Raw genomic sequence first — 288,358 nt, 5'->3', positions numbered from 1 at the left:
GGTGGGGTGTCACAGTCATTCAGACCATGGGATCTGCTTCAAATGCTGCCACAGAGAATAATGGAAAAGGCCCTTTGGATGTTCAGGTGAGCATTTTTTCTCACTGAAAGTCTCTGAAATACCTGCCCAATGGATTCAGAATCGCTGCCAGCCAGGGTCTGTGTGTCTCCTTCTCCACCGCCAAGGGTAGTTCTTACCATATTCCTACTCTGTTCCTGCTGCACTGTTGAATGATGGAAAATCTTAAATTTAAGACTGAAAACAACAGTGGGATGAGACTTTTCAGGTGCATCATTGGAGGAAGGAATAAGAGCATTTTGCTTTTCCAGTCTAGGTTCCCAAGTGAGGATATTGTAGAGTAGAAAGCTCTGTCCACCAGATATGGATATTTGGAAATAAAAAACAAGCTTGTCATGATTTAAATCTCGAAGAGGTTGGGGATGTTTGTCACAGCAGAGTAACCTCACTAATGCTGACTATGTAGACAAAAATGATTAAGCAAGATATTAAGGTGTCTCCCCCCCACAGAAAGCAATGTATTTAGCAGGTAAGCAGGTAACTATTCCCACTGAGGACTTCCACATGTTTCTGTTGAAATTTCAGAAGGCAAATGGATCCAATGTTTTAAAATTATAAGGATGCCATAGAATCCATTATATTTATAAGGTGTCTCCCACCCTGCTGTCATTTATCAGGATACATGTTTTTCTTTCCTGACACTTGTAAGATTCCAGAATTCAACAATATATCTAATTCTATTTGTCTAAACCCCACCTGTTCAAAAAAATAGCAGAAAGTGTATTTGAAATGCATGAACATAAATAATTGTACTTATTTATATATATTTACATGAAGAAGGAAGCTATTTTGGAGCATTTGGTGTGAATTAAACAGCTGCTGTTGAGCACTAAGTCCATTCCTGGCATTGGGTTATGAAGTTGCCATTGCATGATCAAAGCAAGGATACAGATTTATCTATGGACAAAACGCCCCTCAGATGTGAAGAACGGGTAACACAGTGCACAATGTCTGCAATCACAGTTCTGAGAAGATAGGAAAATAGTCTTCAAATTGATGCTTTCTTCCTCACCTCCAAGATTTAAGGGCATGGCATTAATCTTAATTCTGTGAAGGTTAATCCTCTGGGGTGACGATAATCGAGAGCAGGTTTGCGGCTTTCTGATGACCTCATCACTTTGGGGATAGGCCTGCAGAACCCAGAGAAATGGAGAAACAACATATTTCTTCTAAATCCCAAAGGTTTAAAGCAACCTTTTGGCCAAGTGCTGAACTGTAGCTAGTTAGGAACTGCATTTTTTGACAAATGTCTGGCATATACATCCTTGTGGTGGGCCTCTCTCTTTTTGTTAATATTATCCCTTTACGGCCCTACCCTTCTATGTGAAGTCATTTATTTAAAAAGTCATGTAGTGTGTATGTTGTGTGTATTTTGTAGCATGTGTATATGTGTGTATGTATGTGATGTGTAGTATATAGTTTGTGTGTGTACTGTGTGTATGTTTCTGTGTCTGCACCTGGCATGGCACATGTGTGGTAGACAGAGGACAGCCTTGGGGATCATTCTCTTTGTAGCTTATTAGAGGCAATCTCTTTGTTTGTTTGTTTGTTTGTCAAGACAGGGTTTCCCTGTGTAGCTTTGCGCCTTTCCTGGATCTCGCTCTGTAGCCCAGGCTGACCTCGAACTCATAGAGATCTGCCTGTCTCTGCCTCCCGAGTGCTGGGATTAAAGGTGGGCGCCACTGCCTGGCTAGGACTGATTTTTAAAATGTATTACTTATTTACTTATTTACTCTGGAGGTGCTGGGAATCAAACAAGGGACCTCACACATGCAAGGTAAGCACTTTACCGCCAGACCCGAACCCCCAGGTTTTACTCACGCCTTTACCTTCTGTGAGTTCAGTTAGCCAAGGCCAATGGGCATTGCTGCATCCTCCTCCTGGTTCTGCTTGCGTCGCTCACCTTGCCTCATCTCAGCAGATGTGTGGTGATATTTTATTTGTGCTCTAACAAATAAAACTTGCCTGAGGATCATTGGAAAAAGCCAGCGACTATATTAAATATACAAGTCAGGCAGTGGTAGCACACTCCTTTAATCCTAGCATTTGGGAGGCAGAGATTGATTCAGATATCTGTGAGTTCAAGGCCACACTGGGAACAGAGCCAGATGTAGTAGCACACACCTTTAATCCCAGCACTAGTTAACCATAGAGGTCTGGAGGTCTAAACAGACCAACAGGAAGTGATAGAGCTGGGCAGAAAGAGGAAATGATGTAGCTGGGTAGAGAAAGGAAGTAAGATGGCAGGGCATAGAAAGGTATATAGGCATGAGTATACAGGAAGTAGCTCTCTTTTGGCCTGAGGATTTCCTAGCAGTAAGAACTTGTGGCTTGGCTTGTTCTATTCCTCTGATCTCTCGGTAAACTTTATTATTATTTTACAGATGGGAAGAGCATCATCTTACATTCTCACCAGAAGCATGAATACAACATGACAAGAGCTTCCCAAAGAAGAGTTCACATTCATTCAACTTGTTATAATACATTATCACAATTGTCCTATTTTATTATCAGTTATTGTTAATCTCATATTATGCCTAATTTACAAATTAAACTTATTATAGACATTTACCTATAGGAGAAACATAATATATGCAAGATTTAATACTGTCCATGGTTTCAGGCATCCACTGGGAGTCTGGAAACCCATCCCCTGAGGCTAGATAAGGGCTTTCCCATATTTAGAGATGGATTCTTTGGGAGGTGATTAAGTTAGAATGAAGTCACAAGGGGGCCCCTATGGTGAGACCAGGGGGGAACTAGACTGTGTCTTCCATTACAGGATACACAGAGAAGGAGCACTCTCTCCAAGCCAGGAAGAACTCACACATCAGGAACAGAACCTGCTAACATCTTGGCTGTCCACTTCTTAGCCTTCAAGAACTGAGAATGAGATGTTTGCTTGTTTTGTTATGTTACTTAAGTCTATGACATTTTGTTATGTTTGTTAAAGCTAACTGACTGTCCTAGTTTGGTCTCTTTTGCTGTGATAAACACCATGACAGATGAACCTGGCAGAGGACAGGGTTTATTCAGCCTACAGCACATCGCTGAAGGAAGCCAAGGCTGCTACTCCAGCTCAGGCTGAAGCAGAGACCACAGAGAAACATTGCTTACAGGCCTGATGCCCATGGTGTGCTCATCCTGCCTTCTCATACACCCAGGATCCCCTGTTCAGGTGGCACCACCATTATGTGCTGGGCCCTCCCACATCAATCATTCCTCAAGAAAATGCACCATTGACTTGCCTCCAGGCCAGTCTGATGCAGGCATTTCCCTCAGGTGAGGCTCCCTCTTCCAAGGTGACCCTAGCTTGTGTCAAGTTGGCCAAAAAATCAACCAAACAACCAATCAACCTAAACAGCACACTGGGCATCAACATTCTTTTTGTCTTTTTAAGTCTGGGTAAAATGCTAAACCTCTTTGAGACGTTTGGCAGAGGCAACAATGGTAGCTTATATTTTTAACTTTAAGTAAAACATCATGTGTCAAATGCTCCTTGAATCAGCTGGGTGCTGGCTTGTTTAATTTTCATGGTATATTTGTATTTGAGACTACTGATACCCGTGTTGGGCATTTTCTGGCCTAGAGTTACCTGGCGGCAGAAACACTTTATTTAAATTGGACATACCTGAGTTTGTTTCCTAACTTCAAAGTTCACCATACTGGCTGCATAGCCTTGCACCAATGACTTAACTTTCCAAGTCTACAGCCCCAGGGTATTCCTTCACGGACAAGCCAGAACACCCTGTGCTGCCTCTGTGTTAAATCCTAAGCTTTGGCTTCCTCTTTGTTCCAATGGGGCACGTCCTCGGCATGCTTTTAGACAAAGTAAACAGAAGCTGCAGGCTGTGTTTATGAGACGGGACATGTGCGATGTTTTACTTGCCTGCTTCCATTAGCAGCCTATGGCTCATCTCTGTGAGCCCTCTGGGTCCCTCCAGTGTTACATGGATTGTTTCTGGCTTTCCCCATCACCGACTTGGGTACTATTTTTTGCTTTCAGGCCAAGCCAGTTTCTGTTGTCCCTTTGCTTCCCATCTTCTGAAACTGCTGTCTTCTCTCCATGCACAGTTTGTCCTTCCTGGTTTATGCGTTCTCTTTTAATCTTTGATTATAATGTAATTTTATTGGGCTTTTAGAAGGATCCCAGACACCCCAAGTATTCAGTTGACTCTAGCTGATGACAAGGAAGACTGTTGTGAGTTAGCAGGAAGGCTGAAGATAACTAGGGTTCCTGTCTGCACAGCAGGCTGTGTGCTTTAACGCAGAGACTGAGTATGAGAGGCACTGAGTGGGGGAGCCAATACTTTCCATTTGGGGCAAGTTGAGGCAGAGTGCATGGCAGACATTGAAAGAGACACTTCTTGAATCCTCTGGATAGAGGAACTTTGCAGATGATTCTAGGTTAGACAAAGGTTACATGTAAGTCATTAGCAAGGAAGAAAGAGGTTCAAAGTGCAGGGACAAACCCAGGAGCAGAGGACAAGCTATTCTTCAGAGTCACGACCAGGAGAGTGTGTGGTCAGGAGACATGGCTGGGTCTCAGGATTTGGTTCAGTTAACTGCTCTCCAATTCCTAGGGTTAAAGGAAAAATTTAAGGCAAGGTTCCCCACTCTCCTCTTTCTCTGTTCACTAGAGACAGAGTCTCATGTAGCCCAGGCTGGCCTTAAACTTGAACTGCAGATGACAGAGTTGAACATCTGATACTCCTGTATTCACTTCCCAAGTTCTGACATTACAGGCTGTGCCAGCATGTCCAATTTATGTGGTGCTGGGGATCAAACCCAGGGCTTTGTGCATGCTAGGTGAGCGTTCTATCAGTTGAGTTACATCCCTTGCCCTGTTTATTTTGAGGACTCGACTATGTAGCCTAAGTTATCCTCAAATTTACCATTCTCCAATGCCCTGGGATTAGAGGTATGAGACGACATGTTTAACTAGGCCTTATTTATTTATGAACAGTTTCAGGTTCATAGTAAAAACTGAGCAGGGAATACAGAGTCCCTCTTTCTGCTGACCTCACACATGCACGGCCTCCCCCATCATCAAAGCCCCCTTCAGAGTGGTACATTTGTTCCAGAGGCTGAACCTAAACTGGCATCTCATAATCTTGCAGAGGCCACAATTTACATCACATCTCACTCTTGGTGTCCTTTCTGTGAGTTTTGACAAACGTGTAGTGAGGTGTCCACCATTAAAGCACCATAAGGAATAGTTTCATTGCCTTAATCCCTGTGCACAACTCTCCTTTCTACAAGAATTAGGTGCCACATCTCCCCTCATCCTCAGGACTGTTGCCATAGTCTCAGTGACCATAGAGCAATGGGATAATTAGGACAAGCAAACTGAAATAGAGGATTGCTTCGAGAGCTTTGGATTACCTTCAGAGGTCTAAATCACTTAAAAAAAAAAAAAACCAAAAAACCAAAAAACCAAAAACAAAAAACAACAACAACAAAAAAACAACTTCCTTAAACACATGTGTACCATGTCTGGTGTCGCATGTCTTTAGTGCCAGCACTTGAGTAGCAGAGGTGGGTGGATCTTTGTGAGTTGGAGGTCAGCCTGATCTACATAGTGAATTCAAAGTCAGTAGGGCTACAAAGAAAGTCCCTGTCTCAACACACACACACACACACACACAGAGAGAGAGAGAGAGACAGACAGACAGAGAGACAGAGAGAGAGAGAGACAGAGAACACACAGTGAGTGGAACCAGTAGCTCTACACAGAAATGGCACATGCTAGCTTATGATCCAGTCACTTGTGACAGGAAGCCAAATACCCCAGCAGCATTAGCAGGATAGAGCCTCCGAGTTATTAGGTGAACTCACAGGTTCATTTACTATGTTCAAAAACAGTGTCTATGACATCATTTGAGAGAGAAAATGAAGTTACTCACGTAAAATGCATTGCTCTTTCTAAGACTGTCAACAGAACTAGGAATCATCCACAGTGTGGCCTCTGGGAAAGGAGTTACAATACTCCAGTTCTCTAGCAACAAGAACAGTCTTTGACAGGATTGACATCTTTCTTAAGAAAGCTTTGGGTGTGCACAGGAGTGTGGCTGGGTATTTGGTTGGGAGCTTAGTATTCTGTTATGACAAGACAGACACATGCTTGATACACAAGCAAAAGTATTACAGGTGAGTGTTATCAGCTAGTCCTAACAGCAACAACACCCACCAGAGAGCCTGTAGACCATCTGAGTTTGAGTGAAATTGCCCACCACAAGTCTCATAGTTTTGCTTGGACGATGATTTTCCATTTTGGTGTTTATTAGAATCGTGGGAGAAACCTCTAACAGCATGGATTCCCAAGATGTTGTGGGTAGAGTTTGACTTGACTGGAGTGGGTTGTGGGCAGTTCTGAATCTTGCATTTGTCCCGCTTCTGTCTCACTCTGGTGACTGTACGTGACACAAGGCTCTAGGAATTGTCATCATCAGTGCTACCAGCTGCAGAACAAGGGGACCTGTGGAATGAGTGTGAAGAGCTGTTCAGATGTTTGTATGCACTGACAAAGGGGTCCAGCATCAAGGCTACAGTTATGACTACTGTGGAATGAATCGACCTCCTCAGATCACAGAGAAGACAGAGGTGAAGGCTTTCACTTCATCACATGAATAGCTTGGAGGAAGAAGCAAGATCTGTCATCGAGCCTTCTGATTCATGGTCATTAGAAACCAGATTTAGCCTCTTTCTTCTTTATCACTTTGTGTTTGATATCAAAGCCCATATGTCACCTTCAAAGAGCTGTATCGCTTTAGCACTGCCCAGCATGTAAGAAGGGCCCCTGTATCCCATGGTTCCCTGGTTGTATCTTAGGAGATTGCTCATACAATTCCAGCCAAGGAAAGGAAAGAATCACAGGAAGGACAAGAACTGACCAGAAACTGGGGAAAGATGCCTTGTTTCAGTAAGAACTCCATTTTTATCTGTTTTCTGTTTTGGTCTTCCTTAGGGGGAAAAAGTGGTCAAAGCTAAGAAGATTCTTATAAAGAATATTAGATATAATTGTGCAAGGGTTGGCAAGATGGCTCAGGCATTAAGATACTGTGAAATCGTGAGGCCCAACGTTCTAGACTGACACTGGGGATGATGACCCTGAGCACCCTATATTATTCCTCAGGGTTGTAAGAATATAGTGCTCGAGTGCCTGTTGTAAATGTGAGTCTTTTTTGGTGAAGTTAAGGGGGAATCTGGTGTTGGAAAGTATTTCATTATGCTGCTTCTAAGGATCAGAAAAGAATGACAGAATTGGTTCTTCAGCTACACATGAGACTTTAGTCGACTCACAGTCTCCATCTTTCTTGCACTGCCAGGCACACATTGTTATTATTATTATTATTATTATTATTATTAGAGTTATTATTATTATTATCATTATTTGAGTTATTATTATTATTATTATTATTATTATTATTATTATTATTATAATCATCATCATTATTTGAGACAGGTGCTCACTATGTAGCTTTAGCTGTCCTGGAACTCACTATGTAGACCAAGCTGGCCTTAACTCCTAGAGACCTGCCTGCTTCTGCCTTCTAAGCACTGGGACTAACGGTGTGCTCAGCGTACGCTTTTTGTTTATGGTGACTTATCCTTTCAGTCCATCGTTTTAAGTTTGAAATCATTTTAGGTGGACCAGTGAGATGGCCCAGTGGGGAAAAAACATTTGCCACACAAGCCTGACGGCCTGAGTTTGACCCCAGAACCCACAGTGAAAGAAGAGAACCCACGCCTTGACTTCTACATGCTTGTGTCTCCACCCATCTACTCCCACAAACAATAAATGAAGTAAAAAATTTTAAATTACAAAAACAATGACTAGGTTTAGAGGAAGTTGCAAAATTAACACAAAGTTAATTTTGTGTTTCTTCACCAAGTTTCTCCAATGATGCCATCTTATATAATTTCAGCACAACACCACATTGGGAAGGTGGTATCGGTACAATGTTTGCATAGGTAGCTTGCCCTCACCATTACTTTGCATAGGTAACATTCCCCTCCCTTATTATTTTGCTACAACTTTTTTTCAAATTCAAATGTTTTTATTTACAAAGGTTTCTTTAATATTAACTCAATACTCAACAGAATTATATATATCTATATATATATATCTATATATATATATCTACCTATGTATATGCATATATATAATAAATGAATTATATTTCCATAGTTTATCTTGGACAAATTTTTTTCCTGGTAAAATATACATAACAAAATTTTGTAATATATATTTTATAATAAGAAGGTACCATTGGCAACTTTTTGCTGTTTCTTTCCTTTTTTAGAGGCAGCATTTTATGTAGTCCAGGCTAACCTTTAACTTGCTGTGTGTCTCAGAATGACTTTGAATGGTCTGGTCTTCCTGCCTCTACCTCCCAAGTGGTGGTGTGGTGATGGTGATGGAGATTGAACCCAGGGCCTAATGCACTCTGGGCAGGTACTTAACTTGTTGAGCTACGTCCTCAGCTGTATTTATTACCTTTAGATTTTACATATGAGTGAAGTGATATGGTCCTTTTAAACTAATTTCTTTAGTCAGCATTCAAAACAATAGGTTTCACTATGACACATTCTTTGTACAATTCCATGGCATGAGATATATTTGCAAAGTTGTGGAAGTGTTGCCTCTAACCATTTCCAGAATTTTCTTAGCATCTCAAACTGAACAACTGTCCCCATTAAATAACTCTACTACCTGCTCCTCCTTGCTGTTGCTAACGATCATTTTACTTTCTGTCTGTATGGATTTGCCTAGTCTTTTAATTTTTATTTTATTTGTAAGTGTGTGTGTGTGTGTGTGTGTGTGTGTGTGTGTGTGTGTGTGTGTGTGTTTGACTGCAGGTGTCTATGGAGGCCAGAAAGGGGGGTTAGACTCCCTGCATCTGGAGTGACAGGTCATTCTGGGGGTGCTGGGGTTTGGTCCTCTAAAAGAGCAGCATTGCTCTTGGGCCCTGAGCCTTCTCTCCAGCTCTGCTCTATGTCTTTAATTCACCATGGCTTTCAGTCCACAGACTTGAACGAACATTCTTATTTGTATGGTTTCAGCATTTTGATATTGCTAAGATACAAGCAGCTGTTGAGAGTGTGCAGATTGTAAATTGAATTTGGTAATCCCCATCCTTTTCTGGTTTTTTTTTTGAACAATAGAGATCACACTGGGATTGGTCGTTTATGACTTTTTAACAGAAACTTCATGGAAATATCATTTGGCCTAAATACTCTAAAAAATTAATCTTAAAGATTTATTGAGCATGATCCATACTTGGGTTATCTTGTCCTTGGCATTCATGATGGAGAGGTTGGGCAGAAGTGCACAAGAGGAGACTCGGGAACATTCAATTCTGAGAGCTGGGTGAGACCACAGAGATCCCAATCCCGTCTACTTATTTACAGATTAGTGCTCCGTGCCCTGGAGGATGAGGACATTTGCCCCAAAGTGAGCCAAAACAAACACCCAGCACTCCTGATTCCCCTCCAACAGAAAGATGCACCAGTTCAGTTCCCAGCTTTCCTGGAGGTGAGTCAACACAATCAGACTGATGCAGGAGGGAGACAGTGTAGACGCCTTTCCTAAAATTTGGTAAGGATGCGTACCTGCGCTTCCTCCCGAGGACCCTTCTCTCTGGACCAAGACTGCTTGAATTCCCTATGGAGGGGGCTGCAAGCTGGTAGACATCAGAGTTGGGAGAGGGAATGTCTGTGGCTCCAAACCCAGGTTGATGCTGAGGGCTCAAAAGGGAAAACTCAACAACATGTGGGCTGCATATTCATTAGTCAATTAAGGAAGGTCAGAGGCTACCTGGGAAGACCAGAGAGGTGTCTACAGAAATAGTAAGCAGGGAGGGAGAAACAGCTGTCCACAGAAAAAGGAGAATCTGTCTGCTGATGGCCTTCAGGTACGGTTACATTGTGGTCTAGAGGAACAATCGCTCACCAGGATCTTCTGATGGCTTTTAAGCGTGTAAACCAGGACAAGGAAACACCGAAGGTCCTGCCCTCCTCCGTACTTGGTGTGTGTTGTTGGCGCCTCCTTTGTTTCCGGCAAGCATGCTTCCCTCTGTGCCCCAGAGTCTGTCTTTTCTGCCTGAACGGATTCCAAGTATCCTTGGATCTGAACAGTTAGCATGGGGATTACTTACGCTTCATTATATAGATTAGAAAAGTAAGACACAGTGAGAGTTAGCATCAGTATTTTCTTGACCATTTCAGTAAGAGGAAATAACCAGATGAAGTGGAGTATAAAGTAGATAGATTTGAAATTCTGAAGAAATAGAAAGTTGGAAACAATGTGACTAGGCCAGGCCCCCTTAGAGAGTTAGAGGCTTTCTCAGAGCAGGTGGGTGAGCTAGCAGCCACAGACAGGATTTCCCCACGGGCAGGACCTCTAGACAGTGGTTACTGCCAGAGGGCTACAGACTGAGTTCCCAGGCTGCAGAGCAGAGACCTTCTCCTAGGAAGAGGGCTGGACGGGGCCAGCCACTTTCAGCTAATTTCTCACAATGAACAAAACTTAGCAAGTGAACATCAGATACATATGATGTGCCATTTGACCTTCTATTATTTGATCAAGTGAACTTCATTCTTTAGACTACTAAGGTCTCAACAATCCAGCAAAGACTTATATGTACACAGCACATGGAAGTCCTGTTTATGAAACACAGCATCCATTTCCTGGAGTGAGGTGTAGGAAGACCCTTTTGCCCCCTGGAACCTTCCCGAAGGCAGAATTTCATAGCTCAGCTGGGGGTTTGTTCAGTTAGCAATCTGGAGGGGCCTTGCTTCTGTGCTTTGGCTTAGAAATGTGGAGTGGAGCAGTTTATAGGAGAGGGACCAGGTTTGTAATTGGAAGCTGTATTTCCATTGCCAAAAAAGTGGTCAGGCTATAGAGGGTTACAGCTTCCCCTCTTTACATGCTCGGGTCCTCTCTAGCAGACACTCTGGCAGCATCAGGCTGATCTCACACTCCAAGTTGCTGCTTTTCCCAGATGGACTGAGAGGAACTGTGTAAGACCCAGCCCACATAACTGTCTTGTTCCCTTCTTTCTTGGAAGGGACGGGCTAACTCATTCCTTCTTGCTCAGGTAGTTTGGTGACATTTATCACCAGCAGACATTTCTAGAACAGGCCAAGGGAAGGAAATGCCACATTCCTTTTTTACAGCCTTGGGATCGCATGTAAAACTGCTAACTTCATAGAGTAAGCAAGAGACTGGCCTTGAAGGTGGCAGGTGTGATGGTTTGCAGAGAGGTCATTGTATCTCAATAGACAATGAACAGGTAGCAAAAGATAGCTCATAGAACTGATCCTGTTCATTTTAAGCAGGAATCCCCACTGGTTTCCTGAGATGATGTGTGCTGCTGTTGATTTATTGCTTATCCTTAAGGAAATATTCCCTCTAGCCTTTTTATGACCCATAAGGAGGATAGAAAGTTATAACAAGATATTTTCCAATATGTGTTCCAATAGATGCTGCTAAGGAAAAAAACAGTTCTGTGGTCAAGTGTGTTTGAGAATCACTGCATTCAATACATTTAAATGGGTTTCTTTTCACAGGATTTCTCAAATCATTTATAGGCCAAATATATTACAAAACCCTACAGGTGGCAGACAGTGCGCAGAGCTTCCAATTTTTTTCCTGCATGATTTCTTCTTTAGGGACCAATTTATGGAACAATGAGGCAATGTGCCAACAAAACATACTTTAAGAAAAAGTTAGGGAGTTGGAGAACTGGCTCAGTGGTTAAGAGCACAGGACCAGAGTTTGGTTCCACATCTGGAGGCTCACAACTGCTGGCAGCTCCAGCTCCAGGGGTATCCAGCATCTCTCACTTCCATGAGCAATTCACTGGGAGTGAGTGCACTCACGTGTGTACACACACACACACACACACACACACACACACACACACACACGTGCATGCATGCATGCATGCACACATATACTTCTTTAAAAATAAAAAAAACTAAGAGAATGAAGTACTATGATTTTTATTTTAATGTAGATGGACTTCAGCTGTAATGTGTTTCATATCCCAATCTGGTTTTTTAAAGAGGGTATAGATTTCAGAAGACAAGAGGATTAGGACATCATCAATGGAGAAGTGTCATTCCGGTTTCTGAGGAGGTGAAGGATGCACTGGTCACGCTGACAGAGGACTAATTCAAGTTCTCTTGGAAGTGCAGTACAGCTGCATTATTGCTTTAAACCCATGAAATGATCAAGCAACTTTCTTGACTAGGGGTTCAAATTTTCATAAAAGAGCCTGAGCAAATTGTAACATTAATAATTGAAATAAAATATCTTTATTAAGAAAAGAATCAGCTAGATGTGGTGATATGCACCTGTAATTCCTGCACTTGAAAGGTTGAGCAGGAGCATTGCTGCAAGGTTGAGACCAGCCTGGGTTATAGTGAAGGAGTCTGTCTAAAAAACAAGGAAGGAGGGGAAGGAGAGGGAGGGAGGGAGGGAGGGAGGGAGGGAGGGAGAGAGAGAGAGAGAGAGGGAGAGAGAGAGAGAGAGAGAGAGAGAGAGAGAGAGAATCATCATTGTAAAAGGCCCTGAGTTCAAGTCCCAACAACAGAATGATCCTGCTGTCATACAAAATAAGTTTGTTTTTTAGAAGAAGATTCATTTATTATATGTACATGTATACATACACACATATGAGTGTTCTAGCTGCATGTATGCAATAGAACAGCATGTGTGTCTCTGGTGCCTGTGGAGACCAGAAGAATGTGTCAGATACTCTGGAACTAAAGTTGGAGATGGTTGTGAGCCACCATGTAATATACTGGGAACTGAATTCTGGTCCTCTGCAAAAGCAGAAATGCTCTTAACTGCTGAACCATCTCTCCTACCCTAGAATCAGCTCTTAAAGATCCTAAGAGACTCATGTGTTAAGGCCCTCCAGAGACACAGAAACAAAAATGTGCATGTACATGGAGATAGAGAGAAGCAGAGTGAGATACATAGAGGCAGGTAGACAGAGAGAGCACTTGATTTAGGAGACCATCTCACACAGTTGTGGAGACTGACAGAGAAGAGCTGATATAGCCTGAGGCCAAAGGCCATCTTCTGGAAAGATACCCTTTCTCTATTTTTTAAAAAACCATCTGTCTATTTTTACATCCATTTGTGTTTTGCTTGCATATCTGTGTGAGGGCACCAGATCCCCTGGAACTGGAGTTACAGAAAGTTGTAAGCTGCCATGTAGGGACTGGGAATTGAACCAGAGTCCTCTGGAAGAGTTGCCTGTGGTGGTATTGTGTTCCCCAAAATATTGTGCACCCTAATAAACTTATCTGGGATCAGAGACAAAACAGTCACAATATTAAACATAGAGGTTAGGCAGTGGTAGCACACACCTTTAATCCTAGCATTCCAGAGGCAGAAATCCATCTGTTCAAGGATACAGCCAAGCATAGTGACTCAACGCCTTTAATCCCAGGGAGAGATGTTAGAAAGCAGAAAGGTATATAAGGTGTGAAGACCAGAAACTAGAAGCATTTAGCTGGTTAAGCTTTTAGGCTTTGAGCAGCACAATTCAGCTGAGATTCATTTGGATGAGGACTCAGAAGCTTGCAGTCTGAGGAAACAGGACCAGCTGAAGAACTGGTGAGGTGAGGAAGCTGTGGTTTGTTCTGCTTCTCTGATCTTCCAGCATTCACCTCAATACCTGGCCTCAGGTTTGATTTTATTAATAAGACTCTTTAGGATTCCTGCTACAGTTGCCAGAGCTCTTAATGGCTGAGCCATACTCCTTTTTTTTTTTTTTTTTTTTTTAAGCTGAGGATCGAACCCCAGGTCTTGCGCTTGCTTGGCAAGCACTCTACCACTGAGCTAAATCCCCAACCCTGCCATACCCCTTTTTAAAGAGAGTTCTGTGCCTTTGCTTTTCAGCCCTTCAGCTAATTGGACAAGGCTGACCCATATCAGAAAGTAATCTACTTTGGTTAAGCCTACTAAAGTCAATGTTAACTTATCTAAAATATAACTTCACAACAACATTTAAGTAGTATTTGACCAAGTCACTGGGTATTGTGGTCCACTACGTTTTATTTGTATGATCCAAGTTTATATGTATCCATATTGATGTATAACATCAACTACCAGTAAGAACTCTGTAAACCATCCAAGTCACGTAAGCTAAAAATTATTCTAGCGCCCTGGCATGGTGGGGGCCGACTTGTTCCAGCACTCCAGAGGGGAGGCAAGGCTGACAGGTAAGGGGCAGCCTGGGCTATATATCAAGTCCTCATTGCCCCCTCCCCATTATTGTCTGTGTCAGCTTTACATCGGGACTAAAAGTACTTTAAAAACTAACTGCAAACCAGTAAGCAACATTTCCTGCAACCCAGCCAAGATTCTACTGGAATCACTTAGAGCAGGGGCTGACAATGCTCAGTCTGTGGCCAGCTCTGGCCCTGTGTTTTTATGCATTTCACATTTTTTCAATGGTTGGGGTAAAAACCCATTATACTATTTCATGACCCATGAATGTTACATGAAATGCCAATTTCACCATGTGCAATAGGAACTTTATCGGAGTTCAGACAGCCATGCTCACTGATTTGTGACTTGTCTGTGGCCATTTTGGATCACATTGGCCTAAGTAAGTAGTTGTAATAAAGCTCACAGGGCTTCCAAGTCCTAAAATATTTTCATTTGGATCTTAACCAAAAAAATTTGAACCCTGATTTAAAATCACTGATAAGAAACATTATATGTATGTGTTTGATTGTGTGTGTGTGTGAGAGCTGCATGGTGTGTGTGTGTGTGTGTGTGTGTGTGTGTGTGTGTGTGTGTGTGTGTGTATATGTGTGTGTGTGTGTATGTGTGTGTGTGTGTGTGTGTGTGTGTGTGTGTGAGTGTGTGTGTATGTGTATATGTGTGTGTGTGTATGTGTATGTGTGTGTGTGTGTATATGTGTGTGTGTGTGTGTGTGTGTGTGTGTGTGTGTGTGTGTGTGTGAGTGTGTGTGTGTGTGTGTGAGTGGTTTGCTAGAGGTCAGTCTTGGGTGTTTTGGGTGTTATTCCTCATGAACCACTCTTCCTTCCTTCCTTCCTTCCTTCCTTCCTTCCTTCCTTCCTTCCTTCCTTCCTTCCTTCCTTTCTTTCTTTCTTAAAAAGTCTTGGGGCTGAAGAGATGGCTCAGAGGTTAAGAGCACCGACTGTTCTTCCAGAGGTCCTGAGTTCAATTCCCAGCAACCACATGGTGGCTCACAACCATCTGTAATGAGATCTGGCGCTCTCTTCTGGCCTGCAGGGACACATGCAGACAGAACACTGTGTATATAATAAATAAATAAATCTTAAAAAAAAAAAAAGCTGGGTGGTGGTGGCGCACGCCTTTAATCCCAGCACTCGGGAGGCAGAGGCAGGCAGATCTCTGTGACTTCGAGGCCAGCCTGGTCTCCAAAGTGAGTTCCAGGAAAGGCACAAAGATACACAGAGAAACCCTGTCTCAAAAAAAAAACCCCAAAAAATAAAAAAATTAAATTAAATTAAAAAATTAAAAAAAAAAACCAAACAAAAAAAACTTAGAATATCTTTTGTTTATCTTGGACAATTTTATACATGTAAACAATGCATCTTGATCATATCCATTCCACTCTCCCCAACCAGTACCTCCAGGCACCCCAACACAGCTCACTTTTTAAAAAATTAAACTTCCTTTTTATTTCTTCTTTGTGTCTCTCACATCATGCATCTAGATCCCATTCATTTCCAAGTCCCTTTGTCTCTGCTCTCTGCTCTTGCAACCCCCCTTCCATAAAACAAAAGTTAAGAGAAAAAAAGGAAAAAATCTCATCATGGAAGGTGTAGTGTGACACAGTGAGTCACACAGTAAACCCTTTCGTCCATACATCTTTACTTTCAAGTGTTCACTGCAAAGAGTCGTTGGTCTGGTTTGAGGCCTCTAGTTTTTGCTACACTATTGATACTGGGACTCCTCTTAGATATCCTGTTGTTGCCCTGTGTTGGGAGATCATGCAGCTTTGGATCTACAGGACCAGCCCCTTCAGTGCTCCAGTAGATCACAGATGAGGTGGATGTTGGGGTGGGCCAACTCATAACCCTGGTTCTGGACCTGGGTAGTTGCAGGGTTGGCCTGCCCACCAGTTCTCCCTGTCTTCACCACCTGGGTGAGCTCTCCTCCACTGCCCTGCTAGTTCACACCTTGCAGTGATGAGCAAGGGGCGGAGCTAGTTCTCCTACTTTCATGCCCTTTGGGTTGGCTCTTCCACACCCAGACCATCAGAGCCAGTTCTGTGTTGTCGATCTTATGATCTCAGGGCCAGCTCTCCCACCTGCCACAGGCAGCAGGGTGGGGGAATGGGAGGATGAAGGATAAGGGGGACTGGAGGAGCATCTCTTCCCCACCCACAACATCATATGGCAGATGAAGGCTGGGGCCAGATCTCCCATGTTCACGTTCTCTGGCAGAGAAGAACTCTCCTCTGGGAGGATGGGTTGATTTCTGAGACACTTTGAAGGTTATATCTGAGGGGTGTCCTCATTGGGTTTGTCTTTTGCCGTGAGGTTTTGCATTGAAAGATAATTGCAGATTATCTGTGCTACATTCTTAGCGCTGGTGCTTTTTAAACTGGGCACAGATAAAGCCAAAGGATAAATCAGAGCTCTGGCAATCTACAGGAGTCTTCGGTTCAGCCTTTAAGAGGAATCGCTGTGTGAGGTGGTTTGAATGAGAAAAACCCTTTGTAGTCTCCTGTGTCTGAACAACTTGATCCCCAGACAATCCCACTAAATGTTTAAGGTGTGCATCCTTGCTGGGGAAAGTATCAAAAGTCTCAGGCGTTTCCAGTTCATTCTTTCCCCTTGATGTTTGCAGTTTGAAGATACAAGCTCTCTTCTTTTTCCTGTGGCGTGCCTGCTGTGTGCTGCCATGCTTCCCCATCATGATGGACTCTCATCCCCTTGGAACCATAAGGCCAAATAAATTCTTTCTTCTATAAGTTGCCTTGGCCATGGTGTTTTTATCACAGCAACAGAAAAGTAACTGACCACTGTGTTACTCTGGTTTATGTACCCTGGCCCACACAGCTGCATCTCTGATTTGGGACCAAGCATGTACATTGAACTGCCCAAGATCAAGGAACTCATCCCACAAAAATCTCCTCTTTTAAGGCCATGTTTCTCTTTGAGGGCAAAAGACCTCTGAGCAGGAAGTAAGTGTTCCCTAAAAGAGACAGTGTGTGAAAAATATTTAACATCGTGCCTGACTCATTAAGTGCTCAGTAAATCTTAATAAAGAGGATTGCAATATATTTTATTAACAAAAGTTAGTGTATATTAGAAAAATAGAGACACGTGTATTGCTTTGTGGGGGTTAAGCATCATTCAAACTTTAACAAGTAGTTATTATTAAGTAAAGCAAGGTTGTAGAGTAAGGGGTTTAAGTTCTCAGAATTAAAAAAACTTTCTTCAGGGGCTGGAGAGATGGCTTAGAGGTTAAGAGCACTGACTGCTCTTCCAGAGGTCCTGAGTTCAATTTCCTGCAACCACATGGTTGCTTGCTATAGGGGCAGAGGGGATTTGCAGTGCAATGTAAGATGTCTCACACATCGAAATGTCTAGCACACAGGAATAGTAAGACAAAATCAATTTGAATGCCTCCTAGGGCCAGATGCTGGGTCAAGCATTTTACACACATTTATAGCTATCAGGCTTGTGAGTACCTTAGGGGGAAATCATGTTATCCTTGTCAGCCAGGTGACAAAAGGCTGGTGTTTTGTCAACTTGACATGAACTAGTCATTTGGGAAGAGAGAACCTCATTGAGAAATGGGAATTTTTCATTGAGAAAAAAATGCTCCCACTAGATTGGCCTGTTGGCAAGCCTGTGGGTATTTTCTTGATAAATGATGGATGTAGGAAGGCCCAGTTCACTATGGGTAGTGCCATCCTTGAGTTGATATAGGAAAGCAGATTGAGCAAGACAGTAAGCCATATTCTTCCCTGGCTTCTGTTTTAGTTCCTGACTTGAGCTCCTGCTCTAACGTTTCTTAGTGATGGACTGTGACCTGAGAATTGTAAGTCGAAACAAAACCTCTCTTCTCCAAGTTGCTTTTGATCATGGTATTTTATCACACCAATAGAAACCCTAAGACAATGGGACACTGTAATAGGAACATAACTTTTTTGAGATTTGATAGCCTTGCTGTCATGGAACTCACTCTGTAGACTAAGCTGACCTTGAACTCACAGAGATCTGCCTGCCTCTGCCTCCCAAGTGCTGTGATTAAAGGTGTTAGCCATCACCGCCCCATAACTTGTTATACAATCCAAAAGTGTTAACGTTTGAAGAGCAGATAATAAAAAAGCTTGTTGGGTGAACAAATAAATGAATGGATGAATGAACAGACAGAAAAGATCTTAATTGAGTAAAGTACATGCTCCTTCTGACTGAGGCTGAGATCCTTACTTCTGGCTTAGGTGTTGTGGAGGAGGAATGACTGAGATGATTTTAGCCTGAATTTTTTGCATCCTTCTTGAATACTTGACATCAAAGCTCCCTCCCAACTCCAACACAGTGCCCTCTGGGGTTGTTTCTCCTAGACCCATATCTGTCAGAATTGCAACCAGCATAGGAAAGCCCTATTATATATTACAATTCCATTCCCCCCCCCCCCGGGGGTGGAACAGGGTTATTTGATTGACTGGTTCTCTTAAATTTTATATATATATTTATATATATATATATATATATATATATATATTTATAATTTAAGCTGAGGATCGAACCCAGGGCCTTGTGCTTGCTAGGCAAGTGCTCTACCACTGAGCTAAATCCCCAACCCCATATATTTTTAAAAAGTACTTATTACTTTTTAAATTTTGAATGTCTTGTGATTTAACATAATCTGGAGTCCCAGTATCAAGACCACTTTCAAAACTGGTACACACATCCCACAAAGAATGGTTGCCTTATTGGACCACTTGTAGCTAAAAATTGTTAGTCACCTTCAATACTAATTTACACCAAGGGAAGTTTTTTGAATTCCAGTCTCCTTATTAGTGTCCTTTGGGGATAGTTCCTACTTGATGTGGCCATCTTGGAGGGAAGTGAGTCACAAGCTGTCTGTCTTAAAGAAGCAATGACTAATGAACACATGTACCTATGTCTATAAGAAGGAGAGTAGGAGAAGAGGGAGAGAAGAGGTCAGGGAGAGGAAGATGGGGGGATATAGAAGTACATAGATAGATGGAGAGAGAGACAGACAGACAGAGACACACAGAGAGAGAGACAAAGAGACAAAGAGAGACAGAGAGAGAGAGAGAGAGAGAGAGAGAGAGAGAGAGAGAGAATCATCAAACTTGGAAGGGAAAGAAGGATTCAATCCTAGTAAGCAGCTCTATTGACTTGTTTTATAACCAACTGAAATGTCCATGAATCTTTTCAGCTCAGTAATATTGTTACCTCTTCATTTATGTGGAAAGTAGAAGAGCCACAGGTTCTCCTTCAATGCCAAATGGATGTCTCTGGCTAGATTTGCATGTTACACTAAGAAATACAGAACAAAAATAAATGGCATGGTCCTCACGTTATCTTCTAAGGGGAATGGCAAACCAAGTCCAAAACCTAGTTTAATACTTTGCCCAGGTTGCTTACCAGATAATCTCAGTTTTCTAATCTGTATAGTAGAGATGATTCAGGGATGCTGGCCTTAGCATGGCTGAAGGATGGAAGCTTAAGAAATATGGCCAGGAAGAGAAGTGGATGGAAATCCAAGTGCTTGAAGAAGGTAGGCATGATTATCTGAGAATGAAAACACTCTGGAATACACTAAACAAATATTAAATCTATCCTCATAAGTCTAGAAAGTATATTCCTTAATATTCATTCAACTACATTGAAATTTAGGTCTCTGTGAAATCATACACACAGATGTTTACAGTAGCTCAATTTGTAACTATTAAAGCTTGGAAACAACCAATACCTCCTTATGTAGGTGAATAAATAAGCTGATAAAGCCAAATTATAGAGTTGTGTTCAGTGACCTGTTAGGCTGTAGGCAAACATTCAGGGACTTTCAGTAAGTGAGAGAAGACAGTCTGGTAACTGCACATGGGGTGATGTCCAGCATAGACATCCCAGAGAGGGAAAACTATAGGACAAAGAAGTTCAGTGGTTGTCAGGGGCTGGAGAGAAGGGAAGCATGAATAGACAGTGGAGGTGTTTTAGGATAGTCAATCCATTCTGTAGAATGCTGGAGTGGCAGTTCCTGTCCTGTTTAAACCCACAGATTGTCTAAAACCAAGGATGCCCCAGAATGGTTATTGTTAATATGGGCTCCTCCATTGTGCCACTCTGGGTGGGAGATGGACATTGTTAGAGGCTGTGCATAGAGTTGAGGTTTATAGCAGCTCTCTGTAATTCCCACTCAATTTCACTGTGAACTATTTTAAAAATAAGGTCTATATACATTAAAAATAAATAGGAAAAATTCTGTGTAGTAAGAAAAATTGAGCTAAGCTTTTAACTATCAGAAGGAAATCATTCCATGCTTGACTTAACCCACTAGCCATCTGTATGTTAGAATTTCACTGGAGAAAAAGAAGGAAGGATAAAGTAGTATTAAGATAGAAGGAAAAACAATTAGCATTTTCTTAATAAAAAAGAAAAATGAAAAAAACATTACAGACTCCTTTTCAAAAGGAAGGAATGTTGGCTCTCACTTTGTCCTCTAATCTCATGAAAAGTTTTGACATTCAGAGAAATGCCCCACACAGGGTGGCCAGGAGTATGATCTACACAATGGGGAATGAGCTGAGAGTCATCTGAGTCTTGCAATGCTCCCTCAGTGATCCCTGTTCAATGCCAGTGAGATGGAGACCACACGGGCATCCTATAGAACACACAGGGTGGATGGTCCTTTGAGCATCACAACTCTTTACTTACATCGTGTCTGTCCATTTTCAAGCCAATGGGCATTTTGTAGGCATGATAAATCACATGATAAAATGTCAGCAGACACTTTAGCACAGAAACAGATTTTTAAAATTCCAGCATATTTATTCACTGTGAAGTAACTTATGTGTCACTAAGCTTGTGCCATAGTTGCATTTACCACAGGATGGTGAGGAGTTCAGAATGACTCTGCAGGGGACTTTTCTTAAGAACCTGAGTTCATATGGTGGCCAATGTTTTTCTTATGACTTTGGCATATCCTGTCTCTATGGCTTGTTTGAAAACTTAATTCACTTAGTTTCCCTAAATAAGTATTTTTTCTTGGCCAGGAACACAGAGTAGATAGTAGCTTCCATTAAATCTTCAGCACGATTTTATCTGATGATTAAGTCTGTGGCCTAACGTCCTGTCTGGCTGCTTGAATGCAAGGCTAAACTGTTAAATGTGAGTCACAGGAGCTTCTCAGAGCCCTTCCGGGAAACGACTTTGAATATGGCCAATATCAAGAAAGAAAGGAGCCACAGAGTCACGTAACAAATGTTTTCCCTTAATAAATAATGACCAGCCACAACGGAAATCAAGGAGAAGCCTTGGGGCTGCAGTCAATAATGAGTTAGAAAGAGCTATAGACAAGGCAAAGGGCTAAAAAGGAGCTTGGTGTGCATTTTCTAAATGAAGAGATGTGTGTTTAGGAGGGGTCTGAGCTCTTCACGTCATCTAAGCTGGTGGAGAACCTGGGATCTGAAATATAAGATAAGGTACTGTAAAGAGGGGAGAAAATGTAGTAAACACTTAGGATATTAAATAATAGCATTGAAACATTGAGCCACTGGTTCAGGACTTCTAATCCCTCTCCTCTGCGATCGCTTGGAATCCGCTGCTCTAAGTAGGGACATAAATACTATGCTATCTAACAAGATGTCTGAAGGATGGAGAGGCAGAGGCAAGAAGACTTACTGCAAAGCCCTTGCCAACAGTTCAGAGGCATGCACTGCCATCGTCTCGTGTCAGAGAACAGGGTAACATGAGGAATGGAGGATTCTGGTTTACATCTTATATGAAGCAGATTGGGTGGGACACAGGCCAAGCCTGTCAGAGATGATGAAAAATGAGAAATGTGAGCAAATGACAAGCTTTCAGATCTCTCAGTACAGGTTCCCAGAGGGCATCTAAGGGGATGGTCCCTGAGAGGTCAGTGTTCACCTACAAGAAACATTCCAACCCTCTCCCTGGTTCATAAAGCATCCTTTAGCTTGCTCCTATCTCCTTCTAAAGGACTAGAAAGGTAGGATCTCCTAGCTGAGCCTAAGAGATAGCAGCTACTGTGGAAACAGCCTGAGAATGATTGAAACCCATAGACCTTCTCCGTTTCAAGACATTTCTCCACACGCACAAACTATCAAGGCCACTCCCTAGGCAGTATCATGACTATAGCTACAGGATTTGCTACTTCAAAGGGAAGCGAAGGGAAAGGTGGGATCTAGAAGCTAAGCTCAGCCAAAATATCTTAAGACTTCCTGGCTGCCCTGAACCATTCTGAGGAGCCAGTGCCTATCAACACTTCAGGAAGTTCCATCAGCTTCCAAACAAGAGGTTCCCAGAAATAATCCCTTCATAAATCCAGAGCAGTCAACAGTCATTGAGAGAGTACTTTTTCTACATTCCTGGGCCAGGCCATGTCACTGTCACTTGTAGAGTACAGAGGATGATAGATAGCCTCCCAATGCTGTGCTAAGTGCACAGAGGGAGAATGGAAAGGTCCGTGGGCTGTCAAAGCAGGGGACAACCAATGACAGATTCCTAAGTTTCTGTCCTTTAAATTTAGGCTAAATAGATGCCCCAGTGATCTCTAGCCTTGGCCTTGGCTCAAGGCTTAAGGTAGACATGCAAGTCCACTTTTATTACATAAATCAGGATTGTGGGGGTCATTACAAACCAGTTATGCAAAGCCCTACAGTTATATTTGTATGGCAGTGGAGAACTGAAGGAGAGGAGGTGGCCAGGTGAGAATATTCTCTTTTCTGGTTAACATATCACTACTTTCTGTTGTTGGTTGTTTTTTTTCTTTTGGGGGCCCACCACCCATGCTCCAAAATAAATCACACAAAGAGGCTTATTCTTAATTATCAATGCCCAATCTTAGCTTGGCTTGTTTCTTGTCAGCTTTCCTTAACTTTAGCTATCCTCTATACCTTTTGCTTCTAGGCCTTTCCTGTTCTCTTACTTCTGTAAATCTTACTCTTACTCCATGGCTTGCTGTGTAGCTAGGTGGCTGCCCCCTGATGTCCTCCTCCACTCTGGCTACTTCTCTCTCCTCCAAGATTTCTCCTTCTATATATTCTTTCTGCCTTTCAATCCCCTCTATCCTATCTCCTGACTTGCTATTGACCATTTAGTTATTTATTAGACCATCAGATGTTTTAGATAGGCACAGTAACAGTTTTACATAGTTAAACAAATGCAATATAAACAAAAATAACACACTTTAAAATAATATTCTACAACATCTTTCTATGAATCTATGTGAGTTTGTAGGATCAGAGAATTAATTCAGATGTGGGCAAGACACTAGTAATTTCTTGAGCACCCAATTCTCTGCTCGAGTTCTATAGAAAATGTAAGAGAAAAGAAAATCTAGGTCTTGACGGAAGGACTTGGTAGTGTAACTTGCAAATTATGATAGAAGTTTGAAACAGCGAGTGAACATGGGGGATGATTTTCAATGAGAATTGAGCAAGGGATGCAGGGTTAGAGGCTAAGAGGAGCCAGTGAGGAGTATACCTGGAGAACCAGAGTCTTGGTTGGATGTGGCAGGCTGGGTCACATTTTGGATCTGGCTGCCTGACCAAGGCCTTCCTTTCCAGGAGGCTTTTGTGCATAGAGCACAGAGCACAGAGCAATTCACCTAACATCGAGGAGCAATTGGTAAAGACAAGAGAGTACTATTGGGTCAAGGACATGGGTTTGATGTTGGACTGGAATCCTTGGTCTGTTTCAGTGAAGTGGTGTGACACAGGACAACACACTCAGCATCAGAGTTTTGGTTTCCCTATCTGTAGGATGTGACCATACGCATCTTCATGTGGTAAGAACTAAAAGAGACAGTCTGGAGTCTGGGGAGCTAGCTTAGCCAGTAAAGTGTTTGTGGTGCAAGCTTGATGGCCTGAGTTTGATCGCCAGAACCCACATTAAAAACAAAACAAAAGTGGTGGTACACACTTATCATCCAAGCACTGGGGCAGTAGAAACAGGAGATTGTGGCACCAGCCTAGTGTAATTTTAGTCTCAGACACTAGTGAGAGACCCTATCTCAACAACAAACAAACAAAGTGAATGGTTCTTGAGGAATGATACCCAAGGTTAACCTCTAACTCTCTATATACACATACATATAGAACAAGAGACAAACCAAGTTAAGCACCGGATTTAATAACTGGCAGCAAATACATGCTTCTAGGCTCCATGAGGAGAGGGCCTGGGTCTGTCCTGTCTGTCATTGTTTCCTAACACAGGACATAGCAAACTGTCTATACACATTTTAAAATAACAACTGAGTGAATGGATAGAGGATGTGAAGGCAAAGAAAGCCAAGAAAGGCCCGCACAGCAATGCCATCACCACAAGGGTGAAGCTTCTTTAAACGAATTGCCACATTTATTTAGATAGAATTTCCATGGGAATATTTCCTCCTTGGGTCATGGGAAAAGCAAACAACAAAATACAAAGAACCTGATATCTCCTTCACGGCATTGTAATTAAAAAGGGGATTATCTGAGGGGATTATGCATGGTAACATTATCATGTTAAAATAAATCCAATTATTCATTTGTGGAAGTTCAACTGAGTGTTCAGGTTTCTCCATATAGAAGCAGCAAACAGCTCTGTCAATTATATAAAACCCCAGGTAATTTGTTTAGGACACAATAGAGCAAGCTATGGCCATTTTAAAGAATAGTTTTTTTTTCCCTCTGATGAATGATGCCCCAAGTAATTATAATGTGTTACAATAGCTTAAAAATCAATTCCTCAGGTTAGATTATTGTAACAGAACTATCTATAATTGTGTGATTTAAATCAGTGCTTGGAAACTCACAAATAGGGTAGGCTGGTTGACTTGTGAGCCTCAAGGGTCCTCCTGTCTTTCCCTGGGATTACTCCCATGCCCCAACATGCTCAGCTTTTTCCTTGGGTGCTGGAGATTGAACACAGGTCTTCACATTGGCACAGCAAGCCCTTTACCCATTGAGCACTCTCTGTAGCTCAAAAACATTTTTAAAAATTTTCTTTTCTCAGAGTTGTTGAGGGCTTTCCACGTGTCAGGCACTTCTCAGAACAGTGTTTGTATTTACTAATTTATCATCTGTATTTTACATATGGGGAAATCCAATGCACAGAGCATTTGAGTAGAATGCTTAGGATTCCCAATCCAGTGCATCAGAGCTGGGATGAAGTCAGGTGTTCCAACTCCTGAAGTATGCCCTGCAGGACTCTAGACACTGTCCCTGGCACTGTGCTCTGACATCACCCACCTCAACCTGCTCTCTCTTCTCTAAGTGAGGATCATAAAGGCAGGAGAGATCTTAAAGCAGGGTTTCTCAGCCTTCCTAATGCTGTGACCCTTTAATACAGTTCCTCATGTTGTAGTGACCCCAACCATAAAATTATTTTCGGTGCCACTTTATAACTGTAATTTTGTTACTGTTATGAATTGTAGTGTAAATATCTGTGTTTCCCAATGGTCTTAGGTGACCCCATGTGAAAGGGTCGTTCATCCTCAAAGGAGTTTCAACCCACAGGTTGAAAACCACTGTCTTAGCAACTGACAGGTAAACCTTGTCTGGATTCATATGAGGAGGACTTCAAGTCTGTTCTGAGGAAAGACAGGGCTTATGGGAGTGACATTTCAGATGTTAGTGCCTTAGGATCTCAGGGCTTTTTGGTAACATAGACTCTTGGCTCCCATAGAGTTTAGCTGGTCTGGTGTGGAAGCTACATGTACGTTCCTGGTCACAGCCAAAGTGTTGCTCATGCTAATGGACTCCCAGGCACAATTTAAGAGAGCCTTTTCAGTGATTCCACCAAAAATCCGTTCCTTCCCATTCTTTCACTTTTACAGATGCAAAAATGGAGAAGAGATGAAAAATGTGTCATTTCAATTTTTCTATGATGAAATTTAAATGACAAAATTAAAATATCTGCATGTTTATATGACAATATAGATGTATGTATCATAGTCAACATTTAAGACTTTTACCCAGACTTCGCCAAGAGCCTGTATTCATTTCCTGTTGCCATGGCACAACACCTTTTATTCTAACAGTTGTGTAGGACAGAAGTCTAAGAAGGTGCAAATGGATTCTCTTGGGTCAGATGTTGGCCAGGTGGGGCTCCAATCTGGGGGTTCTGAGGAAGTGCCCACATGGGTTAGCAGCATTCTGTATCCCACATTAACAGAATTAAGTTTGTATTTCTGGGGCAAGGGGCACCCCACATTGGTTGCCTAACTGATACCGATGTGTCTCTTCCTCCCACCACACTTCTGGTCCCTCTGACTTCCACCACTGGAGAAAGGCTTGGCTTTCAGATTCTCATGGGTATCTTCCTTTTGATTAGCTCGAAGTCAACCAAGTAAAAACTTTCATTATCGCTTTGAGATCCATAAAGCAACATGTACTGCAGGGGTGATCGTGTACCACCGTTCTGGGGGTGACGGCACTGTTAGGCTCATGGGTTGAAGGCTTAGGCTACAGCTGGTGGTGCCATTGAGAGGTGCCTTGGACCTCTAGGGCTCTGTCTTACTCCATGAATTACTCCATTGATAGATCCAGATTAGATTAAATCATGTTAGGAGAAGTGGCCAACCCTTGGCATTCTGGTTGGAGTAAGTAAATTATCAGACACTTCTGGGAGTAGTTTTGTCCTGACATCTTCCTGCCTCCTCCTTCCTGGCTGCCACAAGATGAACAAGTTTGCTGGAGTACACACTTCCACTTGCAGAGAGCATTGTCTCACCTCAGCAATGGAAGCAATTGCCGTGTACTTCTGAGACCGTGAACCAAGGAGCACTCCCATCTTTGAAACGGTTCCTCTCGGGCATTCATCACAGTGTGAAGAACTAACTGGCAGAAGCAGGGAATCTTGGGAGGCCAGTGTGGTGCTCTGTCTGAGCCAGACCTCATTCTTTTCCATCTGGTTTGTGTCCCTAATCAAGTGTCTTCACAGAGAGACCCAGAAATAACTTTTCCTTCCTTGCATTGTTCAACCTGTAGTTAAATACTCTTTCTAATTTGGCCTGGGCAGACATGGGTCAAGTCTACTTGGGTCAGTGTTAAGAACATTGAAATCACAAATCTCAGATCCTTGCAGTTTCACCGGAGCTCACTGTTAATTATAGTTATTGGAAATGCGTTTTCAACCTACAACGACCTAAGCTGCTTCCTTGCTATTCGTCCTCCAGAGCCCAACATCTTTCAGTAGATTTGAACTGGAATTTGGAATGGAAGAACTCCTGGCCAGTTTGCAGCAGGTTTTCCAGAGAAAGATTCTCACTGTCACTGTGGAATCCTAAATAGACTTCTCCCCCAGGATCCCCACGAGCTCTGGAAATATCCATTAGCCCTTAAACGAAATCCAAGAGTTCTTGTTTTCTGGGTTTTACAAACTGTCAGTTTCGATTTTTATGGAGCAACAAGAAGTGGGGTTGTTTACGGGAACAAACAAGGCTGACAAGCACTCTTTCCAAATGCTGGATCTTTCCATTGGCTTAACTAAATCAAGTATCTCTGCTATGCCTGTAAGAGACAAGAATGCAGCCTGTGCCTGCAAGGATTTAGACTGCCTCCCTGAGGTCATTTCTTGTAATCAGGCCTATTTGGAGTTTGTTTACTTTTTAAATCTCTGAGGTAAACACATTAGATAGAAATTGTAATTCCCTTGTGGTAGAATAGGCAGATAGTAAAATAAGGAATAAATTAAAAGATGCAACTCCATGGCCAACTCTTCATTCTAACTAAACACCCCGAGTGGTTCTAGTCAAAAGTTTACAGAGCCTCCCTTCCTAAAATGGTGAAGCGGGTCATGAAGTAGTAGCAGAGGTTTCTGTAATGTGTCCAACCAGGAAGGACTTGGGGTGTAGAATCAATTTCTGAGGCCAGCCATCTAACGCTGAGGCCCTTGCCTATTTGACGAACAAAGAGCTTTTTATACACTGTTCTCTTTCCAGAGCCTGATTTGGTAGCTCTCACAGGCAATCTTGAGGTACACCCACTGATACTGCTAAGGTATCCCATTGATGTTTTCAAGATGCACCCATGGACACTGCTGAGGTACACTCTTAGATGCTGTTGAGGTACACCCTCTGATGTTGCCAAGGAATACCCACTGATGCTGCTGAGGCATGCCCAGAGAGGAAGGGCCTTTTCTCCCACCTTGCTGAGGATGCTTCTCTCCTCCTAGTGGGCTCAACAAGAGTGCTTTCACATAGAGCTGTGCCTACCAGGTTTTGAGAGATGTTACAGAAACTCTTCCTTAAACTGATAAAAACGCCCATGTCCAATAAATGCACTTGTGGGCCTATGGTTATAGAAACCAGTCCTGGTTGTGCATGCCAGTTCTCTGGAGTTCCTTTCTTATTCTTTTCAGTGAGTTACAATAGGCACTCTCTGACTTCCAGGGGGCTGAATTTTGAGGAGCATGCTTTAATTAAATTTATTGAGGTTTGTGACCAATCAGAGGCTCTTTCTTCTAATGACTGTTTTATTTTATTGTGTATGTATTTATTTATTTAGACAGGGTCTCTTCCTATAGTCCAGGCTGGTCTGGAACTCACTCTCACTATGTTGTCAGAGCTGACCTCAAACTAGTTATCTCCTCACATGCTAGGCTTATAGACATTAACCAACAAACCTGAGCCACATTGCTACCTCTGCCCCCTTCCCCTCTATTATTGATGCCGGATGTGAGACCAGAGCCTTGGGCATGTTAGATAAATGCTCCTTCATAAAGCCACACCTTCATATACCCCTATTTACCCTTTACCTGGATCACCTGATAGACCATCAAGAATGGAAGGGATCATTCTACCAGTGCTGAGCTCTTTTTCTGCTCTGTGTGATAACCATAGGCAAATTACCTTCGACCGTCCCAGTCAAATATTATTGTGAGGATCTCCCCAGTACTGCACTATTTCTTTATTGTGTGGGATAGTGCCCGCCCCCACATACCAAAAATATAGTTCAAAACACAGTTACTATTTAGTTGAATCTTCTCATTTCACAGATTAGGAAAATGAGGTTCAAATAATCTTAATGAATGACCCCAAACTCAGACTGGACTTGAAAATTTAATAACAGAGGATTTGGGGTTAAGGTAGTTCAAATGTATCTGTTATGTTGAATAGGTTATAATCATGAATACAAGATGTTTTTCTGACATTTATTTTAAACACATGTCTATAGTCAGGTTTTTCACTTAACTGGCATTTGCTCACATTCCTACAAAAGTATATAAATTGCCAGGAAATGAAAGCTTTGCTTCATCCTTTGATAGAAATGGAATCTTGGAGAAAGGTGGTATTTGAAGTTCCTCACTTCTGCTTAAGAATTGGCTAGTTGCTGTTGTTTTTTTTTATTGAGTGTTAAGCTGGCTATGAGGCTGTGTCTTAAAAACAATGTCTATGGTATCACCTATCCCACTAAGCTGTCTGTTGATGTGTGTAACAAGGAAGGCATTGCCCAATATTGGAGTAGGTGCAGATCAGCTGAGGATGTCTGTCTGCCAAAACAATAATACCCTTTGGGTTTTCTCACGGTCATCAATAAGAAGATATTTATTTTCACCATAAGCAGCAGATATTCTGGTGGTTAGAACTGTATTCCAGATCTTGTATTTTTAGTAGAGGCTAAATTATTATATGACTAGATCTTAAAATATAGCCAGATGATGTCTATTATATATTTGACTTAACTAAATTCCAATTTCCCGTAAGAACATAATTCTTCCATCCAAGTATTAACCAGGCCTGAGCCTGCTTAGCTTCCAAGACCAGAAGAACAGCAAAGTCCTTAGTTGAGGATGACTTTGTTCTTCAGAAACAGTTAGAAATTTCTGGAAGCATTTTTTGATTGTCACCTCTGCTGCAGGGGAGGGGGCTCTGCTTTCATGGAGTGGATAAAGATAGAGGTTCTGCTGAATATCTTAAGACACACCCGACAGCTTCCACAGAAAGGACGTGGCTCCCAGTGCCCACAGTGCTGAAGCGGGAACCCTGCTCTGAAGAAAGAACAGTGCAGTCTGATGAATAGCTTTAGAATTCTCAGTGGGATGTGTGAAACCCAGATTTAGGACGATATCCCCCCAAACTAGTCTTCAGAATGTGACAAAGTGAAATGTGACAAAATGTGACAGGTGTCAGTGAAGGAAAGAATAGACAGCCAGATATGAACTCAGTGGTGTTTGGGGGCTAGTCATAGTTTTCAACCATTTTGCCAAATATATATTTTCATAAATACGGACTCTGGAAACTGACATATAGACACAAAAAGAAAATAATCTCATGAGGATTCAGGAGTAACGAAAGATAGCAGTATGTTTAAGCTGCAGTATAAGAACAATGGAATTCCCATGTGAGCTATTATTTATCCAGCCCAATACTGGTGCCTTTCTCAATGGCATTTTCACAGTTAGACTTGCTGTGTAACAAATCATCTAAACTCCAGATCTTTCATCCACAGACATTTATTTTCACATTTTGGGGCTGACCAAACGGTTGTTCCAGGTAGGACCCAGCAGATGGCCCTGCCTCAGGCAGCAGATCTTGTGGGGGTTCAGTACTTCAGTGGCCTTGGACGTGGATATGCTCCATGTGTGTTCTTTCACCCCAGTTCAAGAGGCACTAGCTGTTCCTGAGAAATTCTGCAGATGTGCAGATCAGGGATCAGACACACTCCAGGCCCATCTTTTTGTCTTTTGTTTTTCCTGTGTCTTGGAGATCAAACCCAGCCCCTCATGCATTCTGGGGAAGCACTTTACCAACAGAGCTACATCCCTAGACCCTCAGGTTGAGCACCTTAAAGCCAAGACTCCCAAACAGGACACTGTCACTTCTTCCCACATCGTGGCCCCAAACAAATCACATGGTCTATCCAGCATGACTCAATGGAAAAATATCTCTGTAAAATCACATGGCAAAGAGTGTCACGAGTGTGTTATTTCAGAATGTGTGTTTTTCCATGACACCAGAATTTACTAAATGACAAATTCACAAGCTATGCCAGTTTTGTTGATTGCAATTTGCCATGCAAGCCAGCCAGTTTCACTTGATATTTACCTGTTAGCAACCACAGCTTTCTATGATTCCAATTTAAATTATTAATATTAATTTGTCAATCACACACTATACTTCATGGACTGGCATGGGTGGGTGGGTACTTGCTGCTGAGACTGATGATTTGACTCCAATTTCCGGAACCCCTGTGATGGAAGGAGAGAACTGATGCCTACAAGTTGACCTCTGACCTCTACATGCACGCTGTGGCATATGTGCACCTTTACTCATGTACACACATACATATACATGCAGATAATAAATAAAAAAATTAAAACTGTGTCATACTTCATACATCCAGTGTGTGTGTGTGTGTGTGTGTGTGTGTGTGTGTGTGTGTGAGAGAGAGAGAGAGAGAGAGAGAGAGAGAGAGAGAGAGCTGCTAGAAAAGGGTTAAAGAGTCTCTGGCGTTCAGAGAGTTCCCTGAAGCTGGAGGCGGACACAAGAGCAAAGTGAGTCTGCTGGGGACTGGATAAGAAGTAACTGCAGACACAGAGATGCTCGGGTACAGAGAAGTCAGATCCAGGTCTAGGAGGCAGCCTGTTTTGCGGGTCATGGTGAAGCGGGCTTTATGTCCTGGCTAGGAGAAACTGCACTGGAGGGGAGCCTGGGGACAGAGGTGAGAGCCCTTTACTGTGGCCGCTTTCCAGAACGCGGCTCAGGACAGGAGACCAGGTGATGAGTCAACCTTCCTGCCACGGTCAGGTCTCCTTCACGGTGACAGAGAAGCTCCTGTGTCTGGTCTTTCTGGTGACAGTTGTTGTACTTTCTGGTGTCAACCGGTGACACAAATTCTTTTTCCATGTATGTCACTTGCTGTGCCGACACACGGCGGCTGCTCTCTTGTGTGAACAGGTATAGATGGAGTCCCTTCTTTCTTGGGGCTTTTGTTCAACATGGAGTCACTCTGGTCAAGGCTGTTGCTCTAGGGTAGAGTAATTCAAGGTGAGGCATAGCTAGGAAGCTGCTATTCACGTTACCTCTCATCTTAGCTTCCCCACTGAAGTGCACAGTAAGCATTTCCCATACAATAAAGTATATGTCTATATTTAATTTGACTTGATTTTTAATTTATGCTTTGGATATTCCATACATGCACACAATGTATCTTGATCATGCCCACACCCACTCCTTCCTTCCAATTGGCCCTGGCCTCCCCTAACACAGCTTCTTCCCATCTTCATGTCCTTTTTAGGAGCTATTGGGAGTTAATGGCTGCTGTGAGAGGGAGAGCCATTTTTTTGGAGACGTCGCCACTGGTAGGTTGTCTATACCCCAGTGGATGACCCCACAACTATGTACATATGCAAAGTACTAATTGTATAAAATACATTTTATAGATAAAATGTTAATAGTAATTACATAATCTAACACAGAGCAGCCCTTGACCTGAGTGCTTAAGCTGTTTTGTAACCATCATCTATCAATCTTGCACCATTTATAATATATATTTTTAAAATAACTAAAAAGTAATTAAAGACAGTGGACGTATATTCTAAATACTTTTGCTAGTAAAAATGTGATTGGGACAGCCATTTCTAGTAAGGATAACCAGAATAAAGGCCTGAATTCACAAATGCCAACAAAAATCACTATAATTACTTAAAGGTTTGTGCTTACCATATTTATTATCTTGGAATTAAAAGTAACCTATATTTTCCAGTGACACTTTGCAGTGATTTTTTTTTTCCTAAGAACTGACAGGGTGATAAATGTTCTGTTTGGCGATTAAACAGCTAGACAAAGAGACATATTACAGCTTTAAATCAAGAAATCTGACAGCTCATGATGGCAAAGCTTTTTGTTGAAAGCACTCTGGGGGCTGCATATGGCATTCTACAGAGATTCGTGTCTGTAGGCCTCTGGTTGACCACGTTGTGTGGCAATGCTTACGTGGACAGGGTTCAAAGTGTAAGCAGTCGCAGATTGCTGAAGGATTAAGTTCCGAATGTTTACCACAACCAGCCTCTCGCTGCAAAGTGATGGTGATAAGAGTGACAAGAAGCATGCAGGCCGGTGTATTCAGTTCCTGGGGCTGCCTGAAGGAGTACCCCGCACCCCACAGTTTAAAACAACGTAGCACGTCATCATCTTATGGCGGTAGCAAACAGAAGTCTGGAGCCCAAGTGTTAGCAGGACCGCGCTCCCTCAAAGTGGTGGGGACAGTTCTCCACTGACTCTCCTACAGCTTTTGCCGTCGGTCAGTCCTTGGCATTTCTTTTCTTTCTTTTTTTGTTTTTGTTTTTTGAGACAGGGTTTCTCTGTGTAGCCCTGGCTGTCCTGGAACTCTCTTTGTAGACCAGGCTAGCCTCGAACTCAGATTCTCTTGCCTCTGCCTTCCGAGTGCTAGGATTAAAGGCACATGCCAATACCCCCGACTGCATTTCTTTTCTCTTTGTTTGTTTGTTTGTTTCTTTCTTTCTTTCTTTCTTCCTTTCTTTTTCTTTCTTTCTTTTTCTTCCTTCCTTCCTTCCTTCCTTCCTTCCTTCCTTCCTTCCTTCCTTCCTTTCTCTTTTTGTGGAGCTGAGGACCGAACCCAGGGCCTTGCGCTTGCTAGGCAAGCACTCTACCACCAAGCTAAATCCCCAACCCCAGCATTGCTTTTCTTAAATTCATATGTGTGGAAAGTACATATGCATGGTGTCTCTCTCTCTCTCTCTCTCTCTCTCTCTCTCTCTCTCTCTCTCTCACTCACACACACACACACACACACACACACGTGTGCACATGCATGTAGAGGCCAGAGGTTGACACTGGGTGTCTCCTTTGATTATCCTCCACTCTGTCCACTCTGTTTACTGGGACTGGGTCCCTCACTGAACCTAGGACTTCCAGGATTGCCTGGAGATCTGTTGTCTCTGCCTCCCAAGGGGGTGCTGAGATTTCAGGCAGGCCACAACACTTGCCTGACTTTTGTGTGGGTATTGGGGAGCTGACCTCTGACCTTCCTGCTTCCTGTCCATTTGTCCGGCCCTAAGCCATGTCCCCAAGCCTGCCTGAGTCCTTGTCCTTTCTTTTTTTCCTTTCCTTTCCTTTCCTTTCCTTTTTTTAAAAGATTGATTTATTTATCATATACACAGAGGAGGATGCCAGATCTAATTACAGATGGTTGTGAGCCACCATGTGGGTACTGGGAATTGAACTCAGGACCTCTGGAAGAGCAGTCAGTGCTCTTAACTTCTGAGCCATCTCTCCAACCCCCATCCTTGTCCTTTCTTTGCTGGTATCACTGCCAACCAATGCATCATCTGCTCGTGTTGGCACATGACCACGCCTCCTTGTATGTTTCTCTTCCTCCTATAAGGGCACCAGTTCATTCTATTCAGGTTCCTTCCTACCCCAGTGTGACATAGTTTTAACTAATTCCATCCACAATGACCCTGTCTCCAGAGAGGTTCCCATCTAAGCAATCTGAGTTGTCAACCTGTCTTTCTGAAGGACACACCAGGAAGTAGAAACTTAAAGTCCTTAAACTACAATAGCCCATCTGAGCGTTTGTTCCCACTGCTTAGCTGGAAACAGTGAATAAATAATAAAAGCATGTCCCTGCACTTCTGGCATGGCTTTAATTAACATAACAGTGGAAAGTTCCCATTTAGTTACTCACCAACCCAAATTCTGTTTGAATTCCAAACTTCAAGAATATCACTTCAGCATTCCCAGAGTGTATAGCATCTACACACAATGGCCATGACATCAGAAAGATAACCTCTTAAATTAATAACTGTGTTTTGGGCATGTTTTCTCTGACTTTTAACATGACTGATATGACCCTGGGTTGTGGTACTGTAAAACACAGGGAAATACAACCACTAAAGACCAGTTTCTCTAATGCATCATATGTTGCCTGTTAATTGAACACATTTTGATTCCAAATGAGCCAAAAGGGAAGAAGATATTTCCCAGAGCTGGGGCTTTGATTAGAAAAGTTTGCCTCAGTGTATTTCAACTGCGGGTCAACTGACAACGTCCCCACTCATCAAACAGTGTATTGTAACTATGGGTTTTCTGGCATTTTCTCTTCTCATCATTCTTGATAAGAGGTTATTGAGTATTTGGAACTTTCAGGAAGTATTTATACAAGCCCCAGAGCTCACTGATTAATTGATTGTCAGCTAACAAATCAATTACAGACAGATGTGGTCTGTGGCTGAACTCTACATGCTTTCCTGGAGCAGCTCTGCTTGCAGAATGCCCCTGTGGCATGAGAATCTGTGAACTGTTGAAAAGGCTCGCTGGTGAAATGCTTTCATATAACCCTTCCTAGAACAAGCTCAGTGTTGACATAGGTAAGATTCCCCTTACATATTAGAGAGTGACTTTCTGTGTTGACAGTTTGCCTGTCAGTAGAAGGTAGGGCACTCTCTGAATGTTAGTCAGTTAATTGTCTTGCCCTTGATTTCATGTTCTGAGAAGAAAATGACATGGAGAGTGTGGTGGTGTGAATAAGAATGGCCCCCAAATGCTCATCTATTTGAATGCTCAGTCTTTAGGAATGGCACAGTTTGAGAAGGATTAGGAGGTGCGGCCTTGTTGGAATAGGTGTGACCTTGTTGGAGGAAGTGTGTCGCTTGCGGTGGGCTGTGAGGTTTCCAAGACCAAGCCTGAAGTCTCTCTTCCTGCTGCCTATGGGACAGGATGTAGAACTCTCAGCTACCTCTCCAGCACCATGTCTGCCTGTGCACCACCATGCTTTCCACCATGCCGATAATGGACTAACCCTCTGAAACTGCAAACAAACCCAAATTAAATGCTTTCTTTTCTAGGAGTTGCTGTGGTCATGGTGTCTCTTCACAGCCATAGGACAGACACTGAGACAGAGACTGAAATGGTTTCCCTTCTCATGAAGTGTTTGTGTCGTGTGGAATGTCTGTAGTCACAAGGACACACAGAAACAGAGAGTTACTGGGCACAGATTTTCTTTCCTGCTGAGTCCTTCACCACTTAGGGATTGACCTGACTAGGGCAATGAGGGAATTACAAAGACACACAGACACACATATAGAAAGACTGGGATCAGGTGGGCAATGCTCCCTTTGCTGGAGCAGGGCCAAGAATGCAACAACCTGGAATCTCTGGGAGTTGATAAATCTTCCCTCAAGGAGGGAAGAGCTACTTAGCCTCTGTAGGAGAACAATTATCTTAGCAGAAGTGGCATATTCTGCTCACTCTGCTCAACGGCTCCTAAACACTCTTGGACAAGAGGAAAACTTTGCCGTTGCCTCTGAGTCCCACCCAGAGGAAGGATTTGCCAATTCCCCTAGGTATGAGGCATTGATGTCCTTGACATGGCTGAGCCCATGCCAACAATAAACATTCACTCAGGACTTCATCTGCTCTTTACACATTCACTCAAGGCTTCCTCTGCTCCTCACATTGTTCATCTGTGTATGTGAGTGTATGTGAGTGTGTGAGTGTGTGTATGTGTATGTTTACATGCCACAGCACACATGTCATGTCACATATGTGTAGTTCAGAGGCAGCTTCAAATGTTGGTTCCCATATTTTTTGAAACAATATTTCTAGTTGGCCGTTGATAACTGGTCTGTGACCTTCCAGGAATCTTGAGGGTTTCACTGTTCATCTCTAGGGGAGCCCTGGGTTTATAAATATGCACTACCAAATCCAGCTGTATGTGGGTTCTGGGGACCTGAACTCAGGTCATCACATTTGTGCAGCAAGAACTTTACCTACTGAGCTCATCTTTCTAGTCTGAGCCCATTTTCTGTACCTAGCAGCCTGTCCTATAGGATCCCTGTGTATTATCCAGCTTCACATGGCCATATGCAGCGGGAATTGTTCTTCTATCTTGAAAATGAGAAGACAGCTAGGTTAAGCTGCCTGCCTGTGGCCCCAGGCTAGCGTCATAGCATCAGCATGAACAGTGGCTAATTCCAGAACCTGGGCTATTCCTAGGTCTGCTTTATTTCAATTATAACCTTAAGTTGTTTCCTCTATCTTCTCCAATGACAGTCTGTAGCTATGTTTCAGCCAATGACCATTTCAGAACTTATCAGTGGTGCAAAGGTAAATTCTGCTGTGGGAGCTGTTAAGGAGAAAGGACGCTAGAAAAGCCTTCATGCCCCATCATCCAGAACCTCTATCCCTATTACTGCCTTTACTATAGATTGGCCATGATGCCACTACTGAAGGTTGGGTCTGGACTGAGCTTAACCTTCCAAAGGACAGGCAGGCCCTCTTCTGTGTCATGGGTCCCTTAGCCCCTAGTCAGAAGGCCAAGGCTTCTAAATTGGATACAGGTTGGGGGTCAGGAGTGCCAAGTGCCTCCCTTGCATTCTTTCCTGCTCACGTGGGTGGTTACACTCCCTGTGCAAAGCAAATCTGCACGTGTTCTGTATGAGAATGGGAATTATGTGAGATTATAAATAACATCCCCAGCCACCCCTCCCAACCTCTCCCCAACCCCCACACACCATGAGCATATTCCAGGAAAACATTTGGGAGCCTAGAGGAAGATGAGTAAGCAGAAGCAACCTTGGCCAGCTCTGGTAACCGTGAAAACAGGCATCTCAGGCCTCACTGTGGAAGTTTAGCCCTGTGCCAGTGAGCTTCTATGAGAATCACTGTTTCAGCTTTGCTCTGAAAATATATTGTGCACATACACAAATACTCTCTTTAAAAGCAAAATAAGGGAACGATCAAATCATCTGGCTCGCACAGCTGAATTATATGAAGTGTTAGAAGAACCTTTGGATTGCATTCCTAGATAGGGAGACCAGGAAGAGTTGCTACATATCACCTCTTGTCAAGCCTTTCAGCTCAAAGGACAGAGGCTGACATTCTGCCTCTTGCTGTCCTTGGGGAGTGGGGGAGGGCCAGCCTTCTATGGGTGACTTCCATCCCTGAAAACGAGAAGCAGCATCCCCAAGAAGAGGTGCTCCCTGCAAAGGGACAGTCATGACAGAGCCTAAGAGGGGCCTCCCTCTTCCTCTGTTCTCCTCCATGGCGCTCACTATCGCCTCTGGCAGACCTCTCCCAGATTACAGTAACTTCCCAGTGGGGGACAGGCCACCTCCAACAATCACAACACCTCATTAAAGTCCTCACTTCCAAAGCCCTCTCCCGCTCAGGCTTCTGGTGGAACTGTGCCAAGCCGGAAAACCACGGATAGATTTTTACTTCTATTTCCTTTCCCTCCCCCAGACTGAGAATGTCTGCTGGGCCAGCTGAGCAGCAAACAGCTTCAAGGAGAGCTGTAATTCTGAGGCTCTAGGAACCCACAAGCGATCAGTACAACCAGCTGTTGCCTGGGCCATGAGGACTGATCCAGATCCATGGAGAGGGTGTAGAGTCCCTACTTTGTATAATTCTTCTTTCTGGTCATACACTGAGCTATGGCCCCTTAATTCTCTGCCTATGCTCAGCTCTTTGCCTCTCCATTGAACCAGCTTTCCCAGCCTCTGTTCCAGTTGGGGTCAGTTCTTTTCCTAGCTTACCACCTGTTTCTTCATATTTTTAATTGACCCATAAAAAATGTACATACCGGGACAATAATATTTTTGCACATGTATGGATACATGAGTCACAATCAATGCAGGATGTTTGGGCTATCTATGATATTAAATGTCTATCATTTCTTTATGAGAAGAACATTGAAAGTTCTTTCTCTGAGCTACTTTGATTGGTACGGTGCCATCCTCTTAACCATGACTACTCACTCATTCCCTGCCATCTCTATCTCTGGGATTCTGTTAAGTCCTTAGTTGTAGGGCAGCTCCAGCAGCTTCTGCTCCCTGTGTTTCTTTTCCAGTGATAGCCTGGAACTCCCAGAGGCTCAGCTGAGAGTAAAGAATAAGATGGTAAAACCCAGTGGGTGGGGTAGGACAGTGGCCTGGGGGACTAGGGGAGTGGAGGACTAGAGGACCCAGTGGCTCTAGAAGAGGTGAGGCCAGCAGTGTGGGAGCAGTGTGGTCCCCCAGCTTTGATGCCAAGAACAGTAGGCCTCCCTTATTGTTGCTGTTACAGTGATGCTAGTCATAAATTGGAGGGAGCTTTTGCAGGTAGTTTCTGATCCTTTTCTTTGATCATGGTGAAGATGGAGATATTTAACAGTCAGGGAGAGGGCATCCTATCTAACCAAGGCCACAATGCACCAAATAAGTTGTTTTGCCCTTCTCTAGTCAACACATATTTATTGGAAACATGTATTGCAAAAGGCCCATTTAAAATATTAAAAGGTGCATATAAGGTTCACTCTCCTAGCTTTTTTGTATTATTGTTTTATCTTTTGCTTTTGGAGACAGGGCCTTCCTATGAGCTCACTATCAAGACTTGTTCTTAAATCTTAAACTCAGATCTGATTGGCTTACACACACTTCCCTCCCCTCTTCGTGTGTTTGAGGCTGTTGTGAAAATGTTTGTGGCCATCTATTTCTGTCTACCCTCCAAGATCTCTCAGCTCTAGGAATCTGCAAGATGGCTGCCTGTAATTGTGTACACAGCCTGTGGCCGCAGAGCTTGGCAAAATTGTCTGGTCATGTAGGGACAGCCTTTTAAGCTTTGGTGCTGTGAATCACCCCACTTGGCTAATTTGTTTTTAGTGATCTCTGAAGGACACATGCTGAGTGAACTAGAGCATTCCCTATTCTTAGGAAAACCCACAGCTTATTTGAGGCAAAACATAGGCTTCCCAATTGGTGATTCAGGCCACCCGACAAGTTGTCCATGAGGGAATGAGAACCTGTCAGTGAAATGACTTTCAGAGATCTAAGGGAGATTTCTGCAGGGCCTGGGCAGTGACCCTGCTAAAGAGCCACTTCAGATAAGAGACTGAGGCATCCAGATAGGGTGGGGGCTGATGCCGGCCTTTCCTGGAGCAGATGGTTTGCCTTCAGCCCAGGCTCTGCCACTCAAAGTACTTGTCCTTCCCATGCCTCCACTTCCCCACCTGGAGGATGGGGCTGCTGTTTCTTACCTCAAGATCTTATTTTGAGAACTAACACAGAAGAGAGAAGATCACTTGGTGTAGGGCTAGGACACAGTGAACAGCTAGTTACAGGTTGCTACGAGTGTTTCTGAGGTATGTTAAGTCATGAGCTCACCCTCAAGAGTAGTACCAGGAAGACAGAGCACATCAACTTCCCAGAGCATGGAGAATGGGAGGGCCTGGCAGGAGATAGCATATCACCAGCAAGATAATGGTCTTTGGGGGAACATCCAGACCTCTGTAGGGAAAAGGCCCCTCCCTCTTTTGGAGGAATATGGATCAGTGAAGTCTGGGAGGGGGCTTGAAATATATTTTGAGTTCCATTTGATCCCAAGGAGGAGAAATTTCTTTCTAACACGGGATTTTTTTTTTCTCTACCAAAGTTCCTCTCATGGGAACAACAGCTTCCAAGACCCACAGCCAATCCTGCTGTTTGCCTGTTATAACTCTTGACCTTGTGTTTCAGAGGAGTCAAGGCAGAAGAGAGGCCATTGGCCCCTAAACAGGTGCAATGGGCCACAGCTGCCTGTTTCATAGTGTTGAGGGGACACCTGTCATTGAGAAGGGGTACTTTCCTACTTTTATAGGCACCTTCATTTCCAGAGAGCTCACCTGATGTCACCCATGGGCGATTTCCTGCGGCTTTAATGCTACTTGGCCCACCTTGATTTATTAACTACTCACAGATTTGAGAACAATTATTTGGTCTTTAGAGAAAGAGAATGGTTTGCACAGGAAAGAGGGACTGTTTAGTTTCGGTAGTTCAAACCTCTTGCCTTCTGACCCCCTCTTTGAGACTTGATTGAACCTTGCAAGTGTTTTTTGAAAGGTGTGAGAAAGACATAAAAGTCAGAGTTCCAGGGCTGTCACAGCGGTGCAACACTCTTTGGAACCATGGGTGGACATTTGTGTGTTGGAGCCAAGTGCAGGAATCTCCGGTTACTGTGGTCTTTTCTGAATGCTGGTCTTTCATGTTGGTATTGGGGGAGGAGAAGCCACATGGTCTGCCCGGATTCTTGCGGTGATTCTACTAAGCTGCACTGGTGTGCAACTGGATCACCTCACCTCACAGTTCATCTGTAAAAGAGGCATCCTAGATAGCAGGGTGAGGCTGGAGGCACTGCTGACTGGGAGCCTGACTTCTCTTCTGTGCTGGGTTGTGCCTCCTCCATGGAATGGTTGTCCACCATGCAGTCCTTCACTGCATGTGTATTTGACACTGACCACTTTGCCAACACTAGGGAGCAAGCCCCAGCCTAGATGGTTCACGGAAAGTGAATATGCATCCTGGTTCTTTCCTTTTTGGGTCCAAACTTTCTTCCAGACCTTTCTTTTCCTTCCTGCCTGCCTTCTTCCTTCCTTCTTTCAAAAATTTTAACACTTGTGTGTGTGTGTCCACGTGTACATATGTGCACATGTGCCATAATGTATATCTCAAGGTCAGAGGAAGACTTGTGGAAGTCAGTTCTCTCCTCCCACCATATGGGTCCCAGGGTCATCAGTCTTAACGACAGGCTCATTTACCTGCTGAGCCATCTTGCCAGTCCAGATCTTTCTTTCTTAGTAAGCTAAAGAGGACAGAAAATGGCTGATAGAGAAACTTCTCTCCGGAGCACATTGTTTGGTTGAAAATCATTACTTCGTGGTGGATTTTCAGGAAAATAACATGGAGGGCAGAAGCAATCCTGGAGGCCCAGTGGTCCCTCTCCCTACTTAACCAAGTTCTTCCTGGCAGGCCTCCTCATGCTACCCAGAGTACTCCACCAATGCCTGTCGTCACAACATGGCAAACTACAAAACTCTTCAGAAATTCTCATTATTACACCCCTGGCTGTTCACTTTCTCCACTAGACAACTGGCAACTAGTTCTTGTGTTTTTTTCAAAACAATATGACAGAGTCTAGAGTCACCTGGGAAGTAGGAACCTCCACTGAGGACTTTCCTCCATCTTGTTGGCCCGTGGGGATGTTTATAGGGCATTTTCATGATACATGTTGATATAAAAGGAACCAGCCCACTGTGGGTGGCATTACCCTGAGAAGCTAAGCTCAAGGATGTATAAGAAAGCAAGCTATCCTTGGAGAGCAACTCAGTAAACTGAATCTTCCATGATCTCTTCTCCCTTGATGACGAGCTGTAACTTATGACATGAAATAAAACCCTCCCCCCAAAAAATGTTCTGGGAAATACTTTGAAACACAGTGAGTCAATGTTCAGCTTACAGTGCAGAGCCTAATGTTGAGAAGAACAAAAACCATAGTCAAATCTTTTTAAGGAGACTTATTTGTTTACTTTATGCGTGTGAATATTTTTATTCATATACATGCATGTGCACCATGTGTGTGCATGTAATATCTCCTAGAACCGGGGTTACCGATGGTTGTGAGCTAGCTATATGTGGATGCTGGGGATTGAATCCAGGTCCATTGCAAAAGCAAATGTGCTCTTAACAACTGAACCATTTATCAAGTTCCCACAGAAAAGTCTTTATCACATGCCAGAAATGTCCTAAGTGTTTTCAAAGCATCTTATCAGTTAATTCTCCTATAAGCTTTGAAGGAAGACATGCCTACTGTGACTTTCTGGGTCACCTGACATGAGAATCTGAGCTTTGATCTCCATGTTATTATTGTCACTAATAGCAACTCATCCCTGTGTGAAGCTTCAGGGTCCTTAAATTAAAATAAGTGTGTGTGTGTGTGTGTGTGTGTGTGTGTGTGTGTGTGTGTGTGTGTGTGTAAGTCAGAGGACAGTGTGTGAGAGTTGGTACTTTCTTGCTTTATTTCCACCATGTGGATTCTGGGGATTAAATTCAGGCCATCAGGCTTATCCACTTAGAAATCTCAAAGCCCACAGGGTCCTATCTCATCCCCTGGAGTCTCCCAGTAGAATTGGAACCATTTTTGCACAACTTTCCTCTTTCTATTTGACAACCTGTTGAAGATGAACACTGTTCTAACTGCACCTAGGCTACTAGTTCAGGTGGTAACTCAGGTGTGAGGCGGACCCCAGGGCTCTGTGTCCGAGCCACAGGAATGCTCTGGTACTGTTCTTGGCGCTCCAGCAGCTTCAAATGCAGCGTGCAGCAATCAGAATCCCTGCGTCTCTCTAACCACACTCTTTGCCTACAATTGATGACTATTTTCCTTCCTTCCTTCCTTCCTTCCTTCCTTCCTTCCTTCCTTCCTTCCTTCCTCCTTCTCTCTCTCTCTCTCTCTCTCTCTCTCTCTCTCTCTCTCTCTCTCTCTCTTTCTTTCTTCTAGATAGCATCTCACTATGTAGCCCTGGCTGGACTGGGACTCTATATGTAGAGCATGATGGCCTTGAACCCACAGAGATTTGCTTACTTACTCGAGTGCTGAGATTAAAGACGTGTGCCACAGTACTCCCATGATAAAAATTTCTTGGATGGTATCAGAGTTTAGGGTATCAGATAGATAGATAGATATCAAGAACAGATGTAAAACTTTTGAAGGGCAGTCTGTCTTCACTATCATTCTATACTAGGACAGAGAGGAAATAGGTATTATAAGCAGAGAAGAAAACAAACAAACAAACAAATAACAACAAAAACAAGCTCAAAACTTAACTAACAAAAGCCCTGGCCTAGAAGCAGTAATTCTGGGTTCCAATTCCGTGTGTCAACTAACATGTGATGTGATCTTTCTGAGTATGACTGGAGTTGGAATGGTTTTAAATTTAAAATAACAATGCCCACCTTGAGGAATTGCTTCTTTACACTCCTCAACACATCGAGGAGCTGAACTCAGAAGACCTGGATACATGCAAACATGGCCTAAAAGAGCGCTATTTTTTTTTCTAGCAGCCCCTGGAAAACAGGATGGAGATAAGATGGTTTACAATACTATGACCGGCCAACATCCCCACAGCTCTGGCCTGGGCTGTGTACATCAAGGAAGGGACGTGTGGAGTAGTTGGCCAGACACTGAAGCTGGAGCTGACAGATTGTAAGGAAGGGTAGGTATTTTTATTGTAACAAAGATGGGTGTCACTCACATCGCTCCCAGTCCCCACCCGTCTTCATTAGGGTTACTATTGCTGTGATGAAACACTAAGACAAAAGCCACTTGGAGAAGAAAGGGTTTGTTTCACTCACAGTTCATCATCAAAAGCAGTGATGGCAGGATCTCATGCAGGTCAGGAACCCAGAGGCAGGAGCTGATGCAGAAGCCATGAAGGGGCGCAGCTTACTGGCTTGCTCCTCATAGTTTGCTTGGCCTGTGATCAATAATTAAGAAAATGCCATCCAGTGGCTTTATGGAGGCATTTTCTCAGTTGAGGCTCCCTCCTCTCTGATGACTGTAGCTTATGTCAAGTTGAAATAAAACTAGCCAGTGCCCCACCCTATGTACATGTGTTCCTGGTTCTAATACTAGAAGGCCAAATCAGGTTGAAAACACTTCATAATGGGTTTCGATGGATCGCTGGCCATTGGCTATATCCCCACAGAGACCCAGTGCTGTTGTATACTAATGACTTGACAGGTTCTCGACCTAAAAGGAACTTTTCTTTTGAACATCCTGCACCTAGCCGTGGAAGACTGGGCAACTGCCCTTTCTCTTTGCTCCACCAGCCACCTAGACCTGTTCACAGCTTCTAGAATTCTCTGGGTAACCTCCCATCCTATATACCAGGGCCACAGCACTCGTTCATATCACTTCTTGTCCAGCTTGTTCTACAGTTTTAACCCCTCAATCTGTTTTCCTCTTGAGCCTTGTGATCAGCAGGACACAGAGGAAATATAACATGAGCCACATATCATGCTTTAATTTGCCATCAGCTTTACTTTTTTTTAAGTAGAAAAGAAGCAAGTGAAGTTAATCTGAACAAACTGTTGAATCAAATATATCTAAAACATTGTTCATGTAAAAATGTAATCAGAGATGGCATGGATTTTTCCATGCTGAGTCCTTGAGATCTTGTAGATGCTCCATATCCCTCACTTTGGACTGACCTTACTGTGTGTACTCAGTTGCCAGGGTTTCAGACTACCTAGCATAGCTCTGTGTAGTTCAGCACTGGGGAATCTTTCAAAGTCTTCAAATGATAAAACCCTATGCTCCTCCTGTCCAAGAGAGGGTTCAAACTGCTTTTTACAACCCAGTCTTTGACCCCTCCCCCAACCCCTCTACAGACACATCCTGTATTCCTACCAAAACAAGCTGCTAGTGGGGCCCAGCCTATACCAGACTTGATACCATGTCTTTCACACATCTTATTTTTTTAATTTAATTTAATTTTTTTTATTTTTATTTTTTTATGGAGCTGAGGATTCAACCCAGGGCCTTGTGCTTGCTAGGCAAGTGCTCTACCACTGAGCTAAATCCCCAACCCTCACACATCTTATTTTTTATTGTCTTTTTTTTTAAACTTTCTTTTATGTGCATTGGTGTGAAGGTGTCAGATCCCTTGGAATTGGAGGAGTTACAAACAGTTGTGAGCTGCCATATGGATGCTGGGAGTTGAACTCCGGTCCTCTGGAAGAACAGTCAGTGCTCTTAACCACTGAGCCATCTCTCCAACCCCCCACGCGCCACTCCCCGAGCGTCTTATTCATTAGCCTCCACTGGCCCCAACTCTCTGAAGCTGCCTCCCTACCCCAGTCAATGAGAGGTGTGGGATAGGCTGAATTCTGTCTTCTAAGATAGACATGTACGACTCCCTATAACATGCCAATATGTCACATTCCATGGCAAAGGGACTCTATACATGCCCAAGGCAAGGTGCTTCATTTGGGGAGATAATTCTGGATTGTGAGTAGGGCCATTGTCATCATGTGTTCTAATAAATAGAAGAAGAACAGAGGCCAAGAAAGAGATACAAGGAAGAAAATGGGAAATGAGGCCAAACGTTCTGTAGCTATGTTTAGAGATGGAGCCAGGAGCCATGGACAACAAGCAGCTTTCTGAAACTGATTCTTCTCCAATGTCTGCCGGAGGAACTGGCCCTGGGATGCCTTGAGTTTAGTCCCATGGGACTGGTTTCAGACTACTGGCTTGTAGAACTGTAAACTAACCATTTTCTTTAATCATCTGCTAAGTGGGTTGTAGCTTGTTTGTTATATACTTTTAATAGTTCTTTGAGAATTTTATACAATGTGTTTTGAACATAGTCACTCCTTCCCCCAAACTCTTTCCAGATCCACTCTCTCCTTTTCCACCTAACTCCATGTTCCTTTTTTTCTATCAAGGCCACTCTGTGTTGCCTAAATGGCCTTGTATATGTGGTCTTCTACTGGAGAGTGGTTAGCTCACCAGGACCACACATTCTCAGGGAAAACTAACTTTCCCTCCCCCTGCAGCTCACAATTGCCAAGGAGTGGCACTTCATGTCCCTCTCTCCTCTCCATGCTGTTTTGCTCTGGCTTGCACAAGACTTGTGCATATTATCACAACCACTGTGCACTCATATGCAAAGCTCCTTTGCTGTGTCCAGAAGACACCTTTTCCCTGTAGCTCTCACCCTCTTTCCACTCTCTCTTCTGCAATGACTCCTGAGCCTTTGGAAGAGGGGGTACAATATAAATGTTCTCTTTAGGGCTGGACATTCTGGAGTCTCTTTTCTCTCTGCACCTTGGCCAGCTGCTGGTCTCTGTTAATTATCAACGACTGCCAATAACCTCTGGTGAGGGTTGAGAGATACATTAATCTATAAATCATTAGGAGTTGTGTAGTCAGACTTTCCTTTGGGCCGCCAGCTCACAAATAATGACACAGAGACTTATTAATTATGAAAGCTTGGCCTTTAGGTCAGGTTAATTCCCAACTAGCTCATGTAACTTAAATTAACCTGTTTCTATTAATCTATGTTCTGCCATGTGGCTTGGTTACCTCTCCTCTGTACCATATGACCGACTTCCTCAGTGTCTTGCTGGCATCTCTTGAGTACCTCGATTTATCCCGAGTGCCTCTCTCTCCCCAGAAGTCCCTCCTATTCTCTCCTGCCTAACTATTGGCCATTCAGCTCTTCATTAAACCAATCACAGTGACCCATCTCCACACAGTGTAAACAAATATTCCACAACAGAGTTAGTTTATACTATGTCTATTTAGCAGAATAAAAACAGTAGTTTCTCCCTAGTTATTATTTCCCCTGCTAGGGTCTTTGACCTGTCTTCACACGTTTTTGCCCCTGTAATGGTGCCAGCTATGGGTTTCGTTTTGTGGAGTGGGCCTGAAGTCTAATCAGAAAGCAGTTGGTTACTCCCATGACGTTTGTGACACTGTTGCATTAGAGAGCATGTCTTGCCAGGCCAGTCATTGTTGAAGCTCTCGGGGTTCACAGATGGGTAAGATTGGTGATTACTTTTCTCTTCTAGAGGCAAATATAACACTTCCCAGTACCATGAAAGCTTCAGTTGAAACTTGTTACAGCCACAGTAGGGGACAGGAGACTTCCTCTCCCTTGCTCCCACATCCCTGACCTCTTGCAGACAGCACTGATTTGGGCTTGATTACTTTTCTTGATTCTTTTTTTCTGTCTACTCAATTTCTATATTAGGGGCTCACTTTCTATATTCATTTGCTTTTCTGGTGGCTGTGAAAAACATAACTGACCAGAGCAACTCAAGGAAAAAAGGGTTTATTTTGTTCTTTTGTTTATTTGAGCTCTAATGCATCATAGCAGGGAAGGCATGGCACCCAGAGCGCAAGGGGTGGCGGCCATGTTGTATGTATGGTCAGGAAGCAGAGATGGGAGGATGCTGATGCTCAGCTGATTCCTCGTTCTCCCTTTTTATTGCCACACACATTCAGTGTGGTTCTTCTCTCCTGTTAAATACCACTGGAAGAACCCTAAAGATACATCCCCCAGGTGCTTCCAGATCCAGCCATGTTGAGAATGAAGACTAGCCATCAGTTTCTGTCTCATTCATTTTAGTGAATTCATTACAACACTCAGTGGTGCTTATCATCTGCTCAACCCTCATTATTTGCCCTAAAGAATGAATGAAGGCAGGGAAAAGTATGGCTTCCCTGCCTTAAGTGGGAGAAGAGCCGGTACTACCACGTCAATCAAGGCAAGCCACACCTGCACATTGGCGTCACGAGAAGAGGCATGGCAGCTTATGCTGCCGGAGGTAGGTGAGCAGGGGAGACACAGCAGGAAGTCTCAAGGGGGTGGGGAGCAGAGCTGAGGGCCAGCACAGTTGCACGGGTCGGGCCCATGGGACCTGCTTCAGACTTTGAAACCAGAAGCATAGAGCTTGTGGGCTGTTTTGGATCTGTGAAAGCTTGAAAAATAAACAGAGTTCTAAGAAAAATATTTTCATTGATCCAGAGGTCACTCCAGGACAGCAGATAGATAAGGTGGTTGCTGAACTGAACCTTGAAAACAAAGGCAGAAAGACAAGGAGAAACATCAAGGGGGCGATCAGACCAAGCTGGGGGGTTGCTGAGGGAGACAGGGTCCAGAAGATGGACATGAGGCAAAGAAGGCAGATAAATGGGAGCAGAGATAAAAGGCGGGTCTGCAGAAAGCCTTTAGCTGTCCTGGGAATCAGAAACAGGTGATAACAGCACCAAGGCAGATGGGTAGGTGATTAAAGGATTTCTCAAACTCATCTCCGTGGGCATCATGAACCAGCTCCTCAGTGTGTGTGTGGAAGCGGCAGCTCTGGGCATGGCTGGACACTGTGAACAGCCTGTTTCTACCTACATGCTGCCTGAAGTAAGGGGCATCTTCCCCAACCCTGCAGGACAGCAGCAGATGCCTCCAGAGATCACCAAATCTCCACTGCTAATACAATTGTCCTCCAGTCGATAACCAGTGATTTGGAGAAAGATGTTCATGGGGGGGGGGAGGCATACTTTAAGGAAAAGTAGCAGAAAGAAAAGATCAGAAAAAAAAAAACAAAACAGTGAAACTTGGACCTAGACGATTCAAGAATCTCTGACTACATGAGGGATAACAGCTAAGATGATCAATGATGGGAAATGGGCAGAGAGACAACAGACAAAGAGGGGAAGAGACCCCAGTGGCTATGAGGATCCACTATGCAAAGGGTGACACCAGCTTGAGACAGGATCTGTTTGAGAGTGGGTCACTTGGAGGGTTCAATGATGGGTTACTGACATATAGGGTCGGGCCCATTAGTCTTGTTTCAGTATGTGAAGATGCTGGAGCCAAATCCACGTCAGACTGCCTACGCACAACTTTCAGGCTCATTATAATTACACCACAGATAAATGTTGGAACTGAAAGATTCTTCCAAAGGGCTCACTTTCTGATTAATGATCGTGACGTGCACCAGAGGTTTGAAACTGAGTCAACATCTCCGAGAGGCACACTCAGGTCTAAACATCTCTGAAGCAGAAAGAAGGTAAACACTTCCCTGATGGTGCAAGCAAAGACAGATGCACACCACTGAGTGGGATAAACGAAGTCAGATTATTTTATCTGGCATTTCTTTGGAATTCTGCACTGTTGGTAAAGACGAGGACATGAGGGGCCAATCGTGTGGACCTCAAACCATCCACGGCAGAGAGTTGTGTGTGTGTGTGTGTGTGTGTGTGTGTGTGTGTGTGTGTGTGTGTGTGAGAGAGAGAGAGAGAGAGAGAGAGAGAGAGAGAGAGAGAGAGAGAGAGAGTTTTGTGAAATTCATCCTCCTTTGTGAATTTCCAAGTATTGGCTTCTAAGCTGAAGAGATTTCACAGGAGTCCACTAGACTCTGAAATGTTCAAGACGTTTTGTCTACAACAAATCTGTCCTGGCTGCTTTTATAATCTCTGTTCTCCAGAGAGAGTTCTAGGTCTGACAAAGACCTTTTTCTTTTAGGTCAAGGATGGGACCGGAAGGACCCTTTGCCAAAGCACCTGTAGTTCAAGTGCATTGAAACCTGATCTCCATTCTTCAGCAACCTGAAGTCAAGCAAGTATCCTGGAGTCAAGCAAGCTGCCTCTCTCCAAGGGCCAGGCCCCTAGATGCAGCTCAGCTTTTCCTTAAAGAGAGGTTAGCTAGGACACAAAGGTAAGAAATGAACCAGGCCAGGTGGATGACACAAAGCCACAGAAAGAGGATCAGATCCTGAGGGTTATGGCTACAGTACTGGTCATCTTCCCCAGGCAAGCATAGGGGGTATGAACAAGCTACCCCTAGGCTTACTTTTCCAGGAAGTAGTTGAGATCATAGAGCGTACAGCCCACATCAGATTTACAATTCTAGGCCTCAGGAATTTAGTTAAACCACTGCTTCAGTTTTTTTTTTTTTTCTTCTAACATACAGGAAATAATAGAGCCACAGACATAAGATTGCAACAAGAATTAAATGAGGCAATACTTAGGAAATACACAGAACCATGTCTCCACCACCGAGTCCACCAGAGCTATTTGTTGTTACTGCTTTTTGCGTCAAATTCTTCTACAAACAGCATCCCTTATCAACAGCTTGCAGGAACAGCGCATCCTCGGCACTGTCGTGAACAGGCCTCCATCTTGTTAAGAAATGAGTTTGATACTCCACTAGACAACTTCAGTACGAACGCTAAGACTTCTCTGCACAGCATGAACTATGTTTTAAAAGATTATTTCAGTTTGTTTGGAGATTTGGAGATAGGTCCTTGTGTATGTTAGGCAAGTGCTGTACCAGTGGGCTTTATCCACAGGCCTTTTTTTCTACTTTTCATAACGAGGCACTGAGTTCCCAGGTTGGCCTTGAACTCAGGCAGTGGCCCAAGTTGGTCTTGAATTTGCAACCCCTAGGCTCAGCCTTCACCATAGCTGGGATTCCAAACCTGACCCAACAGTCCCAGTGTCTGTATTTTCTTTAAGCACAAGTGCTCTTCTGGAAGACAGTGAACTCCTTAGACAAGGCCCTTTACTCTTTTGCAAACTTTTTAGGTGTCTTCCAATCAGAAGAGCTCAACAGCTGGATAAAGCTGGGGGGTGGAGCAGGTGGACAGCTTGCATGAGGCCAGAGGCTTAATACTGTAAGTGCCCCCACCCCAGCCTAAAAAGCTCAACAGAAAATAATACGAAAATCACTCGTGGGTAAATTTTAAAAGAGTATCCTAAGGCCGGGGCTGTAGCTCAGAGGTAGAACTCTTGCCCAGCCATGTGTGATGTTCTAGGTTCAATCCCTGGTACTGGAGACAAACCGTGATTTGATTTGAAATATAAAGAACTCAGGCAGACAGAGCTCAGAAGTACATCTATTCTCAAAGGGGAAGTATTACATTCTATTTTCTGGTAACTGTTATTGTGCTTGATTTACTCAGGGCCATAGTCATTCTGTGTGATCTGATAAAGCATAGTATTAATGACATCAGTGTCAATTCTGCTACTTAGATTAGGCAGTCCTGTGACAGGGTGTCTCTGTTCATAGCCAGATATTTGACAAAGCAAATTTCTTATGGGAAGCAAATTAGGTGAGGCAGATGGGTTGAGAAACATGATTAAGATGATACTATGCTTCATTTATGATCACTGGCACCACAGGCTTAATATGTACCCTCATTTAGTCTTTTCAACAATGCACTGAGCTGGACAGTGCTATTTGTATTTATAGATAAACTGAGTCTCAGGGTCACATAGAGAGTAGGATGCATATCTGAGTTGTGGGTCAAGGATCTTTCCATCCATGAGGCCATTTCTCTGAGCCATGTTTTTTGTTTTGTTTTTAATAAAGGGAAATAAGATTAACTCTGTATCTAGAAGGAAACAAAGTTTTTATTTCGTAGTAAATATTCAGACCATGGTGGTATGACTTTTATAGCTTACTCTGTGTGTGTTTCTGTGTGGGTGTATGTTCACATTTGTGTGTGAATGCATTTGGAGACCAGAAGAAGACATAAGATTCCTTGGAACTGGAGTTACAGATGATTGTGAGCCACCTGATGTGGGTGCTTGGGTTTCAAATTCTGATCATCACAATTGAACAACAAGCCTTCTTTAATTGCTGAGCCATCTCTCCAGCCCCTATAGCTTTCTTTATTCTACTATAAAAGATGTCTTGGTGGGCTAATAATGTAGCTCAGTGGTAGTAGACTTGCATAGTATGAACAAGGTCCTGGGTTCAGTCCTCAGAAACATGGGAGGTGGATATATTAGCTCACATAAGAAAAGTTTTGTGTTGTTTGGTTTGAAATGAATTCTCATGTAGCCCACACTGGCCTTTAACTTGTCTTAGAGTCAAGGGTGACCTTAAATGCCTGATCCTCCAGCCTCTCTCTACCTTCTCCATGCTGGGATTTCAGGTGTGTGCAACAGTGATTGTTTTTTTGCAGTGTAAAGGATCACACCTGGGACTTCATGCATACTAGGCAAGCACTTTAGTAATGGGATTATTTCCCCAACCCCTCAGATAAGAAAACTTTAGGTCAGTGTACTTATTAACTGTCAAATTGACTTGATACTTTGAGAATCTTGTAGGGCTCAGGAAGTGTTAAATATTTCTTTCATGAGTGAAAGGACATAAAGGATCTGTAAGAATGACGCAGAGATGTTGGGACTGGCATGGCAGAGCCTGGGATGACATTAAGGCAGTTTTCTAGAAAACAGTGACTGTACAGCCTTGTCTTTGCTGGTGGCTCCTTACTCCTCCTTGTTTATACTTACAGGGAGAACAAGATAAAGGGTTATCCTCATCCTAGCTATTAGTGGAGAAGAGAATGCAGAATGGAGTAGTAAGAGCACACTTCTGCAACCCAGACTCCTAGGTCTCATCCTACAGATCTGACAAGCTAAAGAGACTGCTGACTGCCGTCTCTGTGAAAAGGGCTTCCTGTGGGAGAAACTTTGGGCTCCTAGACACAAGACTGTACAGAGTATATACGCAGGCATGTGAATGTGTGAGTGTGTGCGCGCGCTCGTGTGTGTGTGTGTGTGTGTGTGTGTGTGTGTGTATACATGTGTGTGTACGTGTGTGTATACATGTGTGTGTGTACATATGTGTGTGTATACGTGTGTGTGTGTGTGTGTGTGTGTGTGTGTACATGTGTATGTGTGTGCATAGATACATTCAAGAACAAGCATGACACCAGAATCACATGAATTCTGTTCTTTATATTCTGAAGACCAAGGTGTAATTGGTTTCTCTCTCTCTTTTTTTAAGTGTCTGCTAATTATTTTTTCTAGTGGCTTACTTCATCTTTTTAAGATTTTACTTCAAAATTGGCCGGCAATTGGTTCCATCATGGTTGGTGAAGCTGATATTTCTTCCTAATTTTGGAGAAGATTCCAGTACTAGAGCTTTAGCAAACCTTCAGAGCCCGTGCAAGTTAAAACCAAGGCTGGCTTAGATGGAGGTAATGAACACACCCTGGACCAGGGCTCTAGTATTAAATGTTCTAGCTGTTCTTGCCTCAAGCAATCCCTCACAATGGCGCGTAGACAAGAATACTTTTATACTTTTAGGGTGTAACCCCAATTCTCTAAGCAGACCTGGCTGCATGTCAATCAAGATTGAAGCTGAAAGATAGCTCTTAAAGCAATGTGCGTGTTCTAGGGACACCTCATCCTATGGCAATTGATCACAGTACACAGTGAACTTTACTTAGTTTTATTCTGTCTTGTTTCTGTGAAAGAGCCTTTACCTTATAATTAGGTCATTCTGGCCACATTTCAGGGAGGCCAGTGTGTGTGTGTGTGTGTATGTGTGTGTGTGTGTGTGTGTGTGTGTGTGTGATCCCTTATTTTTTAATTAAAATTTATTACTATTTTATATGTGGGTGGAGTTCAGAGGACAACTTTATGGAGTAGATTCTCTCCTTCCACCTTTACATGGGTTCTGGGGAACAAACTCAGGTCTCCAGGCGTAAATAGCAAGTGCCTTTATCCCATGAGCCATCTCTCCAGCCCTGTCATTTTCTTGGAAAAGCAAATTTATAAGCTTTTGTTTCCTTGACTCTTTTAACTGGTCATGTAAACATCCTGACTTGATGTCCGAGAGTCCAAGAGCTGACTTGTGGTCTAATGTAGTGCAGGGCCCTCTGCAGTGAGAGCCTGTCAGTCAACATCTGTCCAGCCTCATTTTCAGTGTCCCGGTTTTTCCTGTGCCTGAGCTGCTCTCGAGTATGCAGGCACAGAATATGCACACATACCTATCCAGTAGTGGTGATCTATTTTCTGTAGGAAAGTATCTTCATTAGCAACTTCACCTTTCTAATTCTATGTTAGTTTTGTCCCCACAAGATGTCAGGATTCTGGAAAACGGACTACTGAGGCATCCTTTGAGAGTGTGTGCTCCGCCTAACTTTTCTTTTTCCTTTGCTTTTAGAGTGCTGGCTTCTATTCTACAGCCAGTTACTTCATTGGCTCCCAGGAGGCTCTCAGCCTTGCTGCTAAGATACCTGTTCCTCCCGGGCCCTGACCTACAGCACACAGTGTACTCTCAAGCTCCCTCACAGCCCAGGCCCCTAGGATATGGTAAATTGTATAACTCTCCCCTCTCTGGCTTGTTTCAGGGAAGCTGACAGGTCTGTATGGGAAAACACTGCCAATGTGCACTGAAAGAAATAACCACAGCCTCCTCCAAGGTATGTGAGGTCCCTATCATTAATCTCTGTGACACTCCTGTGTAAGAGACTATGGGCAAGTTCTCTCACGCCAGCTGTTTGCAGATGAGGGGAGATAGGGCAGATCAATAGGGGCAGGCCTGAGTTATGCATGGTGGTGGAGAAAGTATGAATCTGAGGTTCCTGCCACTTGCAAACTCAGTTCTGGAGACACCTATGCAGGCTGCTGCCTGCACAGAGGCAGGCTTGACTTTGGCTTTGACTTTGGGACTGTTCAACTTTTCACAGACTGGTATCTACACATGGCCATCCATGTGCTCTTTCCGCTTAGTGCAGCACACCAAGCTGGAAGAATTTCAGTACCTCGAAAAACAGAGGGTTTGAAAGATCTCAGCAACAGCTCTTCTCTTGCAGAAATGTTTGGACCACATACCATGACATTCTTCCCTGGGAATATGGACTGTTTGCTTGGCTGGCATCTCCTCAGGGCCTTCATGCTCACAGATGCTTAGTGCAGGGGCCAAATGGTGGCTGACACCAGCTTAGTGCCCACAACTGATGAGGTTCTGCTTTCACCCTTGGCTTTCTCTTTGTTTGTTGTTACTGTTGTTTTGGTTTCTAGATGTGAGACAGAATTTCACTCTGCAATACAGGCTACCCTGGAACTGACTATATAGTCCAGGCTGCCCTCAAACTCTCCACCTTTCTGCCTCAGCCACCCAGGTTCAGGGATTACAAGTGTGCACCACCATATCTGGCTGTTTTTGACTTTTCATCATTCATTACTTTCCTTTTAAGGTGGCTCACCTACACACATGTCTTAGTAAGTCATCTATTGAATACAGCAGATGACTAATCTCCCACATCACGGTCTACTGCTTGTAGAACAACAACCGTGATGCAATGGTGGAAATCTAAAATGAATAAAGACGAGAACAAAAACAAACCAAGTTATCAAAACAGAGGCATTGGTAAGAAAATAAATTGTAAACCCCTATCTGCAGCTTGGTCCTCTTCCTTCCAAGATGGTATCCAACACCTCTATGGCACAGTTTAAATCCATCCAGTGTATTCTATGCTCCAGGATGGGTTTACTTTTCATGTGCTTATCAAGGTCTCTCCTTAAGAAACCAAATAGCTGCTGCACATAGGCTCCCATGTATCTAGAAAGCAAAAAACCCAAAACTAAAAATCTGTCTGTGCAATGACTAATTTGTGCTAAAGATGATGCCCAGATGCTAACGTTAATGCCCAGAGAGCTCTCAAGAGATGCTTTACAGGACTCACTTCATCTGAACACCCATGGAGATGTACTCCCACAACTCCCCAGCCTATAGACAAGAAAACATGGTTTTAGAATGTTACCTGGGACCACTCACCTACAAACCACTACTTGAGTTTGAATCCAAGTAGTGATCCCATGAAAGTCACTCTCAAGTTCTGAAGGATGTGAGAGTGTCCACTGAATGACCAGCTGGAAATGCACTTGTGTCTGTGTACAAGCAGTACCAATGGATTTTACCATCCAGGGTGCTTCTGCTCTTCATTTCTATGAATGTTTCATAGGAAAAACAAAAAACAAAAAAACACCTGGCTAATGTAATGAGCATGATGTATAGGGTCAGTATTGTGAAGATCAAATAAAATCATGTGTGGTGATATATTGTGTACCCTAATAAACTTTGCCTGAAGATCAGAGTACAGAACAACCACTATATTAAACAAAGAGGCCAGGCAGTGGTAGCACACAAACCTTTAATCCTAGCACTCAGGAGGCAGAGATCTGTTTGGATCTCTGTGAGTTCAAAGCCACCCTTGACTACATGAGATTGACTCAGTCTAGGAGAGAAACAGAGCCAGGCAGTGGTGGCACACACCATTAATCCCAGCACTTGGGAAGCATACACCTTTAATGGCTGGGCAGAGACAGGCATATAAGGCGTGAGAAGACAGGAACTAGAAGCCTTTTCAGGTGAGGAAGCCGATTCACCTAGAGGCCTGTCAGCTGAGGCTTTTTCGGGCTGAGGAGTCCCAGAGGTAAGATGTGGCAGTGGCTTGTTCCTTTGCCTCTATGCTCTTTCAGCATTTACCCCAATATCTGGTTTTGGACTTTTTATTAAAAGACCTTTCAGAAATTTGAACAACAGTCATGACCATAGAAAACCTTGGAGGAATACAAAATTTTCAACAGAGGAATAAGGATGTCACTGTTATAAAAATGGCAGTGTACGCAGGTGCTATGTGGGACATGTCTCTGCAGACCAGACTATTATGTAACTCAAAATACCTATTTATCTCGCCAGTGGGCCACACCTGTAGCTTGTGAATGAGCTACCTTCTCCTATGCTGGAGCTACAGAACTGATCAATATTAGTATCTCCACAATTAACTTCTTGTTTTTCTGACTTATTTTTGCGTCACACCTTTCTTGGTCTCGTGGTTCACATTTCTGTTATGACTTTCTCTTTGACAAGAACTGATAGTGTTGTGGTGAACAGGGCATCATGAATTAGCAGGGGATACGCCCTGTAATACGCACATTGTCCTCCATGCACTGTCACGTGACTGCCCGGCTCGATAAGATACATGGACCCCGGTGTTTTCATTGATTTCCTCCAGGGATCTTCAGCTCTGACGCTGTGTGCTGCAAGGAAAAGGTTAGGAAAGACAGACAGGGAAAGACAGACGGCAAACACCTCGCTTCTTCATCACCTGGAATCAAGTAGGAACCCCCATTCTGGCTGACCTGGGTTTCTCTCAGTGTGCTTGAAGCCATAAGCCTGTCAACCACCCCTCCCCCTTTTAAGCTGACCAGTTGGAAAAGATGGGAGGAAGACCAGGACCCCCCCCCCCCCCCCCCCCCCCCCCCCGCTTGGAGTGTTCTGAGAATTTGCACTTGAGGGGAGTCGTCTCTCTGCGGGTGCGAGAATACTTCTGCAGTTTTAACAACGTTTGCTGCCTGCGCTGGAGATTTCCTTTGCGTTTCCATAACTGGCCGAGAAAAGGAGTCTAGTCAAGACCCCTGCAGGGTACTGGTTAGAGCCGGGCAGCTGAGTTCAGAACTCCTGGAACCCTCAGCTGAGAACTCACTTGTCCTGAGCTGCATGGCAAGGGCTGTGGACGAAGGAAATGACAGACTTTCCTCTAAAAGGGGTTGGATGAAAGTCGATCACACTTTCTTGATTGGACTATTTCACGTTTGAAAGGGCGATATAGGAGACCCCCCGCAGCCGCTGCCCACTCTCATATTCTGAGAGAAAACCGGGATAGAGGAAAAACACGCAAGAAGGCCCTCACCGGCGAAAGGCAAAGATTGGCTTGACCCTTCGCGGTGGAAGTTAACTGACTACAGGAAGGAAGCTATTAACCCCGCTCCTCTCCTCCTCTCGCCCTGGTGACAGCCAACAACTCCTCCTCCCAGGCTGAGACCTTGGAGCAAAAAAAATGCAAAGGAGCTCCTGGCTGCCTCAACTCTGCGCGCTTCTCCCAGTGGGGGAAGAGGGAAGGAGAGGAGGGCGCAGCCTGAAGCCAAGGTCAGCTGGTGTGTGACCAGAAGAGATTCCCGGGACTCCAGCATCCTCCCGCTGGCCGCGCAAGGCAGGCACCCCGTTGATAAGCTTGATTCTCCCTCTTCTCGCCCCAAGTTTGAGTGCGGCCCGCAGGTGGTGCAAACGCCCCAGCTCTCCGGCGCCCCCTGCTGGAGAGAGGGAAGGCGGCCGCGGCCGCGGAGCCTCTGGGCACAGCGCTGGGAGAGAGCTCCGGCGCCGAGAAGAAGCCGCGAGCTTCCCCGATGGTGCCGCCGCCTCCTCCGTGCCGGGGAGGAGCAGCCAAGGGGCAGCTGGGCAAGAGCCTGGGGCCGCTGCTGCTACTCCTGGCCCTGGGACACACGTGGACCTACCGAGAGGAGCCAGAGGACCGCGACAGGTAAGGGCCACCTGCCCCAGCGGAGGACGCGCTGGGGGGCGCTCAGGGCTGGCTGGCGGGGTGCAGACTGTCCCAAGTGGCGGACCCACAGGTCCCTGCTCTCTGGGCCACCAGCAGGGTGGTTAGCTGACCCAGGTGACTTCCATCTCTTGCGGGAACCGCCTCGGCGCTCCCAGCTGTGGGTCGGGGTTGCTGAGTGCCCTCCGCCCGGCTTTCTCCCCGCGCTCGGGTGCCGACTTCTCTAGCTTTTCTAGTCACTTGGGACTGGGGTCGCCCGGTTCTGGGAAGCGATCCGGGCTCATTCCTGCCGCTGAGCCCGCCCGGGGACCAGTAGCAGCCGGTGCGTCTGGACGCAGAGCCCAGCGCGTTCTGCTCTCCACTCTGCCTCTGACCTTCAGCGGAGTTTCCTCTCCAACTTTTTTTCCCCCTATAGAGAAGTGTGCTCGGAAAACAAGATCGCCACGACCAAATACCCGTGTCTTAAGTCTTCGGGCGAGCTCACCACGTGCTTCAGGTAAAGCTGGGGTCCTGCGGAGTCTGGAGGGACAGGCGCCCCTGTCAAGCAGGGCTTTGGAGACGCGCTGGTGGAGCCGGGGTTGTGCCTGTGCCCGGGTGGGGGTGCTGCAGGGTGCTGCGCTCCTCCTCAGTGTGAGAGCAACCGTGCTCACGGCCCAGAGCAAAGCCGAGCAACGGAGTTTGCAACCAGTGTGTGCCCGAGAATCTGAGAACATGTACCGTTCCGCGAAAACACTTGCATGGTAGAGGTTGGAATGAAACAGTTTGCAGAGTTGATGAGAGTGGATTGGATTGTGGGTGTAAACTTAATGGAGAGGAATGGCTTCCTTCTCTTTTGAGTTTTGTTTTGAAAATACAGCCGGCAACAAGGAAACACTTTGGCAGTTAGTTGTCTTGCTTTTGACCTTGTGTTGGGACAGAGTGTACCACTGTCACGGTCTCTGTGCGCAAAGTCGTAGCGGGGAGGATTGTGGGTAGATGGGACGGTTCCCTTGAGTGAAAACAAACGTCAAGATTATTGAGACTCAAGAAAAGCAGTGATCTTTAAGAAAACATGTTCTACGGATCTATAGGGGGTGGGGGCGGATTGGCAACCACTTGGGGTCTTGTTAAAAGGAAGCACGAATAGGGCCAGGGAATGCCGTTTTAAAATGCTTCCCAGGTGATTCGCTGTGCAACCGGGCGACAAGAACAGGTGGTTCCTGTCCCCAAAGGAGAAGACCAAGGTTCCCTACTTGAAGCCTTTTGGAACTGACAAGTGACTTGGTTCTTGCATCATTGAATTCTTGACATCTGTATCAGTCTCTCACGGGATGGAGATGGCAAATATCCCTAAATATTTATTGTCTGATTTTTTTTAAAAGACACTATGCAAGGCACTGGGGTTAACACACTTATACCAGCCAGCCTGAGAAACAATTTGGGTGGCACAGAATAAAACAAATCCCAGAAATGACCTCAAAGAAGAGTTTGTCTTCTCTATCCTGTGGCCAGCCAGTGAATCCCAATCCTTTCTATGCAGGGAACTTTCTTCCAGTCACTCAAGACTCAGGTGGGAAGTGCTCCCACCAGCAGCAGGTCGGCTGGGTTATAGGGAAATACTCTCAGTTGTATTGTGCTTTCAGATCAGCTCTTGGCAGCAAGGATGGATTGATGTCAGCGGGGTCACCTATGTGAGCTCCAGAAGGGGCTACCTGCTCCTGCGCAGAGTGGTTAGGAGAGCCAAAGGGTAGCCTAGATGTGAGGAACATACTCAGTTGGCAGGCAGAGACGTTGGGAGATGCACTGGGTGAGCAAGGTCATCCAGCTAGTGAAGTGACTTGATAGTACTGGCTGCAGAGTTGCTTGCCTGGTTCCAGGCCTGTGTTTCATCCACGTGACCACGATATTTCCTAGGATATGTTGATTTCCTATCACTGCTGGATAAAGCTTCTAATTGAACATGGACCGTGTTCCTGAGATGGTTTCCTCATTTGTTTAGTCTCTAAAGGTCAGTCGTCACATAAATCAGTGGCAGTAACAGAACGAATGTCAGGCTTTCCGAAACCATCAGTGCCTGATTATTCTATTTGTTACGATTCATTTTTGCCTACTTTTCCAGATTTCTTAAAGTAGTGTGGTATTCCGCTTACCCTATCTCATTCAGAGGCATTAACTGTGTCTTGGCACATGTATTCTCATTAACTAGTTACCCAGTGAAACAACCTGTTGGACCCACAGCTCTGCCAAGAAAAAGACTATTTTAATCTGTATGATGGGAAGGGTTCTTTCAGCTTGAGAACGTGACATCAGTCCCTCAGTATGCTAATAGAATTGTTGCTGTTTTAATTTTTTGAGACAAGGCCTCGTTTATAGTCCAGTCCAGCCTCAGACTCAAGATCTTACTGCCCATCCAAAGTGCTGGCCTTGAGGTGTGACCCTCAATACTATGCCTGGCTGGTCAGTTTATAAACTTACTAATTTCTTTATGGAAGTCATGAGTTCTGTGCATATTCTGTTAGCCTTATACTATTTTTATTTTGTTTTGCTGTTTGAGACAGGGTCTCTCATTCAGTAGCTCAGGCTGGCCTCTGGCTTCCAACTCAAACTATCTTCCAGCCTCCCAGGTGTGTGAGGCACTATAGCCAGACAGTTTTATAGTTAAAGTCAGTTGATCGTTGCCTCGCTGGTTCTTGAGCTTCAAGAATGACAGATTGCTGGGAGACCCTGTGTGGGTCTGTAGTTCCTTTCTCCTTCAGTGTTGCCCACCAACTCCCATGGCATTGCCTGGGCATTGGGTAGACTATCAGACCCTCCTGAGATCAACTGGATCTGTGTCTTAATGAGATGTGTGTTGAAGTCTGAGGAACACCACATAAAAACCGGGGTCTTCAAATCCCAGACATGGTATAAACCCTTTTGCTAAATCCTCAGAAGCATGGAGGCCTCTGGGATTGAATAAGCAGCTTTCGGTGTGTCATCCTAAAAGCAGAGCCATCACGACCTCATGAGGAGAAAGCACCCTCCTCTGGGGTTTCTCTCAAGCTATAAGCACTGTGCATCTGTTGGGAAACAGCGTCAGAGCTGGGAAAATACCACCGTCTCCCAGATGTCCAGTGAACGATTTTTAGCACATAAAAGGATTCAGAACTTGCTAAAGAGATTTTTTTTTTTTTTTTTTGCAAAAGGTCATTGTTGGTGCGGGGAGTAGATCTGAATATATGTAAAATGAACGGAGTGGGAGATAAACCTGCTTCGTCACTGTGAAATTTAGAGAAGAGGTGGGTTCAGAATAGTTTTTGTCCTGGACACCTGTGTGTTTTATGACTTCACCTAAGCAGCTCTTCTTTGGTTTTCAGCATTTGATGTCAGCTATTAAATGACAACAGTTGGAGGACTTAACTTTAGACTTGGCAGGATTCTGGGAACCTTGTTTACATTGTCTCTGATGCATAGAGCCAACCAGAGCATTTCTATTATCTCTGTTTTGTAAAGTGGGAACAAAATAATCAGAGGGATTGAGTATCGTGCCCAAGCTCTCACAGCTAACACACACAAGCACCATGATCTGAACTCAGGTTTGTCTGACTTCTAAGCCCTGTACTCTTTCATTATCTAAGAAAAAGCTACTGGTTGGGTGAATGTTCTAGATCCAGGGGTGGAAAAAGGAATACAAAACTCAGTTGGCTGGACATTTCAGACAGTTCAGGAGAACACTGATACCCACAGTGACCTTGGTCATCCTTTGGAGCCATTGACCTTGAGGTCTGTTTCAGACAGTTGAGTTTAAATAATCATATTATATACAAAATGGGTTCCTGCATGTATAGCTTTCCTTCCTTATCTCAATCTTGGGCCCAGGTCTCTAGAATTTTGGCTGCCAACATGCATACTGCCAAGTACCCAAAGTTTAAACACTGTTTGCATGAGTAGCAGTGACATCTCAAGGAGTCTAAAGCTAGCATTTGTGGAGCATTATAATTGGCACAGGGCATTCTCTTACCAGTAGTTAAGATATCAGAGCTTGGGTATGATTTATCTGAAGTAAGGATTCATGACAGCTAAGGCAAGCATATTAATCAGGCACAGAAAGCCATTATGGCATTACCCTTCTGGAACTATTATTATCACCCCCCACACCCACCACAAGTGATTTTGCTTTTTCAAACCATGTAGTTACAATAGAAGGCTTGTTTGTCTTTCTTTTATTGTGTCTTACATCAGTAAAATGAAGTGTTAAAATGTATACAAATAAACAATCCAGCTTCTATTGGGTGAGGCTATGCCTAAAAAACATGAACTATTTTGATTCTCTGGACAAAAGATTTACATATCTATTAAGAACTTAGAGCCCTTCTAGAGGATGTTTGCCTATAAAAGAATAAAATACAGATAGTCTATGGGCTTGATTTTGGACAAAAGCCCCTTGTAACGGAAGCCAGTACATAGTGGCTACAATGGAATCCAAAGCTGTGTGGTTCACACAGTACTAATGACAGGGACAAGATAGCAGCTAGGAATAACTTCTCGGGCAAGTGCAGACCAGACCTTGTTTTTCAAGGGTGGCTCTTGACTGTAGACTGTATTAGTGAACACAGTCGAGAAAACCACCTGTGATTTTGATCTCAGTCTCCAAACAGAAGTGATACAGATGCCCCGCCCCCACACTGCTGCCCTGTCTGTGCCTTCTCACTGGGGAGTGCTCTAGCTTAAGGTGGCTTGTGTTCCCATGGGAAAATGACATGGGATGTGCAGAAACTTCCAATTTCGTTGAAGATAGTACAACTATGTCGCCAAACTCTGTGGGAACGTGGAGGTTCATGTGATATTTCTGCAGATGTGTTTACTTAGAACTTGTACTACAAGAGGACCACTTAATTAGGCTAACACCGAGGGGTTGACAATCCTGGGCTTTTGGCTGAGGATGCTTCTGAGGGGAGAGAGCACTGCCTTGGCAGGTTGCCGATTTCCCATTGAGGGCTTTGGCAACGTCAGAACACACACAGTCACAAACTCCTTGCTCCCCTCTGAATCTCAGCTCTATTCTCTCATTTTTTGACCTTGAACCCGCTTCTTAAGATCCAGGCTTTCATTTTCTCCGTTGGCCTCTAAGGCTCACATTAACGATGTTTAGAGTTGGCTGTGAGCACTGCAAGTGAGTTAGCATGTGTGATGTGCTTTGAGAAGTTCAAGATGCTGTGAGGGACATGCTGAGTCAACATCACTTCCCGTCACCCCCGGCACCTCAAGTGAGGCGTGGGGGTGGCTTGCAGAAGCTGTGCAGTGGACACTCACTGACTTCTGTGAATTGAGATTTAAAAAACTATGATTTTTAAAATTAAATCTTGATTTCTTCATGTCCTTTGTCCAAAATGTGTGGTGTCTCCATTAATTGGGGCTTATTATCAAGTTCTGGAGGATAACCACGAGCCAAGATTAGAGCCTGTATTGTTCTGGGGAGTCCCCAGGATACTCCTGACCAGCACCTCTAGGGGAAGTCTCCCACACTTGGCAGTAGGATTTTATTTGGTAACTATGGCTTCTGGGAAAACCCAGTAGAAATTTTTTTTTTTTTTAAACATAAACTTAGATCAGACACACCAGTGGCGTTTTCTCTACTGGTCAGCATGCCATGTTTCTAGATTCTTCTCCAAGTGTAGGATAATCCAGAAATCTAATGGTATGGGATAACACTGAGTATCTTTACATGTTTAGGCCTCCCTCATGACCACTGAAGTTTCTGTGCTTATCACTGCAGAGCAGTGGGCATCAGAGCCAGGTTGAATTGGATGCTGATTTCATTTTCGAAGACTAGAGAAATTTGCTTTTTGCCCAGGGCCATGAATGGTGGTCGCTGCAGAACTAGGACTTGAGATCCTTAGTCGGGTCCCTCCTCCCTTTTCTGTGTCTTCCCTCTGCTCTCTCCATCCTATGGCTTGCATAGCTTGAGGAGCGGAGCGGGAACAGAGCAGCTCTGTGAACGACTGTGTCTCATTCAGGACACATGAGTCACCTTTCAGGAAGCATGCTTTCAGAGCCGTCCACGAACCATTATAAGGGAGGAAATGGCAAACAGTAAAGAGCAAAACCGATAAAGAGCAGATCGGGCCTGAATCACATCCAGGGAAGACAGTCTCCCTTTCTGTGTGAGGCTCTCTCTAGCACTCGACTGTCAACCCTCAGGCCATGGATCATCTGTCCTCTTACTCACAGCCATGATCTCACAGGTTCGCTCCATACTTGGAAAAGAGTGCTTCATCCCCATACATTTGTTGAATGACCAAGTGAATGATTGCTAAGGTGAGAAGGAAAAGACACAATTTGGTTTACATGTGTTAAGCATTTTAGGATTTCTGTTGTTACTCATGTGTGTGTCCTGTATCCTTTAATGGCTGAGCAAGGGGCTGGTAAGATGGCTCAGTAGGTAAATACGGCTGCTGCCCACCCAGTGACCCGAGTTCAATTATTGGGACCCACATAGTATGAGAGAACCAACTTCTGCAAGTCATTCTCTGACAACCACACTTGTGTTGTAACATAAGCACGCCCTATGTACACAGTATAAGATGAAAATTTAAATTTCTGAAAGATGAGAAACGGGAAAATGTTTTTGTTTCATTTAATCTTTTTAAGGAGGTCTCATTGTATTATTTAGCTCAGGCTGGCCTTGAACTCTCCATCTTCCTACCTCTGCCTCCCAAGTTCTGAAATCACAGGTGTGTTGCACCAAACCTAATAGGAAGGCTGCTCTGTAGAAAGAAGATTCACTTGTTCCTTTGATGTGATCCTTCCCAGCCAGACCTGCTTCTCTGTCCTTGCCCGTGGTGTAGACGTGCTGGATTCTGGTAGTTACAGTCTGCTTCTCCAACTCGATAAGCTGAATGACACCCGAAAATGACATGTGGGCTCCTGTGCCCACACTTTGATGCAGACAATGACTTGAAGGGAAAGGAGGCAGTTTTGAGAGTCCCTTTCCTTCTCACAGGAAGAGGGGGCAGGAGAGGGGAGGCAAGGGTGAGTGGGGAATGGTGGCCCAAGTGAGGTTCTGTATCACTTTTCGCACCTCCTCGGCTCACAATTGAACTAGCCAGCCTCATGGCTAGGCTTTCATCGCTGTGTCCTTGGAGATCCGATCGCCTTACTGCTGATTGTCGATTGTCGCTGAAATGGTAGTTCCCTGGCTTCCTGTGGTTCACATCACTTCATCTTTTCTAAATGAAGTCGGGGCGGCGCACTCTCTTTATTCTAGCTGCTGTGTTCTCTCAGGAGAAGGTTTTCATTTCACGGCTTCCACATCCATGTTCAGCTTCCCTAGATCTTCTGCTTCCTGCTCAGCTGGACCAGGATGCCCTCGTGAATGAGAGAGGCTGCTGCATTGTTAGGGCTGTGTTGTGGGGCTGAGAACAAAGCTCCCATTCTGTTCCACTCTGGCGCTTTTATTTCGGGGATGAGAAAGCAAACAGCTATAACACCTGCAACTCCTCTTCTGCCAAGTTAGGCGCCCCCCCCCCCCCCCCCGTGAATCTATTTGCTAATTTTACAGTCTTACACTTTTCATTTAGTCAGCGCATGTCTGTTGGGGGCTTATACCGTGCCAAGCTTCATTCTACGCATGTAAAATACGCTTGAAAGGAGCAGACAAACTTTCTGTTCTGCCGCGATTATGGATTTTTTTGTTTATCCTCAGGAAAGGGCATTTTCATGTGTTTTTGGTGCACCTATGAGGAATACCACATTTCCAGGACTAGTATCTTAAAGTTTCTTGTAGCCAAGATGTGTCTTTTCAGGAAAACAGCAACAAATAAAACAGCCCTTGCGGCTCCAAGCAGAGACATGAAACTCCATGAACGGTGGTGATCAAACCTGGTTTGTTTCTTCCCCTCTGTCCTGCCGGAAGTTAGCATGCACTACAAGTTTCTTGTCTCTAAAAGTTATAAAAATGGGAAGGCTAATTCAGGGCCATGAGACTGACAGGTGTCTGGCAGCATCCAGATTATCCACTTTGGGATAAGTCAGTACAATGTTACTTTGTCCGTTAGGGTGAAATCCAGGCTAGACTCAGATCTGTCCAACCTGCAGCCTGCAGGCCACATTCAAACAGAGATGGCTTGACTTTGGCTCAACACAACCATGAATTTGCTTATAACAAGAGGTTTTTGTTTGTTTGTTTTTTGCTCTCTTCCTTTTTTCTAGACTACATTGTACAGGTCTCAGCATAAATTTGCAGATGATGTCATTTCACAGTGTCAGAAGTTGGGGTCTAATAGATCTTCTTTCTGCACCCATTTGATTTCAGGACCCAGGAACATACACATTCTTAACTGTACATACACTCACATCTATTCTCTTTCCTGCATCTGTGGGATGAGCCGTGTTTCCCATTGGGAAGGAAGCGTCTATCCTTAGTTCCCTGTAACTCAATCTGTAAGCCTTTGTGGCTGATCCAAGGGAGGCTGGTGGAGTAACAGGTGGAGTTTTCTGTGAGTGTAGAACCTAGTTTAGGGGTATGGTATACACCTGAGATTGCCAAATAGCTCATAGCTTGTTTTTGTACTGTTGGTAATCTAAGAGTTACCAACAATTTTTTGTGTTTAATTTTTTAATTTTTGAGATTATATATAATTACATTTCTTTCTTCCCTTCAAACCCTCCCACATACCTCTCTGTATTCTTCTTCACATTCATGGCCTCTTTTTTCACTAATTATTATTACACACACACACACACACACACACACACACACACACACTCCTTAATATAACTTGCTCAGTCATATAACATTACTTGTATGTAAGTTTCCAGAGCTGACCATTTATCACTGGACGACTAATTGGTGTGCCCTTCTCTGAGGTGGACTACCTCTCTTGTTCTTACCTTTCCTCGTTGCTTTAATTCTTTGTGTAGGGTTGAGACTTCATGGGCTTTCCCAAGTCCAATTTGTCATCCTTGTTCAGCTCATGTTTGGGCAGTCATATCAGTGGGACTTTATGGATGCAGTTTCTGATATTACTAGGAGACACAATCTCACAGCAGACTCTCTGATCCTCTGGTTCTTACAGTCTTTCTGCTCCATTTCCCACAATGACCCCTGAGCCTAAGATGTGGAAATGCTTTGTAGATGTATCCATTGGTACTGGGCTTCACAACTCTGTATTTTGATTGTGTGGTTTTCTTTAGTGGCCTCTGTCTGTTGCAATGAGAAGTTTCCTTGATGAAAGGCAGAAAAGTACATTTGTCTGTGGGTATAAAGAAAAATGTTTATAGATTATTATTAGGGATTATGATGGTTTAGTAAATTAGAGGTTGTAGATTCTCCTTCAATGAGCATAATTTCACTAGCCTTGAGTAGTTGTCTAGGTTCCCAGTACCAGGAATGATTTCTCTCTTGTTGACTGGGTCTTAAGTCCAACTAGAGAGCTTTTGGTTACTGCCAAGTTATGCTTGCCACTACTGTACCCTTAGGGTTATCACGACATGCTGGTCATTGATGTGGTTCATAGACATCATAGCTGGGTAGGCCTGTTGGTTGCCTCCCTCTTTGGAAGCTTGCATGGTGATTTCTGGTACCATGAAAGCTAGTCTTTAGAAATGGGGTGTGGAAGTTAGTTCCAGCTCAAGGAACTCTGGGTTCTGTTTCTGAAATGTGTGGTGTCTTCTGCAAGAGAGACTTAACCTTCCACCTCTTGGGAGTAACCAAGGGCAACAGAAATAGGCTGTATATTTTAGGAGTCTCTTTGGCAGCCCTGGCCAATAAATCAAAAGACACTTCTTATGTCTAGTATTGGGGTTTTTGTTAGGTGGTCTTTGGCACTTGGAGGGAGGACAGCCCAGATGAAGAAAGTTCATTAAACTAGATATGTATATTTATGCACAGAATTAATGTATATTATAGTTTTTAAAAGGCAAATAGTTAATAGTATGATTCTCTGTGGTCTTTCAGATATTCTTACTGTTATTTTATCTACCTCCCTCCCCTTTACATATTTATTTCCCCTCCCCCTTCCCTAAGAATTCTTTATACATTAAAATGTTTTATTAATTCTTTGAGAATTTCATATATTTTGATCATAGTCACTCCCAAACATCTCCCTAAATCCTCCCAGATCTACTCTAACTACCCACCCCCCAAATTCATGTCCTCCTTTTAAATATGCAATCCAATGCCAATTTATGCTGCCCGTTAGGTTTCTAATTTTTAAAAAAATATGTATATGTGAGTATGTGCACATGGATATAGGTGTCCAAGGAAGCCAGAAGAGAGGCACTGGTCCCCAGGAACTGGAGTTAAAGACAGCTGTGAGACATTTGACTTGGGTGCTGGAATCTCTGGAGAACATCAAGTGCTCCTAGCCACTGAGCCACCTCTCCAACTCACAGTTAGTATGCTTTCTAAGGGTACACAAACCACACATAATATATATTCTGATTTGGCTACCAAACCATCAAATGTGTGCTAACTAGCCCTTTCCAGGAAGTTCCTTCTCCTCCAGAATCCTCTTCATATGAAGATCAGGAGTGAGGTTTTCCTGTATGACACTTTGTCTGTCCGAGTCCTCATCAGAAGACTTCAGGAACAATCATTTGGCCAGCTTTGTGTTCCGGTTGTTTACCTTGTGTATGAGTCTATATATGGCAGAAAAGCATTCCATGTTACAGTTATATTGTATGTAAATAAAACTTAATTTTTCAAAAATGTATTATTGTATATGTGTATGCATAATGTGTATGTATGTGTGTGTGTGTGTGTGTGTGTGTGTGTGTGTGTGTGAGAGAGAGAGAGAGAGAGAGAGAGAGAGAGAGAGAGAGAGAGAGAGAGAGAGAGTCTGGAGAAGAAAAGTCTGAAGGAACAAGGGAAGTTGTTTGAATCCTTTATTGGTGTGAAGGATGTAAAAAAAAAAAATGTTGTGCAGTAAAGAGGAAAAGGCCAAAATTTTGTTGGGAAAACAAAAGGTTCCACTGAAGTTAAATTATATATATATATATATATATATATATATAACGTGTGTGTGTGTGTGTGTGTGTGTGTGTGTGTGCATGTGTGTGTGCACGATGTTTATGTTAGTTATATGGAAGCTTCCACCTGGATGATGTGCCCATTTTAACTCATCGAGCCTCAGTAGAAGGCAGACTAAGTTCAGAAAGATTGGCAAATTTTTACAAACATGAAGCCATGTAATCTCTCATGCCTGCCTGCTCCTGTGTCTTTTATTTAATTTAATTTTTTGAGAATTTGATGCATGAATACTATATTTGTATCACTTCTGCCCTTCCCTTTTTTCCATTGAACTCCTCCTGTATCCTCCCACACTCTGGAATTCACGACTTCATCTTTATTTTTATTCTTTTTGTTTGTGTATATGACATAATGGATCCACCTAGTATTGCATGTATGTCAGTGTGTTTAGTGTTGACCATATGGAATTGGATGACCGATCAGGGGCTTGCCATGGGGAAAACTGATTTTCCCTAAGCAGCCATTGATTGTTTGTATCTCTTCATCTATGAGTGTGGCCTTGTGAAATGTCCCCATCCACATCAGCATGTCAACTGGTGTCATTGTACGACTCTTATTTTGATGTTTCCTAGATGCAGCTGTTATGGCTAGGAGACACTCTATCACAGCAGCCATCCTGGTCCTCTGGCTCTTTCAATCTCTTTTAGATGTGTCCTGATCCTGAGGTGTAGAGATTGAACTGTAGATGGGCCAACTGAGGCTGGACATGCCACAGACACTGATTCTTTGCATTTCGACCCATTGTGGATCTCTGTAATAGTCTCCATCTGCTGCACATGGAATCCTTCTTTGGTTAGAGGTAAGGGCTACATATATCCATGGGCATAAAGACAAGGCTTTAGAATGCAGTTAACAATTATGCTGGTCTAGTAGTCATGGTAGTAGATTGTCTTCTAAGATCCTTGACCTTACTAGGCACATGTAATTGGCCAGGTTTCTAGTACCAGGAATTGTTTCCATCCTGCTGAGCAGGCCAAGTAGACAGCTGTTGGCTATCACCAAGATCTGAGTGCCACTGTTGTGCCTTTAGGAATATCTTATAGGGGTTGGGGATTTAGCTCAGTGGTAGAGCGCTTGACTAGCAAGCGCAAGGCCCTGGGTTCAGTCCTCAGCTCCAGAAAAAAAAAAGGGATTATCTTACTAATGCTGATTGTTAGTGTGGTTCATAGGCTTTAGAGCTGGGTAGAACTCTTAGTTGCTTCCCTCCCTGGATAGCTTGTATAGCTCCTTCTGGGACTATGGAAGTTAATCCTCATAGAGGAAGCACTGAGGTCAGATCCAGCTTGGATCTTCTGAGTCCTGTGTCTGAAGTGCATAGTGTCTCCAGCAATAAGGACTAATCTTCAACCTCTGAGAGGCAACCAAGGGCCATGGCAATAATCTACATTGTTTTGGGCGTCTCTTAGACTCCCCTGACTAACAACTTGAAGGGGGCGTTTCTCATACCTGGAACTGGGGTTTTTAATTAGATAATCTATGGCTCTTGAGGATAGCATTGTCAGGTCAGGTGGTCTAACTTCATTTCAACTATCCGAGTATATGCATATATTTGTATGTATTATACGCAGGTTTAGGTTCATAAAATACGATTCCTTACAGTGTTGTCAAACATCCTTAGTGTTGTTTCTCTCTTTCCTCCCCTCAACTGAAGTACCCCCTTTCCCTCATTTCCCCTTTCACTTCACTTGTATGTTGCTGTTCCCCCCCACACACCCCTAGTGCTCTTTAGTCTTGCTGTGTGGGTCATGTTAGCCCATATGCAGCCCAGACTAACCTTGAACTTATGATCCCTTCGAGTCCCTAGTATATACCAAGCTTGATGTTGAATACTTTTTAAATGACTGAAAATTGTAGAAATTTTGTTTCCCTGAAAACTGCAAGATACAAAGAAAGATTGGTTGGTTGGTTGGTTGGTTAGTTGGTTGGTTGGTTGGTTGGTTGGTTGGTTGGTTGTTTTAGGGGCTGGAGAGATAGCTCAGTGGTGAAGAGTGCTTGCTGCTCTTTCAGAGAGCTGGAGTTCAATTCCTATCTCCCATGTCTGCCTGCTCATAGCCATCTGGGGCTCTAGCTCTAGGTTCTGCAGCTCTAACACCCTCCTCTGGCCTCCTTGGGCACCTGCACACATGTGCACACAGAATACACAGACATGTAAATAAAAAACATTTTTATTGAAAAGAGGATTTAGATCATATTCACCCCACTATCTCTCTCCAGCATCCCCCCAGAACTCCCTATCCATCTACTTCCCATAATAAGGACTTTCATGCGCTCCTTTATTACTATCATTTATACCATGTCAATTAGCACTGACCCTTATGTGCATGGGTGTGGGGCTATCCACTGGGGTATGTGCAACCTACTAGTGGCCACATCCACAGAAAAAAAGTGACATTGTATACATGTATGAAAAGTGACATATATGGATGAAATTTTATTCATGGTGTCCGTAAATCGAATTTTATGTTCTATTAAAGAGAGTTTAGGAGTAGAAAGGATGCTGGGAGCAGGGTGTCATTCGCATTGGTAGAAACTAAGTTGGGCAAATGTCCAAAACATACATCAGAACTCTGCCAGCAAAAATCTATCCCTCATTGGTGCCCTTTAGTAAAAGGGTGTATCAGCATATACTCTTTGATTTTCATGGGTATTACTGTCAGGTTATCTGTACAATGAATTTATTTTCAGCAACATCACTGAAAGAAAAAAGATTGGAGAGTTACCCAATATGGTGTAAACCATGGTGTTTATACCTTTTGCTTCTATGAACTCTCTCCAGGATGGTACCAGACATTGGAGAGTATAATCTAGTCTAGCAAGTTCCAACAAGATATCACTCCTAGAGATGTAGACACTGGAGTCCTGGCCCCACCCACTGAATCAGAATTCATATTTGGGCAAAGTCCCTTGGTGTCCCCAATGAGGCTTTAAGATGCTAAGCCTCATTGCATTGATGTAGCCCCATCTCTCACTTGGCTGCCAACTTCTACTAGCAAGGCACATTGGAAAGACTTGAGATGAGTGAGGACCCTAGCATTCAGGCTGTGGCCCAGAGAAGATGCTTTCTTGCATAAACTCTGGAGTCAGGTACCAGGTACAACTCCAGTACATACCACAGACTGACCACCACAGAACTTCAAGCGTAAAGGAATGGTAAACCTACCTTAGCAGAAGCTGGGGAAAGAGCCTATTTCTCATTTCTGTGGGCATGACATCCAGGTCCCTCTCATAATTTTAGCAATGAATGCAAGGTCCAAAGCCCTTGATGGAACACATCAAGGATGGACACGTGTGTTAGTGTCACTATGCTGGAGACTCTCATCCCTGATCATTGGGTCTGCTCTGTTACCCCTTGCATCCACCTTCTACCCCTGGCTGGAAGGTTTGAGGGTACCCAGAGAGCATTCCTTATGAGATCTTCTGAGTTTAAGCTGATCAGATCCAAATCCCATGCTTCAAATTCCATCCCTTTCCATTTCGTGGTGTGGCTTTTGGCTCGGGGTCTGCAGCTACTTGGTGACCTGTGGTGCATTTAAAAAAAAAGTTCTGCTTTGTTGCTGAACTGCATGAACTTTCCTGAGATATAAACACAGCTCAGAGCATTATAAACGAAAGCTGTAGTGTCAAGCTGTGTTATTCTTTCCTTGTGAGAATAAAATACACTTTCTTGCATGTAGTCCATGCCACTGAGATTCTCCTCCCTCTCATCTGTAGCCAGTCTACTCTGAAGTCTTCCCTTCTGACAGCAGAGCTCAAGGCCCTCAGCCCCAGTGAACACAGGGCTGGCTGTGGGCTTCAACTTCCTGCAACATGAAGCCATACATTTTTCACTTTGACTGGATATTTCAAATGCAAGCTCTCTTTACCCTTGATCTTACATACAGTGCCCGGATCGGCAGCTACACAGCAAGTGGGTAGGTATGTACAATTACATGTTCCTTTTTGAGTGTTCTAACAGCGATTATTGCTGACAAAACCGTAGAAACAAAAATGATTATAAATCAATAAATAAAAGAAATGTGGTTATACCTTGTGATAGAGGTGCCTGAGGTTCTTCATGGGGGATTTCTTTGAATTTAAGACTGGAGAAGCATGGGTTGGTTCCTAAGTAAGTGACCGCTGAGTTTTAATACAGTTTCAGAGTTTGGTATTACACACAGTACATATTGGAACAGATCCATAAAGCAAAGGCAGTAAGGAACCCAAGTAAATGTCTGTATTAGTCAGGGTTCTCTAGTGGAACAGAACTGATAGATTGTATGTATGTATGTATGTATGTATGTATGTATGTATGTATGTATGTATGTATCCATCTATCCATCCACCCACCCACCCACCCATCCATCCATCCATCCATAGGAGATTCATTCAAGTTTCCTACAGGCTGTGGACCAGCTAGTCCAACAACAGCTGTCTACCAAAGAAAGTCCCAAGAATCCAGTATTTGTCCACAAGGCTGGTGTCTCTGCTGGTTTTCAGCATACCCTGGAACTCTGAAGAAGTATGCTCTTATTCCAGTGAAGAAATGAACTTATTAGCCAGAGTGAGGGCAGGCAGGCAAAGAATAAGAGTGTCCTTCTTCCATGTCCTATATATAGGCTGCCACCAGAGGTGTGGCCCAGATTTAATGTGGATCTTCCCACCTTGAAAAATCTAGATTTAGAGTGGGTCTTTTCACTTCAAATAATTCAATAAAAAAAAAAATCCCTCACAGATGTGCCTAGCCACTGGCTTCTAGTTAATTCTAGATGTAGTTGACTACCAAGAAGAGCCACCACAATGCCAAACAGGCTCCTGGGTATCCTTGTTAAACTCCCTACTTCCAGAATCCTTTCCCAGAGGCCCTCAACTTTGGGGAAGCACATTTGCAAGTCTTGAAATAGGTATAGATTATAGTCAGTGGAGCTTACAAGTGAGGTCCATGGAAAAGGGCACCTGGCCTGGGGGCAGGGCTCTGGAGGTTCTGCTACCAACTTGTTATCCTGAGACAGGGGATCATTAGCTGTTTCTGTATTATGGCCATTGCAGGGCTGAGGTGAAAATTTGTGAGCCTCAGTGGGTGTGCTTCTAGTGTGGATTCTCCAGTATTTTTCATCTACCTGCTTATTCAAGCTACATTGATTGCCCCTGATTCTCAGTGACTCCTTCCTTAACCCCCTCAACTCACAAGACACCATCTCATTATGTTGCTCAGGATGGCGTTAAACCCCAGAGCCCAAACAATGTTCACACCATAGTCTGAGTGGCTGGAAGTACAGACATGTGCCAACATACTGAGATATTGCCTGCTTAAAAATCAAGAAGCAGTTTCTTGTCATCCAGCCTTTGAAGGATGACCAAGTCAATCATGAAGAAAATACACAGCAATAAGTGCGGGTGCAGACAAATGGGGACCTATGTGGTATCAACTCTATGATATGACCCAGCTGAGTATTGAACTCTAGGACCAGAATCAGCATACCACAGAGATGTTTGCACATCAGTGTTTCTTGGTGCACTGTCTGGCACTATGATAACTATTACTATCCTGTGTTCCCTCCTCTCTGCCTTTCTTCCCTGATGCTGACAGCCCCCTTCTGCTTTCATGAGTTCTAATGAATTCTTCCCCCATCTCACAGATGTCTTCTCCTGTCTCTTGATCCTCTTAGAACTATATTTACTTTCTTAGAATTATGTAATGTCCTTTAATAATGACATTAGCATCTGTTTGTTGCACATTTTGTATGCCATGCATGCAGCTTAGCACTGAGACTCCACTGCAGTCTCCAGACACCAGGTAAAAAGCTGTCAAGGGGTTGGGTGTATTTTTCCTGACCTTTTCTATGAGGATGTGGGCAGGTGTACTTAGTGACTCCTTGTGAGTGTTTTTTTTTTTTTTTCCCTTGCAGGATTTTTTTTTTAAACAATCAAGAGAGGTTACTTATTGTATGCAGTGGCTCCATGTTTTTGTAGGATGGCACTCCTTTTATAACACATTAGGGCCACACGGTAATTCATCTGTTCAATGGAGGGAGAGCTCATTGTGAGGAAATCAACCAATATTAAGGGCACCATCCCTTGTTGCCTTAGCATGTTTAGTTTTAAAAAATAATTATTTTAAAATATATTTTTATTCCTTGAGAATTTCATATATGTTTAGGTTTTAAACTTAAGTGCCAAATTCATGTATAGTTAGAACATCACAGCTAAAGATTTAGCATTGCTGTGGGCCAAAAATAATTGAGAAAGGATGTTGTACCTGTACTGAAAATGTAGTTTTGTTCCTTGAACAGGACAGTGTAGCAACCACTTATCTAGAATTTTCATTGTACTAGGTAATATAAGTTACCTAGGTCACTTACAATATACTTTATGTATATAAGAAGGTGCCTTATCCTCAAATGCAAATACTATGTCACTTTTTGGCAAGGAACTAGAACATCTATGGATTTTGACTCTTGGGGCAAGAATGCTAATCTTAACAAGATGTGCCATGAGATGACCTCATATACTCAGATCATTTGCTGAGCATCTGTGAGACACACCACTTGTCTCCCACCCTTTCACTACTGTGGGGTTTGTGGTTTTGTGGGTTCTCTGATACCCTTAGGCTCTCTCCCTGAACCTTGGTGGGGTTGTGGAACTTTAGAGTTCTTTCTAGGGCTGGCAGCGTGACTGATCACTCACTCCTTCTCAGAGAGCAGGGTGAACAGAAGCAGGCCGAGTTTACAGCACCAGGGATTAATTGGTCATCAGGATTAGCCTCTTGGCTGTGAAGATATTGAAGGAGGCTCTGACACAGTTATCTCCCATCAGCTTTGAAACAAGACACCAGCTGGGACTCTCTAGGATGCTTTTGAGAGTTTCTTGCCCTAATAGGCTATGTAGAGAAAAAACAAGAACAAAAATAAAATAAAGCCCTTTAACTCCCCAGGTGTCTGCTTCTGCCAGCAGGCTCCAGCCCTCCTGCAGACTGGTACTTCGTGAACACAGGCTCAGCTTTTTCTCTCTGTGTGGATGCCCCTGTCTCCCAATTTCCTCATCTTCCTTCCTTCCTTCCTCCCTTTCCATTTTTATTGATTCTCTGTGGTTTTCACATCATGCATCCTGACCTCACTCAGCTCCCTGTCCCCTCTGCTCCTGCGATCCCCCCTCAAAACCCCCCAAATTTAAAAGTAAAACCAAAATACAAAACCAAAACAAACCAAATCTTGGTGTGGAAGCTGTAGTGTGGCCCAGTGTGTCACACAGTATGCCCCTTAGTCCTCACATCTTTACTTGTAAGTGTTCATTGCAATGAATCATTGGTCTGGTTCAAGGCCTCTGGCTTCTGCTACACTATCAATACTGGGCCCTCCCTGGAACTCCTCTTGGATATTCTATTGTTGCCTTGTATCACGGAGATCCTGCAGCTTTGGATCTGCAGGTCTAACCCTTTCACCTGCTCCAGCAGTTCATAGTTGGGGTAGACTAGCTCATAGCCCTGGTTCTGGGCCTGGGTGGTAGCTGGGTTGCTCAGCCTGCCAGCTTTCCCTCATCGTCACCACCTGGGCAAGCTCTCCAGCACTGCCTCAGCTAGCTCACCCAATGTAGCAAGCAGCAAGGAAAGGAGGCAGTTCTCACACTCTCATGCCCACAGGACCAGCTCACCTGTACTCCCACCAACAGGGTCAGCTCTAGTGTGCTGCCTGGGTGAGGTGCAGGACCAGCACTCCCACTCGCATGACCCAGGACCATTTTTTCTCACCTACAGTAAGTGGCTAAGGACAAGGAGTGAGGGGGGCATCTCCATGTGACAGACAGTGGGGCTGGCTCTCCCACTCTCATATCTTCACCTGCACACTCCCACCCCCTAACCCCTGCCAACAGGGACAGCTCTACTGTGTTGCCCAGGGGAGGTGCAGGGTCTCTACCCCTTTCTGCATCCAGGCTGTCCATCATCCCATGGGAGAGAGGAGAGTGAAACATGCACATGGGATGAGCTGCTGTCTCATGGCAGTAACTTCTTTTAAAAATGTAATTCTTTATTTATTCTTTGGGAGTTTCACATCATGCTCCCCAATCCTGCTCACTTCCCAGTCCCTCCATATCCACCCCTCATCCCTGACGCATCCCCACCAAAAGAATCCCCCCAAATCAATTAAAAACAAAACAAAAGCATGTGTGTGCGTGCGCGAACACACACACACTCCACCTTGCTCCTCCATCTTTCCAACACCTCTTTATTCATCCTAGTGGCTTCAGTGCTGAGGTGTGTTGCGCAGTATACCTTTTTGTCCAATCAGCCCCACACTCAAAATGTTCATTGCAATGAGTCACCGGTCAGGTTCCAGGCCTCTGGCACACCATCATCACGGACCCCTCACCGAAACTCCTCTCAGCTAGCTTGCTGTCAGTGTCAACGTCTTAAAGGAGAAAGTCAGGTTTATCTGGCAGAGCTGGAGCTGCTCAAATGGGAAGCTGCACGTGCTGAGCTTCCTCGTAAAATTCCCTTCCCATCCATTATCCAAACATCCTGGACTTAGTGTGGGTGCCTTATCTATGTTCCTATTTTATTTTAATTGCGAACTTGAATTTCAACATGTGTAAAACCTTCAAATTTATTTACCTTATAGAGCAAAGTAACTACCCTGCAGGCTCTCAGGGTCTTTGGAGAAGCCTGGACACACAGCGGAGCCTGCAGAGTGGGCTTACATCCCTGCTCTGCATCATAGCCCATGCTTTTGGAGCCCTCAAGGGAAATGGTGAAAGAAGACAATTTTCTTGCATGGGTTTTAAAAACGAGAACTCCCTTTCTCCCAGTCAGACTGCCAACATGGAGCAGGGCTCCTCTTGGCTCACCCAGAGAGCTATCAGGTTTTCTTTCTTTTTTGAAAGGAACATCCTCTAAGCACTCTGCTAGCCCAGTCACATTTCTCCCTTAGTCAGCAAGCTCTCTCCTGGAAACATTTTCACTGCTTGGGGTTGTGTGATGGATGACAGTGAACCACCAGAAGCCTTTGCTTTCTGTGTGTTATTTATATACATCGTGGTCATAAGAACTACTGTGACCGCCAAGAAATGATAGCCACATTTTCTCTCTCAAAATGTGGCTTTTCATTTTTTTTTTGTATTTGATTTTAATGCATGTGTTTGTATGTCAGTGTTTCTGTGCACATATGTGTAGGCATGCACACACATATGTATGAATGCCTGAGGTTAATGTTGGGAGACTGCCTGTTCATAAATGTAACCTTAAAAAGATATATGTTGGCCAGGCAGTGGTGCATGCCTTTAATCCTAGCACTCGGGAGGCTGTGAGTTTGAGGCCAGCCTGGGCTACAGAGTGAGTTCCAGGAAAGGCACCAAAGCTACACAGAGAAACCCTATCTCAAAAAAACAAAACAAAACAAAAAAAAAAGAAAAAAGAAAAAGATATATGTTGTATGTTTGTGTGTACGTAAGGTTAGGTGCCCATAGAGGCCAGAAGAGGGAGTCCAGTCTTCTGGAGCTGGAGTTACAGGTCGTTATGAGCTGACTGATGTGGGTGCTGGGAATCAAACTTGGGTCCTCTGGAGAGCAATATGTGCTTGTAGCTGATGAGCTACTTCTCCAGTCCACATGTAGCTTCTTCTCGTCAGAATTTCAAATGTGCCCTGTAGCAGTGCACGAGGCACCTGCAGTGTCTACCAAGATCTTGCTGCCTTTCTTACTTCTGCCCTGAGGCATTCAGAAGCAGGCCATAGGCATGCCTCCTCGCCAAGGCAATCTTAGTATATATTTAGTGGAATTTTCATATATTACTAAAACGTCATTATCACCACCCCAGTCGATACAAACTCTATTTCTCAATACTTTTCAACAGATAAAATGGGTTTGGTGAGTTATTTCTTTCTGAAGAGCTGGATGCATGGAATGTCTATCCCCATTAAGGACTCTGTGCTTCAATAGATTGTGCCTAACTCTGAGCAAGTTTCTAGAATGGGAATACTATACTATGGCCCAGAGTGCCACCATAGCATTTATAGCTGAGCAGGTCTCTGTGTCTTCAGCTACTCCCGGACAAGTCAGCTACTCTAAGACAGTTGTTTGTTTTGGTTCCAAGAGAATTAAAGTGTAAGATTCCTGCACCACATAGAAGTCCCACACTTTGGACCTCAAAGCCAAAACCATCACATGGAAGGGTGTGTTCTTTTACAAAGTATAGCTTTTAAGCATAAGGATTTCAAATATGCTTAAATAACAATGTGATGAATCTTCATGTTCACCCCTAAGCTTTTTTGTTTGTTTGTTTTTTCAAGAGAGGGGTCTCTCTGTGTAGCCCTGGCTGTTCTGGAACTCACTGTGTAGACCAGGTTGGTCTTGAACTCAGAAATGCCTGGCCCTGCCTTCCCAGTGCTAGAACTAAAGGTGTGTGCCACCACCCCTAAGATTTTAAAGAGAAGCTATTATTAACATTGTAAATCTTTTGTATTTATATATACTTCAAATATGTATACATATATTCCTCAGCTAGGGGTGAGGCTTTATGATATGAGCTCTTTTCCCATCACTGCTCGAATTTTGCCTGCCTTGATCTTGTGCAGGCGACAATAATAGGAAAACAAAAATAGTAAGTCCCCCCCCCTCCACCCCACCATCCTCCCCACCCCCCGACCTAGGACCTCCCACCCATGGTCTTTTGAGCAGCTTTACACCAACAGTTCTCTTTGTTTGCTGATGTTCCTACAGTCTGTTCTCATGTGGTAGAATGTGTAGTCCCAACCCTTCCAATAGATGTCCTATACCTGACCCAGACAGAAATTGTCTCGTCGCCCTTTAAACAAAATCCACACCCTATCCCTGCTCTGGGAGACCCCGTGCAGCCTGGCTCCTGGTTCCTCTCCACTCTCCTTGATGCTGCCTTTCCTCAGTGCTTATTTTCCCAATAACAGACTCTTTTCCTGTCTCAAGCTAGTGCCCATTCTGTTTCCTCTGTGTGATGGTTGTCCTCTGAAGTAAAGACGTACAACCCACATGTCTTATTTATTTCATTTGGATTTATTCCAGACATGTCAGACATCAAATATAAAGTAGCATAAATTAAAGAGGAGAAAAAAAAAGTAAGGAAAGATTAAATGAGGCAGGAGACATTGGTAGGGCCAGGATCAAGGCTAAGAACACATACTGCAAATAGCCATCGGCTCGCTGGGTGGGCCATTTGGTGCTGAATTTTCTAGTATCCAGCGAGGGGGGATCAGTTACACACAGCCATATGCTAAAAACAGAACGATACCCCTGAGAGCAACAACTGCCCTTTGAGTACAAAGAGACACTTTTTACCTGAGTGTGGCTGTAAAAAAAAAGAAGGACATGTAGTAGGGTGATCACCCCAGAACAGACATGGCCAATCTCACGGGAGCTATTTTCCCAGTGACCTTCTAGAATATGAGTGCACCCTGCCAAGTGGCTGCTTAATGCTGATGTATGGGGTGGGAGTCGGGGGTGTAAGGTGCTGTCCAGCACATGTTGTTGCGGCTGCTGTCTGAGCCACTGCCTGCTTTCAGAGTCTACAGACGTGTGGGCAGAGCAGGCGTGCTTCTTGCCTTTTGATGTCATTTCCTTCATGTTGGTTCTCCTGGCTGCTGTGAGATATTCCAGAAACCCTACTTCTTTCACTTTCTTCCTGGCTCTGCTGGTAATTCCCTCTGCCCCACCGTTGGGTTTCATATCTTCTTCCTGTGTGAGCAACCGCTAGGTAAAGGGGTTAGATTCCCAGGAAGTATTTTGAGAATTCTAATCCTCCCTCATCCTCAGTCAGTTGGTTTCAGTCTCGAGGTCTCTGATGTTTTTGTCTGTCTGTCTGTCTGTCTGTCTGCTACCCTTTCTTTCATTCTCTATCCTTCCTGGAGACGACAGGGTCCTGATGTGTAACTTAGCCCGGCCTGGAACTCATGATCCTCCTGCCTCAAACTATTGAGGGTTGGGATTTCTGGTGTGCACCACCACACCCAGCCTCTTCGTGCTAAATGAAGTGGTGTTCTAACCTCTCTGATGCTTCTCGTTTACCTCCTGAATGTCACCTGACCGTCCTTTAACTCAGTAATGTGTACATGTTCACAGTCACTGAGAATCCTAAAGAGAGTGGAGCCAGGAGACAGACGCTGTTTTCCTCAGCTGTGGAAAGTCTCTGCTGGTCCACTTAAAGGAGCGGCTTTCAGTACAGCAGACTCCACAGACCACAGACCTTCCTGACAGCATGGTGGTCCTCTCCCTGTCTGTGCACGTGTGTGACCGGTTGATGCTGCTCTGAGCTTCAGCTTCGACGCTTTTGCTTTTCCTGTCGGTAGTGCCAAGTGAAAGCAGTATTGAATGAACCAGCCACAGTGAAAGAAGACATCCCAGCTCACGGAGTTCTTTTAGCACCACACTTCGGCTGTGGTGCGGATGCGTCCCGTGCAGAGCCTGCCTTCTTGCCTCTCTCCCACTTGGATCTGGTAGAGATTAGCGAGTGTGGCTGCCTCGAGCTCCGCAGATAACAAGGCTTTCATCACTGGGCACTGGAACTGCTCATGGGAACAGAGGTCACCGGCGTGACGCTCAGCTGACAGATTGGCTTTTGTTCTTCCCTTTAAGGTTCTCTCTCCTGATCCCAGCCACAATTTATTTGAATGCTGAGGTTTTTATTAACCATCCTGTTTCTATTTTGTGCTTTATGACAAGCCCTGGGTGATGAAGATAAGGGTGTGTGCAGCTGAGTGAAGGTTAGCCTTACAGGGGGCAGAAAGCGAAAAGTCTTTTGAGCAAAACCTGGATATGATTAACTGCTGGATTTGCCCAGGGATGTTTAGCTTTTATGGTTATTGTTGTTTATTAAATTCCTGCAGAAAATAACTTTTGTGATAAATCCAAAAACTTTATAGGTTCTAAACGCCCTTTCCCTAGGAAAGCAGTTACTTATATTATGTAGTTGCCAATTACACAAGGTTCCTTAGAAGTGCAAATATTTCGTAACAGCAAGAGAGATTATACTTGTTAAATTTTTCTGGACAGTGCCAAAGAAGCATGTAATAAATCATCAATTTTGGCTGTACTAAAAATACTCTTATTGACTTGGTTTTTAATAATAGTTGTTGTAAGTAATATGTACGCATGGACACTCACTATGCCCCAGGCTTTGTGTTAGCAACATATATTAGAAATACCATCTCAAATCTGGAACCATTTTGAATCCTCATTTTGTCTTGCAGATTTGTCATTTTGGCTTTCCTAAAGTCTTGTAGCTTACACATTGGTGGACACATGTCCCCAGCTGGGCTTGACAGTTACCTTTGCTCATTTCTCAGTCATTATCATTAGAATTGTGCCCCCGGTATCCACAGCTCTCAGATACTGTAATGGCTTAAGCTATTTTCTTACAGCTCTGGGGGCCCCACTTTGGGCAGTCTCCAGGAGGAGGATCTGCCTGGAGGGGAGACAGAACTGGCCTCATCATAATATTTCTGGCTTTGGTGTTGGCTGCTAACAGGATTCTACTCTGACTGACCAGTTCCACCTTGTGTCTCAGCATCAGCAGTCTGGGTAGGACTCCCTTTCATGAAGAAATCCATCCAAGAATCCAAGAAGGAAGCAGTGATAGGTAGAAATTCCTGAGGCCCAGAACTCTCAAAGTCAGAGCTAGCATAGGTCTCAAGGTGTGGCAATACCAGTCTGGATTCTAAATCTTGGTGGATAGGAGCAGCAATGTTTAGGAATTTAAGGTCATTGTTGGCTACAAAAAGGGTGAAAGGCCAGCCTGGTATACATGAGATCCTATCTCAAAATCTGACAAAACAAAACAAAAAAGCAAGCCTAGGTCAATCTCTTTATTACTTACTACTGCTCAAAAGAAATGGCAGATGGCTCAGTGGTTAAGAGTACCTGCTGTTCTTCCAGAGGCCTGGTGTTTCAAAACTCATGTTGTCTGGCTTCTAAGTGCCTGTAACTTCAGCTCTGGGGCATCTGACAACCTTTAGCTTCCATGTACACCATCTGCACACCTTCATGTACTCTCTCTCTCTCTCTCTCTCTCTCTCTCTCTCTTTCTCTCTCTCTCTCTCTTTCTTTCTGTCACACACACACACACACACACACACACACACACACACACACACACACACGCGCGCGCGCGCGCGCACACACACACACACACACACACACACACACACACACACTGTGATGGTTATTCTTGGTTGTCAACTTGACTACGTCTGAACTATAATCCAGAATGGAGGGCACACCTGTGAGAGATGTTTCGCTTGGTTTGAAGTGGGCGAATCCACCTCTAGTCTGGACCTTTGAGGTAGGAAGACACATGCCTTTGATCCAGATCTTAAGGCAGGAAAACACACACATTTAATGCAGATCTTGAGATGGGAAGGCATACCTTTAATCTGGGCCACTCCTTCTGCTGGAAGGTCTATTATGTCCCTCTATGTCATAGTAGAAGGAAGCTTTTGCTCTTTGCCTGCTTGCCCTCATTTTGCTAGCAAATCCATTTCTTCACCAGCATTGGAACCTTTAGGATTCCAGCATATACTGAGGACCAGCTGAGACATCCAGCCTTGTGAGACTGAACAACTACTGGATTCTTGGACTTTCCATTTACAGCTAGCCATTGTTGGATTAGTTGCAGCCCAAAACTCATTCCAATAAATCCTGTGTGTGTGTGTGTGTGTGTGTGTGTGTGTGTGTGTGTGTGTGTGTTGTCATTCAGTTCTGTTACTCCAGAGAACCCTGACTATAACACACACACACCAGAGAACCGCCTCTCACCTCACATTGGGGTAATAACCCTGCACTACCACTCCCCACTTTTATGAGTTCTAGGGATTTGAACTCTAGTCCTCAGCTTTTACAGCAAGTGCCTACTCACTAAGCCATCTCCTAAGCTCCATTTTTTCTTAAAGACAGGGCCTCACTATATAGCCCAGGCTAGCTTTGAACTCATGAATCTCCTGCATCAGCCTTCTGAGTGCTGGGATTATAAGCAACATCAGTGTTGTGCTCTCTCTCCCTCTCTCTTTTTTAAAAATATATTTACTTTTATGTGCATGGTTTTACCTGCATGTATGTCTGTTTGAGGGCATCAGACCCCTGGAAATGGAGTTACAGATGGTTGTGAACTGCTATGTGGAAGCTGAGAATTGAACCTGGGTCCTTTGGAAAAGCAGCCAATGCTCTTAGTTGCCGAGCTGCCTCTCCAGCCCCATGATTTATTTCTTTCTTGTCTTCTTGGTTCAGAGGGCTGATTTCCTTTTCCAAATAGCCAGCTCTGACCACTTTCAAAAGAATTAATTTCACTTCTTTCTCCTTTTATTTCTGTAGGTGATGGTCTAGAGCCTTTATCTCCATGTTCTAATCCAGTGCTACCTATTAATTCCCTTAATGTGAATCAGGACAGTCTGTGGGGCCAGCAAGAGGGTTCAGCAGATAAAGGTACTTGCTGCCAAGACTAATAATCTGGGTTAGATCCCTTGGACCCACATGGTAGGAGAGTACCAATCCTTTCAAGTTGCCCTCTGACCTTCCACGAGTATGCCATTGCACACATGTGCACATGTGCACACACACACAATAAATAAATCCAAAATAAAATGAATTAAGTTGCATTTTATTTGCATGTGGAGAGGGGTAAAGAGACCACGGCATGTGGGTGGAGGTCAGAGGACAGTTTGCAGGAGTCCCTTCTCTCTTCCATCATGTGGGTCCCCAGGATTGAATAGAGGTCATCAGCCTTTGCTTGCTGAGCCATCTCACTGACTCCCAGTGCTTTTCAAATAGTAAAAAAATGCCCCCCACCACCCCAATCCAACTAATGTGCTTGCCCCACCTCTATCTTTTCATCAGGTTAGTGACTAGTTGCCCTTGCTGTGGGGGGCTCATTGTCTTGCCTTGAAACTAGTATTTTGCTAATCAGCTTGTAATTGCCAATGGGACCAGCTGCTGCTTCTTTCTCCTCTTCTTCTTCCTCTTTTGGCTCATTTACCATGCTCTCCTGGAGTGAAGCTTACCCTTTTCCTAGCCCCCAACTGCCTTTCCTTCTGCTTGATCCCACAAAACAACTTTGAGCACATGCTCTCTTCCCTTAACCCCTATGTTCAGGCGGGTATAACCTCACCCCTCACAAGACCCAACTGTTCAAAGCAGCCCCTCTCCCAGGCCTTGTCTCTTCCTGCTCCTCCTGGCCTTCCCACAGCAGCTGGTCTCAGGAAATTCCACTAAGAAGAAACCTACACCCTGTCTCTTCCCTGGGAGATCCTCTCCCCCAACTCTTTCTGCTGGGGAAGTAAACCCTTGAAGCATGTGAGTCCTGCTGGCTTTCCCAAACTCAGCGGTTATGTTAATGAGTCTCCTCCAATCTAATCATGAGCCTCCTCCAATCTAATGATGAAAGTGGATTATTTAGTTGCCCCCCACCCCCCGTGGAGCTCTGCTTGAGGCCAAATTGTGGCACAGTTTTTAAAATCAGTCTCCAGCTTAGACCTTATTTTGATGAATTAAAAAACAAAAAACAAAAACAAAAAAAATCTTATGCAGTGGAGTTACAGGGTTACAAACCATGTAGGATGGTGGGGGTGGGATCACTTGCTAGGAAGAGGCCAGCAGATCATCTTGAAAGCTCTGCTCCAGTGCATGGGTTATTCAGTATATGTTGTGTAAGATTATTATTATGGGTAATTCAGCATGTTGTTGAATGAGATTATTTTATTAAATAACATATCTCATTATTTGGTATGAGTGTGACCGTGAGACAAGTCATGATGAAGAGTGCTGGTAGCGCTTAAGCATTGTCCATCTCTCCTGACCCCAGGGTGGGTCTTCTCAGACAATGTCCTGCTGTGGCAAACCCCTAGGTGCCTCATGTCCTGGCTTGATTTCCCGATTTCCCCAGCCCTTTGTAAAATAGCTGTCACAAAGCATTCCTCCCGGGTCCCAAAGGAATACATCTGCGGATTCTAATTTCTCTGCCATGACCATATATTGCTTACAAAGTTGAGAAACATGCTTTGTGGCACTGTAGGAGACCCAACTCCAGTAGCAAACCCCTCCTCATACATGTGATGATGCATCTTCCATGTGCTTGGTGTGACACTTTCCTGAGCAGTCACAGTGCCTCGTCACACTGCCTGGCCATTTTTTCTCGTGCAGAATGTCATTCGCTCTCAGCTTGTGCCTCTTGTCAGCCATTAAAATATCAGTGCCTGATCTCCCTGAGGGTAATCTGGGCTATTTACTCCCCGATTCTTTGGACTAGCCTCCCCACCCAGCTTATTCATGACTGTTTAGCACAGGATTTATCCCACTCATGCTGGCTCACTGATAGTTGAGCTGGGCTCCCACGGTGCTCCCTGCTTGGTGAGCGCCAAGTTCCTCAGCTGATAGCAATAGCCACAAAACAGACAGGCAGATGTTCACTCTACACATGTGCTCTGCTGCCTGGTGAGCAGACTGCTTTTCAGTGGGAAACACTTAATCAGCAAGAAGTTGGCCTCCGGTCTATGCATCAACTCAGATCTGTAAACACTGCTGCTCTGGAGTTTAATGCTTCCTGACACTAGATTTAGCTTTTCTTTTGCCTTCTGAGGAAAAGCACACTTTCCTGTTCATGCACAGTGAAGCCGTTTCCATGAACACTGGGGCATCTCAACTGGAGCTCAAAAAGGTGAATTGTGTCCTTTACTCTTTTTTTTTTGTTTTGTTCTGTTTTGTTTTTTGTTTTTTGGTGTTTTTTTGTTTGTTTGTTTGTTTTGTTTTTCAAGACAGGGTTTCTTTGTGTAGCTTTGCTCCTTTCCTGGAACTCACTCTGTAGCCCAGGCTGGCCTCAAACTCACAGAGATCTGCCTGCCTCTGCCTCCCGAGTGCTGGGATTAAAGGTGTGAGCCACCACTGCACGGCGTGTCCTTTACTCTTACTTTACACTTTCACATTACAGTGTTCCCTTGAGTAAGCTTGGGAATGGTTACCTAACAAAATAGGATAAACATAATTCTTGCAGCATCTCTGTCTTACCATCTAGTCTAGCACGTCATGTACCATGAACTATCAGGGACCTTTAATGGTATACACAGAAAGGCTGTCACCTGTGAAGCTGCAGGGAGATGCTGTGGAGGTGAATCCTCTGTCACCTGAAGACACAGTTACTAGCTTGCAGCAGGGTTTTTGCCCGTGCCCCTAGGAAGAAGCTTCTGTCTCAGGAGAGTACCCTAGATGATCCTGGTGGGCAGCAAAGGGCAGGCCTCTGACAGCAGACCTGGGTTTGCAGATGATCACATGTACAGCAGAAAGATTCCAGCTGGTGCATGTAACTTAACTGCTCTGGCCTTGGTGAACACTCCCTACAGACAAGGGGAGGTGGCATAAACAGGAAGCTGCAGTGTAATGTCTCTGAGTCCAGGCTGCCTTTTGCTCCTGGACTTACAGAAGGACATACAGCTGCTCTGAGGAAACCAGTAGTATGCGAGAGTATGCAAGACCAGCTGTGTTGGTTTGGATGAGGATGGTCTCTACAGGCTCAGGATTTTGAAAACTTGGTTCCCAGTTGCCAGAATCATTTGGGAAGGATTATGAGGTGTGTGATGGGGAGTGGGGTTTGAGGTTTCAAAAACCCATGCCCCTCCTCATTAGCTCTCTCTGCCTCATGCTTGTAGATCAAGGTGTACGCTTTCAGCTACTGCTTCAACACCGTGTCTGCCTGCTGCCTTGCTCCCCATCATGATGGTCATGGACTCGCCCTCTGAAACTGTTAAGCCCCAAACAAACTCTGTCTTCTCTAAGTTGCCTTGGACAGGGTGTCTCATCCCAGCAATAGAAAGCAAACAGAAAAGACACTGACTGACCTTACCTTACCTGCCTGACAATCTGTCACTTACTTCTTCCTTAGCTCACACCTTAACTGTTGGGCTCAGTAGCTCCCAAGCAGGATGGGGGACTTAATTGTGGCAGTCTAATTTAAAGGACTGGTGTGGAGGTGGCTAGTGAGTTCAAGTTGAGGTGTTATCTGTGTTGTATGTCTATTCCTCTCAGGGTTGCATGCTGGAGAAGTCTTGGGGGACAGCTAATGCTCAGGGTATTAGAGTGGGTCTCTTCCCATCTCAGCTGTGATCACCTGTTTCCATTATTTTATCTTTGCTGGCAGATGCAGAGCATGTTGTGGGATGTTATTTTAACTAGGCAAAGATGTGTTACATTTATATTGTGGAATATTACTTTAATTATATAACGGTGTATTACTTTTGTTTTTGCTGCATTTGTTTAATGATGAAAAGCTGTTCTGCCTTGCCTGACTAAGGCACCTGATTGGTCTAATAAAGAGCTGAATGGCCAATAGCTAGGCAGGAGAAAGGATAGGCGGGACTAGCAGGCAGAGAATAAATAGGAGGAGAAATCTAGGCTTGAAGAGAAGGAAGAACAACAGGAGGAGGAGGAGGAGGAGGAGGAGGAGGAGGAGGAGGAGGAGGAAGAGGAGGAGGAAACAGGGAGATGCCTGGGACCAGCAGCCAGGCTGACACCAGCCAGCAGACTCGAGAAACAGTGAAAGTGAGACATATAGAAAGAAAGTAAAAAGCCCTGAGGCAAAAGGCAGATAAAGAGAAACAGGCTGATGTAAGTTAAAAGAGCTAGCCAGAAACGAGCCTAAGCTAGGCCAAGCATTCAAAATTAATAAGTCTCTGTGTCATGATTTGGGAGCTGGTTGGTGGTCCAAAAGAAAAATCCTGGTACAAGAGGGGCCATTCTATATCCTTTCTAATCTTTCTAATGTTCCAGTCACTTGCTGCTTGTCTCTTTTTAAGAGCCCCTGCCAGGGTCTAAATATGTGTTCCAAATCCAGGTGGTAGAACTGTCTGTAAGGTGATGGGTGGTTCTTTCGGGGGAGGTTCAAGGCTTTACCCTCATGAATGAGGCTAGTGAATGTCCACACAAGGGGACCCTAGAGAGCTATCTTTCTTTTCCTTTCCCCTGTGAAGACTGCAAACCAGAGGACTCTCACCAGAACCTCACCATGCTGCGGCTGTGATGTTGAACTTGTAGCCTCCAGTACTGAGATCCCCAAGTTCCAGGTGTTTACAAGTTGCTTGGTTTGTAGTGTGTTGTGATAACAGTTCTTCCTGCTCCTGTTTCCTGACCACTCTGCATTCCAGGTCTTGGTTCCCAGCTTCTCGTTAAAGTCCCAGCCTCCCAAATACAGTCATTGGAGTTACTATTTCCCTGTCTTTCAGTCTCCACCACATTTATGAAGTTGATTACCTGTTACTTTGGAGCCTCATGAACTAGACTCTTCTTCCCCATTGCCCATCAGCCTATTTATGGCCTTACATAGCATGCCAAGGTATCTGCGAGTATTTCTAGAGCTTAAAAAAGTTATTTTATACGTATGAGTGTTAGCCTGCATGTATACATATGTACCAGGTGTGGGCTTGGTGCCTAAGAAGACCAGAAAATGGCACCAGATCCCCTGAAACTAGAGTTACAAATGCTTATGAGCTATGTTGTAGATCTTGGGAACAGAAACTGGGTCCTCTGTAAGAGCAGCCAGTGTTCTCAACAACTGTGTCTCCAGGCTCTGTTTATAGAACTTTTACATCATGCAGCTGTCACATTCAGTAACAATGGTTGTAGTTGATTACTCGTTTACCTTCCCCTCTGGACTATTAGTACAGCAGGGGAGGAAATTTCTGGATAGCTTTTGTATCTTGGTGGTGGCATTGAGATAGTAGATAGTTGGTGATTAAAGCACAGTTGATTTTCATTATTTGTAGATTACTAATCATATCCAAAATAGCACATTTCACAACTTATCCACTTGGAGAACTTAATATGTAAGGACTTGATGTGCTTTTGTAGTTATTTAGGGGCATGTGTGTAGCAGGGAATAGTTTGAGCACCCTGTGTCCTTGTCTCCAGCTGCGGGAGGAAGGAAGACAATGCTCTGTCTTATTTTAACTCTCATATTATGAAAAGGACTTTTTCTTTTCAGTCTGCACATCATTATGCCTTTTGTGTTTTTTGTATTTTGTCAATGATGTCACTGTTTAAAACAGCCCCTAAGTGTAGTGTGGAATCTCTGAGCAATGTTTCTAAGTCCAGAAAAGGGTGTGATGTGCCTTCCAGGACGGGTTATATGCTCCATAGGTCTTGTTGACTGTGACTTTGACATTAATGGATCTGTGATGCTTGCCAGAGAAGGTCTTTGAACAGAAACATAAAATAAGGTAGTGGGCTGAAAATGTTATGAACAGAGTCAGGCAGCAGCCCTACCTAATTCCCCTATTGAGTGTGGTTTAACATTTGCAGCAGCATTATAATGACTTGATTAATGAGGATTACCTGGATGTAGTACCTTTTACTGTGGAAATGGAAGCTCCAAGAATTTTATGTTTGGTGTGTGTGTGTGTGTGTGTGTGTGTGTGTGTGTGTGTGTGTGTGTGTTTATGTGGAGGTGGAGGATAAACCACAGTGTTGTTCCTCAGGTGCTGTTTACCTTGGTTTTTTATTTTTTGAGACAAGGGCTCTTATTTGGTCTGGTTCTCACAGATTAGGTCGGCTAGCAAGTGCCATTATTTCCTGTCTCTACTTCCCCAGGGCTGGGATTATGAGCACTCACTTCCATGCCCTATTATTTTTATGTAGATTTGGGGGACCTTATGCTTGCATAGCAAGCTCTATCCCTACTGAGCTATCTTCCCAGCTTCATTTATCCATCCATCCCACCCATCCACCCATCCACCCATCCACCCATCCACCCATCCACCCATCCATCCATCTATCTATCTATCTATCTATCTATCTATCTATCTATCTATCTATCTAGGGCTGAGTCTTACTTCTCTGTTGGCCTGGAAGTTGGGATCTTCCTACCTCAGCTCTCAAACAGAAGCTCCAAGGAATTAAAGTTTTTAACCACAGAGCAGTGGGCTAATGAGTTAACACTAATGAGAAACTTTCATTTGTTCAACAAATATTTATTGAGCTTCTGCTCTTGAGTCAGACACTGTGTACGTTTGAGTCTCTGGATCCTTAACCTCCAGACCAAATGCATGTGAACAGAATCTTGACTTCTCCAGTGAGTCATTACAAATATACTCAGTTGTACAAATTCGCCAACTCCTTTTGAGTTTCACAAAAAAATATTTACTGTATGCTTTTGGTCTCCAGTCTGCAGGCCCACAGAGACGTCTGTGAGATGTTGGAGATGTTTTCTTAAGTTGCAAAATTTTCCAGATGAATTCCATAATGGGGATATGTTAACAGTATATTGTTGGAACATCTCCAGGGAAAATAGCTTTGGTTAAGGAGAAAAATACACATTAAGAAACAAAACAAAACACCAACCCAATCCGTGGTCATTGAGTAGTCACAGGAGGAAATATTTCGCAAAGATATATTTATTTATAATTTCCTCTTCATCCCAAAGTCTGCTAGGTAGTAGGATGTCTGGACAAAAAGCCATTTGTAAATCTGCAGTTGACCTTTTGGCCATAGAATTATGTTATTCCAATATAAGAGGATTGCTCCAGCTAATTACTTTTATGAGTAAATTTCTGAGTATTTCAGGAAGTATTCTTGGGTTACTTCATCTCATCTTTGAAAAAAGAAATTGTGTTGTATTTTCATTTACTTGCTAGAAGCAGAAAATGGAGACAGAACCTTTAACTTGAGTGGACATTGCCATGCATGTTTCCCTCTGAAGGAAGCAGTGGGAATAGCAGATAGAAATGTCCAGGATGAGAACATAGAAGTATTTGTGTAGTGTGGTTCAAATTGTTTGTGTATACCGGATGTTTAATTTAGGCTCAACAAGTCTTTGCCCTCTGTACAGACATACCCAGAATATCACAAGGGGAAGATTCTGAGAAGAGCAATTTTGTTGGTGTCTAGGAATTAGAATATAGTCTACTAAGAATACAGTATTAGGAGATGCCTGTTTCCCTTGGGAAACAAGACTGTCTCCAGTGTAAAACTGAGTGGTTTGAATTCTGTAAGAAGTCAAGCCAGGGTTGATGATGCAGTCCCCAAATCGCAGCAACTCAGAGACTGAGGCAAGGGATATCAAGTAGGAAGTCTGCCTGGGATACAGTGTGAGTCTAAGGTTAGTCTGGGCAACTGAGTGTTACTTATCTCACAACTAAAAAAGAAGCTACCAGTCTCTGGTAACAGCCCCTGAGTGCTTGTGTCCCAGGTATTCTGAATAGTCTTTGCACATCTAAGTCATTCAGCCTTCACAGCAGTAAGTATAAGTGATCAGCAGTACAGCAATGAATCCACCTTCTTCAGATTATAAACTGACATATATATATATATATATATATATATATATATATATATATATATATATATATATATTGGAGCTGAGGATCAGACCCAGGGCCTTGTGCTTGCTAGGCAAGCTCTCTAACACTGAGCTGAATCCCCAACCCCCAGATTTTTTAATTGCAAATTTTCTTTCTTTCTTTCTTTCTTTCTTTCTTTTTTTTTAAAGATTTATTTATTTATTATATACACAGTGTTCTGTCTGCATGTATGCCTGTAGGCCAGAAGAAGGTGCCAGATCTCATTACAGATGGTTATGAGCCATCATGTGGTTGCTGGGACTTGAACTTAGGACCTCTGGAAGAACAGTCAGTGCTCTTAACCTCTGAGCCATCTCTCCAGCCTGTACATTTTCTTATAATAAAGTTTAAAATAAAAATTGAAGATTTTCTTTATCATTTGAGAATTTCATACATTGCATTTTGGTTATATCTACTCCTCCCATCTCCTCCCAGATCTACCTCCCCCATTCTAGACCCATCCAATTTTGTGCCCCCCCCTTAAAGAAACCATCAAGCCCATTAGTGCTGACTACTTATTCTTGCATGTGTGGTATTGGCTTTATACTGTTTGACCTAGCAAGGGCCATGCCCTTAAGAAAGCTAACATTTCCTCTCCTGACAGCTATCAGTTGCCAATAGCTCCTCAGCTAGGAGTGAGACTTTATGTCTACCTCCTCCTTCCAGGCTGGGATTTTGCCTGGCTTGAGCTTACACAGGTACTCGAAGCCTTCGCTACAACAATAAGACAAATGAAGGAGGTAAAGGGAATACCTTTAAAGGTAAAGGGGATAAGAAAGGAATTGTAGTATTCCTATTTGCAGATGATATGATTCTACACACAAAAGACCCTAAAGACTCTGCTGGAAAATTCTTACAGCTTCACCTTCAGCCAAGTTGCAGAATACTAAGTTAACACACCAGGCAACGTTGTTGGTTTTTGTTGTTGTTGTTTTTGTTTTTTAAACAAAGGATTTATAGAGATGATAGTAGGACCAAGGACCTGAATGCTCACAGTAGAACTTTAGGCTGTGAAAGACAAGGGGAGGAAAGCTTTGTGCCTATGACCTGTATATTCTATTGACTCTAGGGGACAGTGTATGAAGCTGCTTGACCCCCCTGTCCATTTTCTCAGTTGTGATAACTTTTTTCTCTCTTCTGGGATCTCCCAGCCAATGAGATGGCAATCCATGGTCCCTTGGATGCTGAAACATCCTGGTAGATATTTTGATCTTCTCTCTGCAATGAAAATTTGCCCGTGTTTTAATAAACTGACACTGAACAGTTCCTATGAAGGGCCCTGCAGAAAGAGCATCTGCTATATAAGAAACTTTATTCTTTAAACAATATAATACGCCTTGTGTTTACAACTCGTCACTAAAAAGCTGCCCACTTAAAATAGATCAATTAGCCAAATAATAGCCTGCTAGATACACACAGGAGTAATTAGGCCCAGCTGCTGTTCCTGCCCATCAAAAACTAAAGCCAATGACCTGGAATTCATGTGCTTAGACCTGTTGTGTTCTTAAATTCCTTAGACCAATTTAAAGCACTGGCTGTCTGGAGGTAAATTAACTTCCTTCTATTTAAAACATATTATATACCAGCAATTACCTAATATGCAAGAAAATAATTAAATGTTCAGCTAGTCATTTGTGCTTCTAAAATTTAATATAACTCAAAATACTGAAGCCATTCTTGTGTGAAAAGAGACCAACCATGAGCACTCTCTAGAGCTTTAAAGAAGCAGCTCCTATGTTCATAAATAGTAGAAAGTATATGTTCCTGGTTTCATTAGGTGTAGGGAATTTCAGCTAACGCTTGTGCCCCAGAAATCCTACTCCATCCTTTTAAAATGAGCCCTCTTTTCTCTGATTGACCAGAAGGAGACCTGCCCATTCACAGCCTAATTGTAAAATTATAGTGTGCAAATATTTGCCTTGGGGAACAGTCATTAGCCTTTTGAGGGACTGAAAGGTAGATGCCCTGACTGAAATGCCTTCTCTTTTCTGCCTGACCCCCTCTCCCACCCATACCCTTGTGTGACCCTGGTTGTCATGTTCACAGTATAACCAACATTAGGAATAAATTGTCTGAGCAGGTTGAGGTATGTACAGACACCCCAGATTTCTCTCTGGCTGTATGAGAAGTGAGCATGGTGCTCTCTTTGCTTTGTGAAATGATGCTATTTTTGTCTGCAATCCTCCATGGCAGATGGAACACACCGGTATACACTGAGAAGCCCGTGTTTCCCAGTGGAGGTGGACCTGGCCAACAGCTGCCGTCAGTGGGCTCTGCAGTTCTGTCAGTTTCCTGTAAGTGCTACTGAGCATGAGGACTCCCACTTCTAAGAGCTCACAAAGCTACTCCTAGGTTGGGCCCGGCCATGCCTGTTTTTAAAGAGAGTTTTATTGGAGCATAGCCACATCCCTTCATTCCTGTGCTATCTGTGGGGGTGCTCCCCCATGATGATGGCTAATTTATTATACCAGAGATTTCATGGCCATGAAGCCTCAAAGATTTGCTGTCTGGCCTTTTCACTGAAAATTCTCTGAGAGAACTCCATTCAAATTGTTTTTCAAAAATCTGCCTCCTAACTAGTTGTGGGTCCTGTTTGCTTTCTTCTCAGCAGTGTGGTTTTTACCTTTCAATCATCTCTCCTAGTGAGTGAGCTGTCTTGTAGAACTTGAGGGAGAGAGAGCTTGCTCTCACCCATGCCTCAGACTTTGTCTTTGGATTTCCATACTGAATGGGACACAGCCATAGTACAGTTACAGTGTATGCTTGTGAACAGAATTTTATAACCAGAAGTTAGCCGGCTCCTGAGTGCAGGGCAAGCTCCCTCATAGTTCAGAAGATGCTGCAGCGACAGTGAGAGGGAGAGAGTCTGGCCAAGGTCACATGACTAGGTGATCCTTCAGGTCCTTTTCCCATTGTCAGACATTGCTGCCAGCCTTCTGCACATGCGCAGATTAAACACTCTCAGTAAGCTTTTATTTCACAGGGAAAAGTTTCCCCTTATTTTTTACCAAACATGACTTTATATTAGATTTGCCAGAAGAGACAATTAGTGGTCAGAAGAAAAGTTAAAAAGTTACTGACTATTCAGGGCAGTTTCCTTCTCTATTGTTTATCCAGTCAGTAAAATAAAAAAGTACTGAATATTCAAGGCTGTTCCTCTTTTATTGCTTAGCCAATCATCCTTTAGCTAGTATGCTGGTTAGTTTTTTGGTCAGCTTGACATAAACTAGTCACCTGGGAAGAGGTAACCTCAATTAAGGAATTGCCCCAATCAGATTAGCCTGTGGGTGTGTCTGTTGGACACTTTCTTGATTAATGATTGATGTGGGAGGGTGTAGACCATGGTGGGTGTTGCTACCCCTGGGTAAGTAAGTGGTTCTGGGTTCTATAAGAAAGCAGGCTGAGCAAGCCAGTAAGCCTCATCCTTCTGTGGTTTCTGATTTGGTTCCTGTCCGGATTTCCCTTGATAATGGAGCATAAAGTATAAGAAGAAATAAACCATATTCTCCCTGAGTTGCTTTTGGTCATGGTGTTGATCATGGTAACACAGACGCGAGCTAGGCTATCCAACACAGAGTAAAATGCATAACACTTCTTGTCAACGGTTCTAATGCCTGCTTTGTAGACTCATGTTTAAACACTACGACAAAGGATATGCTTTTTAGTGGTTATTTTAGCAATATTTGCAGTCATGCTTTATGTTTGTAGAATCAGTTTTATACATTACTATTTCTCACTGAGCCTGAAGTTTTGCTTGTGGCATACCCATTTATATGCATTTTATGCTCTGTAAATTACATGCAGTTGCCACATAAGCTGTATTTGATGTTATTTCCCATTTTCTCCTCCTCAGAGTGATCACTATCTGTAACTAATATTCAAACTTGTATTAATTCAAAATCAAGTCTTAGATAGTAAAAAAGCAGTATTTGGTCTCGTGAATTCTATCTTTAATCCTGTTATTAGCATGGGATCTTTTTATCCCATTGAGGCCCTAGCACTGCATGGGGTGAAGTGGAACTGGTGGCTTTCTGATCGACCTCAGGCATTGTCATCCCACTCCTGAGCCTATCCATGAAGTGGAAACAGCAGCACTAACCTCACCGTGTTGTTGAGAGAGGAACATTTGCAGAACCTGCATTAAGCACACAGGCCCCTCTGTTTGACATAGGACTTCAGTAGAAACCCTGGAACATTGTAATTTGTGGTTTTTGTATAAGCAGCAATGAACATTTGATTGCACTGGTATTGTAAACTGGGATTAAAGCAATAGTACTAGATTAAATGAACTCATTTTTAGGTTAACAGTGTTTAATGTCCCTCTGCTTTCTGTAAGGAAAGACAATCAGCAGTGGCCTTACAAGACTCTCTTTGGACTGCCAGGGACAGGATGGACATGTGCCAGCTCTGTAGTGAGAGAGGGAAGAATAGTGCCCGTCTAGAGAGAAGTGGAGGAAATGGTAAGATGCCATCAGGAACATCTTGTCAAGGCTCCTGCCACAAACCTACTTGAGTGTTTTGGACTATAGCTGAGGAGCTGCAGAACGAGGTCATTAGAAGAAGACAATGCTGCTGCATCAGGGAGCCCCTTCTAAAAACACTTTCAGTGTAGACTGGGCTCCAACTGTACTGGACAGAGATTGCTCTGTGTGATGGGGGAACGGTCTTCCTCACTCTGTTCTGAGTCAGAGATGGAGTCTACATGATTTCAGTGTGGTGACTGTTTCTCCTCTCTTTTATCCCACTACAAAGCGTCTTATAGACCCAAGTCTTTAAGGAGATTCTAGCATTTTATTCTAGGTTATAGGCCTCACATTTTTAAAAAGTCAAGAGTCAGGGCCTCAGAGATGACCAGATGGTTAAGAGTTGCATACTGCTCTTGCAAAGGGCCTAAGCTACCTGTAACTCCAGCTCTAGGGGAACCTATGCTCTCTTCTGGACTCCCAAGTGCACCTGTACTCATGCACATATACCCTCCTCCTCACACATAATTAAGGTCTTTAGATACTAATAAGAATAACGTAAACTCAGTCAGTCCCTGTTAATTGCTCTCTATCTCAGGAAAGAGCCTTGCTAAGGTGTGCTGAGCCATGTCCTGGGTTCTTGATTCTCAGAAGGAAATTAACCGTGCAGAGAAATCTGGATTTCATTCCGTGGCTGATAGCCAGCCTAATCGCTTACAAAAGTGAACCAGCTCTGGGCATGCCTTCTCAGTAACACTGTGACCTGAAGAGGTCGTGGTCGCTTTGCATTTAGAAATACAGAGTTTTGTTTCTGAGGCGTGCTTATTTTTGGACACTTGCAAGAAAACCCTCCCTGTCTGTCAGCTCCTCATCCTGTCTCAGTGCTCAGTGTGTTATGCTGCCCAGATGACTGCTCTCAAAATGATGGGAAGTTCAGGCAACTCTAGGCCCTCCCTTTCTGTAGCCTTGGATTCTCTGCTTTGTTTTTTGCCTTTGGAAAAAGAGAACAGAATCAACTCACCACATTTGGGTGATGTGAAGTCTGTCCTATGTCCAGATCCAATAGCTGGCCATAGCCTGAAACCAATCTGGCCATGGTAAACTCTTTAGTAAACTCATCTTTTCCTTTACATGCTAGGGTTTCTTTAAAAAAAAAAATATGTGTACGGGTGTTTTGTTTACATGTATGTCTGTGTACCATAAATGTGCCTGCTGCCCACGGAGTGCAGACAAGTCCTGGGGCTGGATTTACAGATGGTTGTAGTCATCATGTGGCTGCTGGAAACCAAACCAAGGTCCCCTGGAACAGCAGCTAGTGCTTTAAACCACTAAGTCATCTCTCTGGCTCCTCTTTAAATTTTTCAAGTTACATCTACTTATTTGCATGTACACACATATGTGCTACAGTGTGCATGTAGAGGAAAGAGGACAATGTTGGGGAGTCTGGCCTTTCCACTATGTAGGTCCTGGGGATAGAACTCAGGTTCCCAGGTCTGGCAGCAAGCACCTTTGCCTTCTGAGTCATCCAACAACTCATGTGACACAGCTTCCGAGCCTATTTTCTGGGTGCTTCTTTCTGCTGTCTCTGCTACATTCGCAGTTTCTTTACAATTCACCTGTTCCTGTCGCTGTTGACCCACCCAGGATGAATCTTTCTCCTCGTGTCTTGGAGCTATTTGCCCAGATACCACGGGGGTGGGGTGGGGTGGGGTGGGTGGGTGGGTGGGTGGGTGGGTGGTGGTGGTGGTGGTGGTGGTGGTGGTGGAGAGAGGCATGTGTTCTCAGATGAGATTTGCAAGGCAGTGCAAGTACAGAAAGCCGCATCATCCAAGAGATATGTCAGAGAGAGAAGCGAAGCTCTAGAATGTTGGGTGAGTTTCCCAGAGCATCAAAAAACGCTTTGCCATTCAAATTCCAGCTGGGATAATAACTTCAGAGGAAATGTCACTGAGTGCAAGCTGGTGCTAGGTACTAGTGTTTTCCAAAATGATTATCCTTTGCACTAAAAGGATTAGGCATCTTTTCACATGCTGGGGACACACTGAAACCTAGTCACATCAGGAGTTTCCCATGGAATGAGAAAAAGCCAGAGGAATGGGAAGATCGTGTGACTTATACAGGGGTAACCAGGCCACTCTGTTTTGCCGGGCCCTTGTTTTGCTTTGGATGCATTGGGTGCGGTCCATCCATCCACTCAACATGGTGTCTTGGCAGAGGAGGACACTGGAGGCCTCTTTGTCTTCTACTAGGCATTTATTTTGTTTTTGCTTTTTAAAGCAGGTCCTCCAATATTCAGAGAGTGAGAGATGTTGGAATGCTCAGTCCTAAATGGGATGTCTTCACCAGATCCATCCCCTCAGGGCACAGCTCTTCCCCTCTGCACCAAGGCTGCACAAGGTGTCCCACCACTGGGCTCCAAAAAGCCTGCTCATGCACCAGGGATGGGTCCCAATCAAGCTAAACAATTATCTCACCTATCCAGAGGGCCTGCAGTCCCATGGGGCCTCCACAGCTTTTGGTCCGCAGTTCATGAGTTTTCACTGGTTTCGACGGTTGTCTCTGTACATTTCCCCATCATGACCTCAATGTCCCTTGCTCATAGAATCCCTCCTCTCTCATCGGTTGGACTCCTAGAGCTCAACCTGGCACCCAGCCATGGATCTCTGCCATCTGCTTCCATCAGTTACTGGATGAGGCTCTATGATGACAGTTAGGGTATTCACTAATCTGATTACTGGAGTAGGCCAGTTCAGGTACCCTCTTGACTATTGCTAGTAGTCTAAGGTGGGGTTGTCCTTGTGGATTCCTGGGAACTTTCCTAGGCCCTGTTTCTCCCTATTCCCATGATATCTTCATGTATCATGGTATCTCTTTCCTTGCTCGCCCACTCTTTCAATATCTATTGACTTTGGCACTTGAAGTCTTAGCTAGAGCAGCAAGACAACTGAAGGAGATCAAGGGGGAGACAAATGGGAAGGGAAGAGGTTCAAATATCTTTATTTGCAGAGGATATGACTGTATACATAAGTAACCCTACAGCTGATAAACCAGGAAGCCCCTACAGCTGATAAACACTCTTAGCTTTGTAGCAGGACAGAAAATCATGACAGATACACCGAGAAAGAAGTCAGGGAAACAATACCTCAAAAAAAAAAAATCTAATCAAAAAAGTGAAAGACGTGCATGATTTCTTCTATTGTGTCTTCAATGCCTGAGTCTTTACCCCATCTCTTATATTCTTTCTGTTGGCAAGGTTGGCCTCTGAGCTTCTTGTTTGAGTTCCTAAACTCATTCCCAGCTTTCCCTCAGTTTGGATTTTCTTTATTGGTTCCATTTCTGCTTTCACGTCCTGAACTTTTTCCTCATTTCATTCCGTTTGTGTATCGTAGACTTCTTAATGGATTTATTCACATCTCCTCTAAGGTCCCTGGCCATAATCATAATTGCTATTTGGAAATCCTTGTCTTGTGCTTCAGCTAAATTGAATTTCTCAGGACCTACTGTCATAGGGTGGTGGAGACATATAGGCCTGGCTGTTATTGGTTGTGTTTTTACACTGGCATCCGAGCCTCTGGGTTTGGAACGATTGTTAATTCTAGATGCTGATATCTGGTCTCTTTTCTGCGTGGGTGTTTTGTTCCTTGGTTTCTATTGTTCTTTTTGGTTCTTAGGAGAGCGTGGTGGCTGTGGGTTGCTTGGTGGGGAATGTTTCAGAGATCCTGCCCCGTGTGGCCACTGGAGGTACTGGGACACTTGTTTCTACATACTGGTATCTGACCTAAGGAATGGGGGTGTGCTAGAAGTGGGGTGGCATTGCAAGAGTTCAGAGGAGGGAGGAAAGCTGCGTCTGTCATGAGGACCTGTGCTGTCCCCCTCGGAATGGGGGCAGATGGAGCAGAGGCCCCAGCAGGTAGTCTGCTGCAGGACTGGGGATGAGTTTAGGCTATTAGAATTGGAAGATGGGAAAGAGAAGGAAGATATCCTGCTTGATTCTTTGACCTGAATGGCCAGCAGGTTTTCAGGAACTGTTTCAGGGTATTGGCAGCTGAGTCAAAAAACTGAACCCAAAACAAAACAAACAAACAACAACAAAAACAATTGTACAATGGTGTTGCATGCCTTTAATCCCAGCACTTGTAGAGGCGGGTGGATCTCTGTGAGTTTGAGGCCAGGCTGGTCTACAGAGTGAATTCCAGGACAGCCAAGGCTACACAAAGAAACCCTGTCTGAAAAACAAAACAAAACAACCCCCCTCAAAAAACCCAAAAAGTTCATAACAAGGCTCATACAATAAAGTCTCATCAGTGTCCTCTTCCTCATCTCCTCCCAGATCCTCCCCACCCATCCAGCTCCACACCTTCTTTCTCGCTGTCTTCAGAAAACAGGCAAATAAAAACCAAATGAATGAGAACAGGACAAAAAGAGAAAAAAAATAAACAAAAAGCATAAGAAGCACATACTTGCGTGCACGCGCACACACGCACACACATATACACACATACACATACACACACATGCACACACACATACACATGCACACACACATTCACATACACACATGCACACACATACACACACATGCACACACACATACACATGCACACACATACATGCACACACATACACATTCACACACACACACACACACACACACACACACACACACACCCCACCCCACCCCACACCATACATCTCACAGGAGGGAGAGAAAGAGAAATTGCATAAAACTGGAAACAATACTATATGAGAAGGAGACCAGTAAGGTTTAAAAAAAAAAAAATCTCCAAGAATACCACTGAGTTTGTTTCCTGCTGTCCATCTACTGCTGGGAGTGGGGCCTGCCCTTCGGTGAGATTTGTATGTCAGTGAGACTCCACCGGGGAAAACGAGTTTTTCCTTTGTGAGCAGTTGTCAATCGGAGATAACCTCCGAGTCAGGGATGGGAGGTGGTGGCCTCTTACTCTCTCAGTTCTGGGACTCCATCTGGCTGCACCCGTGCAGGCCCTGTGCATGGGGCCACAGTCTCTGAGTTCATAGTGCGTCAGCCCTGTTGTGTCTCGAAGGCCCTGTGTCCATCTGGCTCTTACAATCTTTCCACCTCCTCCTCTGCCAGTGCCTTGAGCCCTGAGGGGAGAGGTTTAATGGCGACATCCCCTTTAGGACTGGGCGTCCTAAAGTCTCTCACTCCCTGTATGTCTGTCAGACAGATCTTAAGCAGCATCAGCAAATGAGAACAGTCAGTACTGGTTTCACAACATGCACCCATGCGTGTCTGGATGAAACGGGACTTGATCCCTGGTCCCGAGTGTGGAGATGGCTCTGTTGCTGGAGGAGTTGTTTTGTGGACATCACTTGTCTGATATTTTGTGTTCTGACAACGCTTGCCTGGATATCCAAGGGTGGAGCTGGCCACCAGCTAACCATAGAGGCCAGGCAGTGGTAGCACACATCTTTAATCCCAGCACTAGGGAGGAGGAAGCAGGAAGATCAGGAGTTCAAGGCCACCCTGTCCTATAGGAGATTGATTCAGGATAAAAGAGAAACAGCCGGGCAGTGGTGGTGGTGCACACCTTTGATTCCAGCACATGGGAGGTGGAGACAGGAATATAAGGCAGGTGGAGACAGGATCTTAAGCCCATTCAGTCTGAGGATTCATAGAGAGAGGTTTCCCTCCCCTCAATTGGTTTGAGATTTCCTAGAGGTAAGAAGTGACAGTGGCTGGCTGCTCTGCTTCTCTGGCCTTTCAGCTTTCACCCTGATATCTGACTCTGGGTTTTTATTAGTTAAGACTAATTAGGATCATGTTTCAGACATCCAAAGAAAGACTGGTGGTGGCGCACGCCTTTAATCCCAGCACTTGGGAGGCAGAGCCAGGCGGATTTCTGTGAGTTTGAGGCCAGCCTGGTTTACAGAACTAGTTCCAGGAAAGGCGCAAAGCTACACAGACAAACCCAGTCTCGAAAAACCACCACCACCACCACCATCACCACCACCACCACCACCACCACCACCACCACCACCACCACCACCACAACAACAACAACAACAACAAAAAAAAACAAGGAAAAAAACCCAAAAAAACCAAACCAAACCAAACCAACAAACCTGTTTCAGCTGTTGTTCGGAAAACTTGTTACTTATTTTAATTGCTGTGACCAGGTACTTACTTGGTAACAAGCAACTTGAGGGAGATGAGGTTCAGTTTGGCCCAGTGTTTGAGGATACATTCCATCATGGTTGCAGGTGCATAGCAGTGGAGCATGGGGCTGGGGCTCCTCCACTTTCTTACATCTTGGCAGAATGGGAAGCAGACAAGGGAGAATGCCATTGCTCAGATTAACCCCCTTCCCACTTTTATTCAGGTCTAGACTCTGGCGCTGTGTACATTCAAAGGGGGGGTCTTAGCTCCTTATTTAATCCTCCTGGAAACATGTTCATAAGTGCATCCAAAGGCATGCTTCAATGATGCTATAGCCATTTCCTTGTTAAAGATAGATTTCATTTATTATTCAAGTGCACATGTGTATGTGTGAGCATGCCACAGGACACGTGTGGAGGGCAGAGGTCAACTTTGTGGAGTGGTTTCCTTCCACTGTCACATAGGTAGATTCTGAGCACTCTTCCCTGCTGAACCATCTTGCTGGTTCTACTGTAGGCATGTTTTATCCAATCAAGTTGATAATCAGAGTTAACCATCCCACCTGGACTTACAGAACCATCAACCAAGCAGGATCTGAGCTTGGATTGTCTTCTACAAGGTTTTTGGAGACCCAGACACCTGATTCTCCCAGGATGTATAGATCCAAGACTTTAAGAAAACTAGGGCGGGGAATGTGTGTGTGTGTGTCTTCTCCTCTTCTTTGTTCTACCATTGAACTAACTCTGTGTGTATGTGTGTGTGTGTGTGTGTGTGTGTGTGTGTGTGTGTGTGTGTGAGAGAGAGAGAGAGAGAGAGAGAGAGAGAGAGAGAGAGAGAGAGAGAGAGAGAGAGGAGGCAAGCAGTTATGACTGGAGTAGTTCTGGGTATGTCACAGTGTATACGTGCATGTACCACACACATATACCACACACCCCATAGAAAAGAACGCATATGTGTGGTATATCATATGGTATTCTAATATATGTGTATATTGTATATTATTGGATCAGAATAAACATATCAAATATTTACAGTGAAAATGTTAAAACTCTTTCTCTTAAGTCTTGAATTATGGGCTGTCATTACCTGCTGGTGAAATGCACACCAGAACTTCCTACTCATACTTCAGTGCCCATTGGTCTTTTGTCTCTGTTAACAGTTATGTGGTGGACATTTCCCAAGTCATTAGTTACATAGCCGTTAATATGGATGAATTCTATTTTGGAGTTACTTTTAATCAACTCCACTTTACTGCACACTTAAAACTTTTCATAAGGGTCTCACTCACTATGTAGTCCTAGCAGGCCTAGAACCCACTTTGTAAACCAGACTGAGCCTAGACTCAGAGATTTGCCTATCTCTGTCTCTCGAATGCGGGGATTAAAGATGTGTACAGCCAGGCCTATCTATCACACGTTTTAAGGCTAAACTTACTTGTTGTTGTGTTCACAGTGGATATTTTTAGGCGGAAGTGAAGCCAAACATCAACAGACACTAAAGAGGAGAGGCCTGGGAAAGTTACCAGGGTCCTTGTGAAGGCCCTAGCATCAGCTTTTTGCTGCAGTCACTCTTTTTATTATTAGATCCAAGCAACTCAGCACATTCCTTCTGCTTGGATGCCCCCAGCCTGAGGCCCATGGAATGACCAGAGCCTGTTGTAGGCTTTGCAGTAGCTGGAGGTCCCCAGTGTCTGAGCCGGGGTGGGAGTAGACTTGAAACCAGCCATCTGGAAGGAAATGTTTCAGGGCCTGGTCATTGTCTTGGGGTCCTCTGTGTTCATTGGACACTAGTGGTCCCCTTCATAGCTGGACTGACGGTGGAAACAGACGGATCAGCGCTTCATCAGCTTAAGACTGGCTTTACATCAGGACTTCATCAGGACAGGTCATTAGCAAACTGTTGCTGCCCAAGACTTGTCAGATCTCTGAGGAGAGATTATATTTGGTTATTTATCCCTTTAGGGAAGTGGTTTAGTCTTCTGTTTGCTTATTTTTGAGATAGGATCTTGCTATGTAGTCCATCCTAGGCTCAAAACCATGATCTTTCTTCCTTAACACCTGAGTGCTGGGATTACAGGCCTGGGCCACCCTAGCTGCCTAGGGCAGTTATTCCTAACCATATTATAATGAAAGACTTTCCTGGTATATTGTCTTTTTTTTTTTTTTAAAAAAAATAAGAATAGGCACTGGAGAAATGTCACAGTAGTTAGAAATTCTTGCTATTCTGTCAGAGGACCCAGAATTCAGACTCCAGCACCCATGTTAGGCAGTTCATAAATCATGTACTCTTCTGGCATGTGCTTCTGCACACACATAAATGACATACATCTTTAAAAATACTACCAAGTGTTGTATTTTTTTCACTCATCTTCATATCCACTATTGGGGTTATTCATCCCTTTAAGGAAGTCATTTATTCTTCTGTTTGCTTATTTTTGAGACAGGGGCCTCTGTTCTTTATAGTTTCTCAGAGGCCCAGATTGTAAGAGCCACCACCATCACCAAGGCTGTTGGCCACCACATCAGAAAGTAAGCCAGCACATGGTAAGTTATGCCCTGGCTCTTCAAATTCCCACACGGAGAGACAGTCATTGCTGCATTTCACACTGGCAAGGTATAATTTGATATGTGCATGCAGCATGAAATAATTAGATCTGAGTAATCAGCACTTCGGATTCCCCATGATCATTTCTTAGGTTTGGGCTCTTTGAGGTTCTCGGGAATACATCGTGAATCATTGTAGCCCATAGTTAGCCTGCCGAGCTATGGAACACCACTGCAATTCCTCCGCCTACCTCTCCTTCTCTCTTCAGTCGTCAGTGTTTACTGATCCTCTTTCTACCTTCTTCCTCCAAGGCATTCTGCTTTTCTCCCCCAACCCTTTTTTTTAAGCTTTCACAAATGATGGCATTCATCTTCCTGATTCATTAACCAACACCTTGGTCGATCCCTTGTGAATAGTTCCACGACAAGCATGGGGGTGCAGCTATCTCTTTGACATGAGTGCATTTCTTCTGAATCTATACCTAGTAGTGAGAATGCTGGATCACACAGTGGTTCTGTTTTTATAGGTTTTTTTTTTTTTTTCAGGCAATGGAGCTTGAGCCCAATGTCTTGCGTGTGTTGGGCTCATGCTCTACCCCAGCCTTAATTTTAGATTTTTTGAGGCATCTCTGTGCTGTTTTGCATGATGGTGATGATGATTTTCACCCCCTCCATCAGTAGCAGCCAAGTATTCTCCATTGACCATATCATTGCTGGCGTCTGTGGGGATTGATTTGGTTTGTGGCCTCAGGGATCAAATTCAGAGTATAGGACATGCTGGCAAAGCACTCGACTACTGAGCTACATCTCCAGCCCTGTGTGTGTGTTTATTATTAATTAATTGATTTAATTTATTGAGATTGTAATAACCATTCTGAGGTGAGCTATCTCATCATTTGGGTTTGCATTTTCCTGATTTTTTTCCATGTACATATCGGTCACTTGTCCATCATCTTTTGAGAGTTTATCACTTAAGATCAATTGCCCACTTCTTTTTTTGTTTGTTTGTTTGTTTTTTTGTGACAGGGTTTCTCTGCACCTTTCCTGGAACTCACTCTGTAGCCCAGGCTGGCTTCCAACTCACAGAGATCTACCTGCCTCTGCCTCCCGAGTGCTGGGATTAAAGACGTGCGCCACTACCGTCCAGCTGCCCATTTCTTAATAGGATCACTTGTTCTTCGAATTCCTTATGTATTTTAGTCTTAATCCCTTATTAGATGAGTAGCTTGCTAAGAGAGTTGTTTTTTACTGTTCTGTGACGTTTCTTAGTTAGATAAAATGTTTGTTTTCACTTGTTATCTGAGCTTTTAGGATCCCCAAATTGTCACCCACACCAGTGTTTTGTCATTTTTTTTCTCCTCTGCTGTCTTTAAGTCCTTACATAGACTGTCATCTAACGTTTAAGTCTTTGACCCACAGTTGCTGTTGTGTATAGCAAGACGTTAAAGTCTAGCTGCATTATTCACCATATGCACACCCAGTTTTCTCAGCACCATTTGCTGGATAGACTGTCCTTTCCCAGTGTTTGCTTGACACTTCTGTCAGAAATAAATTGCTACAGGGAGTGGGGTTGGGGGAGGATAGGGAGGGGATTGGAGAAGATAGGGAAGGTCATTGCATGGTGGGGGTGGGGAGGATAGGGAAGGTTATGTCATGGTGGGGGGGGGGGGAGGATAGGGAAGGTCATCTCATGGTGGGAGGTGGAGGGGGATAGGGAAGGTCATTGCATGGTGGGGGGTGGTGGTGGGGAGGATAGGGAAGGTCATCTCATGGTGGGGGGTTGGAGAGGATAGGGAAGGTCATTGCATGGTGGGGGGTTGGGGGAGAATAGGGAAGGTCATTGCAGGGTGGGGGGGGGGGGGGGGGAGGTGAGTTAGAATAAAGTATAATGGCCTGTGCCTGAAGATGCCATAATGAATTCCATTTCTTGGCATATTAACTTACAAAGTTAATTTAAATTAAAAAAAGATCAAATAGTTGTATGCAAAAGGATTACTTTCTGAGTTTTTCTTTCTGTTCCATTAGGCTATACATCATATACATTTTTCTGCTAGTAACAGTATTTTGCTTTTACAGCATTACTACTTGCGGACATTCTGAGAGATGCCTTCCAGTGAACATGTGTTTCAGGTTTTCTAGAGGAGGATGTTGGGGTTCTGAATTTTAGTCCTCATGCTTTTGTGGAAACTGATTTAACCCACTGAACCATCTCCCCAACTTTGATTCCCACCCTGCCCCCAATAATCTTCACACTAATACATTGTCAGTACATGTTATAGAGACCTACTTTCTTAAAAAGTATTTTTGTTATTTTTGAATTATATGTGTATATGTTTGCACACATGCATGTGTGTTCACAAGCTTGTGCACTTGAATGCAGGTACCCATGGATGCTGGGAACCAAGCTAGGGTTTTCTGGAAGAACACTCCTGACTGTTGAGGCATCTCTCCAACCCCTATGGAAACTTCCTTGTTATATTTCAGTAAGGAGTTTACAGTTTTAATTTGGTTAGAAATACTTTGATTTATGTCTTTTGTCCTAATACCCATCTGAGATAGCTCCTAAAGCTTTACAGTTTTGACTTTGAACCCATCTGGGATTTGTTTTATATATAACATGAGGCATGAATCCAACCACATTTTTCCTTTATGGAAAACCAGTTGTCCAGACCTTTAACGTTTCATCTGCATGTCATCTCTCATAGTAAGGTTTTTATATGCGTGTGAATTGTATATGTGTGGACATGTGTATTTTTTACACTCTATTCAAGTATTTGTTGAGTACTATACTGTTATCAAACTACTTTGATTACAATATATGTACATATGTCCATATTTAGAAGAAAATTATCCCTACTTTGATTGATAAATTCAGATTCTTTAATTGCATCAGTTTTTCAAGTCTACAAAAAGTAACTGAATCTAAAAATAAAAATGAAATCATTTTTTCAAAAGTAAGGAGTCTTTATGAACATGGCATGTTTACCAACTCATAGAACTTGTATAACCTTTTAAAATCATGCCCAAGTTTCCACAAGAAGCTGATAGTTCATTTGATTTAATTAAAAAAGATTAACATTTCTCTACTATTGTTAAGAGTGTATCTTGAAATTGTGAAGTACCAAATCATAATCACCCTTCATTTTGAGATAACACCATGTTTTAATTTTAAGTCTTGTATTTGTATTGTGTATATATAGTAGTATGGAGCCACCGACATCGTGACTTACCTTTCCACTAAATTACAAGGGTCAGTTTGCTAATATTTTTTAATCTGTGCCCCTCAGTAAGGTTTTACTTAATCAGTTGATCATTGTTTGATTTTATTTTCTAGGTTATGGTTAATTAACTTCATGAACTTAGAAGGTTGTCACTACTTTTTCTGTTTCCAGAAGAATTTGTATACGTCGGAATGACCTGTGTCTTGCAGACTTGCTAGAACTTACTGGAATGTATCTAGGCCTGCTTTTCATTTTGTGAAACGATTCTTTATTGGTTTCAGTTAACTTAGTGGTTATAAAAATACTTAGGTGTCTGTTTTCTTTAGGACAACTTGAGTTATGTTTTACTGGGAGTGTATTCATGTTTTACTCAATGTATAGACCTAAGCCAAGTGTCCTGGCTCCTCCCCATAATTCCAGTACTGGAGAGATCCAGGGAAGAGGATAGAGTTCAAGGTCATCCTTGACTATCGCTAGCTAGCCTGAACAACAATGAGACCCATTTCATGAAACCAAATATATATGTATTTATTTTTCATGAAACGGTATTTATTTTTAAAGTCTGTGTTTGAAGTTATAAGCAGACTCTTTCATCCTGGTCTTGCTTGTTTTTTGTCTCCTTTTCTCATTAATCCTGACAGAGGTTTGTCCCTTTTGTCTTCACGAAGAACACAATTTGTTTGCCCTAAAAATGTCTCATTTCTTTTTCCTTGGTTTGTGTGTGTGTGTGTGTGTGTGTGTGTGTGTGTGTGTGTGTGTTTTAGTTTATATCCTTGTTCTAATTTTGTGTGTCTACCCTTCTGTTTCCTCTTTTTCTTTTTACGATTTTTGTATTGACAGATTTAAAAAATAGAAGAGTTTGTTACAAGCTTTAGTTTTTCTACTTGTTTTGATAAAACTAGTTAATTTAGTTAGGCAAAAAGAACAAAATCATTAAGTATTAAAATACAAGAACCCAGTTGTCCAAGAAGACAGCTAAATAGCATTAACGGTGTATATACTCTCATGAAAAATTAAGGTCAGTTGATATTGTTTGCTGTAGGACAAAGTAAAGTTGGTTCATAAATGGATGGTTAATTCCAGCTATATTACCAGGATTTACCCTTGTGGGTTATGTAGGCAGGATGCTTATACAACCTCTACTCCTTAATGTTAAGGATAACAAAGATATGAGTACCTAGGTCTAATACCACTAACAAGGAATACATTGCTTTTTGTAACTAACAACAATTATGTGTGTGGGTGTTTTGTCTGCATGTGTGTCTGTATACTACTGTGTGCCTGGTGCCCCCAGAGGCTAGAAAAGGCCCTGAAACTGGAGTTACAGGTAGTTGCAAGCCACCACGTGAGAATAAAAGCCAGGACCTCTGCAAGAGCAGCCAGTGCTCTTAACCACTGAGCCATCTCTCCAACCCCACAGACAAATAATTCTTTTCTTTCTTAATAATTCAGGAATTTATTAGACTATAGTGACTTGACAATCCATTTCTATTATATCTGTAACTGTCAGTATTTTAGAATCTGTTTCAATTTTCCATGCTAGGCACATTTTGTTGAATTGTTGATAGTATTTTGTATTATCTCATAGGTTTTCCTTCCTTCCTTCCTTCCTTCCTTCCTTCCTTCCTTCCTTCCTTCCTTCCTTCCTTCTTTCTTCTTTCTTCTTTCTTTCTTTCTTTCTTTTTTCTTTAGACGAGGTCTCACTGTGTAGCCTAGGTTAGGCCCAGCTCTCAATTCTCCAGTCAAGTGCTGGGATCACAGGTGTGTGCCTCCATCCATGCCTAACTGCTCTTCCTCACCCCCCCCTCCATCTCTTAGTTACCTTTTCTGATGAAACCATCCTTGAGAAATTCCCTTGGTGAAGCTGTTCACATTTAACTTTTTCTGTTTTCTTTTGTTTTGGTTGTTAAAAATAATAATTTGCCTTATTTCTTGAATCGCAGATTAGCTATTCTAGACTGATAGTTATTTCCTAACAGCGCTTTGAAGTTGCCGTCCTGTGACATCTGGCCTCCATTTGGAGCTGGTAAAGTGCAGCATCACACAGTTGCTGCTTTGAAACCTTCCCCCTCTGCCCTGGACTCTACAACCCCTCTTCATCCTGCCCCTAAAGCTCTTCTTTCCTGTCTCCCTAATTAAAATTTGTTGTGTTCTCAGAATCTGAAGATTCTTACCTTTCATCGACTCTGGAAATCCTCAGCTCTTCTCAGATACTGCTAGCTTCTTTTCTATCCCTTTTCTTTTCCTGTTTTTGATTTCTAGGCAGACACAGTATTGTTAGTCCTTATTTTATCTCACTCTTAATCCTGCTCCCGTGTTTCTTTCTGTCCCCCGGACTTGGATGTTTTCTCAGAGAGGAGTTTGATGTGGGATATTCTATCATACTGTGAACCCCGAGTATAGCCGGAATGTTTCTCGGGTCCCCCTGGCCCCCCACAGACCCACAGTGATAATTATAAAATAATCACCCAGAAGTTTATATTAATAATAACTGTTTGGACATTAGCTCAGGCTTATTACTGACTAGCTCGTACACTTGAATTAACCCATACTTCTTATCTATGTTTAGCCATGTGGCTTGGTACCTTTTCTCAGTTCTGCCTTGTCATCTTGCCTCTTCTGTGTCTGGCTAGTGACTCCACCCAGCCCTTCCTCTTCCCAGAATTATCCTCATCTGCTCACCCTGCCTATACTTCCTACCTGGCTACTGGCCAATCAGCATTTTATTAAACCAGTGTGCACAGCATTATCCCACAGCACCTGAGTTTGCATTTGTGTTAATCAGATGAAATGAACCTTGGATCAGGAGGTGGGGCCAGCAATCAGTTGACAGAAAGTAATCATGGAGAGTCAGCAGGAGTCTGAGAGATGACTAGAGAGCCACACAGGAAGTAGTAGGGAGAGACTTTGAGTGTGGCAGTCTTTTTTGTTTTGGTGGAGCGGAAGAGAGGACCTCTTTCTGAGATGCCAGTGAAGAGGGAAAGTCAACTAGTTGCTCGTCAGCCTCTCTGAGCTAGCAGGTTTTCACCCCAGCCTCTGACTCCTGAGTTGTATTGAAAAATAAAACAATTAGAGATTTAGTGAAAAACACATTTGGTGGCAGTGGCAGGAGGTGGATCCAGCAGGACTTTACATTCTGTGGGGCAGCTGCCTGAGAAGTGTGCCAGTAATTTCAGAATCAACAATTACTGGCTGAAACAACAATTCATTCTTTAAGTGTATCTGGTCTATTTTGTCCACCTTTGCAATTCTAATGTATTTGTGTTTATGTATCCATATGCTTAGAAATCCTATTGTTTCAAACACCTGGTCATTCGCCTCTCTTTTTCCTTCCTCATTTCTTGGTTTAATTATTATTTCTTCAGGTACATGACATTTCTAATTGGTTATTTTGATATTGCATATTTTAAGATTCTTTTTATTTTATATATGTGTGTACATGTCTGTGCATGTGTGAGCAGGGTATGCATATGGAGGTCAGAGGTCAATGTAAGGTGTTTTCCCCAATCACTCTCTACCTTACTATTTTTTTTGTATTTAAATATATTTATTTATTAAAATTATTTTCATTTTACATATCAACCCCAGTTCCCCCTCCCTCCCCTTCTCCCGCCTCCTCACCTCCCTCCCACCCCCTATCCACTCATCAGAGTGGGTAAGGCCTCCCTTGGTAGTCAACGAAGTCTGGCATACCAACTTGAAGGAGAGCCTAGCCCCTCCCCATTGTATCAAGGCTGAGCAAGGTATCCCACCACAGGGAATGGGTTCCAAAATGTCAGTTCATGCACCTGGGATAAGTCCTGGCCCTGCTGCCAGGGACCCCACAAGTAGATCAAGCCACACAACTGTCACCCACATTCAGCAGGCCTAGTTCAGTCCCATGCAGGTTCCCGAGCTGTCAGTCCAGAGTCAGTGAGCTCCAACTAGCACCGGTCAGCTGTCTCTGTTTCCCCGTCATGATCTTGATCCCTTCTTCTTCTTCTTCTTCTTCTTCTTCTTCTTCTTCTTCTTCTTCTTCTTCTTCTCCTTCTCCTCCTCCTCCTCCTCCTCCTCCTCCTCCTTCTCCTTCTTTTTGAATGCTGTTTATTGAAGGAGGGAGGAGGTCTTAAATACAGGCTTACAGCACAATGAGAGAACCCCGGAGGGCAGAAGTTCGATTCTGATATCTTTTTTTTTTTGTTTTTTTGTTTTTTTGTTTAGCTGAGGATCGAACCCCGGGCCTTGTGCTTGCTAGGCAAACACTCTACCATTGAGCTAAATCCCCACCCCGGCTCCTGATGTTTTAGGATCTTGCATCTAAGCTGTTAATGCCCAATATGCTGGATACACAGACAAGGAGCTTCCCTTAAGCATTCAGGAGGGTGGAATCTCGAAGGGAATCACCTTACTATTTTTATATAGTGTCTCTCACTGAACTTGGAGTTCACAGATTTGGCTGAACTGGTTGTTTACCCTTAAATATGTGTGCTAGGGATTACACTCAGGTCTTCAATCAACATGCCCATGTGCCAAGCATGTTGTCAGTGGAGTCATGTTTAAGGGTTCTTAGGTGAAGTGTGCTTGCTTATTCTCATTGTCTAGTTTTCAGGGTTTTTCCCCCAGCTGGAGATTGTTTTCTTTCTACAATGCTTTGTACATTTTTTCCTGGAAACTCCGATTTCATCATAATCCACATCAGAATCCTGGAAGACCTGATTTGAGGGTATCCTCCCGTGACTGTGTTTACCCCCAAAGCACCGATACCTTGAGACCACTATCAGCTTTGTAGTTTGTATGCTCTCAGATTGTCCAGGTAGGAAAGGTACAAACTGTGAATCGCTGTGGAAACAAGCCTAGGATTACAGATCTGCAGTAGGGAAGCCTTTCCTCTGCCTGGAGCTAATGGAGGCTTGGATTGACCAGTTTCCAGGTGGTTCCTCTTCTTGCTGGCAGGTTTTCCCTGACCCATCCTTCCATTTAATAGTGTAGCCCCGCAGGGATTTTACCTGGCTTGATCTTATGCAACTGCACTGTCCTGTTGTTGGTTGGTTTTTGCTCTTTTAGGGGCCCGCCACCCAGCTCCCAAATAAATCACACACAAAGGCTTATTCTTAATTATGAATGTCCAAGCTTGGCATGGCTTGTTTCTTGCTGGCTTTCCTGAATTATCCAGTCTACCTTTTGCCTCTGGGCTTTTCCCCTTCTCTTACTTCGGTAAATCTTACTCTTTACTCTGTGGCTTGCTCTGTAGCTGGTGGCTGGACCCTGAAGTCCTCCTCCTTCCCTGGCTACTTCCTCTCTCTCATAGATTTCTCCTTCTATATATTCTCTCTGCCTGCCAGCCTTGCCTGTCCTTTCTCCTGCCTCACTATTGGCCATTCAGTTCTTTCTTAGACCATCAGGTGTTTTGGACAGGCACAGTCACACAGCTTCACAGAGTTAAACAAATGCAACATAAACAAAAGTAACACACTTAAAATAATATTCTGCAACACCGTCACATCTGGAAAATACTATTTCACTGTAGACACCCACTTCCTCTTGCTCTTACAATCTTTCTGCCCTATCTTCCATGATAATCCCTGAGCCTTCAGGGAAATGGGGGGGGGGGGAGATGTCCTCTTTAGTGCTGAGCCCTCTGCCATTTCTTCTTTCCACTTGACTGGTTTTGAGTCTGTATTAATCACTAGGAGAAAAAGGGAGCCTCTCTGAGGAGCATTGAGAGATTCACTAATCAGTTGGTAGAGGATGAGGGAGAGGCTTGTGAAATCCCATTCTTCATCTGAGAAACTGCTGGCAACTGATGGCTGCTGGGAGAGGAAGTCGGTTTTCCTCAGGGATGCAGGACCTGAGAGGCTACCCATGTTCCAGCATGCTCCCAAATCCATGCACATGCAGGCAATACTAAATGAAACCACTTGGTCCTTTGCTGTTATTATTTTTTAATGACATGAAATTGGGATAGCAAGTGGTAATGGGAGGTAGGGGAGGATTGGAGGAGAGGGAATCAGGGGTGTATTTGGTCAAAGTATGTGCATGTATAAGTATTAAATATTTAATAAACGGTCTGAAGGCCATGCTTCCATTCTGCAAAATGACTGCCTTCAACTTCACTTTGAAGTCTTGCCTATCACATCGTTCCAGAGTTTGCTTCCCAATTGTCGTCTTTCAATTGAGACGACAATTGAGACCTAAACTGTGGAGAAGTCTTTCATGTCCTTCTCACACACTTATATAATTCCTGCAATTTTGCCAGGCCTGTTTCATTTCCCAGGGAGTCCATGTCTTCCCTGAATGTGGAAATTCATCTACAACTCTATTAATGCTTTCCTTAGTTAATCCAATATAGAACTTCTATTTGGGTGCTTGCAGTAATAAATCTATTATTTTTATTTGGGTCCCAGATCAAGTATATTATATGGGTTTAATATCTATTAATACATTTAGTGCATACTTTTAGGATATAAGCAATGAGAGAGAGAGAGAGAGAGAGAGAGAGAGAGAGAGAGAGAGAGAGAGAGAGAGAGAGACTATGTAATATGTTCAATACAGGAAGAAGCAGCCTGTTTTTGGATAGCCTGACTGTCCTTCCTTCTGGAAACTCAACCTCTGGACTATTTAGCCAGCACTGTCAATGTTTTGCCTCCAGGGCTGTGGCTGGCTGAGTATCCTTCACTAAATCTCCATGGGCCCAAAGGAGCTTGGAAACACAACTTAATGAAATGTACAGATGAGGCTGTAGGAGGGATGTGTTCTGTTCTCAGCGGGGGCAGGAACTCCAGAATGGGGGGAGAAACTAGTGTTGCCAGCAGTAAATAACAAAACAAGAGACTGTGCCTGGGTTCAGACTAGAAAATATTGTTAATGTAGCCTTGGAAAAACGATCTACCGTGGTTCTCTAAGCCGTGAACCTAGAGGGAAAACTAGACCTTGGGAGGAAAAGGTATTAGAGAATGGGGAGCTGAGCCATGGCTGCTCTTGTGAGCTAATTGGTCATAAACTTAGCAGTGAGGTAGTTTCAGTTGGTCTTAATAAAAATCATTAGATTTATATAGCAAGGCCTTGGATAGCGCTTCCTTGTCTCCAAACTGCTGTCTAGCCCATCATTGCCAGTTATTTTTGCCATGGGCTGAAGGCTTTTGACCTATCATGTCTTGAAGTCTGGGCCATAGGGAGGTACCTAAAAACACCTTCCCTTATTAATGACATATTTAAGGGTGGTATTGGTCGGGTTGATTTCCAAAATTATCATTTTCTTGGGGTTACTATTATGATGAAACACCATGGCCAAAAGCAAGTTGGAGAGGAAACGGTTTCTTTGGCTTATTCTTCCAGATCACTGTTTGGTTGTGAAGGAAATCAGGCTAGGAATCACACAGGGCAGGAACGTGGAAGCTGGAGCTGATGCAGAGGCCATGGAGGGGTGCTGCTTACTGCCTCGCTCTACATGGCTTGCTCAGCCTACTTTCTTATAGAACTCAGGCCCACCAGCCCAGAGATGACCCCACCCACAATGGGCTGAACCCTCTCACATCAATCACTAATTAAGAAAATGCCCCACAGGTTTGTCTGTAGCTCAAATTTGTGCATTTTCTCAACTCAGGCTCCCTCCCCTCTGATGACTTCAGCTTGTGTCAAGTTGACAGAAAACTAGCCAGGACAATCATGGTCTCGGGAGTGACTGCGTCACTTGGTCTTGTGATCTACCCCTTGGTTTTCTCCATGCCCTTTGGCCTTGTAATTTTGTCCAGCCACACTCCCCAACTATACATCTACAGAGAACTCTCAGTTAGCACTCTCTGATCTATTGTGTGATCTTTGAGACTTTGTCTTCGTGAATGGCTGGAGTGTCTCTTAGAGCTCTGAGTCTACAAAGCATTCCTACTGTTCTAGTCTGAGGCACAAAAATCCAGTATTGAATTATCCATTCTATTGTATTAGACCTGAAAGTTTGTATTCTTGCTTCTCATTAAGATTGAGAGGTTCCGGGCTAGTGATATGGCTTGCCACTAAGCCTGATGGCCTGAGTTGGATCCCTTGGGAGTACTATGGCATACATGCACACAGCACATACACATATTCAATCAATCAATAAATAAACAAATGCAATAAAAACAATGAAAAATTCTTATGACATGCATGTTGTATTTTAGCTGGCTCTTCATAACAAAGTTTAGTGGTAAATGCACAGTAGCTACGGACTGGGGAATGCTGTCCCAGGCTTTGGTTGTTTCCTTGCTCTTCTGCTTTTCTCCTCCTGACAGTACATCCATCAAGGATCCCAATTCTTGTCAGCCTCATTGTTGACCCAAGATTTCTGCCTCCCTGATGTAGTGGTGCCACCTAGTGGAAGAAGCTGGAAAACTGTAGGCTGTTTGGCACCTGTGAACTTTAACTCCTTACAGTTCTTAGCTTTAAGAAGAGGTTGAGAGTTGGCTGAACAGCTGGAGGGAATCCACAGGAACCCATAAGGCCATGGCAGACGCCACAGGATGCGAAGTACCCGGTGTGATTGGGAGGAGGTTGATCTGACACTACTATTCAGCACTCCTTGTCTAGGAGGTCTTTCATGTCTAGCCTCAGAGGTCCATTCATGGTGCTTATCCTACAACATGTCCATTAATCAGTATATTATGTTTTCTTGTCTCCTGGGTGTAAGTTGTGAGTTTTGGAAGCAAGTGAGGGAAACCCAACTAAGATTTGTTTTCCAACCAACAGAGGAAGTTTATTTCCTGATATACTTGGAAATGCCAGAGGTAGATTGGCCAAGGTACATGGAGAATCAAGATCCAGCTCACTCACCCCCCCCCCCCCCCCCAGCTCACTCTCACTCTTGCTCTGTCCTTTGACTGACTTTCTGGTTCTGTTCCTTCTCCTGCCAGACCCTCCACGTCATCCTGCATTCTTGCTGTTGGAGTCTTCAAATCATGGGACAGTCCTGGAGTGTGTGCCACGTGTCAGTCCTTGACTCGCTAGTGATGACAGGGTAGTGAAGTCATTATATTTCAGTTGGCCAGGTCTAGGTCATGGACCCAGCCAAGTCACATCAAATCAGGGGGAGGTTATACCTCAAGTAAGTTGGAAGTGCCATTCCCCAAAGAAGGAATGTCTAATGTGAGACAAGCAAAAGAATACTTGTTGGTTACTTTCATCTTTCTGTTTGTCAATCTACTGCGGGCAGGATGCTGTTGGCTTTGTTTTCTGCCACTGTTTGCCTATTGTCATGAACAATCAGGGAACTGGTACAAAGGCCAGTAAGCACCACAAAGCCATTGGGTACCCAAGAGAGGGTAGACAAGTCAAAGATTTTATGGGTGTATCTAGAAATGATGGCATGATGGTTTTCAACCATGGCTGCAGTACTTGGATATTCTTACCACTGAGATGTGAGGATCTGCACTCCATTCTCTTTAATTGGGGCTTGGAAGAGTGCCAGCTGGTGGAGTACTGTAGAAGTAGCTCTCCAAGAAGTCAGGAAAGATCACACAGCCTCTTTCAATGGAATGCTTGATCTTGGATCCTGGGTTCACCAGGTGAGTTAAGCATGATTTGACCATGCTGAAGGGGCACACGAAGAATGCTCAGATGGACGGTACCAGCTACTGTTTGCCTCCTAGCCATCCTTGTAAAGAATTGTAAGGGCAAAACCCATCACAAACCGAGTGGCACCTTGAAATCTCTACTGATGCCACACCAATCAGAAAGGCTGCCGTGGCAAGCCCTGCCTGACATTCTGAACCACCCAAGCATCAGACGGGATATAGCGGTTGTGGTTGTAAGCCATTACATTTTGGGGGATTTCTATGGCACACAGCTATCTCTTCTTCAACACCGTTAGAAGAAAGTGATGATCACACATGTTTAAAATTACTTGGGCTATGATCTCAATACAAATGTGTTTATATAAAAGATCTGTTTATGAAGAAAAATTAACCGATTTTCCCCCAAAGGCTTTCAAATAATAAATCCTTCCCCTGCCAGCAGCTGTTGGCAAGTTCTCCCTTTCATCTTGGGGAGCGAATGCAGCATAAGCAAGCGGCAGAGGCCAGAGTCCCTTGTCACAGCTTTGCTGCACATGGTGGCTTACAGGTCCTTGGGGACCTGCAGAACTTCTGTTTGCTCATAGAGACTGATCTCGGCAGGCTAGCCCAAGTGCGTTCTCTCAATGGTATGACAGGATTAGGGGGAAAATTTCCTTCCTGGAAAGTTTGTTCTCCTTTGTTCTGCAGATGTCTTAACAGCTAGGCAGGGAGAGAGCCACACAGGCTCCTGGCCTTTTCTCTGTGTTCATTGGACCTTTGCCCCACTCCCTAAAGCTGCTCAGAGCAGCTAAGTACCTCACATGCATGTGCAGTTGCCTCAGTATCTGTGCCCCAGGCAGAGCTCACTGGACCATTCTTAGAATGCTGCATGAACTAAGTTAACAAGAGTAGTGACTTCTTGCTGGAAAGAATATTTGGAGCTGATATGATTTCCTGAACTGCTCCCTCTTCACCTAATCAAATGCTCATGGAATTTATTCTGTGCTGAATAGTGTTCTAGATTCTGGACAAGAACAAAACAGACAAAAATGCCATGAGTTGTGGAATTTGCCCTCTAATGGTGACAGAGACAATGGATTAGAAGCAGAACCATTAAGCAGAATGTACTATGCGTAAGAAGGCAGGATTAGAAAGAAGTGAGGCAGGCGGAGATGCTGGTGTAGTCTGAGGAGGAAGCTTCCTTGGGACAACAGTGTCTGAATAAAGCAGAGAAAGAGGGAGTCAGCTATGATGTGATAGTTAATATTGGCAATTTGACAGGATCGAACCACCTAGGCAAACCTGTGGGCATGTCCATGAGGGAATTTTTAGATTAGTTTGATTGATGTATAAAGACCCATCTGAAATGAAGGTGGCACCATTCATGAACTGGAGTCCTGGCCCGAATAAAAAGAAGGGAGCCAGCCTAGGCCCAGCAGGACTCATCTTCCTGTCTGCCGGCTGACTGTAGGCGCAAAGTGACCAGTTCCTTCCTCAAACTGTGAGCTCAAATAAACCTTTCCTTCATTCTCGTCAAGCATTTTGTCTCCACATGGTATCTTGGGAAAGATCTTTTTTTTTTTTTTTTTCCGAAGAGGCAGCTGTTAATGGAAAGGCCTGAAGGTGGTCAGAATTTGCTGAGGCCTCTTAATGTCATGGGTAGATGCAGTCAGAGCACTTGGAGGACTATTGTTGAGACATCCCACTCCAAGAGCATGGAAGTCATTGTATAGGATGAACAAAGAGATGAGGGTTTGATTTATTGCCTAGAGACATCTCTGGCCACATTGGTGACTGCTGATGGTAAATCCACTCTTGGGGGGACTGTTAAGGATTGAAGTGTCACCCACAAAGTCATATGTCAAAGTGTTGGTGCCCCACCGGTGGCATTATCTTGGAAGTGCTGGAAACTTCGGGAGGTTGGGCTTAGCATTATGAAGTCAGTTGATGGGGGCATGTTCTTGTGTACTAAATTATGCCCTAACTTCTCCCTAGCTTTCTTCTCTGCTTCCTTTCTGCCATGAGGCAAGCAGCTCTGGTTCCCTGTGCTCTGCTACCATGATGCTCTGTTTCACCACAGACTCGGAAACAGTGGAGCCAGCTAGAATGGACTGAAACCCCCAGACTATGAGTCAAAGCAAATCTTTCCTCGAGTTTATTTTCTCAAGTAGGTTGCTACTGTGACACATTCTAAGATGAATCAAAAGTATGAGCAAGAGATCTTATAGGAGGCTGCCATCATAATGCAGATGAGAGAGGCTGAAGACTGAGCTTCAGGAAGTTGAGATAAAAAGAGGCTGGATGTTGAGTCCATTTTGAAGGTAGAGCCAATAGTATCAGGTAATTTTGGGGGAAGAAAGAGGTTGAGGACAGCTTCTGACGTCTTTGGTCTGCTGCTTGATAGGGTGACTTACAAAGCAGATTTGAAGTCGGCAGGCCATTGGAGGCCACATCATATTTGAAATGTAGAGTAGTCATCAGAAGAAAACGATGGGGAGGAGCATAGACTTGCGGGTCTGGAGGTCACAATGGAGGCCAGACTTTAATGATGTAGCCCTTCTTGAAGGTTGCTCGCTTGTGTCAGTTTAGGTTAGGAGGCCTGACAATGGGGGGCCCACAGTCTCACACTGGTATTTGAAATACTTTTCTGGTCATCATGTTTTAATAGTCGCCATCTATTCCACAAAGTTGTAGGCAGTGTGGTGGCGTGGTCCATGGCAACATTATTGACCTGGAGCATGGACTGGATTATTGACGTGATTAGGCAAGGGGCATTCTTCTTTGATATTGTGTCAATGTTTGAAGGATGTGAAGAGCTCTTTCTATCTCTAGATCTGGGGGTAGGAATGATGGAACAACAAGTAAAAACTAGGAAAGCCACATTTTGCACGTCTTAGAGGCCAATAAAAGGAGAAATATCTTCTGTCTAATTTCCCTTCCAAATGAAAATGGTAGCTTATACTTAGGTGATCCTTTTGTAATGGTTATTAGTAGAAAAATATCTCCACAGACAGAAGTTGGGATCTGGGAGGACAAGAGAGGGTAATAGGGAGTGAATGTGGCCAGAATACATTGTGTACATGTGATCATGAAATCTATTATTGTGCATAATGACTATTTGATAATAGACTTTAAAAGATTGCCACCAACTGGGTGACTTAAGAAGACAAATATGCTGCTGAAGCATCTGCAGGGCCAAGCTCCCTCTGAAGGCTCATGGGAGGTTCACTCCTTGCTTCTCCCAGCTTCTAGTGCTTGCCAGAAAGCCTTGGCGGTCCTTGACTTGCAGATGCATCCCTCTGGTGTCTACTGTTGCATTCACATGGTGGCCTTTCTGGGTGTCCAGCTCTCCCTCTTGTGCAGACACCAGTCATTGGATTAGGGCCCAGTATAATCCAATATGATCTCATCTTAATGTGAGTTTGTCTGGGAACTCCCTGTGCCTAAATAACATCCCATTTCCAGATACTGGGAGTTAGGATGGGAACATGCCCCCTCTGGAGGACACAGATCTCAGCATGGCTGAATCAAAGGGAGATAGGCAGTTGGGGTAGTAAAGCATAGTGTAAACTAGGAACCATTGCTTTCAGTGAGATGACTCAGTTACAATAAATAGCTGCAGTAGAATGGATTTTACATTTCTTCCTTACTTTTGTACACATTTAGATGATTTCAAATAAGCTTTCACTTTTGTCAGGCTTTTGGCATTGAGAATGAAGATTTTGATTGAATGTAATAACACACAGCTAGGCACTGTTTCGGAGCAGATGGTTCTCTAAGGAAGGCTGGGGATTTTCAGAATACATACTTGAAGAGGTGGCTTTATTGTAAGATTCCTCAAATGAATATATATATTTTAAATTCCCTTTAGTGTCAACACTAACTTTAATAGACTGTCTGTCATGGATTTGAATGTAAAATGTCCCCCATAGACTCACATGTTTGAACACTTAGTACCCAACTGATGGCACTGTTTGGGAAGGGTATAGAACCAATAGGAGGTGGAGCCTCACTGAAGGAAGTAGGCCACTATAGGTGGGCTTGGAGGCTTTGTAGCCCAGCTCTACTTCCTGTTCACTTTCTGCTTTCCAAGTGCAAATTCTGTGTGACCAGCCAGCGCCCCCTGGCTACAGCCATGTCTTCCCTGCATGATGGACTGTACCCCGTGTAAGCCTAAATAAACATTTTCTCCCTAATTTACTTTTGTCAGGGTATTTTATCTCAGCAGCAGAAAAATAATCAACACACCATCCTTTGAGGGGTTCATTGCATAAAGAAGAGAGAGGCCACAAGAGTGTGTCGGATCCCTGGAACTGGAGTTACAGACTGTTGTGAGCTGCCATGTGGTGCTGGGAATCCAACCCAGGTCTGCTACCCAGCACTTCCTTGTCAGGTGTTCCTGTCTTAGTCTGGTTTTGATGCTATAACAAAATGCCTGAGACCGGATACCTTATAATCCTATTACTACGTATCTATGGCAATATTTCCCTTTTTAAGGTTAGTTTTTTTGTTTTTGTTTTTGTTTTTGTTTTTTTAAACAGGTAGGTAGTGTCCTGAGTAGTTTCAGGAGTGACTGAAACTGGGCATTTGAACAAGCTGACCTGGCCAGTCACTACAATGTCTCTGAGTTGCTCAAGGCTCACTGTTGCTTTTTCTATATTGTGAGGCTCAGAAGGTAAACTTACTGTACAAGCATGAGAACCCATGTGAAAAAGCCAGGTGCAGCGGCCCATGCTTGCAATCCTAGTGTTGGGGAGACAAGAGGAGACAGAAAAATAACCAACGCACTGTCCTTTGAGGGATTTGTTGCATAAAGCAGAATGGGAATTAGAATTGGCATACTGAATGCCCTTTGCTTGTTTGGAATTCCTACTCCTCCTCCAGGTGGAGACAGGAGATTTCCTGGGACTTGCTGGCTATGTACTGAATGTATGGATGTACACTGTAGCTGAATGTACAATGTAGCTGAATCAGTGGCCTCCAGCTTCAGGGAGAGACTTGTCTCGGAAACTAAGATGGAGATTGCAGAAGACACCAGACATTTACTCTGCACCCCTTCCCTGAATCTGCTTCTTAACCAGCATCAACTGGATGTGCCTGTACAGAGGAAACTGAGGCCTCTTTGGACCTGGGCCATCCTGTTATACTTAAAAACCTCAAAGCTAGGAGGCCTGGACTCTGTATTTTGTCATCCCTCCCCTGGAGGATGGAAAGTTGTGCTCACAAGATGCTTGCAGTTCCAACAATCACAAATGTATTTTAAAACTTCAAAAATAGCTTAAATCTACTGCATGCCTGATGTCTATCTTTTTCAGCCCAGCTCCCATGGTCCCCTTCTCTCACCACTGAGATGGCCCTGCCCTTGCTGTCTACTGAGTCCCACTATCCTTAAACAGGCTTAGCCTTGGAAGGCATTCAACCACAGACCAGAGCAGTTCAGGTTAACCTGTCCTTGTCTGGCCAATGAGGAGGAAATGCCAATAATGTTCCTGTCTAGCCTGTGGCCTTGCAGGGATGGTGGAGGGCAGCCCAGGTGAAAAAAAATGCTCCCTCACCAGGTTCCACAAAGCAGGCAATAACCACAGGTCACCTAAAATTGCATTTGGGTGACCTCAGCAGGGACCTGAACATACTACCCTCTCTCTCTCTCTCTCTCTCTTTTTTTTTTCTGTCCAGAAAAGTAATTCTGTTGCTAAGTTTAGTCTTGCCCTCCCTTTATCCTTTGGAACCGTGTATTCCTTGTGGCCCTGTGGTTTGGGTCTCTGCACAGCCACAGATCACACTGAATGAAAACCACACACCTCTTGACAGCCTCGGCCCCCTTCTCTTGAACTGAGAAACTGCTTGTGACTTTGTTTTTTCCTATCTTCGGTCTTTTTTTGTTGCTTGCAAGATCCGGCATTCCTTTGAATTTGTGTGTGTCCTTAAACCCAGAACAGCTGGGCATCAGGAGTGCTAGGGCTCCCACTTAGCAGCCGGTGGACTCAAAAGTGTGCCCCCTGACCTTGCTGCATTAACACAAAGGTATAGCCCCTCCTACACACACACACACACACACACACACACACACACACACACACACACACATACACACACACACCAGGGTACCACTTTGATCCAAGGGTCTCTCCATTTGGATTGAATGTGACATAAGAGTTTGGAAGCAAAGTTGTGCTAGTTTATCTATGGTCCCACTTGGGGTTTGTGTCTCCCGATGTGGTCCGGAGGGCAGTCGCCTAGAAAGGTACCCCACATTGGGTCCTCTCTTTAGTAAGTCCCAGGCTGAACCAGGGAAATGGCATACTTATAGGGAACCTGGCAGATTTGCTCTGCCACCTTCTAGTTCTGTGTCTCGGACAGGAGTCTTGACTCCTCACCAGTTTCCCCGTGTAAGGTGAGAGGCAGTGATGGTGCTGCCCGATTGATTTGAGCGTGAGGCAGTTTTCCGAGGACCTGGTGTTGACACTGGCTTGTAGCAACTGTTGGTGGACAGTAGAACAACCAACTTAGTTAGCTGGTCTGGTTTTACAGTTAAAACCACTTTTTAAAAATAGACCTTCTTCGAACAGTTTTTAGATCCATAGAAAAATTGAGGCACAACAGGAAGTTTGCATCTAACCCTGACCCTGCACACACACGCATAGCTGTGCCACAAGAATGCAGCCTTTGTTACAACTGTGAGTCCTGACAGAAATATGGACTCAGCCATGGCAACAGACCGTTGTCATATACTTGACATCATATCCTATATAGTCAATTCATACAGCTTTATACATCCCAATCAGTATTGTCTGCTTACCCATTTCCCCCTCACTAGACTCAGCTTCTTGACTTTTATCAAATACCTGAGTATATCTAAGTTTTTGGTGCTGAGGTTATTTAAATGAATGCTGTGGACTATAAAAATCCCAGGGGAGAAATTCTTCTTAGGTTTCGAGGAATGGCAGAGTTGTTGATGTATATATGCAGCTGCTTAACATGGCTGCTTGGAAAGGCAGAAAGCTCATATGGACTTCTAGAGCAGCAGGTTCTCAATCTGCGGGTCACCACCCCTTTGGGAGTCAATCACCCCTTTCACAGGGTAGCATAGCAGATATTTACATTACAATTCATAACAGTAGCAAAATTACATGTATGAAGAAGCAACAAAAATACTTTTATGGTTGGGGCTCACCACAACATGAGGAGCTATAAAAGGGCAAGGTTGAGAGCCACTGATCTAAAGTCTCTAGCTGTTATTGTTTAACCTGAGCAGGACTGGCAAATGAAGGCTTTTCTAACAGGCAGGAAGCATCTCTGGAGGTCAGCATGGGTGGGAAGATAACAGATGGAATTTGCCTTGGAAGAAGGTAGGCAGGTGCAGAGATGAGAGAAAAATGCTGAGAAAAGGTGCCTTTGAGGTAATGCTGGGCCAGTCAGCTCTGAGTCAGGACACATTTGGGTAGAATTCTTTTGCACCTTTGTTTTGAGGATGTCAGATAGTGCTGGGCACTCATTCACATGTATTGGAAGTGAGAATAATTCCACACTGGACTTCAGCCAACAGTGACACCAGTCTGGAGCCCATGGTTTTACCTCTTCTGTAGTAGGCCGCTCATAAGCCAGCGATTTTCTGGTGGTTGGGATCTAACATGAGAGCAAATAATGAAGACAGATGCCAAGGAAACAGGTCTTCCCTTTCTTCCTCCAGCATCACAACTCTATGCGTCAGTTACTTATGATGCTTTGAACACAATGTCTGACAGATGAGGTGGGAGGGGATTTGTGTTGGCTCATCGTTCTGGGGGTTTTAGTTCATCAGATAGGGAAAGCATGCCAGAGCAGCTCAGTTCATGGTGACAGGAACCTGTGCTGGAGAATGTTCACATCACAGTAGTCAAGGAGACCAAGTGTGTCGGGAACCAGGGTCAGGTGTAAATTTCAGAGGCCCACCACCGATGACTCACTGCCTTTACTTAGGTCTCACCTCTTAAAGCTCCCAGAACTACCACAGTGGCACCCCAAAATGGGAGTAAAATTTTCAAAACCTGAGCCAGTTGGGGAACACTTGAGATTCACACTTTGATACCATGTATGTGGCACAAGGACATCTGTGGCTTTGGGAAGATTGGTGACCATTTAGATCCCTTTGTTCCCTTCAGTTAACCTGAGATAACCCCAAGTTTCTTTAAGGGTCATTTTTGGGATTGGTTATAACCTCACTGACTTGGGGCCTGAGTCAATATTTATGAATTGTCACAACTATCACTTAGTGGTATTTATTACTGTCCCTGTGTCTGTGGGTAGGGTGGCTCAGAAATCTTACCTGTGCATAAACACTGTCCCTGAGTGATTTTGCTAATAAAACCTGTGATTCCAGCAACCCTAATGCAGGTCACAGCTGGTGGAAACATCTCAAACAATGGCTATGAATAGTTCAGGCTTAAGGAAGGCAGATCTAGCCAAGCGGACTGTCTGCCTGCATGCTCTCAGCCAGGATGTGGCTGCAGGAAAGGTGTTTTATCCCTGCCTGGTCTGAGCGTGCCGAGGGTGGTGGTTTTTAGCTGTTTTCTTTCAGAAGCTGGGACCACCTGTGAGGGATGCACCACTTCCCAGCAGTCCCAGGGCCCAGCCGTGTACTCTGCATGGCTCTAGCATTCTGGGAAAGTCTTCAGAGAGAAGCAGCCTAGGCTCTCTCACAATTGCCACTGTGCTGAGCAGGACACTTTGGGCTCTGTCACTTCCTGCTCCTGTGGTCCACCCCCTTTGTTCCTGTGGCTTCTTCTGCGAAGGAACAAAGTCTAGATGCACCTCCAGTCTTGGCCAGCACATTTCCATTAGAATCCTAAACTGCAATCTTGCTACAGTATCAGGATCTGTTGCAACTGCATGTAAGTTGAAGAACCCATTTAAAAGTAATAAGAGGCCATGGTCTTTATTATTATTATTATTATTATTATTATTATTATTATTATTATTATTTTGTGGACAGCTGCAAGGCATGGCTACACAGTTATGAGGAGGAATGTGTTCTGGCTACACCTATCCTCCAAACAGAGTGCTAGAAGTGGGTTTGTATTTACCCAGGGTAATCTCCCCAACCCACTAGACCAGTGAATGAGGAAGCATTAAAGGCCTGAACTGAGGGGGAAACATAAAAAAAAAAAAAAAAAAAGGCATATGTGTGTGAGCGTGCACATGCTTCAGCACACATGGTCAGAGGGATCCTGGGGCAGCCACTCCCCTCCTTTCACTGCGCAGGTCTTAGGGTTGAACTTGGTTGTCAAGCTTCATGGCAGACACCTGAGCCATCTCACTCAGCTGTCTCCCCATGAAGGGAAAACTTGTAGGCAACTTAAGAGGGTACCCCAAGAGATGAGCAGAGGCAGTGTAGAAATGCATGTCCCTCTGCTCTGCTCCCCACTGCCTCTCCTCCCCATAACTTTCTCTTTCCTCTCCCCGCCCCTTCCCTGCCTCCCCTTCCGCCTTGTTTTCTTGTTGCAGTTTTGACAACATTCCTGACAAAGCAGTATAGGTGAGACTTCATTTTGGCTCACAATTTAAGGAGGGATGTAGGCCTTCATGGCAGGGTGTCACGGTGGCAGGGTGGCAGGAATGCACACTCAGCAAGCAGAGGAGACAGGAAGTGGGCTAGGTTATAAGAGTGCAAGGCCAGCCCCAGTGACTCACTTCCTCCAGTACAGCAACCTCCAAACAGTGCTACTGGCTGGGAAGGGAACTTTAGAGGCTTGTGGAAGACATTCACATTGAACCACAATACGCTCCTTCCCTCTCCCTGGCTCCCTCTCATGATTAGGTTTACAGTGATGAGGGACGAAGCTGTAGATTGCTGACAAGGTTGGGGGTGTCTGGTTTGCCGCTGTAATCTCCACACCTGCACATTGGGGAAAAAAAAAATGGAGGACTCTTTGCTTTGGCGATGTGGACCGTGAAGAGGCTGTGAAAACAACTCCATCAAAGCTGAAGTTAGATAAATTCAGCTGGAAGGATTTAAAGCCTCCTTTCCTCATGAAAATAAAGGGAGTTAAAAATCGATGCCTTTAAAAACAAATCTAAAATTCATTTGGCACCACAAACCGGTGAGAACAGGAAAGCAAATTCCAAATGAGAATTATGATATGTAGACAGTCTAACCAGACCCCCCCCCCCCCCCCCAAAAAAAAAATACAGCGCTAACAATCGCTTTTTCATTGTGTTGGCCAAAACGGCTTAAGTGGAGCAGGATAAATCAAAGGAGGGACTTAGCTCTGAGACTTCATTATATGAGAAAGCAGGTGTGGTGAGTTCTTGATGGAGCTCAGAGCAACTGGCCTTCAATTTGAAAAGAGAACCAATGATGCTCCTCATAGTTCACACAACCGGAAGTTGAGACGAAGCGCATATATAACGTATATTCAGAGGATCCAGGCGGCAGATATAATTTATGACCCTGCCACCATTTCAGAATTATTTCTTATTTCCCTTTAATATTTTTAGGCTAATAAGAGAAAAGTTTAATTTCTAAATGCTTAAAAATCAGCATAAAACATTATTAATAGAAGATCTGTAATCATGAGGAACTTAAGAGTCCAGCTAATTATATGTCATGTAATTCACAGGATAGCAAATGTCCCTTCTGTATTTTCTCTATCACTATTTAAAAAGTATATGTAAAATGTAATTGTGGGGGTTGGGGATTTAGCTCAGTGGTAGAGCGCTTGCCTAGCAAGCACAGGCCCTGGGTTCGGTCCTCATCTCTGACAAAAAAAAAAAAACAAAAACAAAAAAAAAAAAAAAACATTGTGTAACATTTCTCAGTCTGTAATGCCAGCACTCAGAAGCCTGAGGCAGGAGGATCATGAATTCAAGGATAACCTGGGCTGTATAGAGAGACCTTGTCTCAGAAAAAAATCTGGAATCTGGATGTGTGACAGACACACATTAATGAATCCCAAGGGTCTTATTTATCCCAAATAGTAGAGACCCATCCACCTTATAATGACCTTATGTTTAGTTTCCAAGATGAACTGCTGTAAGGTAAGTGTCTGAGATGTATGTGTCTGAAGATCACCCTGTTCATTTATTGGGAGTTCACTAGCTAAAAGAAGTCAAGATTTTACATCTTTAAATTGCACACAAACCACCATAAATATTTTCTTTTATTGAAAATTAGATATATAATAATACAATATATTCTGATTATGGTTTCCCCTCTTTCTACTCCTCCCAATTTCTCTTCACCTTCCCTCTCATACAAATCCACTCCCTTTCTGCCTCTTGTTAGAAAACAAACAGGCTTCTTAGGGATAATATGAAGATATCATATAATAAGATAAAATCAAAACAAATCAGAGTAGGACAAAACACACGGAAGGAAAAGAGCCCAAGAGAAGGCACAGGAAGGAGATACAGATGCTGAGACCCACTTGTTCTCACACTCAGGCATCCCATAAAAACACAAAACAGGAAGCCATATACATATACACATATATAGTATACATTTTATATCTATATACATATATACCATACATTTTATATCTCTATATATTATATATTACACACACACACACACACACACACACACACACACACAAAGGATGTGTAGGGTAAAACATTAAAATAAAGTAAAATAAGGGAGAAAGCCCTCATATGGCATCCTGAGACCTGGAACCCCCAGGATGTGCGTTTGTGTTCATTTTCATTGGATTTTACTACCTTTTGTTTTCCTAGTAAGCCTCCCTGGGAGGACCAATTTTTCATCTGTAAGTGGTTTACCAGTCAGAGATAGCTTCTGGGTTAGGGATGGGGGCACGTGTCCACTTCTCTTTTCAGCTCTAGGACCCATCTGGTGCAGACCTGTGCAGGCGCTGTGTATGCTGATTCAATTCCTGTGAGTCAGTCCTGCTGTGTGTTTAAAGGACCTTGATTCCTTGGTGTCCTCCATCCCCTCTGGCTCTTTTCTGCCTCCTATTCTGTGAAGGTTCCCTGAGCCCTGAGGACAGGGGTTTGATGGAGACATCCCAATTAGGACAGAGTGTTCCAAGGTCTCTCACTATCAGAATATTTGCTGGCTATAGGTCTGTATATGTGTTCCCATCTGCTACAGGAGGAAGCTTCTCTGATGATGGCTATGCAAGGCACTGATCTATGCATATAACAGAATGCCATTAGGAGTCATTTTATTTCTAATTTCCTCAGTGGATGAGTATTTGTTTTACCTCTAGGTGCCTGGGCTGTCTAGTCTCAGATTCTTGGTCACCCAAGCAGTGTCATGTACAGATTCCATCTCCTAGAATGGGCCTTAAGTCAAAATCACGTATTGGTTGGTTACTCCTACAAGCTTTGTGCCACTGTTGCCCTAGCCTATCTTGTAGATGTCCTGGGTTGTCATTTGTCATTTACGTTTCTCTTTTGGTAGTGTGCAGAGTACCCTCCTGTACCAAGAACACTAGCCCATAGGGTGAAGGCTCTAAGCAGGCACTAGCTTGACTCCTCCATGTTCAGTGAGTTGTGTCGGTGTTCTCTTTAGCAATACGGCCTTGAAGTCAGTTTGTGGAGAGCCTCCTATAACCTTTGCAATAGTCTGGGTTGTTTGGGGATCCCCATGGGTCCCCTTAGACCAACAGTTCAATTGAATATAACTCATTACCCATACTGAAGCTTCATTTGATGACAAGAGATGTCCAGCTGGGGCTCTGTGTAGTTGGAGAGCTTCTCTCCAGGTTCCACCAAGCCCCAACAACAACAACTCTACCCAATCCAGAATGATGCCATGGTAATCATCATCATACTACACTTCTTACCAGAATTTCAGACAATCTTACCCATTACTCTGAGAGTTGCTGCAGAATCTACAGTTAGTCTAACTGAGATTTAACTATCTGACCTTTCTCACAATACCCAACAGAGATACCATCGCCCCCTAAACAACAGGAAGCAATTCTAAGAAAACGACGCCCCTTATCCCTAAGGTTTCATATTTCTCAGGGTTATGGATAATGGTTCTAGGGTTGGGGGTGGAAGAAACTGTTAAACTCAGTACTCTCCTTAAGGAAAGAAAATGTGTCTCAAAAAAAAGAGAGAAAAGAAAAAATGGAATGGATAGGTATAAGATATTATGGTAGACTATCATATACATTAGTAAACAAATTTAATAATATAGCAGCCTTAGATAATTTGCACTGTTATGAATTCTTATATATTGATACAAATATAAACTTTTTATATTCCTATTTAAGATAATTTGTATATTGATACAAATACAGAACTACATTTGTTATATTGTATACATATTTTTACTCTTATTTGAAATATTTGTATATTGATACAAATGTAAATTTATATCTGTCATACTGTATATATGTTCTACTTCTGTTTAAAATATATTCTGTATACTGATATATATTTAGGATTATTATCATATTGCATATTGCACTATACATTCCTACCTCTGTTAAAGATATTTTGTGTATTGTCACAATTTAAGTCATTGTCCTTTTACTGTACATTTGCTTACAGACTGTGTGCCTTACTTATAGGAAGTCTTAGTCCTTAGGTTATTTAGGTGGATAAGACTTATAGATTTATTGTCACCTATGCTTGTCATCTCTATAATTATGTTAGTTAGGTTATCCAGATTTATAAATACATAAGTCAGACGGACAGGTAATCTTCAAACACTTCATGGACCTAGAGAATATGGCATTTAAATAACTTAGAATTCTGTTGACGTGAGACACAATTGCTCCTGGCAGCACCAATTTGATCCCGAGAGAATGTTGGGCTTCTAAGACATTTCCATTTGGAAGTTTGTCTTCTTGGCACAAAATGGCCTACTGGGCAAAGAACTGCCCTTACCTCAACTGCTGACATTACAAATGCTGTCCTTTCTGGACAAGCGGGACACAAGGAAAGCGACCACTATATTTGCCAAGACAGGATAAGATGGTCTTTCAGAATTCCTGCTTCTGAAAATGATCTGTCAGATACTCTAGGCCTGTAGCCAGTTTGAATGCACCAACGATGCTGAGAAACATTAGGTGACTGTCCAGGGTGCTAGCTGTCTCTCTCTACTCTTACAAGACTCCCGAAAGTTGCTTGCATCCTTCTCCCATTTCTCAAGTATTATTATATTCCTTCTCAGGTCTTTGATGAGGTTGAAGACTAGCAGTTATAGTTACAACTTAGTATATATACATATATAATATCTTAGATAGAATATATTAAGTATTAGACTCAGGTTCTTTAGGATAGGACACCTTTTGGAATGATCTTTGTAACATGCCACCTACCCACGCTCTAGACTTCCCTGGATTTTACTATATGTTTTTTGCTTGATATTGTTTGCACTTATTGTAATTCCAACTTATCTAGGTCATTATCCCTCATTACTCCTGGACAATATTTGATAACCATCTCTTTGTATATAGTCTTGTATTAGGTTAGAGCCTTCTTATTTAGACAAAAGGGGGAGATGTAGTGGGTAGCCATCCCAGCATTGGCCTGGAAGTTCCAAGCCCCACTGAGGCTTTGGTAATGGTCACGTCCACAAGGTGGGGTGGAGGAAGGAAGCAGAAGACCGAGGATCAAGAGGAGGGCTCTCTTTGTTCTGGGACCCTGGACGCTGGAGGTGGACCAAGCAGAGTTCTCCAGAGAACACCACTGGACTGTGCCATACCTTTGCCAGACCCTACAACCTACCCCTTCATTTGTAAGTTACCCCACAAAATAAACCTCCCTTTTAACTACGTGGAGTGGCCTTAATAATTTCACCAATAGCTCTGTCTCCCTCGTTTGGTGATTTCATTTAGGTTGCCTTCATATATGTATATATTTAGGAACCTTCCACTGTATTAGACTTCCATACTTCCACTCAAATGGCCCTTGATTTTAGCTGTCTGTCTTGTATTCTTTCCCTCATCCCCCATTTCCCTCCTCCTCCCCACTTGATCTTCCCCTTCTAGTTCCCCCATTCATCTGCAACTATCTACTGTATTTCCCTTTCCTAGGGAACTCTATCCTTATTTAGTCCCTTACTCTATACCCAACATCTGTGGTTTTATGAATTCTACCTTGCTTATCATTGACATAGCAGCTAATACCCACATAGAAGTGAATATATAAGCCATATTTGTCTTTCTGTGTCTGGGTTACCTCATTCAGGATAATTTTTTTTTTCTAGTTTCATCTATTTTCCTGTGAATTTCATTTTTAACAGCTGAGTAATATTCCATCGTGTAAATGCACCACATTTTCTTTATCCATTCACCCATTGACAGATGTCTAGGTTGTTTCCAATTTCTGATTATTAATGAATAGAGCAGTTTTTTGTTTTTGTTTTGTTTGTTTTTTTATGATGAAGCATCCTTTGGATATATGTCGAAGAGCGGTATAGCTGGGCTTTGAGGTAGATCAATTCCCAGCTTCTTCAGGAACTACCACACTGATTTCCATAGTGGTTGCACAAGTTTGTACTCACACTAGCAATGGATGACTGCTTCTCTTACTTCATATCCTCACCAGCATGACCTGTCATTTGTTTTGTTGATCTTAGCTATTCTGACTGGTGTAAGATGAAATCTCAAAGTAGTTTTGATTTGCATTTCCCCATGACTAAGGATGTTGGGCATTTCTTTGAGTGTTTCTTGGCCATTTGAGTTTCATCTTTTGAAAATTCCTTATTTATATCTATACCCCATGTTTGGATTAGGTTATTTGTTTTCTTGCTATCCAGTTTTTTGAGTACTGTGTATATTTTAGATGTTATCCCTCTATGGGATATATAGTTGGTAAAAAACCTTTCCCCATTCTGTAGGCTGCTGCTTTGAATGATGGTGTCCTTTGCCATACAAAAGCTTTTCTGTTTCATGAGGTCTAACTTATTAATTGTTTTTCTTAGTGCCTGTGCTAATGGTGTTCTGTTCAGAAAGTCTTTTCCTGTGCCAATGAGTTCAAAGCTATTCCTTGTGTTGTCTTTTATCTGATTCAGTGTATCTGGCCCTATGTTGAGGTTTTTGATCCATTCGGATTGAATTTTGTTCAGGGTGATAAGTGTGGATCTATTTGTATTCTACACACAGCCATCCAATTTGACCAACACCATTTGTTGAAGATACTGTCTCTTTTCCAGTGTGCATTTCTGGTTTATATATATATATATATATATATAAAATCAGTTGCCCATACCTATGTGCACTTATTCTATGCCATTGATTACTGTGTGTAGTGGGAATCATGTCTGTTTTTGTGTCAACACCATGCTGTATTCATTAGCACAGCCCTGTAGAACAATTGGAGGTCAGGGATGGTGACACCTCCAGCAGTTCTTTGATTATTCAGTATTGTTTTTAGCTATCCTGTCTTTTGTTTTTCTGTTTCTGTATGAAGCTGAAACTTGTCCTTTCAAGACCTGTGAAGAATTGTGTTGGAATTTTGATGCGAATTGTGTTGAATCTGTAGATTGCTTTTTGTAGGATGGGCATTTTTACTATATTAATCCTACTGATCCATGAGCATGGGAGATCTTTCCATCTTCTGATATCTTCTTCAATTCCCTTCTTCAATGCCATGAAGTTTGTGTCATACAAGTCTTTCACTTGCTTGATTAGAATTACTCAAAGATATTTTATATCATTTTAGGCTATTGGAAAGGGTGTTGTTTCTCTGATTGCCTTATCAGTCTGTTTCTCATTTGTATATAGGAAAGCAACTGATTTTTTTGTGGATTAATTTTCTTTCTTGCTGCTTTGCTGAGAGTGTCTATTAGCTGTAGGAATTTCTTGGTGGATTTTTGGGGCCCACTGATGGATACTATCATATCATCTGCAAAGAAAGATATCTTGACTTCATCCTTTCCAATTTGAATCCCAAGATCTCCTTCAGTAGTTTTAGTGCTCTAGCTCAGACTTCAGGTACTACATTGACTAGGAATAGAGAGAGTGGATAGCCTTGTCTTGCTCCTGATTTTAGTAGAATTGCTTTGAGTTTCTCTCTATTTATGTTGATGTTGGCTGTAGGCTTGCTGCAAACTGCCTTTATTATGTTGAGGTATGTCCCTTGTATCCCTGATCTCTCAAGGACTTTAACATGAAGGGAAGCCAGTATAAATTAACATATATGATTAATGTATAGTATAGGACATTTGATTTTAGTATAGAATTCAATACAATTAGATTACCCCTTAGAGCTTCTGGATTTTTAACTACTTTTAAAAGATGGAATGGATCCTAGATCCATGCTTTCAAATTTTTTGTTTCTAAGAAGCGGCAGAATTCACCAGTTCGTTTACAGCATGCCTGATCATTCTACATGGCATGGGATCTACACAGCGGGCTGTGCTGTCCAGACATTGTGTTCAGCACACAGGGGTCAGAGGAGGGTGCAGGTGAGGAGCGTAGCTCAGGTCTGACCCCAGGAATCTCCAAATCAGGTTAATTGGCTTGAAAAGTGTTTCGGCTGATCCAGATGCCTTACAAACCTGAAAATTACAGCTGGTATGGTAAGAGCTCCAGGCAAAGGTGTCAATTGGAGTCAAAGGCCAGTAGCGGCAGCTCAAGCTTTGCTTTCAACCCAAGACAAGGCTGAAAATGTCGCCCCGAGCAGCCTTTGCCTTCTGCTTTCATCCCACCCCCTGCCCTGTGACCTGCTCCTGGCCAGACAAAGGCCAGCGGTGGCTTCCCTGTTAGAAATTGCATTCTCCTCATTTCAGAGCAATTGCGGGTCTCACATTTCCTGCCCTGGTTCTCTGAAGCTGACCTTCAGGTTAAGAAGTGAGTTTGAAGATAATGGCTTAGTCATGGGCTACGTTTGTGGACATGCAGGTACCATATTCAGAGACAGTCTGCTGTACAAAGAATCCCAGACTAAAATTTGCAAGCATTTCCAATTTACATTTGTCATCAAAGGAGTTAATAAATGTCCTAAGTTCTGCTGGTAACAAATGAAAATGCAAGAGACATATGCCCCACTCACCTAAGAAGACTCAGGAATAATTCTAAGCCCCCAATCATGTGAAGCATGACCCTGCCATGACTTAAGATGGCTGTTGTCAGCTTTATTATGTTGAGAGTTGGTATGGTGCAGCGAGACCCTACTTAGGCAGCTTATTCTAGTGTTCAAGAAGCTTTTTATGGCAGATTCTTGGGCCCCAGTCCTAAAGAGTCAGATGAAATTGGTCTGGGGTGAATATGGGAAACTCAACTTGTGACACCAAGTTTGGGAATCAGGGACTTCACAGCACCCTGTGACACACACGGTAGGCAGGAGTACCCTTCTCCTTTCATAGCTGGGAAAGCCAAAGTTTGGAGTGATTAGCAAACTTGCTCAGCATGGATCCTGTCAGCAAGTGGCAGAGCTCACCTGTGCTGGTTTGAAAGAACATTCTGGTGATGGTTTATCGCATGGTGGGCATTGTGGGAAATTCTTTGGTTATTACAGTAGGGATCTGTTTCTGGGAAATGTAACACATGTTTAATTCTGGAAACTCTCCCCCTCCTTATAGACTCTCTTGTCTGTACCCATGTTTTTGGGGCTGTATGGAGAAAGATGAGGTGACCAGTCTTTGGAGCCAGGACTGAAGGAATAGCTTTGGCTTTGAGCCCTGGACTTTCACGAGATAATGTTCTAGCCTGGCATGACCCTCCTCCAGCCTGGAGACCTGTTTCCTTTGTGGGGAGGCACACTCTCTGAGAAGGCGGCAAGGGGCAGATTCTGAGCGTCATGTTCTTCATATCTGTTCTTGAAGTTGATCCAACTTTCTGCATAGTTTAGATAGTACCACTTAACCTAGCCTGTCTTACCTCAGAGTTTGTATCAGCCAATTTGTGTGTATGGGGAGGGGGGCAGTGTCTCATAAATCATGCACCCTCCATTTTGCAGGCCTTTCCCTGGCTCCCCCTTTTGTTTTCTTTTTCTGTTTTGCCAACTCTTCATTTAAAGCAAGCATTTCCCCCCAGCCATCATCTCTTGGTCTCTGTCTCCTTTCTCTCAGGACCGAACGTTCTCACTAATAGCACCAACCACAGCAGCCTGGATTGTTGGATATGCTGGTCCAGCCTCAGCACGTCTCATAGACTCTGTGACTGGTTAGCAGGGTTGCCTCACTTCGGCTTCTAGGATGGTTGGAGATGTTTCTCTGGGTTCCTCCATGGTGATGGAGTGTGTATTAGCTTTTCTTTTGTAACTTAGGTTTAATAGGAGTTTGCGTATTAACCATTTCCTCCCTTAAAGTGTGCTTGATTTCATCTTATGGTTGGTTACCTTTCCTCTTATGCAAATAGCAAACACCTACTTTGTGCACAGTTTCTGTTGCCAGTGAACCCAGGAAAGCTCCCTCAAGGATCTAAAGTTCTGAAGTTGCTGGTGTCTTTGGGAGAGAGGCATTTATTTACTTCATATACTTTATGGGATAAAGGAGACATTAAGTGAATATCTTCCAAGTGCTGGGTAGAGAAAGAAGAAAATCATTTCTGGACCTTCATCCATTACTAATTTAGGAGGCACAAATTTGCAGTATGATGTAATGATAGAGCTTATGAGACTATGAAGAGGTGGTCTTTTTTGTTCTGAGATCTGGTCAGGAGGAGCTTGGTAGAGCCAATGGCACTGGAAATGATCTTGGTATGATGAATGGACTCTGGATGTATGGACAGAGAAAAGAATTGGTGAGTGTCCCAAGCATGAATAAACATGGTAGCAGGAAACAAAGCAGATCAAGGAGTTCTGGCTTGCAATGAACTGAAGTAAAGTTTTGATAAAGGATCACTGGAACATACTTTGCAGACCCCAGGGAACTGTCATTTAAATCTTAGTGAGTGGATGCCACCTGGGTTGTATGGTCCCAAAGTCACTTGGAAGGATGGAGAACACATATTGGAGAGACTAGTTAGGATGCCAAGTCACAGAATCTTCCAATCAAGATATAAGATTGGACTTCAAGGATATGGTAAAGAGAGGAAGGTGGGAAAACAGGACAGAGGTGTGGCATGCTTATAAATGGATATATTAAGAGACAAAAAAGGAGGAGTTGATACCTCTGGGCTATATCTTAGACATCTAGACACACCTTTCACTGAAAAGTGGCATGCACTGTGGTTTGTTGGGGAGGCACCAGGTAATGCAGCAAGCCGAGACTCGGATATGTTCTTCCTCCTGAGACTCGGATATGTTCTTCCTCATGCCCTAAGGTTTGTTTTTAAGCTTTATTCATTTTTATTTTATGTGCATAGGTATTTTGCCTGCATGTATGTCTGTGTGCCACGTGTGTGCAGTGCCTGTGGAGGCCAGAAGGTGGGTGTCAGATTCCCTGGGACTAGAGTTACACTTCATTATGAGCCATCATGTGGGTGCTGGGAATCAAACCTGTGTCCTCCGAAAGAGTGGCCAGTAGTTTTAACCACAGGGCAGCCTCCCCAGCATCGTCCTCCAATAACCTGGGGTGATGTAGGTGGCTAATGTCACCACCATGTCATGTAGCGAGTTCACAGATGTCTGTCAGCTCAGATTTAGAACTGTGACCAAGGGGGCAAAGCCTGAAGGAGAAATGGGCAAAAGGGCACAGAGGTGAAACCCACACCCTTGGGTGAAGGGCTGTTAGTGGCAGTCCCAGAGTTCACACTCCTCAGACTACAAGGTCGGCAGCAAGCGGGAGGTGAGGGGGGGGTGCTTATGGGCGTACTTCTGGATGCAGTGACTTAAGGACCATGACAGGAATCTGAGTAAAACTGCCCCAGATGCTGGCAAATGTGCAAATGCAGCCAGTTGAAAGGGCCCCTCCCAAACCAGCTTGGATTGGCCCCTCAAATCCTTCAGGAAGACCTCTCTCTTTAGTGGGCAGTGCTTTGACTTTAAGCTGGGACTAACTTAGAAATGTAAATCGAGCACCATTCTTGGTTCTTAAAGATTCATCTATGTGCATTTGTATTTAAACATTAGTGCTATTTAAAGTTATATAAACTGCTTCTTCCATTTGAGAAATACTCTTATGCTTTAATTTAAAAAAATTGAAAATTTCAGGTGTGGGAACCTGGGAGACATTAAAAAGAAAGCATGTCAATATTTCTAATTAAGATGCCAGTAAATTGTTAGGCACCCAAATCCTCTAAAAAGAATGGAGTATTTCAAATATCTTTTAAATTTGTTCTTTGCGTTTTTTTTTTTTTTTTTTTTCCATTTTATTGGGTGGTGGGGATAAGTATGTCACAGTGTCACAGGTAGAGGCCGGAGGACAACTTTCAGAAGTCAGTTCTCTTCTTCTATCACGTGGGCTCCAGGAACTGAACTGAAGCCACCAGGCTTGGTAGCAAGGGCCTTTATCCGGTGAGCCATCTCTTCAGCCCGGAAATATTTCAAATGTCTGAATCCAGGTAAAAAAATGTAAAAGTTTGCTTGACACAGAGTATTTGTAAGTTGAATTTTAATTTTTAGGAGGAAAGTAGAGATCTGAATTTTAGCTTGAATACGTTGAATGAGTAACTTTTAAAATAAGATGAAAAGTGATTTTTGAAGAATTTCTCTCTATAAGAAGTGCCCTGGAGGAGATGGGAATGTAGGGGAGGGGCTGGGGGGAAGACAGGGGTAGGGGCAGGAGCAGGGGAACAGGGCAACCTATGGCTGATATGTAAGATTAAAACACAAATATAATTTAAAAAATAAAAAAATAATAAATAATTTCAAAAAAAGAAGTGACCTCAAAGATGTTACAAAGTCACCCCAATAGAAACTGGATCTCATTCTTTGTTAACACTGCTTACAGGGCAGCAAGATGACACCCAAGTGCCCTGCTGCCTCTCTGGCTCTCCAGTCATCCTCACCTGGCCCACACGGTCCCCACTCCCTTGCACATGGCTACCCACTACACATGAGCACACACCTGCATGTACTTCAGCCGTTTTCCCCTACTAGGAAGGCCTTTGCCCTCACCTAGCCCACTGCCTGCCTCCAGCCCCTGGTTAGGGAGCTTCCTCAAACTCTGTCTTCTGTCTGAATTCCTCAGACCCTAAAGTCCGTGCCTTTCAATTTAGCACATAATTATATGCTCCCTTGTCACGGTCTGTAATTCTTCCAGGGTCTTGTTTTCCAACCAGACCAGGAATTATCTCTCTTCTTCCTCCCCACATCTTGATTCCAGACCTCTAATGGATGTGCTCAAAATGAAAGAGAGAGATCACCTTTTGGCCTGACTGGCTGTGTTTTGCATTCTTTTCCTTGATCACCTTCAGGGACAGGAAGTCACAAGGGTGTACGTTAAGGATCATCTGTGTCCAGTGGCTCCCACAGCACCACATTGAGCTGGGGCTTTGGAGTACCGTGGCATTCACATCTTGGCTTCATAATGTCTTAGCTGTCATCCTGGCTAATTGATTTCAGCTGTCCTGAGCTCAGATTCTTTTTCAGGCTTTACCCCAGAGCCTGGCAATAATAAAGCTCCATAATATTAATGGTCATTGTAAAGTCAGCTGTCCAGAAAGTTTCTACTTTCTAGGGAAGAAAGGAATGGCTCAGTCTGTAGGTAGAGGTATTTCTCTATGGCCAAGCTGGAGTTGTGGGTGGTAGTGTAGCATGGTGCCCCTCTACCATAGTCCTGGGATAAGATCTTGCTTCTGGATACCCTGGATGTTGGAGTTCTATGCAGAGCACACCGTCCTTCTCCTTTCCCAGTCATCCTAGCCCCAACTAGTACTTTTGTTTTAATTTTTTTTTTTTTAGTATTTATTTGTGTGTTTGTATGTATGTCTGTGTATATCCTAAGCAGGTCAGAGAGGTATCGGTTCCCTGAAGCTGAAGTTCTAGCAGTTGTGAGCTGCCTGGCTGGTGTGGGTGCTGGGAAGTGTCCTTGGGGTCCTTTGCAAGAACAGTATGTGCTCTTAACAAGAGAACAATTTCTCTAGCCCCCAACTATTGCTCTTGCCAGCCTGAACAGGAGCAAGGGGAGATGTTGAATGTCAGCAGAAGGGCACGTGACCATCTACAAAAGCTGTGCGTTCAGATGCTCCTGTGTTTGCACATTGAAACAGCCAGAGCCAGCCATGAGATAGGACAGGCAATGACTCAGTATTGAGCAGGAGTAAGGAGCCTCTAGTTGGCTGCAAACAACAGGCAGGTACACACAGCTTCCTCCCCTGGTTGTCTCTGTGCTGATGCATGAGGCAGGTCCTATGCAGGGAAAGCAACTCAGCAGGCCAGTGAACTGAGTTCAAATGGTAGGGATGTCATGGTTGCTGATGGCTATGCACTGTAGAGCTGTGCCCACAGGGAACATGTGCCACTTACCAGGAGAGAGCTTTGGGGTGCACCTGGGAAGTGAATATAGGTGCCAGTGTCTCCCTCTCATTTTCAAGACAGGTCAAACAAATGCAATTGCATAAGGTGTATGAATCAAGAACTTTTCTACAGATGAGCGTTCAAACAATCTCACCAGATTACTTCATGTTTGGGCGAATCCCAACATCTTGTACTGTTCTGAAGCATTCTTCCTCTGTAAATTCCAGTAGCCAGAGCATCTGATTTACATGGAATGCTGAATTTGGTCACAGTTAAATGAATCAGGTGAAAAGTTGAGTAACTGAATTAACAGCAGCAAATGCCTTGGTGCCTGGTCTTGTGTACCAAGGTAGTGAAACCTGGGTTCCTTAGGCATTAGGTAGAGTTCTTATCTATACCCAGCAAATTGTTTGTATTAAAGCTCCATTTGAAAAGTGTACAGTCTAGTCTTCAAAGTTTCTCCAAAATTCTTAAGTATGATGAATAGTTGACAAATTGAGCTTTGGATGAAGAACTTCTCCAGAAGATTCTATGGCTGATATGACATCCTGAATTAGGTCACACTCCTGTGTTTCCCTGGAACATATCTCTGAAGCAGGGGAAAAACAGAGATTAAATAAAAGATTAGCTCTTTTTCTTCAGTCCTGTGCAGTAAGAATAATATTGCATTGTTTTGTCTCAAGTATATTAAATAGCCTCTGTTGGGCCAGTGAGATAGCTCAATGGGTGAAAGTGTCACCCACATACATGCACACATAAAAATAAGATAAAATGTTTAAAAACTAACCTCTGTTTATCCCATGCCTGAAGTAGGGCCTAGGAGTCTGGCATACAGTGCTATTCACTTATAAGACACTTAAAAAATCTTGAGGAAGGAATTTTGTAAATAATAGTAGCTTATTACACACCCTGTGTCAAGCACTATACTGAGTAGCATATGTCCCTCTAGCAGGAGCATCTCCCAGGTGCGTACATGCATATCACCCATTTTTATTTTAATGGGACTCACAATCTGGGGGCTGAAGTGATTAATAACATCATCTCACATAGCAAGGGGATGGACCTGAACTTGAGTCAACTCTAGGATCTGTCTAATGACTTGGCCACATTAGCTTTCAAGTCCCAGTGTGGTACTGTGGGTGAAATCTGAGGTCACTGAGGGCAAGAAGGGAATGTGAGAAAGAAGAATGTGGACCTCTAACTATGGTCATCTACAGGGCCACGTAATTGTGCCTTAGTTTATCTATACAGCCATTCCCCAGCTAATCACCACAGGTCATTGGGCCAGTTATGTGGAATTTGGAATGGCTCCATGATAGGAAAAAAACAACAGTGTTCAGATCGCCAGCTGTGCACGTGAGTCTCTAATCTAGCCTCTAGCTTGTTCATAGGCCATCAGATCTTGGGGGTCTAAGAAGGCTTTTCCGTCACATGGGGACTTTGTGCCTTTCTTCTGTGTGCTGATAGGTATGTGCACAGCTAAGTATGAGCCCAAAGCATACAGATGGAGAGAAAGAATGCTGTAGTTGCGAAATGCATTTCCTGGATAGAACTCCGCCCCTCCCTGCTAGCCCCTCCCCCCAAGAACAAGTACCATGCCTTTCCATTTGTCAGTCTGATTAATACAATGTACGTGCGTATGGGTTTGCATTTGGAATGTGGGCATTTATCAAAAACTTTCCTTGAGTGGCCAGGGAGATGTGAAGTGAGATAAATGCATTCACATTGTGCCACAGTAAAGCTAACTATTCTGGTTGGTTAAGCAGTTGCGCTTGAAGACAGAGTTCTCAGATAAAGCAGACTGATAATTTTTTTTTTTTTCCATTCTAAAATAGCTGGGATAACACAAGATCCCAGATTAAAGTACAACCACCAGGAACTATTCTTGGTGTGTCCCCTGACACTCCTGCAAAGTTTGCTGATGTGATTGTCGCGCGGTGGGGAGGCTCAGTTTATTAATGGGAAGCTGGCAGGGGTTCCCACTTGGATGCTATCTCTGAGGAACAGTCATGTTTACTACTTCATCCGAAGACAGTTTGTAACGAGATGTCATAATTGGCTTCCTAAGTATGTAGATAATGAAAACAGAGTCCAACTCATAAACAAACACGGGAGGGGGGGTGCACCAGGAAGTGCAGCATTTCATGGGTGCACGTTGTGGTTTGCTGTGTGGACATTTTATTTGTCACAGCCAGGCGCCCTTCTGACTTCCATGACAGGGTCACAGTGTCCCTGTTACAGCTGAGAAATTCCATCCCAAGGAAGTAAAAAGAAAAAAAAAAATCAACTCATGGCTGTTCTCATCCAAGGACTGTCATGGAGCATGCAAAAGATCCACGTGTGATCTGTGCCCCGGGGGTGGGGTGGTGGTGAGGGGCTCTGGAAGTTGGCTGAAGCAAGCAGTCCAGTAAGATTATGCTCCTAAGAAAACAGAGAGCATATGACAGTCATATAAGTTCAGGGTAAGCGGGGTTTAATCCGTAGTGTGGTGAAGGGATGTCAACATCTGTAACAATGTGCTTTGGTGAGGAGCTGGAAGGTCCTTGCTAGGGTGAGTGTCCTGAGTTTGAAGGTGCTGTTGGTTTGAATGTGAATGTCCCCTCTAGGTTTATGTGTTCAAACATTTGGTCCCCAGCAGGAAACCACAGGATAAGCTGGTGGAAGTAGGTCACTACCGACAGGATAGGTCTTGAAGAGCAGACCCACAGCTATTGAGGACGATAATTTATGATTTTTGTGATCCTCTTTGTGGTTCACTGTGGCAGGACGGTCATAGAGGTAGGAGCTGCTTATGTGACACAGACCAGAAGGCAGGGGACACTCAGACACTGGAAGTAACCCAAGATACACTAGTGTCCACCCTTGTGCGCTCTGTTCTGGATAAGGGTTTGCTTTGCACACACTCCCACCCCGGCTCCTGTGCAGAGGAGGAGCCCCGCCTGTGATTCCTTTGGCTGCTCACCGTGAATCTCTTCTGGAATGGAGGAGTCTCCTTCACTTTTCCAGTATCTTCTGCCTGCTTTCTCCGTTGGCGCCTGCTCACTTATCTGCCCATGCCATGAAGTACTGGAGAGAGATGGAAGGCACCTCTTCCTATTTTGCACTTACATAAAAAAAACCTTCACATCCACGGAGTGTCAAGCTCTCTACTCCATTCTCATGATAGCCCTCAAGGATCATGTTTTTGTGGAAGTGGAAACCAAGGCACAGAGTGGCTGAAGACCTCCTACCCAAAGAGGCAGAACAAAGTGTGGAATAAACTTGGGGAAATACTTCACAGACTGTCTATCTCTGACTGCTTTTCCCTCTCCTCTGGTTACTTAACTGGCTCAGTTGCCAGTCATTTCGCAAGGCTGAGGGGGGTCACATTTCTCCAAAAACAGAACCAGCGTGTTTCTTCATAAAAGATAAGCATTTTCTAGGGTGGGAGGAAGGCCCGGTAACAACTCTGAACAGGAAGAGAACGCCGCTGGACAAGAGTGGTGCATGCTCAGCAATCATTTAGCAGATAATTCCCTACTTACTTGCAAGTGACCCAGGAAGGGGAAGGTTTTGAAGGAGGGGAGAGTCTCCCTAGAGATGTCAGGAGACTCTTTCAGATGTTTTTACAGAGAGATGAGCTGTCTTTATCTCTAAAGGCCAAATTCTGCCTCCTCACAGGGGCAGAGTCAAGAAGGATTGTGTTAGAAATAATAATAAGAAGAACCTTTATTTGATAAAACCTCTTAGCCAAAGACCTGAAGGGCCCTGTGCATGTTAATTCACGAATTGTTGCCACACTCATGGTCTCTCATTCCCGAAACTGCTTCCTCGGGGACCAAATGTTGTGCTCTGACATTGTAAACTGATGGATTCACAGCTTCTTTTCTTCTAGTGGTCATTCTGGAATTTTCTGAATGACCAGTTACTGTTGGCTAGAGTAAACTGTACCGCTTTTTCTTATTGCTGTGACCAAACATCTAACCCAGAGCAGTTTAAGGGGGGCAGTTTTCTTTTGGCTTGCAGTTGAGGGGATGTAGCCTGTCATGTGGAAAGAGTTTACCTGTGGAGGCCAGATGATGATGTCCCATTTTGTCTGCACTAGGAAGCACACAGAGGTGAATGTCAATGCTCAGATTGTTTTCCCCTTGTTCTGCAGTTCAGGACCTCAAGCCCTGTAATGGTGCCTCATTTAGGGTGGGGCTTGACCCTCTCAATTAGCCTACCCCAGGAACTCCCTCACAGACCTGCCCAGAGATTTCCCTCCTAGGCACTTCTAGATACTGTCACAATGACATTGTTTTTTTTTTTGTTGTTGTTGTTGTTTTTTAAGCTGAGGATTAAATCCAGGGCCTTGAGCTTGCTAGACAAGCGCTCTACCACTGAGCTAAATCCCCAACCCCCCCCCCCCACCCCCACAATGACATTGTTAACTATCAAATAGACATGCCCTAAATTTGTTCAGTGATAGCTTCAAAGTAAATGTTTAGTTCTGTTAGTCTTCCATAGGTTGTGGCTAGTAAGCATTACTATTTTTCCCCTGGGGACATGTGAATGAAATTTCAACATTGTCTACTTTAGGCCCACACTGACCCCATGAGATTGGTATTATCACTTTCTTTCATGGTTCAGACCCATAAGGCCCAAAGAAGTTTGCAAGCCACTGAAGGGTACCAACCTTGTAAGTGTGAACCTGGGCTTAGATCCTAATTCTGAGGAGAGCAGTATACCCTTCTCAGATCCCTGCCCTCTACTGATCCGAGGCCTCCACACTGCTCCCCATCTCTTAAAGGTAATGCCATCTCCCAATTCTGCCACCCCAGGGACCAAACTTCGCAACACATGAGCCTTTGGGCAGGAAGGGAACCACCAGTATTCAAGCCCTAACAGCAACCTGCCCATTGTGTTTGTTGAATTTATACTCTGCGCATGGGCTGTAGGAATACAAAAGAACCATAGAAGAGAATATAAAGCCAGTGCTTTGAATCTTTAGTGGGGACCATAATGGAAGGGAGAAGAGGACTACCTCTGTGTGCTGGAAGCTTGCCATGTGCTCTCTCCTGACATGACGGTTGGTAGATGCAGAATGAGGAAAAATGGAGGCTAGCCAGAAAAACCACGAGTAGGTGTTACTCTTCTCATTGTGCTGGGACCTTCTTGTTTTTCTCTCAAACCAAAGAAATCTGGATTCTGAGAGTTTTTATTTGGTCCCCTGAAACTACTGAAAAGCTGTCTACTGGTGTTAGTGAAGAAAACCAGCTGGAACCCCCACATCTGGAATAACAAATACACTTGCAAATGACAGGTGGACAGAGGTGGGGCCCCTCCTGAGAGTTCTTATCCAGTCTGGCTATGTTACTGTTTTTAAAAAGGTTCTTATCTATGGAGATATTCACTGTTCTACACAAGCAACCTGATCAGTTGTTGGATGTGCTAATTATTTGAAGATTGGCAAAGCAGAGGTGAAAAGAACTTTTGTGAAAAGGGACCAAGAGATCTGATAGGTATATGTGATGGGGAGTCAGTTTCTTACAAAATATCAAAGACTGAATTAAAGTGCCTGGCTATAATGAATGAAGCACCCATTCATTATAGACCCCTAGTCTGTAGTGATCTGGACTAGACATAAGCTTCCTTCATGTAAACTTTACTATTGGAGGAGAGATAATTACAAGGAAATCAAAGTACAACTGGTAAGATGGGCTCTTGTTTGAAAGAACATCAGCTACTTTTCTCTCCTTCAAGAAGGGGAAATAAATGGCTTTAGTAACATAAGGAAAAGTGATATTTACATGTCTTCTCAGCTACCCCTCATCACACTTGATTCTCTCTACAGAAATCAGCACAAGAAAATGTCTCCTAAGGGAAGGAACAGGGGGTTGTTCCTGGGGATGAACCTTCTGGTTATTTTGTTTTTTATTCTTCTAACATTTCATACTTGTTTACAGTGTGTCTTTGTCATACCCGTTGGGTCCTCTCTCCCCGATTCCCTAATACATCTCTCTATAGCAGGCTTTCTCAGACCACCAGCCCCCCAAATCATGACAATGATTTTAGTTATGAATGCTTGGCCTTAGCTTAGGCTCATTTCTTGCTAGCTCTTGTAACTTAATTTAACCTGTTTCTCTTCATCTACATTTTGCCTCGGGGCTTTTTATCTTTCATTTTGTAATATATAACCTACTCCATGTCTGGCTGGCTGGTGTCTCCTTGGTTGGCTGACCCAAGGCATCTTCCCCACTTTCTCCCTCATTCTCTCTCTCCCCTCTTGAGCAAAGATGATTGCTCCTACTTATTCTCTCTGCCCACCAGCCCCACTTATCCCTCTACTACCTAGCTATTGGCCATTCAGCTTTTCATTAGACCCATTAGGTTCCTTAGGCAGGCAAAGCAACACATCTTTACATCATTAAACAAATGCAGCATAAACAAATGAAACACCTCTTTGCCTAGTTACAGTAATATTCCACAGCATGAACAAATATAACACATCTTTACATAATTAAGTAATATTACCACAACAGCCCTCTTCGAACTTCATGTCCTCATAGTTTTTAAAGTAACCCATGGAGTCCAGTAAATGCTGCCTATATGTGCATGGGAGTGGGGTTAAGCCTGCAAATGGCAAACCCTCCAGAAGAAAAGTGACTCTCCATCAGTATTCATCAACTTCCAGTAGCTCCTCACTTAGGGGTGACAGTTTTGATTGTAGACTTGAGTCATGTACAGTCATCTTGGAGGGGTGTCTCAGTGAGGAATTGCCTAGATGAAGTTGACCTGTGGACATGCCTGTGAGGAACTGGGTTAATTAGGGGGGTGCAGATCCATCCTGAATGTAGGAAGCACCATTTTATGGGTGGTACCTTGGACTGAATGAAAATGTGTGTCCATATATTAGTGCACTATGGTCTGCTTTTCATTATACAGAGTGCATGAAGCCCTGAGTGAATGTTTGTTTGACCACAAGATGTAGAAAGCTCATCGACATCATGTGACCATCTATATGGCCACAGCCATGTCAAGGACACCAATGCCTTGCCACATGGTAGGGTCATGGTCTTCCTCTGAGGTCTGAGTCTGAATGTTGACAATGTATGCCAAAAATGTCCATCCTAGCTTTTCCTGCAGATGTGTAAGACATCCCCTACAGAGATGGCTCTGACTGCTATAGAGGTTAGCCCAACCTGCCTCCTTGTTCAGCTATATGCCATAAGTCTTGCCTCCATATTTACCTACATGTAATAACACTATATTCTGGTAGAGTTGTATGCAAAAATTCCTGTCTCCCCATTCAATATTATATAGTAAATATGCTCAGCTTCCTTGGTGCTATGGCTTCTCCATCAGAGGGCTTAGTCTACCCCATCTCAGTTTTTCTGTCTGTGTGTCCATGTGTGTCTTAGTTAGAGTTTTATTGCTGTGAAGAGACATCATGACCGTGGCAATTCTTAAAAAGGAAAACATTTTACTGGGGCTGGCTTACAGTTTAGCAGTTTAGTCCATTGTCATCATGGCAGGAATCATGGCAGCATGCAGGCAGACATGGTGCTGGATCTGAGAGCCTTTACATCTTGATCCAAAGGCAACAAGAAGTGAACTGAGATACTGGGTGTGGTTAGAGCATATATGAGACCTCAAAGCCCACCTCCACAGTGACACACTTCCTCCAACAAGGCCACACCTACTCCAACAAGGCCACACCTCCTAATAGTGCCACTCACTTTGGGGGTCATTTTCTTTCAAACTACTACAGTGCCCACTCCCTGTGAGTCAAGCATTCAAACACATGAGTCTATGGCGGCCATTCCTATGTAAACCACTATAATATGTTTGTCTTTTCAGCATTTGCTCACTACCCTAGTCAGTCAGGTCAAATTCCTGGAGCCACACAAGGACACAGGACTTGATTATGGATGTCATGTGACTAGTTGGTTTAAGTTCCTGCTATTTGACTTTCCCAAATGGTGAACTATAACCTGGAGCTGTGAGGCAGATGCACCCCTTCTCCCTTACGCTGTGTTGTTATTGTTGTTGTTGTTGTATTTTCTCACAGCAACAGGAGAAGAAGCTATGGTAACTAATCTTAGTTGTCAACTTGAATATATCTGAAATCAACTAAAACCCAAGCTGTGGGACACTGGTGGGGGATTGTCTTAAGTGGATCATTTGATGTGGAAAGACTCACCCTAAATCTGGGGCACACCTTCTGGTGATAGCCCACATAAAGGGACATGGAAGATAGAATTCTTTGCTTTTTTTTTTTTGCCTGCTTGCCTTCACTCTCTCTAGCAAGTTCATATGTTTTGCTGCTGAGGCATTCCTTTGATGGTAGTAGAACCTACTTCATAGAGAATTTAAGACCAGCTGAGACATCCAGCATCATGGACTGAAAAATTACCCAGTCCTTGGCCTTTCCACTGAGAGATAGCCAGAGCAGCGCGCGCGCGCACACACACACACACACACACACACACACACACACACATGCATATATATATATATATATGCACATATATGGGGAAAGTGGTAGTATAATGCCACCCAAGTAAGTGGATATGCCTGCAGCCCTGGCTGGATTCAAAGACTCAGCTACCATCATATTTGTCATATCTGTCTCTACAATGGCTTCAGTCACAAGTACATTTGACACATTCTTGTAGGTTCAGATCGAGTGAAAAGATTGGCTTCCTAAGTATCATGGAGTCGAGCACAATCCCTGACTTGGTTCAAATACCCATCTGAGGAACAGTCACAGAGGTGTGGAACTTGGTTGGTCAGGTTTGGATCACATGCCTGCCCTTGACCGTTGGAGTTGGACCATCCCTACCTCAGCAGCATGGATAATGGGAGGAACGACTCTCCAGAGGAAATGGGAGTAGAACATGTTGTAGAGCAGACAGGTTAGTACAACAGGGTGACTTTCAACCTTTTTCTAGCTGTTGGGCACAACACTGACAGGTGCCTTCTACCTGGGATTCTGGCTGAACTTTATACCTTGCCTGGCATCTGCACAAGGTGACTTCAAGCGAACTATTGAATTCAGAGCAGCTGATGCAGGCCATGTCCATGCCAGGATGAATCAAGATCTGGCAACTTAATAATGCATAGCTTCTTACAGCTGGAGGTCATGTCGAGAAGGGGAGAGTTGGATGCAGGGGGAGCACCACCACACACCTGCCCATGTCCCGACCCTCCACTGCTCTGGCTTTCTCTCCCCTTTCATCTCCTCCTCCCTTCTTCCTTTCCATGTAAGACTTCAAATTGTATTCCCCAAGGAGAAGTTAGAAGCAAGCTATCAGCCCTTTTCTTAATTGTTAGGAAGGATCCCCAAATGTTTTAGATACTTGAGACTTGGTACCCTGAGCTTGGGTAATTGTTAGGTGTCTTTGGAATTAGTTTATCTATAAATGTAGAGTAGTAACACTTGTTGCATTTGCTCTTAGAATTAACTAGTGCACTGAGCATCCACACATTGCTTCAGTAGAGATGCCCTTTCCCCTTCAGCCTTATTCTTTCCCTCTTGTTCCTTTTCTGACTTCACATTACATTAGCATAAAAAATGCCCATCTATACAATGGTCTTTATAGGAATTAACTCAATCTTCTCAACCCAATGAAACAGGTTCTTTTATTATTGTTGTTATTTTATTTTATAGGTGAGGAAATAGAGACTTGTGTAGATATACCCAGCCTGGATTCATTCAACTAGTCAGTGGTAGAAACAGTGGAACCCAACAGCTGGACATCAGAATTGGAGTTCATAACTGTTAACTGTCAAGCTACGTATATCCTGGCACCAGAGCCAGCTAAAGTCACATGGACACCTTACAGAGTGGAATGTGCCATCTTTCCTTTTTGAAGATTTCTTAGTGAACATGTCTTCAGAAGTTAATGTTACTTCATTATCTTTAGTGTCCGTGTGCTTGCCTGGAGTCATGCACATCCCCATGGCCATCTTTGTAACTAGTAACTACAGTGCCAGTGTGGTAAATGGATGTATGTGTTTGGGCTGTGTGCTGAAGGTTTGCTCCTATGACAGTGGAGGGTCCACCTCAGGTCCCACCTGTGGCTTTTGCTGCAACTGAGCTCTTGTTATTTTTAATAATTTTATAGGTTTCTCTGACTTCATGTTTTATTATTTCTTTTATTTATGAGATTATAAATCTCCCTTCTTCCCTCCAAGCTCTGCCTTATGCCCTTTCTTGCTGCTTCTTCATCTTCATCATCATCTTCATCTTCTTCTTCTTCTTCTTCTTCTTCTTCTTCTTCTTCTTCTTCTTCTTCTTCTTCCTTTTTTTTTAAATCCATGGCCTGGTTTTTCATTAAATTTGCTTACATACATGTATATATGTACATATATATTCCTAAACACATCTACATCTAAGGCTCAGGGATCTCTGAGGACAACTGGGCAGAAAGATTGTAAGATGCAGAGGATCAGAGAGTTTGCTGTGAGATTATGCTTCCTAGGGATGTCAGAAGCTACACCCAGAAAGTGTCATCAATATGACCGTCCAAACATGAGCTGAATGAGGGCAACCATGATACACATGCTAACATGGTCAGGAAGAAGCCCAAGAGGTCTCCACACTAGACAAAGGAATCTAAGGAATGTTGAAGGTGGGAGCAGTAGTCTTCCCCTGGGAAAGAGCAATTGATTATCCAGTACCAAATGTTCAGCCTTGAAAATGTACATACAAGCAACACTATACAGAATGGGCACATAGGTACTTATTTAATACACTTTTAATTAAAATATAATTATATCACTTTCCCCTTTCCTTTCCTTCCTCCAGACCCTCTCATGTTCCCTCCTTCCAATCCCACCCATGTTTCCCCCACTCTAATTTTTTCTTTTTCTTTGATAGTTCATACATACATACATACATACATACATACATACATACATATGTAAAGATATCACACACATGCACACACATACACACATACCACACACACAAAAAATACAACTTGCCCAGTCCATTTTTGTTGTTTGTGTGCCTATAGTTTCAGAGCAGGTCACTTTGTATTAAATATCCCTTTCGGGGCCTCATCCCTGGGAGAGGCTAGGGTTCCTCTCTCAGCAGTCATTAGTTGCCTGTAGATCTTTTTCTAGGGATGGAGCCCATGAGATTGTCCCCTTTCTATATAAGCATGCTTATTGATATTGTTACTGTTCTGGACTTGTTGATGCATCCATTTCTAGGAGAGACTTTCTCAGCAGACAGCCTGGTATTCTGACTCCTACGACCCTTCCACTCTCTCTTCTGCATTGTCCTTGGACCTATAGATTCAGGAGCTGTGGTGTATCCATTAGGATTTGGCTCCCTATGCATCTGTTGATTCCTGCATTGTGTCTAGTTGTGATTTCCCTGTGATGGTCTCCATGGGTCATAGAGAGAAGCTTCTTTGATGATGATGTGTGTACATATGCATGTATATATTATATGTGTATGCATAGACTTGTATACATTGTGTGTTTACACATAAAAAGGTTCCTTGAAACATTTCCACACTATCTTGATGTGAGCTCTGTTTCAACCAGATGAACCACACCATCTTCTCAGTTTCAAACATGCCCATGACTGGCTGGATAAAGCCTTTGCTACAGGGCAGGAATGGACAAAAGGCTTGCCAGACCCTCACTGACTCAGTTCTGTTCAACGACAGATGACCCAAAGATAAGCATGCTGTTCAGCATCACTTAGGAGAAGCAGGGAGAGAGATTCAGGACTCCAGCTGCTGTGGTGAAGATGAAGTCTTTTGCTCTCTGGAGCATCTTCCTCTTGTCATATGTGGTGACCAAGAACGATTTCCTGCCAGTGTAGCCTTAGGCATGCTTCTGAAATACCTGGGGCCATCTGTAAATGATCCAGATAGTCATATGGATGTATTTCCAAAATGGCCAGTTGACATACATAGTTAGCCCCGCCCAACCTTTCATGTCAAACAGGGAAAACCAACAGTTTGGCTAAATTATTTTTTAAAAGGAGACTTCTGCCATCACAGTCTTGTTCTCAGAAGGCCTCAGTTTGTATTTTCTGTTTAGGCAGCACCTGCTCCTGTTACCCTAGGTCTGCAGAAGGGACTTCCTCTCCTCTTCAGGGCCAGCAACCACTCCATTCAGACTGGTCATTGACTGCAGCCTTCTGTCACTCACTCAAGCAAAATGTTCATAGGGGGTGTTGTTATAGGATTAAGAGTCCTAGAGAATGGGCACTACCATGGAACACTGTAATTTTTTTTTTAATTGAAACAAAAACAAAAACAAAAACAGAAAGAAGAGTTCTTCTGACTGTGGACCACAGCTCATCTATAGGTAAGAACCCAATCTTACCCAGTTGGCTGTGGGAGAGAGTGGCTCCCTAAGAAACAACAAATGCAAATTTATGAATAAAATCTTCAGTATTGGGGTGGGTGTAGCAATGCATGCAATCCCAGCACTTGGGAAGTTAAGGCAAAAGATTATTAAGTTCAAGGCCAACTGGGTCCATAAGAACCGCCCTGCCTCATACTCAAAATTAGAATTTGGCTGGACTGTCAAGAGAGGAACCCTGCAGCATTGTTTCATAAGCTTTGGGACACAACCGTTTTGAGAACCAATCCCTTCCGTGGAACCCACAGTCACTGACATCCTACACTGAAGGCAGCCTCCCATGCACACATACACAGTGAACAGCAAAGAGGAGATAAATCCTACAGCATTCTAGTTGAAAGCCTAACCCCCTTTTATCTAATCCCTGCTTCTCTGTTGGTATTTTACTTTGGGAGCTTGGGCCCAGGGCCTTGGGGATAAGAAGTGTGGCTTGTGCAGCCAAGCTCTACATCTTTACCCCGCCCCAGTGCTTTGCAAACAGCAGTTAAAAGATGATTATGTTAACCCAACAGCCTTGTTTTATTCAGATACCCTTCATGTCTCTCTTTGAAGTTGTGGAGAAGACAAACTTAGCATCCATTTGTGATTTGGTCTTCCTGAGTGAGGGGTGGGTTCAGTAACATTTAGAGTATTTGCAGTGTGGTATGAGCATCACCACCAGCCATCTCCAGAAGTTTCTAATTCTCCCAATCGAAATGCAATACCAGGCAGCAGTTCCCAAGGAGATTGCAGCCCGGGACCCCACAAGCAACATTCTGTTTCCTGAATTTCATGTATTTGACTACTCCTGGCTTTTACAATCTGTAACTAGATCTCAATGTGTTTTCTTCTTCTTTTTTTTTGACATTTAACACATAAAATTTCAGGCTCCTGTCTGCATGTTCCACATTTGTGGATGTTAGAAGAAAGTGGGAGGGGAGGGCCTGGGGAGGCAGCTCTCATGTTTAGAACTACAGGGTTCCAAGCACCATGCATGGGAAGAAAGGCAGTATTTTTCCAAGGTTACCTTTGCCTGATGCTCATGTAAATGGTTCTGGGACTTCTCATCTAGATTTCTGGACACTTTGAAAGGAAGATGGAGCAATTCTGGCAGTTTTCAGGGACTTGGGTACTAAGGTAAGAGGAGAGGTGGTGTGGCTTTTCAGTACACAAAGTGATAATGAGTTAGGATGCTGCCCCTGGGACAGGAAGGCCCTTTTGGAACACAGAGCCATTCAGGTAGTCATTCATGTTGCTCCTGTTTCTTGTTGTTCTGAACAGGGTCTCACCTTATAGTCCAGGCTATCTTGTTGTTCATATGTAGCCCAGGCTGGCCTTGAACATGCAGACACACCCTCCCAAGTGCTGGGATAATAGGCATGAGCCACCAGGCCTCGCTTATAACATTTCTTAGGACCTGAGTGTGGTCTGCCAGTGTAACCACACTTAATTTGTTACAGTTCATACAATGAGCTGCTAGACAATCTGATTTTGCCTCCCCCTGTGTTAAAATGCCTACACAAATCAATCTTAAGAACATTAAAGCCAAAAATTGCCCTTAGCTAGTATTATAAAGATTACACACATGTCCAGGGAAGTCATTAAACTTTCAGGGCTTTTTATATGTAAGGGCAGAGAACTACTTTCACGTATCTTAGAGTCTTCCTTTGCAAAACGGGACTCTACTTTCATTGTCTGTGCTACTGAATGAGGATGGCAGTGCATAATGTGAAACAGCCTACCAAGCACACAGCTTAGGATTTAGGCTTGGTATGGAATGCATTACCAAAGTTACTGTTGGCAGTACTTAAAGCACCGTATTCATGTTTTCCTAAAATTAATCTGAAAATTAGAATACATTCTTTGATCCTGTACATCTAATGGAACATGTTATGGAATTGGACTGAGTGACAGAGAAATGCTAGCTCCACATTTAAAGGACGTCTGCCTCTAAACACAACAGGGTAACTGGGCATGGCCAGAGAGCCAGCTTTTCCATCTTGTTCTCGAAAGTTTTGTGCTCAAGCGAATGCTCTTCCTGAACAACCCTCAGAACAGCTGTGCAGCTTGTGAAAGTCAGACACATTTGTAAATTATCACCCAGGTCAAAATATCCAGCTTTGCCAATGACTTAGGGTTTTTCCATATCTACATAGTCAAAAAATATGTGGGGGTTTATGATTTATTTATTTTAAAAAAACTGTGTGTGTGTGTATTAGAGAGAGAGAGAGAGAGAGAGAGAGAGAGAGAGAGAGAGAGAGAGAGAGAGAGAGAAGAAGAAGAAGAAGGAGGAGGAGGAGGAGGAGGAGGAGGAGGAGGAGGAGGGAGGGAGGGAGAATAGACAGACAGACAGACATGCCATGGTGTGCATGTGGAGTTCTGAGGGCAATTTTCAGGAGTGGACCTCTTTCTGCCATGTGGGTTTCAGGTATCAAACTCAGGTCTTCAGACATCAGGGCAAGTGGCTTTACCCACTAAACCAGCTTGCTATGCCCAGAAGTTGTATGTTTTAGAATACATACCACATCCTAAAACACAAATGTTCCATTCTTCTCAAAATGACCACCCTTTTGACCAGCATCTCCTTGTATTTTGCAATTTCATCACCTGCATGTACATCTCTGGTCCCTGGAGTTTACCCATCTTTTCACATCTCAGTGTCTTCCTTCTAAAACATTATGTTTATGTTGTGAATGTGTGTGTATGTGTTTGGACACACACTTGGTCACTGGTCATCACTTCTCTCCTCCCAGCATGTGGGTCCCAGGGATTGAACTCCAGGTTGTCAGGCTTGGTGGCAAGTACTTTTCACCAGCCGGGATCTCTGGGTTTTGGTTTGTTTATAAATAGCCACAGAACGCTCTATTGTGTGACTCTGCTGTGGTTCATTCAACTTCTATATCAAATTTTATGTTTTCTAATTATCCATAATCCTGTGATGAATAACCTTGTTCAGACATATACTTGGTTTAAAGATGAGTTTCTAAATGTGAGATTGCTGAATTCAGGATGTAAATGATATTGAAGGTTTTGTTGGTTTATTTTCTGGTATTGCCTAATAATTTGTATAAAGGCTGGGTTGGTTTGCATGCCCACTAGTAGGCATGCCTGGTCTCTATGGTCCTAGCATCTGTTTGCATGCCTACTAGTGGGCATGCCTGGTCTCTGTGGTTCTAGCAAGGTTGTGCTTTTTAGCTCTTTAATTTTTTAAGTCTGAAATAATTGGCAGTATTTCCATATATATTTAGTTTACTTTTAAATAAACTTAGATACCTTTTTAACATATTTACGGACCATTTTGTGTTGTATATGGTCTCTTTGTGAATCTTATTTACTATCTTTTGAGATTTTTCTTTAATTTTAAAATTTATGTATGCAGATATATTTCATATGCACATGTCTAGTAAGCATTTTCTCTTACCTCTTTATCATTTGACTTATAATAATTTCCCCACACAAAGGTTTATAGGTAGTAAAAATCCTTCATCTTTAAAAACCATGTATCTAGAAGCCAGGTATGTGACTCATGCCTATAATTCTTGTCCTTAGAAGGCTGTGGCAGGGGGATGATGAGTTTGAGGGGAGCCTGAACTACATAGCTAGACATAGAAAAAAACAACAGCACAACAAAAAAATTGGATACAAAATTTGATCATACATATGTTCTTTTTATGCCTAGGGCACAGAGAAATCAAATCACCTCATGTTTTCTTCTAGCACTTTTGTGGTTTAAATATTTCCATTGTACCTGAGATCATCGCATAAAGGCTGCATCTTCCATTATCTTTTTGCAAATGGCTAGTACAGCTTGTCAAAAATGTGTCTTTGCCCTGTAGTTTGAGATAGCACATGTCATAAATTAAGTTTCCAAGGTAACCAGTTCTCCTCTAGAGTTTCTGCTCTCTGTCCTTATGTGCTAGCACCACCCTGTTTCAATTTGAGGAGGCGTTGTGGTATGCTTTCATTTCTGGCAGGGTTGTTCCCCTTAGCTTTTCCTTCTTAGTGTTTTCTTAACTATTCTTGTATGTTTGTTTTTCCATATGAAGTTTAGTGTCATGCCTAGCTTCATAAAACCTCCAAAGTCTGATGTTTTTATTGGAGTTGGTAATTTTATTGGAATTTATAAATTAACCTAATTAGAAGTGACTCCTTTATGATGCTGTCATCCTATCCTGGCAAGAACAGGACAGAGCTTTGAATTTGTCCTCATCTGTTTGTTTTCCCTTTAGTAGTGTTTTGAGATAGTTTTTCTTCATGTTATATGAAGGTCCTAGGCTAGGTATTCACTGTCGCTGTTTCATATGCCACTTTGAGAAATCCTACTGTTGGACATACTTTGCTCATTGGTTCTTTGTTTTTCCCAGACCTTCTTGTAGTAGGAATCTTAAAGAGTCTTATTAATAAAATCAAACCTGAGGCCAATTATTGGGGTGAATGCTGGAAGATCAGAGAGACAGAACAAGCCATAGTTTCCTCACCTCACCAGTCCCTCAGCTGGTCTTGTTTCCTCAGACTGCAAGCTTCTGAGTCCTCATCCAAATGGGTCTCAGCTGAACTGTGCTGCTCCAAAGCCTAAAAGCTTAACCAGCCAAATGTTTAACCAGCTAAATGCTTCTAGTTTCTGGTCTTCATGCCTTATATAATCTTTCTCTTTCTGCCCCCACTCCCTGGGATTAAAGGTATGTGTCACTATGCCTGGCTGTTTCCAATGTGGCCTTGAATTTACAGAGATCCTGCATAGCTCTGCCTCCCAAGTGCTGGGATTAAAGGTGTGTACCACCACCTAGCTTTTGCTATGGCTTACTATTACCCATTTTCTAGCCACCATTTTTGGTTCTGTATCTAGTGGCTGTTCTGTTCTCTGACCCCAGATAAATTTATTAGGGTGCACAATATTTTGGGGAATACAGTACCACCACACCTTCTAGCATCTTCAGTACATAGTTGTAGCATGAATCTTAGAGGGTCTTATTAATAAAAACAAACCTGGAGCCATGTATTGAGGTGAATGCTGGAAGATCAGAGAAGCAGAAGACACAGCCACCCCACCTTGCCAATTCCTCAGCTGATCCTGTTTCCTCAGACTGGAAGCCTCTGTGTCCTTATCCAAATGGATCTCAGCTGAACTGCTTCTCGAAAGCCAGAAAACATAACCAGCCTAGTTCCTGGTTTTCACGCCTCATATACCTTTCTGCTTTCTGCCCTCTTTTCCTGGGATTAAAGGCTCACTTCCTGGGATTAAAGGCGTGTGTTACAAAGCCTGGCTGTTTCCAATGTGGTCTTGAATTCACAGAGATCCAGAGGGATTTCTGCCTCTGGAATGCTAGGATTAAAGGAGTGTGTGCCACCATTTTCTGGCCTCTATATCTAGTGGCTGTTCTGTTCTCTGACCCCAGATAAGTTCATTAGGGTGCACAATATTTTGGGGAACACAATACCACCACACATAGTTTTATTTTTCCAGTTCTTGTTATGTTGCTTCAATGAGTTTGCTAAGTAGAATAATGTTAAGCAATGATGGATTATGTAATAATTAAAATAGCATTATATTTTGTCCCTGGCCGTATCAGTTACTCCTCAGTTGCTGTGATTGAATACTCTGACACAGCAGCCTAGGGAAGAGAGGCTCTATAATCTCCCCAGAAGTGCCTCTCTTCTACCGTTAAAAATGGTAAATGAAGTAATGATTCTGACTTTGGGAGGAAGGTATATCCATTCATTCCTCTGGCCTTGGGTTTTATGTTTTAATGGGTACTTAATCAATTAAAGGCTTAAAAAGTAGAAATAATGCTGTAGAAATAATTTTATAATATTCCTCTCACATCTGCCTATCTTGATATGATTCCTGCTGCTAAACCAAATGTATTCTTGAAGTACACATCTTGCTGTATGTGAGTATTGGTCATTTCTATGAGAGTTTAATGTTCTCTTTCATACTGTCTTCAGAGCATTCCAGATGGTTGTATGTGATAGCAGTTGTAACACTATTTACTGATGTGATAAATGACATCACTTATGAAATGCTGAGCCCCTCTGGTCTTTGACAGTTCAGCAGAATACTGAGTAGAAATGTATGGGCCTTGTGGTTTTCTGAGATTTTCTCTATATTTTTCTGAAATTGGTTTATGCAGTATTCTGTCACTAGGTGGATCATGTTGATGAATTATGTTTTCCAAGATGATACACTTCATATAGATTTCTGGACTGACAATGTAGAAAGCAACTACTATGTGTAAAGCTGAGATAGAGATCAGGAGAGAGAGTCCTTTCCCATCCTTGGTCTCTAGGGCTCTCCAAGGAGGTCATCTAAGTCTTGGAAAGGGTGTGACTGTGGCTCAGTAGGGAATGGAAAAGTTCTTAAGATGTTCTTCCAAAGAAACCTTCTAGAATTCCTCTCTCTGGGGTGCTATAAAAAGTTATCTATTAGGAAGTACCATGCATTGAAAACCACTGAGAGCTACCCCTCCCGTTACTGTGAAAGGTACTCATAGGGTTACTGGCTTTCGGCCAGCAGTGTTCTTCAAAGCCTGCTGAGATACACCAGGGATGCATCACGTGTGGCCTTCCATTGTGAAGCTGCTCCAAAGGACACTTGGGGAAACTCATAGGCGTAGGGCCTTGCAGGTCACACTTTGCCGTGGAAGTTTGGATGACTGGGGTATGGAATCTGAACAAGAAAGAACACTGAAGCAGGGAAGAAGAATGCTTCTTGCCATCTGGTAGAAAGATGTCTTAACTTTTGAGGGTTTAAACCAGTCAAAATGAGAACAATAGCACGTAGCTGCAATTATGGGATAATAAAAATTGCTCACACTAGGGAAGTGTTAAACATAAGGTCTGTAGGAGTGAATGTATAATTTGATTTGAGTGGACACCTTAGGACTTACTAGTTGTGACTTTTTGGGGGTGGAAGGAGCCTTTTGAAATTCTGTATTTTGGGCCTGTGAGATGGGTCAGTGGGTAAAGTCAACCACTGCAGCCTGATGATTGGCGTTTGTTGAGTTTGATCATTGGGAGTCACATGGTGGAAGGAAAGAACCAACTCCCACAAGTTGTCTCCTGACCTTCTCATGTTGTGACATGTATACACCAGCACACATTATGGTGGTTTGAAAAGAAATGGCCCCCATAGTCTCATAGGGAGTGACACTCTTAGGAGGCGTGGTCTGGTTGGAGCAGGTATGGCTTTCTTGGAGGAAGTGTGTCACTAGAGGATTGGCTTTGAGGTTTCAAAAGCTGAAGCCTGGCCAGTGTGGCACTGTCACTTCCTGCTGCCTGCAAACCAAGATGTAGAACTCTCAGCTACCTCTCCAGAACCATGTCCGTCTGCATGCCACCATGCTGCCCACCATGAAGATAATGGACTATACCTCTGAACTGTAAGTCAGTCCCAATTAAATGTTTTCCTTTATAAGAGTTGCAATGGTCCTGATGTCTCTTCACAACAATAAAATACTAACTAAGACACACCTCCACATACAATAAATAAGTGCAAGAAGGTTTTGTGTGGAATTTTTTAAAAGTTTATATTTTACATACAAATAAAGTTAATTTGAAGAAGGTCATTTATTTTAGTTTTCTTTGTGATGGAATGCATGGTTAGTATTTAAATCTACAGTTCTGTTGTGATCAGAAGGAATCTTGGAATAAAAGCCCACATAAACTATTAAAAAAAAATAGCAAAGAGAATCATTATGGTGGAAGTTAGAATAGAGATTGCCCTATGTCACAAAGTCCTCACCCATGTCTGTCTGTCTGTCTGTCTGTCTGTCTGTCTCTCTCTTTCTCTCTCTCTCTCTCTCATTATTCAAATGAACATGTGTGAGGTGTACATACAGCAATTTCCATTACTCTTTTAGCCTTTTGGCTTGAGATAGCGTTTCTCCCTGAACTTGAAGCCCCAGGTTTCAACTAGTCACAAGACTAGTAATCAATGCCTGCTCACTTTCCCCCCACCCCCAGACAGGGTTTCTCTGTATAGCTTTGTACCTTTCCTGGATCTCACCCTGTAGACCAGGCTAGCTTCGAACTCACAGAGATCCGCCTGGCTCTGCCTCCCAAGTGCTGGGATTAAAGGTGTGTGTGCCACCACCACCTGAGTGCCCGTTTGCTTTTTATGTAGGTTCTGGCACAGCAAGTGCCATAACCCAAGTCCCACTTCATGTGGATTTCAACACAGAAAAAACACAAGGAACTTGATAGAATGGAAATACTGACATTTTAGTTGACAGGGTGGTTCTGATGTGTCCATGTGGAACAATGATTAGACTGTACACTGAACTCAACATGAATTAAAGTTAGCTGTATATACGACATACTGGAAGTGAATAGAGGTTAATCCTTGCATTAGACCTTGAGTTTGATTCCCACCCAGCATTAGGGGAGAGTTAATCTTGCTTACTCTTGGCTCTTTGATGTTTTGTGCAAAATTTAAAAATCAATGTGTCCAATTACAACAAAAATTTTATTATGGATTAGTGAATTCCATAATAAACTCTACAGAAGAATTTGAGAGCTGCCTGCCACTTGGGCAAGACAAGGCACTCGGTTCATTTCTAGGGTGCTTTTGTCATCGTTAGTGTATCAGAATTTCCTATTTTCCTTGCAGAGTTCTTTTCTCCAATCTATCACCAGCCATCTACTTGACATTTTAGTGCTATTAACGTGGTGTCTTTACTGCCTTCTTCTAGTTTGCTACCTCTTTATAAAACATACAAACAAATTTACACCTCATAATGCAGTAAACTTGCTTTTAATGCTAGTTCATTCTGGGTTCATTTTGACTTTGTCTTCCAATCTTAGTTGATGAATGTGTTTTGTTTTTTGGCAATCTCCACATCTTTTACTAGTTTTTTCTTGCTGAAGTCAGTAGCCAAGACTTGTAGAGAAGTGCTGAGTAGAAGTGTCAAAAGAAGCCAGAAGCCAGATCCATCCTAGATCTGAGTCACGTCTTGGAAGAGAGCTGCACCTAAGGGCCTGCCGGCCGAAACCGACTTGTTCCAGGCAGACATGTGTGTGTCAGGCTGCTGAGTCACTCTGAGGTGGTTCCTTCCTGTAACCCATCTATCATCTCCTAGAATAATCAGACGAGAGCAATGCTGGGCCTCACTTTCTAAAACATTTTATCACTCATCAGCAATGACTCCTACCAAACACATTCCAGCGCCAGAGACGACTGTGTGATTTTTCTTCTTTAATCTATGGCTTTGACAGGTACATTCATTGTCTGCAAGGTTGCGACAAATCTCTGATCAGAAACACCACTAAGATGGTCTTAACATTCTTCTTTCTATTTGTTGCTGGGCTTGGCATGGCTAGTAGATTGTCTAGAGTTTTCACACTGATATTCCTGCTTCTGATTAGATTCCTTCTCATAATTCCATCTTTACCAGTCTTCATTACTACTGTGCACAGAAGGCCTTGGGAAGTATTTCATCTTGCTTCTTGGAGTTTCTGTTCAGTGGGAACTGATGAGTTCTGTCCATATTTGGTAGAATTGGTTGGTTAGCTCTTTCAGTTCTTCCTGGAAGTTCACATCTAGAATGCAATACTCCTTTTTTCCTTACAGATTTCTTTCCACGTTCATCATTTCCGTTGCTTCCGGTTTGTATCTCCTATCAGAAGTCTGCTATGCCTTCTCTCTCTCTTTTTTTTTTTTTAAGGATGAAAGCTTCTAGGGCTAGGGGTGTGGCTTAGATGTAGCTTGCCCAGCAAACAGCGTGTGTGAGGCCCTGGGTTCAGTCCCATCATTGCCCGGACCCCAATCCCACCCCCAAGAAATATACTTTATTACATAATTTTAGAAGTCTTCCTTATTCCTTCTTTACCCCGCAGCATCATTTTCTGGGTCTGCCAGGTGTTTCCTGTAAGCTCTTCTGCTAAGCTTTCCAGTTCTTACACAAGCTCACCTTACATGCTTCTGTTACTGCCTCAGCCTTCAGTGTAGGGTTGTACAGCAAACTGGATGGTTCTAAACTCCTGTTACAAAGTTTGGGCTTCCTCATTCAAAAAGAGATCTGTGAGGCTGCTGATGTGGCTCAGTTGGCCGAGTGCTTGCTGAGCATGTGGAGCACTTTGGATTTGATCCCCAATCACTGCATGAACAAGAAATCCCAGCACCCTAGAAGTGGAAGCAGGAGGATTAGAAGTTAAGGTCACCCTTAGCTATACAGTGAACAGCCTTAGCTAGACAGGTGATCCCAGACTACTTGAGTTGGGGGGGGAGGGGTGATCCATGCTGGATGCTGTGGCCCCTTCTGTGTTGGGCATACAGCTACTGCACTTTCTTCCTTCTTAGTGGAGAGTGTTAAATCTCTAGGTATTTGTGGTATTTGAGTAAAAATGGCTCCCACAGGGAATGGAACTATTAAAAGGTGTGGTCTTGTTGGAATAGGTGTGGCTTTGTTGGAGGAAGTGTGTCACTAGGGAGTGGGCTCTGGGGTCTCAGAAGCTCAAGCCAGGCCCAGTGGCTCACTTGAGCTTCCTGCTGCCTGCTGATCCAGGTGTAGAACTCTCAGCTACCTCTCCAGCACCATGTCTGCCTGCGTGCCACCATGCTCCCTGCCACGATGATAATGGACTAAACCTCTGAACTGTAAGCCACTTCAGTGAAATGTTTTCCTTCATAAGAGTTGCTGTGGTCATGGTGTCTCATTTTAGCAATAAAACCCCAACTATGAGTATTGTAGACCTAATGTGTCAGCCTGCCCCCAGCTCAGTACTTGTTCTGAGGAGCTTAGTTCTAGTTACATTCTGAAGCATGATTGACTGTATTTCCCGAGTACAGGGAATTCCACTGTCCTTTTACAAGTTGTTCTTAACCACTAAACTTTTCACTGTCACCCAGATGTGGGAGGTCCATCTTCTTTCAGGTGTGCTCCTGGTAATGTGTTCCCTCCCTAGACACACAAGTGTGCTCCAGGTAATGTGTTCCCTCCCCAGCCACACAAGTGTGCTCCTGGTAATGTGTTCCCTCCCTAGACACACAAGTGTGCTCCTGGTAATGTGTTCCTTCTTCTGGACACAACATTCACATTTGCTTACACTCCCTGTGGTTTGGAAATGGAAGAAGAGATACTGTTCAGGAGTATTCTCTGTTTTTATTGACATTATGTGACTGCTCTTAAAACTGTCTGTTGCTTAACTGGACTCCAAACTGAAATGAGGAGTCTCTTTTATCTAAAATAAAACATTATAGTTGGACCAAGCACTTCAGTTTCCATGGAATTTAGATTTCTTGTGTCATTTGAGATGCAGAATATTATTTCAAATTTTAAGTGAAATTACTGGAAAGACAATAGTAAGGAAATGAATCTCCTCTATTTTTATATCAACCATTCAACAAATATAATCCAGTAAATGAAGTTTATTTTTTTCATCTCAGAGTTTTATTGCTATATTTTGAAGATCATGTGAATTAGGTTAGAAATACTAATTGAAACACAAGTATCCAATTAAAAAGTTTAAATTAGAGCTAGGTGTGGTGGTACACACCTATAATTCCAGCATATGGGAGGCAGAGAAAGGAGAATCAGGAGTTCAAGGTTAGCCTCAGCTACTTAGCAAATACAAGGCTCCATGACACATTTTCACAAATGCAAAACAAAAATCAAAATAGAATAGTCTCTTTCTTCTTTTCCCCCATTCTTTGAGACAAAGTCTCACTATGCAGAGACTAGTCTGGAAGTCACAGAGTCTCTCTGCTTTCTGAGCGCTGGCATCAAAGGTTTGTGCCACCATGCCTGCTAAGACAGCCTATTCTTACCGAATGTTTTTTCTTTGAACATTTTTTTTTTTTAAGAACATGCAGTCTCATGGATGTGCCGTAAGCTGTGTGACCTGAAGAAGGAGGATGTGGTGCTGTGAGGAGTGACTCCAGCTGCCAGTCAGCTTCCACATTTGTTTGTAATTTTCCATACACATGGATTTAAAAGACCCAAGAAGCTGTTCTATCGGGGCTTCAGAAAGTAGGATCTCCAGCCACCACTGGAGAAGCTACATTCTGAGGTGTCTGAAAGTGAGTCTCAGCAAATTCTAAAGAATTTGATTCTTTATTCGTCTTCCAGCTGTTTCCTGAACTTCTGTGACATGTCAAACTCCACATATGGTGTTGGCAGTTTACAAGTGTTAACCCACCACAGCTGGTAAATAACCCACAAACAAATGAGGAATTATTATGATTTTGAAAAGCACGGGAGTGCTTTAAGGACATTCCATGGGGTAGAGTTGGTATTCGACTGGGGTTTCCTGGAGAAGTCGTGTGACTAATATAAGTAACATGAGCAAGGGTAGCCATGCTGCAGGAGCAGTGTGGCGAAAGGCTTCATGGCAAGCTGGGGTGCCCCACGCTGGAGGTGTTACAGTAGGACCTGGTAGATGGTCAAGAGTCATGTGGACCACAATACAACTGTCAGGATGGGGGAAGGGCAGAAACTTTCTGTTGAGTTTTTTGGTTATTTTTGTTTGTTTGTTTTTTCAAGACGGAGTTTCTCTGTGTAGCTTTGTGCCTTTCCTGGAGCTGGCTCTGTAAACCAGGCTGGCCTCGAACTCACAGAGATCCGCCTGCCTCTGCCGACCAAGTGCTGGGATTAAAGGCGTGCACCACCACGGCCCAGCTCTGTTGAGTTTTGATCCTTTGCTTTGCAGCCATAGACATTTATTTGCTGGGAGGTGATGTGGTCAAACTTGTCTTTTGAGGGGATTGCTCTGGCTACATACAAAAGTCTTGATTTTATTTCAAGGGTCCCATGGAGAATGTGGCCAAGCACATAGCTGGGACCAAAGACTTGTGTGGGAAGAGTCTCTGTTTTCACCAAGTAGTCCAGGACCCACAAAGAGCAGTGAGAGGAATGAAGCCTCTGACTGTTATTTTTAGGGAAGAAACGTTTCCTTTACCAATAAATCATAGGGATTTTTTTTTTTTTTAAGAAAAAAGAATATTGGCTGTTTAGATAAAAAACAAAAACTAAAACCAAAGGGCAGAGCACATTTTTGTCTTCCTGTGTGTCTCAACTTGGGATAGTTCTGCCCTCTGCCCCCACAGGAGATGAGTTATGGCCAGATATATGGAAGAAATCTCAGAAATAGCCAGCTTTAAAATAGACAGCAGGAGTTGCCTTGAAGTTCCCTACCATCCCCAGGAATCACACTTTTTTGCATCTCAGTAGAGCTTAGGAAAAGTTCTTTGTGTATTTTTTAAGCCCTCTGCCCCAACGGCTTATAATCAAAGCTGAAAGCATAAATTTCAGTTGAGGTAAAAAACGCTCAACAGAGTAAATTATACACACACTGACCTCATGTGACAAATCGGGCTTAGAATTTAGCCTAGAACGTGATTAGATGCTAGTAAAAGCTAGGTTCTTTCCCTTATAAAAAATGTATAACTACTTACTCATACCAGTACTGACTTTACTTCCAGTAAAAACTTTACTTCACCTCAAGAGCAGACAGAAGATAAACCTGAGGCAACATGAATCCCAGGAGGAGCACTAAGTGACCATGTCTGGTAAAGGTGTGATCTTGTAAACAACCATGATCTTGTTGCTGTCTCCCTGTGAAACCCTGTCCCTGCCTCAGATGAAGAACTCTCAGAAGCCAACAGTGTCTCTTGCCTTGGTCTGTAATGACAATCTGTGAATAATCTCTCAGGGGCTGTTTATACAGCACATAATTAAAATTCGTTTTTGTTTGCTTGTTTGTTTTGTTTTTAAACCAACTATTCAGCACTGGCAGTGATATCTGGCAGCTATCGGGGAGAACGGTGCTTGTTCTGCTCAGGAATGCATGGAGAGCGGAACCTCAGAGGTCTAAGATGTTAGGATCCTATAGTGAAAAACAGTGTGGACAGTATGAGCTCTGGACCTGGCTTTCTTTTTGTTCTTTGTAGAAATTTAACTCCCTCAATAAGTTAAAGGAGAGACAGTGCTTTGGATCTGAAATGTCCCGTAAGCCACATTCCCTTTCTGTTGAAGGCTTAGTCTTCCACTTGGAACTATTGGGAAGTAACAAAAACTTTAAGAGGTGGGGCCTAGTGGGAGGTCATTGGGCCACTGAGGGTATGTCCTGGAGGAGGGTTTGGGGATACTAATCCCTTCTTCATTTTCTTGTTTACTGTTCCTGAGGGTCATGGTTTAACTTTGCCCTCCACATGTTCCCCACTGAAGCAACGGGCCCAACTGAGTGTGGACCAAAAACTCCTGAAACTGTGAACCCAACCAAACCTTCGTTTTTAATGAGTTGATGATCTCAGATAATTGTTATAATAAAAGAAAGCTAACTAATGCAGAGAGACAGTGGATACAATTTCATGGGGAGCTGCTTTTGATTTGCATCTTAAAGAAGTGGGAATATTCGGTGTGGCAGAGAGAACTGGTTAAGAGGAAGAGAGTCAGACCAGTGAGGAACAGCAGCTGGCCAGTCCCGTGGTTCAGAGGTTCTGTTTTCACTTTACATGTGGTCTGGGTGGTTCTATTGGTAGAGTGCTTGCCCAGCATTCATGAATCCCTGGATTTACTTCTCAATTCTCTAAGCTGGGTGCTGATGACACAGGCCTGTCATCCTAGCGCTCTGGAGGTAGAAGCAAGGAAGGTTCATGGTTGAAGCTACAGAGAGAGTTTGAGCTGACTTGGGATACATGAACTTGGGCACTGAACTGCGGATGAAGGCAGATAAAGCAGTACACAGTGTCTTTCAACCAAGAGGTTGGGACCATTGGTCTATTGAGGGGACATTTTTAGCCACCACAGCATAGGATAGATGTTTTGGCATCTGGTAGGTAGAAGGTAATAGTTCTTCTCAGTGTCCTCTAAAGCACAGGATAAAAGTCTCCACCTGCAAAACAAGTGTTTAGCCCCAAACACCAATAGTTCTGAAATGAGATGCACTATCAATTTGTGCTCTTTGTTGTTTGAGTGACTTAAAAATGAGCAACCATGAACTATTTCTAAGTCCAGGAAGATGAGGGAGAACATGTTGCTTACAGAGAGTCCACTTGTTGCTGTTAAGCAAAGCTCCTGCTCTCCAATATCTGCCTCTTCTGGGCTTTTCTTTTCATGAGAGCGGAGGACAAGCTGAGAACGCCCTGAAATTTTTCCATAAGAAATAAAATGCCTGCCTTCTCCTGTCAACGTCGATTCTTTCTGGCATCTCTTGTTGCTGAGCCATATGAGAACTTGTCACTTCCTTCCCAAACGTGCTGGCAAGTTTTGCCCCAATTAAAGGAAATAACAGGAACTAAAGGAATTGGTAGAGCTCTGCTCTTTGGCTCGCCCACTGGGGAGGTAGAGCTTAATGGCAAGATGAGGAGATGGAGTAAATCCACAGGCTAGGCTTGCTCAGCACGTGGTGGTCACACTTGTGAGCTCTCTAGTCTCTAGCGGGTATCCCAGCAAAGACATCTTCTCTTCCCACAGGGATTTGTTCCCTTCCTTCAAAATCAGACGGGATTTGCTCCTGTTGAGTTAAGGACAATGGCGGAGCTTTGGAGAGATTCTTGCACTGTTCTCCTTCCTCCTGATCCCAAAAGCACCCCTACTTTCACAGGTGCTCAGCATCCCCGGGGTCAGTGCATATGGCTGAAACAATTAGAAATCCTGGGACAGGGAATACAGTGCTGCTGTTGGGGATGGCTGTGGAGCCTTCCCACGGACAAGGACACTAATGCCCACACATTTCCCTCCGTTGGCAGCTTCTGGGGTAGTGGTCACCACCAGCATTATGAGGGACAGAGAAAGTCCTCGAGAATTATGTGATTTTGAGATGCACATGTTTTTGCTGTGAGCGGGACAAGTGCATCATGATAGGGGTTCAGTGAAAACTGTCCTCAGTTGGAACCAGAAGAAGATGGTCATTTTCAGCCATCCCAGCCAACAAAGGAGGAGGGATCAAAGGACCCAGTGCCCAAGTAACACAGGAGAAGCTCTCAGGTGAGAACCTCTGGCACTGGCACCCATGTTGTATGAAATTGCAGGACTCCAGCTTTAGCAGCTATTGGAAATCTCTGCTCTTTTCAGATGTGTGATTCCCTCCTGTTTGCACATTTATGGATCTGTAAACCACTGCTCATTTCATCTCTGTACTTGAATTCCTTTCCTTTTTAAAGTTAGTTTTAATAAATACAGAGCTTAATTAATGACATTTGTCCAACAGGCATTACAGTGATTGTCAAAAAAAAATTCAAATTTTGCCAAAAGATAGCCTACTTCTTTGATAAAGCTCCCCCTTTCAAATTAGCTAGAGTCTGACGATGTAGGCCTGGCTGACCTCGATTTACTGTGTAGTTGAGGCTGACATTAAACTCATGATCCTTCTGCCTCAACCTACTGGGTGCTTGGATCACAGGTGTGCACAGATCACCCCACCTGGCTTTGCCAGAGGCTTCGTCCTTGTGTTCTGAAGGAAATTGGACATGACACAGCACGGTATTTACCTCTAATGTCAGTCAGGGAAGCTGAAGTGTTGGCAGCCCTGTCTGTGTGGTGATTTTAATATCTTCATGTTTTGGTAATAAAAGCAAGCTTCTCTTCAAGCTGTTCCAACTCCATGGGCTGACTCTTTCCCTTAGTTACGATCAGGTCACTTTGGCCAAATAAATCACATACTTTAAAAAACCATTACTTCTTGTCTGTAGCTCAATAAAGTAATACAACCATTGCATTTATGTGTTGTTCCATCAATATACATGGGTGTGCATCAGTGTCTGCACCCAGGCTTGTATTAGATCTCTGCTTCTTGAGTCATAGGTCCATATGGAACTGATTCTTCGAAGTCCACACATTCTTATTAACACTTCTTTCTACTGGCAAACACATTTCATCAAATGTGATATACAGGGTTTGAGGCAGACTTTGTTATGACTCAGCTTGAGGACTTGGGACTCACAGAGGTGCCGTCAATCAAGTCAGTCAGTCCCTCGTGTCCTTCCATCGGGCTTTCTTCTTTTACAAAATTAATCTTCAACCCCCCACCCCACTACCCTGACAGACTTGGCTCTCATTGGAGAGAAAACCAACTCCATCTGGAGCTGCTGCACAGAGGGGGATGTAGGGGCTGCCTCCCACATAGAACTGTCATGTCTGGCGACCCTGGAAGCACTCTTCCACCAGAGTGCGCCTGGCCCCTTGTGTGGACTGACTGCCCACACTCTCCTAGACTTCACCCCTTTCCCGTCCACTGCCAGATCCATAGCAAGCAGGGTTAAGTTGACTGACAAGTCCTCCCCCAGACACCGCTGCTTCCCCACAGTGACAAGTTCACATGAGGACCCTCCCGAGAAGGACCCAGAGTCACGTATTCTTTTTATGTGCAAGTGAGCAGCTCTCTAGCTTACTACCAACAGCTCTGTTGGTCCTGAGCATAAAAGCATACCCACGATGGATGTTAAGTTTACAAAGAATAGGGTTCAGGGAGGAGCCAAAGAAAATCCTTCCGTTAGGGGTAGGGGAAGTATCTCAGTTTGTAAAGACCTTGCTGTGAGGGCAAGAGGACCCAAGTTCAGTCCCCAGCACCCATGTAAAAAAGTAGGGTGTGGTAGCATGTCCTAGTGATCTCAATGTTGGGAAAGTAGAGGCAGGGTGGGAGGCCTCAGAAGCTTGACAGCTAGCCAGCTTAGCTGACAAAAGACCCTGTCTTTTAAAACTAGGTGCATGGCTCCTGAGGAACATCCAAGTTTGTCCTCTGGCCTCCATATGTATGTTGCCTGTGCATGCACACATGGCTACGCACACTTGGGAACACATACACATAAAAGAACTCTTTTAAGTAGGCAGATCATTATGTAGACTCACTGGCGTCCCCACTTCAACACTGAGCAAACAGATCACAGGGGAAGGTGCAGTCTGGGTGAAGCCCACGGATGCGTTTCATCTCCTCCGGGCTTTTGGAAACCATCACTCATTTGGTACAAAAACAGAAGCGTGGAGGAGGTGCCGTGTGAGAGAACAAGGTCGGGGAGAGGAAACTGGGAGGCTTTTTCAAGGAACCATGTCCTGGCCCCACTCACAGCTCCTCTCTCTCTCTGCAGCGCCTAGCAAAAGTGATTTCAATCTCACATCTAATCAGAAGCAAAATAAACATAGAAAGAGGCAGGCTTTAATTTTAACTTCGCTGTCCTCTATAACGTATCTCTGCTCTTTTGCCTTAGTCATAGATATGGTTGTGACAAGTCAGACATCTTCGTACGTAATGCCAGTCTTTCTGATGAAGTAGTTCACAAAGATACATTCGCTGACTTACTGCAGTCTTTCCTTGACATTACTATAACACGGTGAGGGAAGTGCATGGCTATCTTACGGTACAGTCAGCATTTTTTCTTTTCTTTTATTGAAAATAGACTTTTCTCCCATACAATATATTCTGTTTACTGTTCCTTCACCCTCAACCTCTCCCAGTTCCTCCTTATCTCACCTCCCATCTGGATCCACTTTCTTTCTGTCTCTCCTTAGGAAACAGAAAGACATCTAAGGGATAATAATAAGATAAAATATAATAACATAAAAATAAACTGGAATGGGATAAAACTAACAGGAAAAAAAAAGAAAAGGAACAAGAAACAGATACACACACAGACACACTTATTTGCACACTCAGGAATCCCATAAAAACACAAAATCAGAAGCCATAATATATATATATATATGCAAAACCTGTGTGGTTAAAAAGAATAATTAAATAAAATAGGAGCAAAAGCCCTGATACAACATTATGAGACAAAGAACCTCTGAAGACACCACTGAGTTCATCCCATACACACCTGGACATGAAGTCTACCTTCCAGAGTAGATTGTTTCCTCAGTGAGACTCTCCTGGAGAAAACCAGTTTTTCATTTGTAAATGGATATCGATTGGAGGTTCTCCAATTGAGAGTTAGAGATTGGGGCATCTTTGCTCTAGAACCCCATCTGGTGCAGACCTGTGCAGGCCCTGTGCATGCTGACTCCGTCTCTGAGAGCTCATGTGTACATCAGTCCTGCTGTGGTGAGAAGGACTTGTTTTCTTGGGGTCCTCTAGTCCCTCTGGCTCTTATACTCTTTCTGCCCCCTCTTCCACGGGGTTCCTGAGCCCTGAGGGGAGGGGTTTGACGGAGACATCCCAATTAGGGCTGAGTGTTCCAAGGTCTCTCATTCTCGGCATAGTGTCTGGCTGTGGGTCCCTGTATTTGTTCCCATCTACTGCAGTGGGAAGCTTCTCTGATGATGACTGAGAAAGACACTGATCTAAGAGTGTAGCAGATGTCCTTAGGAGTCATTTTTTGCTCTGTTCCTTTAGCAGAACAGTAGTATTTGGGTTTCTCCTAGGTCCCTGGTACATCTAGTCTGATGTTGTTAGTAACCCAAGCAGCATCAGACATGGGTTCCAACTCATAAAGCTGGCCTTGAATCACAGCAGATGTTGGTTGGTTGGTTCCTCCCACGAGTTGTGTGTTGCTATTGCACTAGTGTATCTTGCGGACAGAACAGCATTGCAGATCAAAGGGACTGTGGCTGTGTTGGTGCCCATGTCTCGCCTTTGGTAGCATGGAGAGTACCTTCCTGTACCAAGAACACTACCAGTAGGGATGAAGGCTCTAGGCAGGCACTAGCTCAACCTCCCCAGTTCAATGAGTTGTATAGCTGTGGTCTTCAGCAGCAGGGCCTTAACTGTCAGTTTGTATAACGAGCAGCCTATAGCCTATGCAACAGCTTGGGTTGCTTGGGGGTTCCCATGGGAGCCCTTGGGTCAACAACTTCATTAGATGTAACTATTCTCGTTACTGAAGCTTTGTTTAGTGATGAGGGATGTCCAGTTGGGGCTCTGTCTTGTCTATTAGTTGGTGATTTCATTTAGGTCATCTTCACGTTTGTAATTTAGGAATCTTCTACTGTATTAGGTTTCTACATGACCCCTCAAATGCCCATTGCTTTTAGCTGCCCCTACCCATATTCCCTCCTCTGCTCCACCTCCTTGTTTGATACTCCCATTTCAGTCCCTCCCATCCATCCATCACTATCTATTCTATTTCCCCTTCCTAGGGAGATCAGCTGTTTTCCCTAGTCCCTTACTCTATACCTAATTTGTGTGGTTATATGAATTGTAGTTTGATTATCACTGACTTAAGAGCTAATATCCACGTAGATGTGAATACATACCATATTCATCTTTCTGGCTCTGGGTTACCTTACTTAGGATAATTTTTTTTCCTAGTTCCATCCATTTACCTGTGGATTTCATGATTTCACTTTTTTAAATGATAGAGTAATATTCCACATGCAAATGTACTCAGGAGAGATGGCCCTACCCCTCACCACAGGTGTGGGAGAGCTGGCCCCGATGGCACGGGCCTAGGAGAGCTGGCTTTGCTCCTTGCCTGAGGGGGCAGTCTCAGTGACCTCAACTGACCAGCTCAGCTACTCCCCAAACCCACATCTTGGGCCTTGAGCTGGCCCACCCTAACATCTTCCTCATCTATGACCTGCTGGAGTGTGCAAAAGGGCTGGTTCTGTGGGATGGTAGCCATGGAATCTCCACAACTTGGGGCAACAGCAGGATATACAAGAGGGGTTTCAATGAAGGCCCAGTGATGATGGTGTGCCAGAGGCCTTGAACCAGACCAATGACTCATTGCAGTGACCATTTCAAGGGTGGGGCTGATTGGACAAAAGGGTGGACTGAGTGACACACTACAGCTCCTGATACCAGTAGGGTGAATGAAGAGGTGGAAAGATGGAGGAGTGAGGTGGGTTTTTTGTTTTGTTATGTATTTTTAATAAATATTTTTTTCTTTATTATTATATGTTTTAAATTTTATACATCAGCCATGGGTTCCCCTGGCCTCCCCCCTCCTGCACCCACCCCTGCCTTCCCCCCAGCCCCTCCCCACCATTCCCATGTCCTCCAGGATCAAGGCACCCCTGGGGATTCATTTAAACCTGGCATGAATTATGAACCAAAGGCTGTGGAGCCCCCAGCTGGATCAGGCCCTCTGGATAAGTGAGACAATTGAATAGCTTGATCTGTTTGGGAGGCATCCAGTCTGTGGGACCAGTATCTATCCTTAGTGCATGAGCTGGCTGTTTGAAACCTTGGGCTTACACATGGACACTTTGCTCAGTCTGGAAGGAGGTGACAGCACCTGCCTGTACTGAATCTACCAGGTTATGTTTTGTTTTTAATTAATTTGAAGGTGCATGATGCAGGGTCTGGGGTAGATATGGAGGGACAGGGAGGTGAGTGGGATTGGAGTGCATAATGTGGAATTTCCAAAGATTCAACAAGGAATTATGTGGAGAAAAAAAGAAAAAAGAAAAAAGAAAAAGAAAATCCATGAAGAATTGCATTAAAATTTTGATGGGGATTGCATTGAATCTGTAGATTGCTTTTGGTAGGATGGTCATTTTTACTATGTTAATCCTACCCTATCCTGATCCATGAGCATGGGAGATCTTTCCATCTTCTGATATCTTCTTGAATGTCTTAAAGTTCAGTTTTTGTTTTTGTTTTTTTTTTCTTTTAAAGCCATGTCTGTCTTTCACTTGCGTGGTTAGAGTTACCCCAAGATATATATTTGAGGCTATGGTTTAGGGTGTTGTTTTTCTGATTTCCTTCTTGGTCTATCTGTCATTTGTATATAAGAATGCTACTGAATTTTGTGAGTTGATTTTATATCCTGCACTTTGCTGAGGGGATTGCATTTAGAGAGTAGAAAAAGATGAAGAGCTGCAGTTTGTCTATCTTCTTCCCTGACCTGTGTGGCTGGCAGATTCCCAGAAAATGCCTGCAGGAGATGGTAGCTGGGGTAAGGGGATGAGTTGTAGGAATGGAAGGTTGGAGGAAAAGATATCTATGGGTTGGGAGGGGGCAGAGTGGGAGGTGTGGCCACAGCAGATATTCTGCTGCAGAAATGGGAGTGAGACTAAGGGATTGGTTTGAAGAACAGGAGGGAGAGTAAAGATCAGAAGCTTGCCTACCTGCTTTGCTAGCCGACTTGCTTCTCTGGAAGGATGGCAGGCAAGTTCCCAGGGAACACCTGCTGGAGTTGGAGACAGACACAGGGATGGGTAAAGAGGAAGACTGGAGGAGAAGATCTGGGTGATGGGGATCTAAGAGAGGGGAGGGGAGGCCACAGCAAGTGTTCTGCTACAGAACTGGGGGCTGATGGATATGACATAGCTGTTGTACTCATGAATTCACTGCAGCTATGATTATCTACACACAACTCGCAGAATATCCAACTTTTTTTAAAAAAAAGATTTATTTATTTATTATGTATACAGAAGAGGGCGCCAGATCTCATTACAGTTGGTTGTGAGCCACCATGTGGTAGCTGGGAATTGAACTCAGGACCTCTGGAAGAGCAGTTGGTGCTCTTAACCTCTGAGCCATCTCTCCAGCTCCCATCCAACTTTTTTAAAGCATTTTTTGAGATTAAATGTAATTATATCATTTTCCCCACCCCCTTTTCACAGGCACTTATTATATGACCCAGAAATTCCTTTCTTGAGCATTTACCCACATGAAATGAAAACTGATGCTCCATGCTGTTGAGGCATTTATCAAATCTTTCAGAGCGCCACTGTGTGATCTGAGGGCTTCTGCTCAGGGTTGAGTACTCCAAGCATCAGAATTGTGACTGATAGGGAGGGAATTTGGTTCAGTTTTCCAGACAATAATGTCTAGCTTATTTGTAAGTGAGGATCTCATGACAGACAAAGTGTTGGTTAAAGACTATGAGTTCCTAACTGAAATGAGAATTGTGTGGCTAACTTCAAAGTACACATTTAACAAGAATCTAAGGGGATCACCCAGCCTCCCTCTCCCCAATACTATGAAATCTTGCTCTTCTTTGTAATGACCATATTGCACCATATGATATATTAATTTCTAATATAATGTAAAAGTTGTGACCATACATTTCTGAAGACTATATTACTAAATCTACTTTTATAAGACTGCATTCCTGCTGCTGGCTGCTAGGCTAATGAACAACAGTTTTATGTTTCCTTTGACCCAGTCTGCTCTTTCAACTTTGCATGTTTTGCAAGCATAAGTATGTATTAATTTGGTGGAGCTGCCATGACAAAATGCAACAAAGAGGCAGCTCACGTAAGAGACACCTGTCACTTGTCACAGTGCAGTTCTGGAGGAAGGAAGCCCAAGTGTTAGTTCTTTCTGGGGGCGGGAGGGGAGCCATTGTCCCATGCCTCTTTTCTAGCTTATAGAAGATTGCTAGCTATCTCTGGTGTCCCTTGGTATGTGAAAACATTATCTCACTTCTGCTTTCTTCTTCAACATAGAGGGTGTGTGTGTCCCCATCCTCTACTTCCCTCCAATAAAGATAGCAGTCATTACATAGAGAGTCTACCTTGTTCCAGTGTGATCTCGTCCCACATCTATAGTGGCCCCATTTCTAAGTTAAGTCATATATTGAATACTGGAAATGACTTCAGTGTGTGAATTTTGGGGGACACACACAGAAGCCTGTTTCGGGGTATGTTAATTACTTCACAGTAGACAGTGTCATCTATCTAGAGTTACAAAAGAGAAGTTCTTCAGTTGGGCAAAACACATGGGAACCGCAAGGCCGGTGCAACAGAGCTGGACATTTTGCCAAGCTGTGGTTCAACAGATATCCTTATAAGTTTAATTTCGCACAAGTAAAACTGATAATTGGACTTGGACTAACTATTTCTTCAAAAATAGGGCATAGAGTCTTAAAGGTACATTTTTTTTTTAGGGATCAATATATAAAGTTGAGATGAAATAATTCTCCAAAGGATGCTTGTGAAGCCTGTTAGTGGTTTTGACCCAATCTCAACCAGCTCTGTTTGAATGATGGGACTCCTACTATACAGATGTGTTTCCTGACACACAACCCTGGAGGTTTACTTCTTGTAAGTGTGGAGTACCGAACAATGATATGGTTTATGATATAACTGAAAATGTATGCATCAGAGTTCAGTTTACTTCAGCTCAAGTCTTGGCTGCTCCAAAGTAGAGACTCTGGGTAAATCCTTCTGCTATAAATTCTGATAGTGTTGTCACACCTGGGACCTGGCTCAAAGCCACAGTGGTTCCAGACTCCCTGAAAGAACCATCTGTCATAACTGAGATCTGATGGCCTTGATGATGCTGGCATGACTGGGGAGTATTAAACTCTGAAGGTAGCTATTGGCAATTGTAGGGCCTCCTTTGTCTCAATGGATGCTTTATTTCTGCCCAGAGGCACAGATAGAGCACATTGAACTTGGAGAAGAGTATGTATGAATAATCAAAAGGGCATTTGAGTGGCATTTATTTTGAAGATATTTTTGATTATTCATTTAGCAAATAATAAGATGCTAGGTACATGTGGCAGCAGTTCTGGCTTGTTCTGATGACAGCAGCATCCTCTACTTGTGCTTACAGCACTTGAGATTTAAAATAATTCTCAGAAGCTCACTGATTTGTTTTCAGTGTCTGCAGTTTGAACTATTTTATTTCAACTGGAATGGTGAGAATTAAAGAATAGCATAAATGTTATGGAGACTTTGACTCAGAAGTTTTGGGCTACATTGGTCCAGGTTCCTCAGTGAATTAAGACCAATAGAGTACAGTCACCCCTCTGTATCCTTGGGAATAATTGGTTTCCAGATCTCTGTTGATACTCAAATCTGAAAAAAAGCTCAAATTCCTTACATAATATGGTACATTATGTGCATATAACCCATGCGTGTATGTTTTAAATCATCATTAGGCTCCATGTAACACCCACTACAATGTAAATGCGATGTAAACACTTGCCAACTAGAGTGTTTAGTATTTTAAAATGTCTCATAAATTCTGTGTAAACAATTGTCAATATTGTATTCTTTAGTATTTTGACATGTCTCATAAATGCTATGCAAACAGTTGTCTAAATTGTATTATTTAGGGAATAATGAAAAGAAAATCTCCTGTACTGTTCAATGGAGATGCAATTTAAAACTATTTTTGATCTATAGCTTGTTGAACCCTCCAATTTGGTACCTGTAGCTGTGGGGGGCTGACTATATTTCTAGTTCTCAACCTGTGGGTCATGACCTCTTGGGAGTCAAATGACTCTTGCACAGCAGTTGCCTAAGACCATCGGAAAACACAGATATTTACATTATGATTCACAACAGTAGAAAAATTACACTTATGAAGTAGAAATGAAAATAATTTTATGATCTGAGGTCACCACAACATAAAGAACTGTATGAAAGGGTCACAACACTAGGAAGGTTGAGAACCACTGCTCTAAAGGGAGAGAAGAAGGTGGGGAGAGGCATTCCATTATTGACACATAATATTTCAGAGCTGGAGAACCTGAAATCCATACCCAAAACTGGATATGTAGGTGGAGGCGGCCATTGCAATCTTGCATATGAAGGCAAGATTGATGTATGTCTTGTATGCTTCAGTCTGGGCCTGAATGCCCTCTGTAGTGGATAACAGGTCTTTACTGATTATTTGGGACCTGGCTTCATTGTTAAAGATAATCTACTTTGTTCATGGTCTATGGGTTTGGATGTTAACCTTCAAAATGGTCTATCAGCATCTAGCCAGCATCCATCCATCTACACAGCTGGATGCCAAAATCTAGCCAGGCTGACACGTGAAATTAACCACCTAGAGACACGTACATGTTCACCTTTCACTGTCTTGCATCCTCAATGAAGAACATGCCTTCAGAGGTCATGGTCCATGTTCCTGAAGGTAGAACTTGGGTTTAGTTACCTGTGCTGATGATGGTTGTCCTCAAGCCCTGTGGGCCACCCTACTCTCTCTGCTGAAGTCTGAAAATGAATCAGGTCATAGCACACAAGCCGTATAAATGAGGGTGATCAGCTTACATATTTTGACATTTCATAGAGCAGGCATTTTTTGAATAGTATGTTGTAATAATAATAAAAGATGTTAAGGGTGGGAACCTGACAGGGAGTTTATTCTTTGACATGTGTCATTTAGAAGCATTGTCAAATCACTGAGGTAAACCAGATTGTAGTGCTGCACATGCATTTAATTATGTTACTAGAAAAAAATTCACATATTATTCTAGCATCTCAAAAAAAATCAATCTGTAATAACAGGAAATCCGGGGCCCTTTTATTTACTCTCTCTGAAACAATTGGTTCCAGCTTCACGGGGCAAGGAAAGAAAAACCCGTAAAACCTGTGACAGCTACAATAACACCCCCAGCTTCACTGAGCCCAAATACGAGATGATCAGAGGATCGATCCGATGCTGGAAGACATTTAAAAGTGCAGGCATGCTGTTGGACGTTGTGGTTTCTTCCTTTTCCCACTCAGCAAAGGAAGATGCCAGCAAATGCCAAGGGGATGCCAAGCCGTAAAGTCCTTTTCATTTTTGTTTTCTTTCCCAGATAGCATCTCTGCCAGAACAGCTGCCAGCTCCAAAGACCTATGGCAGTGTCAGTCTTAGAACTCTGGAAAGGAGGAAGGATGTTAATGGGTTTCTCTCATGACTAAAGGCTAGACGAGTCTAGACTCCCCAGCCGTTTAAGAGTGAGCTGCATTCAGTGTCTAGACAACATTTACAACCAGCTTGTTGACATCCACACAGTTGAGCCCCACCCTGGTTCAGATGCAGTAGGTCTGGAGGGAGCCGGAGGATCCCCATGTCTGACACATTCTCAGGGTGGGACCAGACTTGGAGATCCGCATGCCTATGCAGTCAGTGGTGGATTGTACTAGGAAGTCATTGCAAACCTTACATGTTTCTGATTGTCTTTCCATCTGTTAATTCACTTGTTTTATTATCTAGTGAGAGAAATATGGCTGTGTATATAAAAAAAAATCACTGTAATCAAAGGTCTTCCAATTTGATTTTTTTAAAGTGAAAAATACAGGAAAGTTATGTAATAATATAATGATATATGATTATAAGCCAAAGGCTTCAGGCTTTCCTAATGCTATCAACAAGCCAATCTATAAATTAGAAGGAAATTAATCTGGGCTCCCCTGTAGATCAGAAACAAAGGAACCCGTTTCTACCGGGGCTGCCTGTGACTGCCTGCATAAGTGCAAGGGTGAATTTCTGGCTCAGGCTCAGATATCCTAACTCAACAGTCATCTTGCTCTTTTGATGGAGCATGAAATTAAAGCAATATGGCCCCCAGCTGAAGGCCCAGTTTTGTGGGAACTGGGCCCAGGACACCGATAGGGGACCATGTGAATGAGAGAGGCCTGGATTTTTCATCTTGGTTGGTGGGCAGCCTCAGCCTGTCAGTTCTGGAGTTAGTGGGCTGGGGGCTCTCTCCAATTCCAGGCCCAGTGACAATTCTACCCTTTGTCCTTTTTCACATGCAAAGCAGCCTTCATCCTACATGATGGTCTGCCTCAGGGTCCTGGGAGGTCGTGGTCTCTCAACACTTCCCCAAGGATGACTTTACTTTTATTTTTATGGAGGTCACTGCCCTGGGCATGTTACACAGGATTTTCTGTACACATACACTTAGCTATGATCATGTTCACAGCTGTCTGAGTTAAATCCAAGAGAATGTATGCAGAGCCTTGAAGAAACCAGAAACACTTCCACCACCAGTGTGAGGCCAACCACACTGACTTCCCCAATCGAAAACCTTCAGCTCCCATGTGTTCCTACAGAACGCCTTCCCAACCCCCAGGATGATTTTAAGTGCTGGATTTATGGCCTGGCTTTTGAAGTCATACACCACTACCCTTTGGAGCTCGTGGCCTGTTTCTGGAGGCAGCTCTGCTTGGCCTGGATAAATGTTCTCTCCTTTGTGTGGGCTCAGGCACCAGCAAACCTTGATGCCCCCTCCTGGTTTGTATAAGTTGTGCTCGGTGGAAGCATGTCAAGGTCATACAGGTTCCTCTCCATCCCGCATCTCAGTGAAGTGTGGGAGAGGGCCTTTCAGCCCAGTGAAGGTCCGATTTCCCATTGGAAGTGGCCACACTTTACCCTTGGCTGTCTCCCTCTCTACACTTGCCTCAGAGCGGGGCTTGGATCAGGAGCACGATCAATGAATAATTCAGTGACAGGACCAAAGAGTAGTGACAGGTTAAAGTGAAGCTGAAGTCACTTTACCCATCTTGCTGGAGAATGAGAGGCTGTAGAATCCACCATGATCCTGAGGAGGGAGTCAAATGGCTAAAAACAGACAGACAACCCCCCATGTTGTATATAACTGTTTATATAACATTGTATATGCAAGCATTGGGGTTCTGTGTTTATTTCCAGTATGATTTATAATTTGCTTCATCTCATTACTGTTCCATTGACTAGACGGGACACTCTTTCCCATCTTGTCATGGCATTGGGGAAATTAAAGGAGTAGGTGGCTCCGTCCTTTCTAGCAGCACGTTGGTAAGTTAAGGCTGTGAAGAGCCTTTTGGCGCCTTGTCTTTGGCATGCTAGGTACAGCAAAGGGCCCAAGACTTTTGCACTGGGGCACAACGAACCCAGCAGATTCTCTAGTGTTCTAGACAGGGTTGCTGGCAGGGAAGCAGGCTAGGTAGGGAACTATGCAGGTAAGAAGTGCCCCTTCCAGAATAAAAGGAAAGAACAGACTCAAACCTCAGGAGAGATGACCCAAATTGAATTGTCCCATGGAGAGGAGACAGCTGGTGAAGGAGGTTTGTCATGTAATGTGTAAGGACACACACAACAGTCCTAAGAGGAGTTTAGCTCATAAGAATGTCTCTCCATGGAGAGAATCCATACCCTGCCTGAGAATCAGCCTCCATGGGGGGGGTGGTTGAGGATGCCCCAACAGCAGGTACCTAGTTCACCCTCTTCCATATGAGTAGAAGTGTGAGGTGCCTACCTGCAGGACCTGCCTAGACTCCACGAACCCCTTCCCGAGAGGCTGCAGCCTGCAGCCAGGGAAGGAGAAATATGCCTAACAAGGGGTTCAGGGCAGGGTTGGCCTTCCAACAGTGCGCACTATTTTTAATCTGTGTAACTGAGTCAGCAGGTTCTGCCTGTCTTCAAGACCAACCTTGGCTCTTGTATTTAGCCGTTTTCTTAGTTCTCATGCTCCAGAGAGGGAGAGATTGAAGGTTTATGTCATGAGAGATTTCCTTGAAACCTTACCAAGTGAACACGTGAACTGGGCTTGATTTTGTTGCTGGCTGCATGGATAGATGGATCAGAAGATGGTCCAACTGGCTCTGAACTAGCTCCTTTCAGAAGGTCTTTGCTTTCAGTCACATCTGGATTGATCTTCCTGACCACCTCATCCACTGTCCCTGGCCATTTTCACTGCCTGTGCAGTGACCTGTCATTGGCAGAGTGGATCTGGGGACTGTGGAACATCATCCTTGTGAGCAGGTTTAAGAAGACAGTGCTGTCACAGCAGAACCAAGCTGAACATTGTACAGAAAATGGGGCCCTTTTTTTCCTACCAAACAACTTGGGATGTGAGCATTAGGACTAGCTAGATTGGGGGATGACTTTTGTCTTGAGAGGTACTGATTTCTAGTTGTGTGGGGTTTTTTGTTTTTGTTTTTTGTATGTGAATTCAGACCTTGAAGGTTGATATAGCCATTCTTAAAAAAATCTGTAAGTAGAACATTGAAGTAACAACTTAAAAATAACAGTAAGAAAGGTTTCCATGCCTTTGCGTGAAATGTGTGAAAACTAATAAAACCTGGGGTACACCGGGCAGCTGTACATCTGCACCTCAATGACAGTTTCACTTTCAGATGACTCCAGCAAAGCCTATGAGAGCATCAGCCCTAGAAAGTGACAAGTTGAAGGGTCATTGGTGACCCACAAAGGCTTTGTTCCCCGAAATCCATGCATCGTGAGCAATCTGCTTGGGTGGCAGCACAGGGTGGGTCTCAGATGGAGTCGTAAGAACAATGGGAACCCAGTTTTCTGCTTTTCCATCCTCCTCCCACATTTCCCCATTCACTGGCATATTAGTTCATGAATATGAAGATGTACACAAGCAAGAAATGCTCCATATAATAAAAACAGTGAATGAACGAAAATGTGTCAACATCTCCAAGGTGAGAATGAGGAGCCTTAACACTTGCCCAGTCCTCTCACCCCCCATTCACACACCACAGAACCATTTACAAAGTGATTTGTGGTAATATTATAGTCGTCTTATAAAGCTTTGCTCTTTTAAATCTCAGGTTTTTTTTAACTTCTCATTTCAATTAAAAAAAAAAAAAACAACAAAACCTTTTGCGGTTGTCTGTGTTCACCCACACGTGCGGATACACAAGAACATGTGTGTGCAAGAACCCAAGGAATCTGCCTATCTCTGCCTCTCCAGCACTGGGGTTACAAGCACACACCACCATGGTCTTCTTTTTATGTGGGTTCTGGGATTGAATTTGGGTCTGAATGCTTGTGTAGCAAGCACCTTATTGACTGAGCTATCCCCCTAGCTTCTCCTGTGATTCTCAATTCCTAATATCTGATGAGACTTTAGAGAGGTAGCTGCGTACACCAAGAATTTTTTTTTAAGTGGGGAGGTAGAGGAACGGAATTGTCTTAGGATTACTGTTGCTGCAATAAAACACCATGACCAAAAAGCAAGTTGGGGAGGAAAGAGTTTATTTGGTTTACACTTCCACATTGTATAGTCCATCATTGAAGGAAGCCAGGACAGGAACTCAAGCAGGGCAGGAACCTGAAGGCAGGAGCTGATTCAGAAGCCATGGAGGGATGCTGCTTACTGGCTTGCTCCCGATGGCTTACTCATCCTGCTTTCTTATAGAATTCAGGTTCACCGGCCCAGGGATAACATCACCTACTATGAGCTGGGCCCTCCCCTACTGATCACTAATGGTAAAAATGCCTTTCAGCTGGATCTCATGGAGGCATTTCCTCAACTGAACTTCCCTCCCTTCATATGACTCTAGATAGAGTACCTATGTCAAGTTGATGTAAGTTATCTAGCCAAGGAGTGATGACATCTCTTGGGAGTAGGTGTTGGGCAATATCAGTGGTGAAATCTTTCCATGGGAGGGGTTTAAGGTCTTGGCTAATATTTTCAGGTAGAATTAGCAGCATCCACAAATAGGGCTGTTGCCAATCTGCAGCAGGACAGAAAAGGACTCCTATGAACTCTTTAACAGACAAATATGTGAAGAGGCTGGAGGCTGTAACTCCTTCGAAGGGGCCAGCTATTTAATAAAACACTGCTCTAGTTTTAGAGAATCCATAAGAACTATTTTAATTAGTGATGGGTAAATTGTTTATTCAGCCCATAACCTACTCTGTCCTGTTTTATAATGTTTAATAAAGTATTTTCAAGAGTTCTTCAAGAATTTTAAGCCAGGTGGTGGTGGCTCACACCTTTAATCCCAACACCCAGGAGGCAGAGCAGATGGATCTCTTGTGAGGTTGAGGCCAGCCTGGTCTATAGAGCTAATTCCAGGACAGCCAGGACTACACAAAGAAACCCTGTCTCAAAAACAAACAAACATAAAGAGTTTGTCCACATACATGTTTGATCATAGCCACCCTCCCTGCCCCAACTCTCCCCAGATCCAACCAACTGTCCCTTCCCACCAGACTTTGTGTCCTTTTTTCCTCATCAAGGCAAATTTGTGCACAAAGGTATGGCTTTCCACTGGGGTGTAGTCGACTTATCAAGGGCTACGCTCTGAGAGAACACTGGCTCTTCCTTTTCCAGCAGTTAACAGCTGCTAATAGCTTTTCAGCCAGGGGTGGGTCTTTGTGCCCAGCTCCCCTCTCCAGGATGAGATTTGGTCTGACTTGGGCTTACACAGGTCTTATACATGTTATTACAACCACTGTGAGTTTCTATGAGCAGCTACCCTGCTGTGTCTAGAAGACATGGTGTTATCTCCTAGAAATTTCTCGTCAAAGATGATTAGAGAGACAACAGGCTGATTCAGGGGCCCTTTAAGAAAGTAATAAAAGGAACACACCAGGAATGGGCACACAAGAAGTGCTAGGTATCTGCTGCCAGCTAATGGGCTCTGGCTGTTCATGGAAGCTTTGCTGATCGGCATTTGCTACTTCTGTGACACCTTTTAGCTCTCATAACTGTGAGTTTGTGTCCGGAAGTGTCAGCAGCAGCTATGGAATATGGTTGCTAATTAAAGATATTTCCTGTTAGGATGGAAGAATCTGCTACTGTGGTCTTAAAACTGGGGTTTTGGTAGATCAGTGGTCAAAAGTAATGACTAAGAAGAAGAGCTGGAATAGGAAGTTCCCTGGGGCATCAGCCTAGAAAGTTTACCTTAGATTGCTTTATGCATTGAGTGGGTGTTTGTCATTGATTTTCTTTGAGGAGAACATTTGATCATCCAAAAGTCTGTCAGGGAGTTAACAAGTTATGTAGGGGGAAAAAAATCCAGTGTTGTTACTCTGTCTTCCCTTCCCTGCTGGGAACTGTTAATCCTTCAGTTCAGGCACTGTTGGCCCAGTGGGGGTGGGGCAGGGCAGGACCTGGTCCTTTCACATAGTAGGTGAGTCTGATGGCCTCACACTGTAAATATAAAAATATGGTAAGTGAGCACAGATGAATGGACAAGCACAATATCTATCTAATTGTCATCTCACTTATATATGATTTCTTGTCTATGCACAGTGTGAACCCCTGGGAAAAGCACATTGAATGAATTATCTCTTCTAGATGAGATGAAAGGAGTTGTTCCTTATGATAGGTTTATAGAATGTTTGAATTTTGTGTGACGGTGAATAAAAGAAGGAACATCTTCTACAGGAAACGTTAAGGAATTAAGATCCAACCTAATGATTGCTAGAAAGATGGTCTCTATTGTGACTGTGTGGTTCTTGGAGTCAGTCTGCTCTTAGAAGAATGTGTGGCCACCTGAGGTCTGTCTTCCTTTTACTGTTCATGTATCTGTTTAGCCAGTCTTCTAGAACTTTCCACTTAGCCTGCAAATGTTCACCGTTTAAGGCACTTATTTCACCCGTGTCATGATTCATGCTCTCCCTTTGTGAGAAACCCCTTCCTCCTCTTCACTCTCAAACCCACTGTCCACATTTGCCTCCCCAGCTGTCTATCTAGGGCTGTTTCTCACATAAACATGGAGGCGCTAGTGATTTGGGATTGTGGACATGAAAACACCCAATCCTGCGACTTTGCAGAACCGTGGCTCACGCTTTATTCACCTCTATATTTTCAGCTCCCGTGTTGTTGAGAACTAGTTTCCAGTCCTCCTTAATGTCTTCAGGAGTATGAGGCTTCTGTGGACCTAATGGGCAGTGCTTGAGGACTTGGGGTAGGAAGTGAATTCTGCAGGTCCTCAGGAATATGAGGCTTCTGTGGACCTAATGGGCAGTGCTTGAGGACTTGGGTTTGGAAGTGAAGTCTGCAGGGTGAGGTTCTGGGCATCTTGTGAAGTTGGTTCCTCTCAGCCAGGACCAGCAGCTGCTTTGGAGCCTCTGCTACCTTTGGAGCTGGGCTGTTGAGTCCCACAACACAAACCAAATAGTGACATCATTTTCCTCATTCGCAGGATGGGAAAAATTCCACAGTAGGATATTCTGTCACATGTCCTAGACCGTCTCGCTGCCCTGGATGCTTGCTACTGGATGCATGGCTCTGAGTGTTGGCCACATGGCCAAGTAATGCACAAGTAGCAAATAATTGTTATTGAAGAAAATCAGAAGCAGCTGATGTTTATTTTAGCAGTTTAGTCTGTGCCCTGTCCCCAACGTGTATACACACACACACACACACACACACACACACACACACACACACACACACACACACACACACACATTCTCTCTCTCCTCTCCCCTCTCCCTTCTCCCTTCTCTCTCTCTCCCTCTCTCTCTCTCTTTCCCTCCCTCTCTTCCTCCCTCTCTTTCTCTCCCTCCCTCCCTCCCTCCCAGTGTGGTTGGAGTTTTGTATTGTGATTAAGAAAAAATCATGTATTATATCTTCAGTCCATCCTGAGCCTGGAGGTTCTGGGCACCTCACCCATCTGGCCTACTCCAATATTAAGAACTGCCAAAGATCAACGAAGATATATAACTATCCTCCTGAGCATGCCAGCAGACCTGTTTGCATTTTAGCTGAAAGCAATCCACAGAGTGAGTTTATCTAGGATGATCTCCCTCCGTGAATGCTACCACTCAATTAGACAGGTAGGAACCTGTCTGCAGGCTCAGCCAGGACACAGAGGTCAGCAAGAGAGACAGGTCAACCACCACCCAGAAGGGAGGTTTTCCACTTGCTACCTCAGGGGGGAGGGCATTGAAATGGGAAATGCGGAATTCAGAGGGGATTCTCCATGTTTCCAGAGGAGGGTCTTGGCACTAGCTGCCCAAGGTACTGTTAGTGCCAGAGACTAGCATGTGACAAGCTTAGTCGTGCTCATGGGAGAAGGTGTGTAGATTCTGGTCAGGTCTCATGTGGTTTTAAAGAAAAGGTTCCCTTTGACACAGGTAGGAAGCAGTTTTATTACAGAGCAACTCAAGGTGTTGTGGCGGTGCTGTGCAGGGAACATGCCTCTGCCCTGTTGTGATATCTCAGTCTCTAGAGCCATGAGGTTTTCTGCCTCTGCTTCTCTCTGTTGGCTCATTGTCTGTCTCTGGAAACATGTCTGCTTGTCCCCTGCTGGACACTGCACCCCTCCTCCTTGGCAACATCTGAACCACATCTCTAAATATCTTAGTAATTCTGAAAAGACAGATTTTGATTGGTTCCCAGTATACCAATAGGTCAGGTGTTTCTTCCAAGTGAATGCGCACACGTGTATGTGTGCACGCACAACTATCGTGCTAAAAAGACTTAAGAGAAGTATGGGTTATTGCAGAATTTCATTATTTTAAAACATCTTTAATTACATGTTCTTTAGAGTCATCAATAAATATAACACAGGCTTACAAGTTATATTGGCTCAAACGTCCACCTGTCTTCTCTACATATTTTATTAACCTAAGAATTCACAAGTAAGTTTATGAAAGACCTCCTGCTGGTCTTGTCCCCGGAGTCTGATTTTCAGTCGTGTGTGTGTGTGTGTGTGTGTGTGTGTGTGTGTACAAGTGCCCATACCATGGCACATGGGCACATGTGGAGGAGGTCAGAGAATAATAACCAGTGGAGAGAATAATAACCAGTGGAAGTCAGTTCTCTCCACCTTGAAGGCGTGAGGAATCAAATTTCTACTTAGATCATCAGGTTTGGCAGTAAGTGCCACACCTTGTTAAGATATCTTGCCCTATGTCTTGTTTCTGTCATTAATGGTTGTAATAATAACATAGTCACCAAAATAGAAAACAAAGTATAAAATACAGTCAAGTCTTTGTGTAACTTAACCAGAGAAAAGAATTAGTAGGACAATGGGGTGCTGAGGAGTCCATAACCTTGCAGCATTCTGTAGTTATTATTTTGGGCTCAACAGTACTTGTGAAGCGACTGCCTTAATACCTGGTGCTGAGTCTCAGGTGGGAAAGACCCATGCTCGGGAAAGACAGACGTTTCTGAAGAGCAAGGACGAGCTGGGACCACAGGTCAATAGCGTCTCACATGTCCATCCTCCACCATACAGAAGACCAGCAGGGAAGCTGAGCTGCTTAAGCTCAGGGATGCTCATGATGGCCCAGGGTACAGAGAAGATGAAGGGAAGCACAGTAGGAGCTGGAGGACTTGGGGTCTAGCTGCTGCCCCATGACTGTGACTGGTGACTGTGCTGACCTTGGGAATGTACAAAGCAGGCTGCTGCTACGTGCCTCACATGCTGTGTGAAACACTTCCTGGGCCAGGAATTCTGAGAAATGCATTGCAAGCTTAGCTAAGCTGACACAGCATGGAGGCCGCAGGATCTGGAAGTGTGCACAGAGTCTTATAAAGAATGCAAACAACTCTGCCTCTGTTTCCAGATGAAGCTGACTATAAAATTTTGCCTGGTATGGAATAACGTGTCTACTTTATTGAAAGCTACCTTACAGTGAGTTGGGAAAGTTACTACAATCTTGTAACAGTTCTCCACATAACTATTACTTTCAGAACTGAGTGTAGTGTACAAAAAGTGGCTGGCTCTCTAAGCAGGGAGGCACCCTTTTAATTAAATTCTGCCCTTCCACGTGTGCCCTGCCGTTGGGATTCTGTATCCAGCTGCCTTTAATATTGCATAACCCTTTGTGTCCTGCAGCTGGGTTGCATTCAGTAATTACTTACAGTGCATCTGAGGAAGGTCCTCCTGGAGCGCCCATTAATCATCTGCAGGAGAGAATGCTGGGAGGAAATGTTACTGCAGGTCACTTTTCCCTGCTGATTGGAGACCCCTCGAACTCAGTACTTGATCTTGGTGCCCCCACTTGAATCACTCCTGGAAGATGGACTACAGCTGTGTCCTGTCAACCCTGGGGACTTTGGCCATAGTTTGGTTTTAACTCTGCTAATGTCTCAGAAACTGAGGACAAAATGCCTCATCTGTATTTCCCAAAGCAGTGTACAGCAAAGGCAAGGTAGACAAGTCACCTGAGATGTCACTCAAAGCAAAAGCCCAACAGGACGTTGGGTACCAGGAAGCAGGGCAAAGTTCTGAGCATTGTTGCAGCTGACCTGACACATTTGCCCAGCCAAGACCTGGATACCCTGCTTCAGAACACAGAGTAGAACTGAGAAAACAATTGCCCTTGGACCTGTAGAAGACATTTTATTACCAAGGTTATAGACAGCAAGACTTTCTTCTAGTACTTTCCGTGATTCCTTTAAGCTCTAAAGGTGTGGCTTTAACAGAACTTCATAACAAATGAGGCCAGACTGTTTATTGAGGATATTCATATTATGGACAACATTCACTTTCTTTTATACAACAAAAAGAATAACACAGCCATTTCCACACTGGAGGGCAGTATGTATTTTTTTAAATATATTTATTTACTAAATTTTTTTTTCCATTTTACATACCAACCCCAGTTCCCCCTCCCTCCCTTTCTCCTGCCTCCTCACCTCCCTCCCACTCTACCCCCATCCACTCCTCAGAGTGGGTAAGGCCTCCCATGGTAGTCAACAATGTCTGGCATACCAAGTTGAAGGAGAGCCTAGCCCCTTCCCATTGTATCAAGGCTGAGCAGTATGTATTTTAAACTTCAACATGTTTGCACCTTTGAGTGCTTTGGAATGACGGCTTCTGTATGAATTCTGTCAATGTTGACTAAGGCAAACATGTGGCCTGCTCAGGGTCACTGTCTTGACTTTTCTGGAGCAGAGGTCCAGGGATCTGGTACAAGAATAGATTCTTGAATTGTGACTTCTGGTCTTGGGCTTCTGGAGCACAAACTGAGCATGCCAGTTGTCCCCAGACCCAACTGAAGGGGACAAGAACTCAGGGTCCAGGTCACAAGGCAGTCTCTCAGCTTCTGTGACTGACATGTATCTGTTTCACTTTTCCCATTCAATTCTGCTTCCCTTCCCTGTCGTTGTTTTCTTACTCTCTGTCTCTTTGGGGGCCCACCACCCAGTTCCCAAATAAGTCACACACAGAGGCTTATTCTTACTTATGAATGCCTAGCCTTAGCTTGGCTTGTTTCTTGCCTGCTTTTCTTAACTTAAAATTATCCCATCTACCTTTTGCCTCTGGGCGTTTCCTTTTCTATTCCTGTATACCTTTCTTTGTTTCTTGTTCCACAGCTTGCTGGGTAGCTGGGTGGCTGATCCCTGGAGTCTTCCTCCTTCTCTCTCACCCCTTCTTCCTTCCCCCCAGAGCTCTCCTTCTATTTATCCTCTCTCTTCCTGCCAGCCCCTGCCTATCCTTTCTCCTGCCTCACTAGTGGCCATTCAGTTCTTTATTAGACCATCAGGTGTTTTAGATGAGCAAAGAATCACAGCTTCACAGAGTTAAACAAATGCAACATAAATAGAAGTAACACAACTTAAAATAATATTCTACAACATTCCAGGTTATCCAATGCCCTCTTTCAACCTCTATGGACTCCAGGCACACATTTGGTGTATGCATATATGTGCAGGCAAAACATTCACGCACATAAAATAAATCTTAAAAAAAAATCATTCCAAATCCTGAAATGGTTTCTTTACCTCTTTATTAGGGTCACACTTTCAACTTATGTTAGGATGTGCAGAGCACACATGCCTGTTGATTGAGCTGTCAGGGCAAGTACAAAATGGATGAATGGGGACTCAGGGGACACATGCCTACCTTAGTCAGATCCATATGGCTGCTGGCAGAGACCAGATGTTCTATGTTCTGAGTTCCCATCCCAGGCCCTTATTCTTTCTAAACAATGGAGCTGTCAGTGGGACACCTGTCAGTGGGGTCTAATCAAATCCGCAGGTGGCTTACTGGGAGAGGTGAGCAGGGCCACACCACACAACTTGATACCCCCTTTCCTTTGCAGTAACCTCCACAAGACTGTCCTGTCCAGTGTGGAGGAAGATGGTGGTCCCTGCTGGACTACAACTACTTTCTCATCACCTTCTTGTCTAATATGTCTTACAGAGGAATGAGGAAAGAGCCCAGTGCTGTGTCTACCTAACAAATCTGAAGACGTGGCTACTGTGGCTCATTCTTTTGTAGGACCAGTGACCCAAAGAGGAGGAGCAAACACCGTAACCCCAAGGACCACTGGCTCACAGGGCCATTCAGAAATGTCTTGTGCGTGTTGGGAAATCTGAATCTGAAGGCAGACTGTGGTGTGGTTTCAAAATCAGAAATAAGAGGCAGCAAATCATGGAAGTGATGAGCCAACTTCTCACCCCAATGCCTTAATGTGGGCTCAAGTTTGTGACCCTGACAGAGTATTTATTTATTTATTTATTTATTTATTTAGTTAGTTAGTTATTTACTTACTTACTTACTTACTTACTTACTTACTTACTTACTTATTTAGTGTATGCGTGTGCAGATGTATGTGCAGGCTGCAGGGCAATCTCCAACATGATTCCTAAGGAATTCCTAAGACAGGGTCTCCTATTGGCCTGAAGCTCACCTATTAAGCTTAGGCTGGGTGGCCAGGGAGCCTCCACAGTACAGTGGTTGCAGGTGTGTACCACCGTTCCTAGCTCCTTTACATGGGTTCTGGGGTTCAGTCTCTGGCTCTCGTGCTTGTAAGAAAAGCACTTTATTGACTGAGCCATCTCTCCAGCCCCTTGACAGAACTATTCTATATCACTGAACACTGGTTGGTCCCGGAAATTCTACTCCAGATGCTAGGTTACCATAGCCATGTGTGGCCTGAGGGCTAGAGGGAATGGAAAGCCCTAGCACTATTGAGCATGCTTACAGCATCACATGGTCACACTCCTGAAGCCAGAGCCCTCCAAGCAGTGGTGATGACTGCCCCAGAGTTGGAGGAACCTTCTGAAATCCAGCTGCCCAGTGTTCCTGAGGACAACAGGGCCATGGCACTGCAGCTCTATCTCTTCAAAGAGTTTTTGGGGCTTGGTAGCAGGCAGCTGCCTCCAAGGCAAAATGTCTGCCCACCTAAAAAGCACATTTCTTTTCTCCAACAAAAGTGGTTTTGTGCCTGGCATGAATGTTGTCTTAGACTTTGTCCTTCGTCCTCCTCCCACAGAAACAGAAAGGATTAATGGCCTGAATTTATGATGTGGTTGAAAAGGCATTATCAGCATCTCTTGGCAGCTGAAAGTACACAGCCACACAGGACTCAGCAGCCCGCTGATTTCCATAGGTGGGTCTGCCACTACATCTGGGTTTCACAGGCTTGGCTTGTGCATTGGCGTCTCTCTGGTTGGTTGAATGTGACTCCAATGACCGCTCTGGGCCTCGGTTTCTCCATCATTCAAATAACAGAGTCCCTTTTGTTTCTGGGACCTGTGATGTTCTCTGTGTTTCTGCTTATATGCGATTCTGAGTAGAATGCACAATATCCCCTTCTAATTAAATGACTTTGAGTAAGAGCAGTCAGGCTCTGAGTTAGACTGGCTGTGCTGGTTAGTTAGTTTTATCTCAACTTGACACATGCTAGAGCCACTTTGAAACAGAGAGCCTCAGCTGAGAAAATGTGCTCACTGCATTGCTCTATGGGCAAGCCTATGGTGCATTTTCATGGTTGATGAGTGATGTCGGAGAACCCAGGTCACTGTGTATTACGCCTGGGGAGGTGGTCCTGGGGATTGTAATGAAGTAGGATGAACAAGCCAATAAGCAGCCCTCCTCCATAGCTTCTGCTTCAGTTCCTGCCCTGAGCTCCTGCTCTGATTTCCTGGTTGGTAAACTGCAAATGGTAAGCTGAAACAAACCCCTTTCTTTCCAAGTTGCTAATAGAAACCCTAACTAAGACAGAATTGGGAGCAGGTTTGGGGATATTGTTGTGACAGACCTGACCTGTGCTTTATGGAGAATTGTGACAGCATTTGAAATTTAGACTGGAAGAATTGTTGAGTGCTCAGAGCTCAGTGGGCTGTTCTGTGGGAGACAGAAAGATAAGAATGTTGAAAAAAATGTAGATGATGAAGGTGTGCCTTGTGAAGTTTCAGAGAGACGTTCTTAAGAGTCTCTTAAGGACCCTATTGGGGTTATTCAGTACATTGAATCTGTGGTTATCTGTGGTCAATTGGAGCTGAGGAGTCAGCTGTGATGAGCAAGAGACCAGTACCACTGAAGGAAGATCTTTGCTGGGATGGGTGATGCTAGTTAGCTGGGGCTGAGAAGTTAGCAGTGATTCAGAAGAAGTATCATTGAGGATCATAAATTTAAAAGATGTTTGCTCAGGCCCCACATACAGAATCTGTGGTCCAGAGGGGGGGCCAATGTTGTACTTCATCTTGGCAGCCAAACTTGGTAGTGTAAGAGTCACTCAGATGGTACGAAAGAGTCATAGAGAGCAGCTGAGGTTTGACACTGTGTTGTTAGGCTGAGGTCCTTGAGGAGTGGCTAGAGAGAGGCCATTGGTGCAGGTGCAGCCTCAGTTGCAATAGAAAGCCCAGGATTGAAGGGGTCAGGCAGATATTGAGGCTTGGTACTGTGTGGCAGTCAGAGTCCCTAAAGAGGCTATTGGTGAAGGCACAGCCCAGTTGTATTGCAGACCCCAGCATTTTGGAGACCATGGATGACCAGCCAAGGACAGCAGTAGCTATGGTGTGGAAACTCCCCAAACCCAGAATACTATGGGCACTGTGAATGGCAGAGCCGGAGAAGTCCAAACCCTTGGGAGGAACCCAGAAGATCATGAATGAATCTCAGACATTGGACACCAAGTTACTTACACTGTTGGAGTTTAGCTTTGCTTTGTTCAGATTATGACTGTGCCCTGGTTCCTCCCTCTTGGAGTAAGAAAGCATGTAGCTTATTTTTTTATTTTACAGGAGCCCACAGTTGAGAAACTTATTTTTTAAAAAGACTTTGGAGTTTTAGAGAGACTTTGGATATTTTAGAAATAGACTTGAATATTTTGGTGAGGCTTGTAACATTGGAAGAAACTTTGAATGTTTTAAAGAGACTGAACTTCTAAAAACTATGGGAATTTTAAAGTTTGGAATATGTCTCATATTGTAACATTGATATTAATATGATATGCTGGGAACAGAAAGAAAGGAAAGGCTATGGTTTGAGCCATGTGTTTGTGTGTCAAATTGACAAGGGGTCAATTGTACTGGCTAGTTTTATGTCAACCTGACATAAACTAAAGTCATTTTGGAAAAGGGAGCCTCAACTGAGAAAGTGTCCTCACTAGATTGCCCAGTGGGCAAGCCTGTTGTGCATTTTTTTGATTGATAATTGATGTGGGAGGACCCAGCTCACTGTGGGCGGTGCCATCACTAGAAAGGTGGTGCTCTAAGGAAGCAGGCAGAACAGACTTGGGAGAAGCAGAACAATAAGCACCACTCCTCCATGGCTCCTGCTTCAGTTTCTGCCTCCAGGATCCTGTCTTGAGTTCCTGCCCTGACTTCCTTGGTTTCTGGACTACAGACTGTAAGATGAAATAATCCCTTTCCTCGCCAAGTTACTTTTGGTTATGGTGTTTTATCACAACGATAAAAACCCTAACCATGACACCGGCTTCTGATGAGTAGAAAAGGGACTGTTGGACAGTGTGTCAAACTTGTGCAGAGCTTGCTGATCTTCTCTTTCTGACTCTAGGACCATGATAGTGAACTTTGTTCATTAACCAACACCAGCATAGCAAGTGGAAAGTCTTCTGAAGCCCAGAGGAGGAGCCCTCTGCAGAAGACATGTAGGCTGTGATTAGAGGAGACCCCCTTCCTGTGTTCATCTTAGCGCCCAGTGTTCTCATTTAATGCCTTTTAAAGGATGGGCATTGGTGTAACTCTGTAGTAGATGAGTGGGAGGCCATCTTGACAGTTTGGGGGCTGGGCTCTAACTGAATCTACTTCAGGGACATTGATGTACGGTCTTTTTTTTTTCTTTGAAATAATTGATGGCATGAGCCTTTTCATAAAAGAGGCAAGTGAAAACACTCCCAGCACATTCTCCATAGGCTGCCACTTAGTACTATTTATCATACTATTTATCATAATAAATGGATGTGACCAAGTGTTCTTCTCTTTTATTTAAACAACTTCCCATAGTAAAGTGCTCTTTCTAAATCAGATTCCCTGATAAAGAGCTAGGTTGGAATTATTGCCAACATCTGACATGGGGGGGGGGATTCTTTGGACTTATTAAGTGAACAAGTAGATGCTTGGGATAGCTGAATTCTAAGCAGATGTTGGATCGACTCCAGCAGGGCACGAATCGGGATGAACATTCATAGGAGGAATGTTTGTAAGACACATAATTTTGACAAAAACTGGATGAAGCATGGAGACGTTCTTACCCCAGGAAGTTCATGAACTGACCTCGGATGAAACACTCAGCATGTGTTATTTCATTCTGTAATCACAGCACGCACAAAGGCATGAGTGTCCTGGAGAAGAAGTGGCCACGGCCTTCTGTAGCTTTTCATCGAGCTGTGGAATCTGTTTCTCAACCCCTCGGGGTTTTCCTAGCAAATAGGCTGTGGCAGAGGGGACTTTGTGTAAGCTCCAGGACCTGGTTCACTGGAGCCCCAGCTCTCCCTGCCTCATGGAGTGCTGTAGAAGGAAACCAGGCTAGACTTCTGAATGACAAAAGGCCTATGGAGAGGAAGGTCCAGTTGTCCACCACTGCTCATACACCGGCCACTCGCGTGAGGCCATCTTAACACCGGCCAGACCCAGCCCAGCCAGCAAGTGCCTAAAGCCGTGAACTGGAGCAAGGGTAGGAGTTGAGTCTGACAGGGACAATAATGAAGGAAAGAACGGTTGTGTGAAGCCGCCGAGTTTTGTGGTGACATGTCACACAACAATAGAGCTTTGGGTAGAAGAACATAACGTCAGCAAGTTTAGTCAACTTGCCCAAAGTTTGAAGAAGTAGGCAGCAATCATGGTTGGAACGTGAGCTTTTTGACTTCCAATTCTTTGCTTATCGATATCAAAACTATTCTACTTCAATGTAAAAGTTCCAAATTGCTGGAAATGTTCAGATTTTATTTGAAGGCCCAATCTCTTATAAATGGATGATGGTAAAGAGGAAAAAAATAATATTGCCTAGGACTTACCTTTCTGTCTCCACTCACTAAGAAATGTTTCCCAAGGCACTTTAGAGAATGTGCCACCTGCCCTTTTGCAGCTGATATTTCCAGAACACAGCTGTAAACATTCTCACATCTCAAGGCCCATGGCTCCCTGTACATATGGACAGGCTTTGCCTTTTCTGAAAAATGTGCCCACTTTAAAAGAAAACAGATTTCTCAGGGAGCCAGTTCCCTGTGAAGGCGATGTTCTGAAGCGTGTGAATTCGTAGGTGAGGTCGAAGCATTTTCTGCCAGCTGGACGCGAGCCTAGGAGCCTTCTGTGAAAGGCCAATGTCTCTTAAACTCTGAAAGCTTTATGGTGTGTCATAGCTAGTCAGCTCTGAATTGTAGCTCCTCAGACACGGGCAGCAAGTAAACAAACAAGCGTGGATATGTCCCAGTAGGCCTTATTTGTGAAGATCAGCAGTGGAGCCCATTCTGCTTTAACCAACGCCTGCATTAGAGGAAGAGGTCTTGCGCCCCAGAGCTTGTGTCTGTGCTGGCCTGACATCTAGAGGAGTGAACGGGCCACACAGCTTGTGCTGTGTGCTCAAGCTACCATGTCTCAGGAAATGGCTTCAAGCAGCCACCACATACTCATTTGCTTATCGTTCTCTACTAATGCTTAGCTCACTCATGCTCACCAGTGTGGAGAATTACAGCCAGGATTTACGGAAATAATCCTTCCAGTAGTGCCATTATTTGTTGGGCTGCAGGCAAAACAAGTCAGCAGGCAGGGGCACGACAGATGGCCTTCTGGCCAAGGTAAGGGTCCAAGGTTGTCCTGGGCAGAGGGCTGAATCTCAGCTGACTTTTCTGGGCAGCGAGGATGGTAATAAGTAGCAGCCACAACGAAATGGGTGGGCTGTTGATGCCAACCTCATCTCTTCTTTATGCCTTGTTCCCGAGAGAAGTCAACTAGTATCACCCTTTGTGGGGAGCAGCTGTAGACAATTCAAATGAATTTGTGCCAGGAAGTTTGGGAACAAGCTGATTGCCTGCCTGGGCCCTGGCTCTCTACCCACACCGTAGATGGCAGGACCTCCTTAAATATCGTACTACAGTCTGTTTTGGAATCTCCCTCGTGACAGGCAGTCAGATGATAATTGGAGGCGGCAAGAGCTTCTTGGAATATAGTGCCTGCTGTTCCCTCCAGGGTTACTGCCTGATCAATAGAGGTTCCTTCTTGAGCCCATGCTCACCAGATGGAGTTTGTTTGTAAAAATCAGCCTCAATCAGGGAGATCAGATATTACATGCTTGTAATTCAGTTTGCTTTTTGGAACTGTCTCGCAGCCTTCAGTGGGGTGGCCATTAGGCATTTGCTCCTTCAAGTTGGAGCTTGATTTATTTTGCTGGAACCCTTTTGGAGATGGCAGAGTAACAAAAACAAGAACAGTTTAGCTAAAATCTACATCCAGCATGATGGATTGCTTTCACCAGCGTTCACTGCTAGGATGCTGCCATGTTTGACTAACACGCTGCTATTTGTAAGCGCAGATTAATTTTAAACATCCCATGTATAAAGCGCAGGGTGGTCTGTAGTTCCGTGTGGCATGAAGAGCTTCACAGTGTGAAGTGTGTTTCTTTGGAAACAAATTTAGCTTGAAGGACTCTCTGCAAATGCCTGGTCTCACTTACTGCTGCAGCAAAGCAGTGTCTCTATGTGGGGTTGACCATATGGCTCCCCAGGCTTCTCTGTCATGTGCAATCATTCTGTGTCAATCAGGAAGAGTCTGGGAACTTAAATCCTATAGTCTCTACCCACCTCCTTCTCTATTTCTTTCTCCTCCTCCTTTTCTTCTCTCCCCCCGCCACCTCCTCTTCTTCTCCTCCTTCCTCAGATGTGTAACCTGTGGGCCATGGGTGCTTTTAATAAGCTATTTGCCATCGTATGTCATCTGTTTTGGATGCTAATTTAAGTTTCTCTCTTTGTATGGCAGTTGGCGCTATAATCAGAATCACTGTCCTCCCCTTAGGGCCGGTTTTCTCATTGGCACTGACATCTTGAAAACCAAGACCCTCCTCTGTCACCCAGGTCAGCTTACTTTCCTACTTTCAAACCCTGCCATGACCTCTGCCCTTCTCTCCAGTGTAAACTTTAACTTGAATTCTAGGGCTTCTCTGTCCTACTTATATATCACCCTCAAACACACACACACACACACACACACACACACACACACACACCCCATTCCTACCACCACCACCACCACCACCACGACCATTTAACATCTCCAGTCCCCGTTAGCTCTCCTCTGGCTCTACCATGGAGGAAGACATATGTGGTGTTTAGTTTCTACATGAACCTGACCCACTTAGAACACCACATTAGGAGACAGTGAGGTACTCTTCTTGTGTGACCATGACAGTGGTTTTCGGAGTGTATCAATTGAGCATCCCACCCTGAATGTAGGTGGGCAGCTTCTCATGGACAGGTGCTCCGTGTGAATCAACTAGAATTGGGGGAAGGATAATGGTACCCAACAGGCATTACTTTCTGCTTCCTAGCCTGCCATGATGTGACTGAGCGGCTCCTCCAGGCCTCCCCAACTGTCCTGGGCCCTCTGATGCATGAGTCCTAACAACACTCCCTCTAAGTTGTTTCTGTCTAGTGTTTGACCACAGCCGAGAACAGCTTACCATCTCTCTCCTTCCTTCATTTCCCTCCTCTACCCCCCTACATTGTCGTATGGTGTTCGACTCCATTGCCTCAAATTCTCTTAGCTTCTGTTCAGATCCTCATGTTCTCATTCCCACAAGATAGATTTGTTTGGGTTTTGAGATGGTCTTGAGTGTCTCTATATTCTCTCTTGCTCTAACAGAAGCATGCAACTGGCTCTAGCCAAGAACTTTGTGGAAGCCATATTCCTTCACTGTCACTTCTGTGTGGCAATTGTATCTGAACTCCCACTGGTGTCCCATGCCCATCTGTCCACTTGGACGTCTTTATCTCCAGTCCAACTTTACTGTTTAAACAGCTTCTCATTTGTCTTCTATGTAAGGCCTACAGCGTCTGTTCTTATTGGCTGCCTATGGAACATGGACACACATTCTCTGTGCTAGGTTGTAATCCAAGAGGTATTGTGACAATATGCAGCTACAAGACAACAGCACATACCACCATAGAAATCTTTCCCTTTCTGCCACTGGCCCTAGAAACTTTAGGAGCTGGGTTTGTGTCTGCTGGCCATCACAGAACTTGTGGCCGGTTTCTCCCTTCCCAGAACACCATTCCTAACTTGACTGTGGCCTGAGGAGCCTGTAAGTTGGGCTATGCTGATCACAGACACTAAACAGCCATAGGTTTTCCTGTAGTCACAGTCACCCACTGTGTGGCTGCTTGTCGCATATGCTTAGATAGATACTGTGAGTCCCTGGCCTTGCCTTGGAGTATATCCTTCTAAAAGAACAGCCATGGGACTGGAAATTGTGAGTAACGTTTTAATGACCATGTGCATCTGGCTGTGAATGAATATGGAACTGAGGTTTGTGTTCTACTCCCAAGGCAGGCAACCTCAGTTTCCCACTTTGGTCTCATTTGCTCTTCATGTGTCTCAGAGACAAGAGTAGAGACGATTAGCTGACAACCATTAGGACATTTCATACCAACTAAAATGTTGGTTGGAGATTACAAAGGACTGACCAGTGAGTTAACTGACCATGTTCCTTCAAGACCAAGAGAGCTGATTTTAGATATATAGACATACATATATTACACATACATAGATGCACACACAGGCACACCACACATACACAGACACACACAAATAGACACATACACAGAGACACATCACATATACGGGCACATCACACATACACAGACACACACAAACAGACATATACACAGACACACAGACACAGACACACACACACACACACACACACACACACACACACACAGATATACACACACACCCAGAGGCACAGACACATACACAGACACAGATATACATACACAAAGAAAGACACATCGCCCTACACACACACACACACACACACACACACACTAACCCAATAAAAAGCTGCTCCTTGGCTTACCCCAATTTTGGGCAGCAGAACCTGGAGACACTGTCATGTGTCCTTATGGGAAATTCTCAAATCTACATATGCACCTACCACACCATGCTCTTGTGGACTTGGCTAGCCTTTTTGCCCTCAGCATTTCACCTGGGACTTGTCTGTAGGTGGGCAGGTCTCCAAGAGAAGGTAAGAGTATATGTTTAGCATCAGGAAGCATCTAGACTGTTGGAGGGATAGCAGCCTTCCCAAAGGTGATGTACTCTAAGAGATGAGAACGAGTGGCCACCTCCCCAGTTCTAAGATCCTTCTATGGACAAGGATGTGCTTTGGAGTGTGGAGCTTGCAAGGCTGACACATGCCAAGCCTCTTAAAGGTAAACATGGTTGATTTCTGAATCTGCATGGCGTCTAGCTTTAGTTTCAGAGTGTCCCTGTGCATGGGTCCTGCTTCCCAGAGTTTACTTGGGTAGATTGCTCACCCCGCTTCTCCTCCTCAGGAAACTGGAGTCAGAGTATCACAGGCAGAGCTGTCAAAGGAGGTGGATAAGGACCAAAACTAAGATTTTTATTGCTATGACTTTCAAAAGGTCAGAAAGTGACCCTCCCTTGCCAAGTTTCAGGACTCATAACTACTCTGTGTCCTGCAGAGCTGTGTAAGCTGTGGGCTGGGCTGGATGAGGTTCCTTATCTCAGGTGAAAATTTCTGCGATGTCTATCTGCTGTCTTGATTTGTTTATTTTTGTTTTCAGATAGCCTAGGGATCACAAGTCTTCCCCAAGTCCTTCTGATTCTGTGTGGCAATTTCACTTCCTCCTTTCTCACCCCCCTCTCCTTTCCTCCCTCCCCTCTTCCCAACATCAACCCCACCTGTTCCACATTAATACCCTCCTGGAATACTTCTCCTTTGGAACATCACAGTGCTTGGTTCCTTACTCTCCTCTCTTGGTTGGTGTTACTCCCAGGTTAATCTTTGTAACAGATCTCACAGACAGCTCCTGGCTAACTAAGGTCACCCTCTTTAATCTGGTGTTAGATGCCTCCTTCAGCTGGGTCCCCAATGACCTTTATGACAGGACACACACACACACACACACACACACACACACACACACACACACACACCTTCCCTCTTGCTTTCTTTTCCTAATGGCTCACATATGCACCCGCTTTACATCCAAATTCCATTACCTTGTGGGTTCAACCAGCATGCCAATCCCTCCCACGTTTGAACTTCCATTTCTGTCCTTGAGTTATGACAGTGATCACATCTTTGCTCACGTGGAATGTCAACTATCCATGGCTAATGGCTGTGTTAAGGCTTTATGTGACTGACTTTCCCAAGATGAACATTTTTCCTTAGGGTGATGGTGGTTGTTGGAAAGAGCATCATGTAGCTCAGACTGCTCTCAAACTTGCTATGTGTTAAGGACGGCCTTCAATTCCTGATCCTTATGCTTCAGCTTCTTAAAATGTTGTAATTGCCATTCCATTCCCTTATGCTCTCATTTCCCCATCCCCTATCATCCATTCCCCCCCCCCCTCCAGTTTACTCATGGAGATCTCATCTATTTCCCCTTCCCAGAGTGATCCATGGGTCCCTCTTAGGGTCCTCCTTGTTACCTAGCTTCTCTGGAGCTGTGGGTTATAGTCTAGTTATCCTTTGCTTTACATCTAGTATCCACTTATGAGTGAGTACATACCATGCTTGTCTTTCTGAGTCTGGGTTACCTCACTCGGGATGGTATTTTCTAGTTCCATCCATTTGCCTGAAAATTTCATGGTGTCTTTTTTTTTTTTTTAACAGCTAATACTCCATTTGTATATATGTACCACATTACAGTGAAAGAGATACCTTAATAGAGGGAGACATCATGGGGATAGGGAGAAACCTGGTGCTAGGGAAGTTCCTAGGAATCTACAAGGATGACTCCTCCAGCTTAGACTAATAGCAGTAGTGGAGAGGGTGCCTGAGCTGGCCTACCCCAGTAATCAGATTGGTGAATACCCTAACTGTCATCATAGATAGAGCCTTCATTCAGTAACTGATGGAAACAGATGCAGAAATCCACAGCCAAGTACCAGGCTGAGCTCCAGAAGTCCAGTCAAAGACAGGGAAGAGGGAGTCTATGAGCAAGAGGCATCAAGATCATGATGAGGAAACTTACAGAGACAACAGACCAACAGCTGTGGAGCCTGCATGGGACTGGACTAGGCCCTCTGCATAAGCGAGACACTTGTGTAGCTTGGTCTGTTTAAGGGGTCCCTGGCAGTGGGAATAGGATCTATCCCTGGTGCAGGAACTGGCTTTTTAGAGTTACCTATGGTAGACACCTTGCACAGCCTTGATGCAGGAGGGGCGGGGCTTGGACCAGCCTCTACTGAATGCATCAGGCTTTGCTGATTCCCCATGGGAAGCCTTACCTTTTTGGAGGAGGGGATGGAGGGTGAGCTGGGTGGGGGGAGCAGGAGGAGGGATGAGAGGTGGATCTGTGGTTGGTATATAAAATGAATATGAAAATTTTTAAATAAAAAATGTTGCAATTACACTATCACGTGCCACCATGCCTAACTAGGAATGAATTTTGTGTTTTAAGTCAGTTAAATGATTTCCACATACAGTAAAGAAGCTGAGCTCATAGAAGCAGAAGCTGTGGGTAGAGATGGGTCGACTAGTATGAGGCTAGACTCCAGGAAGTTCTGGTGTTCAATTACCCAGGAGATGATTACAGTTAACAGTATCTCATGATATAAATCAGAATAGCTAGAGGAAAGGAGTCTAATGTCCTCATCACGAAGAAATGAGAATGTTGGAGATGAGAGATGCTTAAACATCCGGAGCCAGACTTTGCACAGCCTGCAATGTATTGTACACTGCAAAGCTGCAAAGACCTGCCAATACGAGGCTGTAGGTAGAAATTAAAACAGAATAAGACAGACTTGGAAGAAAAACAGAAACAAAAACACCCCCAAACTTCCTGCCTGAAGTAGAGGGAGGACTGGCTGTTGATACGCAGCAAGTCCTACTTCACACATATTGTGAAACCCAGCTTTTCTTTGTCTCTGTAAAGAATGCATTCCAGTGAGTCAATCCTGTATCTGCCTGAGGTCCATCATGGTGGAGGTTGTCTCCTGATGCATCGCTAAATAAACTGTGTGGACTGTTTAAAAACAAACAAAAATCAAAACAAAACAAAAAGAACTTTCTGTTGGAAGGTCAGAGCCAGATGTGTGTGGGATGGAAGTGTGAACCTCGCTCAGGTGGAAGAGATCATTTGCAAGATCACCATTTTTATAAGAAAAATGGTATATACACAGATAGTTTTCATTTCATAGTGGAGAGTTAATTGCTTTAAATCTCTTGGTAATAAAGCAAGAATGGGTGGCTAGATGCTCAGTGATTAGGAACATCTACTTAGCACTCTTGCAGAAGACCAGAGCACTAAGGATTCTGTCCCCAGCATCTGAGTTCAGTGGCTCACAGTCATCTGTATTTCCAGCCCCAGCACATCTGACGCCTTGGCCTCTGAGGACTCCCACCCTCACACACATACTCCAACACACACACACACACACACACACACACACACACACGCGCACGCGCGCGCGCGCGCACATGCACATTATAAAAATAATAAAAATAAATTGTCATAATATTTTAAAAGTGAGAATTAAAGCAACATATTTGTAGCTGATAAATACATGTAGAATTATATGGTGATATTTTATTTGTACTGAAATGTGATTTTATTTGTATGTTAATAAATAAAGTTGCCTGGGGGTCAGAGCTAATAGCAAGCCATAGCAGAAGGTGGGTGGTGGTGGCGCACGCCTTTAATCCCAGCACTTGGGAGGCAGAGCTAGGCAGATCTCTGTGTATTCAAGGATACAGCCAGCATGGAGACATACGCCTTTAATCTCAGTACCAACCGTAGAAGACCTGGAGGACTGTACAGACAGGCAGTGACAAGGAAGTCATGTGGCTGGGTTTACAACCGATGAGAAGGCAGAACATAAAGTCAATAAAGGGACAGACACAGGAAGTAGGTCTCTTGCTAAGGAGAAGGACAGTAACAGCTCTCAGCTATTCCTCTGACCTCTTGGGCTGTTACCTCTGCATTTGGCTCTGTGTTTCTTATTTAATAAGACTGTTCATCTACAGAATTCTTGTTAATGTTGCTATGGAAAGGATGAGTGACATTTCGTTGAAGATCAAAGGTAGCACAAAACTCAGTTTGACCCTGACTTTCCCAGGTAGGGAACCACCCAGTACAGAGCTGACACCTTTTATTAAAACGTAGCAGTGTTCCTGGGAGGCTTGCCAATCAACTGCCATTATAGTCTTTGTTCTACATGTGTTTTATGAATTTGAATTCATGTGCAATATTTTGTTTCCTAAAAGTTATTTGTATAAACCAAAAAAAAAAAGCCTCTAAAATCTGCATGTATAAGATACGTGCATTGTAGCTTTTGTATTTTCTCTGAAAGATGGGACTACTTATGGATACACACTGAGACTCCCATCACAGTCTGATCCTGTGTTCTTCCTGTCAGATTATTACAAGCTGCTTTTAGATCTATAATCATTGACCTTAGTCTGACCTTAACCATTTTTCCACAGTTTCCTAGGAGGAGCCTCCTCCTAGCTTCTATGCATAGCCAACTGTTTCCTCGTTACATCTCTATTTTAGATACTTTTTAAAGTTGTGTGTGTGTGTGTATCCATGTGTGAGTATAGGCATGTGTGTGCAGTTACCTGTAGAGGTCAGAAGAGGGTGTCAGATTTGCTGGAGCTGAAGTTACCATTGGTCGTAAATTGCCTTGATGTAGGTAATGGGAGCTGGACTCAGGTCCTCTGCAAGAGCAGTGCATGCTCTTAACTGCTGAGCCATCTTTCCAGCACCTCCTTTTTACATCTTAAATATTAGCCATAGTGAAAGTTATTTTAAGACTTTTCAGGGTGGAAAAGAGAAATATGCTTTAATATTGCATTTCATTTCAAGCCCTTCCCCTAAACACTGAGTGTTACTGTAAACCTGGTGGAGTGCTAGATTCCTTAGCTGGATGTTCAGGTATCCTTCACAGATCATCCATGTCAGACTCCACAGGAAGTAATTTGTGTGGAATTTGAGGCCTCTGCCCATCAAGAAGCATGGGCCCAGATTTTGTGTTTTATTTGGCCCCCTAGGTGATTTCAGAGCTCAGTGGACTATGAAACCTTTGGGATTCAATGTTTTAAAATGGAGACTCTCTAAGGAGGAGTCCAAAAATGATGAGGTGAGTCCTAGATAGGTTCGGTTCTTAAAATTTTAAATAATGTTTAAAGGGATAGAAGGAAAGGCCACTACTGGGTGGCCCAAGTTTGGTGAAAGCTTGGAGTAATCAGTCTTTCCCCTTTGTGGGGTTTGTGGGTTCACCAGTAACAAAGGATTCAACTGCAGACACAAGAAGAGGGATGTAGCCTAGGAGGGAATTGGAAAGACTGAGTTCCATGGAGTTCTGTGGGAGTGCTTCGACAGCAAGGGATAATTGGAAAGCAAGGCTTTGCCATTACAGAGCACCCTTGCATGCCTCAGGTGCTTTCTTGCACTTTCTGGTCCTGGTGTGTTTCCTATCACTGTTCTATAAATTCTTTCCAACAGCACTGGCTTGCCTTAGTATCTGCACTTTTCAGATGATCACAAAGTGATAGAACAGTGGTTCTTAGACCCTTTCCTACAGTTCCTCATGTTGTGGTGATCCCCAACCATAAAACTTCTCTCTCTCTCTCTCTCTCTCTCTCGTTCATTTGTGATTGAGTTTATTGTAAGGAAAGGTAACAGAAAATGGGGTGGAAAAAGAAAGGAGTTGGACATAGAATTAATGGGGGTCTTTTGTCCACAGGCCTTAGATTGAGGTGTTGGCTCCTTTGGCTTAGCTCTATATAAAGCATAGAACAGACTCAAAACAACCCCCGATGGCTTGCATAGGTTTTTGCCCCCATGTATAAATAAAATAACTTCTCATTCCCCTCGTCTCAGGACTTGGGATTTTATGGGTGCTTTAGTGAGGACTTAGGATCCTAAAGGTAAGACAGGAGAATTTATTGAGTGGAATTGACTTGGGTGGATCAAAGGCATTCAGAATTTGATAAAAAAAAATCTAAAACCATCTATTACAAAACTTATTTTTTTAAACTAAAAGACTTGTATTGTATTCAAATCATAACTTAAAGAAAACTAAACTTAAATATCATAGTCTCATAGGATATAATAACAGAAGTTAAACATCGTGGTTTTTAATGAGTGTGCTTTGAAGGGTATTCAGACAATATAATTTTGGGGAGAACAAGAATGTTCCTTAATAATTTCCAAACTGTTAAGAGGGGAACTATGGGTATGGTCAGGTTTACCAGCCATGGAGAACCAGGTGATGTTTACTTGATTTTCTGTCTGGTTTTCACCATTAGATGATGGAAGATGTTTTTAACTATGCATATATGTCTGTGTCTATGTATGGGTATATGCACATGTATGGATATGTGCACATGAGAACAGATGCCTGTGAAGGGTGGGAAAGAGTGTCGGATCCCCTGAGGCTGGACTTGCAGGCAACTGTAACTGGAGCTGCCAAACATGGGTTCTGGGAACTGAACTTCAGTCCTTTGCAAGAGCGATACCTACTCTAACCACCAAACAATCTTGCCATACCCAAATGTTAGAAGTTATATTGGTTATCAGTTGCTATGTATCAAACAACCTCAAACCTGACAATGTCAAGCAGTACATGTTTTCCTATTTCGTTTCTGTTGGTAAAGAATTTGCATACTGTCTTGGAGTCCCTCCCTGGTTATAATATGGGTCAGCTCAGTCATAAGGTAGAGGTTGTTTCATGGTTTACTCAAGGAAAGAAGAACTTCCAAACTCCAGTGGTTACTGGCAGGGCTCAGTTTCTCATGGGATGCTGGACAAAGGGCCTCAGTTTTTCACTGGCTCCTGGCCACCCCTAGTTGTTTGCCAAACATGTCTCTTCAGCATGGCAGCATGCTTCACCAAGGCATGCAAGCCACAAGGCATCAGAGATAGTCTGTCAGTGAGACAGAGGCTGTGGGCTTTTACAGCTGAAGTATGTAAGTGGCATTCTGTTATCTTTGCCATATCTCTTGGTCAGAAACAAGTCACTGCCTTTAAGGGAGAGTGTTACATGAGGGTTACACATCACTACACACCAGGAAGGTGAAATCAGGAGGCCGTCATACATATCTGTCTTCCAAAGGCCTCTAAAGTCCTGTCTGGCCACTCCTATCCTTAGTAAAGAAGTCTACCTGTAAATGTCCCTAGGGCTTCTACAACATATGGCTGCCTGTGGGTGGTTCTGTTCCCACCCTCTTCACACAGGACCTTGATATGTAAAGAGTCCCTATAACTAGTGCCCTTTAGCTAGCATTCACCATGAGTAGACACAACTATCTCAGTGTCATTGAGTTGTCCTTTGGGGAATTTGATCTTCACTGTGACAGCCGGGAAGCATGCATTTTGTATAGAGAGAAGACAGAAGGAATGGGTGTGGAGGACGCTGGCTAGAGCATTTTTTGTTGGCACAGCTTCATTGTTCTTGGACATATGATAGGAGATAGAAACCTGTTTGTGATTATGTTTCAAAATGGAATTCGGTTCCTCTGATGAATAAAAACGTTATCAGAGATGATTCAGAATGGAAATGAAGAGAAAACAAGGGTACATGTATATTTTGGCAACTGAAGATGAATGTTCCCTTGAAGTTCTTTGAAGCTTGGATACATCTGAAATTTACTAAGGACTTTTCTGAGAGTGAACTCATCCATTTTACAGTTATCCTATATCAGATTTAAATGTGCTCATATTATTCTTGGCATCCTTATTTTATGAGACCATAAATCATTAGGTATGTTATCCACTTGCCATATTTAATGAAAAGCAAAATGTTTTTGCTAAATAGTACCTTATTTTGACAGTATTGCATATTTATAACCATGTCCATTTAAAGTGTATTTTGTGGTTACTGTATTCTAGGCACTCTTCAAATATTTAAGAAATAATTCAGAGTCTACCACAGTTCTAGAAGTAAGCACTATTAATACTTCCATTTACAGATAAAATAAGTAGCATACAAGAGATTAAGTGACCTGCCTGCCCAAGGGCACAGCAGAGTGAAAGGGTGTGTCACAGATCATATTTCATTAAGTTTGTTATGTTCAAGTTTAAAGGGTGAGATAAGAAACTATATTAAAAACAGAAGAAAGATTAGCCACATGCCTTTTGTGTGGACACATTGAATACTGAGTCCTTTATTTACTGGTAAAAACAAGCACAGGCTGTCACCTTGGTTTGGCTGGCATTGTGTCACCAAAGACTAATATAAAACATCCCCAGAACCTGATTTTAAAAATTAGAGATAAGACTGGACAGTGGTGTTCTTGGAAATGGATAAGAAGTCATACACAAAGGATGAATCTAACTGTGATGTTTTGAATGTGAAGTCCCGCCATGGTCTTGGGCATTTGTGTACTAGCATGGTGGTACTGTTTGGGTAGGTTTAAGGGGTGTGGTCTTGATAGAGAAAGTATGTCACTAGGGGGTGGCCCTTGAGTTTTCAAAAGCCATGCATCATTCCCACTTCCCTCTCTGCTTTCTCTTTGTGGTTTGAGATGTGTGTCCTCAGCTCTCAGCTTCCAGCCCCAGCTGCCATGTCTGCCACTGGTTGACATCATCATGGAGGCTAAGCTTCTGGAGCTGTGAGCCCAAAATAAACCCTTCCTTCTGGTAGTTGCCTTGGTCATACATAGTGTTTTATCACAGCAATGAGAAGGTAGTGAATGTACTAACTGTTAAAAATCCTCAGCCCTGAAAATAGTCTCAAGCCTTTAGCTGAAACAGGGATCCCCACAAATCTATACAGAAGTTTTCTGCTAAGAAACACATTTAAATTTTGTGTGTGTGTGTGGTTTATAAGTGAGTTAGGAAAAAAAACCATAATTTTTTGTTTGAGGGGGGCATTTCTCAAGACAGTTTCTCTGTGTAGCTTTGTGCCTTTCCTGGAACTCACTCTGTAGACCAGGTTGTCCTCGAACTCACAGAGAGCCACCTAGCTCTGCCTCCTGAGTGCTGGGATTAAAGGCATGTGCCACCACTGCCCAGCTTTTTTAATTTTTTTTTTTTTGAAAAACCCACAATTTTACTTTTTTGGGTTTAATGTAAAAAATTCATTAGACTGAGTATAATTTTGTTTTATGACAGTTGGTGCCAATCATTCTTTTGTTGTGGCCGTGGCCATATTGTATTTTTCTTGCATTTAGTTATTCTCATCTTCTTTTTTTTTTTTTTTTAGAAAAGTTGGTGTTTCCCTAGCCTAAGACAACCTTTTAATTCTGTGTATGTATAGATTTCCCTCTTATACTGCCTTGGTAGTCCCAAACTTAGCCCAATTTTGTACATGGACTGCAGAACATAATCTGTAGTTAACCAGAGAGGAGAGTTGGCCATGCTGCAGGGGAGACAAAGAAGATGGGGATCCAGGGAAGGATGAAAGGATGTGTACAAGTTTATGTGTCCTAGCTGTACACTCCAGTTGTGGAGCATCTCAAAAGTAACATGTTATTTGACCTTAGATCCTCTTTTAGGCCAACTGTGAAAACAAAAGTTCATAGAAGCTGATTATCAAAGTCCCACTATTAATAAGGGCTGAAATTGAGATTGTTTATGTTCTAGAGTCAAAATTATCTTTCATATGAATTATTTCAGAACTACACAAATGTCAAGGAATAATGAAACTTTTCATTCACCCGAAAAAATTTATAAATACAATTGAGTCCTCCTGTTCCCTCATCCCTCTCTATGAGGTATGGCAAGTTCTTCTGTATCCATGGCATCTTATTAGAATTTCTATTGCTGTGATGTAAAGATCATAGCCCAAAGCAACTTGGGGAGGGAAGGATTTAAGGAGTTCCACTATATAGTCCACTACTGAGGGAAGTCAGGGTAGGAACTCAAATAGGGCAGGCACCTGGAGGCAGGAGCTGATGCAAAGGCCATTGTGGAGTGCTGCTTATATTATTTCTTGCTCAGCCTGCTTTCTTGTAACACTCAGGACCATCTGCCCAGTGGTGGCACCACCCACACTGAGCTGGGTCCCTCCACATCAATCATCAGTCAAGAAAATGTACCACAGGGTTGCCCACAGGCCAATCTGTGGAGACATTTTCTCAATTGAGCTTCCAAAATGACTAACATGTCAAGTTGACATAAATCTAGCCAACACACATGGTTTTTACTCAATGAGTCAACCTTGCTTGGCTACGGAATATTGGGGGGGGGGTGGAATTACACCTGTCCAAACTAGGACATTTTCCTTGATATTATTCCAACAATGCAGTTGAACAGCCATTTACAAATCATTTGCACTGCATTAGGTATTATAAGCAGTCTGCAGACAGCTAGACTGAAGACTGAAATGGCTGTGACTCCAGTGGACATCCTGGACCAAGGCCCTTCACTATTCAGAATGCATGTGTGCCTCGCCCAGATTTGAGCAGAATGTTTCCAGTCCCTTTATTAACACTGGTACTCTTTGACTAAAACTGCTCTTCTCCTTGATGTAAGCGGCATCAATGCTTGTCCTAGCCTTATGCAGCTCATTTTTGTATCTGGTGTTGCTTGTTGCAAGTTACTTTTCTGTATTACATGTCATGTAAATGGCTTCTGGATGGACTTTTGGGATACTTCCAAATTTTTCAGCTCTTCCATGTGCCGACTGCAGTGCCTTATGAGGAAGTGTTTATGTTTGGCCTCGACACAGGTAAAAGCAGAGCTGCTGGGACTAACTGAGCACTTTTAGCATGGCCAGACATTGCGTACTGCTCTTCTTGATTGTTCTGATTTTACCTGTAGTAACAGCCAAGGGGGAGGGGAGCGGTTGTCTGTATGTTTACTAATACTTGGTACTGCTGGCCCTTCCAGTTTGTCACCCTTGTGGGTATAGAATCTTTCATGGAACAATCAATGTGCATTTTTGTAGTTATTACAAAAGAAAAAGACCAGTGGACAAGTACTCATGCCCAATGAACACTGTCCTGTTAAATCTTGGACATCTACAAGGATGGTAGCACAGTGATAGAGCATGGGCTTAGTATGTGGGAGGCTTGGGTTCCACAATCTGTGTCTCCAACATTGCCAGTTTCATTTTCTTTTCATCATTAAGGTTTAATCACACTGCAGATCTCAATTTTGCAATTAAAAAAGTAGCATGAATAATTGTTTACCCCGAGGGTTAAGAATTCTTGGTACAGTTCTCTCTTAACCATATAGACTTAGGAAATCCTTAGAGGAACAATCACTTCATTTAAATGTGGGGGACAGGATAGAGGAAATAAGGATTTTCATCCTTCTATGCCTTGGCACCATGCGGTACTCCCCACTTGGGCTTATAGTGTATGCCTCTTTTCTGTATGCATGGAGTTGTAGAAGATGTGTGCAGGCTGTGAACTCATACAAATCGAGGTGTGGGGCAAGGTTTGGGGAGATGCAAGATGGGGTGGCCAGAGCACTGCATGTGAGACCCGCACTAGATCTAGAAGACTGAGGAGGGAGCATGGTGGGGAGGGCCAGGCAGATTCACCTGGATGCACCCTGGTACAGGAAGTGCAGCACCTGGCTGTGTGGAGAGGTTGCAATATCTAACCTGGATAACCTTTACATGGGTCTTGACAAAGAGTTGCTGTCCTGAATATGAATATCATATTCAATACATGTTGATTCATGTGGGTTTTTTCCCCACAGCAAAATGCTTTAACTTTAATAAAGTTAAACCTAACATATTTACTACTTTCTTTCTGTGTTGCTTGGCTATGGGAAGAATTATGCGTAGTCAAAAGTAGCACAGGAATATATGCATGCATGAATATAAAATTTGTACTGAAAGTAAGACATGATTAAGTACTTTGCATAATCTTCGGTTTTGTGCAGGAGAATTCAGTTCATCTATTTTAAGACCTCCACCAAGAATGTTTACCTTGGTTTGAATTCAGTTTTTGCTTTTCTATTTCAAAAGACAAACCCAGTACATAACTGAAGTGCTGGGAAATTGTTTTCTAGTACTTCCATAATCATGAGTATTTTATCTTAACCTAATAGAATTCCAACACTCAAATTCTTTAGAGCTTACTGTGTTCATAATAAAATGTAATTTCTAGTCATAATCTACTTTCTGTTTTATATGTAAGAATTATGTTTGATCATATGTTAACTGCAGTGGAATGAAAGCCAAGAATAGCTTGGGGAAGGGGAAAGGGGGCTTGGGATCAAGGTTTCAAAATATTATGAAAAGGAAATCATCCAATGCAACACTTCCCTTTCATGTCGACCTCACTCTGGCTGCTGACTCTCCACGCTCACTATAGTGTTCTGAAGTCTGTGGCCACTGGAGAACCACCAGACGGCCACTAGGCAGATGCCGTTGTCTAGCGTGTCACTGACAGTATATGAGGAAAATGAATAAAGCCTAGATATTCCCCCAAGTAATTTCATTTTATGTAACTGTTATTCCAGGAGCAAAGTTTAATTGCAGTCTCTGCAGGCTAAATTCTAAAGTGGCTTCCCAGCATCAGAAGGACAAGACTTTGAAATCAGAGATGTACAAACTTCCTCCCATTCATGATTGTCACACTTGATCCAAGTCATGAAATGGTTCTGCAGTGTGTAAAGTAGTTAACATACTACATCACAGGATTTTGAGGATGGAATGAGATAGCACATGAGACCATGTCAGGAGATGCTCAGAAATAGTTATCACTGTTATCTACATCAATCACCCTCATCTATACTGACCCTCTTTTCAGGGTGCCAGGAACCTTCCAGTTCAGCAGATCACTGGTACCATCGATGAAAGGGATGAGTTCAATGTACTGTTACTTTGTTAATATTAACCTTCTACACATTCTCCACACACAAAAATAATAAAAATTTAAGAGGAGGGCTTTGTGGGTGGTCATTTGTGAATTTATTCAGTGTCTGCTGAACATAGGAGAGGTATGGCTTTTGAAAAAGAAGGTATCTAAATGTCTTAAAGACATATTTAAGTGATTAAGACATGTGCTCATAAATGACACTTTTCCAGCTCTTTTTTTATTACGAATTTTTTTTTACTCATTTTACATACCAATCAAAGGTCACCCTCTTCCCTCCTTCTGCCCCTCCAGCCTCCCCCTCTCAACCCACGCCCCATTCCCTCCTACAAGAAGGTAAGGCCTCCCATGGAGAAGTACATTCAATAAAGGCAAGTCCAAGCCCCTCCCCCTGCCTCAAGGCTGTGTGAGGTGTCCCACCACAGGCACTGGGCTCCAAAGAGCATGCACATGCACCAGGGATGGATTCTGATCCTACTGCCAGGGGGCTCCTTAAGCAGATCAAGTTACACAACTGTCCCGCTACATAGAGGGCCTAGTCCAGTCCCATGCAGGTTCCACAGCTGTTGATCCAAATTTCACGAGTTCCTACTAGTTTGGTTTGGTTGTCTTTTAGGATTCCCCATCATGATCCTGATGTACTTGCTCATAGAACCCCTCTTCTCTCTCTTCAACTGGACTCATGGAGCTCTGCCTGGTGTTTGGCTGTGGATCTCTGCATCTGCTCCATCAGTTACTAGAGAAAAGCTCTATGTTAGGGTATTCAACGATCTGATCACTGGGGTAAGCTAGTTGAGGTGTCCTCTTAAATACCTTCCAAGTGTTGACTTTTCTCAGATGTTAAAAACAGCAGTGAAAAACAGGCATCATAGCACACACCTTTAATCCTAATATTGGAAGGCAGAGGCAGGTGGATCTCTGAGTTCAAAGCCAAGCCTAACCTACAGAGTATAGCGATTCTCAGCCTAGTACTGTGAGGCTTTAATATAGTTCTTCATGTTATGGTAACCCCCCTTTCATAAAATTATTTCATTGCTACTACATAACTGTTATTTTACTGTTATGAATTGTAATGTAAATGTCTGATATCCAGGATATCTGATATGTGACCACTAAAGGCATTGCGACCCACAGGTTGAGAACCACTGGCATAATGAGTTCTAGTACAGCCAGAGCTACATAGTAAGAAACTGTCTCAACAGAAGGGGAGAGGACAATAAAGCCTGGTGTAATGTTATTGTCAACTTGAACAACTTAGAATCACCCAGGAGGAGAGTCTCAAAAAGGAATTTCCTATATTGTATTGGCCCATGGCCATGTCTGTGGGGTCTATGGACAGCACCATTCCCTAACCCAGTGGTCCAACTCATGGGTAGAGACTCCTTTGGGGGTCAAATGACCCTTTCGCAAGGGTTGCCTCAGACCATCAGAAAACACAGATATTTACATTATGATTCATAACAGTAGCAAACTTACAGTTATGAAGTAGCAACAAAAACAACTTTATAGTTGGGGGGTCCCCACAACATGAGGAACTATATTAAAGAGTCACAGCATTAGGAAGGTTGAGAACCATTGCCCAAGCCAGAGAGGTTCCTGAACTTTATCCAACTGAGTAAAAGCTAGCAAATGAACATACATGTGCTCATTTCTCTCTGCTGTTGCTGTGGATATGATATGACTAGCTGTTTGAAATTTTATCTTTGGTTTCCACCACAGTGATGGTCACACCTTGGAGGTATAAGCCAAAATAGACCCTTTCTTCTGTAAATTTTTTTCCACAATGTATTATCACATCAACAGAAATGAAATTAAAACACCAAGGAATGTTTAAAATGGAGCATTCTGTCTTTGAACTTTAGTTTTATAATGAGAAGTTTTCCAGGTGAATGCTCAACATTTAAGGCTTATAATTCAGATCCATAAATGGATAGATGTCTGTTGACTCCTTTGTTAACTTGGATCACATAGTTGTTTAAAGCAACCAAATACTAAAATAATCTACATTAAAAGCAACTTATATTTTGAGTGCTTTCTACACATCAGGTTTTTTTTGAGCATCTTACATAATTTTGTGATTTTGATCCTCACAACAATGTATGAGATAAGTACAATTAGGTTGTCATGAGAGCTTGTGTGTCAGAACTGTCAGGCAAAGATGCCGTGATTGTATTAGACTCTGTTGCTTTAAGGAAGCAATCAGTCAGCATGTGGCTAAAGTGAGATGTCCCAAGACAAGAAGGTGAATATGCACAGTACTGGGGCTGACACTTATATGTCCTATTAGCTCCAGGGTCACTTCCATGACACCACATTGTCCTGGAGTGTTTCTGGGGACCTGTTTAGAACAAAGTAGGATTTCAATGATGAAGATAAATGAATGTGTTAACTGCCATCACTACAACCACTACACACCACTACACACTGTTACAGATGACCACACACAGATCCCACGTCACACTTTCCTAAATGTGGCTTATATGATCTCTGACCTGCTCTCTCTCTTTCCAACTGCATCTCTACTCTTCTCTGGGAACCTTTTTCTCTCCCAAGTTTTGGGAAAACTGCCCTGCCCTAAATTTATCCCTCATACTCCTGCATTATTTTCCAGAAACAACATCCACACAGCTAATTCTCATTCATTATTCAAGACCTAATTCTGATCTTCCAGTGATTCTTCCCAGCATTTTTTTCCCCTATTTTCATCTCGTCCTTAGAAAGTCTCCAATTCCGAGGGCCTCTGCTGCTAATGTGCACTGGCTGTGGTTGACGTGAATGGTTCTCTTCACATTATTCTTGTAGAACATGGCTCCTGATCGATTTCCAGTTGAAGATACTCCATTCCAAGCATAAAGTCCTGTCAACATGCAGTAGGGATTTTATTATTTTCTTTTTGTTCCCAAGAACAAATTATTTTGAATTTTATCTCTTTCTCTCTCTCGTCTATTTTTCTCTTGTTCTCTCTCAAAAGCCTGAGTTTGTAGTGAATGAGACTCTTGGATGGACGTCCAGGAAAAAAAAAAGTCACAAGATAGAAAACCAATGTGTTTTATATTTTTATCTTGAATGCTTGAATGTGTTTGGATGTGTCTCTTCTTGTCTCTTATGCTGACTGGGGCATGGATGAGACAGTACTTCTAGAGTCTGGGTCATTCCTTTTTTAATGTTTAGCATTTTTTTTTTGTTGAGGAATTACATGGCCTGCAAGTTGATTTGGGGGATATCAGATCATTCAGCTTGCCCTGTCATTCTGTGTTATGCTGGAAGAACACCGAGTACTCAGATGTATTTAAAGCAGGTCCTCTCCAGGGTGCTCCAGCTGGGAATTTGATATTTTAATAATTTTGAAAGACTCAGCTCAGGGCCAGCACTTTAGCAGATGCTGTCAGAATGAAAGAATTTGTTCCTTGTCACAAAGGCTTCTATTAAAACATTACACACAAGAAAACAAATTCATTAGCCTTTAAAAATAATTACAGTAAGGTAGTGGGAGAGTACTTTGGGAAGTTATCTTCAGCAACAATGAACAACACTATCTGTTGATGACTTTTGAAAAGAGTGTTATATCTTAGAACAATAGAAGGTAGCATTGAAGGAAATTTCTTTCCATTTTGTCTTTATTTTTATGGTCTTCATTCCTGTTCCTCCATTTTATACAATATATTATAGTTTAAATCAGATTAAAGGGATGAAGGGGGATCTGTGGTTGGTATGTAAAAATGAATAAAAAAATTTTTAAATTAAAAAAAAAACAGATTCTCCAAATAATTGCAGACACCTTGTCAATCACAGACACACCTCTACACAGCTGCATTTGAGTAGTTCACCTTCCTCATGCTGAGTTGGGTCATAAAAGCTAAGAAAACCTGCAATTGGTTTTAAGAATGAAAATGTTCCCTTTCTAATCTATAGTGGGCTGTCCTGTAGTGTTATGGATTGAAAGTTCTGTACATAAAAGGGAGTTTAGAGTGAGGCTCAAGGGGGAAAAGCATGTAAAAATAGAAATGAAAGTGATGTAGCCCACACAGAGTCAGTCCGAGGGTACCACAGCAACCCCATCATGACAGGGCCATGCTTCTTAAATTGGCAAATGTTCACCATAGTAATTAAATTTTTGTATTTCAAGTTTCATAAAACTAAATGCAAATAAAGTATAATTAGCATCAGAATGTTTTAAAATAAAGTTCGCAGCACTTTTATTTCTTAAGTTATTGACTGTCCCACCCATCCTGTTAAAGCACAGCCCTAAAACTTCATTTGGAATATGATATTTGAGCTTAATTTCCCACAATTCCATACTGATAAATATGTTATTCATCTACTAGCTTCAGATAATTTTAGAAGGACTTGTTTCTTCAGAGAGAGGATATGTTTGCATCGGGAGTCTAGTTCTATGATGGGATTTTATATTTACTAACCCCACCACACCCAAGGCTCATCCAGTCATCATTTGGTGAGAGCCAAGGAAAGGAACCCAGAAACCAATGTATAAATTTGATGTATGAGAACAAAGAAAACAAAAAGAAAATGTCCAGTATTTCCATCTGTTCATAACAGGACCAGAGCCACAGTCCTTGGAGTTTGCATCACAAGATTAAGGAAGCCTGGATTTTTTGTTTTGTTTTGTTTTTGCCTTTGGCTTTGTGGTGGTTTGAATAGGGGTGACCCCCATAGGCTCATATACTTGAATGCTTGGTCATTAGGGAGTAGTGCTACTTGACAAGGATTAGGAGATATGCAGTTGTTAGAGTAGGTGTGGCCTTGCTAGAAGTGTGTCATTGGTGGTAGGCACTGGAGTTTCAAATGCTCAAGCCAGGCCCAGTTTCTCTCTCTTCCTGCTGCCTGTGGATCGGAATAGAGAACTCTCAGCTACCTCTCCAGCACCATGTCTGCACCATTATGGTTCCTGCCATGATGATAATGGACTAAACGTCAGAACCTATAAGCCAGCCCCAGCTAAATGCTTTCCTTTATAAGAGTTGCCATGGTCCTGCCGCCTCTTCATGAAAAGAACACTGTCTAAGACAGGCTTAAAGCAGAAGAGCTCCCCCGCCAACTAACTTTCAAAACTGAGCCTAGATCCACAGCTATAAGCAGTCATTTCCTCCTCCAGCAAGAGCTGAGATGACAGCAACAGAATCATAAATGTGAGCCAGTTAATCCTGTCATTTGGGTAGAAAGGTCACGTTTCCCTGGGTGTTTCAGAGGTTGCCTGTGTTTGTGCTGTAGGTGACTTTGGGCAGAGTTTCATAGCTAGCTAGCCAAATGTGAGCATTGCCATGTGAATACAAAGAAGACAAGTCAATTTTCATTCCTGGACTTAATAATGAGTCTAGATGCAGGCTGAAGAAAAGGGTCTAGCTGCTTTCTAAGAACCAAGAAGTCAATTTTCAGGGCAGGGACCAGGACAGATTACTTTTACCTTCCCTTGCTATAACTCATAAAATATGATGCCAAAGGTACTTGTTTATCATCTCCCGCCCAACAGCACATCGATTTTCCAAGCAGCCTACCTAACAAAAGCTAGGCCCATAGAGGGAGTATTAGTCCTGAGAAAATGTCTTTGCCTACAAATATCCCAGGCTATCATATAGTACTCTGTCCTGTAAAGATGTGACAAAGTGATGGAGATGAGCAGCTCGGGACTTTACCCTACTCTGCCCCTTGTTCACCATAGACTATCCCCCCCCCCGACTTCTTAACTTCATGCATTCTTTTCTTTTACAAGAATTTAGCATTATTACTATTCATGTGTGCCTTCAGAAAAAATGAAATAAATATACGTGAAATCATTTAACAATCAAGTCAGATTAGTCATAAGCTTATTATTGTACTTCAGTTCTTATTTCATAACTATATTAATAGATGGATAGATGATCAGTGAGCCTATACTGTAAATCAGGCACTGTGTTAAACACTTCATATGCATTACCTAACTTAAACCTCATTTGCCTTGAGGTGGGTACAGCTGAAGAACAAGAGATGGCGAAGGTGAAGTAACTTTCTTAAGACCAACCAGTGACAGATTCAGGTTTTGAGCACAGATTTGAGCCTAAGGACCACATCTTCAGTACACAGAGCTCTAACCAAGCTGGGGTGTGTCATGAAAGTTGTGGAGGATGGTTGCTCACATTATAGTGGTTGGAGTGCTCTTTGCCAAAACTGGAAAGCAACTTGGCCATCGTGCTAGCAATACCAATTAAAGGATTTCATGTATGATCATCAGAGTTCAACTATGTAAATATGCAGTGTGGAGAAAGGACATTCAACTATGGTTAACCCCTCTGATAGAATAGAACATGGCCAATAAATGTCATGTGTTCACAAGATATTTCATAACAATGGATATTTAATCTAAATTAAAGCCAGGTATAAAATACAACCTTAATCCAGGAACAATGTCTGTATTTATAATCTCAGTACTTGTAGGGAGAGGCAAGAAGATCAAGAGTTAAAGACTCACCTGGAGAGCCATAAGTGTCAGGTTAGCTTGGGCTGTCAAGCAAGATTCTGTTGTAGCTCCCATTAAAACGAAAAAGAAAAACCAATTTTTTGAAGTTCATATATATATATATATAAATATGTGTGTGTGTGTATGTATATAATGTATTATATATAATTACATAATTAGTATTTATGAGAAATAGGATTATGAAATGGGTACCATTTACTTAATCCCTAAAACTTTCAAACTTGCACATCACAGTACAATATATGTTTAAAAAAAAACAAAACTATGGCTTTAAAACTTTTTCTCAAAACCAAAAGTTGAGTGAATCTGAAGAATTTCCTTTTTGGAAGTGGGATTTCTCACAAAGTTTTTGTTCTGCAAAATATGCAGATAGCCTGTGGCATTTTCTCCACATTGAAACTTCAACAACAAAAGCCTGACTGAAAACATATCCGCTGGCTTGACAGCTTGGCTTGTGAGAAAAGGCCAATGTATCAGATTCCATTAGAAACCGTGGGATTTTTACCTGAGCCTAGAGTGAGGCCACCACAGATGGCGGTCTGACAGGAGGAGGAGGGTGAGTGGACAGTGGAGATGGGCTCTACCGAGGAGGAGGCCTCAGCTTCTCTGCTTTCCCGGATCCTCTTGGAACACCCTCCTGAGCTCCTGGTGGTTTTGGGAAATGTTTTCTCAAGAAAGAGAGAAAAAAGAAAATGATGTATTTGATCCAGTGTCTTGTGCAGTCCACATAATTCATGACTACATTTCTTGATTGTCATAACAACCAAGAACCAGACAAATCAGTACTGAAAACACAGTTGTGTCGAAATCATGATTCAGATCCAAACTCACAGTTCTGATACATCTCAATACCAGAGTTAGGGGATTTTTATGTGTGTAATGCTTTTCAGAATTTGACGCTTAATCTTGAACTTTGTAAAAATTCTTGCACGCTTAAAATAGTCATCTCCACTCTTTGTTAGGCAATACTTGAATGCAAATGTCACACAGATCATTGGCAACAAAGGCTACTACCAATTCCACTTTGTGGCTGTGAAATCTGTGCTTCCGGCCCAGAGCTTGAGGACAGATGGATTAAGCAACTGGACAAGGTCAGACTTCAGTGAATATGGTTCTAAAAAATAGTTTCCTAGTCCTTTTGACAGATAAATATAAGTAAAACACTATTGAAGCTCACATTCAGTGTGTGCCAGTTACTTTTGCTTGCTCTGACAAAAACAATTCTAAGGGAGAAAGTTTATTTTGACTCTCAAAGCCAAAGGTCACAGACATTTTAGTGCATTATGGCAGGGAAGGAATGGCTGGGGACAATACTGTCACAGGCAGGCACACCTGACATCCCAGCAGGCCTGAGAGCAGAGGTTAGACCAAAAAAAAGGAGCAGATACCATCTTGAAAGGCTGGACCAGTGCCCTGCTTCTACCAGCTGAGTACTACTTCTAAGAAGTACTAAAGCCCCCAAAACTATGATACTAGCTTGGGGGACAGGTGTTCAAGACATGAGCCTTTGGAAGACATTTCAGATTTGACTGTAAGAGAATAACCCAATGGCATTGACTTAATTGGCATCCAGTATTTCAGGATCTTCAGGCTTTGGAAGGACATGTTTCAGAGGTATGATGCTCATTTTGAAGATCATCCAAGTTCAACTCAAAATCCTAGAAAGAGGGTGTGCATTGTTCTTGTGGAAGGGTGCCTAGTAAGAAACATCAATTCCTGTATCCTGAATCTTGGTCAACTTTCTATATTTTGTCAGTTAATCAGCCCTTGTGTAAGATGACAGCACATGGTCCCTCAGTGTGTGACTACCCCAGTGTTTAATTGAAAAGTTCACTGTGAGATGTCACTTAGCAAATTCTCAAAATGACACTCTAACTTAAATATCTCCCTTCATTCATTGTCAAAACAGATATGCTGAGCCTTACAAAATTCACTTATCCCCAAAACTCATTTCTGTAATGACAAAATTTATGTTTCATATCTACTAAGAAATTTTGCCAATGGAATGTTTCCTGCAAAACTTGGAGAATGACTTCAGAAAAGGCAAAAATGTTTCCCATCAAAGCCATGTCTCATGTCTCAGCAAAATCTATTAATTTTAGGTTAACTTGGTCAGATTGAAGTATAACTTTGTGTTTGACAGGGGGATCAACTGCTTGTCTAGGGACTGGGCTCCCCAACACTGATGAAAGGCGGCAAACATACCTCAAAACCCTGACTGAATAATTAACTCTGAGAAAATGTTAAAACAAGGCAGCAGGTTATAGTGAGTTCTATTGATATAGCATGGGACACAGTAAAATTTGATCTAAAGATGGTAAATGAGATTTTTTTGTTGCAATCAGGAATTACAATAATAGCTGAGAGAATATATTATTCTATGAAATTAGGCTGGAAAATATAATGCTGTGTCATGTGATCTCAAAGAGTAAGAGAATAAATGTATATTTTATAAAAGATAATTGATATGTTTAATATTCTGCATTATACAATTATAGATACCGAGAGTTGAAGATAGCTTCTTGTAGTTTATAAGAATTCACATGTTTGGATTTTTAGGCATATTACTTTTTATAGAGTTATAGTATGATACCTTTATTCAATATACAAATTTTATGTATTTCCTGTTCTCTTGCCTTCCTCACCTCACTGTCAGTCTCGCTTCTTCATTTCTGTGAAAGGACATTTGACAAAGTCTACAGATTCCAGTTTTAAGCATTTTCTTATTCAGAGTCCAAGCAGAAGATAAAATGGAAATCCTGAGGAAAGTCTTTAGCCTAGTAAAAGAACAACTTTTAGATTTAATTATAAATGTTTAAATTTAGTTCACTTTTTAAAATTGGAATAGATTTTTAAATTCTGATTACAGTTTTGCCTTTTCCAGCCCCTCCCAGATCTTCCCCACACACCCAAATACATACACTTTATTTGCTCTCTCTTTAGGATACAAATAGGTACCTAAAGAGAAAAATATAATAAGATAAAATTAAAAAAAAAAAGCCAGAATAGGACAAAACAAACAAATAAGCCAAACAAAAAGAAAAACAAGAGCCAAAGAAAGTGTACACTCACACACACAGACGCTGACACATGCACACTCACACACACAGACGTTGACACATGGACACTCACACACACAGACGCTGACACATACACACTCACACACACAGATGCTGACACATGCACACACACACAGATGCTGACACATGCACACTCACACACACAGACGCTGACACATACACACTCACACACACAGATGCTGACACATGCACACTCACACACACAGATGCTGACACATGCACACTCACACACAGATGCTGACACATGCACACTCACACACACAGACGCTGACACATGCACACACACACAGATGCTGACACATGCACACTCACACACACAGACGCTGACACATGCACACACACACACAGATGCTGACACACGCACACTCACACACACAGACGCTGACACATGCACACACACAGAGAACCTGTGAAAACAAAGCTGGAAACCATAATATATAAGCAAAAGATCTGTAAGGGGAAAAATGCCCAGATAAAGTATTATGAGAAAAACACCAGCAACAACAACAATAACAAACTATTGAGTTTGTTTTGCATTTATTCCTGAGCATGGAGCTAAATTTAGTTATCTTTAATGACAAAGCTATTTTGATTTTTTCAAATTTAAAAAATAGAACAAAGGGTACCACAGGAAATTCCTCATTGTCAGAGTGACTCTATCAATCAAAATCACCATATATGATACCTCTGATCCTATGCTGTGTGGACAATTACTTCGATACATTTTCTGCCTTTAGCCAGTGTACATTTAGAAATGTCCTAAAAAATTGAGCCTGATCACTGGTATGGAATATAAAGTAAACATTATATTATTTGGTTTTCTATGTCACAAATTCTTAAATTTAATTAAAAACAAGTCACTAGTAATTGTATTTTACTAGTTTTTTTTCCTACTGAGAAATTCTATATTATATCTGATATAGTCCAATTTATAAATGGTACACCAGAGCTTATATAATACAGAAATGAAACTCCAGAAACAGCCTCATCTGGAGACCTGAAGTGGCCGCTCATTCATTCTCCTTAGGTTGTATTGGCATTGGCTGTTTATAGCACACCAGAACTGCCAGGGCATATCATTCTCAGTGATGAGTTCATCTAAGACACAAATGACTGGGTCATAAGCACTTAATTAGTAGATAAACTCTTTGTACTGTGGAAGGAGGCTGAAAACAAAGCTGTGGGACCAATGGAAAGACTGTGACTAAGCTATGCAAAGCTGTTTAGATTGGGGAGGAGACTAAGAGATGGGTTTGTCACAGATGGCCTGGTGGGCAACAGAGGGGCAGCCGCTCACAGACAAGATCTGTGGTACTGAATTTGAGCGTCACTTCTTCACCTCAGCTCTCTTGGGGGGAGGGGTGTTTTCGCACAGCAGGGTCTGCTCACACTGCAGTATGGGAGGAAATCTGTTTGCTCCAGACTTTGAACTTGAAGCTTGTTGGCATTGTACTGTGCTGGTATTAACCTTATCTCCTCCTTAGACTGAGAAAAAACACAGAAAGGAAGGCGCAAACCAGCAGGGAAACAGCTTTGGAAAGGGACTGTATGAGTCCTATGGATATAAGCATAATACTTCACTCATTTTAAAAACTGTCTTTGATTTGTTGAGTGTGTGTGTGTGTGTGTGTGTGTGTGTGTGTGTGTGTGTGTGTGCATTATATGGGTTCCAAAGATTGAACTCAAATGGTCAGTCAGGCTTAGAAGCAAGTATTTTTACCCACTGAACCATCTTCCTGGCTCACCATATTATCTTTATAATAACATGATAATAATTGTTAAATCATATAAAAATAATGTTTAACAATCCTAGCATCCTGTCTATAGAAGTACATATCTGTACAAATATACCCATCCAGTGTGTAAGCTATGAGTTAAAGAGAAATCTTACTTCAAGAAAGGAGGTATTACTGCTATGAGTAAACAATTACTAAATGAATTTGAGATTAACAAAAAAATTATTCGATTAAATTTACCACTATTATCAGACACAGCCATTTTAGTGAATTATAAATATGTCTTTTCTACATAGCATCCATTCCCTCTTCTCAATAGCATGACACTACTTGGTTTGGGGGGAAATGCTCCTTTCCATTCATCTGGTTTAAAATCAACCATCATCCTGGTCACAGTGTCAGAGCACAGGGTTGAGGTGTTACATGGTGAAAGGTTCAGAGCCCCCCCAGGGCAGAACAGACTTGAGCTGACATGCACAAATCCTTTAACATGGCATTATAAAAAGTGAGTCATGCCTCCTGGGAATGAGACTTGAGAAACCTAGTTTACTGATTTGCCTCCATTATACATTCAAGGTCCAGTTTTCACCCTTTGTATTTATGAGGGAATGTCTTCTGTGTTCTTGTTTCTCTGACATATCAGCCACAATGAACAAATAAATCAATAAAGCATTTACACACACCAAAAAAAACCCCTCTCAGCTTTAAAGAACTGTTCATTTTCTATCCTCAAGCATGAATATTACTTGCTATTTTACAGAATTCTTAAAACTATTTATTCACAACTAAAAAAAGAAAATTAACACATCCTGTCCTACAAAGATAGCATTAACACTTAGATTGGATGGTTTTCTAGATCTCACATGAGATTATAAAGAAATTTATGTATGTTGTTACTCCCACCTTCCAATTCATCTCATGCTACATCTATACTATCACACTATGCCTTTCAAATCACTCAGTTCTTCATTTTATGGCTTGTAGTCCCCATTTTAACAATGCTGAATAGTTGGGTATTATTTATTTCTTTTAAAATTTTGGATGATAGTTCAAAATAGTCTTAATTTATATATTTTTGTGATCATTTTGTTGGAATAAATTCCTAGATGTTGCAATTCCCTGGATCCAAATCATAAATTGCTGTCTAAAATTTTTTTACCAATTTACATTTCAACTTGAATAGCATAAGGAGGTTTGTCCTATTCTCATGTATTCTGGGCATTAACTTTTGGCCAAAGTTCCTTTTACATATCTACTTTTTAAAAAAATTTATTATATTTGTGTTTTAATTTTACACATCAGCCATGGGTTCCCCTGTCCTCCCCCCTCCCGCCCCCACCCCCACCTTCCCCCTCAGCCCCTCCCCTCCATTCCCATCTCCTCCAGGGCCAAGACTCCCCTGGGGATTCATTTAAACCTGGTGGATTCAGTACAGGCAGGTCCAGTCCCCTCCTTCCAGGCTGAGCAAAGTGTCCCTGTGTAAGCCCAAGGTTCTAAACAGCCAGCTCATGCACTAAGGACAGGTCCGGAAGTTAAAATGGCTGAAAGACATTTAAGGAATTGCTCAACATCCCTAATTATCCGGGAAGTGCAAATCAAAATAACTCTGAGATACCACCTTACACCTATCAGAATGACTAAGATCAAAAACACAGAAGACAGCTTATGCTGGAGAGGATGTAGAGCAAGGGGAACTCTTCTCCACTGCTGGTGGGAATGCAAGCTTGTACAGCCACTTTGGAAATCAATATGGTGCTTCCTTAGAAAATTGGGAATCCATCTTCCCCAAGACCCAGCTGTAGCACTCTTGGGCATATACCCAAGGAATGATCAATCATACCACAAGGGCATTTGCACAGCTATGTTCATATCAGCATTGTTTGTAATAGCCAGAACCTGGAAACAACCTAGATGCCCTTCAACTGAAGAATGGATAAAGAAAATATGGTACATGTACACAATGGAGTACTACTCGGCAGAGAAAAACAATGACATCATGAGGTTCACATCTACTTTTAATATTTGGTATAAGACTTAGAATTATCCTCCCTTCCTGAACTATAAACTCCATGAACAGGTTTAGATATCAGCCAGTAGTACCCACAATGCCTAGAACAGAGTATGCACTCAACATGTAATTATAGGGATGAATCCTGGGGGAAATAGATGGAATCAACTGTCAAATTCTGTTGAGTTACTGGCAAACTCTAAACCCATCAGACTACCAAATCCTTAAAACTAAGAGTCAACTCCTTGGCTATAAATCTTGTACGCTGCTAGGTGGTGATAGGTCACTGTCACCACAGCTCAGCTTTTTAGGGAAAATTGGAGCTGATTAAAAAGAATTGTCTATGTTAGCACTTTCTCTTCTTTCCATGACATTTAAACAAATCTGTACTCAGAGGAGAGCTACTGGATTTTGGTTTTACTTCAAACAATGACTCTTGAAAGTTGTGTGTTGCAGCCGAGCACACTTTCTCTGGTCCATGCAAAAAGTCCAGCAGAGATGCTTAGCATCCAGAGGAAGTCTACTCACATTCTCTGCCAACAGTGGCTTCACTTGAAATTTTTCACTTTTATGGCAACACAGAAAGGTGCCCACACAATCATTTCTGGCTTTTTGTTTCAGCCTGCATTCAACAAATCACAGGAAATGTACGATACTATATTATAAACCAGGCTAATTTATGAAAGATGGTTTTGAGCAGCCATAGGCTTCATGGACATTCTCTGGGCACCTGCACCTTGGTATTCCAGAGATGAGGTGTGTTACATGTATTTTTGACTAATGATATTTTCCTTTCGTAATGGCTTTTAAGGAGGTCACTTCACCACAGATTAATGAGCATCTTGTAAAACTAGTCTGTTAGTCTGCAATGTCATGCCCTCTCTCTATATTTTCTTCTTGTTCTTATCTCATCCACTTTTCCTATTGGTAGGATAAAATCTCCTAACCAAGCACCTTCAAGAAGGAAGAGTTTATTTTTAGCTCTTAGTTCAAGGTACAGGTCATCATGTCAGGGAAGCTGGGCCAGTGGGAGCATCAAGCATTGCATCTGTAATTGGGAGAAGACAGCAATTGAATTCAGGCTGCTACTACCTCCCTTTCCACATACACAGTCAGCCCAGAGTCTGCCTGAGGAATGGTTCTGCCCAAATTAAGACAAATCTTCCTGTGTCAGCTAAGTAATGAAGATAATCTCCTGGGTGCATCCTCAGAGGCCCTTGTCTCAGGCAATTCTAGATTCTGTCAAGTTTATGATAACCCAAACATCACAATGTTTGCTCTGGACCTTTGCCAGTAAGTCCAAGGACCTCCAAGTTCACATTGGTCTGGGTTTAGACTCTCCGTTCGGAAGAGATAAGAGGAAAGTGACCAAGACCTAGGAAGAAGCCTCTCTCTAGACAGTGAGGAGCAGACATCTGGGGGTGACCTGAGCCTGAGCACAGAATTGGTTTGGAAGAAGGGTATATTAGTGCTTTCTAAGGAAGAAGCATGTGAATGTTACATTTTGATAGAGGCTCATATACAGTAGTGTAGGTTACCACGGCAGAGCCTCACCAATGCAGCCTCCATGTTTGCTGGGATGTCCTGGCCACCCTGCTATACATCTCACACTCCTACACAGTTTGCCATAACCCTACAGAAGAGCCAAGGGGACTGGCCTCCAAGGAGTCTTGAGTATGAGGAGCCAGGTCAGAATGTGAACACCAATTAAGTAGAAGTTTAACTAGCAAGCCAGGGTGGTCACAGTGGTGAGCCAAATTAGTTCTTAGGAAGAGAAACAGAGCCCTGATGGTGAGTCAGAGCAGAAGGGTAAACAAGATAAAATGTGCTAACGCTCCCTGCTTTCAGCACAGATCACTTTGCCCCCCATCAGTGGAATGTTAACGACTAATATCCATCCCCTAGGCGCCCAGGGAGGCACCTTTGCAGCAACAAACACTGGCAGCTCCTGCCCCCCGCTTGGCAGACTCACTGGTCTTTCTCATTTGCACTGGCTCTCCCTCCCTTAATGAAGAGTTGGAGATATTTGCATTCCTTGCAAGGAGGGAGGAGTAGAGGTCTCTGTGAAGAAGAAAATCTGTGTCCTCCTTCCCTTTCCCTATGGCTTCTATGAATAAAGGCAATTGTATTCTGCAAAGTTAATTAGAAAAAAAAAAAAAAAAGGAAGCAAACCAACTCTTCCTCAGATGCACATTACCTTGACCTTCTACTCTTCAATCATGCCTGATGCGCACGAGCTCTTTAAGAAGGACTGTGCCAACCATCCAAATGGATGACTGCATGGAGGTGGTACGAACTGGTGGCACCAAGAACTGAGGTACTTTGAGAAAGCATGGACACAAGAACATCTTAATAGCCGGTCCTAGCAAAAAGCCATTGTGCCAGCACTTGGACATGGCAGGCTTTCTGGGTGGATTGCAGATCTGGGCAGTTCTTACGAGCAGCAGCCCCTGCCTCCCATGTATACGGTGTTTAGTGAGTGTGCACTTGTCAGTGGGCGCTGAGTAAGTAACTGCAGCTTTTAGTATTTAAATGTGCTGTACTGATTCATATAAATAATTTGATTCAAATAAAGCGGTGCCCTTCCTTATGGAATGGCCTTGTCAACACCAGTGTGGGATTTATCATAGACAACCGTGGGTTGTGACAGGTGTCTACTTTCTCTCTTCGGCTTCCCTCTCCCTCTTGGCTACCTTCCTCCTTGTATCTCTGTGTCTTCGTCTTTTCCTCTTGTGTTTTGTTATCATACAGGACCTTGTATCATCTTTGGACACAGCTGAACAGGCATGAGTGTAACATGTAAAACGTATGTCAGAATTCTCTGCCTCTTAGTCTTGCCGGCAGAAGAATACAGCTGTGTGTGTCTGAGCTTAGCCCCTGGCATGGCAATGGGCTGTAAGGATCAGGAAAGCTGTAATTGTGAGGATTTATTGGTGGCTGATGAAAAGCCTAGGCAAGGGCAGTGCCTTAGTGAGGGTTTCTATTGCTGTGATGAAACATTATGACCAAACACAAGTTGGGAGTAAAGGATGTTAAATACACTGTTTGTGATGGCTACTCTTGGTTGTCAACTTGATCACATCTGAAGTTAACTAAAACACAACCAGCTAGGTATACCTGTGAGGGATTTTTTTTCCCTTAATTAAATCATTTTAAGTAGGAAAACCCACTTTTCATCTGGGTCTTTTGAGATGGGAAGATACACCTTATTCCAGGCCTTTTGAGGTAGGAAGTGATAAATAGTTTTGAATCCTCAGAACAGAGGGTTTCTCTGCTGATGCAGTAAACCAAATTGAGCCAAATCAAAAGGTGAAGGACCAGGTTTAATCTGGGCAAAGCACTTCCGGGTGCTCTTGGGAGAGGTGGGGAGAAATCACATGACAGGTCTAGGGACTGGAGTTTAAACACCCCATAGGCAGTCTTGAGCAGCTCCGGGGGAGGAGCTGCTGCTTGGCAGGCTTTCTGAGGGACAGGGTTTGGAGAGGGAGGGGAAGGCTGAGGCAGAGCTTCTAACGAAACAGGAAGATCCACCATTAATCAGGCCATACCTTCTGGTGGCAGCCTACATAAAGGACAGCTTGCTCTCTGTCTGCTTGCCTTCACTGTCACTGGCAAATTCATTCATTCAATGGCCTTAGAACCCACTTCTTCAGGATTCTGGCATATACTAAAGACCAGCTGAGACATCCAGCCTTGTGGAATGAACAACTACTGGATTCTTGGGCTTTCCATTGGTGGTGAGCCATTGTTGGACTAGCTGGACCACAGCCTGTAAGCCATTCTGAGAGAAACAATCAATCAATGGGACCTGTTGAAACTGAGAATCTTTTGTAGAGCAAAGGACACTGTCAACCAGAATGGGAAAAGGTCTTCACCAACCCCACATCTGACAGAGGGCTGATATCCAGAATATATAAAGAACTCAAGAAATTAGACATCAAAATGCCCAACAGTCCAATTAAGAAATGGCCTATAGAACTAAACAGAGAATTCTCAACAGAGGAAATTCAAATGGCTGAAAGACATTTAAGGAAGTGCTCAACATCCCTAATTATCTGGGAAATGCAAATCAGAACAACTCTGAGATACCACCTTACACCTGTCAGAATGGCTAAGATCAAAAACACAGAAGACAGCTTATGCTGGAGAGGATGTAGAGCAAGGGGAACTCTTCTCCACTGCTGGTGGGAATGCAAGCTTGTACAGCCACTTTGGAAATCAATATGGTGCTTCCATCTTCCCAATTGGGAATCCATCTTCCCCAAGACCCAGCTGTAGCACTCTTGGGCATATACCCAAGGAATGATCAATCATACCATGAGGGCATTTGCTCAGCTATGTTCATATCAGCATTGTTTGTAATAGCCAGAACCTGGAAACAACCTAGATGCCCTTCAACTGAAGAATGGATAAAGAAAATATGGTACATATACACAATAGAGTACTACTCAGCAGAGAAAAACAATGACATCATGAGGTTTGCAGGCAAATGGATGGATCTAGAAAAAAAATCATCCTGATTGAGGTAACCCAAACTAAGAAGGATGAACATGGTATGAACACACTCATAGTAGGATACTAGATGTAAAACAAAGAGGACTAGATTGCTACACAACTCCATGGAGGCTACCTAGAAAACGGGACCCTAGGAAAGACACAGGGATCGCCCAATGACAGAGAAATGGATGAGATCTACATGAACAACCTGGACAACAGTGGAAGTAATGAAGGGCAAGGTTCGAGGGAAAGAAAGCTTAGGGGAGCAGGAGATCCCAGCTAGATCAAGAACAGAAAGGGAGAATGAGGAATAACAGACCATGATAAATGATGACCACATGAGAACAGGAATAGGCAGAGTGCTGGAGAGGTCCCCAGAAATCCACAATGATACATCCCCTGTAGACTGCTGGCAATGGTCGAGAGAAAGCCTGATCTGACCTGGTCTGGTGATCAGATGGTCAAACACCCTAACGGTCGTGCTGGAACTCTCATCCAATAACTGATGGAAGTGGATGCAGAGATCCTCAGCCTGGCCCCAGGTGGAGCTCCAGGAGTCCAACTGTCAAGAAAGAGGAGGGACTGTAAGAGTGTGAATTGTTGAGACCAAGATTGGAAGAGCACAGGGACAAATAGCCAAACGAATAGAAGCACATGAATTATGAACCAAAGGCTGTGAAGCCCCCAGCTGGATCAGGCCCTCTGGATAAATGAGACAATTGAATAGCTTGAACTGTTTGGGAGGCACCCAGGCAGTGGGACTGGGACCTGTCCTTAGTGCGTGAGCTGGCTGTTTGGCTTACAAAGGGACACTTTGCTCAGCCTGGAAGGAGGGGACTGGACCTGCCTGTACTGAATCCACCAGGTTTAAATGAATCCCCAGGGGAGTCTTGGCCCTGGAGGAGATGGGAATGGAGGGGAGGGGATGGGGGAAAGGTGGGGACAGGGGCAGGAGCGGGAAGGATAGGGGAACCCATGGCTGATGTGTAAAATTAAAACACAAATATAATAAATAAAAAAAGGAGAGAAAAAAAATTTCCTTTCTATATATAGATTCATTCTCTCAGTTCTGTTCCTCTAGCAACCCCTGAATAATACACTGTTCATCAATGAAGGAAGTCAGGACAGAAACTCAAACAGGGCAGGATTCTGAAAGCAGGAACTGATGCAGAGGCCATGGAGGAGTACTGCTTACTGGTTTGCTTCTCATGACTTGCTCAGCCTGCCTTCTTATAGAACCCAGGACCACCAGCCCAGGGATAGTACCATCCACAATGGGCTGGGCCTTTCCACATCATTCACTAATTAAGAAAATGTCCCACAGCAGTGGTTCTCAACCTGTGGGTTGTGACCCTTTAGGGGATGAATTACCTTTTCACAGGGGTCACATATCAGATATCCTGCATAGCAGATATTTACATTATGATTCATAACAGTAGCAAAATTACAGTTATGAAGCAGCAACAAAAATAATCTTATGGTTGGGGTCAGCACAATATGAGAACCATACTAAAGGGTTGCAGCATTAGGAAGGTTGAGAAATACTGCCCTCCAGGCTTGCCTACAGCCTGATCTTATGGAGGGATTTTCTCAATCTAGGCTCCTTCCTCTCTGCTGACTCTTGTGTTAAGTTGACATAAAATGAGGCAGTATGGGCAGCCAGTACAACAACTGTATTATCTGCTGAAGCTTATGACTGGCCCCTGGTGTGTCTTAGTAATTGAAACCAAAAAGGCATTCTTTGTCATGGCAGGCTTTTTGAAATGAGTGGCTATCATGCAGAGTTTTAGCCTTTTAAAAGTATTAGGGATTTTTAAAAAATGCAGAAGAGGAAATATGTTTGAATTCCTATTGGACATCTATATTCCACAGAAAATGAGATGCCAGCAGTTACCCTTAGACACACAGGACTCCAATCTCAGAGCCTGAGCTAATTGCAAATGTCAGCTGTGACTTGCCAAGCCATTGGAGCTGTGAGGTTGCTGGTATTGGCCATGCAGAAGACCACAGGGCAAGAAAACAGAGTGATGGATCAGGGCAGAGAGATCACTGCCCTGAGCCTTCTCATCTGGGAAGGCCCCAGGTTGACTCAGAAGCCTAGCAGGGGACCTCTTCAAAGTCTACGTGATACAGTCTAGGGGTCTCGAATGGGTTTGTTTTTTGCCTGAATGCTGCCATGCTCCCCGCCATGATGATAATGGACTAAACCTCTGAAACTGTAAGTGAGCCACCCCAATTAAATGTTTTCTTTATAAGAGTTGCCATGGTCATGGTGTCTTTTCACGGCAATAGAAACCTTAACTAAGACATTAGCCATGGCTCTACTCCCTATCTCTCTTCAGTACCAAGGAGTCTGTCTAACTCCCAGTCTCTCATAAGTATGTTTATTAGCACACTGGAAATACCACTGGGAATTGTGGCTACTGGGTACTACATCATATTGAGGCTTAGCAACTGTGGGCCTTAATTCCCTTCTCTAGGATGCATAACTGTTCAAGATTAAGTTCAATGTTCTAAAAGATGCAGAATCACTCCATTTGAAAGAGCTCATGTATTAATCTTACAAATATTTCATAAGCAAGTGGTGTGGTATGTGAGTGCTTGCAAGAAATGGTCACAGAGCCATGGCTTACATGAGAGGGCCAACACTGCTGTGCTTGCTCTGTTCTTGGGTGTGTTAGTGTCTCTTTCAAGTCAAGGCACAGCCCATCAAGGCTCCCATCCTCCCCCCCCCCCCCGAACACACCATTGTGGCTTCCCTCTCTCTACTTCCTGGGAAGTGGTGGGACATAATACGAGGAATTATGGATTTGTAGAAGCAGTCAAGTGTGAGTCTGAATTCCAGCTCTGAGACTCAGTTTTATGTTGGTTCTGGAGATCCAGCTTAGGTCCTCATGTTTTTGACCTACACACTTCACCTACTGGCCCATTTCCCCTGTGTCCTCTGTCTGTAATATGGGTTTTCCAGATCTGCTGTAGACAAGACTCTTGCATGTAAATACTCTACTCTGTCAAGCCTCTACTCTTTCTATCCCCGTCTCTAAGCAAGGCCTTTGCTGTGGTGATATACTGTGTACCCTAATAAAATCTGCCTGAAGATCAGAGAACAGAACAAGCCATTAGATAAAACATAGAGTCCAGGCAGTGGTAGCACACACCTTTAATCCCAGTATGTGAGAAGCACACACACCTTTCATTCCAGGAAGTGATGGCAGGGTGGAGAAAGGTATATAAGGTGTGAGGAGACAGGAACTAAATCTTCTGGCTAGAGAGCTTCTTCAGGCTGAGGAGTCCTAGAGGTGAGAGGTGGCTGTGGCTTGTTCCTTTGTCTCTATGGTCTTTCAGCATTTACCCCAATATCTGGCTCCAGTTTTGTTTTGGGGGTTTTATTATTATTATTATTATTATTATTATTATTATTATTATTATTAAAAGACCTTTAGAAATTCGAGTAACACTTTGTCAATTTAAGGAGCAGCCAGGAGGCAACTTTCCTGTGACTCTCAGGCTCATGGGCTTTCTCTGCCACCAAAAGTTCCCAGTCTACCCAGCAGACCCTTGATGGAAGTGACTGCTGGACAGCTCTCTCACCCATCCCCAGGCAGCACACCTAGCTGCAAGGCCAAGTTCCCTGATGACATTAGGCCTGGGGGACCTTAGAATAAAATCACCAAGAAAGAAGATGGTTAGAGTATGGACTTTCCTGGACAGCCAGGCAGGAAGGGTCTCAGTGCCTGGATGTCCCTTTCCTCTCCATCCTAATGGACCTATCCCTATACCCAGGACACTCTGGGCCATTCCTATATCATGCTAACCCTCCTGCTGCTTCTTCACTGTGTATCCTCCATAGAAGGATGCTCTGCACTGCCCATTTCCTTTTCTTTTTCTGTGTCTGTGAGTACATATGCATGTGTGTGCACATGGATACACACATGCTCATAAGTGTAAGGTCAAGCTTGAGGGTTGTTCCTTGGGAGATGTCACCCTTGTCTTTAGACCTGGGACTCACTCATTAGATTAGACTGGCTAGCCCTTGAGGCCCAGGTCTCTTCTTGTCTCTACCTTTCCAGGTCTGGTATTACCGGTCCGCCATAACATTGGACTTTTGATGTGAGTTCTGGGTGTCCAACTTAGATCCTTAAGTCTGTGCAGCAAGCACTTCACCAGCTGAGCCATCTCCTCAGTCTTGTCTTCCTCCTTTTTAGTCTTTCTTTCCTGAAATTCCTGTCACAAAGGGAGCAGTGGTTTCCATTTACTCAGACTCTCAGCTCTAGGGGTGGGGTGGGGTATGGGTGGAAGTCGAGAAGGAATGGCTATCTGTGTTTTCAACCTTTGACTTCAGTGAGCTCTCTGCCACCCATGGGTGATTCTTTCTCAATAATACAGACTTTTCTTCCTCCACAGACTCGCTTGAAACTCACCTCAAAAAGTACATTGTTTCCATGAACAGTGTTCTGGCAAATTTCTGGGTGAGGGCAGCTCCATGGTGGGCTGAGGGGCTCGGGAATCTTGCTTACCCATGCCAGACTTACCAAGATCCTCATGTGAGCATGCCTGGGCTGCCCCTGAGCTCTGTCCTTCTGAGGGATGAAGTTGGGAGGGTCCCGGCTCCCATTGTGTGTCTCTTGTTGCTGCAAATATAATCCCAGCACTCTTCTCTTGGGTGAAAATGAGGGTTCACTGGGAAGCTTCCAAGTAACCAGTAAACCCAAAGACAGAAAATGTACATGTGAGCCTCATGGGAGCCAGAATCAAGAGCTAAGATAATTTTTGTGTCTCTTTAAATACCCGTTTCCTTGTGGCTTCTGTCTGGGTCTACTCCATTCTGCCTTTCTTCTCTTCCTGTGTTTATTTATAGGTGTCCCCCAAATGGCTACCCGAACCGCACAGTCGGCTAGTGCTCAGCTCTGTTCTCCACAGCGCATGGGTGACACCAGTCTCTTACTCCCTACACTCCCCGTCAGTTCCATTTCTCCAGCCCAGCCATGGCTGGAACCCTTCAAGGCTGCGGTCCCCTCATAGATGAGGAAGGGCTTCTGTACTGTGATGTACTGGGACAGGGGAGCTGTGCCTCAAGGCACTATGAAAAGGTCAAGGTCCCTAGAACTAGAACAGGGTGTTTATCTTTATTCTCAGCTGTCATCACTTCTCAGACACACGATCTTTTGCATTTCAATATCTAGGAAATTGCCGTCAGGCAGTAGCAGTTAGTATACAGTTTGCACATATACCCGTGTATACGGCCTACACCTGTACAAGCAGTGGACATAGCCACATCAACACTGTCGCCAGGGGCTCAGCTGCCAGGAAAACACAGTAAAGCACTCTTGTGGCACATGATAATCAAACATTGGTCACCGAGACGGGACAAGATGGACATCTTCGGCAGCATTCTCCCAGGAGTCACAGGCCCATTCAGGCTGCCCACAAAGTCAGGTTTTACCTGTAAAAGCATTTTAAGACTCTATTGCCTTTAATTCCAGCACTAGGATGGAAGATGCAGGCGGATCTCTAGGAGTGTGAGGCCCAGTCTTATCTACGTAGTGAGTGTCACCAGGCCAACCATAGGTACATAGTGAGACACTATCTCAAAATAAAAGACCCTCTCAATCAATCTGTTGTGCATCCTGCATATGCATATATAATTCTTGTGATGTAATAACCTATCTGATTAGAGATTGAAAAAACGACCTTAGATCTTCAGTGAAAATCAACTACTAATTGGCAACTTAAAAAAAAACAAAAACAAAAACAAAACAAAACAAAAAACAAACAAACAAAACAAACAAACAAACAAACAAAAAACAAAAAACAAGGCTGGAGAGATAGATAGATGGCTCAGAGGTTAAGAGCACTGGCTGTTCTTCCAGAGGTCCTGCATTCAATTCCCAGCATCCACATGGTGGCTCACAACCATCCAAAATGAGATCTGGCTCCCTCTTCTGGCCTGCAGGGACACATGCAGGCAGAACACTGTATACATAATAAATAAACAAACAAACAACTATTACGGAGACTTGTGGTTCATCTAACCATGACTAGTAGCCTCAGATGTAAAGGAACACCACAGTGTCCTCTACAGTGGAACCAGCATGGTGAAGTGAAACTTCAAACTGCCACCCACGGAGAACTCATCCACTGGGCAGACACGGCAGGCAGTCCAGCATTCTCCAGCATTCACAGAGCAGAAGCAATTGGTTCTGCAGAGCAGATTCCACTGTGTATTTGTCCTTCAAGTGTGAAGAAAAGCATGTTTGCCACGCGGGACTTCTCAGTCAGTGTCCACAGCATTTGGATTCCACAGTGATGAGGACTCCTATTTTAGCATTGGCTCTCCCTGTATCACCCTGGCCTGCACTATGGATGCCGCTGGCTTCTCTGTTAGCTTCCTGCCTCTGACAGCCCAGCATCCTAGTCCAAAAGCTGCAATCATTCCCTCCCTCTCCCAACCTTCTCCTTAAGCCTCCCTCACCCCATCCCTTTGAAAACAGGTTGACTCACTTTAATTATCACTGTTTCTCACCTGAAGAAATGGTATTCATTCAGTCAATCAATTGATCCCATTGAAAAGTACTTTTCAGAGAGAAGAATCTACCTGGATCCCGGAAAGTTAGCAGAAAGCACTGTGATATGATTGTTTTTAATTCCTTCCCATATGAATGGTCCATTTCCACTGGGCACTGAAGTCTCTGTCATGCAGTGTGCTTCAAGCCTCAGAAATGGGCTAGATTAAAAAATGCATCCAAAATCTCATTGTTTCAATGTGTGCTCACGAGGATTTCTGATTAAGGAAAAACATCTCTGTTGTTTTGCCTTTTTGTCCTGTCTCCTGGTATTAATTACATTCAAAATAGAAATGTTAGCATTTCATTAGTATTGGTCCCACATCTATGAATGCCCTGTAAGAATAAAGACAGAATTGCTAGGATCCTATTTCACCTGTTAATTGTACAATTGATGTGTGGATAGCACCTCTGAAATCCTTGGTTAGATAGATGACTGTCCCTCCCAGCCACTACATAGAAGAAGCATTTGCTTTTCATCCCGATTTGCATCTTCCTAGAGATTTGTCTTTCAGGTTGGCTTTTGATTTTATCAATGAGGCCATCTACAAGAGGCAGTTGACTATGCTGACGAATATGGAAATAAGGTATCAGCCCATACCTATTGTAGACAATCTGCAGTAGAGGATGCGGAACAATTTGTGAATTACAGAAACACCAATTCTAGGTTAGGGAAAAAAAAAAAAACAACTGCTATAGGAGTTTATTTCTGCTTGTCTCCAGACATGAAGAAAACAAAGCAAGTGATAAAGATGACCGTGAGTGTCTCCCAGCAGACAACTGCACGTATCTGGGCCCCATGTAATTTAAACTTGACTTCGTTATATCTGGGAGAATTGGGTCACTAGGAGAGAAGTGGTCCTTGGGAGGTTCTGTCTCTGCAATTTCTTATCACTGTCTGTTTCCACAGATAATAAGTAGTTTCTGGGTAAGCAGTCCTCCCTTGAAGTGTCTTAATCCTAGTGTGTCCTCTGTGGTGGGATTCTAACCAGGTCTGTCTGATTTTAGTGCCCGAGTTCATGTTATGGTGTTATAACTTTTCTTTGTCCCACAAGACACTAATTACTACACTACTTCACTTGAAGATCATCTTAAAAAGAAGGGCATAGAGAAAGGCCGAAGGGCTCGTGATGGGGTTGGTAGTCAGTAGTAGTCACAAGAGAAATCCTGGCTGCACAAGAAATGGTAAGAACGCGTTCAGTTTGGTTGGACTTGCGGTAGACCCTGGTATCTGGTAGCTTCTGTCATCACATGACAAATGGCTCTGAAATCACTGTAGCGTGACGAGAGAATGAGAAAGCAGCCTGCCTGCTCAAAGGAAGTTCACATCGACACACATGGGGACGTGAGTTGGGAAAGCAGTGTGGAGTTGGAGTATGAAGATCCTCAGAAGCCAGGGGGAGAGTTAGGGCTCCGACAGAGGATATGAGGTAGCAGGGCCATGGAAGACACCGAACAGGAGGATAGCCTTGGCCACAGTGAGGTGGGACCAGGACTGTAGGCATCCTTCGAGCTCATTGGCTATTATTCAATTGAATGTGGATGTGGCCTGGCTCTGAGCAAGGCTGGTCCATACAGAAATAGAAGGAGTGAGAAGCATAAGGACGCTGACAGGCCTTGACATTCGGAAACAGTGAGTGAATCAGGATTTAAGCCAAGACAGTTTAGAGAAATGAGATAAGCAACTCCAAGGACGTTGGTTTTGGACAAACACAGATGGCTCCTTTTCAGATGTTTTGACTTTGGACAGTTTCTGAGATCCCTTGGTGATGATTTTCTGGGGTCATTGGAAAACAGACTTGGACTGGAGTAGGAGGTCAGACTGAGGATGCGGGTATGGTAATCTGCAATGTTAGTAAATGCCACAGTGTAGGGTGTCTGTGCACACACACACACACACACACACACACACACACACACACACACGAGAGAGAGAGAGAGAGAGAGAGAGAGAGAGAGAGAGAGAGAGAGAGAGGCTGAGAGAGGCTTGAATTGAGCCAACCTCAACCTAAAAAGGGGTTGAGGAGGCGTGGACCTGACACAGGAGCCAGACACTGACTTGTGCTTACCATTGCTTATATCTGGGGCCAGTGATAACCGCTTTACTGAAAGCAAAGATGGAGGTTGGCGGTTTCCAGTTTTGTCTTCTCGGAGATGATGGCTATAAACTTGATCCTCAGTCTCCCAGTTCCTGTCATGGAAAACTGCCTCATATGTGTGTGCCAGTAGAGCACCCTAGATGTCTTGAAGGGCTGGTGCATACTGGCTCTGTGTGGCTGCATGTGGTTCTTTGACTGAAGATCACTAGCCGGCAGCTCGCCATGTTCTCTCACACTAGGATGTTGTCTGTGCCTCCTTATCCCTTTAGGAAGTGGGATGGCATCTGAGTTTCCTTGAGCTGCCATGAGCAATGACCATGGACTGTAGGCATGGGTATGGTTGCAGTCTAGGAGACAAGAAGTCTGAGATCCAGATGTCAGTAAGATTAAGTCCTTCTGGAGGCCTCGAGGGAGAGACTCTCCTATACCTCTCTTCACTTGCTGCTGCTGGTTCCAACAGTCCTTAGTGGTTTTGACATGTAGGTGACTCATTCCAATCTCTTCCTCCATATTTACATGTCTACCTTCTTTCTACCTTCTCGTATCTCATTAAAATGGGTTATCAGATCTAGAATATCTCACCTCAGCCCTTATTTACATCTTCATAGACCTCATTCCCCAGTGAGAACATAGTCTGAGGTTTTTCAGTGGACATGAATTTTTGAAAGTGAATGCCATTCAACCTTTGCATCGTTGCCATACTTGGCTACGAGGGTTTCTGCCTTTGACCTCACCGTTCCTCTATGCCACTACCCTCATCCAAACACTTGTAATTTAGTCTCTATGCAAACCATCCCTCCTTGATTTATCCTAATCTTACTTTGCCCTCCATCTTGGATTAGGATTCACATTGGTACACATGCTTTTAAATAATATTGTAGCCCCTATGTCAACCTGCATGAAAACTATTTCATCTCCCTTTTGGACCTTGGTATCCAGAAAAATTAGTCTTAAATCCAGTGCTCTGCTGCAGAGGGTCTCTTCTACCAGTGTTTATCTTTTTTTTCTGAATGACTCTTTTGTTTTTATCTTAACATTCCTTTATTAATGAGTTTGGAAGATATGAAATGGGGTAACTTAGTAAGAAGAGGTCTGGTTCTCCGAGTCTCCCTTTCTCTTGCCAAATCAGATTTGTATGTGTCTTTTTCACATTCAGGGAGGGGTCCACAGTGGCTAATCTAAAGCAGGATGCCTGTGTTCACACTCCTTGGTCATGGCTGAAAGGAATGTGAAAGTGGTTTTTCCTGTGAGTGCAGTTCTGCGTCCTATACACTATTGTGCTAACTCAAGTTTAGGATAAACACTTAATAGCATAGCTAATACAACCCGTGGCTTCAGGCCCAGCAATGGCCCCTCTTATCCTTCTGGGCTATCTCTGGCTTTCATGTTTAGTTTGAAGATGTCATCATGTGGAACCCTCAGAAAATGAAGAGGCATCTAGCAGCCAAACCATTGTTTGCAACTGTTAATAGTTTGAACGTGGCCCAACGTTCTATACTTTCCCACTTCTTCTTCCATCGCACTGGCAAACTTCCAGGCATTATCAAGATAATCTGGCATTTTTCATCCACATGGAGAGCTGGCAGAGTGTGGAGTGGCCATCTCACTCAGCCAATGTATCCCTCTCCTTCTGCAGTGAGGAAACGACCCAGAGAAGTGAGTCTGCTTCCCAGTGTCCCAGGAGGCATTCCTGTTACAGCAAGGAGGGAGCCAGCAACTTTATTTCCTTAACAGTGAGCTTTCCCCTGTGATCTGCAAGTAACTTGTACACAGTCAGAGCTGCATAGAAAGCAGTGCTGTAGGAATTTAAGAGTCCAGGATGCCACAGTTTGAGTGGCTTGGGGAACAAAAGAAGACACCAGATGGGAAGACACCAGAGTGGGAGACACCAGAGTGGGAAGACACCAGAGTGGGAGACACCAGAGTGGGAGACACCAGAGTGGGAGGACACCAGAGTGGGAGGACACCAGAATGGGGAGACACCAGAGTGGGAGGACACCAGAGTGGGAAGACACCAGAATGGGGAGACACCAGAGTCGGGAGACACCAGAATGAGAAGACACCAGAGTGGGGAGACACCAGAGTGGGAGACACCAGAGTGGGAGACACCAGTGTGGGAGGACACCAGAGTGGGAGGACACCAGCGTGGGAGACACCAGCGTAGGAGAGGGACTGGAGATAAATCCTGGGATGTGGGCAGAGGTTTGCAAGGCTGTTTCCTATGGAGCGGCAGGAGGACTTAGTCCGACAGATTGCCATTTGAGAGAATCTGCCTAAGAACACTTCTAAAGCCTGCCTGGTTTAATTTGCTAGTCAACAAAATTGAGGCTTCCAATCTTTAAATAAATGAGGGAAGTCATAGTTAGTAAAAATCCTTAATTGAGAACATTACTTTCAGGCTAAGAAGGAAAAGAGTAGATATTCTAGGGTCAGACCCGGCTATCAATAATGGCTGACTTCTGCTGAGGAAAATACTGCTGAGTGGAATAAAACTGGATCCCAAAATCAAGAAAACATGCGTGCAGCAAGAATTTAATTATTAAATCTAGTTCCTTGGAATTACTCCAGAGATACATAAAATCCAAGAATTCTGGTATGGAGTTGCTTAGGTCGATTACACCAAGGCCCCATGCACATATATTTAGTTGTCAAAAACTCAATGATCTTGATAAGTTTTTCCACCCTTGGGATCCTGTTAGGCAGTGAGTGAAGGGCTTGGGTGTCTAAGATATGTTTACCTCTTACTTCTGCCAGACCCTGAGGAAGTTGCTGAGATGAACAAGATGAGATGGAAAATTCACAGTCCACATGGAAAGATGGATGTGTCAGCAAAGGAGATCTGAAGGAGGAAAGAGAACATGTTTTACAGAGGGCGTCGCTGGCTGGGACCAGCAAGTAGACAGTCAGGGGTGGAGATGAGACCCTCCCTCCCACAAATAGTGAGCTGTTGATCAGAGTAGTTGATGGGACCGGATCAAAGCGAAGAATGGCAGAGAAAAACCTGAAAGAATGGAGTGGGACCATGTCTGCTTTGTAAGAGATTCAGATGTGACCTTGGGACAATGGGAGCCAGAAGATTGGATTGCATAAGGGGTGTGTGTGTGTGTGTGTGTGTGTGTGTGTGTGTGTGTGTGTGTGTGAAATTCACTTGACAAAGTAGAGAATAAGCCTGGTGGCAGGAACATCAATTAAGAGGCTCTGAAAAGGGTGAGGGAGGGAGATTTTAAGGTCTGAACTAAGAATAGCCAGTAGCAGAGATGGTGGAAGGCAGGAACCTACTCAGATGTCAGGCCCAGCATCGAGGGTTTGTGTTATAGGATAATTTGGAACCCAGGCTTTGGAATCAGATACCTGGGCACAATTCCAACACAGTCAAGTCACTTGCTGGTTGCATGAGCTGGCCAAGGTGCTTAGCCTCTACAAACCTCGGCTTCCTAATGGAATGCGTTTCCACAGTACTTTCCTATGACCTGGTGTGCAGACAAAGAGAGTGAATTCATAGCTTCACTTTGTGAAGAAGAGAACAGTTGCTGGTACCTTCTATCCAGGTACCCTGGCTTCCAGGTTTTCTTTCCAGTGTCCTTATTGCCAATGACACCTGACACAATGACAATGTGTGGGAACACGGTTTCCATCCACGCTGTTCAGACTTCTCATAACACTGCTACCATGTGTACTGCCAGCTGAGTGGATGATGTCACTGCTTCACCATAAGCTGGTCCCTCCATAGGATGGGCACAACCCCGTTCTTACTGAGAGAGAGAAAGCAGGGCAGGGCACCAGTCTGAAGAAATGTGGAGCCTGTCTCTACGGGACAGCCTCTCCTTTCGCTACCTTTGCAGATCTGTTTAGAGGTCTCTGTCCCTTCGTAAGGGAATTTGCTAGTCACTGGGGACGTAGAATGTTATGTGTCCTCGGAAGGGAGAGACAATTCAGAACTGGAATGGCTTCAGCAGCCCTTCCTCCCTGCCAGAGAGTTAAGACTGTTTGATTTTGGGATCCTAGCAACCGAATCACCGCCAGCAGGCCAGCATGGCATTTGTATAGCTCCTCTCTGGCAAGCCTTCCCTTTCAGAAATGGAATTTATGGCTTTGTCCCTGATGGGCCTTTCACCCCCTCCCCTAGAGGAAATTAAATCCACAATGCCAAGTCATGTAAGCTGAAGAATTCCAAGGCTGCAAGTCCAGTTCAAGTGCACTGGGCATGTGTTTGCAGCTGCCAGCTGCCCTCTGGCTCACCTTTGTTTAGATAAATAATTGAAAGTGTGCCATTTACAAGGCTGGGGCCCGAGAGTCACACAAAGGAATCTGGCTGAAGCCTTCTTAATTGGAAGCAGGAGATAACCAGAGACATAGCCTGTTGCTCTCTTGAGAGGCTAACTGCAGGAAGGGTGATTATTTGCTTGGAGATGTCGGTTGCCCAAATCACAGGGTAACACACTGGTTGGACTCTTACCTTTTGTAAAAGCAAACCATGTTCCCAGGTTCCACAGGGAGTTGTTAGGGGTATAAGATACTGATGTAGAGTATGACTGGGGGTCAGGCTGGGGCTGAGGGAAGCACTACACAAGGCCTAGAGTCCAGGAAATCATGGCCCAGCTCTCACTCAGTGTTGGGTAGTTTAAGAAATGCAGGTGCCTGGTTCCAGCCCAGAGATTTGGGCTTAATTATTCCATGGTTGAGCCTGGGTATAGTTCTATCTTAATTAAAACTTTTTTAAAATGAAAAAAAAAAAGAAAGAAACAGGGGGCTGGAGAGATAGCCCAGTGGTTAAGAACATGTATTGTTCTTACAGAGGACTTGAGTTCGATTCCCAGCACTCACATTAGGCAGCTTACAACTGCTTGTCACTCCAGCTCCAGGGGATGGCCCTAACCTCAGGTACAAGCACATATACAGATATATATATATATATACATGTGCACATAAATAAATAATAATAAAAAGAAAAAAAGAAACAGTTTATGAACCTTCCTCTAGTGGGTTATAGCATGCAGTCAAGACTGAAAACGCCGACCTTCCCCTCCCTTCACTCAGCTATCCCAAGACAGGCACAGGTAGTGAGAATGAGAATGTTCTGAGGAGACAGAAACCCCTTTGTATGGGACAGGAATTCAGGGAAGGCAACCAAGAGGAGGTGGCAGAACTGAAATGCAAATAGCAAGGAAAAACTGTGCACCCCTCACCTGAGCAGGGAAGGTCTGAGCGGATCCCTTCCTGGCCCATTCATCTCATCTGAACAGCAGATCAAATCCCTCACTGTAAACACACTTTCTGTGTTAACTGCCCCACAGTCCTGACTTATGTTTAAGGGAGGGTGAGCTGGCTTGTTTGACTTTCTTGTGTCAGTGGAGTAAAACCTTGGGTCCCATGCTCCACCTTTAAAGCTACAGGTGTGGAAGGAAAGGAACTGTCTTAGAAAAGGGTAGGGGTTATAGCCTCAGCTAATACAGAGTCCCCAGAAGTCCCATCAACCAGATATTCCAGCTGAGTACCTTTGGCACTTCCCCACCAAGCAGGCGTAATGTGTGAAGGCATGGCGGCTTCCACTTCTGTATCTCTTATTGCTTTGAGCCAGAAGCCGCTTCACACCTGGGTCACCAAGACCCTGGTATAACCCTCTTCATCACATGACCTCAGGCAAGATTCAGAAGCCATCTGATAAGTTTCTTGTCCCATGCAATAGAGACAACTGCACACTTTACCTTGTCTGTCATCCTGAGGACCCTGTGAGATGACAGCTTCTTGCCTTGTGACTCAGCCCCTGTCAAGAGAACATTTCCCCACCCTTTCTGAATTTCCACTGATGCAAGGCTGAAGGATCTGACCAGAGGAGGGCCACTGTTTTTGGAGGAAGGAAAGGCAGACCCAAAGACCAGATTTCTCTTCTGATTCTTGATTTCCTTCTATCAAGAAGAGCCCAACAAGAGCACAGAGAAGGAAAATTAATGCCACCCTGTGCGGCATCCTTCACCACATGCTTTTCAGGGTGTAGCTTTCCCACCACAGAGGCTTCAGTGGGCCTTGGCAAAGCTGCTTCATTAGGAAGGCTGGATGGGCACTTACATGAACATCACTGACCATTTGATAGATGAAAGAGGCAGTCATCTCTGGACCTATCCATGCTGAAGGCTTCTAGACACCCGAGAGACTGACCAAAGTCACTATGCCTGTGAACATCTATAGTGCCTGGAGTTCCATGCATAAGTTAGGCCTCTTAATTGAAAGCCATCTTAATGGTGCCTGATGTTTGATTGAAGACCATCTCCACCACTGCAGGGCCATCTTCCCTGCAGTGGAAATATAGGAAAGGGTTGTGGAATTTTCTCATAGTGAACTCTCAGAACTGATTCAGGAAGTGGGAAATTGTCATTTCATAGGTCTGTGAGGCTTTGTAGGATGACATCCTGCTAAGAGTCCAGATGCTCAGCATGCTACCAATCAACACAATTTCCAAACAGAACCTGATTCTGACCAGCATTCTTAGGGCATCCTTGGGCCTGTGTGTGGTCTAGGTGGTCCTCAGAATAGCGTTGCAACATTCCCTGTGAGTTATCTGTTCACACCAATAGCCTCCACTGGGTGGCTAAGCCTTGCCTTGTAGAACTAACTCACGTAAGAATAGTCCATGGTGTTATAACACACACACATACACACACTCACACACTCACACACACACATACACACACACACACACACACACACACACACACAAACACACACACACACCTTGATAGTCTTTTTCATGCTTGTCTGAAGGTCTTGGCTCAAAAGGGAAGTCTCCAACCTAACAATGGCTCCTTAAAGAGGCTTTTGTTGTATAGACCTGGACCCATGCTTCCATCCCTGAGTGATCTCAGGATCTTCCCAGTGTTGAAGTGTCACCTCAGGCACAGTGGACCGCTGTTCATCCAACAGAGGACAGTGTTTACCTAGTGCCATTAATCACGCAGCAGAAAGTAGCCCTCCCTTTCCTCCCTATAAGCATCACTCCCACCACAATATTTGAGACTGGGATGGGGATGCTGCCTACTGGGCTGAGAACCTAAATAGATGGGATTCTTCATCTGACTATAGTGCCCGCCATGCATAAGTTATGCCTTTTAGTTGAAAGCCATCCTAATAACTAATAATATAATGTTTTGGATCTTCTAGTGTCTGTTTCTCCTCACTGACTCTTGGTTGGCTGTTTCTTAGAATTTAAGGGTGGGCATGTCTGTCAGTGGGCTTGCTGGCACTGTTTGGAATTCAAGAATGAACACTGAGCCCATCATGGTCAGTTTCTAAGGTTACACATGTCTTTGAATCACATAGCACCATTTGCTCTTTGTCTTAAATGTCATACTTAGGTTGGGGAAGCAACATTGTTCTCGTCAAGTTTAGGGGTCACTTGGCCCTCAGATACCCCAGAAGATCAGATAGAAAAGCATTTCAGATATCTGGGGGAAGCAAGATGGTTACTGATATAAAACTGGCCAACTCTTTGAAGTAAACACATTGTTTACTGGTGTTAGTGGTCATTTTTTCCTTTGGCTGGAGACAGATACAGGGAAGTCAAGTGGAAGACAGACAGTAACAACACATTGCCAGGGAGCCACGCATGGAAATTTCCAAGGACAAAAGAACTTCCACATTACTTAAAGCAAGCTCACATTTCCAGAACATGTTTTCTGACTCTTCTCCTTGCTCGACTCTGCTTGGTACAGATGGGATCTTGTTTTGATATGGGCTCCAAGACTTTCTCAAGGCCACGGGTAAATAATTCACTAATGCTAATGAAACACCTGGACACCCGACAGTTCTTAGTAGAACTGAAGTTTCTATATGGTTAAGAAGGCTTCTGTGTGAACTCTGAGTGACTTCAGTCCATGATAAAAAAAAAAAAAAAGTAAATAATAAAAAAAAAAAAAAGCTTTGGATAAAACATAACTCCCTGAAGCCTTCCTGGAATGAATCCCCAAGTCAAAAGACTTTTTACAGTTATTTCTCCAAACGAGGTCTTTTATATGTTACTAGTCTAGCTGGAAAGGAGCACAATCTTGGTGGCAAGTGACAGGGATGGACATGGATGACAAGAGCGAAGGGAGTTTGGGTTAGGGTGCCAGGAGAGCTGTCAGGAGTGAGGCCTTCTTCAGCACCACAGCTCCAATCGCTCTCGCCTGTACCAGGCTTCTTCTCTCCCTCACGCCTTCATTCTGTGCATTTGGGACCCCTTTTCCTCTGCCTGAGCTCAGCTCTCCTTCCGGAACTGCCTGTCCCAGACAGTGCTGTACACGGAGCAAAGGAGTCAGCAGGCCCCGTCTTTTGGAAATTGTTGAATCGAGTGTGTTTTGGCATCTTGAGTATTTTCTGATTTTTCAAAGCTTATATTGATAAATATTTATGATGTTGTCAATGGTATAGGACCTTTTTACTTTATAACTCTATTTCTCTAAGGTTTCTGTCAGTGGCCTGCTCTTCTCTCCACTCACCCCTGTGTGTGTGTGTGTGTGTGTGTGTGTGTGTGTGTGTGTGTGTGTACTCAGGTGCATGTGTATATATGCATGTATTTGGAGACCTCAGGAATTGTCCACTTTAGTTTTCTTATTAATAGATTTTGTTCTTTGATAATTTCATACATGTATATTATATTTTGATCATCCCCCCTCCCTCTCTTATTCTTCTGCCTTATGTGCCAACCCTACCTCTTCCCTACAAATCTCTTTCAATATTCATGACTCTGTATTCTTTCCTACTGAATTTAGTCATAGCTGTCTGTTTGGCTATGAGTTTTGTATTATCCAGTGAAGACTGATGGGATCATCGGTTGGTACACAACTGGCCGTGTACCTGTCTCTTAGAATCTGTTAGCTGCTGTGAGTTAGTTGTACTCACTGCTCAACAGTAAATGGTAGGGCCCCACAGGCCCCTCTTTAATCCATAGCTGACTGTGGGCCAAGTCAGTCTTAAAAGTTATCTGTAGCCACGATGTCACACACCATCTCCATGCCTTTTACTTGTTCATGGACTTGGTTCAGTCAGGACTCCTAAGAATAGATGTCATTATGAACAAGGGTACAGAATACATGTCCTGGGGTGGCTTTGTAGCCTAGATAAAGTAGCCTCGTTGCCAAACAGCCCTAAATTCTGAGTCCAGCTGCATCACTGTAAGTAATATTGGACAGCTCGCCTGAACTATGTCAGCTCCAAGTCTTCATCAAAAACAGCAGAGTGGATGGTATTCACCCCAGATAAAAGTGGAATGTTCTTATCCCCACGGGACAGAAGATGGTAGAAGCAATGCATTTGTCATTATTTCCTACAAGGAGCATTGCTGAGGTTCTACCGTGTGCCAGGCAATTTTGAGTCAGTCCTTTGCCTCTGCCAGTTCCTAGTTCATTTTATCTTCTGTAGTCCAGAAAAGGAGGAAGGAAGGAAAAGTGAGAGCCCACAGGAGACCAGGAGAGATAAAATGAGGGTGTGGGGGAAGACGAGGAAGAGCAGAGAAAGCCATAAAGTCTCTTTTTATAAATAGGATCTAAGGTTCCTTCCAAAAGAAAGAATTCTAGCCAACTTCAACTTGGTGAGAACAGACAGAGCATGTGTGTAACCATTCAGACACTAGGATGAGTGCTTGGCACAGTAGGGATTCAGTCTCTGCCCTCTTGGAGTTCATGGAGGTAAGCAAAAGTGGAGATGTAAAGCATTCACTAGAAAGCTACTGTCCTGATTTGCTTTCCATTTCTGTGTTTAAACACCCTGACCAAAACTATATAGGGAGAAGAGGGCTTATTTGGCTTACATGTTCCAAACACAGTCTACCCCTGAAGGAAGCCAAAGGTAGGAACCCAGAGGCAGGAACTCAAACAGAGTCCCTGGAGGAACACTGCTTAGGGGCTTACTAATCAAGACTTGCTCAGTCTCCTTTCTTATACAGCGTAAGATCAACTGCTTAGAGGTAGCACCATCCACAGCAGGCTGGACCCTCCCACTTCAATTGTTCATCAAGATAATGCCATCCTGGCTTGCCTACAGGCCAATATGGTGGAGTCATCTTCAATGTTCCCTCTTCCCAGATGGCATTAGTTTGTGTCCAGTGGACAAAAATAAAATCTAATTATCACAGCTACCTAACTCCAGAACCAACTCAAAAAAGACAACAGCTATCCTCTCCCTTCTCAATAAATTATGCACCAAGTTTCATGGAGCCTGGATTCTTTTAGAAGTGAAAAAGTATTGTATGTTGATACAGTGATGGTGGAGATGTAAACTAGTGCAGTCAATACAAAAATCAGTACAGACGTTTCTCAACTAATCTAATACAGTGGTCCATATACTGCTGACTTCAATGGCCTTCAAATTAAGCCAATGTCTGAACATATGTGATTTTTCTCATGTGTGTGTGATCCCTAGATTTTTTAATGGAGACATGGAAGCATGTGTATACATATGACATGAAAATGCAAGCAAACTGTTGGGGAGAGAATTGATGGGGAACAAAAGAAAAAGGGGAAACGAGGAAAATGGGGGAAACATACTCAACATACATTTTATGTATGTATGAAAATTAAAATGTCTTGATATACCACAATACCACCTATAATGAATATACATGATTAAACATGTGGCCCTGGATCTTGGAAGTTCCTATTGAAGTCAGCTGTGTATTCATCACTGTGTGATGTTGCTTGTGGAACCCTTTGAGTATCTTTGTCTTGAAGTCATTATCACTGGAGAGCTGCACTTGCAAAGGAGGCCAGAGCTGCTGCAAAAAGAGCATCATAGAGCACCAATGGCACAGACCATATCTAAAGACACACCAGAGACTCCTCCTACGATTCCACGTGTTTGAAAAACAGACTCAAGTCACGCTTGCTGGCTCGTATTAACGTCTGAAATGATCAGAGACTAACTGCCTAAAAGAAGGCTTTGTGAGGCCCACCTTTCCTGGTAACCAGCCTGTAAATATCCTTTTTAGCTTTTTAAGCTATGTTTCTTATTTTTTCTCAAAAAGAAAACAAAAATTCATTAATGGAAAAATAACCATTCAGTCTTGTATGAAATAATGACTTGGAGCCAGAACCATTTAGAGCTGGGGAGATCTTCACAGTCACCCATTTCCAGCCCACCTCCCTTTCCCCCTTTATATGCTGGCAACAGACATCCAAAGAAAGGTGATTTGCACAAGCTTATACAACCAGAGAACTTGGCTTCCTTGGCGTCACTTCTGTCTAGCTTGTCTGTCTTTCTCTCTGGTTCCCTTACTGTACCCAGTATCTTCAGGGGACATGTCCCCAAGTCAATACTTGGGCCCATGATCTCAACTTCCTCTGCCCTTATGAACACCATCTCAGCACACTTCCATGCCTGCCTCCTTGGGCTGCTTGAGACTTGAGACTTAGCCAAGGTTCATAGGTGTGGATGCCTTCTCACCCCAAATCTGTGCTGTAAAAACAACATCTTATTTAGTTATCCCCCAGTTTAACTCATATTGACTAACCACAGTCCCCTGCCCGGCTCAGCAATGCTAAATTAAATCCCTAGACAGGACTACTTTTTGTTTTGTTGCACTTGAGGTTGAATCCACAGCCTCCTGGATATTAGGCAAGCACTCGACCAGCGGGCTATGACCCAAGTCCTTTGTGTGTTTTCAGACAGTTTCACTGTGTTTCCCAGGTTAGCCTTGAAATGATGAGCCTCTTGCCTTAGCTTCCCAAGTGGCTGCAAGTATAGGTGTGTGTCACCAGTGTGTGATCTTCTTTGGCTTTCTTCTTCTCTACTTCCAGCATATTATGAAGCTTCATGTGCCTATAAAGCATTTTCAAAGCCCATCTACATTGTTCAGTTCTCACTGTCTTTTTCGCCCCTCCCCCACACTCCCTCTTCTAGACTGAAATACTCCAGGTGACCTTTTTTGGTTTGTTGTTGTTGTTTTTGTTGTTTTTAGAGGCAGGGTTTCTCTGTGTATCTCTGGCAGTCCTGGAACTCATTCTGTAGACCAGGTTGGCCTTGAACTCACAGAGATCCACTTGCCTCTGCCTCCCGGAGAATGCGTGCGCCACTACTGCTCAGCTTCAGTTGCCTTTTTAGTGGTTCCATCTGTGGTCGTTTTATGTAAACTCAAGCCATGAGCGGTGACTCTCATGACCTCCATATTAATTAAATTCAGGTTTGGAATATATGCTGGGGTGTCTTCGTTAATTACTGGACAAGGGATGGAGGAAACCATTGCCTGGAGGTAGCTTAGACTCCTAATTGAGAAACTACTGAGTTCAAGCAAACTGGTAGTGAGGCTGGTGGTCAGTGTGTTATCCTGATTGCCATATATAACTGCTCCAAGGAGGCCTCTTCTATGGATACCTCTGCCATGTATACTGGTGTGCCATCCTGAGGTAGCCGCCATGACAGCATGCCTGTGTGCCTCTGGTTCCTGGAATGGGGTGAATGCTCTTCCGTGAGTGCTGACTGTGGTGATGCTTTTGTTTCTGTCTGCTCTCATCCCTAGCACACTCATTGATTGTCACTGAGGACCAGTTCTCAATCATATTCATCTCTGTCTCCTGTGCCACTAGCTCTTGGCAGAGACGACTTCTAGTCTCTGACAGCTTATCTTCTTGTCCCAGCTCAGCTAGTGACAGGTGCAGTAGGTCTGTTCTCTCAACTGTAAGGGTTGTGAGATTTAAATAATATGTGGGAAATCCATAGCTTGCCATATAGTAAGATCTCAAATATAGTGTTGGTTGAATGAAGTCAAATTGAACACTTTGAGTTTTTAAATGCTCTTCAATTTTTGAAAAACAATTTTAAGATTTGATTTTATTTTGTACGTGTATGAGTGTTTGGCTGAATGTGTCTGTGTTCCATGTGCATACAGTGCCCAAGGAGGCTGGAAGAGGGTGTCGGGTCCCCTGAGGTTGGAGTTTAAATACCTTTGTTAGCAGGTCCTCTGGAAAAGCAGCCAGCAGCACCCTTAACTGCTGAGCCATCTCTCCAGCACCTACTAGTTTTCAGTTTTTGACTCTGGCATTTAATTGTTGGTTATCAAGTTCAGAATTTACATTAAATAGGTGTAAGTAATTCGAAAGGAGAAGTCCTGCTTTGGGATGAAACTCTCCCTCCAGTGACTTAATGTCAGGTGCATTCTGTTTTCCTTCAGAGCTGTGTGCATGTGTGAAATGAGAGGTGGCATGTCAAATGACTTAACCTACAGAAGAACATCTCTAATCTGTCCCTCTGTCTTTTCAGTATAAGTGACACCTTTAGACGTCCTCATTTAACTCCCAAGTGACCAACTTGTGGGCAGCAGCTTGATCAGGCAAATTGTGTCTGCGCGTTCTTGTACTGTGATCAAATTGTGTCTGCACGTTCCTGCACTGCGATCCCTGTGGAATTGCCCCACATACATGGTGAAGTGCAGAAAACAGGCCTGGGTACTGAGAGAGCTCCACCCTCTGTGTGATGAAAGGAGAGAGCACATCCCCATCAAAGCAGAGCATCATCCGGCTTTGGGTAATTTACAAGGAAGGTGCCAGACATTGGCATTTCAAGGACCAGCAGTTTGTAAGGTTCAAGGGCCCCATGCAGTTTGCTTCTGGAGCAAAATAAAGGTTCCATGTCCTTTGGGCCCCGTTCTGCTTACTAACCTTGGCACTTTCAGTAGCTTTTCTCCCGTCGATCCAATCTGTTCTGTCATTTTGGCTTTGAATGTGTACTATGTCCCAGTAACCAAAACCAAAAATAACAAACTGCGCAAGATAGGCTTTTTTTTTTTTTTTTGGTCTCTTGCACAATGCTGTCAGGTGTCCTTGGCTCTCTTGCTGATTGCACTACCTTGGACTGAGCTTCCTTGGGTATTGATCTACCCACCACCCAAGGTTAATTCTCTCATTGCTGTAACAAAATGTCTGACAAAATCAGGCTCCTAGTTTGAGGGTACAGTCCACCCTGGCAGGTAAGCCATAGTGGCAAGAACATGAGGTAGCCGGTCCCATATGTCCAGAGCCAGGAATCGGAGATTTGTGTGCATGCTTTCTCCTTTCCTTTTATTCCTGGACTGCACGCTTTGCACAGTGTCGCCCACATTCAGAGGAGATTTTCTCACTCGGTTGAACCTTCCCGGAAGTGTGATCATGCACAGGTTCAGAGGCTTGTCTCACAGATGATTCTAACCCCTGTCAAGTTGACAAGATTAGCCATCACAGCAGATACTGACTTCCCATTCTACCACCATAGCTACACACCCCTCACCCATCTCGTGGAAAGGTGGGAGGGAAAGGCAGAGAACATGTGCCTCGCCATTTAAGGACACTGCCTGAAAATCCATAATTGTTATGACTTCTTGCATCCTGTTGGCCAACTGCAAGTCACAAGATCATCCCAAGTAGGGAGCGAGGCTGGGCTAACACATGACTTCCAACTGGCAACCTACAAACCTAGCTGGAATTCTGGTTTCTGTCCCTGTAGAAAGGGGGCACAGTAGAACTCGATCATTCTGGGGTCATTGGTTGAACCAAGTTGTTTTCCCTTTTATTTAGCATAATGTCTTCAAAGTTATATATGTTATATATTTATATGTTACATGTGTTATAATATGTTGGGATATGTTTGTCAAGACTGAATGGTTCTCCTGCCCCCTTTTTCCCTCCTTCCCTCCGTCTCTTTCTCTCTTTCTCTGTATCTCTGTCTCTGTCTCTCCCTCCCTCTGTCTTTCTCTGTATCACTATCTCTGTCTCTCTGTCTCTCTGTGTCTCTGTCTCTCTCTGTCTCTGTCTCTCTCTCTCTGTGTGTGTGTGTGTGTGTGTGTGTGTGTGTCAACATTTTGTTTATCCTCACACTAGGGGTCATCCAGGTTCCTATCTTTGGAACATTGTGACTAGCGCTGCCGTGAACACTGATGTACAGTATGCACTTTGAGTGAGTCTTTCTCTCCTCTTGAAGAGGCGTGGTTAGGACGGAAGGTAACTGTGGCATTGTCCTCATTTGATCTTGACCGTTAGTTGTGTACGCACTGCCAAGTTCATTACAATTCTCGTATTTTTGTTGGCAAGACTTGTAATAATAAGCTTAACAAAATAGATGAGTAGATAGGGAGGTTGGGGGTGTTTCTTGGTTTTTGTCTTGAGTTTGTGCTTGAGGGCTGCAGTATGAAATACAGGACTATGACATTGGCGTGAGAGCAGCACTCACTGGTCAAATCCCATTAAAAGGCAGAACCAAGTATGCCCAGATGGGAAGTGAATCATTTTATTTGCTTCTGTTCTCAGGGCCTTGGTGTGCAAGGAACTGTAGTAGCCTGTGCGTGTGGGCAAGGCCCAGTAAAGATTTCAACAGAAGGAAAAAGTTAAAAGGAAAAAGGAAAACACTCCTTGCTTCAGGGAACTTTACAGAGAAATTCAGACCCACTTTAAAACACCGAGCCCTTCAAAATGAGTCCCAAGGGACCCTCATCGGTGCACTCCCTGGAAGAGGCTGTTTATATGCTTTCTTCTCAGGCAAACCACAGCCTGGGTAGCACAAGGAACATAAATTATGCAAACTCTTATGTTTGGGGGTTTTGTGTGTATTTAGGGTTTGGTTTGGGTTTTTTGTGGTTTTTTTGTTTTGGTTTGTTTTTTGCTTTGCTTTGCTTTTTTGTTTTGTTTTAAGGCTCGTCCATCCTCATTTAGGACAAAGGAACTGTGAGGATGTCCTATCTCTGTTGCCTTTAGAAACCATTTCAGTGTGACCCTCGCCTGGAGGGAAATTGTTGACGACAGGAGTTTGTTAACACTTGGAAATTCCTGGCCTGGACAGTGTCATCTACTGATGGGGATCTTCCACTGGCTCTCTGGTTTACTGTCCCAGAGTCTTGAACTCTTGGTCCAATTTTCCAAAATGAATATACGTCTCACAGTAGTGGGCAAAGGCTATTTAGTGGACTCCCTGAGACTGGGGAGGAACAGGGATGAAACTTCTCAGAAGACTCTCAACTCACCTTGCCTGTCTTCTGGCCTCAATTTTCTTCCGTAGCTGGTGTAAGCCTGCTAAATCTTGCTGAGGTTCTACGGGGTGGGTGATGTCATTTCTCTGTCATCACCACCTCTCAAAGCACGTGGTTGGAGAGTATCTCATTCTCCACCATCATTCCCATCCTTTCTTCAATTAGATATCCACCCATGCACTGTGCTTTGGAGGGACAGTGCCCTCCTAAGTTGTTGGGATACAAAGTCACAAGTTTACTTCTTGGTATTACTTGGGGTTAGCTTGTGACAGAAAGGGGGAATAAAAATAGTACTTTGCTGCCAAAATGAAATTAGAAGCTTTTTTCTTTCTCCATTCCATTTTGGGTCTGGAAGAAGAAATGTGTCTGCCTTTAAGAAGTGAGAGAAAGGCCAGCCACCAGCACCCAGAGGTATTCACCACCTGGGACCCTGCTGGCCATGGTGGACTGGGAATCAAGTAGGTGATCCATCATTCTCTTTCCTGTCCTGTATCTCCAATTCCCCAGTCTCCTCCCCAGCCCTGCAGCAGACCACCTGAAGGGCTTGTCTTCCCTCTCTGTCTCCATTCCCTGAGGAATCCTTAGAACCTAAGGGCAGACCCAGTGTTCATGCCTCCCTCCCTCCCTCCCTCTGTATCAGTTACTATACCCAGAGGCACTGTCTTACCTGGGAACCCACTGGAAACACTGACTTGGGAATCAGGTCTTCACTCTCCTTTCTGTCCTCCATCTCCAGTTACCTAGTTTCATCGCAGGCACTGTAGCAGACCACTAGCAGAGGCCTGACTTCTCTTTGTGTCCTTGTTCTCTAGGGGCTCGAAAGGACCTTGTAGCAGACCCAGCTTCCTTCCTATAAATCCCCTCCCCTTCTAGCCCATCTCCATTCCTTTGTGTCAACATCCAATACCTAGGAACACCCAGGGGCTTAGAAGCATTACCTAACAGGAAACCACACCCACCACACTCTTCTAAGACCCAGAGAGGACAACCGAAACCAAGGAATGGGATATACCCCCAACAAAGACCAGACCAAATATCGACACGCAGAACTATAATCATCTCAAACCAAGTTGGCTAGATAGCAAAAAATGCAAATAATAACATCCAGGGAAATATGTCTCCAACAGAACCCATCAACCCTATAATAGTATGTCCTGAGAGATGTAATATAGCTGAAGCCCAAAGCAAGGACTTCAAAATAGCTATTACGAATATGTCCAAGAGCCTTAAAGGGGATGTGAATAAGTCAATACACAACCTCAGAGGCAAGCCTCGCCAACAGAATATAGGAAATGGAAGATAGAATTTCAGTCATTGAAGACAAGGTAGAAGAAATAGAGGCCTCAGTCAAAGAAAATGTTAAATTAAAACAAAAAAATCCTGGTACAAAACATCCAGGGAATCTGGAATAGAAGAAGGAGAAGAAACCCAGGTCAAAGGCACAGAAAATATCTAAGAAAATCATAGAAGAAAAATCATTCCCTAACCTAAAAAATGAGCTGCCTATCAAGGTATGAGAAGCATACAGAACACCAAATAGACTGGACCAGAAAAGAGATTTCCCATGACACATATGTAATCAAAACATTAAAAATACAGTACAAAGAAATAGCATTGAAAGTTAGAATGGAAAAAGACAAATAACGTAGAAAGGTAGCTCTATTAGAGTAACACCTGATTTTTCAATGGAGACTCTAAAAACCAGAAAGACCTGGAAAGAAATTCTACAAACTCTAAGAGACCACAGATACCAGTTCCAGCTACTATACACAGCAAAACTATCAATCACAATAACAGAGAAAAAAATCCACGATAACCCCAAATTTCAGCAGTATCTATCCTCAAATCCTATTCTACAAATGGTACTAGAAGGAAAACTTCAATTTGAAGAGGTTAACACCACTCAAGAAAACATAGGAATAAATAATCCCAGATCAGCAAATCAAAAGTGGGGGAAGGGGAGACTCACACCAGAACAATAAAATGATGAGAATCAACAAACTCTGTTCATTGACAATGCTAAACATCAGTCATTTAAATTTCCCAATTTAAAACACACACAGAGAGAGAGAGAGAGAGAGAGAGAGAGAGAGAGAGAGAGAGAGAGAGAGAGACTAACAGATAGGGTTTGAGAACAGGTCTATCCTTGTGCTGCATCTAAGAAACCCACCTTAACATAAAGGATAGATATCATCTCAGGGAGGTGGGGAAAATATGGAAAAAGATATTTCAAACAAATGGACACAAGAAGTGGACAGTGTAGCCATTTTAATGTTTGACAAAATAGACTTCAAACCAAAACTAATCAGAAGAGATAGGGAAGGACACTACAAACTCAAAGAAAAGTTTCATCAAGAGGATGTTGCAATTGTAAACATCTATGCACCAAATGCATCGGCACCCAAGTTCATAAAAGAAACATTGCTACAGGTTAAATTACATATTGACCCTGACACTGTGATGGTAGGAGATTTCAATACCCTACTCTTGCCAACAAGAGAGTTCACCCAGCCAAAAACTAAGCAGAGAAATTCTCTAGCTAAATGATATCATAGATCAATGGACCTGGCAGGCATTTACAGAACATTTCATCCAAACACAAAAGAAAACATTACCTTCTCAGCACCTCATGGAACTTTCTCCAAGATTAACCACATGGACACAAAGCAAGTCTCAACAGATACAAAAAAATTGAAATAATACCCTGCAACTTATCTGGCCACCACAGATGAATGCTGGATATCATCAACAACAGAAAGTTTACAAACTCATGGAAACTGAAACACTCACTATTGAATGAAAAATGGGTCAAGGAATAATTAAACAACTTTCTAGGACTAGATGAAAGTGAAAGCACAACACACCCAAACTTCCAACCAAGTCACAACCAAGGCAGTTCTAAAAGGCAAAATCATAGCATTTAGTGCCTACATTAAAAAAAAAAAAAAAAAAAAAAAAAAAAAAAAAACCATGGAAAGATCTCATATTAGTAACTTACTGGCACACCTGAAAACTCTGGAACAAAAGGAAGAAATAACACACAAAAAGAAAAGACCACAAGAAATAATCAAACTCGGGGCTGAAATAAATAAAATAGAAACAGAAAAAAAATACAAAGAATGAAATGAAGAATTGGTTGTTTGAGAAAATCAATAATATTTGGTAAACCCATAGCCAAATTAACTAAAAGGCAAAGAGAGAAGATCTAAATTAACAAAATTAGAGATGGAAGTGGGGCATAACAACAGATACCAAGGAAATCCAGAGAATCATAAGGACATATTTAAAGTTCTATACTCCACCAAATAGGAAAACCTAGAAGTGGATAAATATCTTGGTATATATCACCTACAAGGTTGAATCAAGATCAGATAAGCAGTTTAAACAGATTTATGACCCTGCAGAAGCAATAATTAAAAGACTAAAAAAAAAATTTTTAAAGCCCAGTGTCAGTACGATTCAGCACAGAATTCTCCCAGACTTTCAAAGAGGAATTAATGCCAATACTCTGAAATTGTTCCACAAAACAGAAAAAGAAGGAACATTACCCATTCTTTTTATGAGGCCACAATTACCCTGATAACTCAACCACATAAAGACCCAAGAAAGAAAGAAAATTACAGAACAATTTTCCTTATTAACATAGATGAACAAATTCTCAATAAAATAATTGCAAACAGAATCCAAGAACACATCAAAAAGACCATCTACCATGACCAAATAGACTTCATCCCAGAAATGCAGGGGTGGTTTAACTATGTAAATCTCTAAAGGTAATTAAACATATAAACAGGCTGAAAGACAAAACCACATGATCATCTCATTAGATGCAGAAAAGACCCTTGACAAAACCCAGCATTCCTTCATGATGAAAGTCCTTGAGAGACTAGGGATACAAGGGACACACCTAAACATAATAGAAGCAGTTTACAGCAAGCCTATAGCCAACATCAATTTAAATGGAGAGAAACTCAAAGCAATTCATCTAAAATCAGGAAGAAGACAAGGCTATCCACTCTTTCCATATCTATTCAATAGAGAATTTGAAGCCTTAGCTAGAGCAGTAAGACAACTGAAGGAGAGCAAGGGGGTACAAATCGGAAGCGAGAAGTCAAAGCAATCCCCATGAGAACGCCAACAAAGTCACATTGGTTGTTCAAACTACATTTAAGGGCAGGCCCCGTGACCAGCAGTAAATGGCCAACACAAAACAAATGCAGTGGCATTTTTGGAGGGTTTTTTTTTTTTAACTGTACAGATCTTTTGCTTATATATTATGGTTTCTGATTTGGTTTTTATGGGTTTTCTGTGTGTGCAAATGTGCATGTCTCAGCATCTATATGTGTTTCTTGTACTTTTTCCTTGTCTCTTGATTACTCTTTGATTTTCTCTATTCTGGTTTGTATTATTATTATTATTATTATTATTATTATTATTATTTAGATGCCAGTTTGTGTTCTAATGAGAGAGAAATAAAGGGTGTGAATTTGGGTGGGTGGGAAAGTGGAGAGGACCTAGAAGGAGGTGGGGGAGGGGAAACCACAATGAGAATATATTGTATGAAAGAAAATCTATTTCCAATTTAAAAAGCAGGCAAAAGATAAGTTTCAAAGTGAGAGCAGCTGAGAGAAGTTGCTTTTGCTGTTTCCATATTGTATTGATAAACCTGTGGCATAAATACTAATTCTGGCCCCAAAATCAGACCTGTGCCAACAACCACCTTTATGATACGGTTCACGATCTCTGCAGTGGTCCCTTGAGGCCAATAACAGGTATCCATGTCTATCCACAGGGAAGCTGAAACCCAGCAAGTGTAGGAAGCAAGCCTGAAGTTACATCCTTAGCTCATTAAGCAACAGAGCCAGAATTGTAAAGTTAGTATTCCTGGATTCAGTTCTGCATTGTCTAAGTAAAGCCTGGCACTGGGGACTATAAAATGCTGTCAAAACATAGCTCTCTCATAAAACAGAAAATCTCTGTATCTGGTACATGAGTGGGCAGTTATATAAGAGAAAACCCAAGCAGATCTTGGGGAAACTACAATAAGTGTTTAAATATTTGTCTTCTACCTCAATTGACCTTTCAAGGTCCTTTCTAGTCCTCTGATTCTATGGATTTTGCTAAGAGTTATAGTCTAATATAATGACCAGCAAACAGCCTGATGGCCTTTCATTTTTCCCTCCCAAATGTACGAGCGTGCGTGCGTGCGCGCACACACACACACACACACACACACACACACACACACACACCTGACTGATGAAATATGTTTCGTGTTGTATAGTTTTTATTTATAATTTTATGCGTGTGCTAACTCCCAGGGACACCCAGGGGACCCATCCTTGATTAGCAGATGCTGCTCTTGCTGTGTAATAACAACCTAATCACCACTCCCCCTGCCAAGAAATGAGAAAAGCATCCTCATTTGGAAACCGAGCTATAACACATGAAGTGGATTAAGAAGGGCTGTCTCCCCAGAGTCCTTGTAAGCATTCCTCATTGTAGTTTGTTTTTCTTCAAGATAAAAACTGCACAGTGGTGTTTGGAGTTCAATCTAACAAGTGCCTGGCTTGCATGACAAGATTTTGCTTGGGCTGTCTTAACTTTTTTTTACATGTAAATTATGCTGTAAGAAATATTTGGCATGGTATGATGTACGTAGCTGGTGTTTATTTTCCTATACTTGAGAATACTTCATTTATTTTTAAATGGAAATCTATGATTGGTGGTTATTTAACATGCAGAAATAATGACGTGTTCCCAGGAACTTTGGGGAAGGTAGGAAGGTGGCCTCACATCCGAGTGCCTCTTTGCTGGAACAGAGTGCTGAACTTGATGATACAATTAAGAAGAACTCCAAGTGCATGTTAGTTCTTAGGCTGGTGTTTAAGTGGTGTGCATTCATCCTGGGACTCAGAGCTTCCCTGGAGCCTTCTGAAACATACCAAATCACTTTGACGTCATTTCATCTTGTAAAAGGTTATCCAAGAAAAAGCTAAGCACTACGATGTGCGTTTGTCAGCCTCATACTGCCGGCCAGAGACATGGAGATGACTGGAGGTCACTGGCCAGCCTTTCTGACCCAGTCCATGAGCCCCAAGTTTGTTAAAACCCTATCTATAAAGAAATGATACAAAGCTGGGCAGTGGTGGCACACGCCTTTAATCCCAGTACTTGGGAGGCAGAGCCAGGCAGATCTCTGTGAGTTGGAGGCCAGCCTGGGCTACCAAGTGAGTTCCAGGAAAGAGGCGCAAAGCTACACAGAGAAACCCTGTATTGAAAACCCAAAAAAAGAAAAAAAAAAAAAGAAATGATACATATATAAATTACATGAGCTGGAGAGATGGCTCAGAGGTTAAGAGCACAGTCTGTTCTTCCAGAGGTCCTGAGTTCAATTCCCAACACCCACATGGTGGCTCACAACCCTCTATAATAAGTTCTGATGCCCTCTTCTGGCATGCAGGCAAACATGCAGGCAGAACACTGTATGCATAATAAATAAATAAATCTTAAAAAAAAAGAATGCAACACATTTAATAAATAAATAAATTACAACTAAGGAAGACACTTGATATCAGTTCCTAGCCTCGTGTGTGCGTGTGTGTGTGTGTGTGTGTGTGTGTGTGTGTGTGTGTGTGTGTGTATAATCACAAACCGCCTCCTTCCTCCTCAAAAGAAATAATGGAAGCAGAAAAAAAAACAAAAACCTGTTTTCACAATCCAGAGCCTTTCAAATGATCAAAACCCAGACAGTACCCAAATGTAATGACTTGAATGAAGAGAGAGGGTGAGAGTGGGATGGTACCATCTGTTATGATCTTTCAAATGTCTTACTATGTCAGCTGTACCTAAGCTGTAGCACTTGCATAGAAGGAAAAAACTCTCATGCTTAGATGCTGTTAGATCTGAGTATCAAAAACATATGTTTTCCCACTCCACCCACCCTTCTCATGGATCACTTCAGTATCAAAACAGAGAGAGGGCTCTGCTCTTCTTCTGACTGCCGTCTAAAGAGCAACTACAAGTATCTCAGGAGGTAATAACCATAAAGTTTTAATGGACTGCTCTATAAAGCAAGCATTCTTTTGGGACGCAGGCAGCTTGGACTATTTTCTAAACTGTGGAAAACTAGGTTGAGTTTCAGTTCCATAGAAACGTCAAGGTGGATCCTCAAGTCATCACTGGTTAATGTGTTCCACATGGGCGTCCCTCAGAGTGAGATATTTTAGTTGGAGAGGTTGGGAAATTATGTCTCATTATGTCATTCATACCGATACTGTAAACTGTCACTATGGAGCATTCCGGCACAGTGGTCATTGGCTGTTTATATGTAATGAAAGAATTGATGTAACCTCTCATATAACCTTGACTACATGTGGCAAGGGTTACCACTTGAGTCAGTGGTCCTCAAGAAGTCCTGAGTCAATGATCTTCAGGCTGTTTGAACCTGGGGGTAGTCTGTTAACCCTGGTGGAACTGTTGGATAGTGAGGAGAGAGCTATCACAAGCCTATATATTAGTGTTGTGTCAGAAAAGGGTTCAACCCTTCTCAGGACCCCTCCCACAAAAAAGGGGCATAGTCACATGACCTCCCCATGGAAAAAAGAAATGCCTACTTATAGTGCCAAGCTCTCAATGCATGGTACTGACAGGGGTGCCACATGCAATGCTAGTCAATGGTAAAAAGTTGTCGGCTGGCTGGGTGGGTAGTTAGTCTCCTTCTAATAAAATATGAAGAAGAAGAAATAATAGAACAAGTTTATCCATTTGGGGGAAGATAAGACAGGCAGGAGAAAAATGGGTGGGGAGAGTGAACATTTATCTTTTTGCTCAACTCTGTTTCAAGAACATCCTGACACCATTTCTGTGTGTGTGTGTGTGTGTGTGTGTGTTTTGCCTATATCCTTCCCTTTGTATTACCTGAGTGCTTGGTGCCTTTGGGGGCCAGAAAAGAGCGTTAGATCTCCTGAAACTGGAGTGGGTGTGAGTTGCTATATGGACGCTGGGAATCAAACCCAGGTCTTCTGAAAGAACAATGGTGCTCTTAATCTCTAGCTCACTGATTTTCATAGCTGCCTTGTGTGCTTCTGAAGTGAGACAGCTCCCACAGCTGGCCTCCCTGTGAGAGACACCGCAGGAGGAGATGAAATGAGATACCATACCCAACACAACTTCAGATTCTCTTGCAAATATGACTTTCTATGACTTTTAATAAGTTTTACAAAGATTTAGAGAGTACACACCTATGTTTATACATATACCTTACGTTTTTAGAAGAAATTACTAAAATTTCTTCTATAAACAGACGAATCATGTGAGTTGATTTGACAAATATTATAGACTGTTACAATTATCTTTATTTTATTTTATTGAAAATAGATTTTTTTTCATACAATATATTTTGGTTATGATTTCCTCTCCCTGCTCCTATTTCCTCCCTATCTGCTCTCTCATCTAGATCCACCCCCTTTCTGTCTCCCCTTAGAAAACAAATAGGCATCTAAAAAATAATAATAAAATAAATCAAAACCAAAAAAAATTGGAATAGGACTAAACATCTAAACAAGAAAAGGAGACAAAAAAAAGCACAAGAAACACATATAGACACACATGTTCACACACACAGGAATCCCATGAAAACCCCAAACCAGAAGCCATAATATATACACAAATGATCTGTAAGGTTTAAAAAGGTGGGGTGGGATGATTGGGGGCTGACAACATTATTAGACAAAGAACCTCCAAAGATGCCATGGAGTTTATTTTCTGTCAGCCATATCTATTACTGGACATGGAACAGTCTACCCTTAAGAATAGTTGGTTTTCCCAGAGAGACTCTGTTGAGAAAACTAATTTTTAATTTGCAAGTGGCTATCGGTTAGAAATAACTTTTGAGTTTAGGGTGTGGGCAAGTATCCACTTCTCTTTTCAGCTCTAGGATCCCATCTGGTGCAGACCCGTGCATGCTGCCTCAGTGAGTTCATTTGTCCACCCAACACTGCTGTGTCTAGAAAGCCTTGATTCTTTGCTGCCCTCCATCCTCTGGCTTTCGCACTCTTCCTACCTCCTCTTTCACTGGGGATGAGGCCTCAGGGAAGAAATTTGATAGAAACAACCCATTTAGAGTTGAGTGTTCCAAGGTCTCTCACTCTCTGCACATGGTCTATGGGTCTCTGTATTTGTTCCCACCTGTTGTGCAGTTGATAAAAAATCTTTTCCCCTTCTGTAGCTTCCTTTGTCCTAATAATGGTGTCCTTTGCCATACAGAAACTTTTCAGTTTCATGAGGTCCCATTTATTAATTGTTGTTCTTAGTGCCCATGGCTAACCCTGTTCTGTCCAAAAAGTATTGTCTAATGAATTCAAGACTATTTCATAATTTGTCTTCTATCAGGTCAGTATATCTGTCTTTGTGTTTCAGTCTTTGATTCATTTGGAATAGAGTTTTGTGCAAGGTGACAAATATGTATCAATGTGCATTCTTCTATATGCAGCCATCCAGTTTGACCAGCACCATTTGTTGAATATGATGACTTTTTTCAGTGTGTATTTCTGACTTCTTTATCAAAAATCAGGTATCCATGGGTCTATAGACTTATGTATGGGTCTACAATTCTATTCCGTTGATCAACATGTCTGTTTTTGAGCAAATACCATGCTGTTTTTAGTATTGTAGCTCTGTAGTATAATTTGATATCCATGATAGTGATACCTTCAGCAGTTCTTTTATCATTCAGGAATATTTTAACTATCCTGTGTTTTTTATGTTTCCATATGAAGCTGAAAATAGTCCTTCCAAGTACTATGAAGAATTGTGTTGGAATTTTGATGGGGAATTCATTGGATCTGTAAATTGCTTTTGGTAGGATGGCCATTTTTACTATATTAATCCTTCTGATCCATGAGCATGGGAGATCTTTCTATCTTCTGATATCTTCTTCATTTTCTCTCTTCAGTGTCTTAAAGTTTTTACCATACAAATCTTCTACTTGCTTGATTAGAGTTACCCTAAGATATTTTTTTATTATTTGAGGCTATTGTGAAAGGTGTTGTATCCCTAGTTTCTTTCTCAGTCTCTAATTTGTATATAGGAAGACTACCAATTTTCATGTATTAAATATGTATCCAGCTACTTTGCTAAAAGCATTTATTAGCTGTAGGAGTTTGGGGTGGAATGTTCTATGTTATCAGATGTAGGAGTTTCCTGGTGGAATTTTTAGGGTCACTTATGCATACTATCTTATTATCTGCAAATAAAGATAATTTGACTTCTTTCTTTCCCATCTGTATCCCCTTGATTGCCTTTGGTTGTCTTATTGCTCTAGCTAGGACTTCAAATTCTATATTGAATAGGTACGAAGAAAGTGGGTAACCTTGTCTTGTTCCTGATTTTAGATGAATTGCTTTGAGTTTCTCTCCATTTAAGTTGATTTGGATTTGGGCTTGCTGTAATTCACCTTAATTATGTATGTCCCTTGTATCCGTAGTCTCTCCAGGACTTTTATCATTAAGGAAGAATAAGTTTAAACCTGTAAAATTCTTTTTAGACAAAAGCCTTCTCTAACCTCATTGATGGTTTCTGGACTCAGATGGTGCCTGTTGTTTTTCTTTTCTTTTCTTTCTCCTTTAGAGACATAGTTCAGCCTCACTTGGAACTCACTATGTAGCAAAGGTTACTTGAACTTTTGATTCCCTTGCCTCCACCTCCTGAGTGCTGGTATTATAGACAGGCAACACTCACCTAGGTTCTTTTTGTGTGTGTATGTGTGGTTTGGGGGGTTCAAATTCTGGGCTTTGTGCATGTTAAACATGTCTACTCTCCAAACAATGCCTATTTTTTTCCATTCAGTAGTTTGTGCTTCTTCATCTACCTCATCATCAAGTGGTGTAATACTATGGCCTAATAAGGTGCAATCCCTAGCTGATGGATGTTATTTAACTTACGCATATAGAAAATGTGATGAAACACAGCATAGCACTGCAAACAGAATAACCTTCTTTTAATTTTAAAAAAGAAATCAACTTTTAAAATTGTAGTTTAGCTTTTATAGTAAACTGCAAATATCATGGTATAATCTTGAGATTGAGAGAGTCACTGAATGTTGATTTATCCTCTGCCTTGGTGTAGGATGCTGCAAAAGGTACAAAGCTTATGTGGACCCCGGGAGGGAAAGGAAGGCATTATTGTTTGAATATGAAATGTTCCCCTTAGGCTCATGGTATCTGGGTAGGCAGTGGAGCCTTTAAGAGGTGAGACCTAGCTGAGAGAAGTCAGTGGAGACATACCTTCAGGTTATAGTCCAGCTTTGCTTTGGGTCCTGACTCAGGCTACATGTCTGTAGCCGAAATGTGACAACTTCATGTTGCCCTGCCACAGTCATGTCTTCTGTGCCACTGTGGACTGGACCCATGAACAAATAAAGCTTTACTCCTCTAAGGTAGTCCTCTCTGATACTGGGTCACAGCGATGAAAATGGTAACTAATGCAAAAGGGGGGTGATGGAAGTGGGAGACAGAGAGGCAGAGGGCGTGCTGATCTCCACTAGTGATGGCTGTATTTGCTCTTTCATGGGAAGGGAGGAACTCAGTAATCATGTAGATCCATGTACTGCTCTTTCATTCCCTTAATTACCATAGTAACTGCATCCAAATGCATCCTAAGCCTTGTAAGACAATGTGACTATTTTTGCTTTATGGAAATTAAAACTAAAAGCCTCTTATGTGTATGTAGATAGTTACCATTTATGATGTTAAGATCCCTTCCTGTGGGTTTAAGTTTCCATCTGATATGACTCCTCATTAGCCTGTAGGGCTCATGGTATGTCTTACAGAGCAGCATAGCTGGTGACTAATTCTTTGTTTTATCAGAAATATCTTCAGTTCTTCATTCTTGAAGGAGATTTTCATTGGATTTAGGACTCTTGGTTGACAGGAATGTTTTTGCAGCACTTAAAAGATGCCATACAACTGTCTCCTGGATTACCTATAGCTTACTATTTCAGTTAAAAAACTGTGGCCCTTAAATCTGTGTAGTGTGTGTGTGTGTGTGTGTGTGTGTGTGTGTGTGTGTGTGTTCTTAGCTTATATGGTGCTTGATAATCTTCTTTAATCAGTAAATTTGTTTCACTAAATTTTGGGGGTTTTGACAATTCTTTCAAGCCTACTCTACTTCATTTCACTAACATCCCCTTTAGTAGTACGACAGACCTCTGATACTAGCCATGTGTCCCTAAATCTGAATCTTCATTCATTGTTCAAATACTTGTCTTTTTTTTACAGATTGGATAATTACTATTTATATGTTTACTGATTTACTATTTTTTAAAGATAGTATCTCACTTTGTAGCCCAGGTTGGCCTTGAACTTAGGATCCAACTGTCTCAGCCTCCCAAGTCCTAGAGTTATAAGTATGCGCCATCATGCCCAGTTAGTTAATTCAGTGAATTCAGTGTTCTTTCCTATATCATTTCTGGGTTTTGTTTTTTTGGGTTTTTTGTTGTTGTTGTTGTTGTTGTTGTTGTTGTTGTTGTTGTTAAATATATATGGCAGAACTTGTTTGGGGTTTTACAAGTTTCTTTTTTAATGTTTAGATAGGTTTTATAGTTTTAGAATTTCCATTTTTATAATTTTTCTTTTGTCTATTGTTATTATTTGAGAAAGGAAAGGGGGAGGGTGCCACACATGTAGAGGTCAAATGACACCTTTCAGGAGTCAGTTCTCTCCTTCTACAGTGGGATTCAGGGATTGAACTCAGATCATCAGGCTGCATGCTAGATACTTTGACTCACTGAGCCACCTGGCTAGTCTTAGATTTTCCCGTCATAAGAGTTTCTGTTTCTTTGCTGAAATTTTTAATTGTTGTAATTGGTTACAAGTATATTTTCCTTTATGTCTTTGAACCATAGATAAGGAGCTACTTTGAAGTCAGATTGTTCTAACATCTGGGAGTTGAGTCCTTGATACTCCATTCAGAGGGGATCACATTTGTACAAGCATCTTCTAGCAACATTGCATCTATGCTTGCTTAGAATGTAGGTGCTTTCCTGGAGCAGCCAAATTACTTGATCAGATGTAAGGTAGTAGATGTAGGTGGTAGCTCAGGACTTCATCTACTCCTGTCTGTGGTCCTTCATTTATACACAAAAACTATATAGTTCTCCAGGGGCAATTAATCTACTTTATAGGGCCCAAAGGATTGGTTTCATATATTATGTGGCAGATCCTGGTATTTGGAAGATATATGGTCATCTGATTTTAGTATTTTTCTTTTTAACCTCAGATTGTATTAAAAACACTCCACCTCTACTTTATATCTGGGTTGTTTTTTTTTTGGACACATTATGTTTTACAATATCAGTAACTATAAATAACCTTATTTTCCAACCCAATATTACATCTAAGATGCTTTTTTGTTTGTCTCTTAGGAAAAAATGCTGCAAAGGATATAAATTTGTTCTTGGACAATGTATTCCAGAAGGTATGTAATTAAATAGATGATTTCATCTCCCCTTTTCGTGACTAATCACTAGGGTCTACAAAGTTTGGATGCACATAGAGTGGGTGTTAGCTATAAACACATTATGTACGTCTAGTTATGGATATAATCATAATTTTCTTTTTCAACAATTGGATTCTATGTGGTGTGCTCTGTGTGAACCGCCAACATGCTTAGATTTTGGGTCCATGCTTAGCAAACTGTAGTCTCTTCTCTGGCATCACATGCACTAGCTGTAACATGATCCTCTTCCTCAACTCTCTACCTGCTCTCCAGTATGAAGCTTCAAGCCTCTTTAGAGGACTCTAGCAATGCTAACCAAGTACACAGCACAGCCCTAAAATTAGAAAGGTTTCAGGCATGAACTGGTTCTCTGGGCGCATGATTCAGAATAAAGAGACAGCGGATAGATCACTTTGAACAAGATGAACAGATTTTAATTATGTTTTAATGTGCTATTAATAGGATCTTGGGCAAATTACATTTTAAGCCTTTGTTTTTACAGGTAGGTTTTGGTACCAAATCATACTCATGTTTAAAGAATTTTGCCATATATAAAGTACTTGAGACAGGGGCTGATTCTTATATTACTTATTACTGAGTCCTGCAGTCCTTGATAAATAATGACTACTGCTATAGTTATTGATAACTTCAGTAGGCACAGCAGATGTTTAGTGCAGAGATATTCACAAGGGGACACAACACAAAGCATCAGTAGACAGAGGCAGGTTCAGGAAAGGACTTGAGCCAGGTCATCATCAAGAAGGCTGCCCAGGGCTTAGATAGAGGAATGCTGCAAAATATTCCAAACAAGGTGTTATCGTGGAAGACTGACTGAAGAACAATGGGTTAGTTAGAGTTGGGCTGAGTTGGGACAGGAGATGGGGTATACAAAATAGCTCTCTTCACTGTTGCCCTAGAAACTGTATCTCTCTAGAGGACTAGGATCCCAGACAAGCTAATTCTGTTGCATTATCTCACGGAGCAAAATGTCTCTATCGTCTTGAATTAGATGACTCCTTCCTGTTTACTGCTGTCTTCTACAGAAGATGAAAGAAATCGCTAAACCATAGGTGTAACCATGGGAACCATAGGCTGTTAGGAGATAGATTCACGCATGGTTTTCCATGTGTCCTTAGGTCTCTCTGAACTGAGGAACTCTGTGCTGGTTGATTCTGTAGGTGAGAATCAGGCTGGGAGGAAAATCATGTTAAGTTAGAAGAGTTCCACCTGGCGGTGGTGGTGCATGCCTTTAATCCTAGCACTTGGGAGGCAGAGACAGAGGCAGGTGGATTACTGTGAGTTCGAGGCTAGCCTGGGATACAGAGTGAGTTCCAGGACAGGCTCCAAAGCTACACAGAGAAACCCTGTCTCTAAAAACAAAAAAAACCAAACAAACAAACAAAAAAAAGAGTTCCATCACACCTCTGATCTTCTTGGTTACCAACTCTATCATTTACATTGCAGCTTGGGAAAAAGAAAATTAGGTTTAGGCCTTATAAACTTAAGATCCTAAGTAAAGATTTTGTTCAACCTAATTAAAACCACATGGATACTACATAGGTGGCATTTCTCTAAATGTTAGGTATTAAAGTCTCAAATGCCTTGGCCAAAATTTAGCCTCCCTCACCTTAAAGACAGCAGCACAAAGTAGTAGCACAAAGAACAGCATATTTCCAGGAAAGCAGGCCCAAACATTGTTGTATAGAACTCTTTGCTCTGTTGTTTTCCACCTGAATCGTGTTTAATGTTCATTTGTCTTGATCCAAGAGAATGAAGTGGTGGTTGTATTCATTATTAACAATGATATCTTTAGCAAAGAGGTTTCTATCACTCAAGAATGAAAAGTAAAGCCAGGGCTGATGGAACAGCCTGTTGTTATCCCAGCACTCAGGAGTCAGGCAGGAGGATCAAGGGCTTAAGGTCAAGGGGCTGGAAAGATGGCTCAGAGGTGAAAAATGTGGACTGCTTCTTCAGAGGACTGGAGTTTTGTTTCTAGCAGCCACATCAAACAGCTCATAACCATCTGCAGTGCCAGCCCCAGGGAATCTAAAATCGCTTTTCTTGGCCCCTGTGGGCACCCAATCTCATATGCACATTCCCCATACAGACACATAGGCAGATACATAATTAGAAAACAAATAAAATTGAGTCTTCTGCTTTAAAAAGAGTTCCCGGAAAACCTGGGCTGTAAGACTGAGTTCCAAGCCTGTCTAGACTACAGAGAGAGATTGTGACTCCAAGCAGGATGGAGAGTGGATAAGGAATACAAATCACATACAGGACTTCAAAAAAGATTTCACAGAGCTGATCAGTGTGACATGTGTGTACAAACACATCTACATACAGAAATTTATTGTAACTAAGTTGTATCCTTTAAGACTGGCTCATAAGAATGTAGAGATGCAAGTCCCCAAGGTCTAGTGGGAGCCACCAGGTTCATGAAATGGTTCACATCCAACGGCAAGTTATTGGCAGCATCCCTCTTCAATAAGATTGGTCAGCCTTCCAAACGTTGGGCAAGGCTGACCTTCACTATGGAGTATAACCTGCTTTACTCAAAGATGACTAGTTTAAATGTTAATTTCATCCTAAATAGACACACACAAAAAATGAGCTGGACATGGAGGTCACACCTGTAAACCCAGCATTTGGGAGTTTGAGGCAGGATGATTGCCTCAAGGTGAATTTCTGGGCTACAGCGTAAGACCCTGTCTCAAAAACAAAACAACCAACACAGAAACATCTTAGAATAAATATTTGACTGAGTTTTGGGATATCTGGTTTTCAAGTAACCAGGCCATGATACATGATACCATGATGCTGTGTGAAAACAGCCTAACCATTTCCCTGAGGAAGCTGCAAAGGAATGATAAAATTTCTCCTTGATATTCTATAATTTAAACACTATAGTGTTAAAAATGAACAGTGCTTAAATGCTTTAATATGAAGTTAGTACATCTTATGACCCACAATATGAAAGGGAGTAAAGAGAGTTGCATATAGATACTTACGGATATTCACGAGAGAAGAAATGAATACTCAGGACAACCATAGGCCTCATTTCCATTACTGGCCCCTATGGTCATACCTGCTCTTCATAACTGCTTTTCTCCACCATTCATTCCTATTGCTTTTACCCTAATAAATGCTTCCCCTCACCTACTCATAGTTCTTATTACATGGTCAGGTGATCCCTATCCTTTATTCCTAATGCATCTAAAATATTGACCCTACCTAAACTGGTGTAGATTTCTGTTGGCTTTAGTCTTGGGTCATATATCCCATACACACTTGCTTGGCTTCTGCAGACCAACAAAATGATTTTCACTTAGTGTTTAGAACCAGTTGTCTCTGGGCACAGTGACTTCTTTCTTTGGCTCGGGACACAGGCATGAGGAAGCCAGTGCCCTGGCAAGAGCTCAGTGGAATCACTCCTCTCCTTCCTAGAGGGAGCATGCTCCATTTGGAGTTGAGGCAACTAGGCTGGCAGAGCGTGAAGCCACAGAAGCAGCAGCCATAAGAGCATGGAGAGAATGTGCAAGTTGGGCAGACAGGGAGATGCGCAGTAAATGAAGCAGAATGTGGTATGGGTACAATGGCTCCTGTGTATTGCTAGGCTGAGATTCACCTTTAGGTCCCACAAATTTCAACAAAGCAGATTATATTCATGGTGCATGGTGCAGGAAGGCTTAATAGAAAAAGACTGACTTTCTGTGGTGAAGGGAGAACACTGCCAGCTCACTGTCTATTGGACACTGACTCACAATGCATACGTCCTCCTGAGGGATCTTTCACCAGACCAAATATTCGGGGACAGTGGCCCAGCTGAGCTGACTTCCAGACCACGAAAAGCAGAAAGAGATTAGAATTTCTAAGCAAACCTGCTGTTTCTGGACAATGCAGGTGTTGCTGCCTGCCATTCATACTCTACAGCCTGTGGGTCCACCTGGCCACCTAACTCTGGAATGAAGTTTTGTTGAAGCGCACACATAGCCATCCTCTTAAGTACTTCCTGTGGCCTCTTTCCATGGTCACAGTAAGGTTGAGTGGTCAAAATAGAGGACTGCACACCCAAGGTAAGGTCTGGTCCTTTCCAGAAAGTACTTTCTGACTCCTATTATAAGTGAGATAAGGGGATGTTTGCTTGGGTTCATTCTGGCTCAGCAGGTGTGGGTTGAGCATCATCTGAGGAGGGAACCATACTGTTAATCCCAGGGGAATCATCCCCTGACAGGTAGGCAAACCGTAGTAATAACTAGAAACAAGGGGCCAGACAAGTAGGGAGAGCTTTTCCTAGTCACTGTCACTTTCCCTAGACATTGTCCCTCATGTAGCATTTAGGCTTATTATGAAAACACTGTGGTATGAGTGTCAGTATTTTTGTTACTAGTATTTGACAAGAGAAGAGATAGGAATGTCAAGACCCTGGGGTCAAGCTGGGCGTAGTAATCCCAGCACCAGAGAGGCTGGGACAAAAATTCACTCCAGGCTATGGCCAGCCTGGGCTACATAGCAAGATGCTGTGTTTAAACAACAAAACCCCGAGGATCATAACTGAGAATGTTCAAGTTGGGCAGGTGAGGAAATCAGTTGCTCAATAAAAATGGAAGGACATGTGAGTGATAGAGAAGAGCCTTGTGGGTTTTGATGAGACAAACTAGACCATGTTGGGGGTCAAGAAAGACTTGGCCTTGACAATGTCGCTCGAAAACTGTGTAGAACAGTGGTTCTCAACTGTCCTAATGCTGCGACCCTTTAATACAGTTCCTCGTGTTGTGGTGACCCCCAACCGTAAAATTGTTTCATGGCTACTTCCTAACTGTAATGTTGCTACTGTTATGAATCATGATGTAAGTATCTGTTATTTCGGATGGTCTTAGGCGACCGCTGTGAAAGGGTTGTCTGACCACCAAAGGTTGAGAACCACCGCTCTAGACTACCAGTTGTACAGCACTGAGGATAAAGGTGGAGGAGCTGGCTGGACTTTAATTGGAGGTGAAAACTTGTGTGGAGGTAAGAGGTGTGACTACGACACGGGACAAAGAAAGAGAGTTGAGGCTTTTGAAGTCTTAGGACTCATAAAGACTGAAGTCTGGACAAGTCTCAAGGGCTATAACGCCAGACCACAAACACAAGACTAAGCAATGGTTTAAAGCTGGTGAGCGCAGGCGGAATACTTCTTGTCTAAACTGCTCAAGGCCAGAAATACTTCATGTGTCAGAGTTTTTGGATTGGGAAATATTTGCACAGACCTTACTGTTTTGAGCATCTCTAATCTAGAAATCTGAAAGACTTCAAAATCCAAAAGCATCATGGACTCCGAATGTTTGAAGTTTTCAGATTAGGGATCCTTTACACATATGGAAGGCCTGGGTGAGTTGAGCAAGGACTGAGCCACACAGAGCTCACCCGTACAAGGAGGGCCTGGCAGCATTCTATACGGTGGATTTAAAGGTGAAGAATCTTGGTGACGGTGCTGTTGACACAGGAGTCTCGGAGTCTGGATGAGAATAATGCCAAGAGAAACAGCACCGAGAAGAGAGAAAGAAGACACAATTTAAAGATAGAAGCTGCGGGACTGAGAGTGGGCAGGCTCTGGAAACAAAGGACTGCATCCATCCATTACCTTTGCTCCGTTCAAAAGCCTACAAAGTGGAAAAGACGTAAGTCTACAAGACCAAAAGGGAAGAAAGAACAGATATCAGCAACAAAATGTTGGAAGCTAGAGAACAGACCTTGGGGTGGGACGAAGCTTAGGAACATGGGGAGAATGAAGCCCTGGCCAGCACCAGGGGAGGCTGAGGACAACTGACCTCATACTAAACCAGACAGGCAAGATCACTGGAAATAAAAGAGGGGACTGGGAAATGACTATGTTAGGGAACGTGCTTATGGTACAAGCATGAGAACCTGACTTCAGATTCCCAGTGCCCACATTAAAATGCCACATGGCATAATGTCTGTAACCCCAGTGTTTTCAGGGACAGAGGTAAGTGGGGTTCTGAGGACCACTCTTCCGCAAGTCTACCAGATTTGGGGAGCCTTCAAGTTCAGTGAGAGAACCTCTCTCAATAAATGAGGTGGAATGTGACCAAGATAGACACCCACTAGTGACCATCGGCCTCCATACACATGAACATACAAACATGCAAAAGCAAAAACAGAAAGAAAAGAAGAATTGGCTAAGAGTTGCCCTCCCGGATCTTGTTCTGTCTCAGACAGAACACTGACCCTTGCCTGACCAGACAAGGAGAGTCAAGACAGTTCTTCTGAGAAGGCAAAGCACAGGCTTCAGAGACAGTCAGAGACAGAGTCCAGTACTTAAAGCAGGTATTCAGCTCATGCTCACACATTGCCTTTTCAAACAGCCTTCTCTGTTCATTTGAGTTCCAGTGACTTATTCTCAGGCAACGATTTAGAAATGTTATCCTTGGGTATACCAGATGGCTCATGCAAAAGACCTGGCACCAGCATTCTACCCAGGTCATTTATAGTGAGGCCTAGGGCTATACAACCCCATATGCAAAGAGCCATGGTTAATAAATCATAATTAAGCAAGAGAGGCACCAAAGGGTCTCCAGACATTAAAGCAGAAGTCTTCAGAGCAAAACATATGAGGAAAAGAGCCTTAGAGAAAACACAGACTTTACATGGAGAACACTTCAAAATACTACCATTTAGGCTTTGGGGGTGGGGGGGCGACACAACATCCATGGGACAGAAACATTCTGTTACTAAAAAGGAACAGAGGAGAATAAAGAGTCCTTAGAAATGAGCAACATGATGCAAAAGCTGGAAGATGAAATGAAGGAAATTTCCCAAGAACTAGAGCAAAAATATCAAAGGAATGAAACCTAGAAAGAAAGCACGAGACTGTTAGAGGAACGTCCAGGTACCTAATGATTCCACCCAGAACAGGAGCGGTAAGCCTCAGAGATGCAAATCCAGAAACTTCTGCAGAACTGGAGGATGAGTTTCTAGGTAAAAGGGGCCCTTTGAAGATTGACCTAGTTCCACATATAGTAAATACATTATGAAATTTTAGTACACTAGAAGTAAAAGAGAGAAATCTTGAAAAATTTCAAAAGGGAATAAAAAGAAATTCGTTCGACATAGAAAGACTAGGATTTAGCCGTAGGACACAAGAGAGCAGTGCCTTCAAACAACGATGTCAAGTTGTCCAGCCTTAGCTACAGGTTTCAGCTCTCAGCACTCCCACGTGTTGACAGTCATTTTTACATATGTGTGAGCTCAACTCAACTTCTGTGGCCTTTTTCGGAAATACACTAGACAGAAGGCCCTACTGAATTGAGAGAATAAATCAGAAAAGATAAAGTGTGAATGGAAAAAGACAGGGGTGTCCCTCAAGAGATAATCACATACGTCGTTTTTATTAATATTTTTATTTATTTTACATACTAACCACAGTTTCCCCTCCCTCCTCTCCTCCTGTTCCCTCCCCCCATCTCCTTTGTACACCCCCACAATCCACTCCTCAGAAAGGGGCAGGCCTCCCATGGGAGTCAACAAAGCCTGGCATATCAAGTTGAGGCAGGACCAAGCTCCTCCCACCTGCATCAAAGCCAAGAGAGGCATCCCACCATAGGGCATAGGTTCCAAAAAGCCAGCTCATGCACCAGGGATAGATCCTGAACCCACTGATAGGGACCCCCACAAATATACCAAGCTACACAACTGTCATCCACATGTAGAGGGACTAGGTCAGTCCGATGCAGGCTCCCTGGCTGTTGGTCTAGAGTCTGTGAGCTCCCACTAGCTCAGGTCAGCTGTCTCTCTGGGTTTCCATGTCATGATCTTGACCCACCCACACCTTGCTTATATAATCCTTCCTCCCTTTCTTCAACTGGACTACCAGAACTCAGCCCAATGCTTGGCTGTGGATCTCTGCATCTGCTTCCATCAGTTACTGGATGAAAGTTCTCTGATGACAATTAGTCACCAGTCTGATTACAGGAGAAGGCCAGTTCAGGAACCCTCTCCATTATTGCTAGTAGTCTTAGCTGGGGTCATCCTTGTGGATTCCTGGGAGTTTCTCTGGCACCAGGTTTCTCCCTAACCCCTAAATGGCCCCTTCTATCAAGATATCTCTTTTGTTGCTCTCCTCCATCCCTCCCACAACTCAACCCCAGTTTACCCCCTCTATGTCCCCCCAGCCTGCCCCCAGTTTATCCAGGAGATCTCATCTATTTCCCCTTCCCAGCTCCCATGTGTCCCTCTTAGAGTCCTCCTTGTTACCTAGTTTCTCTAGGACTGTGGATTGTAGCCTGGTTATCCTTTGATTTATATCTACTATCCACTTATGAGTGAGTACATACCTTGTCTTAATGGGAAGAAGTCAGAATGTTCCACCAGGGGTGTCCACCCTTTTGACAGTGTAACATGATGTCATCTACAAATATATTAGGTTATATTCATAATTATCCAGGGACACATGTGGCCTATATGGGGACTGAAGGTTGGACATGCCTGTTTGGGGGAACCTCCCCAAGATTAAGTCACTAATATATCCCAAACACCTTAGACATTTTAAGAGATTTCCAAAATTTTCTCTGGGGATAAATTAGTAACAGCATTGCGGAATCTGTGTTGTGTGGACCAAAAGTTAAATCCTAAAGGACAACAATAACTGATTAACAGAGAGGATTTGATAGGAAGAATTTTGGGGGGGGGGCATTGAGAGTTTAAAAAGCCAAAGGAAAACATTAAGCACCACAGAGATTAAAAGGGGCAGGCAGTGGCTACCAGCCCTGCCCAGGGGAGCAAAGACAGACAGTGGACCAATTCAGACTTGCAAGCTCAGAGGGAGAGTATCTAGATTTCTGTCAACTGGACACAAGCTAGAGTCATCAGAGAGGAGGAAGCCTCAGTTGAGAAAACGCCTCCATAAGATTGGGCTGTAAGCAAGCCTGTAGGGCATTTTCTTAATTAGTGATTGATGTGGGAGGACCCAGTCTATCATGGGTGCTTACCACCCTGGGCTGATGGTCCTGGTTTCTATAAAAGAGCAGGCTGAGCAATCTATAAGAAACAAGCCAGTAAGCAACACTCCTTCACGGCTTCCGCATCAGTTCCTGCCTTCAGGTTCCTGCCCTATTTGAGTTCTGGTCCTGACTTCCTTTGATGATGAACTGTGATGTGGAAGTGTAAGCCAAATAAACCCTTTGCTCCCCAAGTTGCTTTGTGGTTTCATGACAGCTACAATGGTAACTCTGGCTACGACAGTATCTCTGGAGGGAGCCTAGACGTCTGAGGCACTAGACGGTCAGGATTGTTGCTCTGAACTCTGAGAATATGACCCATGGATCTGGAACCCATGAAATAGGATATAATGCAGCTGATTCTGCTTGTGGCAGGAACACTACTCACTGGCATTTCCTACCACTGTTGAGACACTCTCCTAGTGTGAGGAAGGAGGAGGGAGACAGAGATGAGACTCCCGTGAAAAGGAAGTCCAGACAACAAGCAGACATGCCCAGCCCCCCTTCCTCTTGCAAGCTCCCTGTCTTTGTGTTTCTATGTGTCCATCCTGACTATGTGTGCTCTCTCCCCTTCCCCAGAGTCCCTTAACCACAGTGCCTAAAAGACCAGTGGCTACCAAAATAAAAGTGTCCAAAGACCCAGGTCCAAAAGTAGCCATGGAAAAGGAGGTGAGGCAGGTTTGAAATCATTAGCAACCCCCAAACATACACCAGGGTCACCGGGACTATCTTAATTCTGGGGAAGCAAAAACAGAGTGGGGGGGCTCCCAAAAAATAAATGGTCAGAGTCCATGTCTAAACTCAGCAGATAACAGCTTTCATAATGTCACTGTTTTGCAAACACTGAAGTCTTATTCAACTAAAATCCTCAAGAATTGCTGACTAAATGGGGAAAGAAGTATGTTGTTCAAAGGGGTGCAGGGAGGTGATGAAGACACAACACATCTCTTGCACAACCGGAAGTCAGCAGGGTGTGATTAAAAGAAAGACGTGGCCATTGTGAGATGCAGAGGTGAATATGAGAAACACAACTCACTGGAAGGGTGGAAGAGACACCCCAGGGGAGCAGGGGTAGAAGGGGGCACTGGGACGGTTGCTTCTCAAAGCAAGCCTTGCTGGGTGCCGCGGTTGGCACAAGTCCTTTAGGCAGGCACTCTGCCTTTCCTCCTCTCTCTGGTTGCTGCCCAGTGATGGTGAGCACTGGTAGGAAAGGGTCACTCACCACCCAGGCTGAGACCTGGCTCTCGAGCCAAAGGAACCTAGAATTTCATTGAGAAAATCCTATCTAACCAAAAGCGGTGTGCAAGGCTGGTCAGAGCCCATATAGGCAGAGGAGACCTGGACTCATCCTTGTAGGGAGGAGTGATTAGTAAGGGCAGTTTTAGCTCATCGTGAGATGGACATGACCCTTGTCATGCTAACTCAGCTTGTGTCAGGAGCTGACAGCCCACCTGTCTGGCTTCATATATACCAGAGCAGAACAGAGCCAGGCTCGCTCTCTGTCCAAGGAGACTGCATCTGTCAGCACCTGAGGAGAGCAGCGGTGATTAATGAGATGTTGAGTCTGGGCTGGGAGCAAACGCTGAGCCAGAGCTACTGACTCAGAGCCAAAGGCCCTTCAAGAGGTGCATTAAACGCCAGTTCATCAGAGCCCAGGGGAGCACATGCCCTAATTCTTTGGGTAATAGCAAACTTACTCTACTTACTGAAACTTACACGGGCTTTGGGCTGTTAAGACATTTGTGGCCATTCAAATGTGTACAAGTCCTCTTCTCCAAATGCAGGATCAACCCTCCTGTGAGCACACCTTTTACACTTGCACCTGCCACCACTGGCTCTGAAAAGTTCCCCACAACTCCAAAGTATTCCTGCTACTTCGCAGAGCCTGCCTAACCCCAAGGTCTTCCTCCCACCAACCGACATACTGCTGGGAGGAATACACTCTCTGTGTCATTAGGAGGGAAAGGTAAAACAGACCCCAGTGATGCTGCAGAGCCTGGCTGCCTAAACATCTTGGCGCTCTGGATAGTGGACGAAAGCAGAAGGCTGATAGGGTGACCCAGGGAAGAAAACCCAAGTGATGTTTGCTTTTAGTCACAGAAATACCCTGCATTAAACACTCCATGGTAGCACTCTCGGAAGCTTGGAAAGAGTCAATAGCTCTCCAAAGGGAGCCAGTCACACTTCACATTTAACCCTTGGCAAAGAGCGCCCCCCCCCAATTCTGTTCCAGGCTAGGGCTGGGTCCCTCAGTGCATGCTGAGGCTGATGTGAGTGTGCTCTTCTCTTTCAGATTATGACATCTGTGCCCAAGCTCCCTGTGAACAGCAATGCACCGATAACTTCGGACGGGTGCTGTGCACTTGTTACCCGGGGTACCGATATGACCGAGAGAGGCACCAGAAGCGGGAGAAGCCGTACTGCCTGGGTGCGTAGGAAATGCATTTCCAGCTCCTGGGGACATGCTGCTGTGTTCAGATACCTCTGCTCTTTGTTGCATTTGCTGCAGCAGCAGCAGGACCAGGTCAGAGGAGCTGCTGTAAGCTCTGACTCTTCCCCTGAAGTCTTTGTACTTGTGGGATGGAGTGGTGTTTGGTTTTAGCCTGTGGACCAAGAGCTTTCATCATGTTTATCAAAATAAATAATGTACAAAGATGTCTTCAGGAGGTAGAATTAGTCAGAGCCTAACTGAGAGGAAAGAAAAGAGCTAGGGAAAAAAGGAGAGTGTCCTACATCAATGAGAATGGTATAAGAGGTCAGAAGCCAGGTGTGGTGACATACACCTTTAATTCTAACACTTAACGGGGGGGGGGGGGGGCAGAGGCAGGAAGATCTCGCTGAGTTCGAGACCAGCCTAGTCCAGGAGAGCCAGGTTTACAGAGAGAGACCCTGCCTCAAGAAAAAAAAAATCGCCGGGCATTGGTGGCGCATGCCTTTAATCCCAGCACTCAGGAGGCAGAGGCAAACGGATCTCTGTGAGTTCAAGGCCAGCCTGGTCTACAAAAAGCTAGTTCCAGGAAAGGCGCAAAGCCACACAGAGAAACCCTGTCTCAAAAAAAGAAAGAAAGAAAGGAAGAAAGAAAGGAAGGAAGGAAGGAAGGAAGGAAGGAAAGAAAGAAGGAAGGAAGAAAAGAAAAAATTAGAAATGTAAAATCACAAAGCAAAATGAGGATTGGCTTCCCTGGAGTTCACGCAGGACAACAGAAGTATTGGTATGTCGAGCAGGTGGGAACAATTTGAAGAAAGCTGAGGCCAACTGCCTGGACTAGAGCTGAGCAAACAGTCCAGCCACCCTCAGTGGCCACCAGCCTGTTTCTTGTGTTCCCCTTGACTGGGGTTTTCTACCATTCCCTTCTAAGAAGGCTCCGGACTTGTCTCAAGAGACTGTCTATTTCAAAGTGTGATCATTCTGTGGCTAACCTGGGGTCTTGGCCTCCTTTCCAGGGCTAATGAGACAAACTGAGCAGTAGACCCAGGAATGTGCCTTTTCACAAATGACACTAAGTGATTGATAGGTTTAGTGAAGTTCAAGAATCAGAAGATGGACTGAGATGGTCAATAGGCTCGAGAGGGAGTTAGCAAGCAGCCTTTGATAAACAGCCCTTCCCCTCTGTCAACTAGGGCTCTGTGAAGAAGCTTTTGGAAAAAAGTCTAGCCATGGGCCTTCTACAGCCTCCCAACAGTATCTAGAAATAGTATCGCACACTAACAAAGGATGTAAGGATGCGGCCAACACAATTAAGTAAATAGAGCAGGAGCACATGACACCACCTACATAGAGCAGGAGATGTCCCCAGTGGCTCAGTGCCACACAGGGAGGCTAATATTTCAGTGTCCAATAGCTACTTCAACTTCCTGTTTTCTTTTGGTGACCAGGGGATCTTGGGTTCAACAAAGAGTGCAGAGTCTGAGGTGGTGTCCTTGTTCCCATCCACTCTGCCAGGTGTCTTCATCCAACGAACAGGAAATGGAATGCAGCCTTCTCCCTTTTCCTGTGGTGAGAAACATTTTGTTTCTGCCCCATGCCACGGGGAACTGAGTCAGTGATGTACACAGTCCATGCTGACTCTCTTGGGGTCCCTTCTTTGATGATCTCATGGCTCATTTCCACAGCTCACCAGGGGGCAGCTTGGGTCAGTATGGAGCAGGGGCTGTCCAAGGAAACCTCTCTCCAGGAGGTCCATCCTACTATTTACTTTTGTTAGATGTAGCTTTTTCCAGTTGCTGCCATGTCTCTTAACTGGGAAGAGACCATTCCTAAGTGACCTTTGGGTCACCATCCTGCTGTTTGGAACCTCCCATTATAAAGGGGGATTAAGCCTCAGCACATCAAGCTACCTGTAGAAGTCAGCTATGTTGCTGGCATTTTGTTTTCTCTTCCATGGAGCCCTAGGGAGTGCTCAGGGCTGGCCTCATTGTCAGGCACCACCGGGGCGTGAGCCTCTGAGGCGCCAAGCCACAGGACAGACACCACCACTCTAGGCACATACATGGCCCAGAGTTAAGGTTTCCTGTATGGCCCTCATTCCTGGAACTTCACTTTATTCCACACTTCTCTGGTTCAGGTCTAGAAGTTTCGCTTGCTCATGTCAACAGAGGGGCCAGTTGCGTTGCTGTGTTGAAATTGTTCCTAGGAATTTGCAGAATTTGATATCTGTGATGTTTTGAAGGAAAAATCATTTTTAAAATCAACATCAATCTACATTGTGCTCCTTCAACCCCCCTTTAACTGAAGAGCCATACTCCCGACTGTAAAGGGCGAACAGTTAAGTATTTTGAACACAATTTTCTTTTTAGAACAGGCCTTACATTTCCAAGAGCCCACTTTGCCGTTCTCCCCTACCCCTTTTGGCACTGTGTAAATTTAAGATCTTGTGGGGAAATTACTTAGAAAACTCAAAGTCTGAGAACTAGGATGTCAAGGATGGTCCTGATGAAAACCACCCAGCAGCTCTTCAAGAAGAGCATGTTAACCATCACATCTCCTGTTGCTAGTGTGATGTGCATGGTACCTGGAAAACAGGATTTGGAAGCAGAGAAAAGAGAGGGTAGGAAGACAGTACAGACAAAGGCTTTAGGCCTCCAGTGGTATTTTCCTTCAGATGCAATGACTGGGCGAAGCCATGCTTCTCTTCTGGTGACATGAAGACATGGGATGTGCTATGGATAAAAGTTCCTGGGGGCCTCAGAGTCTCTCGCTTCACTTCTTCTCGAGTAGTCATCCCCAGATCCAAAGTCCAGAGTCTCTGGGTAGCTGGAAAATTCCTGAGGTAGGGGGAAGTCCTCTGTTGAAGAGTGAGTCCCATGCCCGAACACCTTCTCCTGCAGCTCAGCAATGTCATTTCGGATGTCAGCCAGCACAAGCAGCAGGAAGTCGAAAGAACCCGGGGGTCCCTGTGTGCGTGGGAGGAATCAAAGCTGTGAAGCTATACCTACTTGTTACATCAGCATCCTGCAGATTTGCTTCCTGTGAGTCCTGTGGCTCATGGGTGATGACCTTCTAACCAACTCTGTAGCCTAAATAGAGTAGATAGATCTAAGGACTGCAGGAGCAGCCTGGGATCCTCAGGCTTGTCCCCCCAGTCCCTCTTCTCACACATGGACACTGGTGACACAGTCACCTCTCCTTTCTCAGGGGAGTTCCCAAAGAAACCTGGAGGTCAGTACAGTGGTCAAGAGGTTAAGATTCTGCTGGATTTGAACCAACCTCTTCCGAGCTGTGTGGCCATGGCAAACTACCTGATGTCTCTGTTTAAGCTTTCCCCACCTGTAAAATGCAGATTCACCATCACAGGCTTCCACTGGGCTCAGACGTGGACATTTAAATGGAGTGAATGCAAAGGGCTTAGAGGGAAGGAAGAGTTTAAAATGTTTTCTGCTCTTTCTTAAAAAATAATGAAGTTATTAATATGTTTATAAGAGGAACAACTGAATGAAGCTGAAAATATGTTGTTCCTTATTGTCTAGAAAGATCCTAATCAAACCTTCTTTATTCTATTATTAGATATTCTTCATCATGTATAATATTTGGCAAGCTTTAATTTTTATGCAATGCCTCCTCGGAGCTAGGATTACAAGTGCACTCTACTAATATTGGCCTTTTCACTTGGACTCTGGGGACTGAACTCAGTTCCCCTTGCCTGAATGTCATGTACTATACTGACTAAGCCATCTCTTCAGCCCTTCTTTCAAACATCTTATGATGCATTTGAAAATGGATTCCTGGCGTAGTGGGCTTCAGAGGACATATTTCACATAAAGATTATCAAGATCAAGGAAAAAGTAACAACAGGAAACAAATTTTAAAAATTTAAGGCATTTAAGGCATCTACAGCTTTCTTCCTAACCACAGACTTGACTGCCTGAGTGACAGCTGAATGTGTCTTCTGCTACTAAGACCCACTCATACATGCTGTGGAATAACCCTTTGTATACTGTGAAGATGTGCTGCTCTCATTGGTTTAATAAAGAGCCAAGTGATCAATAGCTAGGCAGAAAGAGGTTAGGTGGGAGAGCAAGACTGAGAGAGCACTGGGAAGAAGAAGGGTGGAATTGCCAGCCAAACATAGAGGGATCAGGACATGTAGAAAATGAGGTAATAAGCCATGAGCCATGTGTCAGCATGTAAATTAATAGAAATGGGTTAATTTAAGTTGAATGAGCTAGTTAGTAACAAGCCTAAGCTATGGGCTGAGCATTTATAATTAATAATGTTTCTGTGTGGTTATTTGGGAGCTGGCTGTTGGCATGGAAACTTCCATTAACATGTTTAAATGTTATTTATTTGTGTAGGGATATGTATATCACTCCTATAGTGGTCAGAGAACAATTTGCAGGAGTCAGTTCTCTCTTTCCAACATTTGGGTCCTGGGAATTGAACTCAAGTCATCAGGCTTGATGGCAAGTGCTTTTACCCACTGAGTCATCTCACCAGCCCCAGCTCTACTATTTTATGAGTGCCACACTCTGGAGAGCATCCCCATTGGGTAAGCAGGACAGACAGTGCAACTTACCGGAGACCCTGGGGGCCCAGGTGCTCCTCTCTCCCCCTAAAACCGAAAGGTGAGGGTTAGCATTCTGGAGCATGCAGATGTTAGCACCACTGTCTCTGGTTAGACACCCACCACCCACAACCGTCCTCTTGCAGGGAATAAATTCAGAGTTGGAGCTGGATTCAGGGGATCTCTTATTGGAACTGGCAAGCTTGGGCTGAGTGGCTTGGCTGCTGAGTTCTCACAAGGCTAATGTATTTTCAAACCAGATCTGATGAGGAATCTTGTCTTTCTGGGAAGTGTGTGAAACACCAACCTTTCAAAAGTAAGGCCCACCAGCTGCTGTCTGAGACAAGCAGCTGTCAGCTCTAGAAAGAAGCCAGTGCTTGCATAGAATGGAGCTCTGTGTGGTTCTCCACTTAAACAAGTGAGGCCATTCTAAAAAACATAGGTTAGTGAGGAATATGAGTGTAATCATAACTACATGAGGCTTATACCACAACACCCAGCTTGAAATTCATTCCCCCCACAATGTTGCATATGCTTTAAAAGTTTAGGATTTTCAAGCATTATAGGCTGTGGGGTTTGTCATTCTCAATTTGTATATCTGTGTCTCAACTTTCAATGGTAAATGGGGTTTGCCAAGCTTCATTGGATGTCCAAGTGGCTAGAAACAGACCTGTAGCTGTCACGGACCATTTACAAGACTTACCTTGGAGCCGTGTCTTCCTGGTGCTCCTGGTGGGCCCTAGAAGACACAAGCATCTGATTTAACTAAAAATAAATTTACAGGACAAGAACCATTTTCCCCCAGTATTACATGGGTCTCCGAGGAGATACTGACCATAGGGCCCCTCCGGCCTTGCTTAATGTGAGACAGGTCAGGGGATGGTCCCATAGGTCCCATTGAGCCCCGTGGGCCAGGCTGTCCAGGAGGGCCTGGCATACCAGGGAATCCAGGACTCCCCTTGGGTCCTGGTGAGCCTGTAATCAAGAACATCTTATTAGCACTTACCCCATAATAAAGACCAATACAGAGTCTAGGAGTCACTGTAGACATTTGCCTCTTAACTCTGCTCTTTGCCTTGTGGCATTTATACTGTGTCCATGGAAATTTAAACTCAACACAATTAAAAGTGACTTCAATTTTTTCTCTTTTCTTGGACCATCTGTCACCTATTTGCTCAAGTCAGAAACTTGACAATGTTCCTACAGTAGATCCTTAGTTCTACAGCCTTCCCACTCAGTCAAGGATCTGCTTCCTTTACCTCTTTAAGCCTGTCCTGCCCGGTGTCACTCTATCCCTGGATCCCAGGAGTATGTAATGCTATCTACAGAGTACTTAAGAATGCAAGGTTGTGGGGTTGGGGAGATGGCTCAGTGGATAAAGTACTTCCTGCATGCAAATGAAGATCCAAATTCAGATCTGTAGTACACATGCAGAAGTTTGGTGTGGTGGTGAATGTCTATAAATACAGTCCCAGAGGATGAGTGGGTCAATATGGGAAAATCCTAGGGACTTGCTGGTCAGCCAGTCTATCTGAAATGCAAGATGAAGACAGTGGTATAGGAAGACACTGAAATTTTGACCCCCTAGCCTCCACGTGTGTGCG

The 288,358-nt window shown here is 43.4% G+C and overlaps 1 protein-coding gene and 1 long non-coding RNA gene across 2 annotated transcripts; one reads left to right on the top strand and one right to left on the bottom strand.

Moving 5' to 3' along the window:
- Nucleotides 1–57,875: 57,875 nt before the first annotated feature.
- On the top strand, nucleotides 57,876–284,615 carry Ccbe1 (collagen and calcium binding EGF domains 1). The gene is made up of 6 exons (XM_036204489.1): nucleotides 57,876–57,924; nucleotides 58,434–58,695; nucleotides 59,129–59,209; nucleotides 270,681–270,733; nucleotides 282,047–282,181; nucleotides 284,551–284,615. Exons 1-6 carry the CDS (start codon nucleotides 57,876–57,878, stop codon nucleotides 284,613–284,615), a joined length of 645 nt encoding a protein of 214 aa, XP_036060382.1.
- Nucleotides 284,616–286,771: 2,156 nt separating this feature from the next.
- Nucleotides 286,772–287,627, bottom strand: LOC118594646. The gene is made up of 3 exons (XR_004946394.1): nucleotides 287,590–287,627; nucleotides 287,458–287,493; nucleotides 286,772–286,802 (listed from the first exon to the last, which is right to left on the bottom strand). It is a non-coding gene; the product is annotated as an uncharacterized LOC118594646 (long non-coding RNA).
- Nucleotides 287,628–288,358: the final 731 nt, after the last annotated feature.

Source organism: Onychomys torridus, chromosome 13, assembly GCF_903995425.1.
Source record: "Onychomys torridus chromosome 13, mOncTor1.1, whole genome shotgun sequence".
Classification (NCBI taxonomy): Eukaryota; Metazoa; Chordata; class Mammalia; order Rodentia; family Cricetidae; genus Onychomys; species Onychomys torridus.
The sequence above is the reverse complement of the archived record's forward strand: the minus strand, read 5'-3'. Positions and strand labels throughout refer to the sequence as shown.

Bases quoted from the DNA above. Each gene is read 5' to 3' on its own strand.
- Ccbe1 (XM_036204489.1), top strand. From the start codon at position 57,876: ATGGCAAGGGCTGTGGACGAAGGAAATGACAGACTTTCCTCTAAAAGG. The intron at 59,210-270,680 runs GTAAAGCTGGGG...TTTGTCTCTTAG, and splicing joins GAGCTCACCACGTGCTTCAG to GAAAAAATGCTGCAAAGGAT. The intron at 270,734-282,046 runs GTATGTAATTAA...CTTCTCTTTCAG, and splicing joins TGGACAATGTATTCCAGAAG to ATTATGACATCTGTGCCCAA.